Source organism: Panthera pardus, unplaced genomic scaffold (genome assembly GCF_024362965.1).
Source record: "Panthera pardus isolate Hobbes unplaced genomic scaffold, ASM2436296v1 HiC_scaffold_25, whole genome shotgun sequence".
Classification (NCBI taxonomy): Eukaryota; Metazoa; Chordata; class Mammalia; order Carnivora; family Felidae; genus Panthera; species Panthera pardus.
The window spans coordinates 28,523,701-28,778,722 of record NW_026526821.1 but is presented as its reverse complement, the minus strand read 5'-3'; the positions used below and the strand labels follow the sequence as shown (position 1 = coordinate 28,778,722).

The 255,022-nt window shown below is 44.8% G+C and overlaps 5 protein-coding genes, 1 long non-coding RNA gene, 2 pseudogenes and 1 gene segment (V, D, J or C); all 9 read left to right on the top strand.

The window, feature by feature from the left end:
- The first annotated feature begins 8,987 nt into the window (after positions 1-8,987).
- LOC109274817 (signal-regulatory protein beta-1-like) lies at positions 8,988-23,366 on the top strand. The segment is given in 7 exon segments: positions 8,988-9,655; positions 10,079-10,390; positions 11,914-12,234; positions 14,660-14,968; positions 19,385-19,711; positions 19,827-19,936; positions 23,211-23,366. Coding segments are annotated over 5 exon segments (1,260 nt in total).
- A 2,001-nt stretch (positions 23,367-25,367) lies between these two features.
- On the top strand, positions 25,368-33,317 carry LOC109274815 (signal-regulatory protein beta-1-like; annotated as a pseudogene).
- A 4,214-nt stretch (positions 33,318-37,531) lies between these two features.
- Positions 37,532-78,960, top strand: LOC128773485 (uncharacterized). Its single transcript, XR_008417758.1, has 2 exons — positions 37,532-37,790; positions 77,610-78,960. It is a non-coding gene; the product is annotated as an uncharacterized LOC128773485 (long non-coding RNA).
- LOC109274814 (signal-regulatory protein beta-1-like) lies at positions 55,803-78,960 on the top strand. The gene is made up of 6 exons (XM_053890380.1): positions 55,803-55,902; positions 68,013-68,369; positions 70,346-70,666; positions 71,238-71,576; positions 75,894-76,034; positions 76,511-78,960. The coding sequence occupies exons 1-5, from the start codon at positions 55,833-55,835 to the stop codon at positions 75,992-75,994; spliced, it is 1,188 nt and encodes a 395-aa protein (XP_053746355.1). The 5' UTR covers positions 55,803-55,832; the 3' UTR covers positions 75,995-76,034; positions 76,511-78,960.
- A 15,473-nt stretch (positions 78,961-94,433) lies between these two features.
- On the top strand, positions 94,434-102,862 carry LOC109261788 (signal-regulatory protein beta-1-like). The gene is made up of 5 exons (XM_053890379.1): positions 94,434-94,834; positions 95,528-95,848; positions 96,415-96,753; positions 101,941-102,049; positions 102,556-102,862. The coding sequence occupies exons 1-5, from the start codon at positions 94,447-94,449 to the stop codon at positions 102,587-102,589; spliced, it is 1,191 nt and encodes a 396-aa protein (XP_053746354.1). The 5' UTR covers positions 94,434-94,446; the 3' UTR covers positions 102,590-102,862.
- Positions 102,863-114,867: 12,005 nt separating this feature from the next.
- On the top strand, positions 114,868-130,461 carry LOC128773483 (signal-regulatory protein beta-1-like). Its single transcript, XM_053890381.1, has 4 exons — positions 114,868-114,961; positions 128,137-128,493; positions 129,187-129,507; positions 130,073-130,461. The coding sequence occupies exons 1-4, from the start codon at positions 114,889-114,891 to the stop codon at positions 130,444-130,446; spliced, it is 1,125 nt and encodes a 374-aa protein (XP_053746356.1). The 5' UTR covers positions 114,868-114,888; the 3' UTR covers positions 130,447-130,461.
- A 23,923-nt stretch (positions 130,462-154,384) lies between these two features.
- Positions 154,385-179,260, top strand: LOC128773484 (signal-regulatory protein beta-1-like; annotated as a pseudogene).
- Positions 179,261-193,971: 14,711 nt separating this feature from the next.
- On the top strand, positions 193,972-219,108 carry LOC109274818 (signal-regulatory protein beta-1-like). Its single transcript, XM_053890376.1, has 6 exons — positions 193,972-194,044; positions 209,878-210,234; positions 210,925-211,245; positions 211,816-212,154; positions 217,381-217,489; positions 217,996-219,108. The coding sequence occupies exons 1-6, from the start codon at positions 193,972-193,974 to the stop codon at positions 218,027-218,029; spliced, it is 1,233 nt and encodes a 410-aa protein (XP_053746351.1). The 3' UTR covers positions 218,030-219,108.
- Positions 219,109-226,500: 7,392 nt separating this feature from the next.
- Positions 226,501-244,766, top strand: LOC109261956 (signal-regulatory protein beta-1-like). The gene is made up of 6 exons (XM_053890377.1): positions 226,501-226,602; positions 236,066-236,422; positions 237,113-237,433; positions 237,999-238,337; positions 243,631-243,739; positions 244,246-244,766. Exons 1-6 carry the CDS (start codon positions 226,533-226,535, stop codon positions 244,277-244,279), a joined length of 1,230 nt encoding a protein of 409 aa, XP_053746352.1. The 5' UTR covers positions 226,501-226,532; the 3' UTR covers positions 244,280-244,766.
- Positions 244,767-255,022: the final 10,256 nt, after the last annotated feature.

Sequence of the window (255,022 nt, the reverse complement as noted above, 5' to 3'; positions counted from 1 at the left end):
CACACACACACACACACACACACACACACACACACACATGCCTAGACACACATACACACGCATAGAAAGTTTCATGAAACGGCGTTTTTCCTAACTATGTGGGATAAACCCAGACATTTTCTCTTGTCTTCTCTTACGTCGTCTCCTATCTTTTCCATTCTTTTATTTGATTAAAAAAAATTTTAATGTTTATTTATTTTTGAGAGAGAGAGAGAGAGCCAGGTAGGGGCAGAGAGAGAGGGAGACACAGAATCCGAAACAGGCTCCAGGCTCTGAGCTGTCAGCACAGAGTCCGAGGCGGGGCTCGAACCCACGGACTGCGAGATCATGATCTGAGCCGACACCAAGAGTGGGACGCTTACCCGGCTGAGCCACCCAGGTGCCCCTTGTCTCCTATCTTTTCCATTAAAAAAAAACAAAACAAAACAAAAAAAAAACTACTGCTTTGGGTCCATTCAACTGATTTCATGTCCCAAGTTTGCATCGTGGCCCATGGTTTGAAAAGCCCTTTCCTCGTCCCACGGCTCTGCCAGAACCTCCCTCCAGCATCCGTGACATGCATCCAGCGCCCCTGGTGAAGGGAAGTCCCCCCCCTCAGAAGGTAAGAGGTTTCACTATTGGACAGCAGCCTTCAATGTTAGAAAGCCCTTCTTTCTCCGAAGGTGAAATTCACCTCCCTGGAACTTCCCCGTTGGCTCCTGTGGGGCTGCGGGTCTCTATGAAGGCGATCACTCCTCCCCGGGCTTCACTTTCTTCCTCCTGCTCCCACGCACGTGCCCCCCTCCCTAAGTGCACGGAGCCCGCGAGTCCATCATCAAAGCCACTCTTTGGGCCTTGATCTTCACCTGTCGTCTCCTGTTACTTGCTTTTATTTTCTTTTGCTTTACGGGAGTGGGGTCACTGGAGTCCATCCATCCAAGTGGTCAAAGTCTTTGGTCCCGGAACAGGGAAGCTGTTGGCACTGTGGGGGATATCAGAGAGTCTGGAGGGGTGGAGAGGGGCCGGAGACGGCAGGGACTCAGGCCCCAGGGAGGGGCCCAGCCAGGGTCGCAGGTCCTGAGCGGCCTCCTCTCCTCCCTGTCGCCACCCCGCTGCGGGATGCCTGCAACCTCTGGGGAAGCTCACCTCCTCTCAGCGAGGAGGCCAAGGGCCTGTGGCGGCTCAGGCCACACACCGAACAGGGCCCGGTGCGGGCTGAAAATGCAGGGCCCCTTGTTCAAAACTGTTCGAAAACGACGCGTTTCAAGCCAGTGAGGGCACAGCAATGAGTGTGAGTCTGTCCCAGCGTGGGCCCGGCCCAGCTGCAGGGATCTCGTACCCGTGATGCCGACCCTGCCCTTTGTCTGGGGAAGCAGGCTCAGCAGACATTGTGTGAGGGAGGCCTGGGTGGGGCTGGGACCCCAGACTGCAGGAAATGAACCCGGCTCATGAAAGTTCAGGCAAGGGGGACCTTTGAGGTCACCTGGCCCAAACCCCTCCACATCCAGTTACAGAATCTGAGGCCCAGAGAGATGGCCCGAGGTCATCCTGCAAATTGGTTCCAGAGCTGAATCACAACCCCAGCCCTGGGATCCTTCCCTCTCCCCCCACCCCTGCCGCTCCTCTCCGTTTGTTTCCAGTCGCCCCTGCCACGTGCTGTACGGAAACCCGTCACATGCTGACAACACCTTGCAAATGTCTATCTCCCCTCTCTGCTGTCTTTTCCCCAAGCTCCAGACTCCACCCCTGCAGTAGCCTCTTGCTTCCTCTCCTACCACCCCCTACGCTTCCTCTCTGACCCTCCTCCCGCCCCACTCCCTGAGCCACCTGAGTGTGAGTTTTTAACTTACAGATCAGGTCCTGCGGCACCTCTGCCCTCAGCCTATCGACGCACTGCATACAGATTGCGATCCCCCTCCTTGCCGCAGCCCACAAGATCAGGCCCCGTGGCTTCTCCCATGACCGTCTGCCCCCTGCCCTCTGCTCCCACACGGTGACCTTGCTATGGTCCAGCTGCACCCAGCTCAAGCCCACCCTGCATGCCGATTCCTTCTCTAGAGCATTCTTCCCCACGATGGCCCCCTGGCTTCCCTTCATTCAGGTCTCAGCCCACAAGCCTCTTCCCCCAGGAGGTTTTCCCGTGCGGTCCTTCATACCAGTTAACCCTCCCTGAACTGACGGTACCTATTTGTTCCTTTATTTTCAGGATCCCCTGTAGAACACGGCTTGCCGGAGGGTGGAGACCTGTCTTGCGCCCTGCTTGCTTGCATGGTGACTTGCTGGCCCCCGGCACGTCACTGGCGCCCTACGAAGAGCTGTTGAAGGGATGAACAGATTCATAATGAAATGAATTCACTTAGCAAGCATTTTTGCAGGGTATTCTGGGCCAGGTGTTGTGCCGGGCACAGAGAACTCAGATGTGAAGCAAGAGGACAATGGTGCCTGCCCTCAAGGAGTTGGCTCACCGTCTTGGGGCAACACAGATCTTTGGAGGAGCAGTAGGGTGACGGGTGGCTTGGCGAAGCCGAGCCTAAGCCGTGTCTAAGAAGATGAGGTGAAGGGGAATGGGAATGGGTCCTCGCAGTTAGGGGGTGGATTTGGGGGACCATCGTCCCTTTTCTGAGGAACTAGGAAGGCTCTGTCTCCCGGGTTCCTCAGCCCATTAGGCCGAGGCTGGGCTCCGCCCGTATGATGAGCTCCCTTGGGGCCCTCCACCCATAAGACGTGCTTGCACATTGTTTGAGACCCGCTTCCTGCTGCCGCTGGAATCAGGAAGAAGACTGGCGTGGCTCCACTCAGGAAACCCAGCCTCGCCCGGTGGGCATGAGGCCCAGCCTGGGTGAGCCTTGTGGGTACCTTGGCACTCCTCAGACCACCCCCGAAAGGATTCCAATCTCCCACTTCTCCTCAAGCCTTCCAGCTTCACATGACACCCTGCCCATGGCTACCCACCCCCTACAGCCCCAGCCTGGTGTTGCCAGTCCCTCCCTTTCTTGTAGATGGCATGATTGAAGCCTAAGGGCAGAGCAGGGCCCTTGAAGACAAAATCACTTCCTCCGGGAAGCCTTCTGTGCTTTCTCATTAGTAGTGCCTCCTCCTTTTCCTTACGCCCAGAGTGCACATCCTCTGTTTGTTTGTTTGTTTGTTTATCCAAACATCCATCCATCCAACCAACCTACATTCACTGAGCACTTACTAAGCTCCTAACATGTGTTCACAGAGGTGAGCAAAAACATGGCCGCTGCCTTCACAGAGCTTACAGTCTAAAAAGGGGAATTGTGCAGCTAGTTGCAAATTTCAAAACGAATCACAGCTGTGATAAATGCTATGTGAAACTTGTACCTGAACCTATGTGGTGGGCGGGGGTGGGGGTGGGCGTCAGTGCAGGGACGGTTTTCCCGAGGAAGGAATGTTTCACCCAACACAGCACTGCCCACAATGGCAGCCGGTAGCTGCATGGGGCTACTGAGTACTTGAAATGTGGCCAGTGCCACAAAGGAAATGAAATTAAATGTATATATATATATATATATATATATATATATATATATATATATTGAAGCAAACATAACGTTATATTAGTTTCAAGTGTGCAATGTCATGATTCAACAATTCCACACGTTACTCAGTGCTCATCATGATAAGCGTCCTCTTATCCTCTTTAACGATTTCACCCATCGGATTTCACCCACCTCTCCTCCGGCAACCACCATTTTGTTCTTTGTGTTCAAGAGTCTGGGGTTGGTTGGTTTGTCCTTTTTTCCTTAACTCGTTCATGTGTTTTCTTTCTTCAAGTCCACATACGAGTGAAATCGTATCGTATTTGTCTTCCTCTGTCGGATTTATCTCAGCGCCATATTCTCTCGGCCCGTCCATGTTGTTGCAAATGGCCAGATCTCATGCTGTTTTATAGCTGAGTAACATTCCATTGTGTATATACATTACATCTTCTTGGTCTGTTCATCTGTGGATGGATACTTGGGTTATTTCCATATCTTGGCTATTGTAAATAAGGCAATAAATATAAGGGTGCGGTTATCTTTTCAAATTAGTGTTTTCATTTCCTTTGGGCAAATGCCCAATGATAGAATCACCGGATGGTGTAGTAGTGCTATTTTTAATCTTTTGAGGAACTCCCGCAGTGTTTTCCACAGTGGCTGCACCAGTTTGCATCCCCACCAACGGCACACAAGGGTTCTTATTCTTCCATATCCTCACAAACACTTGTTACGCCTTGTCCTGTTGATGCTAGTCTTGTCTTGTCGATACTAGCTAGCTATTCTGACAAGTGTGAGGTGATATCTCATTTTATTTTGATTCGCATCTCTCTGATGATGAGTGATTTGAGCATCTTTTCAATGTGTCTATTGGCCATCTGGATGTTTTCTTTGGAAAAAAATGTTTCCAAACATTTTAAAATCAGAGTGTTTAACGGGGGTTGGGGGGAGGGTTTCATACTGAGTTGTAGAAGTTCTTGATATGTTTGGGATATTAACTCCCTATCGGATATATCATTTGCAAATATCTTCTCCCATTCAGTAGGTTGTCTTGTCATTTTGTTGGTGGTTTCCTTTTCTGTGCAAAAGCTTTTTATTTTGATGTAGCCCCAAGAGTTTACTTCTGCTTCTGTTTCCCTTGCCTCAGGAGACAGATCTAGAAAAAGGTTGCTAAGGCTGATGTCCGAGAGACTACTGCCTATGTTTTCTTTAAGGAGTTTCATGATTTCAGGTCTCACATTTAGGTGTTTAATCCATTTGAGTTTATTTTTGTGTATGGTGTAAGAAAGTGGTCCAGTTTCATTCTTGTGCCCGTAGACGTCCAGTTTTCCCAACACCACTTGTCGAAGAGACCGTCTTTTTCCCCTCGCATATTCTTGCCTCTTTTGTTGTAGATTAATTGACCATATAAGCGTGGATTGATTTCTGGGCTTTCTGTCCTCTTCCATTGATCGATGTGTCTGTTTTTGTGCCAATACCATACTGTTTTGATTCTTAGAGCTTTGTAGTATATCTTAAAGTCTGGGATTGTGATACCTCCAGCTTTGTGTTTCTTTCTCAAGACTGCTTTGGCTATTTGGGGTCTTTGGTGGTCCCATGTAAATTTTAGTATTTGTTCTAGTTCTGTGAAAAATGCGGTTGGTGGAGAAACTGAATTTCTAATTGTATTTCTTTAAATATTAAAAAAAAATTTTTTTTACATTTTTATTTATTTTTGAGAGACAGAGAGAGACAGAGCCCAAGTGGGGGAAGGGCAGAGAGAGAATGAGACACAGAATGCAAAGCAGGCTCCAGGCTCTGAGCTATCAGCACAGAGCCTGACGCGGGGCTCAAACCCACAAACGGTGAGACCATGACTTGAGCTGAAGTCTGACGCTTAACCGACTGAGCCACCCAGGCGCCCCTGATTGTATTTCATTTTAATTAATTTAAATTTAAATTTAAAAACTGAAGCAGTGTAAAAATATGTCTATTATATTAACACAGCTTTATTGCCTTAATAGGGCTACATTGCACTTGAAACTTTCAAAGACTAGAGGAAAAAATCATGTAAAATATCGTAGTATTTTTCTAGTGTTTACATGTGTTAATGATACTATTTCAGATGTTGGGTTAAAATGTGTTAGCTAAAATTAATTTCATGTTTCTTTTTACTTTTTCAACGTGGATACTAGAAATCTAAAACTCCCTGTGGCTCCTGCTGTATTTCCATGGAGACAGCTGAGCTCAGAGAAGAAAGGTGAGTAGGAGGGGTTAACAGGTAGAAGACTCATCAGAGCTATCAGGATGGGGTCGCGTTTCTCAGGATGGAAACTCACGTTTACTTAGCTTTTGTTTTATGCTCAGGACTTCAGATGTTACATGCATAAGACTCACTCACAGGCAGATATCACTGGCCTCTTGCTACAGATGAGGAAACCGAGGCTCGGGTTTGACCAAGGTCCTGTGGTTGGTGCAACCCCCTCATTGAACAGCCTGAACGTTTCAGGGGTGCCAGCCTGAACCAGTTTGATTTATCTCTTCCCTGCTTCCAGCTTGGCTCTATCATATTTCTTCTGCCGGCCCCTCTGTCTCTTAGGCAGTGCCCACATTTCTGGACACGTGTTGAAAGATCCTCTGCCATAGTTGAACGAATGGATGATCATGGGCGAACTGTTTCATCAAACTTTTATGAAAAAGCTCTACTGTGTCAGGCAGGCCCTATTTTAAAGCCCAGCCCAACCAGAGCCGTTTCCAGATGCCAACACTACGTCCAGCGTAGGGACATCACACCTTCACTCACTACGGCCCGGCACCCCCCCCCCCCCTCCGTCTCTGCTTCAGGATATGGAAGGCGCGGAGGCAAAGGGGCTCCTTGGTTTCTCCTCCCGCCCCCTGAATCGGGTCCCAGGCGTGGGCCTCGTGTGCGTGCATGCGTGGCGAGCGTGCACGTGTGCGTGGTGGCGGGGGACCCACGGCACAGCCCCCTCTGCATGGTCTGCTCCCGCTCTGCAGCCCGCATCCCCAGACTCCATCCCGCAGCTTCTGGGGCCTTCTTGAGTAGGCTGCTAACGGCATGCTCTAAGCTTGGCCATCGTCCTCCCTGGTGGGGGCCCTGGTGGGGGCGGGGGGGGGGGGGCGAGGGGGGCGGTTCTGAGGACTAGGCTCCGCCCCCTCCACCTCCACCCCCACCCCCCCGCCGCCACGCCCCATGGGGGAAGTTCAGGCCGCACCTCCACCATCCTGTCTGGTTTCAGTTCCTTTTTCTCTTGCCAGCGTGGCCAGCCTCAGGAGACATCTGGAGGGGAGAAAACCGGCTTCCTCTTCCCGCAGGCACCCCAGTCCCGAGGAGTTGTTTTGGGGGAGCGCCTTGCTCGGCGGAGGCAGTGAGGGGACAGATTCCAAATCTGTCTCCCCCAGGCTGACATCTCCCCTCCCACAGTTAGCTGGGTGAACAGAGCATGGGGGAGGTGGGAGGGCTGGGGCCCAGCCAGACTTTGCGGCTGTTTATTAGCCCTGAGAACATACCTGGTCCCGTTTGTTACTGTTGAGTACCTACTATGTGCCCAGCACAGCATGAGGTGCTGGTCACAGCAATGAATGAAAGACAGCAATCGTCACGGCCAAACATCATTTTATTTATTTTTTTTTTTTGAAGGGGCGGGGGGGGAAACACAGAATCCGAAATGGGCTCCAGGCCCCGAGCGGTCAGCACAGAGCCCGACGTGGGGCTGGAACTCACCAGCCAGGAGATCATGACCTGAGCCGAAGTTGGTCGCCTAACCGACTGAGCCACCCAGGCACCCCACTGGCCAATCGTTATTAATGGGGGAAAGGGATCAGGAATAAGTAAGTAAACACGTCAGGGCTAGAGAAGCCAAATCTAGCAGCCTAAGGGGACGGGGCGTGACCCAGGGGAGAGGTCAGGGCATCGGTAGCATTCAGCTCCCCCCACCCCCACCCCGGGGGCTCCTAGAGGATTCTGGGCAACAAGAGAAGCCCAGCCACGCTGTGCCAGCCCCGGGGTGGGGGAAGGGGGGGGCTGGGTTTCCAAGTCTGTGCACTTACTTGGTTTTATTCGGTCATGGATGTCCCAGCTCACTTTACCAGCCAACCCGTTCTGTAGACCCAGGAGCCACCATGGGCTGGCCACAGCAGGCTGTCAGTCACATCTGCTCAGCATGGAGGAGGCTCTCACCACATCACAGGGAGCTGGCTCCCAGCTCGGGGTGAGGGTGGGGGGAGCCCAGCCCCTTCTGGGTCCCCTTCGTGGGGCCTTGGGGACAGTCAGCACCCAGGCCAGAGGCAACAGACGCCTCCCCAGCTACACACCCCAGGCCTGAGGGTTTGGGGTTTGGAAGGAGGCCTGGGCCACAGTGACCACTTCTGTCCCTGTGGCTCAAGCCACTGCTTCAGGCCCGGGGTGGGAAAGTGTCCAGGAAGCGTGTGGCCCGCCTTCGGCTGTCGGGAGACCAGACAGTGCCTCCTGGGCTCATGCAGAGCCTCATCCGGGGTTGGTGCCCAGCACGACCAGGGACCCGGAGCCTCCTCGCCATGGCTGCTAAGTGTGGGCAGGTCCTGACCTCCATCCTGCCTGCCCTCCTGCTGGGACTCACAGGTAAGTCCTGGGTGCTGCCCCAAGACACCCTCAGAGCTGGCAGGGAGGCCCTCGGGGATTACTACATGCAGCTGCCTTGGGTTGCAGGGGTCTGGGGCCCACAGGACCTAGCGGGGCCCTTTGCCTACCTGCCAGGGCGTGTCCTGTCCTCACCTGTGAGAAACAAAGGTGATGGGGGGTTGGGGCCAGGAGGCCACAAGGACGACAGACTGGGGGAGGGCAGGGGGTGAAGGGGGAGCCCACCTCCCACCCGGTCTCCCTGATGTCAGCTCTGGTCCGAGTGGCTAACACATCTAGGTCAGAGAGGGTGTGAGGGTGGGAGGGACAGAAAGGGAGGACCCCCCCCCCCCCCCCGAGTGATGGCGCCTCTGGCCTCGCAGGAAGATTGCAGGGTTCTCAGTCAGACTGCTTAACCTCCCTCCTTAGCGCCCCCCCCCCCCCCGCAGGCTGTGTGACCTCGTACAAGTCACTAAACCTCTCTGTGGCTGTCTCCTCTTCTGGAAAGCGGGGACAACAATACCAGCCTCCCGCAGTGGGATGCAGATGAGAATAAACACACACCTGGAAACGTTCTATGAGCCACAGGGTGCCCCGTGCAGTGGGGTGACGATGATCAGGAGGGTCTACTCAGAAGAGAGCATGACGCAGAAGGTTCCGGAGCTGGGTGCTGAGAGGATACGCTCCACAGCCGCCCGAGCTGCCCTCCGTCACCCAGAACCCTGCGTTGTCAGTGCTGGTTTGTCTGTCCTCCCCACACCCACACACCTGACCAGATGCTCCTCCCGCGCAGGGGTCCTGTCTGACACCTGTCTGTGTCCCCAGCACCCAGCTCATAGACCGGCTCAGCGCAGGGGCACGGGGGTGGGGGGGGAGGCCAGGGGCAGTGAAGACTTGCAGAGGTCACCGCTGTCACGCCCCTGCAGGCTGTCATGAGGGGGAGGGGAGCCCGGTCCTGCAGGTGTCGTGGGATGAGTCTAGGGCACAGATTGGAGGCTAGAAGAGGAGGAAGGGGGATGCTGCCTCAGGTGGAGAGAATGTCGCTTCCCCGGAGCTGAGCAAGCGGAGATGTGGACGGGAAGGACCAGATTAGGAGGGCCGGCCATCCCTGCCCGCAGTGGCTCTTGATGTCACACTGGTGTCCAAAAGGGAGATCTTTGTGTCCTCGCCACACCTCTCCCCGAACCTAGAACCGTCCGCCCAGATGCCCGACAGAAAAGCCTGGGACACATTTCCCCATAGCCCGCTGTGTCCAGTCTGTGACCGAGTCCTGCTGGCTGTTTCTGCCGAACGGGTCTCAGGTCCCCCCCATCGCTCACCGGCCTGGCCCAGGCAGTCCTGGGTCCCCTCCTCACTGCTGTCGCTGCTCCCATCCTGCCACCCACTTTCCATCCTCCACATGGCAACCACAGTATCCTTTTAAACCACGTCGGTGAGGCCACCTGGTCCTGTGTTCATGGTCTCCAATGGCTTCCGGTCGCACTCAGAATAGAGTCAGCAACATTACCTTGAACCACAGGCTTTTCCCCATCTGTACCTCTTTGCCCATGATGCTGGAGTCCTACAGATCTCTCAGCCTCTCAAGGTATTCTCACCTGCCATTCCCACTTTCTAGAATGTTCTTCCCATGCCCCTCCTCATGGCTGGCTCCTATCCATCTCTCAGTTTCAGTTCAAAATGTCACCTCCTCCAGGAAGCCTTCTCTCATTTTCTTCTAGACGAGATCAGGCGCGCTCAGGGTGGTATGGCCGTAGACTACTATTTTCTTCTAGAATAAGCCTTCTGGCATTTTTTTTTTTTTAACCTCAGCACTCTGTTTCCCTGAGGTTGAGCCTCAGTTAGAATGCTATGTTTGTCTGTTTACTTGTCATCATGCGTCCTATGCTCCCCAAGGCCGGAACAAGACACAGCACACAGTCAGTCCCCAAGGCCTGACGTGCCACCGGCAGCCCTTACAGGCTGTTGAGTGTCAGATGCGCCTTGTATGGTCACAAGCTCTCTTTCACAGCCGGGCAGCCCTTCATCTCTCTGACGGGCCCATCTCGAAGGACGACCCCGGGAAACCCGGTGCCTTTCAACTGTACCGCCGGCCCCTTCAGCTCCTGGGATTTCAATGTCACCTGGATGAAGGGCAGCGATGAGCATCCAGCCTCAGCCCAGCACCTGGTGACCAACAACCAAGGCAACTACTTCGTTACCAGTAAGGTGTGGGTGACACTGACCCTCCAGGATCTCTTACTGGAGATCACCTGTGAAGTCACCCACAGGGCGCTGGGAGAGCCTCTGCGAAAGACCATGAACCTCTCCCAAGTGCTCCAAGGTGGGTGGGCAGGAAGTGTGGGGGGAAGGGTGTCACCTCCCAGCAGCATTAGCTTTCAGTGTCTTCTGCCCAAAGTCCCATTCTCCCCTCCACTCCCCGGGAGACCGGGGGCGGCCGTCTGGGTTTAATCCTGGCTGCACCATTTTATGACGTGTGTGATCTCGGCTAAGTCCCCTAACTTCTTTGGGCCTCAGTCCCCTCCCAGAGTGGGAATAAAAATAAGCCCTTGTAGGTTTCATGTGAGGATTACATGAGTCATTCCTTATGAAGTACCTAGAACAGTGCTTGGCACACAGGAAGTTGTTGATGAATGTTTGGTCCCAACTTTCCATTTATCACCATCATCATCATCTTACTATTATCTCATGATCTTGTCTCAACTTTCCATCCCAAACACCTCTATTAATATCTATTAATATCATTGCGATTAATATCACTGCTACTATCATTGCATCTATTAATATCATTGCTCTATTAATATCATTGTTATTATTTTTAAATTTAAAAAATGTCCTGGAGCACCTGGGTGGCTCAGTTGGTTAAGCATCTGACTTTGGCTCAGGTCATGATCTCGCGGTTCGTGGGATCGAGCCCCGCGTCAGGCTCTGTGCTGACGGCTCGGAGCCTGGAGCCTGCTTCGGATTCTGTGTCTCATTCTCTCTGCCCGTCCCCTCCTTGTGCCCTCTCTCTCTGTCTCTCAAAAATAAATAAATGTAAATTTCAAGAAAATTTTTTAAATGTCTTATTCATTCAACAAATAATGAACATTGACTGCCTGCCAGGCACTGTTCTGGGTGCTGAAGATACAGCAACGAGTACAATTAAATCCTTGTCCTTGTGGGCATCATATTTTAGCAATTCTTTTTTTTAATACATTTTTTAAAATTTTAATGTTTGTTTTTGAGAGAGAGAGAGAGAACGAACAAGGGAGGGGCAGAGAGGAAGAAGCAGGCTCCAGGCTCTGAGCTGCCAGCACAGAGCCTGACATGGGGCTCGAACCCACGAACCGTGAGATCATGACCTGAGCTGAAGTTGGAAGCTTAACCAACTGAGCCACCCAGGTGCCCCAGTAATTCTTTTTATTAACTTAACTTAATTTGATTTGTTAAATGTTTAATTTGAAAGAGAGAGTCAAAGCAGGGGGTGGGCAGAGAGAATCCCAAGCAGGCTCTGCACTGTCAGCACGGAGCCTGAGGCGGGGCTCAAATTAGTGACATCATGACCTGAGCTGAAATCAAGAGCCGGACACTTCACCGACTGAGCCACCCAGGTGCCCCAGTGATTCTTAAAATTGTGCTTCATGGTACTGAATATTTCAAACATACAAAAAATGACACACCAGACACCTAGGCACCCCTACTCAGATTTAATGAATGTTAACATTTCACTTTATTGGCCTTACATTAAGCATACAAGAAAGGTAACAGATGAGAGTGACAGGTCTTGTGTCTGGTTCTTGGGAGAAGGAAAGAGGCCAGCTGGGCAGGGGTAATCTCAACAGATGTTCCTTTCTGGTTGTCTAGTTGTCCCCACCCTGAAGATCACCACCAAGACCTCCGGGACGTACATCCACGTGCAACAGAGAGTGAATCTCACCTGCCACGCGAGCCACTTCTACCCCTCCCACCTACGTCTCACCTGGATGGAGAACAGACACCAGGTCCACACGGTGGAGTCCCCACAGGTCATGAGAAACCCAGATGGCACCTACTCTCTGAAACACACGTGGCAGGCGGAGGCCACGCTGGACGGGAGCGAGTTTGCTTGCTGGGTGGTCCAGGATGAGCAGCCACCCTTCCGGGCCAACATCACCCTGCGGGCCCAGGCACCCAGGCTGGGGAAAGGTGGGTGCGGTCTCTTGCTGGCCCCTCTGGGCGGCATGGATGGGAGAGTCAGGCATGAAAACACCAAGCATGGGCCTGGGGTGCAGGCTGTAGTAGGTCAGGGGCTCGGGGTGGCACTGGATGAAGGTGACGAAAGGGAGGGTTCCCTGGGCTGGCGATAAAACTCGGAGCCATTCACCCCTAAGTTCCCTCCCTCCCTCCTTCCCCCCCACCCTCACCAACAAGGAGCAGGACTTCCCTTCCCCAGTCCCACGCACTCTTCTGGTAGGAAGTTTGCTGCCTTCACGCTTGACTGCAGGAAATGGCAGAGATTAGGGACTGCTGGGCACCAAAGGTTTTTAATCAAGACTGGTTCAGCTGGAAGTTTCTGAGAGTCAATTTCAAAGAGGCCAGAATTCTCAACTCCCTTAGCTGGGAAACAGAGTGGGTGCCAGAGCAAGATTCTCCTCTCTCCTATTCAGTTCTCTCTCTCTCTCTCTCTGCCTCCTTTCTCTCTCCTCCTTGCCTCCCTCCGCCCATCCTAATCCTCTCCAAGCTCCCCTTCTCTCGCCCTTTGTGGCCGTGTGTGACTGTGTCCACTAGGGGGAGCTGCCTGCTCGCAGTTCAGACCCACACCAGCCGCGCAAGCTGCTTCTCCTGGACCAGCTTGGATCAGCTCGGGAGAATGAATGACGGGCCAGGAGGGGATGTGGGGATGGGAAGAGAAGAGAGTAGCATGATTGGCCAGGCCTAGGGGAGCCCCAGTGCGGACTGACAGCTCTCCAGAACCGCCCTAAGTGGGGGAGGACAGCTCCCTACAGGAGGTGTGTGCAGGTGTGAATGGCTGCGTCTGTGCACATGTCTCAGGGTCCCTGCCGCTCCCAGCAAAGGGTGGATGGAGGCCGGGCTGGCACAACAGCCCGTCTTCCCAGCAAGGGCTTCGACCCTGCATCCTATCTCTCCCGGACAGATCCGGCCTTGATCTGCCTGCTATAAGAATTCTTGGGGAATGATCCTACTCACCATTCAGTTTCTCCAGGTTCTTTTTTGTCCACGTCCAGCAGAAATAAGAGAAGTGTCCCCCCCCCCCCAACCCCACCCAGTGGGATACACAGATCTGGATAGAAAACTCCAAACTGGTCTTTTGTCCTCGGAAAAGCAAGTATGGTTATTTCATTCTGAGTCACTTCTTTACTGACTCACTCCGAGTTTTTTCCTCTCTCTGTCTTATCTTTCTTCCTTTTCTGGCGTTCAGGGCCCCTTCCGTTCGGTGCGAGTGCCCCTGCACAGCAGCACCTCCCCGGTCTGGCCCACAGAGCCCTTCTTTGGTATCCCCACCTCGGCCCTCCGTTCGCGTCTGGCTGATGCCTGTAGGGCACTTACCGTGTCCCAGTCGTGCTCGCGTAGCTTGGCTGACATAGGACAGGACAGGCAGCGGAGGGGCCGAGGTCTGAGAGGTCTGAGCTGGGGTCAAAAGGCAGGGCGGTCTGTCTGCAAAATCACTGTGCTCTTTTGTATTTTTCTCCCCCATCCTGCCGGAGAAGATAGACCTCAGTGTTCCCTCATGTCTCTTCTCAAACTCAGGCTTACGTGCTCTGTTTCTGATTTGTCCTTGTCCCTGAACGGCCCCGCTGTGCACATGGTTCGGTCATCACACTGGCACTTTCCCGCGGGGCCTCCTGCTGCGGGGCTCTGTCTGCTTGCCGACGGGACCCTCGCTCCTTGGAAGCGGACTCTGGATCTTGTGTTTAGAGGTGGCCAGACTCTGGAGCTGAGCAGATCGGTGTCCCATCACAAGGCTGCCACCAACCATCTGAGCCCTCGGGCAAAGCACTGCCTGCCCAGGGCTCAGTTCCTCATCTGTGTCCTGACACCTGTGGGGTTCGCCTGGCCTGCTGGGGATTCCTTTCCTTGACCTTTGCTTGGCACCCGGACTGTTTGCAGTTGCCGGGGTGCCCAGCCCAGTGTGACCCCCAACGCCTGTGCTCTTAAGGTCTTCTCTGTGCCACCTGCTTTTCTCTGACCCAGGAGCTTTGCGCATGGACGTGATATTCCCTTGTTGGGGATAGAGGACACGCCTGAGCTGAGACCGCAAAGACCCTGGGGCCAGACTGTCTGGCTAAGAACCCCGGCTCTGCCACTGACTGGCTGGGCACCGTGGGCAAGTTACCTAGCCTGTCTGGGCCTCAGTTTCCTCATCTGTGAAATGGAGATGAGTCCAGTGATGCGGGTGTTGGCCGGGGGGTGTGGGTGGGAGTCGGCCCCATACACACTGCTGTGCTCCCCGTCTAGCCACTGTCGGGCCTCCGATGTTGGCTTCAGAATCCCACTCCTGTTGGAATTAACCTTTACACCCTAAGGGGGAGGACGCGATGGGGCTTCTCATGGAGCCGTGGTCTCTGGGCACCTCCGTGCCTCTCATGGGAGGGGTGGTCTCTCCCTGCAGGCCGGAGCACCTACTCCTACTCCTTGCAAGGCCCCCTTCAGCGATCTGAGCCGGGGAAGAGCATCCAGCTGACCTACGTGTCCTCCGGGTTCCCGTCGCGCCACATTACCGTGACCTGGTTTAAAAAGAACCACGAGCTCCCAAAGACGCAGACCTACGTCCACCCCAGTGGGGACACACACAATGTGACCAGCCGAGTGCTCGTCCCGCTGCAAGCGGACGATGTGCTCTCCTTCGTCCAATGCCACGTCAGTCATAAATCCACACCGGTCTTCCAGAAAGCCATCAGCCTGGACCAGTACCTCCGTGGTAAGGGCGTTCTCGCTGCTCAGGTGGGTCCGTGCAGAGTTGGGCTGTGGATGTCTCTGCCTCTGTTTCCTCCTCTGAAAATGGCACAGCCCTCACTTGGTGGTGGCACGGGTGCAGTGAAATGACACCTGTAAGGTGCACAACACAGTGCCTTGCTCGTGCTAACCTTTCAGGGTGGCAGCCGCTGGGGTGGCTACTAATTATTATTTGTACCATTCACGTCACCTCTCTGAACTCAGTCTCCTCATCTGTAAAATGAAGAACAGTACCTTCCAGGAAGTTTATGTTTTTATTATTGCTGTTTTATATGAAGAGGATGTAAGTGTTTGCAGCTTCTAAATTTTAGGGACTATGTCGTCTTTGGACGATTACTCATACTTAGGCAAGGGCCTAATGTGTCATCTGATTTTTTTGTTGTTGTCGATTTTCCTGGCCTGGACCCATGCTTGGCAGGTCTGTAAATTCGGTGAGGTCATGGGCATCATGCCTAGAAGGAATTATAGCAAGCATCCCGTTGTTTATGACGAGTCTAACCCCCAGAGAAGGCAAGTGAGTGGTCCAAGGATGCACAGCAGTAATATTTAATTCCTTAAATGTGCATCGGACTTTAAAGTCTATAAAATATTTTCTCAATATTTTCGCTATTATTGTGGCAGGAAAGACATCATTTTACACGAATAAAAATACTGACATTAACACCTCAAATGAGCATAGCACACAGTGAGTAAAGCACACTCATGTGGGTTGACGAATTAAAGGTATGCCACTGCCCTGTGCTGTTTGTGCCCTTGAGGATTTACGGAAGGAAACTCGTGTTCAAAGAAGTAAAGCCATCCCCAGGTTGCAAAGCCAGCGAGTGAGAGATTTTTCATATGAACTCAGGCTTCTTTTATTATTATTATTATTATTATTATTTTAAATTTAAATCCAATTTAGTTAACATATAGTGTAATAATAATTTCAGGAATAGAATTCAGTGATTCATCACTTACATGTAACAGCCAGTGCTCATCCCAACAAGTGCCCTCCTTAGTGCCCCTCACTCCTTTAGCCCTTCCCCCCCACCCAACACCCCGCCAGCAGCCCTCAGTTTGTTCTCTGTATTTGAGTCCCTTGTGGTTTGTCTCCCTCTCTGTTTCGGTCTTATTTTTACTTCCCTTCCCTCACATTCAGCTGTTTTGTATCTTAAATCCACATGAGTGACATCATATATTTGTCTTTCTCCGACTGACTTATTTCACTTAGCGTCGTACATTCTAGCTCCATCCACGTTGTTGCAAATGGCAAGATTTCATTCTTTTTGATTGGCGAGTAATACTCCATTGTATAGATATACCACATCTTCTTTATCCATTCATCCATCGATGGATATTTGGGCTTGTTCCATACTTTGGCTATGTTGATAGTGCTGCTATAAACACGGGGGTGCATGTGTCCCTTCGAAACAGCACACCTGTATCCCTTGGATAAATGCCCAGTAGTGCAATTGCTGAGTCGTAGGGTAGTTCTATTTTTAACTTTTTGAGGCACCTCCATACTGTTTTCCGGCTGCACCAGTTTGCATTCCCACCAGCAGTGCAAGAGGTGAACTCAGGCTTCTATCCACTCTTTACCATCTATGGGATTGCCTGCTTAGTTACTTAGGCTCTCCCAGCCTCAGTATATTTGAGCATAAAGTAGGAAAATGATAATTCAGAGGGTTCTTCATTACCTGAGTATTTATTATATAACTCCCTGGAGTTAGGACAATGGTGTAGGAAAGCAAAAATCCTAGAAAATACAGATATTCACAAATGAATTACTTGTAAAACTAGCCCCCACTCAAACCCCTCGCTGCTCAGCACTGGCTGCACCTCTGCTGGGTTTCCCGTCCCAGAAATGCCACTGTGGGTGTCTTTATCTGGGTTCCCTTGACGGCAGAGCCTGAAACCAGGACCAGGTGCAGGTGTTTGGGAAGGGATCCACAGAGGCACAGCGGTTGGGATAAGGGGTGGGGAGGGTCAGACAGGGAAGGCAGGACACTCAAGAAAGGATGAGTTATTGAATGGTTGCCCTTGTGGACAAGTGAGGCTCAGCCCTACTGGGACCCTCTCAGGAACTGGGAAGAGCATTCCTGGGGATTGTCCCTTGGAGGGGGGGGGGGGTGGGGAGAGGGAAGCTGGGATGTGCTTGCATGGTCTGGGTGACATTTCATGGTTATGGAGAAATCCCAAGGCGGAGAATGCGGGAAGTGTCGTGGGAGTTCAAGGAGGGACAAGTCTCCCAGCACGGCCACTCTGAACCAGCAGCTGGGGGAGGCGGTGCGTAGTCTAGAAACCCTCTGCTCTAGATCAGTCTTGCCTTGATTGGCAAGCTAGAGACCACGCTATGCAGAAGGAATCTGCATCCATTGTGAAATGAAATCAGAGATCTTGCAAAAGTTGTATTTCGAGAAGTTGATGCCAACGATGGGGGGACCGCAGGCATCACAGGCAAAGCCTCTGAGTGCTTCCAGATGGAAAACGAAGAAGATCCATGATACTCATCATTCCGTGGGCACTTCAAAAGAGAGAACACGTTGTTGGGACGCCTGGGTGGCTCAGTCGGTCGAGCGTCCGACTTCGGCTCAGGTCATGATCTCGCGGTTCGTGAGTTCGAGCCGCGCGTCGGGCTCTGTGCTGACAGCTCAGAGCCTGGAGCCTGTTTCAGATTCTGTGTCTCCCTCTCTCTCTGCCCCTCCCCTGCTCGTGCTCTGTCTCTCTCTGTCTCAAAAATAAATAAGCATTAAAAACTTAAAGAGAGAACGCATTGATTGAAAGAGGCCCCTGTGAAAATCGACAGGACATTCAAATAATTTTTCAACGACCTTTTAATGATGGTGCCGCGAATGTGAAATGTGCAGGTACCGTATGGATTCACTGGTAGGACGTAGAGTCAGGTTTGGGGGAAAATTCTCTCTACTTCCTTAGACTCGCAGCACTCGCTCCTTCCAAGAGTCGGCACATCGCTGTGGTTATATTTTATATTGAATTAAGATGTAAATTAAACAAAATTAGTTTCATCACTGAAACGTTTTACCAGATGAAGTTTCAACCAGTTCTTCCTTGAGAATTTTTATGAGATCGGGGCTTGTTTGGTACAGGTTCCTTCTAAGTGGCTGTTGTTGTTTTCTGATACTAGGTAGCATATGCCCTGTTCAGCTCATGTGGTTTTGTAAGGATTAGAGGGGACCACACATGCACTGCCATTCTGTGTCGAAACAGTGATCGTCTGCTGGGCCCGGGTCTCTGTCCTCCGGACGCTGCCTGGATACCACACAGCCAGGAGAGCTCCCTGGTGGCTAGAAAGGGCATGTGAGCCTGTCCTTCCTTTCTGTGGTCTTTGGCGTCCTCTGACGCCCTCTTACTTACCCTGGCCAATCCTTCCTGGACCCCAGGCTTCCTCCATCCTGAATACTCCCTTCTCCAGTTCTTCCTCTTTGCTTGGGAGTAATCCTTACCTGTGTGCTGAGGGGGGAAAGGCTGAGTACAGATAGTGGCTTCTGGGGATGGCGTCCTGCCTTGGCTGTCCCACTCATCTTTTTAAAAAAATTTTTTAACATTTACTTATTTTTGAGAGACAGAGAGCGTGAGGGGGGAGGGGCACAGAGAGAGAGAGAGAGAGAGACAGGGAGACACAGAATCCGAAGCAGGCTCCAGGCTTTGAGCTTTCAGCACAGAGCCCGACGCAGGGCTTGAACTCACGGACCGCGAGAACAAGGTTGTGTCATATTGAAACATATTCCAAAGCCTCCTCATTGTGAATACATTCTACTGCACAGCTGAAAACCCAGTTGCAAAGAGTTCTAGAAGTCGTTAGATCATGATTTCAGAAGCCGGAATCATAAATGCATAGAGCCTGAAAGTTGGGGTGTCCGACTAGCACGACAGTAAAACACGCTGTGTCTGGTGTAACCCCAGCTTTGCCACTTGTGACCTCGGGCAGGTTACTGAACCTCTCCAAATCCTAGTTCCTTCCGATGTAAAATCTCAGTACCTTGGAGTCGTCAAGATGTAGAGTCCGTGAATCTTCAACTCGTAGAATCATCAAGTCATGGAGTGGGTCACCTGACTTGTAGGTTCTTAAATGGCATTTAATGTTCATCTTTGTATCTTTCATGGCCAAAGTGGAAAAAGAGAGAGCAAGATTTTGAGGCTTTCATCAAGCCCATTCATTCTTTCATCCATGCATTCCTCCTTCCGACCATGCATCAAGCATGCATTCACTCAAAGCACACTCTCATTCAGCCATGCATTTACCTACGCAGGAATCTGTTCACAAGTACCTGGATCCTCCTCTGGGGCAGACATCTGGGCAGATGACCCATCGTCAAGGAATTCCCAGGCTCCCACAGTGGCCTTCCTATAGTAATTGTCTGCTCTCTCTGGGCTGTGTCAGTTCCCCCTACAGTGACAGTGTCCCAGTCTTCACCCTCCTCGGACTTGGTGGTTGTCACCTGCCTCGTGCAGAGATTCTATCCACAGAGTGTGCATCTCACCTGGACGGACAACTGCCATACGATCGAGGGAGCTGAGCAACTCACATCCAAGCAGAATAGCGATGGGACCTACACCCTGGAAAGCTTGCATTTGGTGAACGTGTCAGGGCCGGGGTCCGAGCAGGTGCTCACCTGTAAGGTGCAGCACGAGACCCAACCTCCCATCCAGGCCAGCCTCATACTGTCTGCGGAAGCACACGGCACATACAAGCCCATCGGAAGCTCAGGTAAGCCCACCTCCACTGCTCTGAGCAACTAGGTCACCTTTGTCTCCTAAGTGGAGTGAGGTATTTAAACTCACAGTGTCCCCTTTGCCGTGTCCTTCTGCCCATTGGTACTTAGGTCCCGAGATGCCTGCCCTCATCTTTGTGGGATTCCTTCTGGGCTTCAAGGTGCTGCTGGCGATGAGTTTCATAGTCACCTACATCTGCAGGTGGCGGAGCCGGTAACAGGTGAGTTGGGGGCAGGTCTTAGTACATAAGGAGAGAGGTCATGGTCACCATCATGGGCTGGCAAGAGGAGTCCAGGGTAAGGCCACTGTTTCACACTGTACCTCCCAGGGAGATCCAGGCTCAAGAAGAGGCTGGAAACACTTGTTTTCTCCAAAGGTCTGTTGGAAATCTCAGAGGCTTCCAGATCTCACCCATCCAGCAGTGCCCTGGGTTTGGAGGCTTTTAAATGAAGTCCCTTGGAACCCTGGGTGGGGATCCAAGGTGTGGAGGTGGGATGAAGGTCAAAGCTTTGAGCCTCAAGCTCCAAAGAGTGCCCCCATATACTGTTATATACGCCAGTTTTCGTAGGACTTATTTTGGAATGAATTAGAAAAGTATTGCTAAAATCTAATGGAGCCCATCGAGGGACAGGGAGGCTCAGACTACTGGCAAACATGAACGTGGGGTGGGGGGAGTTCAGAATACCAGACAGAGGGGGCTGGGGTGTAGTGAGTAGGGGTCTTATTTCTGATCTGTACCATGAATCCAGGCAGTATTTGGGGAATTAATACAAGAATGAATGAATGAATGAATGATTTTTCCACGATCGCTCTTGCATACTCTGCAATGAATTTCCTCCCACCCCGTCCAGGAGGCTCACATGGTGGGAGAAGCTGCCCCCCACCCCCATTTCCATCCTGGACATGCCCCCTTCCCCACACCCTCCTGATGTTTCTTCTCTCGGAGCGGAGTCCTGATGTTCCGCTCTCTTCAGAGCAGTGTCAAGGATGGACCCTGGTCTCAGGGACCCAGAGACCCTGATGCACTGAGCTTCACACTGGCCCTGCCTCTGCCCCGAAGACAATCAAGAGGGTCAAGAAAAGAAGGTTCCCATTGTGTCTGTGATGAGGAACAGCCCTTCATTTTCAGAGCACATTTTACTTTCCTTTTTTCTTTTTAAAATGTGAATTGCAGTACAGTTAGCATACAGTGTTATATCAGTTTCAAGTGTACAACATAGGAATTCAACAATTCTATGCATTCGTCACGGCTGATGACGATTAAGTGTACTCTTACTGCCTTCACCTATTTCTCCCATCCCCCTCCCCACCCCCCACCCCCCACCTTCCTCTCTGGTAACCATCGGGTTGTTCTCGACAGGTAAGGGTCTGTTTTTCGGTGTGCCTCCTTTTTTTAAATCGTTCATTGGTTTTGTTTTCAATTCCACATGGTGAGTGAAATCATATGGTATTTGTCTCTCCCTGACTTATTTCAGCTGGCATTATATTCTCTAGATCCATCCATGTTGCTGCAAGTGGCAAGATTTCATTCCTTTTTATGGCTGAGTAATGTGTGTATATGTGCAGTGTATATATGGACATATACCCACATCTTCTTTATCCATTCATCTCTTGGTAGACACTTGAGCTGCTTCCTTATTTTGGAGGAACGCATTTTACTTTCATACATACCTTCTGCAAGTACGATTTTATTTGACCCCTGTATGTTTTGAGGTCACTGCCTGGAATGAGCCTGTTTTGGTTCCGAAACATATAGGAAATATGTAAGAAATCCTTGGCCTTCCCCATCCTGTCTTTGCAAAATAGTAACATATTGCTGATACGGTCTCCTGTTTCTTTTAAAAACACGGTCTTGAATTTCACGTTTATCCTTCTCAAAGTGGATTTTAAAATTTTACAACGTGTTATAAATCCTTAAGGAATACACAATTTTAGTTTGCATGTTTTAAGTTTTATATAAATGCTGTTATACAGTATACAGCACTCTGGAACTTTTATTTTTTGGGCTCAGCGTAGCATGTGGGCTTTCTTCACGTTGGTATATGTAGCTGCATTTTCTTAACTTTCCACAGCTCCATGGCTCTCTATTCTAAGAATACTCTGGGGGGCCTGGGGGGCTCAGTTGGTTGAGCATCCGACTTTAGCACAGGTCATGATCTCACGGCTCATGAGTTTGAGTCCCGCATCAGGCTCTATGCTGACAGCTGAGAGCCTGGAACTTGCTTCAGATTCTGTGTCTCCCTCTCTCTCTCTGCCCCTCCCTGACTCATGCTCTGTCTGTCTGTCTCTCTCTCTCTCAAAAATAAATAAATATTAAAAAAATATTATAAGAATATTCTACAACTTAGGGCCGACTCTGAGGATAGTATTAAAGCTCTATCTGCTGTTTGGGTAATACAACTTTGCAATGAGCATTTTTCTCTCTGTTTCTGTGGGCACAAGTGAGAGAGTCCCTCTTGTTCCCTTGCTGTGGTCCACACAGCAGCTGTATTAGTGTCATTTGGGAGCTTTTCTAGTAGAAAAAAAAAAAAGCTTTTCATTTTTTTTTCTTAACGTTTATTTATTTTTGAGACACAGAGAGACAGAGCATGAACGGGGGAGGGTCAGAGAGAGAGGGAGACACAGAATCTGAAACAGGCTCCAGGCTCCGAGCTGTCAGCACAGAGCCCGTTGCGGGGCTTGAACTCATCGACCGCGAGATCATGACCTGAGCCGAAGTCGGACTCTTCACTGACTGAGCCACCCAGGCGCCCCAGAGCTTTTCATTTTTGATGACTTTTTTTTTTTTCAAAAAGTTTTCGATGCTCTCATTTATTTTTGAGACAGAGAGAAAACACGAGCTGGGGAGGGGCAGAGAGAGAGGCAGACAGGAACCAAAGCGGGCTCCGTGCTGACACCAGAGAGCCCGAGGTGGGGCTCAAACTCACAAGCCACGAAGTCGTGACCTGAGTCAAAGTCAGATGCTTAGCCGACTGAGCCACCCAGGCGCCCCAACTTTTGACGTGACCATTTCCTTAGAACATACACAGCATTTAATACGGTCTTAAAAGAATATTACCTTATAGAAAGATTATCGTACAATGCACACAAAAATACTCAGAACAAATGAATGTGTTCAGTGGGATCATAGACCTAAATTTTTTTTCTAGACCTAAATTTGAAACCTAAAATTGTAAAGCTTCTAGAAGGAACTGGAGGAAAAAACAAACAAACAAACAAACAAAAGTAAATCTTTATGATTTTGGGTGAGCAGAGACTCTTTTAGGTAAGACATGGGAAGCACAATCTGGAAAGGAAAACATTGATCCATTTGACTTCATAAAAATTTAAACCTTGTTCTTCAGAAGATACTGTTGATAAAAAGAAAAGGAAGGTGACCGATGAGAAAGTATTTGTCAAACGAATCTACTCGAGGACTTGTATCTGGGACACAGGCGGCCTAGGTACAACCCCCTGTTTGTGCAAGTCAAGTTTTATTCTGTGGCTTCTTTTAGGCTGAAATGTCAGAGAGAAGTGATTGCCATCCGGACCTGACGGTCCACAAGCATAAAGCATTTACTGTCCGGCCATCTAAGACAAAGCTCGCCAACGCCTGAGAGACAATATTTAAAGACAAACAATCCCATTTTATAAGTGCATGAAAGATTTGACGAGCCGCTCCACCAAAGAACAAAAAATAAAATGCGTTAAAAAACAAAAACAAAAAACTGCTGTCTTCATTAGAATAGCTGTAGAACACGTTTCGATACCTCTTTTGGGCAAACCTTCCCACCTGGTCCTGGTTTCTCAGAACGGCCAGGCTCTCCTTGGCCCACACGCATTTGAGAATCACTTTGTCAACGTTCATTATAAACACCTTTACGATTATGATTTGGTTACACTGACTTTACGTACTCATTTGGACGCACTGACATCTTCCAATGAGTTTTGCCACTCATGGACATGAGACACCTCAAGTTCGGTTTTCTTTGATGACTTTTAATTCACCATTTTATAGGGCTTTTTGTTCCGTTATTCTTATGCATCCCTAGTTAGAGCTATTAACTAGAGTATTAACTTTCTAGTTTATGGAATCTTTAAAAATTATTATTATTGTTTGCACTGGGTTTTGGGCCTCTGTATAGGATGGTAATTGAGTTTTGAACATCGATCTTAGATTCAGAAAGCTTATCAAGCCTGTATTACCGCTTATCGTGTGGACATTCTTTAATGAGTACCTCTTATCGATCTACTCACCTAGATTAGATTTTACCTTTATTAAAGTTACATATGCACGTGGTTTAAGAGGCAAAGAGTTCGGTATGTTCTACATATTAAAACCGGAATCTCCCTACCTTCCACTATTTTCCATCCGTCAGAGGCAACCATTTTCCACTCTTTTAATTGATTATCTTTAACTGATTATTCTAGATGTCATAGCCAGATCTCATATAGCATGCTTACGCTGTCACTTCTAGACATCTCCCCCATAGGCATTGTTCGCTGACATCCTACTATGAATGATGGGGATACAATGCTCTGGTGTTCCGGACCCCACACCCCGCGTGCACATTTCTATCCCATCATCTTAATATGTTAATTTTAGATAACGTCATAGTGGGTGTCCACCTTAGAATGACAACGGCACTGTGTTTTACAGCTCAGTCTTGTAACATTCCCAGCTTTCGTTTGTGTCTTTCCGCTCATGTGTATTTGGTGTAAACACCACCATATTCAGGGTGCAGAACAACTCCGTGGCCGCAAAGTTTCCGTTGTGCTAGCTTTTCAGAGTGCCCACCCGCCCCACCACACCAAGCCTCTGGCACATGCCCATCTGTTCTCTACAACTTCGACAATGTTGTGTAAGTGGATTCCCACAGTACGTGACGTTTTGAGATTGATTTTGTTCACTCAACATAATGCCTTCGGAAACTTACAAGTTGTGCAAATGAAATAATTTATTCCTTCTTACTGCTGAGAAGTAGTTCAAGCCTTCCCTTATTACTGGATGTTTGGGATGTTTCCAGCTTTTTGTCATTACAGAATGTTGTAAACATTCCCACATGGGTTTTTGTGAGGTCCTGGTTTTCATTTCACTCAGATAAATGCCTGGGAGTGTGATGATTTCTGGGACCTATAACCCACTGCCTCTCCTGAAAGAGGAGAGAAAATGATGTAAGCACATACAACTGCTTTTTTTTATTCTAAGATATTTTTTTTTAGGTAATCTGCACGGGTGTGGCCCAAACCCACAGTCCCCAAATCAAGAGTCACACGTTCCACGGACTGCGCCAGCCAGGTGCCCCAAGCACAGACAACTTCAGAGGTCCACTCTGTACTGTGCCTTTGGGTGAAATTTTACCAGTTGCAACATACAGGGTTGGAGTGGGGAGTCATTTCTGGAACAGACCTCGTTCAATCACAAAGTTGGGCAGGCTCTGGTGAACCACTTTTCTTCCTGCTGAGTAACTCCAAAGCATGGAGTTACTTCACTTCTAGACATCTCGCCCGTCGTTTGGCAGGCTGGTGGAGCCTGAGGCCACAAGCCAGCCACCCCTAAGTGTTCTGGGCTCAGGAGCTTGGGACACAGCCCCCAACTGCAGATCCGCCTTGGTCTGGGGCTCCCAAGTGGGAATCACCATGAAGACCTCAAGATGAGGGGAGGGCCCACTGGAGGGGGCAGAGGCCCCATGCAGGCAGGAAGCATTATCTCTCCTGGGCCTCTCCACTCTCTCTGAAAGAGAGAAGAGGACCCCTCACCAAGTGAGGTGTTCTCTGCCTGACTTCTCTTTCACAATCTAGAAGCAGACTGTTGCCCCACAGCCATGTCACCCCATCATAGGCACTTCCCCTAATGACAGGAGAAGGAAGGCTTTTCCCCTCTACAGAACAGAGGCCCATTCTACCCAGCATACACATTTGCACAGAGCAGGGTCCCCAGGCCTCCGCAATGTTGGCCCCTGCCTCCGGGCCCCACCTGCCTCCTTACCTGCTGCTGGCTCTGCTGTTGGGACTCACAGGTAAGCACTGCCTTGGGGTACAATCCCCTCTTCCTGATCCCACAACACCTCCCATGTCCCTGGACATCAAGGGCTTCCAGGTAACCAGAGGTGTGCTACCCAGGGCTGCCACAGAAGACCAAGGACTGGGTGTCATCTGAGAGCAGGAAGTCGGGGATCTGAGCATTTCCTCTATGCATCCATCACCTACAGCTTGTTACCAGAGGCATCCAGACAGTGGAGGCTTCAATCTGTCACAAGGACAAGTTTGTAGGTATTAAATGACCTAATTCTCACAACACCCCTGCCTGATAGCTAGGGCTGTACTGCTGATCAGCAGATGGAGAAATTCAGGCAAAGAGAGTTAATGGCCCAATGTCAGCTACCTAAGTCAGTGCATCTGCTGGGATTCACGTCCAGGCCACCCAGCTACACGGTTCATTCTTTTCACCGTGTTATGCTGCTCGGCTTCTCGGTGGAGGCTAACTAAACAAACATCAGAAAATACAGAGAGGGAAACAGAAGAAGAGGCATCACTTAGCACACTCCGAGGTCTCCAGAGTTCCAGTTCTGCTGTGTGTCCTCCCAAACTTTGGTTAACGATGTGTTGGGTGATTCCTATGCGCCAAATCTTTTACTCGGCTTTTAACATGTATGACAATTTCATGGAATCCTCAAAGTGATCTGTATGCTAGCATGCTGGGCCACACTTCATGTATACTTGGGAATGCACTTGTGTATGTGTGTGTGTGTACATGTTTGGGCATGAGGAAGGGTGCACACGTGGGTATGGGATATCTGAAAACGCTTTCTTATCGATTTCCTCACGCCACGTCCACTCTACGTGAAATGCACAGTGAACAGATGTTTGGTTCCCTCTCAGCTCCTCACCCACTTTTTCTACTTCTCTAAAGTACTGCTCACCATCCACCAAGCTCTTAAGACAAGCAAACTTCTCTCTGGGTAGAAGGAGTAGAACTTTGTGCATTACTACCTTGGAGGTCCTCCATGCTGGACCGGAGTGGGGAGGAAAAGAAGGGGTCCAAGATACAGAGGATCCTGCCTGTATGATCCGCACCTGTAATTATATCCTGATCCCAACCATCTAGTGTCAGCTGATGCCTCCAGGCCTCAGGAAATCTCATGCGTAATCACTTTCCAATTTCCTGAGCACTCACCATGTGCTACACCCACTTGGAAATGCATGTGTCTGTTATGTCCTGTGATCTTTGTACCCAAGGTAGACATTTCTGTCCCCCTACCTTACAGATAAGCAAAGAAGGCATGGAAAAGTCCAAGGTCACTCAGTGGTGAAGGCAGGGCTATGATTTGAACTCAGGCGGTCTGATTCTAGATCTCACGGGTCTAACCATTGCTCTTCTCGAACCCTATGGCCCCACATCCATCCCATGAGATTTCTGCAGATCTGCCAGTGGGTGGAGGGAAGGGTAGGGTGGGGGGGAAGAGCATTTGTGATTTGTTTCTTTTGGGCTCTTCCGTTTTCTGAGTATATGCAAGTAGTTTTTTCCCCCACAGTCATCTTCATGGGAAATTCAGCTTCTCATTATATTTTCCTGAGAAATTCTCCACTGAAAATAGAGGGCAGGGTCTCAGACAGGGATCACACTGGGCAATTCACACATTACACCAATATTTACTGGGTAACTACTAGGTGCCAAGAACTGTTATGTGAGCTTTGGGCATACTGGTTATTAAAAGAGAAAAAGTAGATGCCCTCATGGAAGTTATATCGTAGCGGAGAAAAGGAAAAGAAACAACAGACATACCAAATAAGGAAATAACATAGTATGTTAGAAAGTCATGAGTGTTATGTTTTCACTCTTAGGTGGATTCTGAGAAACTTAACAGAAACCCATGGGGGAGGGGAAGGAGAGAAAAAAAAAAGAGGTTAGAGTGGGAGAGAGCCAAAGCATAAGAGACTCTAAAAAACTGAGAACAAACTGAGGGTTGATGGGGGGTGGGAGGGAGGGGAGGGTGGGTGATGGGTATAGAGGAGGGCACCTTTTGGGATGAGCACTGGGTGTTATATGGAAACAAATTTGATAATAAATTTCATATATTGAAAAAAAATTTAGAAAGTGATGAGTGTTAAGGAAAAACATGACAGTACAGCTGGAGAAGACAATGAGAGACTCTTCAGGGTGGGATGTATTTAAAGAGGTAGCCTGGGTGGGCATCACTGAACAGGGAGATTAGAGCAAAGACTACAAGAATTTGGGGTGTGAGCCATGTGATCTTCTGGGGAAAGAGCCTTCCCGAATAGCTCGGGAACAGCAGGAGAGTAGAATCCTCCTGTTCTGTTCAAGGGTTTGGGCTTTCACTCTGAGTAAAATGGTTGCCACTGCAAGGTTCTGAAGACAGAAATGACATGATCCACCATGAGTTTTAACTTATACCAGCATTTGGTTGAGATTAGACACCATAGGGCACAGACAGAAGCGACTAGAGCATTCAAGAGTTCGTCGTGTTCATGCAAACAAGGAAAAGCATTTTGCACCCAGACAGCAGCCAGGAGAGGAAGGGGAAAGAGGTCGGATTGTGGGTGCATGCAGAAGGGGAGACAACAGGATCTCCTGATACATAGGATTTGGAGTGGAAAGAAAGGTTCCCAAGGGCTTGGACCTGAGCGTCTTGGAGAATAAAGGTGCCTCATCTGAGATGTACAAGGATGTGGGGGAAACTGAGGAGTTCAGTTGGGGACAGTGTAAACAGTGAGAGGTTTGCTTCTATCTATGCAAATTGTTGAGTGGCTCATTGCACATACAAATCCAGAGTTCAGAGACGAGGCCTGGGCCAGAGATGGAAATCTATGAGGAATATAGATTCACAGATGGCAGAGTTTACACCTTTCCCTGGTTCCTGTTGTTTGTTTGTTTGAAGTATTTATTTATTTTTGAGAGAGAGAAAGAGAGAGAGACAGAGTGTAAGCAGGAGAGTGGCAGGGAGAGAGAGAGAGGGAGACACAGGATCCAAACAGTCTCCAGGCTCTGAGCTGTCAGCCCAGAGCACGGCTCACACTCACAAACCATGAGATCATGACCTGAGCTAAAGTCCGACGCTTAACCAACTGAGCCACCCAGGCGCCCCACCCTGGTTCCTCTTGATGCTCTGATCCCTCTTACCTCCTCCCTCTCCTGGTCCCTCCATGTCTTCCTCCAAAAATGCATTCCTGTTTCTTCCCATTTTTGTCTTAGCAGCTCAGTTTCCTCACCCCAATCTCCTCGTCCAAACTTATAAACCAAACCACTTGATGTTCTTGGCACACCCAAGACCTGGCTGTGGTGACACGTGCCCTCCTGAGGAGACATGCTCGGTCGCAAATCGTGCTAAGTGCATGGGTCTTACCAGCTCACACTCTGCAAGAGTGAACCACAGATTTTCTCCCCGAGGAGTAGCTGAGCAATAGAAAAGAACACAGGTGTGTGTGTGGTGCCCGTTTCTCTGATTTATATCCCTGCCTAGTTTTTAGGACACTTCCAGTAATAAGGAATAATTTTGTATTTCTCTGTGTCTTCAGAGACTGGCTAGTCACTGAGGCAGTGAAATCCACCTGCAAAGTCTGGCACGCGCAGTTCAACGATTGCTCCGAAGGCGGCTCGCGTCCTTTCAATGCATAACTCAATGTTCAGCCATAGGCAACGTCCCACAACTCTTTGCAGAACATGAACAATTTTGTAGCCTACTAGTTCGCCTGCTTAGACATTCCCATGGTTCTATCTCCCCCTTCGGGGGCAGATTTCTCAAATGCATGAGCCCCTGGAACGATACATTTTCTTTCTCCTAGAGCCATTTAGTCCAATTGAAAGGCTCTACATGGGGGGGATCACCTTGTTTGTAGATATTTGTAGATATTTCTTACTGTGCTAAAATATACATAACACGAAATCTACTATTTCAGCCATTTTTCAGGATACAATTCAGTGGCATTAAGTACGTTCACATAGTTGTGAAGCTGGTACCACCGCACATTTCAGGATTTTTTTCAACATCCTAAGCAGACACTGTACCCATTAAGCAAGAATTCTCCATTCCTTTCACCCCCACAGCAACTACTTTTTAGTATCTATGAATCTGTCTTTTCTAGGTACTTCATACACATGGAACCGTATATCTGTCCTTTTGTATCTGGCATATGTCACCCTAGAATGATACTTTTGAGGTTCATCCAGATTATAGTACATATCAGATTATCACTGCTCTTGGTTGTTGTTGCTGCTGTTATTGTTTGTTTATTTTTGAGAAAGAGAGTGTGAGCTGGGGAGGGACACAGAAAGAGAGGCGCAGAGGATCCGAGGCAGGTTCTTTGCTGACAACAGTGAGACCAATGCGGGGCTCGAACTCACAAACCGTGAGATCATGACTGAGCCTAAGTCAGACGCACAACCACCCGAGCCACCCAGGCACCCCAAGACTATCATTGCTTATTAATGCTTATTAAGGCCGAATAAAATTCCATATATATACATATATATGTGTGTGTGTGTGTGTGTATGTGTGTGTATATATATATATATATACACACATATGTGTGTGTGTGTGTGTGTGTGTGTGTGTGTGTGTATATATCACATACATACCTACAGCAACATTTTGTTTATCCATTCATCTATGGATAGAAATGAATTTTTTCTGCTACCTTTTGGTTATCATGAATAATGCTGCTATGAACAAGGATGTACAAGTATTTGAGTACTTACCTGTAATTTGGGGGATATTTACCTAAGAGTGGAATTGTTGGATCATACGGCAAATTCTACATTTAAATTTTAATGATAACACAACTGTTTCCACAACGGCCGCACCATTTTATATTTCTACCATCGACACACAAGAATTTCAGTTTCTCCACAGCTTACTCAATCCTTATTTTCTGATTTTTAATTTTCTTGTATTTTGGTTTTGCTTTCTTTTGTTTTTGATAAAAGCCATTCTCAGGGATGAAAGGGTATCTCATTGTGGTTTTGATTTTCATTTTTCTAATGACTAGTGATGTTCAATATCTTGTGCTTACTCACCATTTGAGTATCTTCTTTGTAGACATGTCTATTCTAGTCTTTGGTCCATTTTTTAACAGGGCTATTTGATATTTTTTTGTTGAATTGTAAGAATTCTTTATATATGCCGGTTATTAATTCTTTCTGAGACATATGCTTTGCAAATATTTTTTCCCATTCTGTGAGTTCTCTTTCACTTTTTTTTGTAAGTTTGTTTATTTTGAGAGAGACAGAAAGAGTGCAAGTGGAGGAGGGGCAGAGAGAGAGAGAGAGAGAGAGAGAGAGAGAGAGAGAGAGAAAATCCCAAGCAGGCTCCACACTGTTAGCACAGAGCCCAACCTGGGGCTTGAACTCATGAACCGTGAGATCATGACCTGAGCTGAAATCAAGAGTTGGATGTCTAACCAACTGAGCGACCGAGGCGTCCCTCTTTCACTTTTAATATTGTCCTCTGCTGTGCAAAAGTTTTTAATTTTGATGAAGTCCAATTTACATATATTTTAATTTTATTATGTGTTCCTTTGGTTTCTTATCCAAGAAATCATTGTCAAATCCAATATCATGAGTTTTGCCTACGGTTTTTTCTCTGAATTTTATACATTTAGCTCTTACATTTAGGTCCCTTCATCCAATGAGCTCATTTTTCTATATAGAGTAAAATGAGGGTTCAAATTCTTTTTTTGCATGTAGATATCCCGTTTTCCCAGCATCTCATGTTGAAAAGAGTACTCTTTCCCTCACTGAATGGCCTTGGCACTCTTGTTGAAAATCTTTTGACCATATATGTGAGGGTTTATTTCTAGGCTTTCTATTCAATTTCATTTCTCTATCCCCCTATTCTTTTCAGTACTATAGTACTCTAATTATTATACTATGTAGTAGGTTTTTAAATCAAGAAGTATGAGTTTCCCAACTATTTTCTTTTCCAGGATTGTTTGGTGATCTAGGTCCCTGGAAACTGCATATGAATTCTAGAATGGGCTTTTCCATTTCTGCAAAAAAAAAAAAAAAAAAAATGCCATGGGGGTTTTGATAACAATTGTATTGAATCTATAGATCGCTTTAGGTAGTATTGACATCTTAACAATATGAAGTCTTCCAATGCACGAACAGAGGAAGTTTTTCCATTTATTTATGTCTGTTGGGATGAGTGCTGGGTGCTGTATGGAAACCAATTTGACAATAAATTATATTTAAGAAAATAAATTCAAGTTAGTTAACGTATAGTGTAGTATTGGTTTCAGGAATAGAATTTAATAATTCATTGCTTACATATAATACCCAGTGCTCATCACGACAATTCTGCTTCTTAATGCCCATCACTCAATTAGCCCATCCCCCCACCCACTTCCCCTCCAGAAACCCACAGTGTTCTCTATAGATAAAAACTCTCTTATGGTTCGCTCTTTTTCTATTTCTATCTTATTTTACTTTTCCTTCCCTTCCCCTCTGTTCATCTGTTTTGTTTCTTAAATTCCACCTATCACTGAAATCATTCGGTATCTTTTTTCCGACTGACCTATTTCCCTTCGCATAACACACTCTGGTTCCAGTCACGTCATTGCTATCGGCAATATTGCATTCCTTTGGATGGCTGAGAAAACGTACAAACGACTGACAGATACGTGAAGAAACATGCTCAATACCACTCATCGCCAGGGAAATACAAAACAAAACTACAATTAGATACCGCTCACACTTGTCAGAATGGCTAAAAGTAACGCCTTAGGAAACAACGGATGTTGGCCAGGATGCGGACAGAGGGAAACCTTCTCAAACTGTTGGTGGGAATGTAACCTGGTGCAACCACTCTAGAAAGCAGAATGGAGGTTCCTCAGAAAGTTACAGACAGAGCTACCCCATTAGCCAGCAAATGCACTACTGGATATTTCTCCAAACTATACAAAAACACAGATTGGAGGACACATGCACCCCAGTGTTTATAGCAGCACTATCAACAATAGTATGGAAAGAGCCCAAATGTCCATTATTGATGAATGGATAAAGAAAATGTGATATATGTATCACTGAATCTCTCTGTGTTTTCCTTTCCTCGTCTGCAACAGGGTCCCGTGTCACAGGCTCGTCGCGAGGGCTACATGCTGTGTACACGCAGTGGGCTGGGCTCACGGTGTGCACTCAGTGAAGGCTGTTGTGGATAAACACTTGCGCGGATGGACAGGATCGCACAAGGATGCTAAATACCTGCTTTGTTCTCCCTCCAGGTGTGGCAGGTGAGGCGGAGCTGCAGGTGATCCAGCCCGAGAAGCTGGTGTCTGTCACAGCCGGAGAGACGGCCACTCTGCACTGCACTCTGACCTCCCTGGTCCCCGTTGGGAAAATCAGGTGGTTCAGGGGGACGGGGCCAGACCGGGAGTTAATCTTCAGTTTCGGAGGAGGCCACTTTCCCCACGTAACAAATGTTTCAGACGCCACAAGAAGAAACAACCTGGACTTTTCCATCCGCATCAGTAACATCACCCCAGCAGACGCGGGAACCTACTACTGAGTGAAGTTCCAGAAAGGGGCCCATGAGGTGGAGTTTAAGTCTGGACCAGGCACCCAGGTCACCGTGAGTGGTGAGTATCGCTCCATCCCCTGGTTGTGACGGCAAGTCAGTAAGAATGCCCTCCACTGTCTGAGCAACAGATAAGGATCAGGTGCTATTATGGGTGCCCCTGAATGAGCCCCTTCCACAGATCAGGGACGTTGAGGCCTGGAGAGGTTGTGCTATTTGCTCAAGGCCCCATGGCTGGTAATTGGTGGAAAATCTGGAACCTCAGCCTGCAGGCTCCCAGCTCTTCCCTTTTCCAATCCTGACCAGCCCTCTGGTTCCAGCGATGAGGGACTGAAAGTCTGAGCGACTTTCCCAGTTACAAGGCCTCACCTCACCCCTGCCTCTGGAGAGACCTCTGCTTCATGTGGCCAGTACTCCCTTTACTCAGCACTTACTCAGCACCTGCTGGGGTAGAGTCGGTGTCCTTGCTGTTCCAGCGCCTAGGGTCCCATTCCTGACCTATTTCTGCTGCGGTCAATATGCCTCCTGCTCCCACTCTCCTGTGTCCCTCCTTCACTTGTAAAGGTCTCTGTGATTAAGTTGGCTCCACTCTGATAATCCAAGATAACGACCCGCTCAAAACCCTACCTAATGACCACACAAGTCTCTCTTGCCATGGAAGGTACCCTATTCACAGACTCTGAGGGATCTTGGCCAACCATCCCAAGTCCCAAGTCAGGCATACTTTGAAACAGTTTCCTATAATCTGTGTCCTGATGTGCGGGACATATTTCAATATTTTCTAATTTAAGTTGGATTTAATATTGGCAGTGAGATTTCTAAATAACTTTCAGGCTCCTTGGCCCCTTCACCTGCCCTTTCCTTTGGCTGGTGAGGGTGGGAGGGCAGCAGTGTAGGTGACTGAGCTTTTGGATTTGGTGAATTTTCTCTTTTCTCTCCCAGAGATTTTGAAGGTTGGGCATTGTCTTCAAGGGCTATTGAGAACCAGATTTCCATAGAATTTACTGTCCTTTTATTCTTTTTCCTTTGGGTTTAGAAGTTCTATTTGGAGATGAGTAACTAAGGTGCTGCCTTGTCCTCAGCAGACACAAGTGCCCTGAGGGCTTTGAATGCCCTGTCTCCAAAGTCCCTATCCCACATCTCAGTATCTGTCTCCCATCGTTCCCCATCACGGCCCAGTTCTGGCAAAGCAGGTGCACTGAAGCTGAGAATCCAGTCTTCTCTGTAGCGCCGATGCTCTTATGGTGATGGTGGACCCAATTGTGTCCTTAGCTTTTTTTTTCCTCCGGCTCTAGGAGATGTGAGTCTACAATGTTGCCCGGATGTCCTCTTTCACACTTGACCTTTCAGGTGTGATTCACTGGTCTTAGTTTGCATCGTCTTTCTCTGAAAGGCATCAGCCCAGCAACACCCATCCAATCCCATAGTTCCTGTAATTCCCAACTCATTTCCAGATTGCCAGGGTACTCCCATCCTCTGCTCACATCATCCCAGGTCACCACTGTGAGGTTTTAGCAGTGACAATATCAGGGACTGCTGGGCCCTACCCCTGCCCCAACACCCACCAGGCTGGGGACCTCTTGGCCAGTCAGCTGACTGAGACCCGGGTCTGTATCTGCACCTTAGAGCTGGGTTTCCAGACCCCTCCCAGACAAACTCCGCAGGTCACCTGCCTTGGGAAGCAGCCTCTAAGATACACAAGAAGGGGGATAGCTCACTGTGGAGCGCTGCCCAATTCATGTGCATGTGAGACAGGGAAGGAGGCAAGACTGGCAAAGGGAGATAGTGAACACAAGGCAGCACAGAAGAGTCATACTTGGACGAGCCGGATGCTATTTTTGACTTTTTAAAATGGAGCGGAGGGGCGAAACCTCTGTACCCGCTCTTCCTCCAGGCCTCTGCTGCAGGCTGCCCTCTAGAAGCAGGTGCAAACATGGGCAATGCACCTCTTTCAACTGAGTATAAGATCAGAGGGCCACCCAGCTAGGACCCACCATCTGCCAACATGCCAGGGGTAAAAATGGTGTCTCTGCCTCTTCCTCAAAGATTATTCTGTATATTTCAAAAACTTACTGGAACTTCTTGATGTAAATCTAAGAGCAAAAAGCAATCATTATAAAAAGGCAAAGAATCTGAAGCTATGCATCCAGAACAGTGATCTATGTACAACAGAAAGATGTTCCCTGATGTTGGCACCGGGGTCTGGGTGGGGGATGGTGTTTGAAGCCCCATTTCTTACCTCTCTAGGGTGTTGTCCAGGCAGCAGGTCTTGTGAGGTCAGGTCACCCTGAGGGCTCCTTCAACACATGAGAACACGGGGTCATCGAGGCCCGTGCGTGGAAGAAAACAGGACAGCCTTGCACCTCATTCACCATGACATTGTCCTCACTGTACTCGAGGCTGGGCTGATATTCGTTGCTATGACCCTGAAAGGTTGGACATGTCCTGGTCCAAAGACAAGGTCACAGATTCACCCTACGGGACAGCAGTGAGTGATTTCCCACTCATCTTGTGACCCTCCGTAAACTATGAGCCTGTTCCCTCCTCAGAAAGAGAGTGTCAGACCTGCCCCATCGGGTGTGGGGAACAAGTCAGTAAAGCTCACTTGCATGTTGTTGAGTTCTCATTGTCCCCATGTCTTCCCTCAGGAAGGAGAGCTGGCAGCCCGGGAAAAGGTGAGTGAAAGGGAGTACCTCTTACCCTGAATTCTGCCTCGAGGCCCTCACAGGGGAAATTCATGAGCTTCAGACCATTGATGGACCCAGGTTCCCTCGGTTGGGGTAAGTGGAGGCCCCTGGGAGTAGACTTCTGGATCCCTCTCTGATGCTGCCTCCTGTCCCTTCATTTCCAGACCTAGAACTCTCTCCTTCACTCTTGGTGGCTCTCTCCTTGGGCCCCAAGCTGCTGCTGCTCGTCTCTGTCTCTGCCATCTATGGCCACAGGAAGCAATGGATTGACTGTGAGTCATGGACAAGGAGGACAAAGCCAGGTCAGTCCTAGAAGGAGCCAGGTCAGTGGAAGGGGCAGCCCACAGGTCATACAGGGTCAGTGCCCACCTGGAGTAAAGAGCAGGTGACGCATCTCCGTCCACACCCTCTGGAGCCTCAGGGATTGTTCCGAGAGGTTCCCAGCTCCCAAGAAGACTGTGGGGGTCCTGCAGGAAGTGGGTGGGGTCAAGGGCTGTCAAAGGATGTGCACAGAGTCCTAGGGCTTCTTGGAAGGAAGTGGGTAGAGGGGCTGGATGGTGGGAAACCCCGTGGAGACCATCTCTAGATTATTTGGGCGCAAGGTGTCCACATTTAGAGGAATGCTGACAGGTGCCCGCTGGCTGCTCTGAGGATGGCTCCCACTCTGACCCTCCGTGGGACAGACTGGAGAGGATGGGGAAGGGTGATCAGGACCTAGGGAGGAAGGCTGAGGAGGCACAGTCCATGTCAGGGACCGCCTGTCCTCTCACTACAGGTGACCCAGGAGGAAAATAGCACCGAGGACATAGGAGACACGTGGAGAACATTTCTGGAATGATGAGCAGATAATCAAATGTGAACATGGGTCCACGGCTCCTTCCTTCCTCCCCTGCTACATGCCATCCTCAGTCTCTGCTGCCTCCTTCCTTCCCTGAGGGGCCCAGCCTAAGACAAGGAACAACTAGAAGCTTCCACAACCCTGCCCCAGATGCCCGCTTCCCCAGAGACCCACCTGCCCACAGTTCCTGCTGCTACTGTCCCAGTCCTTGATGCCCCCAGAGCTGGTCTTCATACCTGGTCCTGAGCAGGGACCATGGGAACGTGCTCTGGAAACTGACACATGGGTATCTTCCTAGAATGTGAGAAATAAGTCACGTGTACGTGTACCAGGCTATCTCTCATCCATTTCCTGGGGACCGTGGCCATTAAGTACACACTCAAGGCCATGCTCTCATGGGCCATTCCTGCCAACCCCCAGACTTGCCAGCCTCAGTGAGGTTTTCCAATGCCTCCTGAATGCAGATGAATCCCATCTTGTGTGGAAGAAGGGAAATGATTCTCCTTCCCCTTTGCCTACATGTCCTTCTACTCAAAGTAGAGAGTTTCCCTCCTCTCCCTGTGATGGGGACACCAGCTCTCCATTCAGCTTCATCTTTCCTGATCCCCCCGCTCGTGTATAGGTGCTGGCAGTCCAGAAACCTGGACCCTTCCCTGGTTTCCTTCTTTATACCCCGTGTTCAGTTCTGCCTTCATAATGCTATGTCCAGTGGTGAGATGGTAAATGTTCAACAATCCACGTTCGGAAAGAAAAAGAAGCCTCATTTGTGGTGGTTGTCCACTTCTGTGTTGTCTACACTCCCAATGCGGCCAATTTCAAGCTGCCAACCGTGGAACAACTAGCTTGCAAAATTTCTGGAAAGCTCTCAGGAGCGAGTGTAAGCCTCCTCCCGCCCACCAGGGAGCTCTACCCAGCACCTGCACACTGCTCGCTCCCGGGCTGCCCCCTGGTCCCGGCCACCAGCATCCCTTCCTGGGCCATTGCCACGTGCCTAACAGACTCTCCGGGTTCCGCCACAGTGACCCTTTGGAAATGGAGGTCAAATTGTCTCCCTTCTGGCACCTTCCTTAAACCACCCACATAAAATACCAATTCCTGTCTCCACTGTGTGTTTTCACAGCTCAAACCCAAACTGAGTTGTTTCCCTAGAACTTAAGATCAGCTGACAGGATAAATAGAGACAGTGCTCACTTTGCACAGTGACGCAGGACTCAGGCAATGACAGCGCCGCTGAAAGCAAGCGAAGTGATCTCAATAATCAGAGGGGAAAAGTAACAATTTTTCTGCGACCTTTAAAAACTTCTTTCAACACATTAGAAGCCCTCCAACTATCAGTTAGGAATGTATAAGGACATGAAAAAAGAAAAGTAAGGCTGTTATTCATTTGGTATGGGGTCACTGCAAACATTAGAAATGTTGAAAAGGGAAGTGTTTTATCTTTTGTAAAGACTTATCAAGAGTAGTTTGCAGAGGGCTTGCCTTCTTCTAACCACAGTCTCACTCCTTTCTCAGTTGGGATCAGTTTCTAACATTCCATCCCTTGCACTTCCAATGCTGTGATATCTTTACAATATTAATGTGAATATATGCTGGTGTCACTCCCACCGGGACATTCCCTGTCCCTGTCCCCGTCCCCACCCCCAGCCCCACCTCCTCAGGCACTTGGTAAGTTTATCTTCACTCTGCTCCTCTGGGTGCATATCTAGACTCGGGCAACGGTATTCCCGGCAGCATTCCCATGAAGGCCGCCATGGCTTCATGAACCCCTCTCACATTCAGTTTGAACTTGACCTCTAACCTCATCTTTTCTCCTTTCTCCTGTGCACTTTCAGCTTTGTGCCCATTCCCTTTTGCCATTTCTTCACTTTTGTACAATGTCACGCAGGTTTATCGCGGGAAACCAGGAGACTACATAACCACCTGCTTTGCTATTGTGGCAAACACACATCCCAACCCAATGATCTTGGCACCCTGATCTCAGACTTCCAGCCTCCTTAACAGTGAGAAATAAGTTCCTGTTGTTCAAGGCATCTAGTTTACAGTGTTTTCTTCTAGTAGCCCAAGTCAAGTAAAATCTAGAAAAATTATGGACTTCGCTTAATAATAATGTACCAATATTGGTTCATTAAGTTATAACAGATATACCAGATTACTGTAAGACATTAATAAGAGGGGAAACTGTGTGCAGCTGTATATTGAAACTCTGTATGATTGTTCCAAGTTTTTTCTAAATGTAAAACTGTTTCACAAAATTGAGTCCTATAAAAAAAACTTTAACATCTTGTCCTCAGCTCTCTATCTTCCTTTTGCACCCCTTTGGGGGACACTGCAAGGAAATGAGTGGTGGGGGGATTTTGTGTTTATATCCAGGTTTTATCTCCCTTCAGGTCTGAGGTTTCTTCTCCTCCTTCCTCTGTCCTCTGCCACAGCTCACTCCAGAGCCAGGCACTCAGAGATCCCAGAAGGAGCTACTTCTCAGTCCCCCATGACGTTCATCCTAAACTTTTCCAAGTGGTAAAGCCCAGTTCATCCAGGTGTGCTCAGAGACCTCTAGGCCCCTGGATGAGTGGGGTAGTTCTAAGGACCTCAGTGGGGGTAGGGTAGGGGGGTTTATCCATGTGCTGAGGTCAAGGAACAGAGTTGGAAGGGGCTCTGCAGAGCAAGGTGGATGCTGTGACGCACCAGGTCTCAGGAGGTGGCCCTGGGCTGTGACCCTCTTTGAGATGGCCTCAGCTGAGGAGAGCCACCTTGCCCCAGGTCATGCCTGGTAACCTGCCACATCCAGTGGCTCCTCAACATGGGGATATAGAGGCCCAGCCCGCTCACCCCAGCTCAGGATAACTCTGAAATCACATCCTAGCACCAGATCACATAGGAGATGGGCTGAATCTTCATTGGGACCTCACGGCAGCTCAACTTCTTTTACACATTCCTACTCCCTTCTCCTCCCTTCCACACGTTCGGTCCTGAAAGTACTCCCTGAAAAGACCCGCCTGTTAATATTCATCTTAGTAACTGTTTCCCGTGTGGAACAAAGAGGTGGTCGTTGATACCAGTAAAGGTGGGAAGCCTTTTGACTCTAGGGGCCAAGGCAGTCATGGAAGGATGGACCACATATCATATACCATACACTACAAGGCGTAGTCCATATACCATATACCTCATGCCATATACAATATACCATATGCTATACACCATTACCATTTACAAAATACCAAGCACTCTGACTATACAAGAGCAATGAGAAACCACAAAACTCCTTATGCAGGAAAGGGGTATAATCAGATCTGTGTCGTAGAAGACCACCTTGGATGAAGGAGAAGGCAGAGCTGACACCGGGCAAAACAAGATGGGGGTGGCCATTTAGGAAGTAATAGTTTTCATTCGGGCAAGAGATGATGGTGATGGAGAAACAGATTCCACAGGTGTTTAGGAGGTAAAACCAGCAGGGCCTCGAGCAGGCAGACAAGAGTGGACAAGTGAGGGTGTAGAGCATGGGTTCCTTCTTGGTTTGACCAAATGGGTAGAGGATGTGCCACATACTGAACATGGTGGAAGGGGAGAAGAGAATGTCTGAGAGCAGACTATGAACTCAGTTTGGGATGTTTGAGCCATACAAATGAAAATTTCAAAGTCAAAGGATGTATAGCTCAATCACCAAGAAGTGGATTCAGGATTGGGAGCTTGACTGCATCTGGCTGCAAAGCCTGTGCTCTTGACCATCAAGGCACTAAAAATCCCAGTCTCTGAAGAGTTTAGAGTCTGATGGAAGGTGTGAAGTCTCCTGGAGGTGGGGGGAAGGGAGAGATGCTGGCGACTGGGGGAAAGATTCTGTCCAACTCTCAGCAGGGGGCATGGATAGCTTCACAGCATGGAATTCGTCCTTCCAGAAAAATGTGATACAATGGTGACATCACTGGTGGAGGGGAGTCTTGGCATCTCCTATAGGCAGTTTGGGCCTGCCTGGCATTCGCCTCTTCCTCCACCACCCCTCCTGGCCTTGACATCCTGTATATCCCTAAGAGGAGGCAGGGCTCACAAGGAAGCAGTAGCAAAATAGCCCTAGCCGTCAGTGCATGACTATGGGCTCATGGACATTAAAGGGTCACCAGCTGAGTGTGGACTTAGAAGAGTCCCCAAACACAACCTTGGTGCTTGGGTATAGCTCATTCCAGAGGTGAGAGAGACGGAGGCCAGCATGCTGGTTCCTTTCTCTTTCTGAGAGCATTTCTTGAATCCCTCCACTCCCTTCCTTCCGAGCTGGCCCAGGACCCAGAACAGACAGCAAAGGCAGCCCTCACCTTCCTGGGTGTGTTTCTAGGTATGTTGCTTTCCCTCTTGGAGAGTGTTCCCTGAGCCCCACCTTCTTGCGGTCTCTCCTCTAAAGCACAAACCATTGCCATGTCCAAAACTCTAACCTCTTCCCCACACCTTGTCTCTGAAGCCTCTAAAATTGGCAGGGCTGTGGGTTGGCGAGAACCTCAGATGGGACAAGGCTCAGAATGAGGCCAAGCCTGTGGGTGTCATGATCTTAACTCTGGAAACCCCAAACATTTCCAGTAGCAATTGCTCAGCTTGTAACCACCTTGTCTGCTCAACTGATAATCTCGAAGAAAAAGTGTTACAGTCCCATGGTCTTTCCTCTCATCACAATCCCCTTCCTCTGACATCACAGAAGCAGGGAGTGTCTTCTCTTCTCGAAGCACAGAGTCCCAGGCCTCTCCAGGACAACACTCAGACAGAGAAGGCTCCAAGGTCCACCATGATGTCTGTCCCTTCTTCCCTATGCTGCCCTTCTCTGCCATCCCTGATGCTGACTCTGCTGCGGGATTCACAGGTGAGTGGGGTCTCAGGTATATTTGGTGGGGGTTCTTCCATGCCTCTTTACTGTTCTCCTTACCTGTTTCCCTAGAATTTCTTGGGGGAGGGTTTTCTCTTTCCCAGCCAGAAATTACAGAACTAAGTTGGAATGGTCCTCAGCTCACAAAATCTCCCAGTGGTCACATCTGTTCCAGACCTTTTTGTTCAGATAATGGACACACCTCCCATGGTTACAGGGCTCAACACAGCACACCTGAGAGCTCTCATCCCTTAACCCCTAGGATACAATACCAAGAGTGAACCATATTGGAAGTGTAAAACCTGAGTTTTACACTTATTACCACTACACAGATGCCACCTCTCAATGGAGAAAAACATGTTGGAAAACATGAAATTATGAAGCAAGGAAAGGATCCACAAATGCTTCACCCGAAGAGAATCACTGTTACAAATTGGCAGAGGTCTGTGTGCTCAGGGAACGTTAGCTGGAAGTGGTCACTAGGTCTCACCAGGTAAGTGACGGGAGCTGAACCCCGCAGGTTCTGAGTAGTTCTCACTGAGAGTTCTGCTAAGTTCTCACTGAGTAGTTCTCACTGAGTAGTTCTGCCTTTGCTTGCTAAGCAAGCATGTGAAGTCTCTTTCCTAAGGCCATTGATCTATCTGGGCAGAGGACTTGAGTTCTGATAGAGCAGATGGCTGCAGGGGGTTAGATCAGATGAAAGAGGAAACCAAGACCATTATCTTAGTAGAAGGAAGGAGGAATAAAGTTTGGATGTTTTAGGAATGAGTAATATATCTGAGACACTCAGGCCCAGTTAGCAAACCTTTAAAAATGAATTAATACCAATTTTATACAGTCGTCTCCAGAAAACAGAGGAGGAAACATTTCCGTACTCATTTGATGAGGCCATTATTATTTCAATAGCAAAACCTCATAGACTGTACATAAAAAAAGAAAACTACCAACCAATATCTCCCATGATTCTAAATGCAAGAATTCTCAACCGAGTGTCGGCAAACAGAATTTCACAAAGTGTAAAGCTATGTATATGTGACTAAGTAGGATTTATCCTGGGCATACAAAGCTGTTCCAACATTTGAAAATCAATCATTCTAACCCATCACAACAACAGGCTGAAGAAGAAAAATTGCATGATGATAACAATTGATGCAGACAAAGTATTTGACAAATCCAACACCCATTAGTGATGAAAACTCTCAGCAAACTAGAAACAGGAGGGAATTTCCTCAACTTGATTAAAAGCATCTGCAAAAAACCCTACAGCCCTCAGAAGTGCCTAGGTGGCTCAGTTGGTTAAATTTTACACTCTTGATCTCAAATCTGGTCTTGACCTCAGGGTTGTGAGTTCAAGCCCTGAACTGGGCTCTGTGCTGGGGATGAAGCCAACATTAAAAACAAAACAAAACAAAACAAAACAAAACAAAACAAAACAAAACACCTCACTCTAAGCAACAAAAAAAGAACTAAATAAGCAAAGACACATGCCATGTTCATGGATAGAAAGACCCATATTGTTAGAATGCAAGTTCTTCACGATTTCATCTATGAATTAACTGTAATCCAGATAAAAATACCAGAAAACTATCTTATGAGTATTGACAAACGGATTCTAAAGTTTATATGGAGGCATTAAAGATCCGGAATAGCCACACAATGCTAGAGAAGAGCAAAGTCAGAAGTCTGACACCACTTGATTACAAGACTTACTAGAAATCTCCAGTTATTGAAACACTGCATTGGTGAGATAATAGTCACACAGATCCATGTAATAGAATGGAAAGCCCAGAAATAACACCCACATAAATACAGCAAAATGATCATTGGGGAAGGAGCAAAAGTAGCCGTTTCAACAGATGTTGCTGGGACAGTTGGACATCTGGACGTCCATATGCAAAAAAACTGAATCTAGACACAGATGTAACAGCCTTTATAAATATAATGGAAAACACAAAATTATAAAATACTTAGAAGCTATCATAGAAGAAAATCTAGATGATCTTTGATATGGAAATGACTTTTACTTATAAATAGATACCATATTTTAAAGCAGTTTTAGGTTCACACCAGAATGGAGCAGAAGGTACAGCTGATTTCTCATACTGCTCCCTGACCCCACACATCACAGCCTCTCCTATTATCAATATCCTTCACCAGAGTGGTACATATATTACAAACAATGAACCTGCACTGATATTTCATTAACATCCAAAGTCCATAGTTTTCAATACGGTTCACTCTTGGTATTGTATAGTCTATAAGTTTGGACTAATGTATAGCGATATCCTCCTTTATATATTATAGAGTATACAGTATTATATCTTGATGCCCTAGAAATCCTCTGTGTTCTATTTCTCTCTTCCCACCCTAACCCCTGACAATCACTGATGTATTTACTTACTGTGTCCATAGTTTTGCCTTTTCCAAAATGTCATATACTTGGCATCACGTAGTGTGCAGGCTTTATCCTTTCAATTAATAATGAGCATTTAAGGTTCTTCCATATCTTTTCAGAGCTTGACAGCTCATTTCTTCTAGCACTGGATAAGATCCCACTGTCTGAATGTACCACAATTTCCTTATCCATTCAACTACTGAAGGTCATCCTGGTTGCTTTCAAGCTTGGCAATTATAAATAAAGTTGCTACAAACTGTATTAAGGACAGTCTGTTCCGGGCCTCTTTCCTAGCCTCTCATAGCCTCAGATGGTCCTCAGACTTGTACATGCCATTCTCCCTGTGACTCACATCAACTTCCCTCTGTGCACAATAGAGCTGTGTCTGAAATCCTGGTTCACACGAACTATGAAAGAGTATGTGTTTTCTTAGATCATTAAGTTTGTGGCCATTTGTTATTCGGCAAGTTCCCTTGTTTATTACAGTGTCTGCCATGCTGCAGCCCATCCTCATATTAGGATGCAGAAGAAAGATACCCACCCCGTTCTGTACACTGGTCCTCTTCCCCTCATCCTGTATGGCAACCCAATTTGTAATTGTCATCCTTCTGTGCCAGTACATGTCGCTAAAAGAGTATGTAATGAGACCCCCACCTTGAGCTAGAACCAGTCCCTCAGAACATCTTGGACCAAGACAAAGAACATGAGAAATGCTGCAAAGTTTCTTTCCAGGAAATTTCAGGTAAAGAGTTCCAGATGAACCAGGCTGAAGAGTTCATTGTCAGTCAGAGCTGGAGACATCGTTACCCTGGCCTGCAACGTGTCTGCTCACTCCCCAGCAGGGCCTGTCTTGTGGTCCAGGGAGAACGGGCCTACAGTTTCAATGGAAGTCACTTCCCCTAGTAAACCAAGTGGAAACACAGAGGTCAACCAAACAGACTATTCCATCTGCATCAGTGATTGTTGCCCAAGAATATGGGCACCTATTACTGTGTGAAGTTGATAAGAGGGCATCCTGATGTGGGGTATACGTCTAGTTCAGGCATCTATGTGTCTGTGAATGGTGAGTACAGTCTGACAACCCCTATCCTTTTGGTTTATAAAACTAAATTTTTCAAAATCTGAAACATGTACCAAATCATCATAACACACTGGATACTGTGCCCCTTCATCCACAAACAACCCTGTAGGCTGGGATTCTATACATGGCTCTTCTGTCAGTCTGGGCCCTGTGCCCACTCTTGAATGAAGCCATGTGACAGACCATGCCCTTTATGATGACCCAACTACCAACATGAACACAGGGCCAGAAAAACTCCAAACTCAAAAGATATTCAAGTAGGTTAAATGCAACTACATGTGTGCACGGAATGATCCAAAAAGTTGTTAAACTGAGCCTACAAGTCTGTCTGGCCTTTCTGAGGTTTAGGGACAAACCTGAACTCAAGAATATGCATTGTATCTATTTTGGCCCGCTTCCTGACTCCAGACATAAGCCATAGACACTCCATATAATCCTCTGGATTTGGATGGAATCTCAACATGGGGAACCTCTCCAAATCCTAGTTCCTTCCTATGTAAAATCTCAGTATCTTGGAGTCATAAAGATGTAGAGTCTGTGAATCTTAAAATGTTAGAATTATCAAGTCATGGAGTGAGTCAACTGACTTGTAGGTTCTTAAATGGCATTTAATGTTCATCTTTGCATCTTTCATGGCCAAAGTGGAAAAAAAAGAGAGAGAGAGAGAGAGAGAGCGCAAGTTTTGGAGGCTTTCATCAAGCCCATTCATTCTTTCATCCATGCATTCCTCCATCCGACCATGCATCAAGCATGCATTCACTCAAAGCACACTCTCATTCAGCCATGCATTTACCTACGCAGGAATCTGTTCACAAGTACCTGGATCCTCCTCTGGGGCAGACCCTGGGCAGATGACCCATCGTCAAGGAATTCCCAGGCTCCCACAGTGGCCTTCCTATAGTAATTGTCTGCTCTCTCTGGGCTGTGTCAGTTCCCCCTACAGTGACAGTGTCCCAGTCTTCACCCTCCTCCGACTTGGTGGTTGTCACCTGCCTCGTGCAGAGATTCTATCCACAGAGTGTGCATCTCACCTGGACGGACAACTGCCATACGATCGAGGGAGCTGAGCAACTCACATCCAAGCAGAATAGCGATGGGACCTACACCCTGGAAAGCTTGCATTTGGTGAACGTGTCAGGGCCGGGGTCCGAGCAGGTGCTCACCTGTAAGGTGCAGCACGAGACCCAACCTCCCATCCAGGCCAGCCTCATACTGTCTGCGGAAGCACACGGCACATACAAGCCCATCGGAAGCTCAGGTAAGCCCACCTCCACTGCTCTGAGCAACTAGGTCACCTTTGTCTCCTGAGTGGAGTGAGGTATTTAAACTCACAGTGTCCCCTTTGCTGTGTCCTTCTGCCCATTGGTACTTAGGTCCCGAGATGCCTGCCTCATCTTTGTGGCATTCCTTCTGGGCTTCAAGGTGCTGCTGGCGATGAGTTTCATAGTCACCTACATCTGCAGGTGGCAGAGCCGGTAACAGGTGAGTTGGGGGCAGGTCTTAGTACATAAGAAGAGAGGTCATGGTCACCATCGTGGGCTGGCAAGAGGAGTCCAGGGTAAGGCCACTGTTTCACACTGTGCCTCCCAGGGGGATCTAGTCTCAAGAAAAGGCTGGAAATACTCTTGTTTTCTCCAAAGGTCTGTTGGAAATTTCAGAGGCTTCCAGCTCTCACCCATCCAGCAGTGCCCTGGGTTTGGAGGCTTTTAAATGAAGTCCCTTGGAATACTGGGTGAGGGTCTGAGGTGGGGAGTTGGGATTAAAGTCAAAGTTTTGAGCCCCAAACTCCAAAGAGTGCCCCCATATACTATTATATAGGTCAGTTTTCATGGGACTGATTTTTGGAATGAATAAAGAAAGTATTGCTAAAATCTACTAATGGAGCCCATCGAGGGACTGGGAGGCTCTAGCTACTGGCAAAGATGAATGTGGGTGGGGTGGAGTTCAGAACCTCAGACAGAGGAGGTGGAGTGTAAGAGTAGGCACATCTGGTTTCTGATGTGCACCATGGATGTAGGCCTGTAGAGGGCCTGCCTCATAGAAGGTGCTCGATAAGTATTTGGGGAATTAATACAAGAATGAATAAATGAATGAATGAATGAATGAATGAATGAATATTTCCCTACAGTTCCTGCATGAACTGCAATACATTGCCTCCCATCCTGTGCAAGAGGCTCACATAGGGGAGAACCTGCCCCCCACCCCCCGCCTTCCATCCTGGACATGCCCCCTTCCCCACACCCTCCTGATGTTTCTTCTCTCGGAGCGGAGTCCTGATGTTCCGCTCTCTTCAGAGCAGTGTCAAGGATGGACCCTGGTCTCAGGGACCCAGAGACCCTGATGCACTGAGCTTCACACTGGCCCTGCCTCTGCCCCAAAGACAATCAAGAGGGTCAAGAAAAGAAGGTTCCCATTCTGTCTGTGATCAGGAACAGCCCTTCATTTTCAGAGCACATTTTACTTTTCTTTTTTAAATGTTAATTCCAGTATAGTTAACATACAGTGTTATTATAGTTTCAGGTGTACAAAAATAGTATTCAGCAATTCTATACATTACTCAGTGTTCAAAATGTAAGTGAACTCCTAATCCCCTTGGTCTGCTTAACCCATCCCCCCACTTCCCCACTTACCTCCCCTCTGGTAACTATCAGTTTGTTCTCTATAGCTACGAGCCTGTTTTTTGGTTTGACTCTTTTTTTTTTTTTACTTTTTTTTTGTCTATGCTTCTTTGATTCCACATATGACTGAAAGAAAGCATGTGATGTTTGTCTTTCTCTGACTGACATTTATTTTAGTGATAGACTCCCTAACTCTAGCCGTGCTGTTGCATATGGCAAGATTTCACTCTTTTTAACGGCTGAATAATATTCCATTGTATATATTGACCACCTTTTCTTTATTCGCTCATCTGTTGATGGACATTTGCTCTGCTTCCAATAATTTGGACAAGCACATTTTACTTTTATGCAGCGCTTTCTGCAAGGATGATGTGATTTTAACACCTATATATTTTGAAATCACTACATGGAATAAGCATATTTTGGTTCTGAAATTTATAAGAAATATACAAGAAATCCTTGGTCCTACTACATTATCTTTGCAAAAATTAACATTTCGCTGTTATGGCCTTCTGTTGCTTTTAAAAACACTTACCTGAATTTGGTGTTTATCATTCTCAAATTTACTTTTATAATTTTACAGCATGTTATAAATCCTTAAGTGATATACAATGTAACTTTGCATATTTAAAATTCTATAAAGATGCTGTTGTACTATATACAGCACTCCAGAACTTTTCTTTTTTATGCTCAACACAGTGTGTGAGGTTTCTTCAAGAAGCTCCATTTTAGTAATTTTCCATGGCTCTATGGTTATGTATTATAGTAATATGCTACAACTTATGGATTCTTCTCAGGATTGTATCAAAGCTCTATCTGCTGTTTGGGTAATACAGCTTTGCAACAAGGGATTTTTTGTTTCCTCTATTTCCTTGGGCACACAATGGGAGAGTGCCTCTAGTTCCTCTGTTGTGGTCCACACAGCAGTAGTATTCTTACCATTTGCAAGCTTTAGTAATACAAAATAAAAGCTTTTAATTTTTGGTGAAGTTGTGCTCTTTCCATTTATACCTTTTATCCAACTTTACTTTTCTGAGCAATATGTGTGTGTGTCTGTGTGTGTTATGAATGAATGGTATGGATCTCATATGTTTTTTATTTTTAGGATAAATGATAGAGAACTTAATCAGCACAGCCATTTTGCCACATAACAAACACTCCATAAAGGTGTGATTCTTTTTATGAGGTATTATTGCCATTGGGCTACATGTCTATCTCTACATGTCCCTGCATTACCAACAATAGCCAAGCTATGGAGAAAGCCCAAATGCCCACCAACTGGTGAATGCATAAAGAAGATGTGGTATAAGCTTTCAACAAGTACAAAAAGATCGAGGTCATACCATGTATATTTCCAGAATACAATGCTTTGAAACTTGTAATCAAGTTCAAGAAAAAAATTGGAAAGACCACAAATACATGGAGGTTATACAACATCCTATTAAAGAATGAATGGGTTAACCAAGAAATTAAAGAGGAAGTTGAAAAGTACAAGGAAACCAAAGAAAATGAAAACAAGACAGGTCAAGACCTTTGGGACGTAGCAGAGGTGGTCATAAGAGGAAAGCATATTGCAATCCAGGCCATCCTAAAGAAGGAAGAAATGTCTCAAATACACAACCTAACCTTACACTCAAAAGAGCTGGAAAAAGAACAGCAAATAACATCCAAAAACATCAGAAAAGGGAAATAATAAAGATTAGAGCAGAAATCAATGATACCGAATTTTTTTTAAAAAATGGTAGAACAGATCAACACAATGAGAAGCCGGTTCTTTGAAACAATTAACTAAACTGATAAACTCCTAGCCAGACTTATCAAGAAGGAATAGGAAAGGATCCCAATAAGTAAAATCATGAATGAAAGAAGAGATCACCATCAACACCACACAAATATAATTATAATAAAATATTATGAGCAATTATATGTCAACAAATTGGGTGATCTGAAAGAAATGGATAAATTCCTAGTAACATGTAAAATGACCACAACTGAAACAGGAAGAAATAGAAAATTTGAACACACCCATAACCAGTAAAGAAATTGAATCAGTAATCAAAAACCTTTCAACAAACAAGAGAACTGGGACAGATGGTTTCCCAGAGGAATTCTACCAGACATTTAAAAAAGATTTAATATCTATTCTTCTCAAACTGTTGCGAAAAAATAGAAATGGAAGAACTTCCACTCATTCTATGAGGCCAGCATTACCTTGTTTCCACAACCAAAGACCCCACTAAAAAGGAGAATTACATCCAATGTTTCTGATGAAGATGGATGCAAAAATTCTCAACAAGATACCAGCAAATTAAATCCAACAATACATCAAAGAATTATTTCCCTGATCAAGTGGGAATGATTCCTGAAATGCAGGGCTGGTTTAATATCTGCAAATCAATCAACATGGTACACCACATTAATAAAAGAAAGGATAAGAACCACATGATCCTCTCAGTAGATGCAGAAAAAGCATTTGACAAAATACAGCACCCTTTCCTGATTAAAAAAAAAAAAAAAAACCTCTGGAAAGTAGAGATAGAAGGAACATAACTCAACATCAATACGGCCATATATGAAAGACCTATAGCTAATATCATCCCCAGCTGGGAAAACCTGACAGCTTTCCCCCTAAGGTCAGGAACACGACAGGGATGTCCACTCTCACCACTGTGCTCAACACAATACTGGAAGTCCTAGCCTCACCAATCCGACAACAAAAAGAAATAAAAGGCGATAAACTGGCAAGGAAGAAGTCAAACTTTCACTCTTCACAGATGCCATCATAATCTACATGGAAAACCAAAAACACACCACCCAAAATTTGCTAGAACTGATACATAAATTCAGCAAAGTCACAGGATATAAACTCAACATACAGAAATCAGTTGCATTTCTATACACCAACAATGAAGCAGCAGAAAGAGAAATCAAGGAATCAATCCCGTTTACAATTGCATCAAAAATCATAAGATACCTAAGAAAAAGCTAACCAAAGAGGTAAAGGATCTATATGCCGAAAATTATAGAATACTTATGAAAGAAATTGAAGAAGACATAAAGAAATGGAAAAACATTCCATTCTCATGGATTGGAAAAACAAATATTGTTAAAATGACTATACTCCTCAAAGCAGTCTACACATCCAATATAGTCCCTATCAAATAACACCAGCATTCTTCTCAGAGCTAGACCAAACAATTCTAAAATCTGTATGGAACCACAAAAGACCCCAAATAGACAAAGTAGTGTTGAAAAAGAAAACCAAAGCTGGAGGCAACACAATTCCAGACTTCAAGGTATCACAATGCTGTAGTCATCAAGACAGTATGGTACTGGCCCGAAACAGACACATAGATCAATGGAACAGAATAGACAACCCAGAAATGGACCCACGAATATATAGCCAACTAATCTCTGACAAAGCAGAAAAGAATACTCAGTGGAAAAAAGACAGTCTCTTCAGCAAGTGGTGCTGGGAAAACTGAAAAGCGACATGCAGAAGAATGAACCTGGACCACTTTCTTACACCATGCACAAAAATAAACTCAAAATGGATGAAAGACCTAAGTGTAAGACAGAAAACCATCAAACTCCTATAGGAGAAAACATGCAGCAGTCTCTTTGGACTTGGCCACAGCAACTTCTTACTTGACATGTCTCTGGGGCAAAGAAAACAAAAGCAAAAATGAACTATTGGGACCTTGTCAAGATAAAATGTTTCTGCACAGCAAAAAAAAAAAAAAAAAAAGTCAACCAAACTAAAAGGCAACTGATGCAATAGGAGTAGATATTTGCAAGTGACATATCAGATAAAGGGTTAGTATTCAAAATCTATAAAGAACTCACCAAACTCCACACCCAAAAAAACAAATAATCCAGTGAAGAAATGGGAAGAAATATGAATAGACACTTTTCCAAAGAACACATCCAGATGACTAACAGACACATGAAAAGATGCTCAACATCGCTCATCATCAGGGAAATACCAATCAAACCACAGTGAGACACCATCTAACATCTGTCAGAATAGCTAAAATTAACCAGTCAGGAAACAACAGATGTTGGCGAGGATGCAGAGAAAGAGGATCTCTTTTGTTTGCATTGTTGGTGGGAATGCAAGCTGGTGCAGCCACTCCAGAAAACAGTATGAAGTTTCCTCAAAAAGTTAAAAATAGAACTACCCTGCGACCCAGAAATTGCACTACTAGGTATTTATCCAAAGGATATAAAAATGCTGATTTGAAGGGGCACATGCACCCCATTGTCTATAGCAGTGCTATCAATAATAGCCAAATTATGGAAATAACCCAAAGGTCCATCAACTTATGCATGCGTAAAGAAGATGTGGTATATATATACGATGGAAAATTACTTGGAAGCCAATAGAAGGAAATCTTGCCATTTGCAACAATGTAGATGGTAGAGTGTATTATGCTAAGCAAAATAAGTCAGTCAGAGAAACATAGGTGGAATTTTAAAAACACAACATAACATGGGGAAGGGAAGGAAAAATAAACTAAGTTGAAAACATAAAGGCAAACCATAAGAGATTCTTAAATATAGAGAACAAACTGAGGCTTGCTGGAGGGGATATGGGTGGGGGGTGGGCTAAATGGGCAATGGGCATTAAGGAGGGCACTCATTGGGATGAGCAATGGGTGTTGCATATAAGTGATGAATCGTTGAATTCTACTCCTGAACCCGATACTGCACTATGTGTTAACTAACTTGAACTTGAGTTAAAACAAAGAAAAATGTTTAAATTTACAGTTTAGTTTAGCTGTTAGTTTCCTAGCTCACCACAAACAGAATCAGTAGATTTATAAATGTTATTCAACATGGTTCTGCACTGTGAGGTTAGGTAACTCTTCAGCGTGGTCAGAGGCCTCCAATTCATAAACTGATTTTTTTTGTTTGCTTTAAATAAGAATAAATACATTCCTACTCAGGTTACCACGTATTCCTATATAGTACAGGTCTAGGGACAATATATGAAAAGTTCCAAACTCAATGATGATAACTTTTCTCACGCTTCTCTGGTTTTAAGGTGCTTATGAAATAGTTGAATTTTTTTACAGAACAGTTTTAAATAAAATGAAACAAATACTAGTCAAACCTACCAGGAGTCAGATATGGAGCTAGTTACTATGATGTAAATAAACTTACGTGGTTCTTAGAGTTGTCTTTCTAGGTGGCTACATAAATTTCAGTGATCATTTAGTCCTGAGGGGCCCACAGATAGGATTGAACAAGATTCTTAATTGTGATATACTGTGATTAAACACAGGGTTTTAATCACGTTACTTAGGGAATAAATACAGAGCAAGGAACTTGCTGTCAGCAAAATGATAACTATCTGATTTGAGCCAAACACACGACTGAATCTATTTGTTTAGCTCTCTCAGATGTGTAAGTGCCACTTCTCCAGGGGTAATGTGGTTGCCTGCAACTGTCAAAGAGCCAATAGAGAAATATAGTGGTATAGCTTGGAAATTTCTCATCTGGCTGTGATGCTTTTGGGGAATAGAACTGTTCTTTGATTCATCTCTGTATCTGTTAATCTAGCATACAGTCTAGGTATAGAAGGAGTTCAGTAACTGCTTTTGAGTAATAAACTATTCAAGAATATTTATAATAACTATACAAAATATGAAAAGAATTTCTCCTCTATTCCTTCAACCTCTATTATTTCTGGGATTGCTAAACTGGTAAGGAGCCTGTATTTGTGTTAAATCCTTCAAAATTTTAACAGGAACCCATGGGGGAGGGGAAGGAAAGGAAAAAAAAAAAAAAGAAAAGAGGTTAGAGCGGAAGAGAGCCAAAGCATAAGAGACTCTTAAAAACTGAGAACAAACTGAGGGCTGATGGGGGGTGGGAGGGTGGGGAGGGTGGGTGGTGGGTATTGAGGAGGGCACCTGTTGGGATGAGCACTGGGTGTTGTATGGAAACCAATTTGACAATAAATTTCATATATTGAAAAAAAAATAAAATAAATCCTTCAAAATCAATTTCAAAATACTTGATATAATAAATGAAAAATACAAGCATAAAAGATGAAGCATATATATGCCACACATATGTACGTACATACACAAAGGAATATTACTCAGTCATCAAAAAGGATGAAATCTTGCCATTTACAATGACATGGCTGGAGCTAGGTATATTACGCTAGGCAAAAGAAGTCAGTCGGAGAAAGACAAATATCACATGATTTCACTCATATGTGAAATTTAAAAAACAAAACTGATGAACATATATGGGAGGAGAGAACAAAGAAAAAGAGAGAGGATGAAGCCATGAGAAACTCCTAATGACAGAGAACAAACTCAGGGTTGATGAAGGAAGGTAGGTTGGGGTGAGCTAGATGGGTTTTGGGTATTAAGGAAGACACTTGTTCTGATGAGCACTGGGGGTTAAATGTAATTAATGAATCACTGAATTCTACTCCTGAAACCAATCTTGCACTGTATGTTAACTAACAAAAATTTAAATAAAACTTTGGAAAAAAAAAACTACCCTGCCCTATAAGTCACAGGGATGAACATATAGCACAGGGAAATACAGTCAACAGTATTGGAATAACATTGTATGGTGAGAGATGGTGACCACATTTACCATGGTGAGTGTTGCAAGATGCACAGAATTGTCAAATTAATTACTATGTTGTGCACCTAAAACTAATAGAGCACTGTATGTCAGTTTAATAATACTTTGTTTAAATATTAAAAAATAAAATTTTCCCTGGCATGAAAAACAAAAGAATTGGACCCATAAATAATACATTTTTGGCCAAGTGAGTTTTGTCAAAAGTGCCAAAGCAATTCAATGTGGAAAGGATAGTCTTTTCAACAAATGGTGTTGAAACAATATTCATGTTAAAAGAAGAGGAAGGAAAGAAGAGGAAGAAAAAGGAGGAGGAGGAGGAGGAGGAGAAGGAGGGGGAGGAGGAGGGGGAGGAGGACAAGGACAAGGACGAGGATGAGGAGGACGAGGAGGACAAGGAAAAAAAATGAGAAGAAGAAGGAGCAGGAGAAGAAGGGGAAGAACACGGAAGAGGAGGTGGAGAAGGAGAATCAAGACCGTCTCCTTATAACATACACAAAATTTGGTATTATCTAAAAATATATTAACTTATACAAACATTACTGTAGAATATACACAAAAATACTAAGACAAATTAATATGATCGGGTGGATCATAGACATACATTTAAAGCCTAAGACTATAAAAATTCTATAAGAAACTGTAGGAAAAAACCCAAACCTAAATGTTAATGATCTTGGATTAGAACAGGCATTTTAAAGGGCTCCTGGGTGGCTCAGTCAGTTAAACATCCGACTTTGGCTCAGGTCGGGATGTCTGTAGTTCGCGAGTTTGAGCCCCGCGTCGGGCTCCGTGCTGACAGCTCAGAGCCTGAAGCCTGCTTCAGATTCTGTCTCCCTCTCTCGCTGCTCCTCCCCTGCTCCCACTCTCTCTCTCTCAAAAATAAATAAACATTAAAATTTTTTTTTTAAAAAAAGAGGCATTTTGGGGCGCCTGGGTGGCTCAGTCGGTTGAGCGTCCGACTTCAGCTCAGGTCATGATCTCACAGTTTGTGAGTTCGAGCCCCGTGTCGGGCTCTGTGCTGACAGCTCAGAGCCTGGAGCCTGCTTTGGATTCTGTGTCTCCCTCTCTCTCTGCTCCTCCCCCACTTGCGATCTGTCTCTGTCTCAAAAATAAAAACATTAAAAAAATTTTTTTAAAAAGAGGCATTTTAAGATAAGATGTGAAAAGCACAATTTATAAAAGAAAACATTGCTCCATTTGACTTCAGTAATCTTTACACCCAATTTGGGGCCTCAAGATGAGGGGAGGACCCACTGGAGGGGGGGGGCAGAGGCCCCATGCAGAAGGGAAGCATTATTTCTACTGGGCTTCTCCACTCTCTCTGAAAAAGAGAAGAGGACCCCTCACCAAGTGAGGCCTTTTCTGCCTGACTTCTATTTCACAATCTAGAAGCAGATTGCTGCCTCACAGCCACGTCACCCCATCATAGGCACTTCCTCTTAATCATGGAAGGAGGCAGGGTTTCCTTTCTACAGAACAGAGGCCAATTCTCCCCAGCACACACATTTGCACACTGCAGAGTCCCCAGGCCTCCACAATGCCGGACCCTGCCTCCCGGCCCCACTCTCCTCCTTACCTGCTGCTGGCTCTGCTGTTGGGAGTTACAGGTAAGCATTGCCTTGGGTACAATCCCCTTTCCCTACCCCTTCAACCTCACCCATGTCCCTGGACATGAAGGGCCTCCAGGTAAGCACAGGTGTGCTACCCAGGGCTGCCACAGAAGACCAAGGACTGGGTGTCATCTGAGAGCAGGAAGTCGGGGATCTGAGCATTTCCTCTATGCATCCATCACCTACAGCTTGTTACCAGAGGCATCCAGACAGTGGAGGCTTCAATCTGTCACAAGGACAAGTTTGTAGGTATTAAATGATCTAATTCTCACAACACCCCTGCCTGATAGCTAGGACTGTACTCCCGATTGGCAGATGGAGAAACTCAGGCAGAGAGTGGAACTGGCCCAGTGTCACCTACCTAAGTCAGTACAGCTGCCGGGATTCACGTCCAGGCCACCCCGCTCCACGGTTCATTCTTTTCACCGTGTTATGCTGCTCGGCTTCTCGGTGGAGGCTAACTAAACAAACATCAGAAAATACAGAGAGGGAAACAGAAGAAGAGGCATCACTTAGCACACTCCGAGGTCTCCAGAGTTCCAGTTCTGCTGTGTGTCCTCCCAAACTTTGGTTAACGATGTGTTGGGTGATTCCTATGCGCCAAATCTTTTACTCGGCTTTTAACATGTATGACAATTTCATGGAATCCTCAAAGTGATCTGTATGCTAGCATGCTGGGCCACACTTCATGTATACTTGGGAATGCACTTGTGTATGTGTGTGTGTGTACATGTTTGGGCATGAGGAAGGGTGCACACGTGGGTATGGGATATCTGAAAATGCTTTCTTATCGATTTCCTCACGCCACGTCCACTCTACGTGAAATGTACAGTGAACAGATGTTTGGTTCCCTCTCAGCTCCTCACCCACTTTTTCTACTTCTCTAAAGTACTGCTCACCATCCACCAAGCTCTTAAGACAAGCAAACTTCTCTCTGGGTAGAAGGAGTAGAACTTTGTGCATTACTACCTTGGAAGTCCTCCATGCTGGACCGGAATGGGGAGGAAAAGAGGGGGTCCAAGATACAGAGGATCCTGCCTGTATGATCTGCACCTGTAATTATATCCTGATCCCAACCATCTAGTGTCAGCTGATGCCTCCAGGCCTCAGGAAATCTCATGCGTAATCACTTTCCAATTTCCTGAGCACTCACCATGTTCCACACACACTTAGAAACGCTTATGTCTGTTATGTCCTGTGAACTTTGCACGCAAGGTAAACGTTTTCGTCCCCCTGGCTTACAGATAAGAAAAAGGAAGCACAGAAAATCCAAGGTCACTCAGTAGTGAATGGTAGGGCTACAATTGTTTTCTTTTTTAATTTTTAAATTTACATCCAAGTTAGCATATAGTGCAACAATGATTTCAGGAGTAGATTCCTTAATGTCCCCTTACCCATTTAGCCCATCCGCCATCCCACAATCCCTCCAGCACCCTTATGTTTGTTCTCTATTTATGAGTCTCTTATGTTTTGTCCTCCTCCCTGTTTTTATATTGTTTTTGCTTCCCTTCCCTTATGTTCATCCGTTTTGTATCTTAAATTCCTCATGAGTGAAGTCTTTCTCTAACTAGTTTCGCTTAGCATTGTACTCTCTAGTTCTATCCACATAGCTGCATATGGCAAGATTTCATTCTTTTTGATTGCCGAGTAATACTCTATTGTATGTATGTATATGTAATATGATATCTTCTTTATCCATTCATCTGCTGATGGACATTTGGGCTCTTTCCATACTTTGGCTATTGTTGATAGTGCTGTTATAAAATTGGGGTGCATGTATCCCTTCGAAACAGCACACCTGTATCCCGTGGATAAATGCCTAGTAGTGCAATTGCTGGGTCGTAGGGTTGTTCTATTTTTAGTTTTTTGAGGAACCTCCATACTGTTTTCCAGAGTGGCTGCACCAGTTTGCATTCCCACCAGCAGTGCAAAAGAGATCCTCTTTCTCTGCATCCTCGCCAACATCTGTCGTTGCCTGAGTTGTTAATGTTAGCCATTCTGACAGGTGTAAGGTGGTATCTCATTGTGGTTTTGATTTGTATTTCCCTGATGAGGAGTGATGTTGAGCATTTTTTCATGTGTCGGTTGGCCATCTGGATGTCGTCTTTGGAGAAGTGTCTATTCATGTCTTTTGCCCATTTCTTCACTGGATTATTTGGGGTTTTTTTGGGGGGTGTTGAGTTTGATAAGTTCTTTATAGATTTTGGATACTAACCCTTTACTTGATATGTCATTTGCAAATATCTTCTCCCATTCCGTCGGTTTCCTTTTAGTTTTGCTGATTGTTTCCTTCACTGTGCAGAAACTTTTTATTTTGATGAGGTCGCATAGTTCATTTTTGCTTTTGTTTCCCTTGCCTCTGGAGATGTATTGAGTAAGAAGTTGCTGTGGACGAGGTCAAAGAGGTTTTTGCTTGTTTTCTCCTCTGGGATTTTGAGGGCTTCCTGTCTTACATTCAGGTCTTTCATCCACTTTGAGTTAATTTTTGTGAATGGTTGTAAGAAAGTGGTCCAGGTTCATTTTTCTGCATGTTGCCATCCAGTTTTCCCAGCACCATTTGCTGAAGTGACTGTATTCCATTGCATATTCTTTCCTGCTTTATCAAAGATTAGCTGGTCATACGTTTGTGGGTCCATTTCTGGGTTCTCTATTCTGTTCCATTGGTCTGTCTGTTTTTGTGCCAGTACCATACTGTCTTGATGATTACAGCTTTGTAATACATCTTGAAATCTGAGGTTGTGATGCCTCCAGCTTTGGTTTTCTTTTTCAGGATTGCTTTGGCTATTTGGGGTCATTCCTGGTTCCATCCAAATTTTAGGATTGTTTGTTCTAGCTCTGTGAAGACTGCTGGTGTTATTTTGATAGGGATTGCGGTAGGGCTCTGGTTTGAACTCAGGCAGTCTGATTCTAGATCTCATGGGTCTAACCATTGCTCTTCTCAAACCCTATGGCCCCACATCAATCCCATGAGATTTCTGCAGATCTGCCAGTGGGTGTAGGGAAGGCGGGGCAGGGGGGGCGGGGGGTTGCAGTGTAAGGAAGAGCGTTTGTAGTTTGCTTCTCTCAGGCTCTTCTTCTTACTGGGCATATGCAAGTGACTGTTTCCCCCATGTCATCTTCGTTAGAAACTCAGTTTCTCATAATTTCCTGAGAAATTCTCCACTGAAAATGGACTTCATGTCTCAGACAGGGGTTGCACTGAGAAACTTGCACATTGAACAAATATTTACTAGACAACTACTTACTAGGTGTCAGAAGCTGCTATGAATTTAAGGCATACTGGTTATTAAAAGAAAAGTAGCTGCCCTCGACGCAGTTATATTGTAGCGGAAGAAAGGACAGGAAACAATAGACATACCAAATAAGTAAATAACAGTATATTAGAAAGTGGTGAGTGTGAGGAAAAAAACATGATAGTGCAGCTGGCTAAGATAATGAGAGACTCTTTAGGGTGGGATGTATTTAAAGAGGCAGACTGGGTGGGCATCACTGAGAAGGGAGATTTGAGCAAGATTATGAGAAGGTGGGGGTGTGGGCCATGTGATCTTCTGGAAGAAAAGCCTTCCTGAACAGCATGGGAACAGCATGTGCACATGCCCTGACCCTCCCGCTCTGTTCAAGGATTTGGGCTTTTACTCTGAGTGAAACGGTTGCCATTGCAAAGTTTTGAAGACACAAGTGGCATGATGCGACATGAGTTTTAACTTATTCTAGGATTTGGTTGAGATTAGACTACCACAGGGCATACATAGAAGGAACTAGAGCATTCAAGAGCTTCCTGCATTCGTACAAACAAGGACATATGGTGTGCACCAGGACTGCAGCCAGGACAGAAAGGGGAAAGAAGTCAGATTGTGGGTGCATGCAGAAGGAGAGGCCACAGGATCTCCTGATACACAGGATTTGGGATGGAAAGAGAGGCTCCCGAGGGTTTGGACCTGAGCATCTGGGAGAATAAAGGTGCCTCAGCTGAGATGTACAAGGACGTGTTGGAAACTGAGTTCAGTTTGGGACGAGTTAACTGTGAGAAGTTTACCTCTATCGAAGTAAAGTGGTGAGTGGCTGGTCAGACATACAAATCCAGAGTTCAAGGGCAAGGCCTGGGCCAGACATGGAAATATGAGGATTACACATACACAGATGGCAGAGTTTACACCTCTCCCTGGCTCCTCTTGACCCTCTAATCCCTCTCACCTCCTCCCTCCCCTGTTCCTTCCATTTCCTTCCCCAAGATGCATGCCTATTTCTTCCCATTTGTCTTAGCAGTTCGGCTTCCTGACCCCAACTTTCCTCTCCAGACTTACAGATCAAACCACCTGATGCTCTTGGCACACCCAAGACTTGCCTGTGAGAGCATGCACCCTCCTTAGGAGGCATGGTTGGTTTCAAATTGTGCTAAGTGCAGGCTTTTACCAGCTCACACTCTGTACGAGCGAACCACAACTTTTCTCCCTGAGTAGCTAAGAAATAGAAAAGAACACAGGATGTATGTATGTGTGGTTTCCAGTAGCCCTCTCCTCTGATTTATATGCCTGCCTAGTTTTTAGGACACTTCAAAAGGAAGGAAATATTTTGTATTTCTCTATGTCTCGAGAGATTGGCTAGTCACTTAGGCAGTGAAATCCAACTGTAAAGTCTTGCACTTGAAGTGAAATGAATGCCCCCAAAATGACTGTGTCCCTTCAATGTATAACTCAATGTCCCGACATAGGCCACCTCCCACAACTCTTTTCAGAACACGGAAAAATTTGCAGACTACTATTTCTTTTGTTTAGGTGTTCCCATGGTGCTATGTCCTCCTTCAAGGACATGTTTCTCAAATCTACCAGTCCCTGGAACAATTTTCTTTGTCCTCGGGCCATTTAGTCCAACTCAAAGGCTCTACATGGCGCGATCACCTTCTTTGAAGCCATATTTCTAATTATGCTAAACTACACATCACATAAAATCTACCCTCTCACCATTTTTAAGGGTACAAGCCAGCGGCCTCACATACATTCACAAAGTTGGGAAGTCAGCACCACTGTGCGTTTCAGGAACTTTTTCAACAACCGAAGCAGACACTTTGCATCCATTAAACAAGAATTCTCCATTCCGTCTTCCCCCACAGCCACTGGTAACCTCTGTTCTTATACTTATAGATACTTTTTTGTATCTATGAATCTGTCTCTTCTAGGTGCTTCATGTAAGTGGAATCATTTATGTGTCCTTTTGTATGTGGCATATATCACGTAGAATGACATTTAAGTTCATCCATATCATAGTACATATCAGACTATTAAGACTGAATATAATTCCATTGTATATACCTATCAACATTTTGTGTATGCACTCATCTATGGATAGAAATGAGTTCTTTTTCTGGGGCACCAGAGTGGCTCAGTCAGTTAAGTGTCTGACTCTTGGTTTCGGCTCAGGTCATGATCTCATGGTTTTGTAGGTTCGAGGTCCATGACAGGCACTGTGCTGACAGTGTGGATTAGGATTCTGTTTTAGGATTCTGTGTGTCTCTCTCTCTCTGCCCCCCACCCCACTGGTGATTTCTCTGTCTTTCTCAAAATAAATAAACTTAAAAAAAAATGAGTTTTTTCTCCTTCCTTTCAGTTATTATGAATAATGCTATTATGAACATGGATGTACAAATGTCTGATTACATACCTGTAATTTGGTGGGTATTTACCCAAGATTGGAATATTTGGATCATATGGTAATTCTATATTTAAATTTTCATGAAAAAAACCACTGTTTCCACAGTGGCTGCACCATTTTATATTCCTACCAACCATGTACAAGAGTTTCAATTTCTACAGCTTACTCAATCCTTATTTTCTGATTTTTATTTTCTTGTATTTTGGTTTTGCTTTGTTGTGCTTGATAAAAGCCATTCTCAGGGATGAAGGGGTATCTTATTGTGGTTTGGATTTTCATTTTTCTAATGACTAGTGATGTTCAACATCTTTTCATGTGCTTACTCACCATTTGAATATCTTCTTTGAAGAAATGCCTATTCTAGTCCTAAGTCCTTTTTTTAATTGGGCTGTTCATTATTTAGTTGTTGAATTATAGTTCTTTATATATGCTGGCTATTAATCCTTTCTGAGACACATGCTTTGCAAATATTTTCTCCCATTCTGAGTTCTGTTTCACTTTTGATATTGTCCTTTGCTGCACAAAAGTTTTTTTTTTTTTTAAGTTTAAGTATTTATTTTAAGAGAGAGAGCATAGGAGCAGGGGAGGGACAGAGAGAGAGGGACAGAAAGACAATCTCAAGCAGGCTCCACATAGCCAGCACAGAACCCTATGTGGGGCTTGAATTCATGAATCATGGGATCATTTCCTGAGTTAGAATCAGACACATAACTGATTAGCTACCCAAGAGCCCCCACACAAAAGTTTTTAATTTTGACGAAGTCCAAGTCATATATATTTTTATTTTGTTATGTGCGCTTTTGGTTTCTATCCAAGAAATCATTGTCATATTGCCTACGTGGCTCAGTCGGTTAAGCATCTGACTTCAGCTCAGGTCATGACCTCGTGGTCTGTGAGTTCGAGCCCTGTCAGGTTCTGTGCTGACAGCTCAGAGCCTGGAGCCTGCTTCAGATTCTGTGTCTCCCTCGCTCTCTGCCCCTCCCCTGCTCAGGCTCTGGCTCTCTCTCTCTCTTTCTCAAAAATAAATAAACATTAAAAAATTAAATTAAAAAATTAAAGAAATCATTTCCAAACCCAACATCATAAATTCTGCCTACAGTTTTGTCTCTGAATTTTATTGATTTAGCTCTTATATTTAGGTCCCTTTACCCAATTTGAGCTTGTTTATCTATATAGAGTAAGGTGAGGGTTCAACTCCTTTGTTTGCATGTGGATATCCAGTTTTCCCAGCGTCTCATGTTGGAAAGATTACTCTTTCCCCCATTGAATGGTCTTGGCACTCTTGTTGAAAATCTTTTGACCATATATGTGAGGGTTTATTTCTAGGCTTTCTATTCTATTTCATTGCTCTATCCCTCTATTCTTTTCAGTACTATAGTACTCTAATTAATATACTATGTAGTAGGTTTTCAAATCAAGAAATGTGAGGTTTCCAACTACACTCTTTTCCAGGATTGTTTGGTGATCTTGGGTCCCTTGAGATTGCATATGAGTTCTAGAATGGGCTTTTCCATTTCTGCAAAAAAAAAAAAAAAAAAAAAAAACGCCACGGGGGTTTTGATAACAATTGTATTGAATCTGTGGATCGCTTTAGGTAGTATTGACATCTTAACAATATGAAGTCTTCCAATGCACGAACAGAGGAAGTTTTTCCATTTATTTATGTCTTCCTTCATTTCTTTCAGCAAAAACATTTTACACGTTTTGGTGTACAAGTCTTTCATCCCCATGTGAGACTTTACTCCGAAGCATTTTATACTATTTGATGTTAGTGTAAGTGGAATTATTCTCTAATCCCTTTTGAATTGGTCACCACTCGCTTATAGAAATGCACTTGATTTTTTAGTGTTGATGGGTTTTTTTTTTCCAAGATTTTCTTTAAATTCAAGTTAGTGAACATCTAGTGCAGTCTTGGCTTCAGGAGGAGAACCCAGGGATTCATCTCTTACATATGACACCCAATGCTCATCCCAAAAAGTTACCTCCTTACTGTCCATCACTCATTGAGCCCATCTCGCCAACCACCTCCCCTACAGCCACCCTCGGTTTGTTCTCTGTATTTAAGAGTGTCTTGTGGTTTGCCTCCCTGTTTTTATCTCATTTTTCCTTTCCTTCCCCTATGTTCATCTGTTGAGTTTCTCAAATTCCACATATGAGTGCACTCATTTGGTATCTGTCTTTGTCTGACTTATTCAGCTTGGCATTATATCCTCTAGTTCCATCCACGTTGTTCCAAATGGCAAGATTTCTTGCTTTTTCTGGCTGCATAGTATTCCATTGTATATACATACTACATCTTCTTTATCCATTCCTCAGTTGATGGACATTTGGGCTCTTTCCATAATTTGGCTATTGTTGATAGCGCTGCTATAAACATTGGAGTTCATGTGCCCCTTCAAATCAGCATTTTTGTATCCTTTGGACAAATATATAGTAGTGCAACTGCTGGCTCATAGGGTAGTTCTATGTTTAATTTTTTTTTTTATTTTTAATGTTTGTTTTCGAGAGAGAGAGTGAGCTTGAGCCAGGGGAGGGGCAGAGAGAGGGAGACACAGAATCTGAAGCAGGCTCCAGGCTCCGAGCTGTCAGCGCAGAGCCCGACACGGGGCTCGAACTCACGAGCTGTGAGGTCATGACCTGAGCCGAAGTTGGACACTCAACCAACTGAGCTGCCCAGGCGCCCCTCTATGTTTAATTTTTTGAGGAACCTCCATACTGTTTGCCATGACGGCTGCACCAGTTTGCATTCCCACAAACAGTCCAAGTGTTCCTCTGTGTTGTTTTCCTATTTGCATTTTATTTATCTCTACACTAGTGTTTTTTATTTCCTTCATTCTGCTACCTTCAGGTTTATTTTTCCTCTTCTTTTTCTGATTTCTCAAGGTCCATAGTTGTTAACTGAATTGTGATCTTTCCTCTCTTTAAATGTAGGCATTACAGCCATAAATTTCCCTTTAGAGCTGCTTTCACTGCAGTTTGTAGGTTTTGGCAAGTTGTGTTTCCATTTTCATTCATCTCAAGGTGTTCTCTAAATTCCCTTGTGATTCCTTTTTGCTTAATTTTTGCTTTTTTTAAGAATGAGTTCTTTTATTGCTATAAATTTGAGAATATACTATTTCTTGTTCTGTTGTTGATTTCTAGTTTTATTTCACAAACTGTTTCACCAGTTCACTGCTTGAAAACTCCTTCCAGATTCCAGTAAATTGCCTGCTTTTCAGCCTGTGTAGCAATGGCTCATACAAAAGTTTTTTTACAGTAACTGGTTTCTGTAATAGTCTGGGGATACATATGTGGTAGACAGAACAATGTCCCCCACAAAGAAGCCCGTTTTATAACACCTAGACCTGTGAATAGTTTTATATGCCAAAAAAGATTTTGCAGAAGTGATTAACTGGAGACTATTAAATGGGGAGATTATCTGAGATTATCAAAGTGGCCCAAATATATTCACAAGAGTCCTTATAAGAATGAGATAGGGAAGTCAAAATTAAAGAAGGACAGGTGACAAGACAGGCAAGAATTTGGAGTGACTGGAAGATGTGAAACCGTGAGAAAAGGATTGTGGGCAGCTTCTAGAATTTGGAAAGACAAAAACCCTAACTCCAGAAGAAATGCAGCTCAGCTGACCCTTGATTTTAACTCAGCAACACCAATTCTGGACTTCTGACCTCAAGAATTGTAAGATAATAAACTTCTGTAGGTTTTGCCATTAAGTTTTAAATAATTCGTTATGGAGCACATTGGTGGTTCAGTAGGTTAAACATCCAACTTCGGCTCAGGTCATGATTTCACGGTTTGTGAGTTTGAGCCCCACGTTGGACTCTGTGCTGACAGCTCAGAGCCTGAAGCCTGCTTCAGATTCTGTGTCTCCCTCGCTCTCTGCCCCTCCCCTGCTTGCACTCTGTCTCTCTCTCAAAAATAAACATTAAAAACCTAAAAAAATAATTTGTTGTAATAGCATTCAGAAACTAAAATAATATGATTATGATTCAGCAAAGTCACAGGGTACAAAATCAATGTACAGAAATTGGCTGCATTTTTATACACCAATATGGAAGCAACAGAAAGAGAAATACAGAAACTGATCCCATTTACAATTTCACCAAGAACCATAAAACACCTAGGAATAAACCTAACCAAAGATGTAAAAGATCTGTATGCTGAAAACTGTAGAAATCTTATGAAGGAAATTGAAGAAGACACAAAGTAATGGAAAAGCATTTTGTGCTCATGGATTGGAAGAATAAATATTGTTAAAATGTTAATACTACCCAAAGCAATCTACACATTCAATGCAATCCCAATCAAAATTGCACTGGCATTCTTCTCTAAGCTAGAACAAACAATCCTACAATTTGTATCAAGCTGCAAAAGACCCCAAATAGCAAAAGTAATATTGAAGAAGAAAACCAAAGCGGGAGGCAACACACTCCCAGACTTTAGCCTCTACTACAAAGCTGTAATCATCAAGACAGTACGGTATTGGCACAAAAACAGACACATAGACAAATGGAATAGAATAGAGAACCCAGAACTGGACCACAAATGTACGCCCAACTAATCTTTGACAAAGCAGGAAAGAGCATCCAATGAAGAAAGACAGTCTCTTTAACAAATGGTGTTGGGAGAACTGGACAGCAACATGCAGAAGAAGGAAACTAGACCACTTTGTTACACCATGCACAAAAATAAACTCAAAATGGATGAAAGCCCTGAATGTGAGACAGGAAACCATCAAAACCCTAGAGGAGAAAGCAGGCAACAACCTCTTTGACCTCAGCCGCAGCAATTTCTTATTCAACACATCTCCAAAGGCAAGGGAGTTTAAAGCAAAAATGAACTATTGGGACCTCATCAAGATAAAAAGCTTCTGCACTGCAAAGGAAACAATCATAAAACTAAAAGCAACCGACAGAATGGGAGAAGATATTTGCAAATGACATATTAGATAAAGGGCTAGTATCCAAAATGTATAAAGAACTCAACAAACTCCACACCCAAAAAACAAATAATCCAGTGAAGAAATGGGCAGAAGACATGAATAGACACTTTTCCAAAGAAGACATCCACATGGCCAAAAGATACATGAAAAGATGCTCAACGTCACTCATCATCAGGGAAATACAAATCAAAGCCACACTGAGATACCACCCCACACCGGTCAGAGTGGCTAAAATGAACAAATCAGGAAACTACAGATGCTGGCGAGGATGTGAAGAAATGGGAACCCTCTTGCGCTGTTGGTGGGAATGCAAACTGGTGCAGCCGCTCTGGAAAACAGTATGAAGGTTCCTCAAAAAATTAAAAATAGAACTACCCTATGACCCAGCATACAGGGATTGTATTTACCCAAGGGATACAGGAGTGCTGATGCATAGGAGCACAGGTACCCCAATGTTTATAGCAGCATTTTCAACAATAGCCAAATTATGGAAAGAGCCTAAATGTCCATCAACTGATGAATGGATAAAGAAGATGTGGCTTCTACATACAATGTAATACTACTTGGCAATGAGAAAATGAAATCTGGCCATTTGCAGCAACGTGGATAGAATTGGAAGGTATTATGCTGAGTGAAATAAGTCAGTCAGAGAAGGACAGATATCACATATTTTCACTCATATGTGGATCTTGAGAAACTTGACAGAAGACCATGGGGGAAGGGAGGGGGGGAAAATAGTTATAAACAGAGAGGGAGGGAGACAACTCATAAGAGACTCTTAACTACAGAGAACAAATTGAGGGTGGATGGGGGGATGGGGGAGAGGGGAAAGTGGGGGATGGGCATTGAGGAGGGCACTTGTTGGGATGAGCACTGGGTGTTGTATTAAGCCCAACTGGAACAAACTATATTAAAAAAAATAAAATAATATGATTATGATATAAGAAAAAAACCCACAGATTTTTGAAAGAATATTTTACTTCTCATTTAACTTCATGTTTGTGTGTGTTGAAAGCTCTGCCCATCACTGCCACTCAGTTATCCAGGCTGCTAGAACAGACCCCAGCATGTGCACGTGCTAGTGAAGGAGGGAAGTTGATCCATAGAGGTTCCAGAAGTTAAACACACAGCCCAGAAACTACATCCATCACTTCCGCTCACACACAATGGTCTAAAGAAGTCTCACGGCCCCACCTAATGCAAGAGACCAGAAAGTGTAACACCCCAAGGGGCCAGAACACAGACAAGCAGGATCATTTGGCGAAGCACGACGCTTTCAGAGAGGGCTGGGGCCGTCCGCCTGCCGTGTGCCACATCACCGAATCTCTCTGTGTTTTGCTTTCCTCGTCTGTAACAGGGTCCCGTGTGACAGGCTCATCACAAGGGCTACATGCCGTGTACACGCAGCGGGCTGGGTTCACGGTGTGCACTCAGTGAAAGCTGTTGTGGATAAATACTTGAGCGGACGGACAGGATCACACAAGGATCATAAGTAGCTGTCTTGTTCTCCCTCCAGGTGTGGCACATGAGATGGAACTGCAGGTGATCCAGCCCGAGAAGTCGGTGTCTGTGGCCACCGGAGAGACAGCCACTCTGCGCTGCACCCTGACCTCCCTGCTCCCCATTGGGAAGGTCGAGTGGTTCAGGGGCACAGGGCCAGGCCGGGAGTTAATCTTCAGTTCTGTCGGATACCGCCACTCCCCCCGAGTAACAACTGTTACAGACATCACAAAGCGAAGCAACCTGGACTTTTCCATCCACATCAGTAACATCACCCCAGCAGACACGGGAACCTACTACTGTGTAAAGTTCAGGAAACGGGCTCCGGATGTGGAGTTTAGGTCTGGACCAGGCACCCAGGTCATCGTGAGCAGTGAGTATCGCTCCTTCCCCTGGTTGTGACAACAAGTCAATAAGAATGCCCTCCATCGCTTGGGCAACAGATAAGGATCAGGTGCTTTGGCGGGTGCCCCTGAATGAGCCCCTTCCACGGATCAGGGACGTTGAGGCCCGGAGATGTTGTGCTATTTGCTGAAGACACCATGGCTGATAAACAGTGGGAAAATCTGGAACCTCAGTCTGCAGGCTCCCAGCTCTTCCCTTTTCCAATCCTGACCAGCCTTCTGGTTCCAGCGATGAGGGACTGAAAGTCTGGGTGACTTTCCCAGTCACAAGGCCTCACTTCACCCCTGCCTCTGGAGAGACCTCCGCTTAATGTAGCCAGAGTTCTCCTTACTCAGCACTTACTGAGCACCTGGTGTGTGCATTCTGGGCTCTGGGTGCTGTGGACGTAGCAGAGAACAGAACAGCCAAGGACTTTTCTCTCATGAAACTTACGTTCCCCTCCCTTCCAATGCGGGTAAATGCACCGAGGGCAGGGAGGCGGGGAATGTGCTTCGTTATAACCGTTCAGAAATATCACAGGGAGAAGAGGCACAGCAGCACTGTTGACTCTGCTACCCCTGCTTGGAAGAGATGCCCGATGTAGGTCATTCGCTGGGGGTCTTTTCGAAAAATGCTCCCGTGATACAGGGACTGACTCTTAACGGTAGCAACCGAGTCTCCCTATACCCTCAGACATAGGGAGGAAACGGGGCTTTACCCTGATTGTGAGGGTGTCACGCAAGTTCCCAGTGGGTATGTCCCTTGCCTGGTCACCGCAGCCAGTACCAGTGCCTGGGCTCCCAACCAGGTCTGCCGTCCTGGCTCTGGGACCTCAGAAGACTCATCCCCACATTGGGCTCGGTGTCGTCGTGTGTCTATGACAACACAGCCCCACAGCACCGCTGCAGGGACTGAGTGAGCGAATGCATGTAAGTTGCTTATGACAGGACCTGGCACGCGGTGGCTGTCCCATGAATGCTGGGGACATACCACGGACCCCATCACAAGGCAGGCACGGGCCTGAAGGAGCTGAGGGTCAGGGAGTCAGCCTAGCATCAGGGGCCCGAGACACTCTCAATACAACCAATCACAGCGCTTTGTCCCTCTAGGGGGGTCAGGGCTGCTGGTGTTTTCATGACTTGACTTACTCATGTGACACCTCCTACCTATGTCCTCAGAATGTTTGCTGAGTTTTAGAAAGGAAGTTGAACATTCACAAATACACATATCTGCAATATGTGCCCTCTGACGACTGTTCTAGAAGGTGTTTGGTAATAAGGGACAATTTGGAGACCCCCTATAGGACCTTCTGAAATGCCCTCCCTCTCGCGTCACTGATGTGTGTGTTCCCAGGACACAAGAGGGCTTCTGCCTGCTCCATAGACCGGTGTCTCTGTCCTTGAAATTGATTCACGATTGAAAAATTAACCATCTTTGGCTTTCTCAGCACTCCGTGATCTTGGTGTTCAACCCAACACCGACCCAAGAGAAGAACGCAGATTCAGAAAAACAACCCCTCGTTCCCTCCCTCTCAGACTCAGGGATTGGAGATGAGACCCTACGGAATGTTTGTGGAAAGAGTGAAAACTAGAGTAAATTCACAAATACCTGAAGGGAGAGCTCCAGGTGTAAGTTAAGTTTGGGATAAAGACAGATCCGAGTTTGGTCCTGGAGAAGCATTTTCAGTGTTAAATTCAAAGCAAAACTGCCTGTATTTGCCTCATGTGCCCCTCACTCCCACCCGAGTAGGAGAAAGGCCTGCGGTCCCCTCTCACCGGGGACGCTGGGCTTGGCCACATCCAGGCCTGCAGGCGGCTGGCCACCTGGTTCCGGCTCTCCTCGGGGCCCCCTCCACCCCTGCAGGGCTGGAAAATAATCCGTGAGGGTTCTGCACAGTGTCACTTACCTGTCGTTGCTGAGGATGACCAGAGTCATGCTTACTGCTCGTAAATGCTCCTCTTGCAGCCAAACCCTCTCCCCCCGTGGTGTCGGGCCCCACGGCCAGGGCCACACCTGAGCAGACCGTGAGCTTCACCTGCGAGTCCCACGGCTTCTCCCCCAGAAACGTCACCCTGAAATGGTTCAAAAACGGGAATGAGCTGGCAGCCTCCCAGACCACCGTGGACCCAGAGGGAGACAGCGCTTCCTACAGCATCTTCAGCACAGCCAGGCTGCCGCTGGCCCCGGGGGACGTTCGCTCCCAGGTCATCTGCGAGGTGGCCCACGTGACCCTGCAGGGGGGCCCTCCTCTTCGTGGGACTGCCAACTTGTCCGAGACCCTCCGAGGTAGATGCCCGTCACCCCCGGCCCAAGCCCAGCTCCGGCCCCCAAGCCTCCCAGCCTGCCCCTCCCCCACTCCGTGCTCCCAGCCTTCCATCCCCTGGAACCTGCCTCCTGACAGACCCTCCCAACCACCGGGCACCCAGGGGTACCGTCACCTCCTCCTGTTTTGACGGCAGTTCCGGGTGAACACCTACCGTGCTAGGTAGGTCGATTTACTTTCCCAGAGCCACTCCAATTATTGAGCACCTACTGTAATCCAGCCACTGTGTGCTCGGTGATTTCATGGATTTTGCTAGTTATTCGATTCCAAATGCATGCTGGGGGCTCGATTTCACTCATCATTACCCTAATAGGAGCTACCAGTAGGTACCTTGAGCACCTACTGTGTACTGGGCACTGTGCTTAGGGATTTCACTCACATGCAAAGACTACCCTCAGTGTTTGAGCACCAGCTGTATGCCTAGCACGGATCTGGGTGATTCCCTTGCTGCGTGGGGGGAGCTAAGTTCTCGAGCCCCTCCCCGGTGACGTGTCTGTTCCATGAGGTCAGAGCTTCTGCTCTGTGCTGTTTCAGTTCCACCCACCTTGGAGGTTGCCCAGCAACCCGTGACAGGGGACCAGGTGAAGGTCATTTGCCAAGTGAAGAAGTTCTACCCCCAGCGCCTACAGCTGACCTGGTTGGAGAACGGACACGTGTCCCGAACAGAAACGGCCTCGACGGCCTCGAACCTCATAGAGAACAAGGATGGGACCTTTAACTGGACGAGCTGGCTCCTGGTGAATTTATCCGTCCACAGGGAAGATGTGGTTTTCACCTGCCAGGTGCAGCAAGACGGGCAGCCCGTGGTCACCAAAACCCATACCCTTGTGGTCTCTGCCCACCAGAAGGACCAGAAAGCCCATACGACCCACGGTGAGTCCGAGATGCCAACTGACCTGGCACTTTAAATTCTATCTTTTCTTTTTTTATGTGAAAAGCAGTCATTCATGCCTATTATAGAATAATCTAGAGGTCTACAGACATAAAGTAGAATTTTGATATGAGCTTCCCTCCCCAAAGCTCGTGCTCCAAGAGTGACCACTGTTAAGATTTTGGTACATAGCTTTTTAGATCTTTTGACATAAACATGCATTAGAGAAGGAAACAACAGAGGGAGGGAGATGATCTTGTCGCTAGCATCTTGCCTCCTGCACCTTCACCTGACAGTAATTATGTCACCACGCCAGGCCAGCCACCTCCTCCTTCTGTTCATTCTCACCTGGGCTTCATATCAATCCTTCTTACACCCTTCTATCCCCTTCTCAGCAAAGGTCTGCACTTGCCACTCTGAAATTCTGGACGGGAACCCTGAGGACAGAGTGTTGAGTCTGGACCAGGCTCCCAGGTGACCATGGGTGCTCACAGCACAAACCACCTTTGTCCCCTGATTTGGGACAACAGGCCAGCAATAATCATGATTACTCACTGCACATTTACTTGATGCCAATTCCAGTTCATTTCTGATCTGCTACAACCACCCTGGGAGCTTGGAAGTTTACAGAACCGACTCAGAGAGCAATGGGGGACAGATGGAGAAGATGTCCTGCCCTTAGTCCAGGTGATGGGCTAAACCAATCAAGAGAAACCTGAGTCCCTGAGGACAGGGACCACCAGCCTATATGACAAATGTGTTAGAGATAACAGCTGGGCATTGTCCCAAGGACCTATAGGTCCCCTTTCTATGACCAAATTATATCTTATCTCGCTCTTATAATATATGGAGGAGTTTGAGCCATGTTTCCAGGAGTCTTTGTTCCAGAAGACCTTTCAAAGGCCCATTTCCTTATAACATACCCCATGACACTGTCCTCATTGCTGGGTCAACACTGAGTCACCGAGTGTCCATGACCCTGCCAACTAGGAGAGGAGAGATAGGAAGGGGAGAACAACTTCTCTTAACACTAGAGGTCCTGCCTAACTGTGGCCACTAATGACTCAGTCATGGATGCACATCCAGTTGCAAATGGAGTCCATAATTGTGTGGTCATGTGATTAATGACTTTTGTTTTTCAACAAAACCAATACCATTACACACTTTGTAAAATTAACAGTAACTCCCTACAATCAGTTATAATGGAATGGATAGTTCTCAAAATTTCTTCTGAGACTTTATTTTGTGCACCAAACTTGGTTTTATTTCATCTCTAAATGCTTGGGGGAACTTTCTTGTGAACCACATGGGACTCCACAACTCTTTTATATATATATATATATATATATATATATATATATATATATATATGAAGAGAATCTGGATAGCTAGGGCTACTCAAATTCTTCATTTCATATTGGATGCTTGTGGCACGTTGTGCTTTGAGGAAGCTGGTCCATTTTCTTGAGTTGTCCAATTTCTACCCATAGAGTTCTCATCATATTACCTTGTTATCGTTTTGCTGTCTGTAGGCTCTGTAGTAATATCCTATTTCTTTCCTGATATTGGAAATATTTATTTTCCCCTTTTTTCATTGTCAGAATTACTAAGAAGTATTTCAATTTTACTAATCTTTTCCACAAACTCTCTTTTGTTTTAGTGATTTTCTCTCTTGTGTATTTTCAATTTCATTAATTTTTCTCCTCTTTTTTTCCCTGTTCTGCTTGATTGGGGTTTATTTTGCTCCCCGTTTTTTGAAATGGGAGCTAGGGTTGCTGACACTAGTCTTTGTTTGAATGCCACACCTGGGTCTCCTGTGCTTGGGGATTCAGTAGCATGGAGCCAGGATACCTGGTGCTGTGTTCTTCCAGACTGCCGGCATCTAGACCATCTGCCTTCATCTTCCACCTTTCAGAGTCCTCCTATTCTTGGACCGTGTGATTTCCAGGGGTCAGTCTTGACCTGACTTTCCTGAACCAGGAAAGCAGGAAGAGACAAATCAACATCACCTCCTCTGGACTGGCTTGGGTTAGACTTTGGTCTTTGGCCTTGCATTGGGGCTCATACCAGGGCTGTTACTTCTGGTGCTTCCAGTGTGCCTGTACTAGCAAGCTTGCTTGTGTGCTAAGACTGGAAATGGGTATTAGGGTTGTCTGGGTTGGAAGGCTGGATGCCTATGTTGCCGACCCTGCTGTACCAAGATGCACAGCCTCAATCCCTTCCCTCAGGAAGGACCCCCGGTAGCCAGAGAAGGGGTGAGCCAGATGAGGTACTTCAACTCTGAATTCTGCCTTGAGCATCTCACAGGGAGATTCATTAGCTTCAGAGCATTGATGGGTCCAGGTTCCCTCAAATGGAGTAAGTCGAGGCCCCTGGGAGTGGACTCCTGGATCCCTCTTTGATGCTGCCTCCTGTCCCTTCATTTCCAGATCGAGAACTGTCCACTCCACTCCTGGTGGCTCTCTTCCTGGGCCCCAAGCTGCTGCTGCTCGTCTCTGTCTCTGCCATCTATGGCCACAGGAAGCAATGGATTCACTGGTGAGATATGGACAAGGAGGGCAGGGCCAGGTCAGTCCCAGAAGGAGCCAGGTCAGTGGAAGGGGCAGCCCGCAGGTCACACAGGGTCAGCGCCCACCTGGAATAAAGAGCAGGTGACGCACCTCCCTTCATATCCTCTGGAGCCTCAGGGATCCCTCTGGGAGGTTCCCAACTCCCAGGATGACTATTGGGTCCTGTAAGAGGTGGATGGGGTCAAGGGCTATGAAAGGATGTACAGAGAGACCTACAGCTTCTGGCAAGGGAGTGGGCTAAGTGAGCAACACCTGGGTGGGAAACCCCACAGAAACCATCTCTAGATTATTTGGGCACAAGGTGTCCACATTTAGAGGAATGCTGACAGGTGCCCGCTGGCTGCTCTGAGGACGGCTCCCGCTCTGACCCTCCGTGGGGCAGACTGGAAAGGATGGGGAAGGGGGATCAGGACCTAGGGAGGAAGGCTGAGGAGGCACAGTCCATGTCAGGACTCTTGGCCAGCCAGCTGATTGAGACCCAGGTCGGTATCTGCACATTAGAGCTGGGTTTCCAGACCCTTCCCAGACAAACTCCACAGGTCAACTGTATTAGGAAGCAAACTCTAACATCATATGAGAAGGGAGAAACCTCACTGTGGTGTGGTGCCCATTCACAGGTATGAGTTAGAGAAGGAGGAAAGACTGGCAAAAGGAGATATTGAACACAATGCAGCACAGAAAAGTCATACTTGCACAGAGAACAGACGAACTGGATGCTATTTTTGCCTTATTTTAAATGGTGCAGAGGGGCAAAACCTCTGTACCCGAACTTCCTCCAGTCCTCTGCTGCACACTGCCCTCTAGAGCAGGTGCAAACATGGGCAATGCAGCTTTTTCAACTGAGAAAAAATTCCAGAGGGCCACCCAGCTGAGACCTGCCGTCCCCCAACACACCAGGGGTAAAAATGGTGGGTCTTTGCTCCTCCCTCTAAGATTATTCCATATATTTCAAAAACGTATTTGAATTTCTTGATGTAAATCTAAGAGCAAAATCCAGTCACTGTAAAAAGGCAAAGAATCTGAAGTTATGCATGCAGACCCAATGATCTACGTGCAAAAGAACAATGTCATTACCTGATGTTGGTACTGGGGTCCAGGGGCGTGGGATGGTGTTTGAAGCCCCTCCCAGGTTTAGACCCCATTTCCTTTCCTAACCAGGGTGTTCTCCAGCCAGCAGGTCTTGTGAGGTCAGGCCACCCCGAGGGCTCCCTCAGCACAAGAACATGGGGTCGTCGAGGCTCGCGTGTGGAACAAAGAAGGGCAGACTTGCACCTTGCTCACCTTGACACTGTCCTTCCTCTACTTGAGGCCAGGCTGACATTCGTTCCTATGACCCTGAGAGGTTGGACTGTCCTAGTCCAAACACAAGGTCTCAGATTCATCCTAAGGACAGCAGAGTCCCACTCATCTTGTGACCCTCAGTAAATTATGAGCCTGTTCCTTCCTCAGAAGAGAGTGTCAGACCTGCCCCATTGGGTGTGGGGAACAAGTCAGCAAACCTCACTTACATGTTACTGAGTGCTCATGTCTCCAGCCCTTCCCTCAGGAAGGACACCCAGTAGCCTGAGCAGAGGTGAGCAAGATGAGGTACTTCTTATCCTGAATTCTGCCTCGAGCCTCTCACAGGGGAAATTCATGAGCTTCAGAGCATAGATGGATGCAGGTTCCCTCAGATGGAGTAAGTCGAGGCCCCTGGGAGTGGACTCCTGGATCCCTCTCTGATGCTGCCTCCTGTCCCTTCATTTCCAGATCAAGAACTGTCCACTCCACTCCTGGTGGCTCTCTACCTGGGTCCCAAGCTGTTACTGCTGCTTGTCACTGTCTCAGTCATCTATGTCCACAGGATGTAATGGATTGACTGTGAGTTATGGACAAGGAAGACAGGGCAAGGTCAGTCCAAGAAAGAGCCAGATGAGCAAGAGGGGCAGCCCACAGGTCATACAGGGTCACCGCCCACTTGGAGTAAAGAGCAGGTGAAATAACTCCTTCGATACACTAAGGGGCCTCAGGAATCCCTCTGGGAGGTTCCAAACTCCCAGGAGGACTCTCAGGTCCTGTAGGAGGTGGGTGGGGTCAAAGGCTGGCAAAGGATGTGCACAGAGGCCTAGGGTTTCTGAGAAGTAAGTGGGCTGACTGAGCAACAGCTGGGTGGAAAACCCTGTGGAGACCATCTCTAGATTATTTGGGCACCAGGTGTCCACATTTAGAGGAATGCTGACAGGTGCCCGCTGGCTGCTCTGAGGACGGCTCCCGCTCTGACCCTCCGTGGGACAGACTGGAGAGGATGGGGAAGGGGGATCAGGACCTAGGGAGGAAGGCTGAGGAGGCACAGTCCATGTCAGGGACCGCCTGTCCTCTCACTACAGGTGACCCAGGAGGAAAATAGCACCGAGGACATAGGAGACACGTGGAGAACATTTCTGGAATGATGAGCAGATAATCAAATGTGAACATGGGTCCACATCTCCTTCCTTCCTCCCCTGCTACGTGCCATCCTCAGTCTCTGCTGCCTCCTTCCTTCCCTGAGGGGCCCAGCCTAAGACAAGGAACAACTAGAAGCTTCCACAACCCTGCCCCAGATGCCTGCTTCCCCAGAGACCCACCTGCCCACAGTTCCTGCTGCTCCTCTCCCAGTCCGTTGATGCCCCAGAGCTGGTCTTCATACCTGGTCCTGAGCAGGGCAATAGAATGTCTCTGGAGACTGACACATGGATATCCTACTAGAATGTGAGAAACAAGTCACATGTACGCATACCAGGCTCTTATCCTTCTCCTGGGGACCATGGTCATGAAGTACACACTCAAGTCCATGTTCTCACAGGTTATTCCTGCCAACCCTCAGACTCCTAAGCCTTGGTGAGTTCTCCAATGTCTCTCGAATACAAATGAATCCCATCCTGGTTGGAAGAAGAGAAGGGATTCTCCTCCCTCTTTGTCTACATGTCCTTCTACTCAAACCCACAGAGGAATATCTCTTCCTCTCCCTGTGATGGGAACACTACCTCCTCTGTCACCTTCATCCTTCCCGACCTCGTTGCTCATGTACACGTGCTGGCAGTCCAGAAACCTGGACCATTCCCTGATTTCCTTCTTCATATCCCGTGTTCATTTCTGCCTTCATAAAGCTATGTGCAGTGGCAAGATGGTAAATGTTCAACAATCCACGTCTCAGGAGGAAAAAGAAATCCAATTTGTAGTGCCTGTCCACTTCGGTGGTGTCTACACTCCCAACGTGGCCAATTTCAAGCTGCCAACAGTGGAACAAGTAGCTTGCAAAATTCCTGGAAAGCTCTCAGGAGCGAGGGCAAGCCTCCTCCTGCACACCAGGGAGCTCCATCCAGCACCTGCACACTGCTCGCTCCCGGGCTGCCCCCTGGTCCCGGCCACCAGCATCTCTTCCTGGACCATTGTCGCATCCCTAACAGACTCTCTGGGTTCCGCCACAGTGATCCTATGGAAATGGAGGTCAAATTGTCTCCCTTCTGTGCTTCTTCCCCCTACAGATGTGCATGGCTCGGTCTCTCCCCCTTTCAAGCTCTGCTGATATGTCCCTTTATGAAAAGCACCTTCCAAAAACCACCCCATGTAAAATATCAATTCCACTCTCTCACTCTGCATTCCCACAGCTCATACCTGAATTGAACTACTTCCCTAGAACTTAAGATCAGCCAGCTTGATAAATGGAAACAGTGCTCACTTTGCACAGTGATGCAAGACCAAAACAATGACGGTGCAGCTGAAACCATGAAAAGTGATGCCAGTAATTGGTGGGAAAAGTAATGATTTTTCTGTGACCTTTAGAAACTTTTTTCAACATCTCAGAAACCCTCCAACAGTCAGTTATGAATGTATCGGGACATAAAAAAACAGTAAAACTATTATTCACTTGGTATATGGGCTTTTGAAACATTAGAAACGTTGAAAAGGGAAGAGTTTTATTTGTTTGCAAAGACTTATCAAGAGTAATTTGCAGAGGGCCTGCCTTCCTCTGACGGCACAGTTTACAACAGAGAGCAAGTGTCTGGATTATCTCCCTCCTTTCTCACTTGGGATCAGCTTCCAACACTCCATCCTTGGCACTTCCGATTCTGTGAAATCTTTACAACATTAATGTGAATATTTGCTGGCATCACTTCCTCCGGGACATTGTCACCCCACCCCACCCCCACTGTCCTCAGTGACGTGGTAAGTTTATCCTCACTCTCCTCCTCTGGCTGCATATCTGGATGCTTGGGAACAGTATCCCGGGCCGCATTCCCATGAAGGTCTCTGTGCCTTCATGAACCCCACTCCCATTGAGTTTGAACTTTACCTCCAGCTTCTTCTCTTCTCGTTTCTCCTGTACCTCTTCAGCTTTATGCCCATTCCCTTCTGCCATTTTTTTCACCTTTGTACCTTATGCAGGTTCATCGGAGGGGGGTGGGGCAGACCAGGAGACTACACAACCATCTGTTTTGCTATTGTGGGAAATGCATATCACAACCCTAATTATCCTGCACCCTGATCTCAGACTTTCATGCCCAGAACTCTGAGAAATTAGTTCCTGTTGTACAAGGCATCCAGTTTATGGTGTTTTCTTATAGTAGCCCAAGCCAAGACAAAATCTAAATAAATTATGGACTTTGCTAAATAATAATGTACCAACATGGGTTCATTAAATTATAGTAAATGTACCATACTACTGTAAGACATCAATAAGATGGGAAACTGTGTGCAGCTGTATATTGGAACTCTGTATGATTGTCCCAAGTTTTTTCTAAATGTAAAACTGTTACACAAATTAAGGCCATTAAAAAAAGTCAACATCTTGTCCTCAGCTGGATCTCTCCCTCTCACACCCCTTTGGGGGACATTGCAAGGAAGTGAATAGTGGGGAGATTTTGTTTCGTAACCCAGGTTTTATCTCACTCCAGTTCTTAGGTTCCTTCTCCTCCTTCCTCTGTCCTCTGCCAGAGCTCACTCCAGAGCCAGGCACTCAGAGATCCCAGAAGGAGCTGCTTCTCTGTCCCCATGATAGTCATCCTAAACGTTTCCAAGTGGGAAAGCCCAGGTTAGTCCTGGTGTGCTCAGAGACCTCAGGGCCCCTGGGTGAGTGGGGTAGTTCTAAGGACCTCAATGGGGGGGGCACAGTTAATCCATGTGCTGAGGTCAAGGAACAGAGTTGGAAGGGGCTCTGCAGAGCAAGGTGGATGCTGTGATGCACCAGGCCTCAGGAGGTGGCCCTGGGCTGTGACCCTCTTTGAGATGGCCTCAGCTGAGAAGAGCCACCTTGCCCCAGGTCATGCCTGGTAACCTGCCACATCCAGTGGCTCCTCAACATGGGGATATAGAGGCCCAGCCCGCTCACCCCAGCTCAGGACAACTCTGAAATAACATCTTAGTATCAGCACGCACAGGAGATCACCTGAGGTTGTCATTGAGACCTCACTGCAGCTTAGCTTCTTCTAAAAATTCCTACTCCCTTCTCCTCCCTTCCACAGGTTTGATCCTAAAAGTACTCCCTGAAAATGACCTGCTTGTTCATATTCATCTCAACACCTCTTTCCCAGGGAACCCAATGTGGAATAAGAGACTGTGGTCAGTACCAGAAAAGGCAGGGATCCTTTTGTCTCTAGGGGCCAAGCCTGTCATGGAAGGGTGGATTGTTTACACTACCACATACCATATACGATATACCACATAGCACACGATATGTCATACACCATATACTATATACCAAACACTCTGGGTTTGTAGGAGCAATGAGAAACCACAAAACTGTTTATGCAAGAAGGCGTATAATCAGATGTGTGTTGTAGAAGACCACCTTGGAAGAAGGAGAAGGTAGAGCTTACGCTGGGCAAAACAAGATGGGGGTAGCCTATTAGGAAGTAATAGTTTTCATTTGGGCAAGAGATGATGGAGATGGAGAAACAGATTCCACAGGTGTTTAGGAGGTAAAACCAACAGGGCCTCTAGCAGGCAGACAAGAGTGGACAAGTGAGGGTGTAGAACATGGGTCCCTTTTTGGTTTGCCCAAATGTTTGGAGGATGTGCCACGTACGGAACAGGGTAGAAGGGGTAAGAGAATGTCTGAGTGCAGACTATGAACTCAGTTTGAATATTTGAGCTACACAAATGAAAATTTCAAAGTCAAAGTGTATATAGCCCAATCACCAAAAAGTGTATTCAGGATTGGAACCTTGACTGCATCTATTTGCAAATCCAGTGCTCCTGATTATCAAGGCATTACATACCCCAGTCTCTAAACTCTGAAGAGTTTAGAGTCTGATGGAAGGTGTGAAGTCTCCTGAAGGTTGGAGGAAGGGAGAGATGCTGGAAGCTGGAGGAAAGATGCTCAGTAGGGGCCATGGATGGCTTCCCAGCATGGAATTCGTCATTCCAGGACAATGTGAGAGGATGGTGACATCCCTGGGAGAGGGGAGTCTTGTCATCTCCTATGGGCAGTTTGGGCCTGCTCTGCATGCTCCTCTTGCTCAACCACCCCCCTGAACTTAACATCCTGTAGATCCCTAAGAGGAGACAGGGCTCACAAGGAACCAGTTGCAAAATAGCCCTGGCAGTAAGTGCATGGCAATGGACTCGTGGACATTAAGCGTCATCAGTCTTGTGTGGGCTGAGAGTCTCCGGACACAAGCATTGTGCTTGAGTAGAGCCCGTTCCGGTGTGACATAGAAGCCAACATGCTGGTTCCATCACTTTCTGAAAGCATTTCTTGAGTCTCTCCACTCCCTTCCTCCAGAAGCCCATTCCCCCAATTAAACCAAGTGGAAAACACAGAGATCAACCAAACAGACTATTCCATCCACATCAGTAATGTGTCACCCAAGGATGGGGGCACCTATTACTATGTGAAGTTAACAACAGGGCATCCTGATGTGGCGTAGGTATCTGGTTCAAGCCCCTTGTGTCTGTGAACGGTGAGTACAGCCTGACAACCTCCATCCCTTTGGTTTGTAAAACTAAAATTTTCAAAATCTGAAGCATGTACCAAGTCATCACTGCACACTGGATACTGTGCCCCTTCACCCACAAACAACCCTGTAGGCTGGGATTCTACACATGGCTCTTCTTTCAGTCTGGGTCCTGTGCCCACTCTCGAATGAAGCCATGTGACAGACCATGCCCTTCATGATGACCCAACTACCAAAACATGAACACAGAGCCAGAAAAACTCCAAACTCAAAAGATAGTCAACAGGTTAAACACAACTACATGTGTGCACCGAATGGTCCAAAAAGTTGTTAAACTGAGCCTACAAGTCTGTCTGGCCTTCCTGAGGTTTAGGGACAAACCTGAGCTCAAGAATGTGCAGTGTGTCTTTTTTGGCCTACTTCCTGACTCCAAACATAAATCACAGACACGGTAGCTCCATATAATCCTCTGGATTTGGATGGAATCTCAACATGGAGAAAGGTAGCCCCCAAGCTTAGTATCTCCTGAGACAAAACAAAGGGATCCAAAGGCAGGCAGAACCTCTACAAGCCTGCACAATTCCACTCACTCATTTCTAACTGGAATGTCACTGGGCCCTGGTGACAGCTCCCTGAAGGGTCACCACAACACAGTCAAGACATCGATCCCCACACAGGAAATCCACGCGTGGCTGTGGTCTACTCCTATGGCTTCTGGGGAGCCGAGACACCAGCAGGAAGGTTCTTGTGTGTCACCCGCTCCCAGGTCTCGTTTGGATAAGTTGTCCCGGAGGGGTTGAGTCTCTCTCCTGGCACTTGATCTTTCCATGGTCTGCCCTGGTCTACCCTCAGCTCTGCTGTTCTCTCATTCTCTGAGGACAACCAGTGTTTCCTGCTGCTCAATTTGCATTAATTTCGTCAAATACAGTGTCATTAGGGTGTCCATCTGTTCTTCTGGGAAAACTAGCTTTCCTCAGTAATGTTCTCTCCAAGTCCAATCACATTCCATGCCATCCACTGGCCATGGAACATTCACATCTTTCCCTCAAGCTGAAACATGTGGCTTCCCTGCCATTCCCCTGCATTGGGCTGTGGTGTCAGTGTAGGGACCACAACCCAGTCTCCCTGCCTTTGGCTTAGTGTTAGCCTATGTCATACTGTGACTTCCTATGAATTCTACTGAAATATATAACATCTTATAGTATTTGACAATCGTGCCGTTTTTCCTCATTGTTTTTCCTTATTCTACTGCACAGCTGAAAACCCAGTTGCAAAGAGTTCTAGAAGTCGTTCGATCATGATTTCAGAAGCCAGGAATCATAAATGCATAGAGCCTGAAAGTTGGGGTGTCCGACTAGCACGACAGTAAAACACGCTGTGTCTGGTGTGACCCCAGCTTTGCCACTTGTGACCTTGGGCAGATTACTGAACCTCTCCAAATCCTAGTTCCTTCCTATGTAAAATCTCAGTCTCTTGGAGTCAAAGAGATGTAGAGCCTGTGAATCTTAAAATGTTAGAATTACCAAATCGTAGAGTGAGTCACCTGACCTGTAGGTTTTTAAATGGTATTTAATGTTCATCTTTGCATCTTACATGGCCAAAGTGGAAAAAAAAAGAGAGAGCAAGATTTGGAGGCTTTCGTCAATCCCATTCATTCTTTTCTGCATGCATTCCTTGATCCGACCATGCATCAAGCATGCATTCACTCGAAGCACACTCTCATTCAGCCATGCATTTACCTATGCAGGAATCTGTTAACAAGTACCTGAATCCTCCTCTGGGACAGACCCTGGGCAGATGACCCATCTCCAGGAATTTCCAGGCTCCCACAGTGGACTTTCTATAGTAATTGCCTGCTTTCTCTGGGCTGTGTCAGTTCCCCTTACAGGGACAATGTTCCAGCTTCACCCTCCTCGGACTTGGTAGCTATACCTGCCATGTGCAGAGATTCTATCCACATTTGAACCAAGCATATGACTGAATCTATTTGTCTCGCTCTGTCAGACGCGTAAGTGCCACTTCTCCAGGGGTGATGTGTTTTCTTGCAAACTGTCAAAAAGCCAATAGAGAAATATAGTGATATATCTTGGAAGTTTGTCATCTGGTGGTGATTCTTTTGGAGAGTAGAACTATTATTCGATTTCTCTCTGTGTATCTATTAATCTAGTATATGGTCTAGGTATAGAAGGACTTCAGTAACTGTTTTCGAGTAAACTACTCAATATTGTAATAACTATGCAATATATACACATATATGAAAAGAATTTCTCCTCTATTCCTTCAACCGTTATCATTTCTGGGATTAATAAACTGGTAAGGAGCCTGTATTTGTGTTAAATCCTTCAAGATCAATTTTTAAACACCTGATACAATTAAGTTGCAAATATAAACCAAAAAGATCACACACACACGCACACACACACACACACACACACACAGGAATATTATTACTCAGCCATCAAAATAAATGAAATCTTGTCATATGCAATGATGTGGATGGAGCTAGATGTATTATGCTAAGCAAAAGAAAGTCAAAGAAAGACAAACACCATATGATTTCACCCATAGGTGGAATTTAAGAAATAATAGCGATGAACATACATGAGTGGAAGGAAAAACAAAGAGAGGGAATAAAAACATGAGAGAGTCTTAATGATAAAGAACAAACTCAAAGTTGATGAAGGAAGATGGGTAGGGGGTGGGCTAAATGGCTTTGGGGTATTAAGGAAGGCACTTGTTATGATGAGCACTGGGGGTTGAATATAATTGATGAATCACTGAAATCTACCCCTGAAACCAATCTTGCACTGTATGTTAACTAACTACACTTTAAATAAAACTTAAAAAACAAAAAACTACCTTGCCCTATAAACCCCAGGGATAAGTGAACAGCACAGGGAACTACAGTCAACACTATTGGAATAATGTTACATGATGACAGATAGTGACTATGCATACCATGGTGAGTGTTGCATAATGCATAGAATCGTCGAATTACTGTGTTGTGCACCTAAGACGAACACAGCACTGTATGTCAACCCTAAAAATAAAAATTTTTTAAATATTTCCAAAATAAAATTTGCCCTGGCATGAAAAAAAAAAACAACTGGACCCATACATAATACGTATTTGGTCAAGAGATGTTTGAAAAATGTGCCAACGCAACTCAATGTGGAAAGGATAGTCTTTACAACAAATGGTGTTGAAACAATTACATATTCATATGTAGAAAGACGGAGAAGATTCTTGACTGTTTCCTTATAACATAAACGAAACTTAATATTGTCTAAAAAATATTACTTTATCATAATGTGACTATACAGTAAACACAAAAATACTAAGAACAACTTAATATGATCAGTGCATCATAGACGTAAATTGAAAGGCTACCTATAAAACTTCTAGAAGAAACTATAGGAAAAAAACAAAACTGAATTTCATGGCCTTGGTTTAGCATAGACATTTTAGATCAGACACAGGAAGCACAATCTATAAAAGAAAACATTGCTCCATTTGACTTCGGTAATCTCTATACCCAACTTGGGGCCTCAAGAGCGGGGAGAGGCCCCGTGCAGGGAGGAAGCATGATCTCTCCCGGGCCTCTCCACTCTCTCTGAAATGTGACAGGATCCCTCACTCAGCAAGGGAGGCCTTCTCTGCCTGACTTCTATTTCACAATCTAGAAGCAGATTGCTAACTCACAGCCACATCACCCCATCATGGGCACTTCCTCTTAATCATGGGAGGAGGCAGGCTTTTCCTCTCTACAGAACAGAGGGCCTATTCTCCCCAGCACACACATTTGCACAGGGCAGGATCCCCAGACCTCTACAATGTCAGCCCCTGCCTCCGGGCCCCATCCTCCTTCGTACCTGCTGCTGCCTCTGCTGTTGGGACTCACAGGTAAGCATCGCCTTGAGGTATAATCCCTGTTCCCTACCTCCTCAACCTCCCCCTATCCCTGGACCTGAAGGGCCTCCAGGTAAGGACAGGTGTGCTGTGCAGGGCTGCCACAGAAGGCCAAGGACCGGGTGTCATCTGAGAGCAGGAAATCAGGGATGGGAGCATTGTGTGTATAGATCCATCACCTGAAGCTGGTTACCAGCGATATCCAAACAGCGGGTGCTTTCATCAGCCACAAGGACAAGTGTATGTATTAAATTATTTAATGCTCACAACACCCCCGCCTGATAGCTAGGACTGTACTCCCGATTGGCAGATGGAGAAACTCAGGCAGAGAATGGAACTGGCCCAGTGTCACCTACTTAAGTCAGTACAGCTGCCGGGATTCACGTCCAGGCCACCCAGCTCCACGGTTCATTCTTTTCACCGTGTTATGCTTCTTGGCTTCTCGGCGGAGGCTAACTAAACAAACATCAGAAAATACAGAGAGGGAAACAGAAGAAGAGGCATCACTTAGCACACTCCGAGGTCTCCAGAGTTCCAGTTCTGCTGTGTGTCCTCCCAAACTTTGGTTAACGATGTGTTGGGTGATTCCTATGCGCCAAATCTTTTACTGAGCTTTCAACATGTATGACAATTTCATGAAATCCTCAAAGTGATCTGTATGCTAGCATGCTGGGCCACACTTCATGTATACTTGGGGATGCACTTGTGTGTGTACACGTAGGAGTGGGCATGAGGAAGGGTACACACACGGGCGTGTGCACACACACAGGATATTTGAAAGCGCTTTCCTTACTGTTGCCTTCACATCATGTCCACTCTACATGAAATGTACATTGAACACACGTTTGGTTAGCTGCCTCTCAGCTAGTCACCCTCTTTTTCTACTTCTTTAAACTTACTGCTCACTCTCCACCAAGCTCTTAAGGCAAGTAAACTTCTTTCTGGGTGAAACGATGAGAACTTTGTGTATTACTGCCTTGGTGGTCCTCTTCCATGCTGGATCAGAGTGAAGAGGGGAAAGGGGGATACAAGAAGTGGAGATTCCTGCCTATGGGATCTACACCGGTACTTATATCCTGATCCCAATTATCTAGCATCGGCTGATGCCTCCAGGCCTCAGGAAATCTCGTGCATAATCCCTTTCCAATTTCCTGAGCACTCACCCTGTGCCACACACACTTGGAAATGCACGCGTCTGTTATTTCTTAGGATCTTTGTATCCGAGGTAGACATGTTTGTCCCTTAGCTTACAGATAAGAAAAGTAGGCACAGAAAAGTCCAAGGTCACTCAGTGGTGAAGGCAGGGCTATGGTTTGAACTCAGGCAGTCTGAGTCTAGATCTCCCGGGTCTAAGCATTGCTCTTCTCAAACCCTGTGGCCCCACATCCATCCCTTGAAGTTTGCAGATCTGCCAGTGGGTGTAGGGAAGGCGAGTGTGGGTGAGAGCATGTGTGGTTTGCTTCTCTGGGGCTCTTCTGCTTCCTGGGTATATGCAAATGATTGTTTTCACCAAGACATCTTCATGGGACACTCGGCTTCTCATAATTTCCTGGGAAATTCTCCACCGAAAATAGACTCCAAGTTCTCAGAAAGGGATTGCCCTATGCAAATTCACACGTTGCATAAATATTGACTGGATAACTACAAGGTGCCAAGAACTGTTACATGAGCTTACGGAGTACTGGTTATTAAAAGAGAGAAAGCAGTGGCCCTCGTGGAAGTTATATCATGATGAACAAAAAGACTGGAAACGATAGATATACCAATTAAGCAAATAACACAACATACCAGAAAGCGATGAGTGTTAGAAGAAACACAATAGTACAGCTGGGTAAGAAAATGAGAGACTCTTTAGGGTAGGATGTATTTAAAGAGGCAGCCTGGGGGCACCTGGGTGGCTCAGTCGGTTAAGCGTCGGTTAAGCTCAGATCATGATCTCACACTCTGTGAGTTCGAGCCCTGCGTCAGGCTCTGTGCTGACAGCTCAGAGCCTGGAGCCCGCTTCGGATTCTGTGTCTCCCTCTCTCTCTGCCCCTCCCCCGATCATGCTCTGTCTCTCTCTATCTCAAAAATAAATAAAAACATTAAAAAAAAACTTTTTTTTTTTTAAATAAAGAGGCAGCCTGGGTGGGCATCACTGAGAAGGGAGATTTGAGCAAGATTATGAGAAGGTGGGGGTGTGGGCCATGTGATCTTCTGGAAGAAAAGCCTTCCTGAACAGCATGGGAACAGCATGTGCACATGCCCTGACCCTCCCGCTCTGTTCAAGGATTTGGGCTTTTACTCTGAGTGAAACGGTTGCCATTGCAAAGTTTTGAAGACACAAGTGGCATGATGCGACATGAGTTTTAACTTATTCTAGGATTTGGTTGAGATTAGACTATCACAGGGCATACATAGAAGGAACTAGAGCATTCAAGAGCTTCCCGCATTTGTGCAAACAAGGACATATGGTGTGCACCAAGACAGCAGCCAGGAGAGGAAGGGGAAAGAGGTCAGATTGTGGGTGCATGCAGAAGGGGATCTCCTGATACATAGGGTTTGGGGTGGAAAGAGAGGCTCCCGAGGGTTTGGACCTGAGCGTCTGGGAGACTAAAGGTGCCTCAGCTGAGATGTACAAGGACGTGTTGGAAACTGAGTTCAGTTTGGGATGAGTTAACTGTGAGAAGTTTACCTCTATCAAAGTAAAGTGGTGAATTCACAAAAATAAACTCAAAATGGATAAAGGACTTGAATGTGAGACAGGAAACCATCAAAACCCTAGAGGAGAAGGCAGGAAAAGACCTCTCTGACCTCAGCCGTAGCAATTTCTTACTTGACACATCCCCAAAGGCAAGGGAATTAAAAGCAAAAATGAACTACTGGGACCTTATGAAGATAAAAAGCTTCTGCACAGCAAAGGAAACAACCAACAAAACTAAAAGGCAACCAATGGAATGGGAAAAGATATTTGCAAATGACATATCGGACAAAGGGTTAGTATCCAAAAATCTATAAAGAGCTCACCAAACTCCACACCCGAAAAACAAATAATCCAGTGAAGAAATGGGCAGAAAACATGAATAGACACTTCTCTAAAGAAGACATCCAGATGGCCAACAGGCACATGAAAAGATGCTCAACATCGCTCCTCATCAGGGAAATACAAATCAACACCACACTCAGATATCACCTCATGCCAGTCAGAGTGGCCAAAATGAACCAATCAGGAGACTATAGATGCTGGCAAGGATGTGGAGAAACAGGAACCCTCTTGCACTGTTGGTGGGAATACAAATTGTTGCAGCCGCTCTGGAAAACAGTGTAGAGGTTCCTCAAAAAATTAAAAATAGACCTACCCTATGACCCAGCAATAGCACTGCTAGGAATTTACCCAAGGAATTAGGAGTACTGATGCATAGGGGCACTTGTACCCCAATGTTTATAGCAGCACTCTCAACAATAGCCAAATTATGGAAAGAGCCTAAATGTCCATCAACTGATGAATGGATAAAGAAATTGTGGTTTATATACACAATGGAGTACTACGTGGCAATGAGAAAGAATGAAATATGGCCCTTTGTAGCAACATGGATGGAACTGGAGAGTGTTACGCTAAGTGAATTAAGCCATACAGAGAAAGACAGATACCATATGGTTTCACTCTTATGTGGATCCTGAGAAACTAACAGAAACCCATGGGGGAGGGGAAGGGAAAAAAAAAAGGTTAGAGTGGGAGAGAGCCAAAGCATAAGAGACTGTTAAAAACTGAGAACAAACTGAGAGTTGATGGGGGGTGGGAGGGAAGGGAGGGTGGGTGATGGGTATTGAGGAGGGCACCTTTTGGGATGAGCATTGGGTGTTGCATGGAAACCAATTTGACAATAAACTTCATATATTGAAAAAAAAAAACAAATAAAAGTTGGTGGATTGGTGAACTATAGAGTTCCAGAATTAAAAAAAAAAAAAAAAAAAAAAAAAGAAGTAAAGTGGTGAGTGGCTGGTCAGACATACAAATCCAGAGTTCAAGGGCAAGGCCTGGGCCAGACAAGGAAATATGAGGATTACACATACACAGATGGCAGAGTTTACACCTCTCCCTGGCTCCTCTTGACCCTCTAATCCCTCTCACCTCCTCCCTCCCCTGTTCCCTCCATTTCCTTCCCCAAGATGCATGCCTATTTCTTCCCATTTGTCTTAGCAGTTCGGCTTCCTGACCCCAACTTTCCTCTCCAGACTTACAGATCAAACCACCTGATGCTCTTGGCACACCCAAGACTTGCCTGTGAGAGCATGCACCCTCCTTAGGAGGCATGGTTGGTTTCAAATTGTGCTAAGTGCAGGCTTTTACCAGCTCACACTCTGTACGAGCGAACCACAACTTTTCTCCCTGAGTAGCTAAGAAATAGAAAAGAACACAGGATGTATGTATGTGTGGTTTCCAGTAGCCCTCTCCTCTGATTTATATGCCTGCCTAGTTTTTAGGACACTTCAAAAGGAAGGAAATATTTTGTATTTCTCTATGTCTCGAGAGATTGGCTAGTCACTTAGGCAGTGAAATCCAACTGTAAAGTCTTGCACTTGAAGTGAAATGAATGCCCCCAAAATGACTGTGTCCCTTCAATGTATAACTCAATGTCCCGACATAGGCCACCTCCCACAACTCTTTTCAGAACACGGAAAAATTTGCAGACTACTATTTCTTTTGTTTAGGTGTTCCCATGGTGCTATGTCCTCCTTCAAGGACATGTTTCTCAAATCTACCAGTCCCTGGAACAATTTTCTTTGTCCTCGGGCCATTTAGTCCAACTCAAAGGCTCTACATGGCGCGATCACCTTCTTTGAAGCCATATTTCTAATTATGCTAAACTACACATCACATAAAATCTACCCTCTCACCACTTTTAAGGGTACAAGCCAGTGGCCTCACATACTTTCACAAAGTTGGGAAGTCAGCACCACTGTGCGTTTCAGGAACTTTTTCAACAACCGAAGCTGACACTTTGCATCCATTAAACAAGAATTCTCCATTCCGTCTTCCCCCACAGCCACTGATAATCTCTATTCTATTTTTTTGTATCTATGAATCTGTCTCTTGTACATACTTCATGTAAGTAGAATCATATGCCTGTCCTTTTGTATTTGGCATATTTCACTTAAAATGATATTTTTTTTATCATTTTGTACAATACATATGTATATACATATACAATGTACATATGTACAATATGTACATTGTATAGTACATATCAGACTCTCACTGCTTATTAAGGTTGAATAGAAGTCCAAGTACATCAACACTTTTTATCCACTCATCTATGGATAGATATGAATTTTTTCTGCTACCTTTTGGTTATCATGAAAAATACTGTTATGAACACAGATGCACAAAGATCTGAGTACATACCTGTAATTTGGGGGGTGTTTGCCTAAGAATGGAACATTCTGATCATATGGTAAATTCTATAGTTCAATTTTAGTGAAAACACCAGTTTCCACAGTGACTGCACCATTTTTTATTCCTACCAACAATGTACGATGGTTTCAATTTATCCACAGCTTACCCAATCCTTTTATCCTGATTTTTTATTTTCTTGTATGTATTTTGGTTTTGCTTTATTTTGTTTTTGGTAAAAGCCATTATCAGGGAAAGTGGCATCTCACTGTGGTTTGGATTTTCATTTTTCTAATGACTAGTGATGTCCAACATCTTTTCATGTGCTTACTCACCACTTGAATATCTTATTTGAGGAAATGTCTGTTGGAGTCCTAGGTCCTTTTTCTCAACGGGGCTGTTCATTATTTCGTTGTTGAATTGTACGAGTTCTTTTTATATGCTGGTTATTAATCCTTTCTGAGACATATGCTTTGCAAATATTTCCCCCCATTCTGTGAGTTCTCTTTCACTTTTGATTTTGTCCTCTGCTGCCTGATAGTTTTGTTTTTGTTTTTTTTTAATTTACTTATTTATTTTAAGAGAGAGAGCACAGAAGTAGGGGAGGGACAGAAAGAGAGAGAGTGACAGACAATGCTAAGCAGGCTCTGCGCCACCAGCACAGAGCCCAATGGAGGGCTTGAATCCATGAACCATGAGATTATTATCTGAGCCTGAGTTAGGCACATACCAGACTGAACCATCCAGGGACCCCTGCAACAATTTTTTTAAATTTTCATTAAGTCCGTTTTAAATATTTCTTAGTTTGTTATGTTTGCTTTTGGTTTCTTATACAATAAATCATTGCCAAATCCAATATCACAATTTTTCCCTACAGTTTTTTCTCTGAAAATTTGTTTGATTTATTGATTTATTGATTTAGCTCTTGTATTTAGGTCCCTTCATCCAATTTGAGCTCATTGTTCTAGATAGAGTACGGTGAGGGTTCAACTTCCTTATTTGGATGTAGATATTCAGTTTTCCCGTGTTTCTTTTCATGTTGAAAAGATCACTCTTTCCCCCACTGAGTGGTCTTGGTACTCTTGTTGAAAATCATTTGACCATATATGTGAGGGTTTATTGTTAGGCTCTCCATTCAATTCCATTGCTCTATATCTCTATTCCTTTTCAGTACTGCAGTACTCTAATTATTATACTATGTAGTAGGTTTTTGAATCAAGGAGTATGAGTTTCCCAACTATTTTCTTTTCCAGGATTGTTTGGTGATCTGAGACCCTTGAAACTGCATATGAATTCTAGAATGGGCTTTTCCATTTCTGCAAAAACAAAAACAAAAAACTGCCATGGGAGTTTTGATAACAATTGTATTGAATCTGTAGATCGCTTTAGGTAGTATTGACATCTTAACAATATCAAGTCTTCCAATGCACAAGCAGAGGAAGTTTTTCCATATATTTATGTCTTCTCTCATTTCTTTCAGCAAAAATGTTTTACACTTTTTGGTGTACAGCCTTTCATCCCCATGAAAACAATTTACTACTAAGTATGATGTTAGTGCAAGTGGAATTGTTTGCTAATTTCCTTTTTGAATTGGTCACCACTCACTTAGAGAAATGCACTTGAGTCTTGACTGTTGATATTGGTTTTGACTGTTGATATTGGTTTTATTTTTCCTCTAGGATTTTATTTAAACTCAAGTTAGTTAACACCCACTGTAGTCTTGGCTTCAGGAGTAAAACCCAGTGATTCATCTCTAACATATGACACCCAGTGCTCATCTCAAAGAGTGATCTCCTTCATGCCCATCACACATTTAACCCATCCCCCCCATCTCTCTCCCCTCCAGCAACCTTCAGTATGTTCTCTGTATTTAAGAGTCTCTTATGGTTTGCCTCCCTCTCTCTTTTTATCTCATTTTTCCTTCCCTTCCCCTATGTTCATCTGTTGAGTTTCTCAAATTCCACATGTGAGTGAGCTCATTTGGTATCTGTCTTTGTCTGACTTATTTCACTTGGCATAATACCCTCTAGTTCCATCCATGTCGTCACAAATGGCAAGATTTCATTCTTTTTTTATTTAAATATAATTTATTGTCAAATTGGTTTCCATACAACGCCCAGTGTTTATCCAACAAGTGTCCATATTCATATACATTGTATTATAGTATTTACTATGTATATTGTATGTTACTATATAGTATATATATTAGTGTATTATATGTATATAGTATTATATACATTGCATGTATGTATGTATGTATGTGTGTGTGTGTGTGTGTGTGTGTGTATACACATACCACATCTTCTTTATCCATTCATCAGTTGATGGATACTTTGGCTCTTTCTATAATTTGGCTATTGTTGACAGTGCTGCTATAAACATTGGGATTCATAAGCCCCTTTGATTCAGCATTTTCGTATCCTTTGGATAAATACCTAGTAGTGCAATTTCTGGGTCATAAGGTAGTGCTATGATTAATTTTTTTTAGGTACCTCCATATTGTTTTCTAAGGTGGCCACACCAGTCTGGATTCCCACTGACAGTGCAAAAGGGTTCCCCTCTGTTGTTTTTTTTTTTCACATTGTATTTATATATAGCATAGAGATACTACTCCTTTTTATTTCCTTCATTCTGCTACCTTCTGATTTATTTTTCCTCTTCTTTATCTGATTTCTCAAGGTCCGTAGTTGTTAACTGAATTGTGATCTTTCCTCTCTTTAAATGTAGTCATTACAGCCATAAATTTCCCTCTAGAGCTGCTTTCACTGCAGACTGTAGTTTGGGGAAGTTGTGTTTCCATTTTCATTCATCTCAAGGTGTTCTCTAAATTCCCTTGTGATTCCTTTTGGCTTAAGTTTTTATTTTTTAAGAATGAGTTGTTTTATTTCTATAAATTTGAGAATGTCCAGTTTCTGGTTTTGTTGTTGATTTCTCATTTTATTTCACAAACTATTTCACCAGTTCACTGCTTGAAAAGACTTTCTTCCAGATTCCAGTAAGTTGCCTGCCTCTTAGCCTGTATAACAATGGCTGATACAAAGGTTTTTTATAGTAACTGGTTTCTGTAATAGTCTGGGGATACATATGTGGTAAAAAGAACAATATCCTTCAAAGAAGTCCATATTATAATACCCAGAGCCTGTGAATAGTTTTCTCTTACATGGCAAAAGAGATTTTGCAGAAGTGATTAACTCAAGACTATTAAATGGGGAGATTATCCGAGATTATCAAAGTGGCCCAAATATATTCACAAGAGTCCTTATAAGAATGAGGCATGGAAATCAAAGTTAAAGAAGGACAGGTGACAAGAAAGGCAAGAATCTGGAGTGATTGGAAGATGGGAAACCAAGAGAAAAAGATTGTGGGCAGCTTCTAGAATTTGGAAAGACAAAGACAATAACTCCAGAAGAAACGCAGCTCACCTGACCCTTGATTTTAACCCAGCAACACCAATTTTGGACTTCTGACCTCAAGAATTGTAAGATAATAAACTTCCGTAGGTTTTGGCATTAAGTTTTTAAAAGTGTTGCAATAGCATTCAGAAACTAAAATGATTACGATATGAGGGGGAAAAAACCACATATTTTTGAATGTTTTACTTCTTATGAAACTACATGCTTATGGTGTGTTTAAAGCTCTGCCCATCACTGTCTCTCAAGCATCCAGGCTGCTGGGACAGACCCCAGCATGTGCACGTGCTTGTGAAGGAGGGAAGTTGATCCATAGAGGTTCCAGAAGTTAAACACACAGCCCAGAAACTACATCCATCACTTCCTCTCACACACAATGGTCTAAAGAAGTCTCACGGCCCCACCTAATGCAAGAGACCAGAAAGTGTAACACCCCAAGGGGCCAGAACACAGACAAGCAGGATCATTTGGCGAAGCACGACGCTTTCAGAGAGGGCTGGGGCCGTCCGCCTGCCGTGTGCCACATCACCGAATCTCTCTGTGTTTTGCTTTCCTCGTCTGTAACAGGGTCCCGTGTGACAGGCTCATTGCGAGGGCTACATGCCATGTACACGCAGCGTGCTGGGTTCAAGGTGTGCACTCAGTGAAAGCTGTTGTGGATAAACACTTGCGCGGACGGACAGGATCGCACAAGGATGCTAAATAGCTGTTTTGTTCTCCCCCCAGGTGTGGCAGGTGAGGCGGAACTGCAGGTGATCCAGCCCGAGAAGTCGGTGTCTGTGGCGGCCGGACAGGCGGCCACTCTGCGCTGCACCATGACCTACCCGCTCCCTGCTGGGAAGGTCGAGTGGTTCAGGGGCACAGGGCCAGGCCGGGAGTTAATCTTCAGTTTCAGAGGAGACCCTCACTCCCCTCGAGTAACAAATGTTTCAGACGCCACAAGGAGAAACAACCTGGACTTTTCCATCCGCATCAGTAACATCACCCCAGAAGACACGGGAACCTACTACTGTGTGAAGTTCCAGAAAGGGAACCCCGATGTGGAGTTTAAGTCTGGACCAGGCACCCAGGTCACCGTGAGCGGTGAGTATCGCTCCGTCCCCTGGTTGTGACAGCAAGTCAGTAAGAATGCCCTCCACTGTCTGAGCAGCAGATAAGGATCAGGTGCTGTTATGGGTGCCCCTGAATCAGCCCCTTCCACAGATCAGGAAAGTTGAGGCCTGGAGAGGCCTTGCTATTTGCTGAAGACACCACGGCTGATAAACGGTGGGAAAATCTGGAACCGCGGTCTGCAGGTTCCCAGCTCTTCCTTTTTTCAATCCTGACCAGCCCTCTGGTTCCCAGGATGAGAGACTGAAAGTCTGGGAGACATGCTAGTCACAAGGCCCATCCTCACATCTGCCTCCAAATAGCACTCATGTCGATGTGTCCGGAATCCTCCACACTCGGCATTTACTAAGCACCTGCTATGTGCAAGCTCTGTTCTGGGTACTGTAGGAGGAGGAGGTGGAGACCGAGAGTGACACCCACCAGAAATGTCCTTCCTGTGCCCAGATTGGTGGGAAGTCCCCTGGCAGAGAAGACAAGGGGGACTTTGAACTGAGGCTGGAATTGCACGGGGGCCCTGCCCCTGACTCAGTCTCCGACACCGCCCTCCCAACACTATCAGCAGGGCTAAAACATAACCCATGCGAGGGTTCTGCACAGTGTCACATACCTGTCGTTGCTGAGGATGACCAGAGTCATGCTTACTGCTCGTAAATGCTCCTCTTGCAGCCAAACCCTCTCCCCCCGTGGTGTCGGGCCCCACGGCCAGGGCCACACCTGAGCAGACCGTGAGCTTCACCTGCGAGTCCCACGGCTTCTCCCCCAGAAACGTCACCCTGAAATGGTTCAAAAACGGGAATGAGCTGGCAGCCTCCCAGACCACCGTGGACCCAGAGGGAGACAGCGCTTCCTACAGCATCTTCAGCACAGCCAGGCTGCCGCTGGCCCCGGGGGACATTCGCTCCCAGGTCATCTGCGAGGTGGCCCACGTGACCCTGCAGGGGGGCCCTCCTCTTCGTGGGACTGCCAACTTGTCCGAGACCCTCCGAGGTAGATGCCCGTCACCCCCGGCCCAAGCCCAGCTCCGGCCCCCAAGCCTCCCAGCCTGCCCCTCCCCCACTCCGTGCTCCCAGCCTTCCATCCCCTGGAACCTGCCTCCTGACAGACCCTCCCAACCACCGGGCACCCAGGGGTACCGTCACCTCCTCCTGTTTTGACGGCAGTTCCGGGTGAACACCTACCGTGCTAGGTAGGTCGATTTACTTTCCCAGAGCCACTCCAATTATTGAGCACCTACTGTAATCCAGCCACTGTGTGCTCGGTGATTTCATGGATTTTGCTAGTTATTCGATTCCAAATGCATGCTGGGGGCTCGATTTCACTCATCATTACCCTAATAGGAGCTACCAGTCCTTGAGCACCTACTGTGTACTGGGCACTGTGCTTAGGGATTTCACGCACATGCAAAGACTACCCTCAGTGTTTGAGCACCAGCTGTATGCCTAACACTGATCTGGGTGATTCCCTTGCTGCGTGGGGGGAGCTAAGTTCTCGAGCCCCTCCCCGGTGACGTGTCTGTTCCATGAGGTCAGAGCTTCTGCTCTGTGCTGTTTCAGTTCCACCCACCTTGGAGGTTGCCCAGCAACCCGTGACAGGGGACCAGGTGAAGGTCATTTGCCAAGTGAAGAAGTTCTACCCCCAGCGCCTACAGCTGACCTGGTTGGAGAACGGACACGTGTCCCGAACAGAAATGGCCTCAATGGCCTCGAACCTCATAGAGAACAAGGATGGGACCTTTAACTGGACGAGCTGGCTCCTGGTGAATTTATCCGTCCACAGGGAAGATGTGGTTTTCACCTGCCAGGTGCAGCAAGACGGGCAGCCCGTGGTCACCAAAACCCATACCCTTGTGGTCTCTGCCCACCAGAAGGACCAGGAAGCCCATACGACCCACGGTGAGTCCGAGATGCCAACTGACCTGGCACTTTAAATTCTATCTTTTCTTTTTTTATGTGAAAAGCAGTCATTCATGCCTATTATAGAATAATCTAGAGGTCTACAGACATAAAGTAGAATTTTGATATGAGCTTCCCTCCCCAAAGCTCGTGCTCCAAGAGTGACCACTGTTAAGATTTTGGTACATAGCTTTTTAGATCTTTTGACATAACCATGCATTAGAGAAGGAAACAACAGAGGGAGGGAGATGATCTTGTCGCTAGCATCTTGCCTCCTGCACCTTCACCTGACAGTAATTATGTCACCACGCCAGGCCAGCCACCTCCTCCTTCTGTTCATTCTCACCTGGGCTTCATATCGATCCTTCTTACACCCTTCTAACCCCTTCTCAGCAAAGGTCTGCACTTGCCACTCTGAAATTCTGGACGGGAACCCTGAGGACAGAGTGTTGAGTCTGGACCAGGCTCCCAGGTGACCATGAGTGCTCACAGCACAAACCACCTTTGTCCCCTGCTTTGGGACAACAGGCCGGCAATAATCATGATTACTCACTGCACATTTACTTGATGCCAATTCCAGTTCATTTCTGATCTGCTACAACCACCCTGGGAGCTTGGAAGTTGACGGGACCAACTCAGGGAGCAATGGGGGACAGATGGAGAAGATGTCCTGCCCTTAGTCCAGGTGATGGGCTAAACCAATCAAGAGAAACCTGAGTCCCCGAGGACAGGGACCACCAGCCTATAAGACAAGCATGTTAGAGATAACAGCTGGGCATTGTCCCAAAGACCTACAGGTCCCCTTTCTATGACCAAATTGTATCTTATCTCGCTCTTATAATATATGGAGGAGTTTGAGCCATGTTACCAGGAGTCTTTCTTCCAGAAGACCTTTCAAAGGCCCATTCCCTTCTAACATACCCCATGACACTGTCCTCATTGCTGGGTCAACACTGGGACACCGAGTGTCCATGACCCTGCCTGCCAACTAGGAGAGGAGAGATAGGAAGGGGAGAACAACTTCTCTTAACACTAGAGGTCCTGCCTAACTGCGTCCACTAATGACTCAGTCATGGATGCACATCCAGTTGCAAATGGAGTCCATAATTGTGTGGTCATGTGATTAATGACTTTTGTTTTTCAACACAGCCAGTACCATTACATACTTTGTAAAATTAACAGTAATTTCCCACTATCAGCTAAAATGGAACCTATATTCGGATTTTCCAAAATTTCTTCTAAGGCTTTATTCTGTGTACCAAATTTGGTTTTATTTCATCTCGAAATGCTTGCAAAAACTTTCCTGTGAAACCACATGGGACTCCACAATTCCTTTTTACATATATATATCCATATATATATATATATATATATATATATATATATGGATATATATATACAGAGAGAGAGTATGAATAGCTAGGGCTACTCAAATTCTTCACTTTATATTGGATGCTTGTGGATGCTTGAGGAAGCTGGTCCATTTTCTTGAGTTGTCCAATTTCTACCCACAGAGTTCTCATCATATTACCTTTGTATCCTTTTGATGTCTGTAGGGTCTGTAGTGATATCATATTTCTTTCCTGATATCGGAACTATTTCCCTTTTATTTCATTGTCAGAATTACTACAAGTTTTTCCATTTTATTGATCTTTTCCACAAACTCTTTTGTTTTGGTGATTTCCTCTATGGTGTATTTTCAATTTCATTGTTTTTTCTCCTCTTTTTTTCCCCCATTCTGCTTGACTGGGGTTTATTTTGCTCCTCCTCATTTTTTGAAATGGGAGCTAGGATAATTGACACTAGTCTGTCTTTGTTTGAATGCCACACCTGGACTTCCTTCTGCACTTGGGGAGTCAGGAGTGTGGAGCCAGGATACCTGGGGCTGTGTTCTTCCAGACTGCAGGCATCTAGACTGCCTGACTTCGTCTTCCACCTTTCAGAGTCCTCCTATTCTTGGACCTCATATGATTTCCAGGGGCCAGTCTTATACGGAACCAGGAAGGCAGGAAGAGGCAAATCAACACCACCTCTTCTGGACTGGCCTGGGTTAGGGTTTTAGTCTTTGGCCTTGCACTAGAACTCATACTAGGGCTGTTAACTTCTGGTGCTTCCAGTGTGCCTGAACTAGCAAACTTGCTTGTGTGCTAAGACCGGAAATGGACATTAGGGTTGTCTGGGCTGGAGAGCTGGATGCCTATGTGACCCTGCTGCACCAGGATGCCATAGCCTCCCCTGGGCATCCCAGGGCTCCAGTCACTGCGATAATTGGCCCAACGGGTTGGAATAAGAATGCACATCTTTCGGTTCACGTTTATGGTATTGAGGTATTTTATAACACTTCTAGTTTAAGAAACCTCTGTTCTCTCAGTATAGCGTCACCGGGTATGTTAAAGGGGTTGGTTGGCCGGTTTGGGCATTTGGAGGAGAGAGGTTCTGAGTCCTCTGATCTTTCTGTTCTTCTTTCAGGATGCCACGTGTGCCTGTCCCATTTTTCCTTCTTCCCTTCACCACTCAACTTTGAAACAGCACCTCTTGAATCTTGTTTGTCTTTCCCCCAAAGTTATGCATTTTAAATCATGCCTGCCCCCTTTATGCACATCTATCTTTTTAAATTTCCCTGACTCCCTGCATCAGGTTCCTATTGCTGCTGTAATCATTAGCACACGCTTAGTGGCTTCAAACAACACAATTTTTTTCTTCCACTTCTAGAGGCAGAAAGTCTACAATGAGTTGGCAGGGCTGCATTCCATCTGGGGGAGCAGGGGGACAGTCTGTGTCCTTGCTGTTCCAGCTCCTAGGGTCCCGTTCTGGACTACCCTCTGCTGCGGTCAATATGCCTCCTGCTCCCACTCTCCTGCCTCCCTCCTTCACTTGTAAAGGTCTCTGTGATTCCGTTGGCTCCACTCCGATAGTCCAAGATAATGACCCACTCAAGACCATAGCTGGTTACCACACAGTCTACCTTGCCATGTCAGGGACCACAGACTCTGGGGAATCGGGGCCAACCATCTTAAGTCAGGCATACTTTGAAACTATTTTCTGTGATCTGTGTCCTGATGTGCAGGACACATTTCCAATATTTTCTCATTGAAGTTGGATTTAATATTGGCAGCAGGATTTCTAAAAAACTCTCAGGCATCTTGTATAACTGCCCTTGTCTTCTTCACCTGCCCTTTCCTATGGCTGGTGAGGGTGGGAGGGCAGCAGTGTAAGCTATTGTGCCTTCAGATTGTGTGATATTTCCCTTTTGTCTCCCAGACATTTTGGAGTTTGGCCATTGCTCTTCAAGGACTTCTGAAAGCCAGGTTTCCATAGAAATTTCTGTCCTTTTATTGTTTTTTCTTTGGGTTCAGAAGCTGTATTCAGAGATGAGTAGCTAAGCTGCTGCCTTGTCCTCAGCAGACACAAGTGCCCTGAGGGCTTTGAATGCCTTGGCCCCAAAGTCCCTATCCCACATCAGTACTTGTCTCCCGTATTTCCCCATCACGGCCCTGTTCTAGCAGAGCAGTATACTGAAGCTGAGAATTCAATCCTCTTTGTAGCACCAATATTCTTATAATTATGTTGGACCCAATTATGTCCTCAGCTTTTTCTGCCCTCGGGATCTAATAGGTGGGAGTCTACAATGTTGCCCAAAAGTCCTCTTTCACATATGACCTATCATGAGAGATCAACCAGTCTGAGTTCTGCATTGTCTTTCCCTGAAGGGTTGATGCTCAGCAACACTCATCCACCCAAGAGTTCTTATAATTCCCAACCGATTTCCAGATTACCAGGTTACCCCCGACCTCTACTTACTCCATCCCAGGTCACACTGTGAGCTTTTAGCAGTGACAATAGCAGGGAAAGCTGGGACCTTCCCCTGTTCTTCTGCCCACAAGACAGGGACCTCTTGGCCAGCCAGCTGATTGAGACCCAGGTCGGTATCTGCACATTAGAGCTGGTTTCCAGACCCCTCCCAGACAAACTCCACAGGTCAACTGTATTGCGAAGCAAACTCTAACATCATATGAGAAGGGAGAAACCTCACTGTGGTGTGGTGCCCATTCACAGCTATGAGTTAGAGAAGGAGGAAAGACTGGCAAAAGGAGATATTGAACACAATGCAGCACAGAAAAGTCATACTTGCACAGAGAACAGACGAACTGGATGCTATTTTTGCCTTATTTTAAATGGTGCGGGGGGAAAAACCTCTGTACCTGAACTTCCTCCAGTCCTCTGCTGCACGCTGCCCTCTAGAGCAGGTGCAAACATGGGCAATGCAGCTTTTTCAACTGAGAAAAAATTCCAGAGGGCCACCCAGCTGAGACCTGCCGTCCCCCAACACACCAGGGGTAAAAATGGTGGGTCTTTGCTCCTTCCTCTAAGATTACTCCATATATTTCAAAAACGTATTTGAATTTCTTGATGTAAATCTAAGAGCAAAATCCAGTCACTGTAAAAAGGCAAAGAATCTGAAGTTATGCATGCAGACCCAATGATCTACGTGCAAAAGAACAATGTCATTACCTGATGTTGGTACTGGGGTCCAGGGGCGCGGGATGGTGTTTGAAGCCCCTCCCAGGTTTAGACCCCATTTCCTTTCCTAACCAGGGTGTTCTCCAGCCAGCAGGTCTTGTGAGGTCAGGCCACCCCGAGGGCTCCCTCAGCACAAGAACATGGGGTCGTCGAGGCTCGCGTGTGGAACAAAGAAGGGCAGACTTGCACCTTGCTCACCTTGACACTGTCCTTCCTCTACTTGAGGCCAGGCTGACATTCGTTCCTATGACCCTGAGAGGTTGGACTGTCCTAGTCCAAACACAAGGTCTCAGATTCATCCTAAGGACAGCAGAGTCCCACTCATCTTGTGACCCTCAGTAAATTATGAGCCTGTTCCCTCCTCAGAAGAGAGTGTCAGACCTGCCCCATTGGGTGTGGGGAACAAGTCAGCAAACCTCACTTACATGTTACTGAGTGCTCATGTCTCCAGCCCTTCCCTCAGGAAGGACACCCAGTAGCCTGAGCAGAGGTGAGCAAGATGAGGTACTTCTTATCCTGAATTCTGCCTCGAGCCTCTCACAGGGGAAATTCATGAGCTTCAGAGCATAGATGGATGCAGGTTCCCTCAGATGGAGTAAGTCGAGGCCCCTGGGAGTGGACTCCTGGATCCCTCTCTGATGCTGCCTCCTGTCCCTTCATTTCCAGATCGAGAACTGTCCACTCCACTCCTGGTGGCTCTCTTCCTGGGCCCCAAGCTGCTGCTGCTCGTCTCTGTCTCTGCCATCTATGGCCACAGGAAGCAATGGATTCACTGGTGAGATATGGACAAGGAGGGCAGGGCCAGGTCAGTCCCAGAAGGAGCCAGGTCAGTGGAAGGGGCAGCCCGCAGGTCACACAGGGTCAGCGCCCACCTGGAATAAAGAGCAGGTGACGCACCTCCCTTCATATCCTCTGGAGCCTCAGGGATCCCTCTGGGAGGTTCCCAACTCCCAAGATGACTATTGGGTCCTGTAAGAGGTGGATGGGGTCAAGGGCTATGAAAGGATGTACAGAGAGACCTACAGCTTCTGGGAAGGGAGTGGGCTAAGTGAGCAACACCTGGGTGGGAAACCCCACAGAAACCATCTCTAGATTATTTGGGCGCAAGGTGTCCACATTTAGAGGAATGCTGACAGGTGCCCGCTGGCTGCTCTGAGGACGGCTCCCGCTCTGACCCTCTGTGGGGCAGACTAGAAAGGATGGGGAAGGGGGATCAGGACCTAGGGAGGAAGGCTGAGGAGGCACAGTCCATGTCAGGGACTTCCTGCCCTCTCACTACAGGTGTCCCGGGAGGAAAACAGCACCGAGGACATAGGAGACACGTGGAGAACATTTCTGGAATGATGAGCAGATAATGAAATGTGAACATGGGTCCACAGCTCCTTCCTTCCTCCGCTGCTACATGCCATCCTCGGTCTCTGCTGCCTCCTTCCTTCCCTGAGGGGCCCAGCCTAAGACAAGGAACAACTAGAAGCTTCCACAACCCTGCCCCACATGCCTGCTTCCCCAGAGACCCAGCTGCCCACAGTTCCTGCTGTTCCTCCTCAAAGACCTCGATGCCCCCAGAGCTGGGTCTTCCCACCTATTCCCGAGCAGGGGCTATGGGAACGTCTGTGGAGACTGACACATGGATATCTTACTAGAATGAGACAAGCAAGTCCTGGTACACACACCAGTCTATCTCGCATCCATCTTCTGGGGACGGTGGTCATGAACTACACATTCAAGTCCATGCTCCAACAGGTTATTCCTGTCAACCCCCTGTCTCCCCAGCCTTGGTAAGGTTCTTCAATCCCTCTTAAATAGAAACGAATCCCATCTTGGTTTGAAGGGGAAAAAAGGATCCTCCTTCCTCTTTGCCTACCTGCCCTATTCCTCAATCCCAGAGAGAAGATTCCCTCCTCTCCCTGTGATGGGAACACTAGCTCTTCTGTCACCTTCATCCTTCCCAACCCCCCTGCTCATGTACACACGCTGGCAGTACAGAAGACAGGAGCCTTCCTTGATTTCCTTCTTTATATCCCATTTCAAATCTGCCTTCCTAATGTATGTCCAGCGACCAGACGGTGTTAAACCATCTACATCTGGACAGAAAAAGAAGCCCAATTTGTAGTGCTTGTCCACTTCTGTGGCGTCTACACTCCCAACGTGGCCAATTTCAAGCTGCCAACAGTGGAACAACTAGCTTGCAAAATTCTTGGAAAGCTCTCAGGAGCGAGCTCTCCTCCCGCCCACCAGGGAGCTCCACCCAGCACCTGCACACTGCTCGCTCCCGGGCTGCCCCCTGGTCCCGGCCACCAGCATCCCTTCCTGGACCATTGCCACGTCCCTAACAGACTCTCCGGGTTCAGCCACAGTGATCCTACAGAAACGGAAGTCCGATTGTATCCTTCCTCTGTTTCTTCCCCCTACAGATAAGCATGGCTCCGTTTCTCCCTCTTTCAAGCTCTCCAGTCATGTCACTTTATTAAAAACACCTTCCTTAAACCACCCACATAAAATATCAATTCCTGTCTCTCACTCTTTGTTCCCACAGCTCATACCTGAACTGAATTCTTTTCCTAGAACTTAAGACCAGCCAACATGATAAATGGAGACAGTGCTCACTTGCACAGTGATGCAGGACCAAAACAATGACGGGTGCAGCTGAAACCAGGCGACATGATCTCAATAATCAGAGGGAAAAGCAACAATTTTTCTGTGAACTTTAGAAACTTTTTTCAACACATTGGGAAACCCCCAACTGCCAGTTATGAATGTACAGAGACATGAAAAGACAGTAAAACTATTATCCATTTGGTAAACACTCATTTGAAACATTAGAAACGTTGAAAGGTGGGGCGCCTGGGTGACTCAGTCAGTTAGGCGTCCACCTCTTTGATTTTGGCTCAGGTCATGATCTCACAGTTCATGGTTTCGAGCCCTTCATTGGGCTCTGGTTGGAGAGCAGAGAGGCTGAATGGGATTTCTCTCTCCCCCTCCCTCTGCCTCTCCCTGACTTGCTCTCTCGGTCTTAAAAAATAAAACAAAAAACATTAAAAAAATTTTTTAATTAAAAAAAAAGAAACCTTGAAAAGGGAAGTGGTTTATTTTTTTTAAAGACCTACCTAGAGTAGTTTGGAGAGTGCTTGCCTTCTTGTAACTAACTGCACAGTTTACAAGAAAACAAGCATCTCAATGATCTTATCTGCTTCTCAATTGGGATTAGATTGCAACGTTGCTGCACTTCCAATGCTGTGAACGCCTGACAACATATTCGTGAACATTTTCTGGTGTCACATCTTCTGGGACATCGTCTCCCCACCCCTCTCCCTTTCCTCAGTGACGTGGTAAGTTTGCATTCACTCTCCTCCTCTGGCTGCATATCTAGACTCTGGAAACGGTATCCCTGGCAGCATTCCCATGAAGGTCTCTGTGTCTTGATGAACCCCACTCACATTGAGTTTGAACTTCAGCTGCAGCCTCAGCTCTTCTCATTTCTCCTACACACGTTCAGTTTGGTCCCCATCCCCTTTTTTCATTTTTTACTTTCATACAATGTCACCCGGGTTCATCTCGGGGCAGGGGGACCAGGAGACAACATAACCACCTGCTTTGCAATTGTGGTAAACAAACATCACAACCCCAATATCCTGGCACCCTGATCTTAGACTTCCAGGATTTAGAACGGAAGGAATTGGTTCCTGTTGTGCAAGACATCCAGTTTATGGTGTTTTCTTACAGCAGCACAAGCCAAGACAAAATCTAATAAATTATGAACTTTGCTTAATGAGCAGGTACCACTATTGACTCATTAATGATAACAAATGTACCGTACTACTGTAAGACATTAATAAGAGGGGAAACTGTGTGAAGCTGTATATTGCAACTCTGTATGACTGTGACAGTTTTTCCTAAATGTAAAACCGTTTCACAAAATTAAGTCTATTAAAAAAAAAATTGCAACACCTTGTCTTCAGCTGACTCTCTGCCTTTTGAGCTCCCTTGGGGGAAAATTTAAGGAAACAAATGGTGGGGAGATTTCGTGTTAATATTCAGGTTTTATTTCACTTCGGGTTTGAGGTTCCTTCTCCTCCTTCCTCTGTCCTCTGCCAGAGCTCACTCGAGAGCCAGGCACTCCGAGATCTCAGAAGGAGCTGAATCCCAGTCCCCCATGATACTCATTCTAAATGCTTCCGAGTAGTAAAGCCCATGTTAGTCCAGGTGTGAACAGAGAACTCTGGTCCCCAGGGTAGTTTTAAGACCTGATGTGGGGGGCAGTTAATCCATATCCTGAACCCAAGGAACAGAGTTGGAAGGGGCTCTGCAGAGCAAGGTGGATGCTGTGATATACCAGGTCTCAGGAGGTGGCCCTCACCTGTCACCCTCTTTACGATGGCCTCAGGTGAGGAGAGCTACCGTGCCCAAGGTCATCCCTGGTAACAACCTAACTCCGGAACACACGGGACATCAGCTCAGGTTGTCATTGAGACCTCACTGCAGCTCAGCTTCTTCTAAACATTCTTGCTCCCTTCTTCTCCCCTCCACAGGTTTGTTCTTAAAAGTACTCCCTGAAAATGACCTGCTTGTTAATATCCATCGCAACATCTGTTGCCCAGGGAAGCCAAGGTGAACAAGAGATTGTGACCAGTACCAGAAAAAGATGGGGATCTTTTGTCTCTAGGGGCCAAGCCACTCCTGGAAGAATGGATTGTTTACACTGCCGCATCCCATATACATATAATACATACCACATCCCATACTCCATATACCATACAAAATATACCATATATCATATACCAAACACTCTGGGTATATAAAAGCAATGAGAAACCACAAAACTGTTTATGCAAGAAGGGGTATAATCAGATGTGTGTTGTAGAAACCATCTTGGATAAAGGAGAAGGTAGAGCTTACACTGGGCAATACAAGACGGGGGTAGCCTATTAGGAAGTAATAGTTTTCACTGAGGGAAGCGATGATGATGGAGATGGAGAAATACATATTTAGGAGGTAAAATAGATATTTAGGAGGTAAAACTAACAGGGCCTCTAGCAGGCAGATGAGAGTGGACAAGTCAGGATGCAGAACATGGGTTACTTCTTGGTTTGACCAAATGGATAGAGGATGTGCCACATACGGAACGGGGTGGAAAGAGTAGGAGAATGTCTGAGTGCAGACTATGAGCTCAGGGTTGAATATTTGAACTATACAAATGAAGATCTCAAAGTCAAAGGATATATAGGTCAGTCACCAAGAAGTGGATTCAGGATTAGAACCTTGATTGCATCTGGTTACAAATCCAGTGCCCTTGACCATCAAGGCACGAAATATCCCAGTCCCTGAAGAGGTTAGAGTCTGATGGAAGGTGTGAAGTCTCCTGGAGGTTGGAGGAAGGGAGAGATGCTGGAGGCTGGAGGAAAGATGCTCAGTGGGGGCCATGGATGGCTTCCCAGCATGGAATTCGTCATTCCAGGACAATGTGAGAGGATGGTGACATCCCTGGGAGAGGGGAGTCTTGTCATCTCCTATGGGCAGTTTGGGCCTGCTCTGCATGCTCCTCTTGCTCAACCACCCCCCTGAACTTAACATCCTGTAGATCCCTAAGAGGAGACAGGGCTCACAAGGAACCAGTTGCAAAATAGCCCTGGCAGTAAGTGCATGGCAATGGACTCGTGGACATTAAGCGTCATCAGTCTTGTGTGGGCTGAGAGTCTCCGGACACAAGCATTGTGCTTGAGTAGAGCCCGTTCCGGTGTGACATAGAAGCCAACATGCTGGTTCCATCACTTTCTGAAAGCATTTCTTGAGTCTCTCCACTCCCTTCCTCCAGAAGCCCATTCCCCCAATTAAACCAAGTGGAAAACACAGAGATCAACCAAACAGACTATTCCATCCACATCAGTAATGTGTCACCCAAGGATGGGGGCACCTATTACTATGTGAAGTTAACAACAGGGCATCCTGATGTGGCGTAGGTATCTGGTTCAAGCCCCTTGTGTCTGTGAACGGTGAGTACAGCCTGACAACCTCCATCCCTTTGGTTTGTAAAACTAAAATTTTCAAAATCTGAAGCATGTACCAAGTCATCACTACACACTGGATACTGTGCCCCTTCACCCACAAACAACCCTGTAGGCTGGGATTCTACACATGGCTCTTCTTTCAGTCTGGGTCCTGTGCCCACTCTCGAATGAAGCCATGTGACAGTCCATGCCCTTCATGATGACCCAACTACCAAAACATGAACACAGAGCCAGAAAAACTCCAAACTCAAAAGATAGTCAACAGGTTAAACACAACTACATGTGTGCACCGAATGGTCCAAAAAGTTATTAAACTGAGCCTACAAGTCTGTCTGGCCTTCCTGAGGTTTAGGGACAAACCTGAGCTCAAGAATGTGCATTGTGTCTTTTTTGGCCTACTTCCTGACTCCAAACATAAATCACAGACACGGTAGCCCCATATAATCTTCTGGATTTGGATGGAATCTCAACATGGAGAAAGGTAGCCCCCAAGCTTAGTATCTCCTGAGACAAAACAAAGGGATCCAAAGGCAGGCAGAACCTCTACAAGCCTGCACAATTCCACTCACTCATTTCTAACTGGAATGTCATCGGGGCCTGGTGACAGCTCCCTGAAGGGTCACCACAACACAGTTAAGACATCGATCCCCACACAGGAAATCCACGTGTGGCTGTGGTCTACTCCTATGGCTTCTGGGGAGCCGAGACACCAGCAGGAAGGTTCTTGTGTGTCACCCGCTCCCAGGTCTCATTTGGATAAGTTGTCCCGGAGGGGTTGAGTCTCTCTCCTGGCACTTGATCTTTCCATGGTCTGCCCTGGTCTACCCTCAGCTCTGCTGTTCTCTCATTCTCTGAGGACAACCAGTGTTTCCTGCTGCTCAATTTGCATTAATTTCGTCAAATACAGTGTCATTAGGGTGTCCATCTGTTCTTCTGGGAAAACTAGCTTTCCTCAGTAATGTTCTCTCCAAGTCCAATCACATTCCATGCCATCCACTGGCCATGGAACATTCACATCTTTCCCTCATGCTGAAACATGTGGCTTCCCTGCCATTCCCCTGCATTGGGCTGTGGTGTCAGTGTAGGGACCACAACCCAGTCTCCCTGCCTTTGGCTTAGTGTTAGCCTATGTCATACTGTGACTTCCTATGAATTCTACTGAAATATATAACATCTTATAGTATTTAACAATCGTGCCATTTTTCCTCACTGTGAATACATTCTACTGCACAGCTGAAAATCCACTTGAAAAGAGTTCTAGAGTCGTTAGATCATAATTTCAGAAGCCAGGAATCATAAATGCATAGAGCCTGAAAGTTGGGGTGTCCGACTAGCACGACAGTAAAACACGCTGTGTCTGGTGTGACCCCAGCTTTGCCACTTGTGACCTTGGGCAGATTACTGAACCTCTCCAAATCCTAGTTCCTTCCGATGTAAATTTTACTCAGTCTCTTGGAGTCAAAGAGATGTAGAGTCTGTGAATCTTAAAATGTTAGAATTACCAAATCGTAGAGTGAGTCACCTGACCTGTAGGCTTTTAAATGGTATTTAATGTTCATCTTTGCATCTTACATGGCCAAAGTGGAAAAAAAAGAGAGAGCAAGATTTTGAGGCTTTCATCAATCCCATTCATTCTTTTCTTCATGCATTCCTCCTTCCAACCATGCATCAAGCATGTATTCACTCAAAGCACACTCTCATTCAGCCATGCATTTACCTATGCGGGAATCTGTTAACAAGTACCTGAATCCTCCTCTGGGGCAGACCCTGGGCAGATGACCCATCGTCAAGGAATTCCCAGGGATCCACAGTGGACTTCCTATAGTAATTGTCTGCTTTCTCTGGGCCGTGTCAGTTCCCCCTACAGTGACACTGTACCAGTCGTCACCCTCCTCAGATTTGGTGGCTGTTTTCTACCATGTGCAGAGATTCTACCCACGAATGTGCATGTCACCCAGATAGAGAACTATCATATGACCAAGGGAGTCAAGCAACTCATACCCAAGAAGAGCACTGAGAACTACACAGGAAAGCTTGCATTTGGTGAGTGTGTTGGGGCAGGGGTCTGAGTAGGTGCTTACCTCTAAGGTGCAACATGAGACACAATCTCCCATCCTGGACAATTTCATACTGTCGGCACAGCACACAGCACTTCTAAACCCACTGGAAACTCAGGTAAGCCCACCTCTACTCTCTGAGCGTGTGGGTTACCTTTGACTCCAAAGCAAGTGAGGTATTTAAACCAAGGGATGAATGAATAAAGATGCTGTAGTGTAAGCCCTCAACCGGTACAAAATGATCAAGATCACACCATGCATATTTCCAGACCACAACGCTTTGAAACTTGTTATCTAGCTCAGGAAAAAATTTGGAAAGACTACAAATGCACAGAGGTTAAAGAACATCCCACTAAGAATGAATGGGTTAACCAAGAAATTAAAGAGGAAATAAAAAGTACAAGGAAGCCCACAAAAATGAAAACATGACAGTCCAAAACCTCTGGCATGTACCAAGGTGGTCGTAAGAGGGAAGTATGCAGCATTCCAGGCCTTCTTAAAGAGGGAAGAAATGTCTCAAATACACAACCTGACCTTACACCTAAAGGACATGGAAAAAGGACAGCAAATAAAGCCCAAACGCAGCAGAAAAAGAGAAATAATAAAGACTAGAGCAGAAATCAATGTTATAAAAACAACAACAACAGAACAGACTCACAAAACTAGAAGCTGGTTCCTTGAAACAATTAACAAATTGATAGCCCTCTAACCAGACTTGCCAAAAAGAAATAAAGAAGGTCTCCAGGAAACAAAATCATGAATTAAAGAGGAGAGATCACAAACACCACCACAGAAATACAAACAATTATAAAAGAATATTATGATCAATTATATTTCAATGAATTGGGCAATCCTGAAGAAATGGATAAATTCCTAGAAACATATAAACTACCACAATTGTGACAGAAGAAACTGAAAATTTGAACAGACCCATAACAGTAAAGAAATTCAATCAGCAATCAAAAATCTCCCAACAAACAGGAGAACTGGGACAGACGGCTTCCCAGGCGAATTCTACCAGACATTAAGAAGAGTTAATACATACTCTTCTCAAACTGTTCCAAAAAATAGAAAGGGAAGGAAAAATTCCAAACTCAAGTATGAGGCCAGCATTACCTTCATTCCAAAGCCAGACAGAGACCTGCTAAAAAGGAGAATTACATCCAATTCCCCTGATGAACACGGACACAAAAATTCTCGACAAGATACTAGCATACCGAATCCAAAAGTACATTAAAAGAATTATTCACCAGAATCAAGCAGGATTTATTCCTGAACGGCAGGGCTGGTTCAATATCTGCAAATCAATCACCATGATACACCACGTTAATAACTGGAAGGATAAAACCACATGATCCTCTCAATAGATGCAGAAAAGGCATGTGACAAAATACAGCTTCCTTTCCTGATTAAAAAAACTCTCAAGAAAGTAGAGATAGACAGAACATACCTCAACATCATAAAAGCCATATATGGAAAACCCACAGCTAATATCATCCTCAATGGGGAAAGCCTAAGAGCTTTCCTACTAAGATCAGGAACACAACAGGGTTGTCCACACTCACCACTGTTTTTCAACAGAGTACTGGAATTCCTACCCTCAGCAATCACGCAAAAGAAAGAAATAATAGGCAGAGTAATTGGGAAGGAAGAAGTCAAATTTTCACTCTTCTCAGAGTGACATGATACTCTACCTGGAAACGAAATCACTACACCAAAAAATTGCTAGAACTGATGCACAAATTCAGTAAAGCCTCAGGATATAAAATCACCATACGGAAGTTGGTTGCATATCTTATACACCAATCATGAAGCAGCAGAAAGAGATAGCAAGGAATCAATCCCATTTACAATGCACCAAATGCCTTAAGAAACCTAGAGATAAACTTAACTGTGCGGAATAAGCTTAGGAATTCCCTGAGCTTGCACCCCATGGGTTAACAAGGCATAAAGATATAGAAAGGCATGGGATGTACACACCCAAGTTTGGGTAAACAAGATTAGGTTCATAAGATTAGGTAAATGGGGCAAAGGCCCCCAGTATAGGACAAAGGTGTAGGAATAGGGAAACTCAGGACGAAAACATCCAGGATGGGGTAAACAAGATTAGATATTCAGGGCAGAAATACCCCCCAACTGAGTACAATTGCAGAAAGCTGCTTTCACAGGAAGAAAGGACCAAATGAGGTAAACCGGTAAATAGGGTATAGACCTTTGCAGGGTGAAGTTCCCCAGAGCAGAGGTAATTAGCAAAAGAAAGGTGCCTTGTTGACCCTGAGGTAGCATGCTCTGTCTTTCCTGTCCCCTAGATCAGTTCAGGTAAACGGAGGTGATGCCTCACATCTGCCGTAAACAATCTTCCACGGGGCATCAGGATTCTGTTTTATATTAACCTAAACCCCTAACACCACATATCTTCAAAACCCCCTTTCCCTCATGTAGACGGTGACTACACTTACTATAGTGAGCGTTGCACAATGCACAGAATTGTCATAGTGCTATGTTGAGCACCTAAAACTAATATAGCACTGTATGTCATATTTGATAATGACAATTTTTTTAACTATTTTAAAAATAAATTTTTCCCTGGAGCAAAAGCAAAAATATTGGATCCATACGTAATACATATTTGGCCAAGTGATTTTTGACAAAAATGCCAATGCAATTCAATGTGGAAAAGCTAGCCTTTTCAACAAATGGTGTTGAAATAATTAGATATTCATATGTAAAAAGAAGGAGGAGGAGAAGGAGAAGAGGAGGAAGGACAATCTTGACCATTTCCTTCTAACATACACAAAATCTAATATTGTCTTAAAAATATTACCTTATAGAAATATTACTGTACAATATACACAAAAATACTAAGAACAAATTTATATGATCCGATGGGTCACAGACATAAATTTACATCCTAAAACCATAAAACTTCTAGAAGAAACTGGGGGGAAAAAACCAAAACTAAATCCTAATGATCTTGGGTTGGCAGAGACATTTTTAGATAAGACGCAAGAAGTGCAATCGATCAAAGAAACCATCGATCAATTTGACTTCATGAAAATGTCAACTTTTTTTTTAATGTTTTTTTTCCAATATATGAAATTTATTGTCAAATTGGTTTCCATACAACACCCAGTGCTCAGAAAATTTCAACTTTTATTCTTCGAAAGATACCGTTAATGAAAAGAAAAAGAAAGTTACCGAGTAGGAGAAAATGTTTGCCAAGAGAATCTGCTCAAGGACTTGTATCTGGGACAGAGGTGGGCAAGTTACGGCCGGCTGTTGGTGCAAGTCAAGTTTTATTATCTGTGGCTTCTTTCAGACTGAAACGTCAGACAGAAGTGATAGTGGTCCGGACCTGACGGCCCACGAGCATAAAGCATTTACTGTCTGGCCAGTTTGCCGACACCAGACAGAGAGTATTTAAAGGACTCTAACGATAACATGGCAAAAAGACAAAGAATCCCATTTTTTAAACGCACAGATTTGACCAAGCGTTCCATCAAAGAATATCTACTAGCGGCCACAAGGGTTTCGCTTACACAAAATGTCTTTTTTTTTTTTAAACTGCTCTAATTAGGACGGCTTTAGAACGCGTTTCGATACCTCCTTTTGGGCAAACCTTCCCACCTGGTCCTGTCGCTTGGGACGGCTGCGGCTCTCCTTGGCTCACACGCATTTGGGAATCACGCCGTCAACTTTTATCGCAAACCCTTTTACAAATATGGCTTGATTGCACTGTCTTTATATATTCATTTGGGCAAATTGGCATCTTTCCGATACTGAGCTCTGCAACTCACAGACATGAGATACCTCAATTCCCTCGTTAGGGCTGTCTTTACTACTTTCCAGTTTCTAGTATAGCATCTTTAAAAATTATTTATTTTAAACAATTTAAAACTTATTATTACTGTCTACACTGGGTTTGGGAGGTTGTATAGGATTATAAGTGGCTTTTAACGTCGATAGTCTGTCCAGCAAACTAATCAAACTCGTACTAGTGCTCACAGCATGGACATTCTCTTATGTGAGCTCTTATAACGTCAGTCAACTCACCCCAGATTAGCTTTTACCTTCATCAAAGTTACACACGCACACGGCTTACGAGGTAAATGGTTCTATACACACTACCTGTGACAACTGGAGCCTCCTACCTTCCACGGTTTTCCACCCCAAAGGCAACCATTTTGCACCCTTTTCTGATTATTTTTAACTGATTTTTCTAGAAGTTACAGGCAGGTCTCTTATAGCATGCTGACACTGTCACTTCTAGACATCTCCCTCTTAGGCATTATTCACTGATGTCCCACCATGGATGACGAGGATACAATGGTCTGTTTTCTGGACCCTGTGCCACATACCTTAATTTATTTTTATTTTTAGTGTTTTTATTTATATTTGAAGGAGAGAGAGACAGAGCATGAGTGGGGGAGGAACAGAGAGATAGGGAGACACAGAATTCAAAGCAGGCTCCAGGCTCTGAGCTGTTCAGTAGAGCCCGACGTGGGGCTCGAACCCACGAACCGTGAGATCATGACGTGAGCCCAAGTCGGATGCTCAACCGACTGAGCCACCCAGGCACCCCCACGTTAATTTTGGCTAATGTCATAGTCATTCAGCAGATTATAATGACAAAGGCCTTGTGTTTTATAGCTCAATCTTGTAACATCCCCAGCTTTTGTTTGTGTCTTTCCGCTCATGTGTATTTGGTGTAAACACCACCACATTCAGGGTACAGAACAACTCCGTGGCCGCAAAGGTTTGCCTTGTGCTACCCTTTCATAGTGCCCACCTGCCCCACCACACCAAGCCTCTGGCACATGCCCATCTGTTCTCTACAACTTCGACAATGTTGTGTAAGTGGATTCCCACAGTACGTGACGTTTTGAGATTGATTTTGTTCACTCAACATAATGCCTTCGGAAACTTACAAGTTGTGCACATGTAAATAATTTATTCCTTCTTAGCGCTGAGAAGTATTTCCTGGTATGAATCCACTAGTTTGTTCAAGCATTCCCTAATTCCTGGACATTTTGGATGTTTCCCTTTACTTCCTATGCCAAAGAAAGATGCTTTAAATATTCACGCGAGGTTTTTGTGAGGCCATGGTCTTCTCTGCTCAGATAAATGCCTGGGAGTGTGATTTATGGGACATATAACCCACTTCCTCTTTCTTTGGTTGGAGGAGAGCACATACAAATTCTTTTCTCTTATCAATTTTTCTAAATAATCTCTACACCCAATTTGGGGCCTCAAGATGGCAGGGGAGAGAGGTCCACTGGATGGGGACAGAGGCCCCATGTAGGAGGGAAGCATCATTTCTCCTGGGCCTCTCTACTCTCTCTGAAAAAGAAAAGAGGACCCTTCACCAAGTGAGGCCTTCTCTGCCTGACTTCTATTTCACAATCTAGAAGCAGATTGCTGCCTCACAGCCATCACCCCACCATAGGTGCTTCCTCTTAATCACGGAAGGAGGCGGGGTTTTTTCACCACAGAACAGAGGCCCATTCTCCCCAGCACACACATTTGCACAGAGAGAGGGTCCTCAGGCCACCATGATGTTGGTCCCTGCCTCCGGGCCCCACCTGCCTCCTTACCTGCTGCTGGCTCTGCTGTTGGGACTCACAGGTAAGCACAGCCTTAGGGTACAATCCCCTCTTCCTGATCCCACAACATCTCCCATGTCCCTGGACATCAAGGGCTTCCAGGTAACCAGAGGTGTGCTACCCAGGGCTGCCACAGAAGACCAAGGACTGGGTGTCATCTGAGAGCAGGAAGTCGGGGATCTGAGCATTTCCTCTATGCATCCATCACCTACAGCTTGTTACCAGAGGCATCCAGACAGTGGAGGCTTCAATCTGGCACAAGGACAAGTTTGTAGGTATTAAATGATCTAATTCTCACAACACCCCTGCCTGATAGCTAGGACTGTACTCCCGATTGGCAGATGGAGAAACTCAGGCAGAAGAGTGGAACTGGCCCAGTGTCACCTACCTAAGTCAGTACAGCTGCCGGGATTCACGTCCAGGCCACCCCGCTCCACGGTTCATTCTTTTCACCGTGTTATGCTGCTCGGCTTCTCGGTGGAGGCTAACTAAACAAACATCAGAAAATACAGAGAGGGAAACAGAAGAAGAGGCATCACTTAGCACACTCCGAGGTCTCCAGAGTTCCAGTTCTGCTGTGTGTCCTCCCAAACTTTGGTTAACGATGTGCTGGATGTTTCCTATGCGCCGGTAATAGCATGGTCTCTCCTTAGGAGACACGTTTAGTTGCAAATACCGCTAACTGCCAGGGTTTTCCCAGCTCACACGCTGCAAGAACGAACCACAGATTTTCTCCCCGAGAGGTAGCTGAGAAATAAACAGAACACAGGATGTAAGTGTGGTGTCGCAGCAACCTGCTCCTCTGATTTATATCCTGACGAAGTTTTTAGGACATCTCAAGTAAGAAGGAACGATTGTGTATTTCTCTAGGTCTCCAGCCACCAGATTGTCACGGAGGCGGTGAAATCCAGCTGCATAATCTGGCCCCTGAAGTTCAGTGTTGGCCCCAAACGTGACTGGTGTCCCTTCAAGGCATAACTCATTGTCCAGACACAGCCGACCGTCCACAACTCTGTTCAGAACATGAGTTTGAAGCCTGCTGTTGCCCTTGCTTTAGCTACTCCCGTGGTTCTATCTCCCCCTTCAAGGGCAATTTTCTCAAATCTGCCAGCCCCTAGAGCAACACATTTTCTCTTTCCTTGAGTCATTTAGTCCAATTCAAAGGCACCACATCGGGTGATCCCCTTATTTCAGTACGTATTTCTTATTGTGCTAAAATATACATAACATAAAATCTGTATCACATCAACCGTTTTTAAGGATACAATTCACTGGTATTCACATAGTTGTGAAGCCAGTAGCACTGTACCTTTCAGGAATTTATTCAACATCCTAAGCAGATACTCTGCACCCATTAAGCAAGAATCCCCCACACCTCCTTCCTCCACAGCCACCGGCAACTTCTATCTTACTTCCTTGTGTCTATGAAGCTGTTCCTTCTAGATACTTCACGTAAGCGGAATCAAGTATTTGTCCTCGTCTCTGGCATATTTCACTTAGAATGATATTTTCGAGGTTCATCCAATTAGGGAACATATCAGGTGGCCATTCTTAATAAGGCTGAATAACATTCCATTGTATGTGTCTACATCAACATTTTGTTTATCCATCCATTTATGCATAGATATGAATTCTTTCTGCTACCTTTCGGTTATCATGTATCATGCTGCTATAAACACGGATGTACAAGTATCTCAGTACGTACTTTTAATTCGGGAGTATTTACCTAAGAGTGGAATTGGTTGATCCTGTGGTAAATTCTACATGAACACGAACACTGTTTCCAGAGTGGCTACACCATTATATATTCCTACCCATGACATACAAGAGTTGCAATTTCTCCATAGCTTACTCAATCTTTATTTTCTGAAGTTTAATTTTCTTGTATTCATTTTGGTGTTTCTTTCTTTTGTTTTGTTTTTGATAAAAGCTATTCAAAGGGATTGTGGTTTTGATTTTCATTTTTCTAATGACAAGTGATGTTGAGCATCTTTTCATGGGTTTATTCACGGTTCGAATATCTTCTTTGGAGTAATAGCTCTTCTAGTCCTTGGGTCATTTTTTAATTGAGCTGTTTGTTATTTTGTTGTCGAGTTGTAGGAGTTCTTTACATATGTTGGTTATTAATCCTGTCTCAGACATAGGCTTTGCAAATACTTTCTCTCCTTCTGTAAGTTCTCCTTTCACTTTTGATATCGTCTATTGACTTTTGCTGTGCAAAAGTTTTTAATCTTGATAAAGTCCAAATTGTATATATTTTTATTTGTTACTTGTGTTTTGGGGGTCATACGAGGACATCATTCCCTAATCCAATATCATGAATTTTGTCTACAGGTTTTTTCTCTGAATTTTATAGTTTTAGTTCTTACATGTATGCTGGATCAACATAGTGCTGGGTCCTTCATCCAATTTCAGTTCATTCATCTATATAGAGAAAGGTGAGGGTTCAACCCCATTCTTTGCATGTAGATATCCAGTTTTCTCAGCAACTTGTGTTGAAGAGTCTGTTCTTTCCCCTGTTGCATGATCTTGGCACTTTTGTCGAAAATCATTTGACCACGTATGTGTGGGTTTATTGCTAGGCTTTCTATTCTATTCCATTGCTCTATATCTCTATGATATTTTCAGTACCACAGGAATCTGACTATAACACTTTGTAGTAAGTTTTGAAATCAAGAAGTGTGAGTTCTCAGAGGAACTAACATGGCAGAGAAGTAGGGAGACCCTGGGCTTTCATAGTTCTCCAAGCACACCTATATTGAGGTCAGAACACTTGGAACACCCAAGAAACTGATCCGTGCAGTGGCAGAAGGATCTCCTCAGTTGCAAGGAGACAGTGTGGCAGGTGTGAGGTATGTGGACGTGAAGTGGGTGAGAGAAAAATAGTGTTGCCATGGAGAGGAGGGCAACCCTTTCCACGGAGACAGAAAAGGGAAAGAGAGATGGGTTGAGAAAGTGCAGCATCGAATTTGCACAAGAGGAAAAGCTCTCTGGAGCATGGACTGTGGAGAAGGATGTACTGAGTGTCACAGGGATTTTTTGCAAACAGCATTTGGAGCTCAAACTCTGAGGTTTGGGAAGTGCATGACTTTCTCTGGGTGGAGGTGTGGTGTGAGCTCCTGGGGAGAAAGGATTTGGCCTGGGAGCGTAGGGATCTCCAAGGTGCGTTGGAAAAGAACATTCCCCTTCCTGGAGCACTTTTGGAAGAGGGTATATTGCTTCTCCGAGGACCAAAGACCCTGCATGCATCAGTGAAAGGCCTTTCATTATCAATGGACAAAGATACATCCAAGGGGAATGTAACTTTTGCTGCTTTTTGCTGTGCTGCACCATAGATTTCATGCACTGTGCAGGCAGGGGACTATTTTTGAGGGACAAGGGACTCCAGATACAGTCTGGAGAGGCTCTACCCCTGGAGGACAGGACTGGATCAGCATAGTGCTGGGTCCTTTAAGACTTCAGGTTTTGAATCCCAGTCCCACACCAAAGAAAAAAAGGATTTCTATGGTGCAGGGCAATTTGAGTGCCTTCATTATTCTGTGAGGGTTGCCTGAACAGCGGGAAGTGTGAGATCCCCAGTCCTGGGATGAGATTGGGGTGGTGCCATTCCCTCCCCCCTTCTCCCCATGAGAACACAGTGGGACTTCAGAGAGCAGTGCAGCGGCCCCCAGTGGAAGCGGGACCTACTCACACAAAACCCCATCTGTCCCCACCCCGGCTCTGGGTATGACAAATGCTTATTCACTAGGGCAAGACTGACTCTGACCCAGGCAGCCAGCCTCTCCTTCACAAGATCAGCTTAGCCAGCTCCCTCCAGACACGAACTGTACTAAAGATTAAGTGCTTCAAAATGACACCTACGATTTCCAGTAGTTACTATCCGTTAAGATGGCAGAGAAGTAGGGGGACCCTGGACTTTCATAGTTGGCTCAAACACAGCTATATTGAGGTCATGATATTGGATTAGGGAATGATTTCTTGGATATGACACCAAGTATTTCCAGTACTTCTGGAAATAGGATAAGGCTTACATTTTTCCCTTTATTTCTTTCTTCCTTTTTTCTTTTGGAGACAGCCTCATGGTTTCTTGCTTTTTCTTTTTTTTCCATTTACTTTTCTAGCTCTTTCGTTTTTAGATAAGCCTTTTTATTTTTTTTCTTTTCTTTTTTCTTTTTTCCCCCTTTCTTTTCCTTTGGAATCAGTCTTAGTTTTTTGATTCTCCTCCCCCCCTTTTTTTTGTTTCTTTATTTTTGTCTTGTTTTCTTACCATCCCTTTTATTTTCGGAGGAGATCAGCCTTTTTGGTTTGTTTTGGTTTGTTTTCAGGATTTTTTCCCCCCTGACTTTTCCAGGCTTACTTCAACACGCAAACCAAAGCATACCTAGTTAAAGGTCTAAAGAATCCCCACTACAAGCAAGGAGGAGCTCTGCAGAAGACTTAACAGTGGGAAAGAGCAGCCAAAACACAATGTCAGAGTGCACACAGCGTATACCAGAGACATTTCATGAAGTTCTAGGCCCTGGACAGTGTATGACATATTTTGAATATAGCAGTACTCTTAGGTGCTGGACACTTTACAAGCTTTTAAAAGATGCAAAAGACAGAAAATTAGCAAAATGACAACACAGAGGAATATTCCCCAAAGAAAGTTCAAGAAGAAATCACACGCAAGGACTTGCTGGAAACAGATATAAGCAATTTCTCTGAATCAGAATTTAGAATAACAGTCATAAGACTACCAGCCGGGCTTGGAAAAAGCATAGAAGACACCAAAGAAAGCCTTGCTGCAGAGATCAGAGACCTAAAATCTAATCAGGCTGAAATAAAAAAATGCTATAACTGAGATGCAAAGCCGACCCGATACAGTCACAATGAGGACTGAAGAAGCAGAAGAGATAATAGGTGAAATAGAAGATAATTTATGGAAAATAATGAAACCAAAAAAGAGAGAAAGGAAAGGAAATCAATAAATCATGAGGGGGAGACTTAGTGAACTTAGTAATTCCATAAAGCAAGGCAATATCCCTACTCCCCAGTAGGAGTCCTAGAAGAAGAAGAAAAGAAAAGGGTTTATTTGAACAAATTATAGCTGAAAACTTCCCTAATCTGGGGGAGGAAACAGGCATTCAAGTCCAAGAGGCACAGAAAACTCACATCAAAATCGACAAAAACAGGTCAACACCTGAACAGCTCATAATGAAACTTGGAAAATGCAAAGAGAAAGAGAGAATTCTCAGAGCAGCTAGGGACCGAGGGTCCTTAACCTACAAGGGTAGACACATAAGGGTAGTAGCACACCTGTCCACTGAAACTTGGCAGGCCAGAAGGGAGTGGCAAGAAATATTCAATGTGCTCAATGGGAAAAATATGCAGCCAACAATTCTTTATACAGCAAGGCTGTCTTTCAGAACAGCAGCAGAGATAAAGACTTCCCAAGACAAACAACAACTGAAGGAGTTTGTGACCACTAAACGAGCCCTGCAAGAAATTTTAATGGGGACTCTCTGAGTGGAGGAAAAAATAAAAAAGATCAAAGCAACAAAGACGACAAAGGGCCAGAGAACATCACCAGAAACACCAACTCTACAGGTAGCACAATGGCACCAAATTTATATCTTTCAATAATGACTCTGAATGGACTAAATGCTCCAATCAAATGGATTAAAATGGGTTAAAAAAAAAAAAAAACAAGTTCCATCTATATGCTGCCTAGAAGAGACTCACTGTAGACCAAAACACACCTGCAGATTTTAAGTGAGGAGGTGGAGAACCATCTGGCATGCTAATGGAGATCAAAAGAAAGCCAGAGTAGACATACTAATATCAGGCAAACTAGATTTTTAAACCAAAGACTGTAACAAGAAATGCAGAAGGGCATTGAATCCTAATTAAGGGATCTATCCATCAAAAAAAAAGTTCTAACAATTTAAAATATTTATGCCCCCAAATTGAGAGCACCCAAATAGGTAAATCAATTAATCACAAACATAAAGAAACTCATTGCTAATAATACCTTAATTGTAGGGGCTTTAATACCTCACTGACAGCAATGGACAGATCATCTAAGCAGAAAATCAAGAAGGAAACAGTAGTTTTGAATGAAACACTGGACCAGATGGACTTAACAGATATATTCAGAATATTTCATCCTAAAATCGCAAGATACACATTTTTCTTGAGAGCACGTGGAATGTTCTCCATACACTGGGTCACAAATCAGCCCTCAACAGGTACAACAAGATCATGATCATACCATGAATATTTTCAAATCATAATGCTATGAAACTTGAAATCAACCACAGAAAAAATTTGGAACGCTCTTAAATAAACTGAGATTAAAGAACATCCTACTAAAGAATGAATGGTTTAACCAGGAAATTACAGAAGAAATAAATACATGAAAGCAAATGAAAATGAAAATACAGCAGTCCAAACCATTTGGAATGAGACAATGCACTGCAATGCAGGCCTATCTCAAGAAGAAAGGTCCGAAATACACAATGTAACCTTACACATAAAGGAGACATAAAAGGAGCAGCAAATCAAACCTAACACCAGCAGAAGAAGGGAAGTAATGGAGACTAGAGCAGAAATGAATGATATAAAAGCAAACAAATAAAAAAGTAGAACAGACAGAGGCTTCTGGGTGGCTCAGACAGTTAAGTGTCTGACTTTGGCTCAGGTCATGATCTCACAGTTCGTGGGTTTGAGCCCCGTATTGGGCTCTGTGCTGACAGCTCAGAGCGTGGAGCCTGCTTCACATTCTGTGTCTCCCTCTCTCCCTCTGCCTCTCACCGGCTTGCACTCTGTTTCTCAAAAATGAATAAACATTATAAAAAAACAAATATGCAAAAAAGTAGAACTGATCATTGAAACTAAATCATTCTCTGAATGAATAAACAAAATTGGGGGCGCCTGGGTGGCTCAGTCGGTTAAGCGTCCGACTTCGGCTCAGGTCATGATCTCGCGGTCCATGAGTTCGAGCCCCGCGTCGGGCTCTGTGCTGACAGCTCAGAACCTGGAGCCTGCTTCTGATTCTGTGTCTCCCTCTCTCTCTGACCCTCCCCCCATTCATGCTCTGTCTCTCTCTGTCTCAAAAATAAAGAAACGTTAAAAAAAAATTTAAAAAAAGAATAAACAAAATTGATAAATCCTTAGGTAGATTTATTAAAAAGAAAAAAAAGGGAGGCCGAAACAGATAAAATCACGAATGAAAGAAGACAGATCACAACCAAAAGCATAGAAATACAAACAATAAAAAGAGAATACTATGAAAAATTATATGCCAACAACTGGGTAATCTGGAAAAAGTGGTTAAATTCCTAGAAGCTCAAACGCTACCAAAATAGAAATAGGAAGAAACAGAAAATTTGAACAGATCCATAACCAGCAAAGAAATTGAATCAGTTATCAAAAATCTCCCAACAAACAAGACTCCTGGGCTAGATGACTTCCCAGGGGAATTCTACCAGACATTTAAAGAAGGGTTAACACCCATTCATCTCAAAATGTTCCAAAACATAGAATGGAAGGAAAGCTTCCAAATTCATTCTACAAAGCCAATAGCTCTTATTCCAGAAACAGGCAAGACCGCACTAAAAAGGACAATGACAGGCCAAATAGCCCTGATGAACCTGGATGCAAAATGTCTCAACAAGGTACAAGGAAACTGAATTCAAAAGTATATTAAAAGAATTATTCACCCTGCTCAAGTGGGAATTATTTTTGGGCTGCATGGCTGGTTCAATACTCACAAATCATTCACCATAATATGCCACATTAATAAAAGAAAAGATGAAAAATATATGATCCTCTCAATGGATGCAGAAAAAGCATTTGACAAAACACACATCCTTTCTTGATAAAAACCCTGAAGAAAGTAGAGAAAGAAACATACTTCAACATCATAATGGCCATATACAAGGACCCACAGCTAGTATTATTGTCAGTAGGGAAAAACTGAGAGCTTTCCCCTAAAGTCAGGAATTCGACAGGGGTGTCCACCCTCACCACTGTTATTCAACATAGTACATAATATTCAACTTCGAGCCTCATCAATAAGACAACAAAAAGAAATAAAAGACGTACAAATTGGCAAGGAAGGAGTCACGCTTTCACTCTTCTCAGAGCAACATGATACTCTAGTTGGAAAATCTGAAATATACCACCAAAAATTTGCTAGAACTGATCATGAATTCAGCAAAGCCACAGAATATAAAATCAATGTACAGAAATCGGTTGCATTTCTATACACCAATAACGAAGCGGCAGAAGAGAAATCAAAGAATAAATCCCATTTACAATTGTATTTAAAAAAAAAAAAAAAACATAAGGTGCCTAGGACTGAAGCTAACCAAAGAGATAAAATATCTATTTGCTGAAAACTATAGAAAGCTTATGAAAGAAATTGAAGAAGACACAAAGAAATGAAAAAACATTCCATCTTCACGGACTGGAAGAACAAATACTATCAAAATGTCTATATCGCCCAAAGCAATCTACACATTTAATGCAATTCCTATCAACATAACACTAGCATCCTTCTTAGAGCTAGACCAAACAATTCTAAAATTTGTATGATACCAGAAAAGACCCTGAATAGACAAAGTAATGTTGAAAAAGAAAACCAAAGCTGGAGGCATCACAAGTCCACACTTCCAGCTCTATTACAAACCTGGAATCATCAAGACACTATGGTACTCCCATTAAACCAACACATGGATCAATGGAACAGAATAGAGAACACAGAAATGGACCCACAAATATATAGCTAAATAATCTTCGACAAAGCAGGATAGAATATCCAATGGAAAAAGGCAGTCCCTTCAGCAAATGTTGCTAGGAAAACTGGAAAGCGATGTGCAAAAAAATGAACCTGGACCACTTTTAGACCATTCACAAAAATAAATTCAAAATAAATGAATAACCTAAGTGCGAGACAGAAAACCATCAAAATCTTAGAGGAGAAAACAGGCAGCAACCACTTTGATTTCAGTCACAGCAACTTCTTACTACACATGTCTCCAGACGCAAGGGAAATAAAAGCAAAAATGAACTATTGGGACGTCATCAAGATAAAAATCTTCTGCACGGTGAAGGAAATAATCAACAAAACTAAAGGGCAACGGACAGAATGTGAGAAGATATTTCCAAGTGACATATCAGATAATCTATAAAGAACTTATCAAACTCAACACCGGAAAAACAAATAGCCCAGTGAAGAAACGGGCAAAAGACATGCATAGATACTTTTCCAAAAAAAAAAAAAAATCCAGATAGCTAACAAACACATGAAAAGATGCTAACGATCACTCATCATCAGAGAAATACAAATCAAAAACCACAACGAGGTACCAACTCACACCTGGGAAAATGGCTCAAATGCACAACACAGGAAACAACAGATGTTGGATGGATGTGGAGAAAGGGGACCATTTTTGTAGCGTTTGTAGGAATGCAAACTGGTGCAGCCATTATAGAGAACAGTATGTAGGTTCCTCAAGAAATTAAAAATAGAACTGCCCTGTGACCCAGCAATTGCACTACTAGGTATTGATACAAAGGATACAAAAATGCTGATTCAAAGGGACACATGCACCCCAATGTTTATAGCAGCGCTATCAACGATAGCCAAATTATGGAAAGAGACAAAATGTCCATCAACTGATGAATGGATAAAGAAGATGTGGTATATATGTACAATAGAATATTACTGGGTGATCAAATAGAATGACATCTTGCCATTTGCAACAGCGTGGATGGAACTAGGTGTATTATGCTAAGTAAAATAAGTCGGGCAGTGAAAGACAAATATCATATGATTTACTCATATGTGGAAATTAAGAAATAAATTCCACATTTATTGAACATAGGGAAGGGAAGGAAAAATAGGATAAAAACAGAAAGGGAGGCAACACTCAAGAGACTCTTAAATGCCGAGAACAAACTGATGATTGCTGGAGGGGTGGTGGGTGGGGAGATGGGCTAAATGGGTGAGGGCCAACAAGGAGGGCACTTGTTGGGACGAGCACTGAATGTTATATGTAAGTGATGAATCCCTGGGTTCTACTCCTGAAAACAACACTACACTGTATATTAACTAACTTGAATTTGAATAAATAAATTTTTTAAAAAAGGATGTGAGTTCTCCAACTATGTTCTGTTTAAGGATTGCTTGATGCTTGCACTCCCTTGAGATCGTATATGAATTTTTAAGGGCTTCTGAAATTTTGCAAAAAAAAAAAAAAAAAAAAAAAAAAAAGGTGACTGTATTGAATCTGGAGAGCGTTTTAGGTAGTATCGATGAACTCTTCCAATCCACAAACGGTATTTGTTTTTCCATTTATTTATATCACATTTCATTTCTTTCCACAATGTTTTGTACTTTTTGGCATACAGGCCTTTGATCTCCGTGCACAAACCATTCCTATATATTTTATACTTTTTGATGTGTGCGTAGTGGAATGGTTTGCAAAATTGTTTACGACTGTTCATCAATAGCATATACAAATGCACATGATTTTTGACTGTTGGTTTTGTATAGCACACATTAGCTGATTTCATTATTATCTCTAACAGTTTGTTTTTACATGTGGAAACTTTAGGGTTGCAACGCATGAAATCATGTCGTGTGCAAAGAGATAGTTTCACTTATTCCTTTGAAATTTGAATGTTATTTCTTTCTCTTGCCTAATTGCATTCTCTAGGATTCCATTGTGTTCAATGGAAGTGCTGAAAGCAGGCATCCTTGCCTTGTTCAGATTTCCACCATCAAAGGTGATGTCACCTATAGGTTCTTCACATATGACTTTATATTTTGTGTAAGCTTCCATCTACTCCGAGTTTTTTTTTATTGTTTTTATCATAAAAAGGTTGACTTTCGCCAAATAATTTTCTACATCAAATGATGACTATGTTATTTTTTTCATTCTATCAATGTGGCCTATCACACTGTATAATTTTCATATGTTGAATCCTTCTTACATTCCAGAAAGAAATCCCACTTGGTCATTGTGTATAATTCTTTTAATATGCTGTTGAGTTGTAATTGCTAATGTTTTGTCGAGCATTGTCGCATCAATATCCAGACAAGATACTGGTCTGTAGTTTTGTTGTAGTGCCTTTGTTGGCTTTGGTCTCAGGATAACGCTGCCCTGAGAATGAGTCTCACGATGACCCGAAATAACTTAGGAGTCTTCCTACCGCTTTTATTTTTGGGAATACTTTGAAAAGGATTAGTGTTCAGTTTATCTTTCAGTGTTTGGAAGAATTCGCCAGGGAATCTTCATGATCATGGGCTTTTCTTTGTTGGGAAATTGTTGATTGATTCAAACTCCTTACTAGCGATATTCTATTCATTTTTCTAGTCTTCATTATTCAGTCTTGGTAAATGGTATGTGTCTAGAAATTTGTCCATTTACTCTAGGTTTTCCAATTTATCGGTCTACAATTGTTCGATGTACTCTTTTAGAATCCTGTGCATTTATAGAAAAATACTTAATAATGTCTTTCTCTTATATCTGATTTCAGTTCATGAAATCTTCTCAATCTCTCTCTGTTACTCAATCTAGCTAAAGTTTTGTCAACTATGTTGGTTTCTGAAGAGCTACTCTTGGGTTTACTGATTTTCTCTGTTGTTCATGTATTCACAATTTACTTATCTCTACATTAGTCCTTTTTATTTCCTTCATTCTGCTTGCTTTGTGTTAATTCTTCTTCTTTTTCTGATTTATTAAGCTGTATACTTGTTAATGACTTCTGATCTTTCCTCTCTTCAACTGTCGGCATTACAAATATAAATTTCCCTCCATGGTTGCTTTCAGTGCAGAGTGTAGGTTTTGGCATGTTGTATTTCCATTTCCATTCATCTCAAGGTGTTCTCTAATTTCCCTAAGAGTGTGTTCTTGTATTTCAATACATTGGAGAAGATTCAATTTCACTTCTGTTGTTGATTTCTAGTTTTATTTCACAACTCTCACCAGTTCACTGCTTGAAAAGCCCTTCTTCCAGATTGCAGTATGGTGCCTTCTCAGCCTGTATAATTTGGACTAATACAAAGGGTTTGTTTGTTTGTTTGTTTGTTTTGTTTCGTTTCATTTTTTATGGTAACTGGTTTCTGTAACAATCTGGGGAGACATGTGTGGGAGACAGGACAATGGCTTCTCCAAGATGACCACATCTTAATATACATAAAATGTGAATATTTTTCTTTATTCAGCCAAAGAAATTTTGCCAAAATGATTAGGTTAGACTCTTGACATGAAGAGATTATCCCAGATTATCACCGTGGCTCCATTTTATTCACAAGAGTCCTTATAAGAAGGGGGCAGGAAAGTCAAACTTAGAGAATGACAAGTAACAATACAAGCAAAAGTTTGGAATGATAGAAAATTGGGAAGATGAAAAGACTTGTGGGCAGCTTCTAGAATTTGGATGGCAAGGAACAACATCCAGAAGAAATACAGCTCAGCTGCCCTTTGTGTTGAGCCCAGCAACACCAATTTTGGACTCTTAATCTCCAGAATAACAAAATCGTACCTTTATGCAGTTTTCAGGCACTACATTTTTAATCATTTGTTTCACTGCGTTAGGAAATATTTTAATATAATATGATTGCTTTCTAGTAAAAAAAACCTAGGTATTTTAAACACTCCTTTACCTTTCATTTAGCTAGCTACATGTTTATTATGTGTTGGCAATTCTTCCCATCACTGTCTCTCACATATCCAGATTGATGGATAAGACCCCCACCTGTACATGTGCTTGTGGAAGAGAGAAGTTGATCCAGAGAGGTTCCAGAAGCTAAACCCACAGCCCAGAAACTACATCCATCACTTCCGCTCACACACAATGGTCTAAAGAAGTCTCACGGCCCCACCGAATGCAAGAGACCAGAGAGTGTAACACCCCAAGGGGCCAGAACACAGACAAGCAGGATCATTTGGCGAAGCACGACGCTTTCAGAGAGGGCTCGGGCCATACGCCTGCGTGTGCCACATCACTGAATCTCTCTCTGTTTTGCTTTCCTCGTCTGTAACAGGGTCTCGTGTGACAGGCTCGTCACGAGGGCTACATGCCATGCACGCACAGCGTGCTGACCTCACGGTGTACACTCAGTGAAGGCAGTTGTGGATATACACTTGCGCGGATGGACAGGATCCCACAAGGATGCTAAATAGCTGTTTTGTTCTCCCCCAGGTGTGGCAGGTGAGGCGGAACTGCAGGTGATCCAGCCCGAGAAGTCGGTGTCTGTGGCGGCCGGACAGACGGCCACTCTTCACTGCACCGTGACCTACCTGCTCCCTGCTGGGAAGGTCGAGTGGTTCAGGGGCACAGGGCCAGGCCGGGAGTTAATCTTCAGTTTCAGAGGATACCCTCACTCCCCTCGAGTAACAAATGTTTCAGACGCCACAAGGAGAAACAACATGGACTTTTCCATCCGCATCAGTAACATCACCCCGGAAGACACGGGAACCTACTACTGTGTGAAGTTCCAGAAAGGGGCCCCCGATGTGGAGTTTAAGTCTGGACCAGGCACCCAGGTCACCGTGAGCGGTGAGTATCGCTCCGTCCCCTGGTTGTGACGGCAAGTCAGTAAGAATGCCCTCCACTGTCTGAGCAACAGATAAGGATCAGGTGCTGTTATGGGTGCCCCTGAATCAGCCCCTTCCACGGATCAGGAAAGTTGAGGCCTGGAGAGGCCTTGCTATTTGCTGAAGACACCACGGCTGATAAACAGTGGGAAAATCTGGAACCGCGGTCTGCAGGTTCCCAGCTCTTCCTTTTTTCAATCCTGACCAGCCCTCTGGTTCCCAGGATGAGAGACTGAAAGTCTGGGAGACATGCTAGTCACAAGGCCCATCCTCACATCTGCCTCCAAATAGCACTCATGTCGATGTGTCCAGAATCCTCCACACTCGGCATTTACTAAGCACCTGCTATGCGCAAGCTCTGTTCTGGGTACTGTAGGAGGAGGAGGTGGAGACCGAGAGTGACACCCACCAGAAATGTCCTTCCGGTGCCCAGATTGGTGGGAAGTCCCCTGGCAGAGAAGACAAGGGGGACTTTGAACTGAGGCTGGAATTGCACGCGGGCCCTGCCCCTGACTCAGTCTCCGACACCGCCCTCCCAACACTATCAGCAGGGCTAAAACATAACCCATGCGAGGGTTCTGCACAGTGTCACATACCTGTCGTTGCTGAGGATGACCAGAGTCATGCTTACTGCTCGTAAATGCTCCTCTTGCAGCCAAACCCTCTCCCCCCGTGGTGTCGGGCCCCACGGCCAGGGCCACACCTGAGCAGACTGTGAGCTTCACCTGCGAGTCCCACGGCTTCTCCCCCAGAAACGTCACCCTGAAATGGTTCAAAAACGGGAATGAGCTGGCAGCCTCCCAGACCACCGTGGACCCAGAGGGAGACAGCGCTTCCTACAGCATCTTCAGCACAGCCAGGCTGCCGCTGGCCCCGGGGGACGTTCGCTCCCAGGTCATCTGCGAGGTGGCCCACGTGACCCTGCAGGGGGGACCTCCTCTTCGTGGGACTGCCAACTTGTCCGAGACCCTCCGAGGTAGATGCCCGTCACCCCCGGCCCAAGCCCAGCTCCGGCCCCCAAGCCTCCCAGCCTGCCCCTCCCCCACTCCGTGCTCCCAGCCTTCCATCCCCTGGAACCTGCCTCCTGACAGACCCTCCCAACCACCGGGCACCCAGGGGTACCGTCACCTCCTCCTGTTTTAACGGCAGTTCGGGTGAACACCTACCGTGCTAGGTAGTTCGATTTACTTTCCCAGAGCCACTCCAATTATTGAGCACCTACTGTAATCCAGCCACTGTGTGCTCGGTGATTTCATGGATTTTGCTAGTTATTCGATTCCAAATGCATGCTGGGGGCTCGATTTCACTCATCATTACCCTAATAGGAGCTACCAGTCCTTGAGCACCTACTGTGTACTGGGCACTGTGCTTAGGGATTTCACGCACATGCAAAGACTACCCTCAGTGTTTGAGCACCAGCTGTATGCCTAGCACTGATCTGGGTGATTCCCTTGCTGCGTGGGGGGAGCTAAGTTCTCGACCCCCTCCCCGGTGACGTGTCTGTTCCATGAGGTCAGAGCTTCTGCTCTGTGCTGTTTCAGTTCCACCCACCTTGGAGGTTGCCCAGCAACCCGTGACAGGGGACCAGGTGAAGGTCATTTGCCAAGTGAAGAAGTTCTACCCCCAGCGCCTACAGCTGACCTGGTTGGAGAACGGACACGTGTCCCGAACAGAAATGGCCTCAATGGCCTCGAACCTCATAGAGAACAAGGATGGGACCTTTAACTGGACGAGCTGGCTCCTGGTGAATTTATCCGTCCACAGGGAAGATGTGGTTTTCACCTGCCAGGTGCAGCAAGACGGGCAGCCCGTGGTCACCAAAACCCATACCCTTGTGGTCTCTGCCCACCAGAAGGACCAGGAAGCCCATACGACCCACGGTGAGTCCGAGATGCCAACTGACCTGGCACTTTAAATTCTATCTTTTCTTTTTTTATGTGAAAAGCAGTCATTCATGCCTATTATAGAATAATCTAGAGGTCTACAGACATAAAGTAGAATTTTGATATGAGCTTCCCTCCCCAAAGCTCGTGCTCCAAGAGTGACCACTGTTAAGATTTTGGTACATAGCTTTTTAGATCTTTTGACATAACCATGCATTAGAGAAGGAAACAACAGAGGGAGGGAGATGATCTTGTCGCTAGCATCTTGCCTCCTGCACCTTCACCTGACAGTAATTATGTCACCACGCCAGGCCAGCCACCTCCTCCTTCTGTTCATTCTCACCTGGGCTTCATATCGATCCTTCTTACACCCTTCTAACCCCTTCTCAGCAAAGGTCTGCACTTGCCACTCTGAAATTCTGGACGGGAACCCTGAGGACAGAGTGTTGAGTCTGGACCAGGCTCCCAGGTGACCATGGGTGCTCACAGCACAAACCACCTTTGTCCCCTGCTTTGGGACAACAGGCCAGCAATAATCATGATTACTCACTGCACATTTACTTTATGCCAATTCCAGTTCATTTCTGATCTGCTACAAACACCCTGGGAGCTTGGAAGTTGACGGGACCAACTCAGGGAGCAATGGGGGACAGATGGAGAAGATGTCCTGCCCTTAGTCCAGGTGATGGGCTAAACCAATCAAGAGAAACCTGAGTCCCCGAGGACAGGGACCACCAGCCTATAAGACAAGCATGTTAGAGATAACAGCTGGGCATTGTCCCAAAGACCTACAGGTCCCCTTTCTATGACCAAATTGTATCTTATCTCACTCTTATACTATATGGAGGAGTTTGAGCCATGTTACCAGAAGTCTTTGTTCCAGAAGACCTTTCAAAGGCCCATTCCCTTCTAACATACCCCATGACACTGTCCTCATTGCTGGGTCAACACTGGGACACCGAGTGTCCATGACCCTGCCTGCCAACTATGAGAGGAGAGATAGGAAGGGGAGAACAACTTCTCTTAACACTAGAGGTACTGCCTAACTGCGTCCACTAATGACTCAGTCATGGATGCACATCCAGTTGCAAATGGAGTCCATAATTGTGTGGTCATGTGATTAATGACTTTTGTTTTTCAACACAGCCAGTACCATTACATACTTTGTAAAATTAACAGTAATTTCCCACTATCAGCTAAAATGGAACCTATATTCGGATTTTCCAAAATTTCTTCTAAGGCTTTATTCTGTGTACCAAATTTGGTTTTATTTCATCTCGAAATGCTTGCAAAAACTTTCCTGTGAAACCACATGGGACTCCACAATTCCTTTTTACATATATATATCCATATATATATATATATATATATATATGGATATATATATACAGAGAGAGAGTATGAATAGCTAGGGCTACTCAAATTCTTCACTTTATATTGGATGCTTGTGGATGCTTGAGGAAGCTGGTCCATTTTCTTGAGTTGTTCAATTTCTACCCACAGAGTTCTCATCATATTACCTTTGTATCCTTTTGATGTCTGTAGGGTCTGTAGTGATATCATATTTCTTTCCTGATATCGGAACTATTTCCCTTTTATTTCATTGTCAGAATTACTACAAGTTTTTCCATTTTATTGATCTTTTCCACAAACTCTTTTGTTTTGGTGATTTCCTCTATGGTGTATTTTCAATTTCATTGTTTTTTCTCCTCTTTTTTTCCCCCATTCTGCTTGACTGGGGTTTATTTTGCTCCTCCTCATTTTTTGAAATGGGAGCTAGGATAATTGACACTAGTCTGTCTTTGTTTGAATGCCACACCTGGACTTCCTTCTGCACTTGGGGAGTCAGGAGTGTGGAGCCAGGATACCTGGGGCTGTGTTCTTCCAGACTGCAGGCATCTAGACTGCCTGACTTCGTCTTCCACCTTTCAGAGTCCTCCTATTCTTGGACCTCATATGATTTCCAGGGGCCAGTCTTATACAGAACCAGGAAGGCAGGAAGAGGCAAATCAACACCACCTCTTCTGGACTGGCCTGGGTTAGGGTTTTAGTCTTTGGCCTTGCACTAGAACTCATACTAGGGCTGTTAACTTCTGGTGCTTCCAGTGTGCCTGAACTAGCAAACTTGCTTGTGTGCTAAGACCGGAAATGGACATTAGGGTTGTCTGGGCTGGAGAGCTGGATGCCTATGTGACCCTGCTGCACCAGGATGCCATAGCCTCCCCTGGGCATCCCAGGGCTCCAGTCACTGCGATAATTGGCCCAACGGGTTGGAATAAGAATGCACATCTTTCGGTTCACGTTTATGGTATTGAGGTATTTTATAACACTTCTAGTTTAAGAAACCTCTGTTCTCTCAGTATAGCGTCACCGGGTATGTTAAAGGGGTTGGTTGGCCGGTTTGGGCATTTGGAGGAGAGAGGTTCTGAGTCCTCTGATCTTTCTGTTCTTCTTTCAGGATGCCACGTGTGCCTGTCCCATTTTTCCTTCTTCCCTTCACCACTCAACTTTGAAACAGCACCTCTTGAATCTTGTTTGTCTTTCCCCCAAAGTTATGCATTTTAAATCATGCCTGCCCCCTTTATGCACATCTATCTTTTTAAATTTCCCTGACTCCCTGCATCAGGTTCCTATTGCTGCTGTAATCATTAGCACACGCTTAGTGGCTTCAAACAACACAATTTTTTTCTTCCACTTCTAGAGGCAGAAAGTCTACAATGAGTTGGCAGGGCTGCATTCCATCTGGGGGAGCAGGGCAATAGTCTGTGTCCTTGCTGTTCCAGCTCCTAGGGTCCCGTTCTGGACTACCCTCTGCTGCGGTCAATATGCCTCCTGCTCCCACTCTCCTGCCTCCCTCCTTCACTTGTAAAGGTCTCTGTGATTCCGTTGGCTCACTCCGATAGTCCAAGATAATGACCCACTCAAGACCATAGCTGGTTACCACACAGTCTACCTTGCCATGTCAGGGACCACAGACTCTGGGGAATCGAGGCCAACCATCTTAAGTCAGGCATACTTTGAAACTATTTTCTGTGATCTGTGTCCTGATGTGCAGGACACATTTCCAATATTTTCTCATTGAAGTTGGATTTAATATTGGCAGCAGGATTTCTAAAAAACTCTCAGGCATCTTGTATAACTGCCCTTGTCTTCTTCACCTGCCCTTTCCTATGGCTGATGAGGGTGGGAGGGCAGCAGTGTAAGCTATTGTGCCTTCAGATTGTGTGATATTTCCCTTTTGTCTCCCAGACATTTTGGAGTTTGGCCATTGCTCTTCAAGGACTTCTGAAAGCCAGGTTTCCATAGAAATTTCTGTCCTTTTATTGTTTTTTCTTTGGGTTCAGAAGCTGTATTCAGAGATGAGTAGCTAAGCTGCTGCCTTGTCCTCAGCAGACACAAGTGCCCTGAGGGCTTTGAATGCCTTGGCCCCAAAGTCCCTATCCCACATCAGTACTTGTCTCCCGTATTTCCCCATCACGGCCCTGTTCTAGCAGAGCAGTATACTGAAGCTGAGAATTCAATCCTCTTTGTAGCACCAATATTCTTATAATTATGTTGGACCCAATTATGTCCTCAGCTTTTTCTGCCCTCGGGATCTAATAGGTGGGAGTCTACAATGTTGCCCAAAAGTCCTCTTTCACATATGACCTATCATGAGAGATCAACCAGTCTGAGTTCTGCATTGTCTTTCCCTGAAGGGTTGATGCTCAGCAACACTCATCCACCCAAGAGTTCTTATAATTCCCAACCGATTTCCAGATTACCAGGTTACCCCCGACCTCTACTTACTCCATCCCAGGTCACACTGTGAGCTTTTAGCAGTGACAATAGCAGGGAAAGCTGGGACCTTCCCCTGTTCTTCTGCCCACAAGACAGGGGACCTCTTGGCCAGCCAGCTGATTGAGACCCAGGTCGGTATCTGCACATTAGAGCTGGTTTCCAGACCCCTCCCAGACAAACTCCACAGGTCAACTGTATTGCGAAGCAAACTCTAACATCATATGAGAAGGGAGAAACCTCACTGTGGTGTGGTGCCCATTCACAGCTATGAGTTAGAGAAGGAGGAAAGACTGGCAAAAGGAGATATTGAACACAATGCAGCACAGAAAAGTCATACTTGCACAGAGAACAGACGAACTGGATGCTATTTTTGCCTTATTTTAAATGGTGCGGGGGGAAAAACCTCTGTACCTGAACTTCCTCCAGTCCTCTGCTGCACGCTGCCCTCTAGAGCAGGTGCAAACATGGGCAATGCAGCTTTTTCAACTGAGAAAAAATTCCAGAGGGCCACCCAGCTGAGACCTGCCGTCCCCCAACACACCAGGGGTAAAAATGGTGGGTCTTTGCTCCTTCCTCTAAGATTACTTCATATATTTCAAAAACGTATTTGAATTTCTTGATGTAAATCTAAGAGCAAAATCCAGTCACTGTAAAAAGGCAAAGAATCTGAAGTTATGCATGCAGATCCAATGATCTACGTGCAAAAGAACAATGTCATTACCTGATGTTGGTACTGGGGTCCAGGGGCGCGGGATGGTGTTTGAAGCCCCTCCCAGGTTTAGACCCCATTTCCTTTCCTAACCAGGGTGTTCTCCAGCCAGCAGGTCTTGTGAGGTCAGGCCACCCCGAGGGCTCCCTCAGCACAAGAACATGGGGTCGTCGAGGCTCGCGTGTGGAACAAAGAAGGGCAGACTTGCACCTTGCTCACCTTGACACTGTCCTTCCTCTACTTGAGGCCAGGCTGACATTCGTTCCTATGACCCTGAGAGGTTGGACTGTCCTAGTCCAAACACAAGGTCTCAGATTCATCCTAAGGACAGCAGAGTCCCACTCATCTTGTGACCCTCAGTAAATTATGAGCCTGTTCCCTCCTCAGAAGAGAGTGTCAGACCTGCCCCATTGGGTGTGGGGAACAAGTCAGCAAACCTCACTTACATGTTACTGAGTGCTCATGTCTCCAGCCCTTCCCTCAGGAAGGACACCCAGTAGCCTGAGCAGAGGTGAGCAAGATGAGGTACTTCTTATCCTGAATTCTGCCTCGGGGCTCTCACAGGGGAAATTCATGAGCTTCAGAGCATAGATGGATGCAGGTTCCCTCAGATGGAGTAAGTCGAGGCCCCTGGGAGTGGACTCCTGGATCCCTCTCTGATGCTGCCTCCTGTCCCTTCATTTCCAGATCGAGAACTGTCCACTTCACTCCTGGTGGCTCTCTTCCTGGGCCCCAAGCTGCTGCTGCTCGTCTCTGTCTCTGCCATCTATGGCCACAGGAAGCAATGGATTCACTGGTGAGATATGGACAAGGAGGGCAGGGCCAGGTCAGTCCCAGAAGGAGCCAGGTCAGTGGAAGGGGCAGCCCGCAGGTCACACAGGGTCAGCGCCCACCTGGAATAAAGAGCAGGTGACGCACCTCCCTTCATATCCTCTGGAGCCTCAGGGATCGCTCTGGGAGGTTCCCAACTCCCAAGATGACTATTGGGTCCTGTAAGAGGTGGATGGGGTCAAGGACTATGAAAGGATGTACAGAGAGACCTACAGCTTCTGGCAAGGGAGTGGGCTAAGTGAGCAACACCTGGGTGGGAAACCCCACAGAAACCATCTCTAGATTATTTGGGCGCAAGGTGTCCACATTTAGAGGAATGCTGACAGGTGCCCGCTGGCTGCTCTGAGGACGGCTCCCGCTCTGACCCTCTGTGGGGCAGACTAGAAAGGATGGGGAAGGGGGATCAGGACCTAGGGAGGAAGGCTGAGGAGGCACAGTCCATGTCAGGGACTTCCTGCCCTCTCACTACAGGTGTCCCGGGAGGAAAACAGCACTGAGGACATAGGAGACACGTGGAGAACATTTCTGGAATGATGAGCAGATAATGAAATGTGAACATGGGTCCACAGCTCCTTCCTTCCTCCGCTGCTACATGCCATCCTCGGTCTCTGCTGCCTCCTTCCTTCCCTGAGGGGCCCAGCCTAAGACAAGGAACAACTAGAAGCTTCCACAACCCTGCCCCACATGCCTGCTTCCCCAGAGACCCAGCTGCCCACAGTTCCTGCTGTTCCTCCTCAAAGACCTCGATGCCCCCAGAGCTGGGTCTTCCCACCTATTCCCGAGCAGGGGCTATGGGAACGTCTGTGGAGACTGACACATGGATATCTTACTAGAATGAGACAAGCAAGTCCTGGTACACACACCAGTCTATCTCGCATCCATCTTCTGGGGACGGTGGTCATGAACTACACATTCAAGTCCATGCTCCAACAGGTTATTCCTGTCAACCCCCCGTCTCCCCAGCCTTGGTAAGGTTCTTCAATCCCTCTTAAATAGAAACGAATCCCATCTTGGTTTGAAGGGGAAAAAAGGATCCTCCTTCTTCTTTGCCTACCTGCCCTATTCCTCAATCCCAGAGAGAAGATTCCCTCCTCTCCCTGTGATGGGAACACTAGCTCTTCTGTCACCTTCATCCTTCCCAACCCCCCTGCTCATGTACACACGCTGGCAGTACAGAAGACAGGAGCCTTCCTTGATTTCCTTCTTTATATCCCATTTCAAATCTGCCTTCCTAATGTATGTCCAGCGACCAGACGGTGTTAAACCATCTACATCTGGACAGAAAAAGAAGCCCGATTTGTAGTGCTTGTCCACTTCTGTGGCGTCTACACTCCCAACGTGGCCAATTTGAAGCTGCCAACAGTGGAACAACTAGCTTGCGAAATTCTTGGAAAGCTCTCAGGAGCGAGCTCTCCTCCCGCCCACCAGGGAGCTCCACCCAGCACCTGCACACTGCTCGCTCCCGGACTGCCCCCTGGTCCCGGCCACCAGCATCCCTTCCTGGGCCATTGCCACGTCCCTAACAGACTCTCCGGGTTCAGCCACAGTGATCCTACAGAAACGGAAGTCCGATTGTATCCTTCCTCTGTTTCTTCCCCCTACAGATAAGCATGGCTCCGTTTCTCCCTCTTTCAAGCTCTCCAGTCATGTCACTTTATTAAAAACACCTTCCTTAAACCACCCACATAAAATATCAATTCCTGTCTCTCACTCTTTGTTCCCACAGCTCATACCCGAACTGAATTCTTTTCCTAGAACTTAAGACCAGCCAACATGATAAATGGAGACAGTGCTCACTTGCACAGTGATGCAGGACCAAAACAATGACGGGTGCAGCTGAAACCAGGCGACATGATCTCAATAATCAGAGGGAAAAGCAACAATTTTTCTGTGAACTTTAGAAACTTTTTTCAACACATTGGGAACCCCCCAACTGCCAGTTATGAATGTACAGAGACATGAAAAGACAGTAAAACTATTATCCATTTGGTAAACACTCATTTGAAACATTAGAAACGTTGAAAGGTGGGGCGCCTGGGTGACTCAGTCAGTTAGGCGTCCACCTCTTTGATTTTGGCTCAGGTCATGATCTCACAGTTCATGGTTTCGAGCCCTTCATTGGGCTCTGGTTGGAGAGCAGAGAGGCTGAATGGGATTTCTCTCTCCCCCTCCCTCTGCCTCTCCCTGACTTGCTCTCTCGGTCTTAAAAAATAAAACAAAAAACATTAAAAAATTTTTTTAATTAAAAAAAAAGAAACCTTGAAAAGGGAAGTGGTTTATTTTTTTTAAAGACCTACCTAGAGTAGTTTGGAGAGTGCTTGCCTTCTTGTAACTAACTGCACAGTTTACAAGAAAACAAGCATCTCAATGATCTTATCTGCTTCTCAATTGGGATTAGATTGCAACGTTGCTGCACTTCCAATGCTGTGAACGCCTGACAACATATTCGTGAACATTTTCTGGTGTCACATCTTCTGGGACATCGTCTCCCCACCCCTCTCCCTTTCCTCAGTGACGTGGTAAGTTTGCATTCACTCTCCTCCTCTGGCTGCATATCTAGACTCTGGAAACGGTATCCCTGGCAGCATTCCCATGAAGGTCTCTGTGTCTTGATGAACCCCACTCACATTGAGTTTGAACTTCAGCTGCAGCCTCAGCTCTTCTCATTTCTCCTACACACGTTCAGTTTGGTCCCCATCCCCTTTTTTCATTTTTTACTTTCATACAATGTCACCCGGGTTCATCTCGGGGCAGGGGGACCAGGAGACAACATAACCACCTGCTTTGCAATTGTGGTAAACAAACATCACAACCCCAATATCCTGGCACCCTGATCTTAGACTTCCAGGATTCAGAACGGAAGGAATTGGTTCCTGTTGTGCAAGACATCCAGTTTATGGTGTTTTCTTACAGAAGCACAAGCCAAGACAAAATCTAATAAATTATGAACTTTGCTTAATGAGCAGGTACCAATATTGACTCATTAATGATAACAAATGTACCGTACTACTGTAAGACATTAATAAGAGGGGAAACTGTGTGAAGCTGTATATTGCAACTCTGTATAACTGTGGCAGTTTTTTCTAAATGTAAAACCGTTTCACAAAATTAAGTCTATTAAAAAAAAATTGCAACATCTTGTCTTCAGCTGACTCTCTGCCTTTTGAGCTCCCTTGGGGGAAAATTTAAGGAAACAAATGGTGGGGAGATTTCGTGTTAATATTCAGGTTTTATTTCACTTCGGGTTTGAGGTTCCTTCTCCTCCTTCCTCTGTCCTCTGCCAGAGCTCACTCGAGAGCCAGGCACTCCGAGATCTCAGAAGGAGCTGAATCCCAGTCCCCCATGATACTCATTCTAAATGCTTCCGAGTAGTAAAGCCCATGTTAGTCCAGGTGTGAACAGAGAACTCTGGTCCCCAGGGTAGTTTTACGACCTGATGTGGGGGGCAGTTAATCCATATCCTGAACCCAAGGAACAGAGTTGGAAGGGGCTCTGCAGAGCAAGGTGGATGCTGTGATATACCAGGTCTCAGGAGGTGGCCCTCACCTGTCACCCTCTTTACGATGGCCTCAGGTGAGGAGAGCTACCGTGCCCAAGGTCATCCCTGGTAACAACCTAACTCCGGAACACACGGGACATCAGCTCAGGTTGTCATTGAGACCTCACTGCAGCTCAGCTTCTTCTAAACATTCTTGCTCCCTTCTTCTCCCCTCCACAGGTTTGTTCTTAAAAGTACTCCCTGAAAATGACCTGCTTGTTAATATCCATCGCAACATCTGTTGCCCAGGGAAGCCAAGGTGAACAAGAGATTGTGACCAGTACCAGAAAAAGATGGGGATCTTTTGTCTCTAGGGGCCAAGCCACTCCTGGAAGAATGGATTGTTTACACTGCCACATCCCATATACATATAACACATACCACATCCCATACTCCATATACCATACAAAATATACCATATATCATATACCAAACACTCTGGGTATATAAAAGCAATGAGAAACCACAAAACTGTTTATGCAAGAAGGGGTATACACAGATGTGTGTTGTAGAAACAATCTTGGATAAAGGAGAAGGTAGAGCTTACACTGGGCAATACAAGACGGGGGTAGCCTATAAGGAAGTAATAGTTTTCACTGAAGGAAGCGATGGTGATGGAGATGGAGAAATACATATTAAGGAGGTAAAATAGATATTTAGAAGGTAAAACTAACAGGGCCTCTAGCAGGCAGATGAGAGTGGACAAGTCAGGATGCAGAACATGGGTTACTTCTTGGTTTGACCAAATGGATAGAGGATGTGCCACATACGGAACGGGGTGGAAAGAGTAGGAGAATGTCTGAGTGCAGACTATGAGCTCAGGGTTGAATATTTGAACTATACAAATGAAGATCTCAAAGTCAAAGGATATATAGGTCAGTCACCAAGAAGTGGATTCAGGATTAGAACCTTGATTGCATCTGGTTACAAATCCAGTGCCCTTGACCATCAAGGCACGAAATATCCCAGTCCCTGAAGAGGTTAGAGTCTGATGGAAGGTGTGAAGTCTCCTGGAGGTTGGAGGAAGGGAGAGATGCTGGAGGCTGGAGGAAAGATGCTCAGTGGGGGCCATGGATGGCTTCCCAGCATGGAATTCGTCATTCCAGGACAATGTGAGAGGATGGTGACATCCCTGGGAGAGGGGAGTCTTGTCATCTCCTATGGGCAGTTTGGGCCTGCTCTGCATGCTCCTCTTGCTCAACCACCCCCCTGAACTTAACATCCTGTAGATCCCTAAGAGGAGACAGGGCTCACAAGGAACCAGTTGCAAAATAGCCCTGGCAGTAAGTGCATGGCAATGGACTCGTGGACATTAAGCGTCATCAGTCTTGTGTGGGCTGAGAGTCTCCGGACACAAGCATTGTGCTTGAGTAGAGCCCGTTCCGGTGTGACATAGAAGCCAACATGCTGGTTCCATCACTTTCTGAGAGCATTTCTTGAGTCTCTCCACTCCCTTCCTCCAGAAGCCCATTCCCCCAATTAAACCAAGTGGAAAACACAGAGATCAACCAAATAGACTATTCCATCCACATCAGTAATGTGTCACCCAAGGATGGGGGCACCTATTACTATGTGAAGTTAACAACAGGGCATCCTGATGTGGCGTAGGTATCTGGTTCAAGCCCCTTGTGTCTGTGAATGGTGAGTACAGCCTGACAACCTCCATCCCTTTGGTTTGTAAAACTAAAATTTTCAAAATCTGAAGCATGTACCAAGTCATCACTACACACTGGATACTGTGCCCCTTCACCCACAAACAACACTGTAGGCTGGGATTCTACACATGGCTCTTCTTTCAGTCTGGGTCCTGTGCCCACTCTCGAATGAAGCCATGTGACAGACCATGCCCTTCATGATGACCCAACTACCAAAACATGAACACAGGGCCAGAAAAACTCCAAACTCAAAAGATAGTCAACAGGTTAAACACAACTACATGTGTGCACCGAATGGTCCAAAAAGTTATTAAACTGAGCCTACAAGTCTGTCTGGCCTTCCTGAGGTTTAGGGACAAACCTGAGCTCAAGAATGTGCATTGTGTCTTTTTTGGCCTACTTCCTGACTCCAAACATAAATCACAGACACGGTAGCCCCATATAATCTTCTGGATTTGGATGGAATCTCAACATGGAGAAAGGTAGCCCCCAAGCTTAGTATCTCCTGAGACAAAACAAAGGGATCCAAAGGCAGGCAGAACCTCTACAAGCCTGCACAATTCCACTCACTCATTTCTAACTGGAATGTCATCGGGGCCTGGTGACAGCTCCCTGAAGGGTCACCACAACACAGTCAAGACATCGATCCCCACACAGGAAATCCACGCGTGGCTGTGGTCTACTCCTATGGCTTCTGGGGAGCCGAGACACCAGCAGGAAGGTTCTTGTGTGTCACCCGCTCCCAGGTCTCATTTGGATAAGTTGTCCCGGAGGGGTTGAGTCTCTCTCCTGGCACTTGATCTTTCCATGGTCTGCCCTGGTCTACCCTCAGCTCTGCTGTTCTCTGATTCTCTGAGGACAACCAGTGTTTCCTGCTGCTCAATTTGCATTAATTTCGTCAAATACAGTGTCATTAGGGTGTCCATCTGTTCTTCTGGGAAAACTAGCTTTCCTCAGTAATGTTCTCTCCAAGTCCAATCACATTCCATGCCGTCCACTGGCCATGGAACATTCACATCTTTCCCTCAAGCTGAAACAGGTGGCTTCCCTGCCATTCCCCTGCATTGGGCTGTGGTGTCAGTGTAGGGACCACAACCCAGTCTCCCTGCCTTTGGCTTAGTGTTAGCCTATGTCATACTGTGACTTCCTATGAATTCTACTGAAATATATAACATCTTATAGTATTTAACAATCGTGCCATTTTTCCTCACTGTGAATACATTCTACTGCACAGCTGAAAATCCACTTGAAAAGAGTTCTAGAGTCGTTAGATCATAATTTCAGAAGCCAGGAATCATAAATGCATAGAGCCTGAAAGTTGGGGTGTCCGACTAGCATGACAGTAAAACACGCTGTGTCTGGTGTGACCCCAGCTTTGCCACTTGTGACCTTGGGCAGATTACTGAACCTCTCCAAATCCTAGTTCCTTCCTATGTAAATTTTACTCAGTCTCTTGGAGTCAAAAAGATGTAGAGTCTGTGAATCTTAAAATGTTAGAATTACCAAATCGTAGAGTGAGTCACCTGACCTGTAGGTTTTTAAATGGTATTTAATGTTCATCTTTGCATCTTACATAGCCAAAGTGGAAAAAAAAGAGAGAGCAAGATTTTGAGGCTTTCATCAAGCCCATTCATTCTTTTCTTCATGCATTCCTCCTTCCAACCATGCATCAAGCATGTATTCACTCAAAGCACACTCTCATTCAGCCATGCATTTACCTATGCGGGAATCTGTTAACAAGTACCTGAATCCTCCTCTGGGGCAGACCCTGGGCAGATGACCCATCGTCAAGGAATTCCCAGGGATCCACAGTGGACTTCCTATAGTAATTGTCTGCTTTCTCTGGGCCGTGTCAGTTCCCCCTACAGTGACACTGTACCAGTCGTCACCCTCCTCAGATTTGGTGGCTGTTTTCTGCCATGTGCAGAGATTCTACCCATGAATGTGCATGTCACCCAGATAGAGAACTATCATATGACCAAGGGAGTCAAGCAACTCATACCCAAGAAGAGCAATGAGAACTACACAGGAAAGCTTGCATTCGGTGAGTGTGTTGGGGCAGGGGTCTGAGTAGGTGCTTACCTGTAAGGTGCAACATGAGACACAATCTCCCATCCTGGACAATTTCATACTGTCGGCACAGCACACAGCACTTATAAACCCACTGGAAACTCAGGTAAGCCCACCTCTACTCTCTGAGCGTGTGGGTTACCTTTGACTCCAAAGCAAGTGAGGTATTTAAACCAAGGGATGAATGAATAAAGATGCTGTAGTATAACCCCTCAACCGGTACAAAATGATCAAGATCACACCATGCATATTTCCAGACCACAACGCTTTGAAACTTGTTATCTAGCTCAGGAAAAAATTTGGAAAGACTACAAATGCACAGAGGTTAAAGAACATCCCACTAAGAATGCATGTGTTGACCAAGAAATTAAAGAGGAAATAAAAAGTACAAGGAAGCCCACAAAAATGAAAACATGACACTCCAAAACCTCTGGCATGTAGCAAGGTGGTCATAAGAGGGAAGTATGCAGCATTCCAGGCCTTCTTAAAGAGGGAAGAAATGTCTCAAATACACAACCTGACCTTACACCTAAAGGACATGGAAAAAGGACAGCAAATAAAGCCCAAACGCAGCAGAAAAAGAGAAATAATAAAGACTAGAGCAGAAATCAATGTTATAAAAAAACAACAACAGAACAGACTCACAAAACTAGAAGCTGGTTCCTTGAAACAATTAACAAATTGATAGCCCTCTAACCAGACTTACCAAAAAGAAATAAAGAAGGTCTCCAGGAAATAAAATCATGAATTAAAGAGGAGAGATCACAAACACCACCACAGAAATACAAACAATTATAAAAGAATATTATGATCAATTATATTTCAATGAATTGGGCAATCCTGAAGAAATGGATAAATTCCTAGAAACATATAAACTACCACAATTGTGACAGAAGAAACTGAAAATTTGAACAGACCCATAACAGTAAAGAAATTCAATCAGTAATCAAAAATCTCCCAACAAACAGGAGAACTGGGACAGACGGCTTCCCAGGCGAATTCTACCAGACATTAAGAAGAGTTAATACATACTCTTCTCAAACTGTTCCAAAAAATAGAAAGGGAAGGAAAAATTCCAAACTCAAGTATGAGGCCAGCATTACCTTCATTCCAAAGCCAGACAGAGACCTGCTAAAAAGGAGAATTACATCCAATTCCCCTGATGAACACGGACACAAAAATTCTCGACAAGATACTAGCATACCGAATCCAAAAGTACATTAAAAGAATTATTCACCAGAATCAAGGAGGATTTATTCCTGAACGGCAGGGCTGGTTCAATATCTGCAAATCAATCACCATGATACACCACGTTAATAACTGGAAGGATAAAACCACATGATCCTCTCAATAGATGCAGAAAAGGCATGTGACAAAATACAGCTTCCTTTCCTGATTAAAAAACTCTCAAGTGGGGCGCCTGGGTGGCGCAGTCGGTTAAGCGTCCGACTTCAGCCAGGTCGCGTTCTCGCGGTCCGTGAGTTCGAGCCCCGCATCAGGCTCTGGGCTGATGGCTTGGAGCCTGGAGCCTGTTTCCGATTCTGTGTCTCCCTCTCTCTCTGCCCCTCCCCCGTTCATGCTCTGTCTCTCTCTGTCCCAAAAATAAATAAAAAAATAAAAAATAAAAAAAAATAAAAAAAATAAAAAATAAAAAACTCTCAAGAAAGTAGAGATAGACAGAACACACCTCAACATCATAAAAGCCATATATGGAAAACCCACAGCTAATATCATCCTCAATGGAGAAAGCCTGAGAACTTTCCTACTAAGATCAGGAACACAACAGGGTTGTCCACACTCACCACTGTTTTTCAACAGAGTACTGGAATTCCTACCCTCAGCAATCACGCAAAAGAAAAAAATAATAGGCAGAGTGATTGGTAAGGAAGAAGTCAAACTTTCACTCTTCTCAGAGTGACATGATACTCTACCTGGAAACCAAAAGCACTATACCAAAAAATTGCTAGAGCTGATGCATGAATTCAGTAAAGCCTCAGGATATAAAATCACCATACGGAAGTTGGTTGCATTTCTTACACACCAATCATGAAGCAACAGAAAGAGATAGCAAGGAATCAATCCCATTTACAATGCACCAAAAGCCTTAAGAAACCTAGAGATAAACTTAACTGTGCAGAATAAGCTTAGGAATTCCCTGAGCTTGCACCCCATGGGTTAACAAGGCATAAAGAATTAGAAAGGCATGGGATGTACACACCCAAGTTTGGGTAAACAAGATTAGGTTCATAAGATTAGGTAATGGGGCAAAGGCCCCCAGTATAGGACAAAGGTATAGGAATAGGGAAACTCAGGACGAAAACATCCAGGATGGGGTAAACAAGATTAGATATTCAGGGCAGAAATACCCCCCAACTGAGTACAATTGCAGAAAGCTGCTTTCACAGGAAGAAAGGACCAAATGAGGTAAACCAGTATATAGGGTATAGACCTTTGCAGGGTGAAGTTCCCCAGAGCAGAGGTAATTAGCAAAAGAAAGGTGCCTTAAGATGAAGTCAAGCTTTCGCTTTTTGCAGATGACATGATATTATACATGGAAAATCCGATAGACTCCACCAAAAGTCTACTAGAACTGATACATGAATTCAGCAAAGTTGCAGGATACAAAATCAATGTGCAGAAATCAGTTGCATTCTTATACACTAACAATGAAGCAACAGAAAGACAAATGAAGAAACTGATCCCATTCACAATTGCACCAAGAAGCATAAAATACCTAGGAATAAATCTAACCAAAGATGTAAAAGATCTGTACGCTGAAAACTATAGCAAGCTTATGAAGGAAATTGAAGAAAATATAAGGAAATGGAAAGACATTCCCTGCTCATGGATTGGAAGAATAAATATTGTCAAAATGTCAATACTACCCAAAGCTATCTACACATTCAATGCAATCCCAATCAAAATTGCACCAGCATTCTTCTCGAAACTAGAACAAGCAATCCTAAAATTCATATGGAACCACAAAAGGCCCCGAATAGCCAAAGTAATTTTGAAGAAGAAGACCAAAGCAGGAGGCATCACAATCCCAGACTTTAGCCTCTACTACAAAGCTGTCATCATCAAGACAGCATGGTATTGGCATAAAAACAGACACATAGACCAATGGAATAGAATAGAAACCCCAGAACTAGACCCACAAACGTATGGCCAACTCATCTTTGACAAAGCAGGAAAGAACATCCAATGGAAAAAAGACAGTCTCTTTAACAAATGGTGCTGGGAGAACTGGACAGCAACATGCAAAAGGTTGAAACTAGACCACTTTCTCACACCATTCACAAAAATAAACTCAAAATGGATAAAGGACCTGAATGTGAGACAGGAAACCATCCAAACCCTAGAGGAGAAAGCAGGAAAAGACCTCTCTGACCTCAGCCGTAGCAATCTCTTACTCGGCACATCCCCAAAGGCAAGGGAATTAAAAGCAAAAGTGAATTACTGGGACCTTATGAAGATAAAAAGCTTCTGCACAGCAAAGGAAACAACCAACAAAACTAAAAGGCAACCAACGGAACGGGAAAAGATATTTGCAAATGACACATCGGACAAAGGGCTAGTATCCAAAATCTATAAAGAGTTCATCAAACTCCACACCCGAAAAACAAATAACCCAGTGAAGAAATGGGCAGAAAACATGAATAGACACTTCTCTAAAGAAGACATCCGGATGGCCAACAGGCACATGAAAAGATGTTCAACGTCGCTCCTTATCAGGGAAATACAAATCAAAACCACACTCAGATACCACCTCACGCCAGTCAGAGTGGCCAAAATGAAGAAATCAGGAGACTATAGATGCTGGAGAGGATGTGGAGAAACAGGAACCCTCTTGCACTGTTGGTGGGAATGCAAATTGGTGCAGCCGCTCTGGAAAGCAGTGTGGAGGTTCCTCAGAAAATTAAAAATAGACCTACCCTATGACCCAGCAATAGCACTGCTAGGAATTTATCCAAGGGATACAGGAGTACTGATGCATAGGGGCACCTGTACCCCAATGTTTATAGCGGCACTCTCAACAATAGCCAAATTATGGAAAGAACCTAAATGTCCATCAACTGATGAATGGATAAAGAAATTGTGGTTTATATACACAATGGAATACTACGTGGCAATGAGAAAAAATGAAATATGGCCTTTTGTAGCAACATGGATGGAACTGGAGAGTGTGATGCTAAGTGAAATAAGCCATACAGAGAAAGGCAGATACCATATGGTTTCAATCTTATGTGGATCCTGAGAAACATAACAGAAACCCATGGGGGAGGGGAAGGAAAAAAAAAAAAAAAAAAGAGGTTAGAGTGGGAGAGAGCCAAAGCATAAGAGACTGTTAAAAACTGAGAACAAACTGAGGGTTGATGGGGGGTGGGAGGGAGGGCAGGGTGGGAGGGAGGGCAGGATGGGTGATGGGTATTGAGGAGGGCACCTTTTGGGATGAGCACTGGGTGTTGTATGGAAACCAATTTGACAGTAAATTTCATATATTAAAAAATAAAAAATAAATAAATAAATAAAATAAAAAACTTTAAAAAAATAAATAAATAAATAAAAAAGTAATTATTAAAAAAAAAAAAAAGAAAGAAAGGTGCCTTGTTGACCCTGAGGTAGCATGCTCTGTCTTTCCTGTCCCCTAGACCAGTTCAGGTAAACGGAGGTGGTGCCTCACATCTGCCGTAAACAATCTTCCACCGGGCATCAGGATTCTGTTTTATATTAACCTAAACCCCTAACACCACATATCTTCAAAACCCCCTTTCCCTCATGCCCATGAGTTCATGATTTCATTGTCTCTGTGCACGTCCATTACCATGTTTGTAAGCCTTCTGATCCTAATAAAAACGGAGCAAGGACCCTTTCTCAGGGCTCTTGTCTCCTCCTGGACATTAGCCTGTCGCACATTTTTAATCCTGCATCACATTTCTGGCTGGACAAGAGAAAATTCCAGACCCAGAGTCTACGACACTTAACCAAAGAGGTAAAAGATCTGTACGCTGAAAACTATGACAATTTTCACTTACGAAAGAACACTTATCAAAGAAATTGAAGACACGAAGAAATGGAAAACCATTCCACGCTCATGGATTGAAAGAACAAAGATTGTTAAAACGTCTATACTACCCCAAGCAATCTACACGTTCAAGACAACCCCTATCAAAATAATACCAGCATTCTTCTCAGAGGTGCAGCAAACAATTATAAAATTTGTATGGAACCAGAAAAGACCCCGAATAGACAAAGTAATGCTGAAAAAGAAAAGCAAAGCTGGAGGCCTCACAATTACAGACTTCAAGCTGTATTACAAAGCTGTAATCATCAAGGCAGTATGGTGCTGCCATAAGACAGACACCTATCATTGGAACAGAGTAGAAAACCAAGAAATGAACCCACAAATGTATGGCAAACTAATCTTCAAGAAATCAGGAAACAGTATCCAATGGAAAAAAGTCTATTGAGCAAATGATGCTAGGAAAACCGGACAACGACATGCAGAAGAATGAAATCGGGCCACTTTATTACAACATACACAAAAATAAATTCAAAATGGATGAAACACCTAAATGTGAGATAGGAAACCCTCAAAATCCTACAGGAGAAAATAGGCAGCAATATCTTTGACCTTGGCCACAGCAACTTGTGACTATACATGTCTCTGCAGTTAAAGGAAACAAAGGCAAAAAACAAACTATTGGGACCTCAACATCAAAACCCGCACAGTAAAGGAAACACTCAACAAAACTTAAAGGCCACTGATGGAATGAGAGAGGATATTTGCAAGTGACATATCAGATAAAGGGAGAGTATCCAAAATCTATAGAGAACTTACCAAACCCCCAAAAACAAGTAATCCGGTGAGGAAGCGGGCAGAAGATATGAATAGACACTTTTCCAAACAAGACATTCAGATGACTAACAGACCCATGGATAGATGCTCAACATCACTCATCATCAGCGAAATACAAATCAAAACCACAACGGGACACCACCTCACACCTGTAAGAATGGCTCAAATGAACAACTCAGGAAGCAACAGGGGATCACTTCTGCACTGTTGGTGGGAATGCAAACTGCTGCATTCACTCTGGAAAACAGTATGGAGGTATCTCCAAAAGTTAAAAATAGAATTCTCCTGTGGTCTTGAAATTGCATGACTAGGTCTGTATCCAAAGGATACAAAAACACTGATTCGAAGGGACACATGCCCCCCAATGTTTATAGCAGTGCTATGAACAATAGCCAGATTATGGAAAGAGCCCAAATGCCCATTGACTGATGAACTGATAGAGAATATTTTATATATATATATATATATATATATATATATATATATATATATATATTAGACTAAATGGTTGACAGGCATTAAGGAAGGCACTTGAGATGAGCACTGGGTGTTATATGTAAGTGAGGAATTCTACTCCTGATACCAATACTACACTACATAGTAACTAAATGGAATTTAAATTAAAACAAGAAAAATATTTAAATGTATCATTTAATTCAAGCTCTTAATTTCCCAGCTCACCACGAATAGAATCGGTACATTGGGGGCACGAATGTTATTCAACATGACTCTGCACTGTGAGGTTAGGTAACTCTTCAGTGTGGATAGAGGCCTCCAAGTCATGCACTGCTTTTGGGGGGGGGGGTTCTTTAAATAGGAATTCTTACGTTCCACTACATTCATACATCAATTACCATTGATTCCTATATAATACAGTTCTACCGACAATAAATGAGAAGCTCTAAACTCAACAAAGATAACACTTTCCTCGCACTTTTATGCTTTTAGGGTGCTTCTGAAATATTTAAACTTTTTACAAACAGTTTTAAATAAAGCGAAACAGATACCAGTCAAACCTACCAGGAGTCAAACATGGAGCTAGTTATGAAATAAATAGACTTACGTGGTCTTAGAGTTGTGTTTCCAGTGGCTACACAAATTGCAGCGATCATTTATTGCTGAGGGTACCACAGATAGGATTACACACTTGCACAGAATTCTTCACTACGATATACTGTGTTGTCAGCAGGCACAGAGTTTTAATCCCATTACTCAGGGCACAAATACACAGCAAGGAGTTTGCCATCGGCACGACGAGAACTCTATCTGAATTGAACCAAACATACGACTGAATCCGTCAGACGTGTAAGTGCCACTTCTCCAGGGATAGTGTGGTTGCTTGCAAAACTGTCAAAGAGCCAATGGAGAAAAACAGTGGTGTATCTTAGAAATTTCTCATCAGGCTGTGATTCTTTTGGGGAAGAGAGCTATTATTCGGTTTCTCTCTGTGTATCTGTTAAACTAGTGTATGGTCTAGGTATAGAAGGAGTTCAGTAATTGTTCTTGAGTAATGAACTATTCAAGAATATTTGTAATAACTACACAATATATGAAAAGAACTGCTCCACTATTCCTTCAACCTCTATCATTTCCTGGATTGATAAACTGGCAAGGAGCCTGTATTTGTGTTAAATCCTTCAAAATCAGTTCCTAAATGCTTGATACAATAAATTACAAATAAAAGCAAAAAAGATATATATGTACAGCAGAATATTACTCAGCCATCAAAGAGAATGAAATCTTGCCGTTTGCAATGATGGGGATAGAGCTAGGTATATTGTGCTAAGCAAAAGAAGTCAGAGAAAGACAAATACCACATGATTTCACTCATATATGGAATTTAAGAAACAAAACAGACGAACATGTGGGAAGGGGAAAAAGGAAGAGAGATGGAATCCAACCATGAGAGACTCTTAATGACAGAGAACACACTGACGGTTGATAGAGGCAGGTCAGGGATGGGCTAGAGGGGTCTTGGGTATTAAGGAAGGCACTTGTTATGATGAGTACTGGGGGCTGAATGTAATTGATGAATCACTGAACTCTACTCCTGAAACCAATATTGTACTGTATGTAAACTAATGAGAATTTAAATAAAACTTTGGAAAAAAAAAATCACTCTGCCCTGTGAGTCATGGGGATAAACGTACAGCACAGGGAAATACAGCCAATGGTTTTGGAATAATGTTGTATGGGGACAGACGGTGACTACACTTACTATAGTGAGCGTTGCACAATGCACAGAATTGTCATAGTGCTATGTTGAGCACCTAAAACTAATATAGCACTGTATGTCATATTTGATAATGACAATTTTTTTAACTATTTTAAAAATAAATTTTTCCCTGGAGCAAAAGCAAAAATATTGGATCCATACGTAATACATATTTGGGCAAGTGATTTTTGACAAAAATGCCAATGCAATTCAATGTGGAAAAGCTAGCCTTTTCAACAAATGGTGTTGAAATAATTAGATATTCATATGTAAAAAGAAGGAGGAGGAGAAGGAGAAGAGGAGGAAGGACAATCTTGACCATTTCCTTCTAACATACACAAAATCTAATATTGTCTTAAAAATATTACCTTATAGAAATATTACTGTACAATATACACAAAAATACTAAGAACAAATTTATATGATCCGATGGGTCACAGACATAAATTTACATCCTAAAACCATAAAACTTCTAGAAGAAACTGGGGGAAAAAAACCAAAACTAAATCCTAATGATCTTGGGTTGGCAGAGACATTTTTTTTTTTTTTAATTTTTTTTTTCAACGTTTTTTTATTTATTTGTGGGACAGAGAGAGACAGAGCATGAACGGGGGAGGGAGAGAGAGAGAGGGAGACACAGAATCGGAAACAGGCTCCGGGCTCTGAGCCATCAGCCCAGAGCCTGACGCGGGGCTCGAACTCACGGACCGTGAGATCGTGACCTGGCTGAAGTCGGACGCTTAACCGACTGCGCCACCCAGGCGCCCGGCAGAGACATTTTTAGATAAGACGCAAGAAGTGCAATCGATCAAAGAAACCATCGATCCATTTGACTTCATGAAAATGTCAACTTTTTTTTTAATGTTTTTTTTTCCAATATATGAAATTTATTGTCAAATTGGTTTCCATACAACACCCAGTGCTCAGAAAATTTCAACTTTTATTCTTCGAAAGATACCGTTAATGAAAAGAAAAAGAAAGTTACCGAGTAGGAGAAAATGTTTGCCAAGAGAATCTGCTCAAGGACTTGTATCTGGGACAGAGGTGGGCAAGTTACGGCCGGCTGCTGGTGCAAGTCAAGTTTTATTATCTGTGGCTTCTTTCAGACTGAAACGTCAGACAGAAGTGATAGTGGTCCGGACCTGACGGCCCACGAGCATAAAGCATTTACTGTCTGGCCAGTTTGCCGACACCAGAGAGAGAGTATTCAAAGGACTCTAACGATAAAATGGCAAAAAGACAAAGAATCCCATTTTTTAAACGCACAGATTTGACCAAGCGTTCCATCAAAGAATATCTACGAGTGGCCACAAGGGTTTCGCTTACACAAAATGTCTTTTTTTTTTTTAAACTGCTCTAATTAGGACGGCTTTAGAACGCGTTTCGATACCTCTTTTTGGGCAAACCTTCCCACCTGGTCCTGTCGCTTGGGACGGCTGCGGCTCTCCTTGGCTCACACGCATTTGGGAATCACGCCGTCAACTTTTATCGCAAACCCTTTTACAAATATGGCTTGATTGCACTGTCTTTATATATTCATTTGGGCAAATTGGCATCTTTCCGAGACTGAGCTCTGCAACTCACAGACATGAGATACCTCAATTCCCTCGTTAGGGCTGTCTTTACTACTTTCCAGTTTCTAGTATAGCATCTTTAAAAATTATTTATTTTAAACAATTTAAAACTTATTATTACTGTCTACACTGGGTTTGGGAGGTTGTATAGGATTATAAGTGGCTTTTAACGTCGATAGTCTGTCCAGCAAACTAATCAAACTCGTACTAGTGCTCACAGCATGGACATTCTCTTACGTGAGCTCTTATAACGTCAATCAACTCACCCCAGATTAGCTTTTACCTTCATCAAAGTTACATACGCACACGGCTTACGAGGTAAATGGTTCTATACACACTACCTGTGACAACTGGAGCCTCCTACCTTCCACGGTTTTCCACCCCAAAGGCAACCATTTTGCGCCCTTTTCTGATTATTTTTAACTGATTTTTCTAGAAGTTACAGGCAGGTCTCTTATAGCATGCTGACACTGTCACTTCTAGACATCTCCCTCTTAGGCATTATTCACTGATGTCCCACCGTGGATGACGAGGATACAATGGTCTGTTTTCTGGACCCTGTGCCACATACCTTAATTTATTTTTATTTTTAGTGTTTTTATTTATATTTGAAGGAGAGAGAGACAGAGCATGAGTGGGGGAGGAACAGAGAGAGAGGGAGACACAGAATTCAAAGCAGGCTCCAGGCTCTGAGCTGTTCAGCAGAGCCCGACGTGGGGCTCGAACCCACGAACCGTGAGATCATGACGTGAGCCCAAGTCGGATGCTCAACCGACTGAGCCACCCAGGCACCCCCACGTTAATTTTGGCTAATGTCATAGTCATTCAGCAGATTATAATGACAAAGGCCTTGTGTTTTATAGCTCAATCTTGTAACATCCCCAGCTTTTGTTTGTGTCTTTCCGCTCATGTGTATTTGGTGTAAACACCACCACATTCAGGGTACAGAACAACTCCGTGGCCGCAAAGGTTCGCCTTGTGCTACCCTTTCATAGTGCCCACCTGCCCCACCACACCAAGCCTCTGGCACATGCCCATCTGTTCTCTACAACTTCGACAATGTTGTGTAAGTGGATTCCCACAGTACGTGACGTTTTGAGATTGATTTTGTTCACTCAACATAATGCCTTCGGAAACTTACAAGTTGTGCACATGTAAATAATTTATTCCTTCTTAGCGCTGAGAAGTGTTTCCTGGTATGAATCCACTAGTTTGTTCAAGCATTCCCTAATTCCTGGACATTTTGGATGTTTCCCTTTACTTCCTATGCCAAAGAAAGATGCTTTAAATATTCACGCGAGGTTTTTGTGAGGCCATGGTCTTCTCTGCTCAGATAAATGCCTGGGAGTGTGATTTATGGGACATATAACCCACTTCCTCTTTCTTTGGTTGGAGGAGAGCACATACAAATTCTTTTCTCTTATCAATTTTTCTAAATAATCTCTACACCCAATTTGGGGCCTCAAGATGGCAGGGGAGAGAGGTCCACTGGATGGGGACAGAGGCCCCATGTAGGAGGGAAGCATCATTTCTCCTGGGCCTCTCTACTCTCTCTGAAAAAGAAAAGAGGACCCTTCACCAAGTGAGGCCTTCTCTGCCTGACTTCTATTTCACAATCTAGAAGCAGATTGCTGCCTCACAGCCATCACCCCACCATAGGTGCTTCCTCTTAATCACGGAAGGAGGCGGGGTTTTTTCACCACAGAACAGAGGCCCATTCTCCCCAGCACACACATTTGCACAGAGAGAGGGTCCTCAGGCCACCATGATGTTGGTCCCTGCCTCCGGGCCCCACCTGCCTCCTTACCTGCTGCTGGCTCTGCTGTTGGGACTCACAGGTAAGCACAGCCTTAGGGTACAATCCCCTCTTCCTGATCCCACAACATCTCCCATGTCCCTGGACATCAAGGGCTTCCAGGTAACCAGAGGTGTGCTACCCAGGGCTGCCACAGAAGACCAAGGACTGGGTGTCATCTGAGAGCAGGAAGTCGGGGATCTGAGCATTTCCTCTATGCATCCATCACCTACAGCTTGTTACCAGAGGCATCCAGACAGTGGAGGCTTCAATCTGTCACAAGGACAAGTTTGTAGGTATTAAATGATCTAATTCTCACAACACCCCTGCCTGATAGCTAGGACTGTACTCCCGATTGGCAGATGGAGAAACTCAGGCAGAGAGTGGAACTGGCCCTGTGTCACCTACCTAAGTCAGTACAGCTGCCGGGATTCACGTCCAGGCCACCCCGCTCCACGGTTCATTCTTTTCACCGTGTTATGCTGCTCGGCTTCTCGGTGGAGGCTAACTAAACAAACATCAGAAAATACAGAGAGGGAAACAGAAGAAGAGGTATCACTTAGCACACTCCGAGGTCTCCAGAGTTCCAGTTCTGCTGTGTGTCCTCCCAAACTTTGGTTAACGATGTGTTGGATGTTTCCTATGTGCCATATATTTTGCTGAGTTTTTAACCTGTATTACAATTTCATTTGATCCTCAAAATGATCTATATACTAGCTGCTAGGCTACACTTAATACATACCTGGGAATGCACTTGTGTGTGTGTGCATGTGTGTGTCTGTGTGTGTGTGTGTCTGTGTGTACACATAGGAGTACCTGAGAAAGGGTACACACAAGTGAATATGCAAACATATGGGATATTTGACAACACTCTCCTTCTTGTTCTCTTCACATCGCATCCACTCTATGTGCAATGCACACTGAGGGGCACCTGGGTGGCTCAGTCGGTTAAGCGTCCGACTTCGGCTCAGGTCACGATCTCGCGGTCCGTGAGTTCGAGTCCCGTGTCAGGCTCTGGGCTGACATCTCAGAGCCTGGAGCGTGCTTCCGATTCTGTGTCTCCCTCTCTCTCTGTCCCTCCCCCGTTCATGCTCTGTCTCTCTGTCTGAAAAATAAATAAACGAAAAAAAAAATTAAAAAAAAAAAAGAAATGCACACTGAACAGGTGTTTGGTTCCCTGTCTCTCAGCTACTCACCCCCTTTTTCTACTTCTCTAAACTAACTGCTCACTCACCACCAGGTATTGGGACAAGCAAACTTCCCTCTAGGTAAAATGAGGAGAAATTTGTGCATTACTACCTTGAAGGTCCTCCTCCATGCTGGACCGGGGTGGGGAGGAAAAAAGGGGGTAGAGTATGTGGGGACTCCTGCCTGTATGATCTGCACCTGCAATTCTATTCATATTCACATCCTGATCCCAATCATCTAGTGTCAGCTGACGCCTACATGCCTCAAGAAATCTCATGTGTAAATAACTTTCCAATTTCCTGAGCACTCACCACGTGCAACACCCACTTGGAAATGCACGTGTCTGTTATGTCCTGTGATCTTTGTATCCAAGGTAGACACTACGTCCCCCCTACCTCGCAGACAAAAAAGGAGGCACAGAAAAGTCCAAGGTCACTCGGTGGTGAATGGCAGGGTGGTGATTTGCACTCAGGCAGTCTGATTCTAGATCTCACAGGCTTAACCATGGCTCTTCTCAAACCCTACGGCCCCACTTCCATCCCCATGAGGTTTCTGCAGATCTGCCAATGGGTGGAGGGAAGGGTGGGATGTGGGGAAGACAGAGCATTTGTGGTTTGCTTCTCTCTGGCACTTTCCCCCAAGTCTTCTTCATGGGAAACCCAGATTCTGATATATTTTTCCGAGAAATTCTCCACTGAAAATAGATGGCAGGGTCTCAGAAAGGGGTTATACTGGGCAATTCACACATGACCCAAATATTTACTGGATAATTCCTAGGTGCCAAGAGCTGTCACATGAGCTTAGGGCATACTGGTTATTAAAAGAGGGAAAGCAGGGGCGCCTGGGTGGCTCAGTCGTTGAGCGTCCGACTTCGGCTCAGGTCATGATCTCACGGTCTGTGAGTTCGAGCCCCGTGTCGGGCTCTGTGCTGACAGCTCAGAGCCTGGAGCCTGTTTCAGATTCTGTGTCTCCCTCTCTCTCTGACCCTCCCCCGTTCATGTTCTGTCTCTCTCTGTCTCAAAGATAAATAAACGTTAAAAAAAAAAATTTAAAAGAGGGAAAGCAGTGGCCCTCACGGAAGTTGTATTGTAGTGGAGAAATGGAAAAGAAACAACAGACATACCAAATAAGTAAATCACATAGTATACTAGCAAGTGATGAGTGTTAAGGAAAAACATGACAGTACAGCTGGAGAAGACAATGAGAGACTCTTCAGGGTGGGATGTATTTAAAGAGGTAGCCTGGGTGGGCATCACTGAACGGGGAGTTTAGAGCAAAGATTACAAGAAGTTGGGGTGTGAGCCATGTGATCTTCTGGGGGAAGAGCCTTCCCGAACAGCACGGGAACAGCAGGAGAGTAGAATCCTCCTGTTCTGTTCAAGGGTTTGGGCTTTCACTCTGAGTACAATGGTTGCCACTGCAAGGTTCTGAAGACAGAAATGACATGATCCTCCATGAGTTTTAACTTATGCTAGCATTTGGTTGAGATTAGACGCCATAGGGCACACACAGAAGCGACTAGAACATTCAAGAGTTCGTCGTGTTCGTGCAAACAAGGAAAAGCATTTTGCACCCAGACAGCAGCCGGGAGAGGAAGGGGAAAGAGGTCAGATTGTGGGTACAGACAGAAGGGGAGACAACAGGATCTCCTGATGCATAGGATTTGGGGTGGAAAGAGAGGTTGGTTCCCAAGGGCTTGGACCTGAGCATCTCGGAGAATAAGGTGCCTCATCTGAGATGTACAAGGATGTGGGGGAAAACCGAGGAGTTCAGTTGGGGACAGTGTTAACCGTGAGAGGTTTGCTTCCATCTAAGAAAGAAGTTGAGTCTTGGCTGGACATACAAATCCAGAGAGAAGGAGCAAGGCCTGGCCCCATGATGGAAATATGACAATTATAAACACACAGATGGCAGAGTCGACACGTTTCCTGGGCTCCTCTTGACGCTCTGATCCCTCTCACCTCTGCCCTCCCTTGTTTTCTCCATGTCTCCCTCCCATATGCAGTCCTACTTCTTCCCATTTTTGTTTAGCAGTTCAGCTTCATAGCCCCAATCTCCTTCTCCAGACTCACAAACCAAAGTACCCGATCTTCCTGGCACACCAAAGACTTGCCAGTAATAGCGTGGTCTCTCCTTAGGAGACACGTTTAGTTGCAAATACCGCTAACTGCCAGGGTTTTCCCAGCTCACACGCTGCAAGAACGAACCACAAATTTTCTCCCCGAGGAGTAGCTGAGAAATAAACAGAACACAGGATGTAAGTGTGGTGTCGCAGCAACCTGCTCCTCTGATTTATATCCTGCTGAAGTTTTTAGGACATCTCAAGTAAGAAGGAACGATTGTGTATTTCTCTAGGTCTCCAGCCACCGGATTGTCACGGAGGCGGTGAAATCCAGCTGCATAATCTGGCCCCTGAAGTTCAGTGTTGGCCCCAAACATGACTGGTGTCCCTTCAAGGCATAACTCATTGTCCAGACACAGCCGACCGTCCACAACTCTGTTCAGAACATGAGTTTGAAGCCTGCTGTTGCCCTTGCTTTAGCTACTCCCGTGGTTCTATCTCCCCCTTCAAGGGCAATTTTCTCAAATCTGCCAGCCCCTAGAGCAACACATTTTCTCTTTCCTTGAGTCATTTAGTCCAATTCAAAGGCACCACATCGGGTGATCCCCTTATTTCAGTACGTATTTCTTATTGTGCTAAAATATACATAACATAAAATCTGTATCACATCAACCGTTTTTAAGGATACAATTCACTGGTATTCACATAGTTGTGAAGCCAGTAGCACTGTACCTTTCAGGAATTTATTCAACATCCTAAGCAGATACTCTGCACCCATTAAGCAAGAATTCCCCACACCTCCTTCCTCCACAGCCACCGGCAACTTCTATCTTACTTCCTTGTGTCTATGAAGCTGTTCCTTCTAGATACTTCACGTAAGTGGAATCAAGTATTTGTCCTCGTCTCTGGCATATTTCACTTAGAATGATATTTTCGAGGTTCATCCAATTAGGGAACATATCAGGTGGCCATTCTTAATAAGGCTGAATAACATTCCATTGTATGTGTCTACATCAACATTTTGTTTATCCATCCATTTATGCATAGATATGAATTCTTTCTGCTACCTTTCGGTTATCATGTATCATGCTGCTATAAACACGGATGTACAAGTATCTCAGTACGTACTTTTAATTCGGGAGTATTTACCTAAGAGTGGAATTGGTTGATCCTGTGGTAAATTCTACATGAACACGAACACTGTTTCCAGAGTGGCTACACCATTATATATTCCTACCCATGACATACAAGAGTTGCAATTTCTCCATAGCTCACTCAATCTTTATTTTCTGAAGTTTAATTTTCTTGTATTCATTTTGGTGTTTCTTTCTTTTGTTTTGTTTTTGATAAAAGCTATTCAAAGGGATTGTGGTTTTCATTTTCATTTTTCTAATGACAAGTGATGTTGAGCATCTTTTCATGGGTTTATTCACTGTTTGAATATCTTCTTTGGAGTAATAGCTCTTCTAGTCCTTGGGTCATTTTTTAATTGAGCTGTTTGTTATTTTGTTGTTGAGTTGTAGGAGTTCTTTACATATGTTGGTTATTAATCCTGTCTCAGACATAGGCTTTGCAAATACTTTCTCTCCTTCTGTAAGTTCTCCTTTCACTTATGATATCGTCTATTGACTTTTGCTGTGCAAAGTTTTTAATCTTGATAAAGTCCAAATTGTATATTTTTTTATTTGTTACTTGTGTTTTGGGGGTCATACGAGGACATCATTCCCTAATCCAATATCATGAATTTTGTCTACAGGTTTTTTTCTCTGAATTTTATAGTTTTAGTTCTTACATGTATGCTGGATCAACATAGTGCTGGGTCCTTCATCCAATTTTAGTTCATTCATCTATATAGAGAAAGGTGAGGGTTCAACCCCATTCTTTGCATGTAGATATCCAGTTTTCCCAGCAACTTGTGTTGAAGAGTCTGTTCTTTCCCCTGTTGCATGATCTTGGCACTTTTGTCGAAAATCATTTGACCACGTATGTGTGGGTTTATTGCTAGGCTTTCTATTCTATTCCATTGCTCTATATCTCTATGATATTTTCAGTACCACAGGAATCTGACTATAACACTTTGTAGTAAGTTTTGAAATCAAGAAGTGTGAGTTCTCAGAGGAACTAACATGGCAGAGAAGTAGGGAGACCCTGGGCTTTCATAGTTCTCCAAGCACACCTATATTGAGGTCAGAACACTTGGAACACCCAAGAAACTGATCCGTGCAGTGGCAGAAGGATCTCCTCAGTTGCAAGGAGACAGTGTGGCAGGTGTGAGGTATGTGGACGTGAAGTGGGTGAGAGAAAAATAGTGTTGCCATGGAGAGGAGGGCAACCCTTTCCACGGAGACAGAAAAGGGAAAGAGAGATGGGTTGAGAAAGTGCAGCATCGAATTTGCACAAGAGGAAAAGCTCTCTGGAGCATGGACTGTGGAGAAGGATGTACTGAGTGTCACAGGGATTTTTTGCAAACAGCATTTGGAGCTCAAACTCTGAGGTTTGGGAAGTGCATGACTTTCTCTGGGTGGAGGTGTGGTGTGAGCTCCTGGGGAGAAAGGATTTGGCCTGGGAGCGTAGGGATCTCCAAGGTGCGTTGGAAAAGAACATTCCCCTTCCTGGAGCACTTTTGGAAGAGGGTATATTGCTTCTCCGAGGACCAAAGACCCTGCATGCATCAGTGAAAGGCCTTTCATTATCAATGGACAAAGATACATCCAAGGGGAATGTAACTTTTGCTGCTTTTTGCTGTGCTGCACCATAGATTTCATGCACTGTGCAGGCAGGGGACTATTTTTGAGGGACAAGGGACTCCAGATACAGTCTGGAGAGGCTCTACCCCTGGAGGACAGGACTGGATCAGCATAGTGCTGGGTCCTTTAAGACTTCAGGTTTTGAATCCCAGTCCCACACCAAAGAAAAAAAGGATTTCTATGGTGCAGGGCAATTTGAGTGCCTTCATTATTCTGTGAGGGTTGCCTGAACAGCGGGAAGTGTGAGATCCCCAGTCCTGGGATGAGATTGGGGTGGCGCCATTCCCTCCCCCCTTCTCCCCATGAGAACACGGTGGGACTTCAGAGAGCAGTGCAGCGGCCCCCAGTGGAAGCGGGACCTACTCACACAAAACCCCATCTGTCCCCACCCCGGCTCTGGGTATGACAAATGCTTATTTACTAGGGCAAGACTGACTCTGACCCAGGCAGCCAGCCTCTCCTTCACAAGATCAGCTTAGCCAGCTCCCTCCAGGCACGAACTGTACTAAAGATTAAGTGCTTCAAAATGACACCTACGATTTCCAGTAGTTACTATCCGTTAAGATGGCAGAGAAGTAGGGGGACCCTGGGCTTTCATAGTTGGCTCAAACACAGCTATATTGAGGTCATGATATTGGATTAGGGAATGATTTCTTGGATATGACACCAAGTATTTCCAGTACTTCTGGAAATAGGATAAGGCTTACATTTTTCCCTTTATTTCTTTCTTCCTTTTTTCTTTTGGAGACAGCCTCATGGTTTCTTGCTTTTTTTTTTTTTTTCCATTTACTTTTCTAGCTCTTTCGTTTTTAGATAAGCCTTTTTATTTTTTTTCTTTTCTTTTTTCTTTTTTCCCCCCTTTCTTTTCCTTTGGAATCAGTCTTAGTTTTTTGATTCTCCTCCCCCCCCTTTTTTTTGTTTCTTTATTTTTGTCTTGTTTTCTTACCATCCCTTTTATTTTCGGAGGAGATCAGCCTTTTTGGTTTGTTTTGGTTTGTTTTCAGGATTTTTTCCCCCCTGACTTTTCCAGGCTTACTTCAACACGCAAACCAAAGCATACCTAGTTAAAGGTCTAAAGAATCCCCACTAAAAGCAAGGAGGAGCTCTGCAGAAGACTTAACAGTGGGAAAGAGCAGCCAAAACACAATGTCAGAGTGCACACAGCGTATACCAGAGACATTTCATGAAGTTCTAGGCCCTGGACAGTGTATGACATATTTTGAATATAGCAGTACTCTTAGGTGCTGGACACTTTACAAGCTTTTAAAAGATGCAAAAGACAGAAAATTAGCAAAATGACAACACAGAGGAATATTCCCCAAAGAAAGTTCAAGAAGAAATCACACGCAAGGACTTGCTGGAAACAGATATAAGCAATTTCTCTGAATCAGAATTTAGAATAACAGTCATAAGACTACCAGCCGGGCTTGGAAAAAGCATAGAAGACACCAAAGAAAGCCTTGCTGCAGAGATCAGAGACCTAAAATCTAATCAGGCTGAAATAAAAAAATGCTATAACTGAGATGCAAAGCCGACCCGATACAGTCACAATGAGGACTGAAGAAGCAGAAGAGATAATAGGTGAAATAGAAGATAATTTATGGAAAATAATGAAACCAAAAAAGAGAGAAAGGAAAGGAAATCAATAAATCATGAGGGGGAGACTTAGTGAACTTAGTAATTCCATAAAGCAAGGCAATATCCCTACTCCCCAGTAGGAGTCCTAGAAGAAGAAGAAAAGAAAAGGGTTTATTTGAACAAATTATAGCTGAAAACTTCCCTAATCTGGGGGAGGAAACAGGCATTCAAGTCCAAGAGGCACAGAAAACTCACATCAAAATCGACAAAAACAGGTCAACACCTGAACAGCTCATAATGAAACTTGGAAAATGCAAAGAGAAAGAGAGAATTCTCAGAGCAGCTAGGGACCGAGGGTCCTTAACCTACAAGGGTAGACACATAAGGGTAGTAGCACACCTGTCCACTGAAACTTGGCAGGCCAGAAGGGAGTGGCAAGAAATATTCAATGTGCTCAATGGGAAAAATATGCAGCCAACAATTCTTTATACAGCAAGGCTGTCTTTCAGAACAGCAGCAGAGATAAAGACTTCCCAAGACAAACAACAACTGAAGGAGTTTGTGACCACTAAACCAGCCCTGCAAGAAATTTTAATGGGGACTCTCTGAGTGAGGAAAAAATAAAAAAGATCAAAGCAACAAAGACGACAAAGGGCCAGAGAACATCACCAGAAACACCAACTCTACAGGTAGCACAATGGCACCAAATTTATATCTTTCAATAATGACTCTGAATGGACTAAATGCTCCAATCAAATGGATTAAAATGGGTTAAAAAAAAAAAAAAACAAGTTCCATCTATATGCTGCCTAGAAGAGACTCACTGTAGACCAAAACACACCTGCAGATTTTAAGTGAGGAGGTGGAGAATCATCTGGCATGCTAATGAAGATCAAAAGAAAGCCAGAGTAGACATACTAATATCAGGCAAACTAGATTTTTAAACCAAAGACTGTAACAAGAAATGCAGAAGGGCATTGAATCCTAATTAAGGGATCTATCCATCAAAAAAAAAGTTCTAACAATTTTAAATATTTATGCCCCCAAATTGAGAGCACCCAAATAGGTAAATCAATTAATCACAAACATAAAGAAACTCATTGCTAATAATACCTTAATTGTAGGGGCTTTAATACCTCACTTACAGCAATGGACAGATCATCTAAGCAGAAAATCAAGAAGGAAACAGTAGTTTTGAATGAAACACTGGACCAGATGGACTTAACAGATATATTCAGAATATTTCATCCTAAAATCGCAAGATACACATTTTTCTTGAGAGCACGTGGAATGTTCTCCATACACTGGGTCACAAATCAGCCCTCAACAGGTACAACAAGATCATGATCATACCATGAATATTTTCAAATCATAATGCTATGAAACTTGAAATCAACCACAGAAAAAAATTTGGAACGCTCTTAAATAAACTGAGATTAAAGAACATCCTACTAAAGAATGAATGGTTTAACCAGGAAATTACAGAAGAAATAAATACATGAAAGCAAATGAAAATGAAAATACAGCAGTCCAAACCATTTGGAATGAGACAATGCACTGCAATGCAGGCCTATCTCAAGAAGAAAGGTCCGAAATACACAATGTAACCTTACACATAAAGGAGACATAAAAGGAGCAGCAAATCAAACCTAACACCAGCAGAAGAAGGGAAGTAATGGAGACTAGAGCAGAAATGAATGATATAAAAGCAAACAAATAAAAAAGTAGAACAGACAGAGGCTTCTGGGTGGCTCAGACAGTTAAGTGTCTGACTTTGGCTCAGGTCATGATCTCACAGTTCGTGGGTTTGAGCCCCGTATTGGGCTCTGTGCTGACAGCTCAGAGCGTGGAGCCTGCTTCACATTCTGTGTCTCCCTCTCTCCCTCTGCCTCTCACCGGCTTGCACTCTGTTTCTCAAAAATGAATAAACATTATAAAAAAACAAATATGCAAAAAAGTAGAACTGATCATTGAAACTAAATCATTCTCTGAATGAATAAACAAAATTGGGGGCGCCTGGGTGGCTCAGTCGGTTAAGCGTCCGACTTCGGCTCAGGTCATGATCTCGCGGTCCATGAGTTCGAGCCCCGCGTCGGGCTCTGTGCTGACAGCTCAGAACCTGGAGCCTGCTTCTGATTCTGTGTCTCCCTCTCTCTCTGACCCTCCCCCCATTCATGCTCTGTCTCTCTCTGTCTCAAAAATAAAGAAACGTTAAAAAAAAATTTAAAAAAAGAATAAACAAAATTGATAAATCCTTAGGTAGATTTATTAAAAAGAAAAAAAAGGGAGGCCGAAACAGATAAAATCACGAATGAAAGAAGACAGATCACAACCAAAAGCATAGAAATACAAACAATAAAAAGAGAATACTATGAAAAATTATATGCCAACAACTGGGTAATCTGGAAAAAGTGGTTAAATTCCTAGAAGCTCAAACGCTACCAAAATAGAAATAGGAAGAAACAGAAAATTTGAACAGATCCATAACCAGCAAAGAAATTGAATCAGTTATCAAAAATCTCCCAACAAACAAGACTCCTGGGCTAGATGACTTCCCAGGGGAATTCTACCAGACATTTAAAGAAGGGTTAACACCCATTCATCTCAAAATGTTCCAAAACATAGAATGGAAGGAAAGCTTCCAAATTCATTCTACAAAGCCAATAGCTCTTATTCCAGAAACAGGCAAGACCGCACTAAAAAGGACAATGACAGGCCAAATAGCCCTGATGAACCTGGATGCAAAATGTCTCAACAAGGTACAAGGAAACTGAATTCAAAAGTATATTAAAAGAATTATTCACCCTGCTCAAGTGGGAATTATTTTTGGGCTGCATGGCTGGTTCAATACTCACAAATCATTCACCATAATATGCCACATTAATAAAAGAAAAGATGAAAAATATATGATCCTCTCAATGGATGCAGAAAAAGCATTTGACAAAACACACATCCTTTCTTGATAAAAACCCTGAAGAAAGTAGAGAAAGAAACATACTTCAACATCATAATGGCCATATACAAGGACCCACAGCTAGTATTATTGTCAGTAGGGAAAAACTGAGAGCTTTCCCCTAAAGTCAGGAATTCGACAGGGGTGTCCACCCTCACCACTGTTATTCAACATAGTACATAATATTCAACTTCGAGCCTCATCAATAAGACAACAAAAAGAAATAAAAGACGTACAAATTGGCAAGGAAGGAGTCACGCTTTCACTCTTCTCAGAGCAACATGATACTCTAGTTGGAAAATCTGAAATATACCACCAAAAATTTGCTAGAACTGATCATGAATTCAGCAAAGCCACAGAATATAAAATCAATGTACAGAAATCGGTTGCATTTCTATACACCAATAACGAAGCGGCAGAAGAGAAATCAAAGAATAAATCCCATTTACAATTGTATTTTTTTTAAAAAAAAACATAAGGTGCCTAGGACTGAAGCTAACCAAAGAGATAAAATATCTATTTGCTGAAAACTATAGAAAGCTTATGAAAGAAATTGAAGAAGACACAAAGAAATGAAAAAACATTCCATCTTCACGGACTGGAAGAACAAATACTATCAAAATGTCTATATCGCCCAAAGCAATCTACACATTTAATGCAATTCCTATCAACATAACACTAGCATCCTTCTTAGAGCTAGACCAAACAATTCTAAAATTTGTATGATACCAGAAAAGACCCTGAATAGACAAAGTAATGTTGAAAAAGAAAACCAAAGCTGGAGGCATCACAAGTCCACACTTCCAGCTCTATTACAAACCTGGAATCATCAAGACACTATGGTACTCCCATTAAACCAACACATGGATCAATGGAACAGAATAGAGAACACAGAAATGGACCCACAAATATATAGCTAAATAATCTTCGACAAAGCAGGATAGAATATCCAATGGAAAAAGGCAGTCCCTTCAGCAAATGGTGCTAGGAAAACTGGAAAGCGATGTGCAAAAAAATGAACCTGGACCACTTTTAGACCATTCACAAAAATAAATTCAAAATAAATGAATAACCTAAGTGCGAGACAGAAAACCATCAAAATCTTAGAGGAGAAAACAGGCAGCAACCACTTTGATTTCAGTCACAGCAACTTCTTACTACACATGTCTCCAGACGCAAGGGAAATAAAAGCAAAAATGAACTATTGGGACGTCATCAAGATAAAAATCTTCTGCACGGTGAAGGAAATAATCAACAAAACTAAAGGGCAACGGACAGAATGTGAGAAGATATTTCCAAGTGACATATCAGATAATCTATAAAGAACTTATCAAACTCAACACCGGAAAAACAAATAGCCCAGTGAAGAAACGGGCAAAAGACATGAATAGATACTTTTCCAAAAAAAAAAAAAAAAATCCAGATAGCTAACAAACACATGAAAAGATGCTAACGATCACTCATCATCAGAGAAATACAAATCAAAAACCACAACGAGGTACCAACTCACACCTGGGAAAATGGCTCAAATGCACAACACAGGAAACAACAGATGTTGGATGGATGTGGAGAAAGGGGACCATTTTTGTAGCGTTTGTAGGAATGCAAACTGGTGCAGCCATTATAGAGAACAGTATGTAGGTTCCTCAAGAAATTAAAAATAGAACTGCCCTGTGACCCAGCAATTGCACTACTAGGTATTGATACAAAGGATACAAAAATGCTGATTCAAAGGGACACATGCACCCCAATGTTTATAGCAGCGCTATCAACGATAGCCAAATTATGGAAAGAGACAAAATGTCCATCAACTGATGAATGGATAAAGAAGATGTGGTATATATGTACAATAGAATATTACTGGGTGATCAAATAGAATGACATCTTGCCATTTGCAACAGCGTGGATGGAACTAGGTGTATTATGCTAAGTAAAATAAGTCGGGCAGTGAAAGACAAATATCATATGATTTACTCATATGTGGAAATTAAGAAATAAATTCCACATTTATTGAACATAGGGAAGGGAAGGAAAAATAGGATAAAAACAGAAAGGGAGGCAACACTCAAGAGACTCTTAAATGCCGAGAACAAACTGATGATTGCTGGAGGGGTGGTGGGTGGGGAGATGGGCTAAATGGGTGAGGGCCAACAAGGAGGGCACTTGTTGGGATGAGCACTGAATGTTATATGTAAGTGATGAATCCCTGGGTTCTACTCCTGAAAACAACACTACACTGTATATTAACTAACTTGAATTTGAATAAATAAATTTTTTAAAAAAGGATGTGAGTTCTCCAACTATGTTCTGTTTAAGGATTGCTTGATGCTTGCACTCCCTTGAGACCGTATATGAATTTTTAAGGGCTTCTGAAATTTTGCAAAAAAAAAAAAAAAAAAAAGGTGACTGTATTGAATCTGGAGAGCATTTTAGGTAGTATCGATGAACTCTTCCAATCCACAAACGGTATTTGTTTTTCCATTTATTTATATCACATTTCATTTCTTTCCACAATGTTTTGTACTTTTTGGCATACAGGCCTTTGATCTCCGTGCACAAACCATTCCTATATATTTTATACTTTTTGATGTGTGCGTAGTGGAATGGTTTGCAAAATTGTTTACGACTGTTCATCAATAGCATATACAAATGCACCTGATTTTTGACTGTTGGTTTTGTATAGCACACATTAGCTGATTTCATTATTATCTCTAACAGTTTGTTTTTACATGTGGAAACTTTAGGGTTGCAACGCATGAAATCATGTCATGTGCAAAGAGATAGTTTCACTTATTCCTTTGCAATTTGAATGTTATTTCTTTCTCTTGCCTAATTGCATTCTCTAGGATTCCATTGTGTTCAATGGAAGTGCTGAAAGCAGGCATCCTTGCCTTGTTCAGATTTCCACCATCAAAGGTGATGTCAGCTATAGGTTCTTCACATATGACTTTATATTTTGTGTAAGCTTCCATCTACTCCGAGTTTTTTTTTATTGTTTTTATCATAAAAAGGTTGACTTTCGCCAAATAATTTTCTACATCAAATGATGACTATGTTATTTTTTTCATTCTATCAATGTGGCCTATCACACTGTATAATTTTCATATGTTGAATCCTTCTTACATTCCAGAAAGAAATCCCACTTGGTCATTGTGTATAATTCTTTTAATATGCTGTTGAGTTGTAATTGCTAATGTTTTGTCGAGCATTGTCGCATCAATATCCAGACAAGATACTGGTCTGTAGTTTTGTTGTAGTGCCTTTGTTGGCTTTGGTCTCAGGATAACGCTGCCCTGAGAATGAGTCTCACGATGACCCGAAATAACTTAGGAGTCTTCCTACCGCTTTTATTTTTGGGAATACTTTGAAAAGGATTACTGTTAAGTTTATCTTTCAGTGTTTGGAAGAATTCGCCAGTGAATCTTCATGATCATGGGCTTTTCTTTGTTGGGAAATTGTTGATTGATTCAAACTCCTTACTAGCGATATTCTATTCATTTTTCTAGTCTTCATTATTCAGTCTTGGTAAATGGTATGTGTCTAGAAATTTGTCCATTTACTCTAGGTTTTCCAATTTATCGGTCTACAATTGTTCGATGTACTCTTTTAGAATCCTGTGCATTTATAGAAAAATACTTAATAATGTCTTTCTCTTCTATCTGATTTCAGTTCATGAAATCTTCTCAATCTCTCTCTGTTACTCAATCTAGCTAAAGTTTTGTCAACTATGTTGGTTTCTGAAGAGCTACTCTTGGGTTTACTGATTTTCTCTGTTGTTCATGTATTCACAATTTACTTATCTCTACATTAGTCCTTTTTATTTCCTTCATTCTGCTTGCTTTGTGTTAATTCTTCTTCTTTTTCTGATTTATTAAGCTGTATACTTGTTAATGACTTGTGATCTTTCCTCTCTTTAAATGTCGGCATTACAAATATAAATTTCCCTCCATGGTTGCTTTCAGTGCAGAGTGTAGGTTTTGGCATGTTGTATTTCCATTTCCATTCATCTCAAGGTGTTCTCTAATTTCCCTAAGAGTGTGTTCTTGTATTTCAATACATTGGAGAAGATTCAATTTCACTTCTGTTGTTGATTTCTAGTTTTATTTCACAACTCTCACCAGTTCACTGCTTGAAAAGCCCTTCTTCCAGATTGCAGTATGGTGCCTTCTCAGCCTGTATAATTTGGACTCATACAAAGGGTTTGTTTGTTTGTTTGTTTGTTTTCTTTCGTTTCATTTTTTATGGTAACTGGTTTCTGTAACAATCTGGGGAGACATGTGTGGGAGACAGGACAATGGCTTCTCCAAGATGACCACATCTTAATATACATAAAATGTGAATATTTTTCTTTATTCAGCCAAAGAAATTTTGCCAAAATGATTAGGTTAGACTCTTTACATGAGGAGATTATCCCAGATTATCACCGTGGCCCCATTTTATTCACAAGAGTCCTTATAAGAAGGGGGCAGGAAAGTCAAACTTAGAGAATGACAAGTAACAATACAAGCAAAAATTTGGAATGATAGAAAATTGGGAAGATGAAAAGAATTGTGGGCAGCTTCTAGAATTTGGATGGCAAGGATCAACATCCAGAAGAAATACAGCTCAGCTGCCCTTTGTGTTGAGCCCAGCAACACCAATTTTGGACTCTTAATCTCCAGAATAACAAAATCGTACCTTTATGCAGTTTTCAGGCACTACATTTTTAATCATTTGTTTCACTGCGTTAGGAAATATTTTAATATAATATGATTGCTTTCTAGTAAAAAAACCCTAGGTATTTTAAACACTCCTTTACCTTTCATTTAGCTAGCTACATGTTTATTATGTGTTGGCAATTCTTCCCATCACTGTCTCTCACATATCCAGATTGATGGATAAGACCCCCACCTGTACATGTGCTTGTGGAAGAGAGAAGTTGATCCAGAGAGGTTCCAGAAGCTAAACCCACAGCCCAGAAACTACATCCATCACTTCCGCTCACACACAATGGTCTAAAGAAGTCTCACGGCCCCACCGAATGCAAGAGACCAGAGAGTGTAACACCCCAAGGGGCCAGAACACAGACAAGCAGGATCATTTGGCGAAGCACGACGCTTTCAGAGAGGGCTGGGGCCATCCGCCTGCGTGTGCCACATCTCTGAATCTCTCTCTGTTTTGCTTTCCTCGTCTGTAACGGGGTCTCGTGTGACAGGCTCGTCGCGAGGGCTACATGCCATGCACGCACAGCGTGCTGACCTCACGGTGTGCACTCAGTGAAGGCTGTTGTGGATAAACACTTGTGTGGACGGACAGGATCGCACAAGGATGCTAAATAGCTGTTTTGTTCTCCCCCAGGTGTGGCAGGTGAGGCGGAACTGCAGGTGATCCAGCCCGAGAAGTCGGTGTCTGTGGCGGCCGGACAGACGGCCACTCTGCGCTGCACCCTGACCTCCCTGCAGCCCGCTGGGAAGGTCGAGTGGTTCAGGGGCACAGGGCCAGGCCGGGAGTTAATCTTCAGTTTCACAGGAGACCCTCACTCCCCTCGAGTAACAAATGTTACAGACGCCACAAGGAGAAACAACATGGACTTTTCCATCCGCATCAGTAACATCACCCCGGAAGACACGGGAACCTACTACTGTGTGAAGTTCCAGAAAGGGGCCCCCGATGTGGAGTTTAAGTCTGGACCAGGCACCCAGGTCACCGTGAGCGGTGAGTATCGCTCCGTCCCCTGGTTGTGACGGCAAGTCAGTAAGAATGCCCTCCACTGTCTGAGCAACAGATAAGGATCAGGTGCTTTTATGGGTGCCCCTGAATCAGCCCCTTCCACGGATCAGGAAAGTTGACGCCTGGAGAGGCCTTGCTATTTGCTGAAGACACCACGGCTGATAAACAGTGGGAAAATCTGGAACCGCGGTCTGCAGGTTCCCAGCTCTTCCTTTTTTCAATCCTGACCAGCCCTCTGGTTCCCAGGATGAGAGACTGAAAGTCTGGGAGACATGCTAGTCACAAGGCCCATCCTCACATCTGCCTCCAAATAGCACTCATGTCGCTGTGTCCAGAATCCTCCACACTCGGCATTTACTAAGCACCTGCTATGCGCAAGCTCTGTTCTGGGTACTGTAGGAGGAGGAGGTGGAGACCGAGAGTGACACCCACCAGAAATGTCCTTCCTGTGCCCAGATTGGTGGGAAGTCCCCTGGCAGAGAAGACAAGGGGGACTTTGAACTGAGGCTGGAATTGCACGCGGGCCCTGCCCCTGACTCAGTCTCCGACACCGCCCTCCCAACACTATCAGCAGGGCTAAAACATAACCCATGCGAGGGTTCTGCACAGTGTCACATACCTGTCGTTGCTGAGGATGACCAGAGTCATGCTTACTGCTCGTAAATGCTCCTCTTGCAGCCAAACCCTCTCCCCCCGTGGTGTCGGGCCCCACGGCCAGGGCCACACCTGAGCAGACTGTGAGCTTCACCTGCGAGTCCCACGGCTTCTCCCCCAGAAACGTCACCCTGAAATGGTTCAAAAACGGGAAGGAGCTGGCAGCCTCCCAGACCACCGTGGACCCAGAGGGAGACAGCGCTTCCTACAGCATCTCCAGCACAGCCAGGCTGCCGCTGGCCCCGGGGGACGTTCGCTCCCAGGTCATCTGCGAGGTGGCCCACGTGACCCTGCAGGGGGGCCCTCCTCTTCGTGGGGCTGCCAACTTGTCCGAGACCCTCCGAGGTAGATGCCCGTCACCCCCGGCCCAAGCCCAGCTCCGGCCCCCAAGCCTCCCAGCCTGCCCCTCCCCCACTCCGTGCTCCCAGCCTTCCATCCCCTGGAACCTGCCTCCTGACAGACCCTCCCAACCACCGGGCACCCAGGGGTACCGTCACCTCCTCCTGTTTTAACGGCAGTTCGGGTGAACACCTACCGTGCTAGGTAGTTCGATTTACTTTCCCAGAGCCACTCCAATTATTGAGCACCTACTGTAATCCAGCCACTGTGTGCTCGGTGATTTCATGGATTTTGCTAGTTATTCGATTCCAAATGCATGCTGGGGGCTCGATTTCACTCATCATTACCCTAATAGGAGCTACCAGTCCTTGAGCACCTACTGTGTACTGGGCACTGTGCTTAGGGATTTCACTCACATGCAAAGACTACCCTCAGTGTTTGAGCACCAGCTGTATGCCTAGCACTGATCTGGGTGATTCCCTTGCTGCGTGGGGGGAGCTAAGTTCTCGACCCCCTCCCCGGTGACGTGTCTGTTCCATGAGGTCAGAGCTTCTGCTCTGTGCTGTTTCAGTTCCACCCACCTTGGAGGTTGCCCAGCAACCCGTGACAGGGGACCAGGTGAAGGTCATTTGCCAAGTGAAGAAGTTCTACCCCCAGCACCTACAGCTGACCTGGTTGGAGAACGGACACGTGTCCCGAACAGAAATGGCCTCAATGGCCTCGAACCTCATAGAGAACAAGGATGGGACCTTTAACTGGACGAGCTGGCTCCTGGTGAATTTATCCACCCACAGGGAAGATGTGGTTTTCACCTGCCAGGTGCAGCAAGACGGGCAGCCCGTGGTCACCAAAACCCATACCCATACTCTCTGCCCACCAGAAGGACCAGGAAGCCCATACGACCCACGGTGAGTCCGAGATGCCAACTGACCTGGCACTTTAAATTCTATCTTTTCTTTTTTTATGTGAAAAGCAGTCATTCATGCCTATTATAGAATAATCTAGAGGTCTACAGACATAAAGTAGAATTTTGATATGAGCTTCCCTCCCCAAAGCTCGTGCTCCAAGAGTGACCACTGTTAAGATTTTGGTACATAGCTTTTTAGATCTTTTGACATAACCATGCATTAGAGAAGGAAACAACAGAGGGAGGGAGATGATCTTGTCGCTAGCATCTTGCCTCCTGCACCTTCACCTGACAGTAATTATGTCACCACGCCAGGCCAGCCACCTCCTCCTTCTGTTCATTCTCACCTGGGCTTCATATCGATCCTTCTTACACCCTTCTAACCCCTTCTCAGCAAAGGTCTGCACTTGCCACTCTGAAATTCTGGACGGGAACCCTGAGGACAGAGTGTTGAGTCTGGACCAGGCTCCCAGGTGACCATGGGTGCTCACAGCACAAACCACCTTTGTCCCCTGCTTTGGGACAACAGGCCAGCAATAATCATGATTACTCACTGCACATTTACTTTATGCCAATTCCAGTTCATTTCTGATCTGCTACAACCACCCTGGGAGCTTGGAAGTTGACGGGACCAACTCAGGGAGCAATGGGGGACAGATGGAGAAGATGTCCTGCCCTTAGTCCAGGTGATGGGCTAAACCAATCAAGAGAAACCTGAGTCCCCGAGGACAGGGACCACCAGCCTATAAGACAAGCGTGTTAGAGATAACAGCTGGGCATTGTCCCAAAGACCTACAGGTCCCCTTTCTATGACCAAATTGTATCTTTTCTCGCTCTTATAATATATGGAGGAGTTTGAGCCATGTTACCAGGAGTCTTTGTTCCAGAAGACCTTTCAAAGGCCCATTCCCTTCTAACATACCCCATGACACTGTCCTCATTGCTGGGTCAACACTGGGTCACCGAGTATCCATGACCCTGCTTGCCAACTAGGAGAGGAGAGATAGGAAGGGGAGAACAACTTCTCTTAACACTAGAGGTCCTGCCTAACTGCGTCCACTAATGACTCAGTCATGGATGCACATCCAGTTGCAAATGGAGTCCATAATTGTGTGGTCATGTGATTAATGACTTTTGTTTTTCAACACAGCCAGTACCATTACATACTTTGTAAAATTAACAGTAATTTCCCACTATCAGCTAAAATGGAACCTATATTCGGATTTTCCAAAATTTCTTCTAAGACTTTATTCTGTGTACCAAATTTGGTTTTATTTCATCTCGAAATGCTTGCAAAAACTTTCCTGTGAAACCACATGGGACTCCACAATTCCTTTTTACATATATATATATATATATATATATATATATATATACACAGAGAGAGAGTATGAATAGCTAGGGCTACTCAAATTCTTCACTTTATATTGGATGCTTGTGGATGCTTGAGGAAGCTGGTCCATTTTCTTGAGTTGTCCAATTTCTACCCACAGAGTTCTCATCATATTACCTTTGTATCCTTTTGATGTCTGTAGGGTCTGTAGTGATATCATATTTCTTTCCTGATATCGGAACTATTTCCCTTTTATTTCATTGTCAGAATTACTACAAGTTTTTCCATTTTATTGATCTTTTCCACAAACTCTTTTGTTTTGGTGATTTCCTCTATGGTGTATTTTCAATTTCATTGTTTTTTCTCCTCTTTTTTTTCCCCATTCTGCTTGACTGGGGTTTATTTTGCTCCTCCTCATTTTTTGAAATGGGAGCTAGGATGATTGATACTAGTCTGTCTTTGTTTGAATGCCACACCTGGACTTCCTTCTGCACTTGGGGAGTCAGGAGTGTGGAGCCAGGATACCTGGGGCTGTGTTCTTCCAGACTGCAGGCATCTAGACTGCCTGACTTCCTCTTCCACCTTTCAGAGTCCTCCTGTTCTTGGACCTCATATGATTTCCAGGGGTCAGTCTTATACGGAACCAGGAAGGCAGGAAGAGGCAAATCAACACCACCTCTTCTGGACTGGTCTGGGTTAGGTTTTTAGTCTTTGGCCTTGCACTAGAACTCATACTAGGGCTGATAACTTCTGGTGCTTCCAGTGTGCCTGAACTAGCAAACTTGCTTGTGTGCTAAGACCGGAAATGGACATTAGGGTTGTCTGGGCTGGAGAGCTGGATGCCTATGTGACCCTGCTGTACCAGGATGCCACAGCCTCCCCTGGGCATCCCAGGGCTCCAGTCACTGCGATGTTGGCTCAACGGGTTGGAATAAGAATGCACATCTTTTGGTTCACGTTTATGGTATTGAGGTATTTTATAACACTTCTAGTTTAAGAGACCTCTGTTCTCTCAGTATAGCATCACCGGGTATGTTACAGGGGTTGGTTGGCCAGTTTGGGCATTTGGAGGAGAGAGGTTCTGAGTCCTCTGATCTTTCTGTTCTTCTTTCAGGATGCCACGTGTGCCTGTCCCATTTTTCCTTCTTCCCTTCACCACTCAACTTTGAAACAGCACCTCTTGAATCTTGTTTGTCTTTCCCCCGAAGTTATGCATTTTAAATCATGCCTGCCCCCTTTATGCACATCTATCTTTTTAAATTTCCCTGACTCCCTGCATCAGGTTCCTATTGCTGCTGTAATCATTAGCACACACTTAGTGGCTTCAAACAACACAATTTTTTTCTTCCACTTCTAGAGGCAGAAAGTCTACAATGAGTTGGCAGGGCTGCATTCCATCTGGGGGAACAGGGGGAGAGTCTGTGTCCTTGCTGTTCCAGCTCCTAGGGTCCCGTTCCGGACTACCCTCTGCTGCGGTCAATATGCCTCCTGCTCCCACTCTCCTGCCTCCCTCCTTCACTTGTAAAGGTCTCTGTGATTCTGTTGGCTCCACTCCGATAGTCCAAGATAATGACCCACTCAAGACCATAGCTGGTTACCACACAGTCTACCTTGCCATGTCAGGGACCACAGACTCTGGGGAATCGGGGCCAACCATCTTAAGTCAGGCATACTTTGAAACTATTTTCTGTGATCTGTGTCCTGATGTGCAGGACACATTTCCAATATTTTCTCATTGAAGTTGGATTTAATATTGGCAGCAGGATTTCTAAAAAACTCTCAGGCATCTTGTATAACTGCCCTTGTCTTCTTCACCTGCCCTTTCCTATGGCTGGTGAGGGTGGGAGGGCAGCAGTGTAAGCTATTGTGCCTTCAGATTGTGTGATATTTCCCTTTTGTCTCCCAGACATTTTGGAGTTTGGCCATTGCTCTTCAAGGACTTCTGAAAGCCAGGTTTCCATAGAATTATCTGTCCTTTTATTGTTTTTTCTTTGGGTTCAGAAGCTGTATTCAGAGACGAGTAACTAAGCTGCTGCCTTGTCCTCAGCAGACACAAGTGCCCTGAGGGCTTTGAATGCCTTGGCCCCAAAGTCCCTATCCCACATCAGTATTTGTCTCCCGTATTTCCCCATCACGGCCCTGTTCTAGCAGAGCAGTATACTGAACTGAGAATTCAATCCTCTTTGTAGCACCAATATTCTTATAATTATGTTGGACCCAATTATGTCCTCAGCTTTTTCTGCCCTCAGGATCTAATAGGTGGGAGTCTACAATGTTGCCCAAAAGTCCTCTTTCACACATGACCTATCATGAGAGATCAACCAGTCTGAGTTCTGCATTGTCTTTCCCTGAAGGGTTGATGCTCAGCAACACTCATCCACCCAATAGTTCTTATAATTCCCAACCGATTTCCAGATTACCAGGTTACCCCTGACCTCTACTTACTCCATCCCAGGTCACCACTGTGAGCTTTTAGCAGTGACAATAGCAGGGAAAGCTGGGACCTTCCCCTGTTCCTCTGCCCGCCAGGCAGGGGACCTCTTGGCCAGCCAGCTGATTGAGACCCAGGTCGGTATCTGCACATTAGAGCTGGGTTTCCAGACCCTTCCCAGACAAACTCCACAGGTCAACTGTATTGGGAAGCAAACTCTAACATCATATGAGAAGGGAGAAACCTCACTGTGGTGTGGTGCCCATTCACAGGTATGAGTTAGAGAAGGAGGAAAGACTGGCAAAAGGAGATATTGAACACAATGCAGCACAGAAAAGTCATACTTGCACAGAGAACAGACGAACTGGATGCTATTTTTGCCTTATTTTAAATGGTGCAGAGGGGCAAAACCTCTGTACCCGAACTTCCTCCAGTCCTCTGCTGCACGCTGCCCTCTAGAGCAGGTGCAAACATGGGCAATGCAGCTTTTTCAACTGAGAAAAAATTCCAGAGGGCCACCCAGCTGAGACCTGCCGTCCCCCAACACACCAGGGGTAAAAATGGTGGGTCTTTGCTCCTCCCTCTAAGATTATTCCATATATTTCAAAAACGTATTTGAATTTCTTGATGTAAATCTAAGAGCAAAATCCAGTCACTGTAAAAAGGCAAAGAATCTGAAGTTATGCATGCAGACCCAATGATCTACGTGCAAAAGAACAATGTCATTACCTGATGTTGGTACTGGGGTCCAGGGGCGCGGGATGGTGTTTGAAGCCCCTCCCAGGTTTAGACCCCATTTCCTTTCCTAACCAGGGTGTTCTCCAGCCAGCAGGTCTTGTGAGGTCAGGCCACCCCGAGGGCTCCCTCAGCACAAGAACATGGGGTCGTCGAGGCTCGCGTGTGGAACAAAGAAGGGCAGACTTGCACCTTGCTCACCTTGACACTGTCCTTCCTCTACTTGAGGCCAGGCTGACATTCGTTCCTATGACCCTGAGAGGTTGGACTGTCCTAGTCCAAACACAAGGTCTCAGATTCATCCTAAGGACAGCAGAGTCCCACTCATCTTGTGACCCTCAGTAAATTATGAGCCTGTTCCTTCCTCAGAAGAGAGTGTCAGACCTGCCCCATTGGGTGTGGGGAACAAGTCAGCAAACCTCACTTACATGTTACTGAGTGCTCATGTCTCCAGCCCTTCCCTCAGGAAGGACACCCAGTAGCCTGAGCAGAGGTGAGCAAGATGAGGTACTTCTTATCCTGAATTCTGCCTCGAGCCTCTCACAGGGGAAATTCATGAGCTTCAGAGCATAGATGGATGCAGGTTCCCTCAGATGGAGTAAGTCGAGGCCCCTGGGAGTGGACTCCTGGATCCCTCTCTGATGCTGCCTCCTGTCCCTTCATTTCCAGATCGAGAACTGTCCACTTCACTCCTGGTGGCTCTCTTCCTGGGCCCCAAGCTGCTGCTGCTCGTCTCTGTCTCTGCCATCTATGGCCACAGGAAGCAATGGATTCACTGGTGAGATATGGACAAGGAGGGCAGGGCCAGGTCAGTCCCAGAAGGAGCCAGGTCAGTGGAAGGGGCAGCCCGCAGGTCACACAGGGTCAGCGCCCACCTGGAATAAAGAGCAGGTGACGCACCTCCCTTCATATCCTCTGGAGCCTCAGGGATCCCTCTGGGAGGTTCCCAACTCCCAGGATGACTATTGGGTCCTGTAAGAGGTGGATGGGGTCAAGGGCTATGAAAGGATGTACAGAGAGACCTACAGCTTCTGGCAAGGGAGTGGGCTAAGTGAGCAACACCTGGGTGGGAAACCCCACAGAAACCATCTCTAGATTATTTGGGCGCAAGGTGTCCACATTTAGAGGAATGCTGACAGGTGCCCGCTGGCTGCTCTGAGGACGGCTCCCGCTCTGACCCTCCGTGGGGCAGACTGGAAAGGATGGGGAAGGGGGATCAGGACCTAGGGAGGAAGGCTGAGGAGGCACGGTCCATGTCAGGGACTTTCTGCCCTCTCACTACAGGTGTCCCGGGAGGAAAACAGCACCGAGGACATAGGAGACACGTGGAGAACATTTCTGGAATGATGAGCAGATAATGAAATGTGAACATGGGTCCACGGCTCCTTCCTTCCTCCCCTGCTACATGCCATCCTCAGTCTCTGCTGCCTCCTTCCTTCCCCGAGGGGCCCAGCCTAAGACAAGGAACAACTAGAAGCTTCCACAACCCTGCCCCACATGCCTGCTTCCCCAGAGACCCAGCTGCCCACAGTTCCTGCTGTTCCTCCTCAAAGACCTCGATGCCCCCAGAGCTGGGTCTTCCCACCTATTCCCGAGCAGGGGCCATGGGAACGTCTGTGGAGACTGACACATGGATATCTTACTAGAATGAGACAAGCAAGTCCTGGTACACACACCAGTCTATCTCGCATCCATCTTCTGGGGACGGTGGTCATGAACTACATATTCAAGTCCATGCTCCAGCAGGTTATTCCTGCCAACCCCCCGTCTCCCCAGCCTTGGTAAGGTTCTTCAATCCCTCTTAAATAGAAACGAATCCCATCTTGGTTTGAAGGGGAAAAAAGGATCCTCCTTCCTCTTTGCCTACCTGCCCTATTCCTCAATCCCAGAGAGAAGATTCCCTCCTCTCCCTGTGATGGGAACACTAGCTCTTCTGTCACCTTCATCCTTCCCAACCCCCCTGCTCATGTACACACGCTGGCAGTACAGAAGACAGGAGCCTTCCTTGATTTCCTTCTTTATATCCCATTTCAAATCTGCCTTCCTAATGTATGTCCAGCGACCAGACGGTGTTAAACCATCTACATCTGGACAGAAAAAGAAGCCCGATTTGTAGTGCTTGTCCACTTCTGTGGCGTCTACACTCCCAACGTGGCCAATTTGAAGCTGCCAACAGTGGAACAACTAGCTTGCGAAATTCTTGGAAAGCTCTCAGGAGCGAGCTCTCCTCCCGCCCACCAGGGAGCTCCACCCAGCACCTGCACACTGCTCGCTCCCGGACTGCCCCCTGCTCCCGGCCACCAGCATCCCTTCCTGGGCCATTGCCACGTCCCTAACAGACTCTCCGGGTTCAGCCACAGTGATCCTACAGAAACGGAAGTCCGATTGTATCCTTCCTCTGTTTCTTCCCCCTACAGATAAGCATGGCTCCGTTTCTCCCTCTTTCAAGCTCTCCAGTCATGTCACTTTATTAAAAACACCTTCCTTAAACCACCCACATAAAATATCAATTCCTGTCTCTCACTCTTTGTTCCCACAGCTCATACCCGAACTGAATTCTTTTCCTAGAACTTAAGACCAGCCAACATGATAAATGGAGACAGTGCTCACTTGCACAGTGATGCAGGACCAAAACAATGACGGGTGCAGCTGAAACCAGGCGACATGATCTCAATAATCAGAGGGAAAGGCAACAATTTTTCTGTGAACTTTAGAAACTTTTTTCAACACATTGGGAACCCCCCAACTGCCAGTTATGAATGTACAGAGACATGAAAAGACAGTAAAACTATTATCCATTTGGTAAACACTCATTTGAAACATTAGAAACGTTGAAAGGTGGGGCGCCTGGGTGACTCAGTCAGTTAGGCGTCCACCTCTTTGATTTTGGCTCAGGTTATGATCTCACAGTTCATGGTTTCGAGCCCTTCATTGGGCTCTGGCTGGAGAGCACAGAGGCTGCTTGGGATTTCTCTCTCCCCCTCCCTCTGCCTCTCCCTGACTCTCGGTCTTAAAAAATAAAACAAAAAACATTAAAAAATTTTTTTAATTAAAAAAAAAGAAACCTTGAAAAGGGAAGTGGTTTATTTTTTTTAAAGACCTACCTAGTGTAGTTTGGAGAGTGCTTGCCTTCTTGTAACTAACTGCACAGTTTACAAGAAAACAAGCATCTCAATGATCTTACCTGCTTCTCAATTGGGATTAGATTGCAACATTGCTGCACTTCCAATGCTGTGAACGCCTGACAACATATTCGTGAACATTTTCTGGTGTCACATCTTCTGGGACATCGTCTCCCCACCCCTCCCCTGTCCTCAGTGACGTGGTAAGTTTGCATTCACTCTCCTCCTCTGGCTGCATATCTAGACTCTGGAAACGGTATCCCTGGCAGCATTCCCATGAAGGTCTCTGTGTCTTGATGAACCCCACTCACATTGAGTTTGAACTTCAGCTGCAGCCTCAGCTCTTCTCATTTCTCCTACACACGTTCAGTTTGGTCCCCATCCCCTTTTTTCATTTTTTACTTTCATACAATGTCACCCGGGTTCATCTCGGGGCAGGGGGACCAGGAGACAACATAACCACCTGCTTTGCAATTGTGGTAAACAAACATCACAACCCCAATATCCTGGCACCCTGATCTTAGACTTCCAGGATTCAGAACGGAAGGAATTGGTTCCTGTTGTGCAAGACATCCAGTTTATGGTGTTTTCTTACAGAAGCACAAGCCAAGACAAAATCTAATAAATTATGAACTTTGCTTAATGAGCAGGTACCAATATTGACTCATTAATGATAACAAATGTACCGTACTACTGTAAGACATTAATAAGAGGGGAAACTGTGTGAAGCTGTATATTGCAACTCTGTATGACTGTGGCAGTTTTTTCTAAATGTAAAACCGTTTCACAAAATTAAGTCTGTTAAAAAAAAAATTGCAACATCTTGTCTTCAGCTGACTCTCTGCCTTTTGAGCTCCCTTGGGGGAAAATTTAAGGAAACAAATGGTGGGGAGATTTCGTGTTAATATTCAGGTTTTATTTCACTTCGGGTTTGAGGTTCCTTCTCCTCCTTCCTCTGTCCTCTGCCAGAGCTCACTCGAGAGCCAGGCACTCCGAGATCTCAGAAGGAGCTGAATCCCAGTCCCCCATGATACTCATTCTAAATGCTTCCGAGTAGTAAAGCCCAGGTTAGTCCAGGTGTGAACAGAGAACTCTGGTCCCCAGGGTAGTTTTAAGACCTGATGTGGGGGGCAGTTAATCCATATCCTGAACCCAAGGAACAGAGTTGGAGGGGCTCTGCAGAGCAAGGTGGATGCTGTGATATACCAGGTCTCAGGAGGTGGCCCTCACCTGTCACCCTCTTTACGATGGCCTCAGGTGAGGAGAGCTACCGTGCCCAAGGTCATCCCTGGTAACAACCTAACTCCGGAACACACGGGACATCAGCTCAGGTTGTCATTGAGACCTCACTGCAGCTCAGCTTCTTCTAAACATTCTTGCTCCCTTCTTCTCCCCTCCACAGGTTTGTTCTTAAAAGTACTCCCTGAAAATGACCTGCTTGTTAATATCCATCGCAACATCTGTTGCCCAGGGAAGCCAAGGTGAACAAGAGATTGTGACCAGTACCAGAAAAAGATGGGGATCTTTTGTCTCTAGGGGCCAAGCCACTCCTGGAAGAATGGATTGTTTACACTGCCACATACCATATACATATAACACATACCACATCCCATACTCCATATACCATACAAAATATACCATATATCATATACCAAACACTCTGGGTATATAAAAGCAATGAGAAACCACAAAACTGTTTATGCAAGAAGGGGTATACACAGATGTGTGTTGTAGAAACAATCTTGGATAAAGGAGAAGGTAGAGCTTACACTGGGCAATACAAGATGGGGGTAGCCTATTAGGAAGTAATAGTTTTCACTGAGGGAAGCGATGATGATGGAGATGGAGAAATACATATTTAGGAAGTAAAATAGATATTTAGGAGGTAAAACTAACAGGGCCTCTAGCAGGCAGATGAGAGTGGACAAGTCAGGATGCAGAACATGGGTTACTTCTTGGTTTGACCAAATGGATAGAGGATGTGCCACATACGGAACAGGGTGGAAAGAGTAGGAGAATGTCTGAGTGCAGACTATGAGCTCAGGGTTGAATATTTGAATATACACATGAAGATCTCAAAGTCAAAGGATATATAGGTCAGTCACCAAGAAGTGGATTCAGGATTAGAACCTTGATTGCATCTGGTTACAAATCCACTGCCCTTGACCATCAAGGCACGAAATATCCCAGTCCCTGAAGAGGTTAGAGTCTGATGGAAGGTGTGAAGTCTCCTGGAGGTTGGAGGAAGGGAGAGATGCTGGAGGCTGGAGGAAAGATGCTCAGTGGGGGCCATGGATGGCTTCCCAGCATGGAATTCGTCATTCCAGGACAATGTGAGAGGATGGTGACATCCCTGGGAGAGGGGAGTCTTGTCATCTCCTATGGGCAGTTTGGGCCTGCTCTGCATGCTCCTCTTGCTCAACCACCCCCCTGAACTTAACATCTTGTAGATCCCTAAGAGGAGACAGGGCTCACAAGGAACCAGTTGCAAAATAGCCCTGGCAGTAAGTGCATGGCAATGGACTCGTGGACATTAAGCGTCATCAGTCTTGTGTGGGCTGAGAGTCTCCGGACACAAGCATTGTGCTTGAGTAGAGCCCGTTCCGGTGTGACATAGAAGCCAACATGCTGGTCCCATCACTTTCTGAGAGCATTTCTTGAGTCTCTCCACTCCCTTCCTCCAGAAGCCCATTCCCCCAATTAAACCAAGTGGAAAACACAGAGATCAACCAAACAGACTATTCCATCCACATCAGTAATGTGTCACCCAAGGATGGGGGCACCTATTACTATGTGAAGTTAACAACAGGGCATCCTGATGTGGCGTAGGTATCTGGTTCAAGCCCCTTGTGTCTGTGAACGGTGAGTACAGCCTGACAACCTCCATCCCTTTGGTTTGTAAAACTAAAATTTTCAAAATCTGAAGCATGTACCAAGTCATCACTACACACTGGATACTGTGCCCCTTCACCCACAAACAACCCTGTAGGCTGGGATTCTACGCATGGCTCTTCTTTCAGTCTGGGTCCTGTGCCCACTCTCGAATGAAGCCATGTGACAGACCATGCCCTTCATGATGACCCAACTACCAAAACATGAACACAGGGCCAGAAAAACTCCAAACTCAAAAGATAGTCAACAGGTTAAACACAACTACATGTGTGCACCGAATGGTCCAAAAAGTTATTAAACTGAGCCTACAAGTCTGTCTGGCCTTCCTGAGGTTTAGGGACAAACCTGAGCTCAAGAATGTGCATTGTGTCTTTTTTGGCCTACTTCCTGACTCCAAACATAAATCACAGACACGGTAGCCCCATATAATCTTCTGGATTTGGATGGAATCTCAACATGGAGAAAGGTAGCCCCCAAGCTTAGTATCTCCTGAGACAAAACAAAGGGATCCAAAGGCAGGCAGAACCTCTACAAGCCTGCACAATTCCACTCACTCATTTCTAACTGGAATGTCATCGGGGCCTGGTGACAGCTCCCTGAAGGGTCACCACAACACAGTTAAGACATCGATCCCCACACAGGAAATCCACGTGTGGCTGTGGTCTACTCCTATGGCTTCTGGGGAGCCGAGACACCAGCAGGAAGGTTCTTGTGTGTCACCCGCTCCCAGGTCTCATTTGGATAAGTTGTCCCGGAGGGGTTGAGTCTCTCTCCTGGCACTTGATCTTTCCATGGTCTGCCCTGGTCTACCCTCAGCTCTGCTGTTCTCTCATTCTCTGAGGACAACCAGTGTTTCCTGCTGCTCAATTTGCATTAATTTCGTCAAATACAGTGTCATTAGGGTGTCCATCTGTTCTTCTGGGAAAACTAGCTTTCCTCAGTAATGTTCTCTCCAAGTCCAATCACATTCCATGCCGTCCACTGGCCATGGAACATTCACATCTTTCCCTCAAGCTGAAACAGGTGGCTTCCCTGCCATTCCCCTGCATTGGGCTGTGGTGTCAGTGTAGGGACCACAACCCAGTCTCCCTGCCTTTGGCTTAGTGTTAGCCTATGTCATACTGTGACTTCCTATGAATTCTACTGAAATATATAACATCTTATAGTATTTAACAATCGTGCCATTTTTCCTCACTGTGAATACATTCTACTGCACAGCTGAAAATCCACTTGAAAAGAGTTCTAGAGTCGTTAGATCATAATTTCAGAAGCCAGGAATCATAAATGCATAGAGCCTGAAAGTTGGGGTGTCCGACTAGCACGACAGTAAAACACGCTGTGTCTGGTGTGACCCCAGCTTTGCCACTTGTGACCTTGGGCAGATTACTGAACCTCTCCAAATCCTAGTTCCTTCCTATGTAAATTTTACTCAGTCTCTTGGAGTCAAAAAGATGTAGAGTCTGTGAATCTTAAAATGTTAGAATTACCAAATCGTAGAGTGAGTCACCTGACCTGTAGGCTTTTAAATGGTATTTAATGTTCATCTTTGCATCTTACATGGCCAAAGTGGAAAAAAAAGAGAGAGCAAGATTTTGAGGCTTTCATCAATCCCATTCATTCTTTTCTTCATGCATTCCTCCTTCCAACCATGCATCAAGCATGTATTCACTCAAAGCACACTCTCATTCAGCCATGCATTTACCTATGCAGGAATCTGTTAACAAGTACCTGAATCCTCCTCTGGGGCAGACCCTGGGCAGATGACCCATCGTCAAGGAATTCCCAGGGATCCACAGTGGACTTCCTATAGTAATTGTCTGCTTTCTCTGGGCCGTGTCAGTTCCCCCTACAGTGACACTGTACCAGTCGTCACCCTCCTCAGATTTGGTGGCAGTTTTCTACCATGTGCAGAGATTCTACCCACGAATGTGCATGTCACCCAGATAGAGAACTATCATATGACCAAGGGAGTCAAGCAACTCATACCCAAGAAGAGCAATGAGAACTACACAGGAAAGCTTGCATTTGGTGAGTGTGTTGGGGCAGGGGTCTGAGTAGGTGCTTACCTCTAAGGTGCAACATGAGACACAATCTCCCATCCTGGACAATTTCATACTGTCGGCACAGCACACAGCACTTCTAAACCCACTGGAAACTCAGGTAAGCCCACCTCTACTCTCTGAGCGTGTGGGTTACCTTTGACTCCAAAGCAAGTGAGGTATTTAAACCAAGGGATGAATGAATAAAGATGCTGTAGTGTAAGCCCTCAACCGGTACAAAATGATCAAGATCACACCATGCATATTTCCAGACCACAACGCTTTGAAACTTGTTATCTAGCTCAGGAAAAAATTTGGAAAGACTACAAATGCACAGAGGTTAAAGAACATCCCACTAAGAATGAATGGGTTAACCAAGAAATTAAAGAGGAAATAAAAAGTACAAGGAAGCCCACAAAAATGAAAACATGACAGTCCAAAACCTCTGGCATGTACCAAGGTGGTCGTAAGAGGGAAGTATGCAGCATTCCAGGCCTTCTTAAAGAGGGAAGAAATGTCTCAAATACACAACCTGACCTTACACCTAAAGGACATGGAAAAAGGACAGCAAATAAAGCCCAAACGCAGCAGAAAAAGAGAAATAATAAAGACTAGAGCAGAAATCAATGTTATAAAAACAACAACAACAGAACAGACTCACAAAACTAGAAGCTGGTTCCTTGAAACAATTAACAAATTGATAGCCCTCTAACCAGACTTACCAAAAAGAAATAAAGAAGGTCTCCAGGAAACAAAATCATGAATTAAAGAGGAGAGATCACAAACACCACCACAAAAATACAAACAATTATAAAAGAATATTATGATCAATTATATTTCAATGAATTGGGCAATCCTGAAGAAATGGATAAATTCCTAGAAACATATAAACTACCACAATTGTGACAGAAGAAACTGAAAATTTGAACAGACCCATAACAGTAAAGAAATTCAATCAGCAATCAAAAATCTCCCAACAAACAGGAGAACTGGGACAGACGGCTTCCCAGGCGAATTCTACCAGACATTAAGAAGAGTTAATACATACTCTTCTCAAACTGTTCCAAAAAATAGAAAGGGAAGGAAAAATTCCAAACTCAAGTATGAGGCCAGCATTACCTTCATTCCAAAGCCAGACAGAGACCTGCTAAAAAGGAGAATTACATCCAATTCCCCTGATGAACACGGACACAAAAATTCTCGACAAGATACTAGCATACCGAATCCAAAAGTACATTAAAAGAATTATTCACCAGAATCAAGCAGGATTTATTCCTGAACGGCAGGGCTGGTTCAATATCTGCAAATCAATCACCATGATACACCACGTTAATAACTGGAAGGATAAAACCACATGATCCTCTCAATAGATGCAGAAAAGGCATGTGACAAAATACAGCTTCCTTTCCTGATTAAAAAAACTCTCAAGAAAGTAGAGATAGACAGAACATACCTCAACATCATAAAAGCCATATATGGAAAACCCACAGCTAATATCATCCTCAATGGGGAAAGCCTAAGAGCTTTCCTACTAAGATCAGGAACACAACAGGGTTGTCCACACTCACCACTGTTTTTCAACAGAGTACTGGAATTCCTACCCTCAGCAATCACGCAAAAGAAAGAAATAATAGGCAGAGTAATTGGGAAGGAAGAAGTCAAATTTTCACTCTTCTCAGAGTGACATGATACTCTACCTGGAAACGAAATCACTACACCAAAAAATTGCTAGAACTGATGCACAAATTCAGTAAAGCCTCAGGATATAAAATCACCATACGGAAGTTGGTTGCATTTCTTATACACCAATCATGAAGCAGCAGAAAGAGATAGCAAGGAATCAATCCCATTTACAATGCACCAAATGCCTTAAGAAACCTAGAGATAAACTTAACTGTGCGGAATAAGCTTAGGAATTCCCTGAGCTTGCACCCCATGGGTTAACAAGGCATAAAGATATAGAAAGGCATGGGATGTACACACCCAAGTTTGGGTAAACAAGATTAGGTTCATAAGATTAGGTAAATGGGGCAAAGGCCCCCAGTATAGGACAAAGGTGTAGGAATAGGGAAACTCAGGACGAAAACATCCAGGATGGGGTAAACAAGATTAGATATTCAGGGCAGAAATACCCCCCAACTGAGTACAATTGCAGAAAGCTGCTTTCACAGGAAGAAAGGACCAAATGAGGTAAACCGGTAAATAGGGTATAGACCTTTGCAGGCTGAAGTTCCCCAGAGCAGAGGTAATTAGCAAAAGAAAGGTGCCTTGTTGACCCTGAGGTAGCATGCTCTGTCTTTCCTGTCCCCTAGACCAGTTCAGGTAAACGGAGGTGGTGCCTCACATCTGCCGTAAACAATCTTCCACCGGGCATCAGGATTCTGTTTTATATTAACCTAAACCCCTAACACCACATATCTTCAAAACCCCCTTTCCCTCATGCCCATGAGTTAATGTTCATGATTTCATTGTCTCTGTGCACGTCCATTACCATGTTTGTAAGCCTTCTGATCCTAATAAAAACGGAGCAAGGACCCTTTCTCGGGGCTCTTGTCTCCTCCTGGACATTAGCCTGTCTCACATTTTTAATCCTGCATCCCATTTCTTGCTGGACAAGAGAAAATTCCAGACCCAGAGTCTACGACACTTAACCAAAGAGGTAAAAGATCTGTACGCTGAAAACTATGACAATTTTCACTTACGAAAGAACACTTATCAAAGAAATTGAAGACACAAAGAAATGGAAAACCATTCCACGCTCATGGATTGAAAGAACAAAGATTGTTAAAACGTCTATACTACCCCAAGCAATCTACACGTTCAAGGCAACCCCTATCAAAATAACACCAGCATTCTTCTCAGAGGTGCAGCAAACAATTATAAAATTTGTATGGAACCAGAAAAGACCCCGAATAGACAAAGTAATGCTGAAAAAGAAAAGCAAAGCTGGAGGCCTCACAATTACAGACTTCAAGCTGTATTACAAAGCTGTAATCATCAAGGCAGTATGGTGCTGCCATAAGACAGACACCTATCATTGGAACAGAGTAGAAAACCAAGAAATGAACCCACAAATGTATGGCAAACTAATCTTCAAGAAATCAGGAAACAGTATCCAATGGAAAAAAGTCTATTTAGCAAATGATGCTAGGAAAACCGGACAACGACATGCAGAAGAATGAAATCGGGCCACTTTATTACAACATACACAAAAATAAATTCAAAATGGATGAAACACCTAAATGTGAGATAGGAAACCCTCAAAATCCTACAGGAGAAAATAGGCAGCAATATCTTTGACCTTGGCCACAGCAACTTGTGACTATACATGTCTCTGCAGTTAAAGGAAACAAAGGCAAAAAACAAACTATTGGGACCTCAACATCAAAACCCGCACAGTAAAGGAAACACTCAACAAAACTTAAAGGCCACTGATGGAATGAGAGAGGATATTTGCAAGTGACATATCAGATAAAGGGAGAGTATCCAAAATCTATAGAGAACTTACCAAACCCCCAAAAACAAGTAATCCGGTGAGGAAGCGGGCAGAAGATATGAATAGACACTTTTCCAAACAAGACATTCAGATGACTAACAGACCCATGGATAGATGCTCAACATCACTCATCATCAGCGAAATACAAATCAAAACCACAACGGGACACCACCTCACACCTGTAGGAATGGCTCAAATGAACAACTCAGGAAGCAACAGGGGATCACTTCTGCACTGTTGGTGGGAATGCAAACTGCTGCATTCACTCTGGAAAACAGTATGGAGGTATCTCCAAAAGTTAAAAATAGAATTCTCCTGTGGTCTTGAAATTGCACGACTAGGTCTGTATCCAAAGGATACAAAAACACTGATTCGAAGGGACACATGCCCCCCAATGTTTATAGCAGTGCTATGAACAATAGCCAGATTATGGAAAGAGCCCAAATGCCCATTGACTGATGAACTGATAGAGAATATTTGGTATATATATATATATATATATATATATATATATATATATATACATATATATATATTAGACTAAATGGTTGACAGGCATTAAGGAAGGCACTTGAGATGAGCACTGGGTGTTATATGTAAGTGAGGAATTCTACTCCTGATACCAATACTACACTACATAGTAACAAAATGGAATTTAAATTAAAACAAGAAAAATATTTAAATGTATCATTTAATTCAAGCTCTTAATTTCCCAGCTCACCACGAATAGAATCGGTACATTGGGGGCACGAATGTTATTCAACATGACTCTGCACTGTGAGGTTAGGTAACTCTTCAGTGTGGATAGAGGCCTCCAAGTCATGCACTGCTTTTGGGGGGGGGGGTTCTTTAAATAGGAATTCTTACGTTCCACTACATTCATACATCAATTACCATTGATTCCTATATAATACAGTTCTACCAACAATAAATGAGAAGCTCTAAACTCAACAAAGATAACACTTTCCTCGCACTTTTATGCTTTTAGGGTGCTTCTGAAATATTTAAACTTTTTACAAACAGTTTTAAATAAAGCGAAACAGATACCAGTCAAACCTACCAGGAGTCAAACATGGAGCTAGTTATGAAATAAATAGACTTACGTGGTCTTAGAGTTGTGTTTCCAGTGGCTACACAAATTTCAGCGATCATTTATTGCTGAGGGTACCACAGATAGGATTATACACTTGCACAGAATTCTTCACTACGATATACTGTGTTGTCAGCAGGCACAGAGTTTTAATCCCATTACTCAGGGCACAAATACACAGCAAGGAGTTTGCCATCGGCACGACGAGAACTCTATCTGAATTGAACCAAACATACGACTGAATCTGTCAGACGTGTAAGTGCCACTTCTCCAGGGATAGTGTGGTTGCTTGCAAAACTGTCAAAGGGCCAATGGAGAAAAACAGTGGTGTATCTTAGAAATTTCTCATCAGGCTGTGATTCTTTTGGGGAAGAGAGCTATTATTCGGTTTCTCTCTGTGTATCTGTTAAACTAGTGTATGGTCTAGGTATAGAAGGAGTTCAGTAATTGTTCTTGAGTAATGAACTATTCAAGAATATTTGTAATAACTACACAATATATGAAAAGAACTGCTCCACTATTCCTTCAACCTCTATCATTTCCTGGATTGATAAACTGGCAAGGAGCCTGTATTTGTGTTAAATCCTTCAAAATCAGTTCCTAAATGCTTGATACAATAAATTACAAATAAAAGCAAAAAAGATATATATGTACAGCAGAATATTACTCAGCCATCAAAGAGAATGAAATCTTGCCATTTGCAATGATGGGGATAGAGCTAGGTATATTGTGCTAAGCAAAAGAAGTCAGAGAAAGACAAATACCACATGATTTCACTCATATATGGAATTTAAGAAACAAAACAGACGAACATGTGGGAAGGGGAAAAAGGAAGAGACATGGAATCAAACCATGAGAGACTCTTAATGACAGAGAACACACTGACGGTTGATAGAGGCAGGTCAGGGATGGGCTAGAGGGGTCTTGGGTATTAAGGAAGGCACTTGTTATGATGAGTACTGGGGGCTGAATGTAATTGATGAATCACTGAACTCTACTCCTGAAACCAATATTGTACTGTATGTAAACTAATGAGAATTTAAATAAAACTTTGGAAAAAAAAAATCACTCTGCCCTGTGAGTCATGGGGATAAACGTACAGCACAGGGAAATACAGCCAATGGTTTTGGAATAATGTTGTATGGGGACAGACGGTGACTACACTTACTATAGCGAGCGTTGCACAATGCACAGAATTGTCATAGTGCTATGTTGAGCACCTAAAACTAATATAGCACTGTATGTCAAATTTGATAATGACAATTTTTTTAACTATTTTAAAAATAAATTTTGCCCTGGAGCAAAAGCAAAAATATCGGATCCATACGTAACACATATTTGGGCATGTGATTTTTGACAAAAATGCCAATGCAATTCAATGTGGAAAAGCTAGCCTTTTCAACAAATGGTGTTGAAATAATTAGATATTCATATGTAAAAAGAAGGAGGAGGAGAAGGAGAAGAGGAGGAAGGACAATCTTGACCATTTCCTTCTAACATACACAAAATCTAATATTGTCTTAAAAATATTACCTTATAGAAATATTACTGTACAATATACACAAAAATACTAAGAACAAATTTATATGATCCGATGGGTCACAGACATAAATTTACATCCTAAAACCATAAAACTTCTAGAAGAAACTGGGGGGAAAAAACCAAAACTAAATCCTAATGATCTTGGGTTGGCAGAGACATTTTTAGATAAGACGCAAGAAGTGCAATCGATCAAAGAAACCATCGATCAATTTGACTTCATGAAAATGTCAACTTTTTTTTTAATGTTTTTTTTCCAATATATGAAATTTATTGTCAAATTGGTTTCCATACAACACCCAGTGCTCAGAAAATTTCAACTTTTATTCTTCGAAAGATACCGTTAATGAAAAGAAAAAGAAAGTTACCGAGTAGGAGAAAATGTTTGCCAAGAGAATCTGCTCAAGGACTTGTATCTGGGACAGAGGTGGGCAAGTTACGGCCGGCTGTTGGTGCAAGTCAAGTTTTATTATCTGTGGCTTCTTTCAGACTGAAACGTCAGACAGAAGTGATAGTGGTCCGGACCTGAAGGCCCACGAGCATAAAGCATTTACTGTCTGGCCAGTTTGCCGACACCAGACAGAGAGTATTTAAAGGACTCTAACGATAACATGGCAAAAAGACAAAGAATCCCATTTTTTAAACGCACAGATTTGACCAAGCGTTCCATCAAAGAATATCTACTAGCGGCCACAAGGGTTTCGCTTACACAAAATGTATTTTTTTTTTTTATACTGCTCTAATTAGGACGGCTTTAGAACGCGTTTCGATACCTCCTTTTGGGCAAACCTTCCCACCTGGTCCTGTCGCTTGGGACGGCTGCGGCTCTCCTTGGCTCACACGCATTTGGGAATCACGCCGTCAACTTTTATCGCAAACCCTTTTACAAATATGGCTTGATTGCACTGTCTTTATATATTCATTTGGGCAAATTGGCATCTTTCCAAGACTGAGCTCTGCAACTCACAGACATGAGATACCTCAATTCCCTCGTTAGGGCTGTCTTTACTACTTTCCAGTTTCTAGTATAGCATCTTTAAAAATTATTTATTTTAAACAATTTAAAACTTATTATTACTGTCTACACTGGGTTTGGGAGGTTGTATAGGATTATAAGTGGCTTTTAACGTCGATAGTCTGTCCAGCAAACTAATCAAACTCGTACTAGTGCTCACAGCATGGACATTCTCTTATGTGAGCTCTTATAACGTCAATCAACTCACCCCAGATTAGCTTTTACCTTCATCAAAGTTACACACGCACACGGCTTACGAGGTAAATGGTTCTATACACACTACCTGTGACAACTGGAGCCTCCTACCTTCCACGGTTTTCCACCCCAAAGGCAACCATTTTGTGCCCTTTTCTGATTATTTTTAACTGATTTTTCTAGAAGTTACAGGCAGGTCTCTTATAGCATGCTGACACTGTCACTTCTAGACATCTCCCTCCTAGGCATTATTCACTGATGTCCCACCGTGGATGACGAGGATACAATGGTCTGTTTTCTGGACCCTGTGCCACATACCTTAATTTATTTTTATTTTTAGTGTTTTTATTTATATTTGAAGGAGAGAGAGACATGAGTGGGGGAGGAACGGAGAGAGAGGGAAACACAGAATTCAAAGCAGGCTCCAGGCTCTGAGCTGTTCAGCAGAGCCCGACGTGGGGCTCGAACCCACGAACCGTGAGATCATGACGTGAGCCCAAGTCGGATGCTCAACCGACTGAGCCACCCAGGCACCCCCACGTTAATTTTGGCTAATGTCATAGTCATTCAGCAGATTATAATGACAAAGGCCTTGTGTTTTATAGCTCAATCTTGTAACATCCCCAGCTTTTGTTTGTGTCTTTCCGCTCATGTGTATTTGGTGTAAACACCACCACGTTCAGGGTACAGAACAACTCCGTGGCCGCAAAGGTTCGCCTTGTGCTACCCTTTCATAATGCCCACCTGCCCCACCACACCAAGCCTCTGGCACATGCCCATCTGTTCTCTACAACTTCGACAATGTTGTGTAAGTGGATTCCCACAGTACGTGACGTTTTGAGATTGATTTTGTTCACTCAACATAATGCCTTCGGAAACTTACAAGTTGTGCACATGTAAATAATTTATTCCTTCTTAGCGCTGAGAAGTGTTTCCTGGTATGAATCCTCTAGTTTGTTCAAGCATTCCCTAATTCCTGGACATTTTGGATGTTTCCCTTTACTTCCTATGCCAAAGAAAGATGCTTTAAATATTCACGCGAGGTTTTTGTGAGGCCATGGTCTTCTCTGCTCAGATAAATGCCTGGGAGTGTGATTTATGGGACATATAACCCACTTCCTCTTTCTTTGGTTGGAGGAGAGCACATACAAATTCTTTTCTCTTATCAATTTTTCTAAATAATCTCTACGCCCAATTTGGGGCCTCAAGATGCGGGCAGGGGAGACCCACTGGATGGGGACAGAGGCCCCATGTAGGAGGGAAGCATCATTTCTCCTGGGCCTCTCTACGCTCTCTGAAAAAGAAAAGAGGACCCTTCACCAAGTGAGGCCTTCTCTGCCTGACTTCTATTTCACAATCTAGAAGCAGATTGCTGCCTCACAGCCATCACCCCACCATAGGTGCTTCCTCTTAATCACGGAAGGAGGCGGGGTTTTTTCACCACAGAACAGAGGCCCATTCTCCCCAGCACACACATTTGCACAGAGAGAGGGTCCTCAGGCCGCCATGATGTTGGTCCCTGCCTCCGGGCCCCACCTGCCTCCTTACCTGCTGCTGGCTCTGCTGTTGGGACTCACAGGTAAGCACTGCCTTAGGGTACAATCCCCTCTTCCTGATCCCACAACATCTCCCATGTCCCTGGACATCAAGGGCTTCCAGGTAACCAGAGGTGTGCTACCCAGGGCTGCCACAGAAGACCAAGGACTGGGTGTCATCTGAGAGCAGGAAGTCGGGGATCTGAGCATTTCCTCTATGCATCCATCACCTACAGCTTGTTACCAGAGGCATCCAGACAGTGGAGGCTTCAATCTGCCACAAGGACAAGTTTGTAGGTATTAAATGATCTAATTCTCACAACACCCCTGCCTGATAGCTAGGACTGTACTCCCGATTGGCAGATGGAGAAACTCAGGCAGAGAGTGGAACTGGCCCAGTGTCACCTACCTAAGTCAGTACAGCTGCCGGGATTCACGTCCAGGCCACCCCGCTCAACGGTTCATTCTTTTCACCGTGTTATGCTGCTCGGCTTCTCGGTGGAGGCTAACTAAACAAACATCAGAAAATACAGAGAGGGAAACAGAAGAAGAGGCATCACTTAGCACACTCCGAGGTCTCCAGAGTTCCAGTTCTGCTGTGTGTCCTCCCAAACTTTGGTTAACGATGTGCTGGATGTTTCCTATGCGCCATATATTTTGCTGAGTTTTTAACCTGTATTACAATTTCATTTGATCCTCAAAATGATCTATATACTAGCTGCTAGGCTACACTTAATACATACCTGGGAATGCACTTGTGTGTGTGTGCGTGTGTGTGTCTGTGTGTGTGTGTGTCTGTGTGTACACATAGGAGTACCTGAGAAAGGGTACACACAAGTGAATATGCAAACATATGGGATATTTGACAACACTCTCCTTCTTGTTCTCTTCACATCGCATCCACTCTATGTGCAATGCACACTGAGGGGCGCCTGGGTGGCTCAGTCGGTTAAGCGTCCGACTTCGGCTCAGGTCACGATCTCGCGGTCCGTGAGTTGGAGCCCCGCGTCGGGCTCTGGGCTGACGGCTCGGAGCCTGGAGCCTGCTTCGGATTCTGTGTCTCCCTCTCTCTGTGTCCCTCCCCCGTTCATGCTCTGTCTCTCTGTCTCAAAAATAAATAAACGTAAAAAAAAAATTTAAAAAAAAAGAAATGCACACTGAACAGGTGTTTGGTTCCCTGTCTCTCAGCTACTCACCCCCTTTTTCTACTTCTCTAAACTAACTGCTCACTCACTACCAGGTATTGGGACAAGCAAACTTCCCTCTAGGTAAAATGAGGAGAAATTTGTGCATTACTACCTTGAAGGTCCTCCTCCATGCTGGACCGGGGTGGGGAGGAAAAAAGGGGGTAGAGTATGTGGGGACTCCTGCCTGTATGATCTGCACCTGCAATTCTATTCATATTCACATCCTGATCCCAATCATCTAGTGTCAGCTGACGCCTACATGCCTCAAGAAATCTCATGTGTAAATAACTTTCCAATTTCCTGAGCACTCACCACGTGCAACACCCACTTGGAAATGCACGCGTCTGTTATGTCCTGTGATCTTTGTATCCAAGGTAGACACTACGTCCCCCCTAGCTCGCAGACAAAAAAGGAGGCACAGAAAAGTCCAAGGTCACACGGTGGTGAATGGCAGGGTGGTGATTTGCACTCAGGCAGTCTGATTCTAGATCTCACAGGCTTAACCATGGCTCTTCTCAAACCCTATGGCCCCACTTCCATCCCCATGAGGTTTCTGCAGATCTGCCAACGGGTGGAGGGAAGGGTAGGATGTGGGGAAGACAGAGCATTTGTGGTTTGCTTCTCTCCGGCACTTTCCCCCAAGTCTTCTTCATGGGAAACCCAGATTCTGATATATTTTTCCGAGAAATTCTCCACTGAAAATAGATGGCAGGGTCTCAGAAAGGGGTTATACTGGGCAATTCACACATGACTCAAATATTTACTGGATAATTCCTAGGTGCCAAGAGCTGTCACATGAGCTTAGGGCATACTGGTTATTAAAAGAGGGAAAGCAGGGGCGCCTGGGTGGCTCAGTCGGTTGAGCGTCCGACTTCGGCTCAGGTCATGATCTCGCGGTCTGTGAGTTCGAGCCCCGCGTCGGGCTCTGTGCTGACAGCTCAGAGCCTGGAGCCTGTTTCAGATTCTGTGTCTCCCTCTCTCTCTGACCCTCCCCCGTTCATGCTCTGTCTCTCTCTGTCTCAAAGATAAATAAACGTTAAAAAAAAAATTTAAAAGAGGGAAAGCAGTGGCCCTCACGGAAGTTGTATTGTAGTGGAGAAATGGAAAAGAAACAACAGACATACCAAATAAGTAAATCACATAGTATACTAGCAAGTGATGAGTGTTAAGGAAAAACATGACAGTACAGCTGGAGAAGACAATGAGAGACTCTTTGGGGTGGGATGTATTTAAAGAGGTAGCCTGGGTGGGCATCACTGAACGGGGAGTTTAGAGCAAAGATTACAAGCAGTTGGGGTGTGAGCCATGTGATCTTCTGGGGGAAGAGCCTTCCCAAACAGCACGGGAACAGCAGGAGTGTAGAATCCTCCTGTTCTGTTCAAGGGTTTGGGCTTTCACTCTGAGTACAATGGTTGCCACTGCAAGGTCCTGAAGACAGAAATGACATGATCCACCATGAGTTTTAACTTATGCTAGCATTTGGTTCAGATTAGACGCCATAGGGCACAGACAGAAGCGACTAGAGCATTCAAGAGTTCGTCGTGTTCGTGCAAACAAGGAAAAGCATTTTGCACCCAGACAGCAGCCAGGAGAGGAGGGGGAAAGAGGTCAGATTGTGGGTACAGACAGAAGGGGAGACAACAGGATCTCCTGATGCATAGGATTTGGGGTGGAAAGAGAGGTTGGTTCCCAAGGGCTTGGACCTGAGCATCTCGGAGAATAAGGTGCCTCATCTGAGATGTACAAGGATGTGGGGGAAAACCGAGGAGTTCAGTTGGGGACAGTGTTAACCGTGAGAGGTTTGCTTCCATCTAAGAAAGAAGTTGAGTCTTGGCTGGACATACAAATCCAGAGAGAAGGAGCAAGGCCTGGCCCCATGATGGAAATATGACAATTATAAACACACAGATGGCAGAGTCGACACGTTCCCTTGGCTTCTCTTGACGCTCTGATCCCTCTCACCTCTGCCCTCCCTTGTTTTCTCCATGTCTCCCTCCCATATGCAGTCCTACTTCTTCCCATTTTTGTTTAGCAGTTCAGCTTCATAGCCTCAATCTCCTTCTCCAGACTCACAAACCAAAGTACCCGATCTTCCTGGCACACCCAAGACTTGCCGGTAATAGCATGGTCTCTCCTTAGGAGACACGTTTAGTTGCAAATACCGCTAACTGCCAGGGTTTTCCCAGCTCACACGCTGCAAGAACGAACCACAAATTTTCTCCCCGAGAGGTAGCTGAGAAATAAACAGAACACAGGATGTAACTGTGGTGTCGCAGCAACCTGCTGCTCTGATTTATATCCTGCCGAAGTTTTTAGGACATCTCAAGTAAGAAGGAACGATTGTGTATTTCTCTAGGTCTCCAGCCACCAGATTGTCACGGAGGCGGTGAAATCCAGCTGCATAATCTGGCCCCTGAAGTTCAGTGTTGGCCCCAAACGTGACTGGTGTCCCTTCAAGGCATAACTCATTGTCCAGACACAGCCGACCGTCCACAACTCTGTTCAGAACATGAGTCTGAAGCCTGCTGTTGCCCTTGCTTTAGCTACTCCCGTGGTTCTATCTCCCCCTTCAAGGGCAATTTTCTCAAATCTACCAGCCCCTAGAACAACACATTTTCTCTTTTCTTGAGTCATTTAGTCCAATTGAAAGGCACTACATGGGGTGATCCCCTTATTTCAGTACATATTTCTTATTGTGCTAAAATATACATAACATAAAATCTGTATCACATCAACCGTTTTTAAGGATACAATTCACTGGTATTCACATAGTTGTGAAGCCAGTAGCACTGTACCTTTCAGGAATTTATTCAACATCCTAAGCAGATACTCTGCACCCATTAAGCAAGAATTCCCCACACCTCCTTCCTCCACAGCCACCAGTAACTTCTATCTTACTTCCTTGTGTCTATGAAGCTGTTTCTTCTAGATACTTCACGTAAGCGGAATCAAGTATTTGTCCTCGTCTCTGGCATATTTCACTTAGAATGATATTTTCGAGGTTCATCCAATTAGGGAACATATCAGGTGGCCATTCGTAATAAGGCTGAATAACATTCCATTGTATGTGTCTACATCAACATTTTGTTTATCCATCCATTTATGCATAGATATGAATTCTTTCTGCTACCTTTCGGTTATCATGTATCATGCTGCTATAAACACGGATGTACAAGTATCTCAGTACGTACTTTTAATTCGGGGGTATTTACCTAAGAGTGGAATTGGTTGATCCTGTGGTAAATTCTACATGAACATGAACACTGTTTCCAGAGTGGCTACACCATTATATATTCCTACCCATGACATACAAGAGTTGCAATTTCTCCATAGCTCACTCAATCTTTATTTTCTGAAGTTTAATTTTCTTGTATTCATTTTGGTGTTTCTTTCTTTTGTTTTGTTTTTGATAAAAGCTATTCAAAGGGATTGTGGTTTTGATTTTCATTTTTCTAATGACAAGTGATGTTGAGCATCTTTTCATGGGTTTATTCACTGTTTGAATATCTTCTTTGGAGTAATAGCTCTTCTAGTCCTTGGGTCATTTTTTAATTGAGCTGTTTGTTATTTTGTTGTCGAGTTGTAGGAGTTCTTTACATATGTTGGTTATTAATCCTGTCTCAGACATAGGCTTTGCAAATACTTTCTCTCCTTCTGTAAGTTCTCCTTTCACTTTTGATATCGTCTATTGACTTTTGCTGTGCAAAAGTTTTTCATCTTGATAAAGTCCAAATTGTATACTATTTTATTTGTTACTTGTGTTTTTGGGGTCATACGAGGACATCATTCCCTAATCCAATATCATGAATTTTGTCTACAGGTTTTTTTCTCTGAATTTTATAGTTTTAGTTCTTACATGTATGCTGGATCAACATAGTGCTGGGTCCTTCATCCAATTTCAGTTCATTCATCTATATAGAGAAAGGTGAGGGTTCAACCCCATTCTTTGCATGTAGATATCCAGTTTTCCCAGCAACTTGTGTTGAAGAGTCTGTTCTTTCCCCTGTTGCATGATCTTGGCACTTTTGTCGAAAATCATTTGACCACGTATGTGTGGGTTTATTGCTAGGCTTTCTATTCTATTCCATTGCTCTATATCTCTATGATATTTTCAGTACCACAGGAATCTGACTATAACACTTTGTAGTAAGTTTTGAAATCAAGAAGTGTGAGTTCTCAGAGGAACTAACATGGCAGAGAAGTAGGGAGACCCTGGGCTTTCATAGTTCTCCAAGCACACCTATATTGAGGTCAGAACACTTGGAACACCCAAGAAACTGATCCGTGCAGTGGCAGAAGGATCTCCTCAGTTGCAAGGAGACAGTGTGGCAGGTGTGAGGTATGTGGACGTGAAGTGGGTGAGAGAAAAATAGTGTTGCCATGGAGAGGAGGGCAACCCTTTCCACGGAGACAGAAAAGGGAAAGAGAGATGGGTTGAGAAAGTGCAGCATCGAATTTGCACAAGAGGAAAAGCTCTCTGGAGCATGGACTGTGGAGAAGGATGTACTGAGTGTCACAGGGATTTTTTGCAAACAGCATTTGGAGCTCAAACTCTGAGGTTTGGGAAGTGCATGACTTTCTCTGGGTGGAGGTGTGGTGTGAGCTCCTGGGGAGAAAGGATTTGGCCTGAGAGCGTAGGGATCTCCAAGGTGCGTTGGAAAAGAACATTCCCCTTCCTGGAGCACTTTTGGAAGAGGGTATATTGCTTCTCCGAGGACCAAAGACCCTGCATGCATCAGTGAAAGGCCTTTCATTACCAATGGACAAAGATACATCCAAGGGGAATGTAACTTTTGCTGCTTTTTGCTGTGCTGCACCATAGATTTCATGCACTGTGCAGGCAGGGGACTATTTTTGAGGGACAAGGGACTCCAGATACAGTCTGGAGAGGCTCTACCCCTGGAGGACAGGACTGGATCAGCATAGTGCTGGGTCCTTTAAGACTTCAGGTTTTGAATCCCAGTCCCACACCAAAGAAAAAAAGGATTTCTATGGTGCAGGGCAATTTGAGTGCCTTCATTATTCTGTGAGGGTTGCCTGAACAGCGGGAAGTGTGAGATCCCCAGTCTTGGGATGAGATTGGGGTGGCGCCATTCCCTCCCCGCTTCTCCCCATGAGAACACGGTGGGACTTCAGAGAGCAGTGCAGCGGCCCCCAGTGGAAGCGGGACCTACTCACACAAAACCCCATCTGTCCCCACCCCGGCTCTGGGTATGACAAATGCTTATTTACTAGGGCAAGACTGACTCTGACCCAGGCAGCCAGCCTCTCCTTCACAAGATCAGCTTAGCCAGCTCCCTCCAGGCACGAATTGTACTAAAGATTAAGTGCTTCAAAATGACACCTACAATTTCCAGTAGTTACTGTGAGTTAAGATGGCAGAGAAGTAGGGGGACCCTGGGCTTTCATAGTTGGCTCAAACACAGCTATACTGAGGTCATGATATTGGATTAGGGAATGATTTCTTGGATATGACACCAAGTATTTCCAGTACTTCTGGAAATAGGATAAGGCTTACATTTTTCCCTTTATTTCTTTCTTCCTTTTTTCTTTTGGAGACAGCCTCATGGTTTCTTGCTTTTTTTTTTTTTCCATTTACTTTTCTAGCTCTTTCGTTTTTAGATAAGCCTTTTTATTTTTTTTCTTTTCTTTTTTCTTTATTCCCCCTTTCTTTTCCTTTGGAATCAGTCTTAGTTTTTTGATTCTCCTCCCCCCCTTTTTTTTGTTTCTTTATTTTTGTCTTGTTTTCTTACCATCCCTTTTATTTTCGGAGGAGATCAGCCTTTTTGGTTTGTTTTGGTTTGTTTTCAGGATTTTTTCCCCCCTGACTTTTCCAGGCTTACTTCAACACGCAAACCAAAGCATACCTAGTTAAAGGTCTAAAGAATCCCCACTACAAGCAAGGAGGAGCTCTGCAGAAGACTTAACAGTGGGAAAGAGCAGCCAAAACACAATGTCAGAGTGCACACAGCGTATACCAGAGACATTTCATGAAGTTCTAGGCCCTGGACAGTGTATGACATATTTTGAATATAGCAGTACTCTTAGGTGCCGGACACTTTACAAGCTTTTAAAAGATGCAAAAGACAGAAAATTAGCAAAATGACAACACAGAGGAATATTCCCCAAAGAAAGTTCAAGAAGAAATCACACGCAAGGACTTGCTGGAAACAGATATAAGCAATTTCTCTGAATCAGAATTTAGAATAACAGTCATAAGACTACCAGCCGGGCTTGGAAAAAGCATAGAAGACACCAAAGAAAGCCTTGCTGCAGAGATCAGAGACCTAAAATCTAATCAGGCTGAAATAAAAAAATGCTATAACTGAGATGCAAAGCCGACCCGATACAGTCACAATGAGGACTGAAGAAGCAGAAGAGATAATAGGTGAAATAGAAGATAATTTATGGAAAATAATGAAACCAAAAAAGAGAGAAAGGAAAGGAAATCAATAAATCATGAGGGGGAGACTTAGTGAACTTAGTAATTCCATAAAGCAAGGCAATATCCCTACTCCCCAGTAGGAGTCCTAGAAGAAGAAGAAAAGAAAAGGGTTTATTTGAACAAATTATAGCTGAAAACTTCCCTAATCTGGGGGAGGAAACAGGCATTCAAGTCCAAGAGGCACAGAAAACTCACATCAAAATCGACAAAAACAGGTCAACACCTGAACAGCTCATAATGAAACTTGGAAAATGCAAAGAGAAAGAGAGAATTCTCAGAGCAGCTAGGGACCGAGGGTCCTTAACCTACAAGGGTAGACACATAAGGGTAGTAGCACACCTGTCCACTGAAACTTGGCAGGCCAGAAGGGAGTGGCAAGAAATATTCAATGTGCTCAATGGGAAAAATATGCAGCCAACAATTCTTTATACAGCAAGGCTGTCTTTCAGAACAGCAGCAGAGATAAAGACTTCCCAAGACAAACAACAACTGAAGGAGTTTGTGACCACTAAACCAGCCCTGCAAGAAATTTTAATGGGGACTCTCTGAGTGGAGGAAAAAATAAAAAAGATCAAAGCAACAAAGACGACAAAGGGCCAGAGAACATCACCAGAAACACCAACTCTACAGGTAGCACAATGGCACCAAATTTATATCTTTCAATAATGACTCTGAATGGACTAAATGCTCCAATCAAATGGATTAAAATGGGTTAAAAAAAAAAAAAACAAGTTCCATCTATATGCTGCCTAGAAGAGACTCACTGTAGACCAAAACACACCTGCAGATTTTAAGTGAGGAGGTGGAGAACCATCTGGCATGCTAATGGAGATCAAAAGAAAGCCAGAGTAGACATACTAATATCAGGCAAACTAGATTTTTAAACCAAAGACTGTAACAAGAAATGCAGAAGGGCATTGAATCCTAATTAAGGGATCTATCCATCAAAAAAAAAGTTCTAACAATTTAAAATATTTATGCCCCCAAATTGAGAGCACCCAAATAGGTAAATCAATTAATCACAAACATAAAGAAACTCATTGCTAATAATACCTTAATTGTAGGGGCTTTAATACCTCACTTACAGCAATGGACAGATCATCTAAGCAGAAAATCAAGAAGGAAACAGTAGTTTTGAATGAAACACTGGACCAGATGGACTTAACAGATATATTCAGAATATTTCATCCTAAAATCGCAAGATACACATTTTTCTTGAGAGCACGTGGAATGTTCTCCATACACTGGGTCACAAATCAGCCCTCAACAGGTACAACAAGATCATGATCATACCATGAATATTTTCAAATCATAATGCTATGAAACTTGAAATCAACCACAGAAAAAATTTGGAACGCTCTTAAATAAACTGAGATTAAAGAACATCCTACTAAAGAATGAATGGTTTAACCAGGAAATTACAGAAGAAATAAATACATGAAAGCAAATGAAAATGAAAATACAGCAGTCCAAACCATTTGGAATGAGACAATGCACTGCAATGCAGGCCTATCTCAAGAAGAAAGGTCCGAAATACACAATGTAACCTTACACATAAAGGAGACATAAAAGGAGCAGCAAATCAAACCTAACACCAGCAGAAGAAGGGAAGTAATGGAGACTAGAGCAGAAATGAATGATATAAAAGCAAACAAATAAAAAAGTAGAACAGACAGAGGCTTCTGGGTGGCTCAGACAGTTAAGTGTCTGACTTTGGCTCAGGTCATGATCTCACAGTTCGTGGGTTTGAGCCCCGTATTGGGCTCTGTGCTGACAGCTCAGAGCGTGGAGCCTGCTTCACATTCTGTGTCTCCCTCTCTCCCTCTGCCTCTCACCGGCTTGCACTCTGTTTCTCAAAAATGAATAAACATTATAAAAAAACAAATATGCAAAAAAGTAGAACTGATCATTGAAACTAAATCATTCTCTGAATGAATAAACAAAATTGGGGGCGCCTGGGTGGCTCAGTCGGTTAAGCGTCCGACTTCGGCTCAGGTCATGATCTCGCGGTCCATGAGTTCGAGCCCCGCGTCGGGCTCTGTGCTGACAGCTCAGAACCTGGAGCCTGCTTCTGATTCTGTGTCTCCCTCTCTCTCTGACCCTCCCCCCATTCATGCTCTGTCTCTCTCTGTCTCAAAAATAAAGAAACGTTAAAAAAAAATTTAAAAAAAGAATAAACAAAATTGATAAATCCTTAGGTAGATTTATTAAAAAGAAAAAAAAGGGAGGCCGAAACAGATAAAATCACGAATGAAAGAAGACAGATCACAACCAAAAGCATAGAAATACAAACAATAAAAAGAGAATACTATGAAAAATTATATGCCAACAACTGGGTAATCTGGAAAAAGTGGTTAAATTCCTAGAAGCTCAAACGCTACCAAAATAGAAATAGGAAGAAACAGAAAATTTGAACAGATCCATAACCAGCAAAGAAATTGAATCAGTTATCAAAAATCTCCCAACAAACAAGACTCCTGGGCTAGATGACTTCCCAGGGGAATTCTACCAGACATTTAAAGAAGGGTTAACACCCATTCATCTCAAAATGTTCCAAAACATAGAATGGAAGGAAAGCTTCCAAATTCATTCTACAAAGCCAATAGCTCTTATTCCAGAAACAGGCAAGACCGCACTAAAAAGGACAATGACAGGCCAAATAGCCCTGATGAACCTGGATGCAAAATGTCTCAACAAGGTACAAGGAAACTGAATTCAAAAGTATATTAAAAGAATTATTCACCCTGCTCAAGTGGGAATTATTTTTGGGCTGCATGGCTGGTTCAATACTCACAAATCATTCACCATAATATGCCACATTAATAAAAGAAAAGATGAAAAATATATGATCCTCTCAATGGATGCAGAAAAAGCATTTGACAAAACACACATCCTTTCTTGATAAAAACCCTGAAGAAAGTACAGAAAGAAACATACTTCAACATCATAATGGCCATATACAAGGACCCACAGCTAGTATTATTGTCAGTAGGGAAAAACTGAGAGCTTTCCCCTAAAGTCAGGAATTCGACAGGGGTGTCCACCCTCACCACTGTTATTCAACATAGTACATAATATTCAACTTTGAGCCTCATCAATAAGACAACAAAAAGAAATAAAAGACGTACAAATTGGCAAGGAAGGAGTCACGCTTTCACTCTTCTCAGAGCAACATGATACTCTATGTGGAAAATCTGAAATATACCACCAAAAATTTGCTAGAACTGATCATGAATTCAGCAAAGCCACAGAATATAAAATCAATGTACAGAAATCGGTTGCATTTCTATACACCAATAACGAAGCGGCAGAAGAGAAATCAAAGAATAAATCCCATTTACAATTGTATTTTTTTTAAAAAAAAACATAAGGTGCCTAGGACTGAAGCTAACCAAAGAGATAAAATATCTATTTGCTGAAAACTATAGAAAGCTTATGAAAGAAATTGAAGAAGACACAAAGAAATGAAAAAACATTCCATCTTCACGGACTGGAAGAACAAATACTATCAAAATGTCTATATCGCCCAAAGCAATCTACACATTTAATGCAATTCCTATCAACATAACACTAGCATCCTTCTTAGAGCTAGACCAAACAATTCTAAAATTTGTATGATACCAGAAAAGACCCTGAATAGACAAAGTAATGTTGAAAAAGAAAACCAAAGCTGGAGGCATCACAAGTCCACACTTCCAGCTCTATTACAAACCTGGAATCATCAAGACACTATGGTACTCCCATTAAACCAACACATGGATCAATGGAACAGAATAGAGAACACAGAAATGGACCCACAAATATATAGCTAAATAATCTTCGACAAAGCAGGATAGAATATCCAATGGAAAAAAGGCAGTCTCTTCAGCAAATGTTGCTAGGAAAACTGGAAAGCGATGTGCAAAAAAATGAACCTGGACCACTTTTAGACCATTCACAAAAATAAATTCAAAATAAATGAATAACCTAAGTGCGAGACAGAAAACCATCAAAATCTTAGAGGAGAAAACAGGCAGCAACCACTTTGATTTCAGTCACAGCAACTTCTTACTACACATGTCTCCAGACGCAAGGGAAATAAAAGCAAAAATGAACTATTGGGACGTCATCAAGATAAAAATCTTCTGCACGGTGAAGGAAATAATCAACAAAACTAAAGGGCAACGGACAGAATGTGAGAAGATATTTCCAAGTGACATATCAGATAATCTATAAAGAACTTATCAAACTCAACACTGGAAAAACAAATAGCCCAGTGAAGAAACGGGCAAAAGACATGAATAGATACTTTTCCAAAAAAAAAAAAAAAAAAATCCAGATAGCTAACAAACACATGAAAAGATGCTAATGATCACTCATCATCAGAGAAATACAAATCAAAAACCACAACAAGGTACCAACTCACACCTGGGAAAATGGCTCAAATGCACAACACAGGAAACAACAGATGTTGGATGGATGTGGAGAAAGGGGACCATTTTTGTAGCGTTTGTAGGAATGCAAACTGGTGCAGCCATTATAGAAAACAGTATGTAGGTTCCTCAAGAAATTAAAAATAGAACTGCCCTGTGACCCAGCAATTGCACTACTAGGTATTGATACAAAGGATACAAAAATGCTGATTCAAAGGGACACATGCACCCCAATGTTTATAGCAGCGCTATCAACGATAGCCAAATTATGGAAAGAGACAAAATGTCCATCAACTGATGAATGGATAAAGAAGATGTGGTATATATGTACAATAGAATATTACTGGGTGATCAAATAGAATGACATCTTGCCATTTGCAACAGCGTGGATGGAACTAGGTGTATTATGCTAAGTAAAATAAGTCGGGCAGTGAAAGACAAATATCATATGATTTACTCATATGTGGAAATTAAGAAATAAATTCCACATTTATTGAACATAGGGAAGGGAAGGAAAAATAGGATAAAAACAGAAAGGGAGGCAACACTCAAGAGACTCTTAAATGCCGAGAACAAACTGATGATTGCTGGAGGGGTGGTGGGTGGGGAGATGGGCTAAATGGGTGAGGGCCAACAAGGAGGGCACTTGTTGGGATGAGCACTGAATGTTATATGTAAGTGATGAATCCCTGGGTTCTACTCCTGAAAACAACACTACACTGTATATTAACTAACTTGAATTTGAATAAATAAATTTTTTAAAAAAGGATGTGAGTTCTCCAACTATGTTCTGTTTAAGGATTGCTTGATGCTTGCACTCCCTTGAGATCGTATATGAATTTTTAAGGGCTTCTGAAATTTTGCAAAAAAAAAAAAAAAAAAAAAAAGGTGACTGTATTGAATCTGGAGAGCGTTTTAGGTAGTATCGATGAACTCTTCCAATCCACAAACGGTATTTGTTTTTCCATTTATTTATATCACATTTCATTTCTTTCCACAATGTTTTGTACTTTTTGGCATACAGGCCTTTGATCTCCGTGCACAAACCATTCCTATATATTTTATACTTTTTGATGTGTGCGTAGTGGAATGGTTTGCAAAATTGTTTACGACTGTTCATCAATAGCATATACAAATGCACATGATTTTTGACTGTTGGTTTTGTATAGCACACATTAGCTGATTTCATTATTATCTCTAACAGTTTGTTTTTACATGTGGAAACTTTAGGGTTGCAACGCATGAAATCATGTCGTGTGCAAAGAGATAGTTTCACTTATTCCTTTGCAATTTGAATGTTATTTCTTTCTCTTGCCTAATTGCATTCTCTAGGATTCCATTGTGTTCAATGGAAGTGCTGAAAGCAGGCATCCTTGCCTTGTTCAGATTTCCACCATCAAAGGTGATGTCACCTATAGGTTCTTCACATATGACTTTATATTTTGTGTAAGCTTCCATCTACTCCGAGTTTTTTTTTATTGTTTTTATCATAAAAAGGTTGACTTTCGCCAAATAATTTTCTACATCAAATGATGACTATGTTATTTTTTTCATTCTATCAATGTGGCCTATCACACTGTATAATTTTCATATGTTGAATCCTTCTTACATTCCAGAAAGAAATCCCACTTGGTCATTGTGTATAATTCTTTTAATATGCTGTTGAGTTGTAATTGCTAATGTTTTGTCGAGCATTGTCGCATCAATATCCAGACAAGATACTGGTCTGTAGTTTTGTTGTAGTGCCTTTGTTGGCTTTGGTCTCAGGATAACGCTGCCCTGAGAATGAGTCTCACGATGACCCGAAATAACTTAGGAGTCTTCCTACCGCTTTTATTTTTGGGAATACTTTGAAAAGGATTAGTGTTCAGTTTATCTTTCAGTGTTTGGAAGAATTCGCCAGGGAATCTTCATGATCATGGGCTTTTCTTTGTTGGGAAATTGTTGATTGATTCAAACTCCTTACTAGCGATATTCTATTCATTTTTCTAGTCTTCATTATTCAGTCTTGGTAAATGGTATGTGTCTAGAAATTTGTCCATTTACTCTAGGTTTTCCAATTTATCGGTCTACAATTGTTCGATGTACTCTTTTAGAATCCTGTGCATTTATAGAAAAATACTTAATAATGTCTTTCTCTTCTATCTGATTTCAGTTCATGAAATCTTCTCAATCTCTCTCTGTTACTCAATCTAGCTAAAGTTTTGTCAACTATGTTGGTTTCTGAAGAGCTACTCTTGGGTTTACTGATTTTCTCTGTTGTTCATGTATTCACAATTTACTTATCTCTACATTAGTCCTTTTTATTTCCTTCATTCTGCTTGCTTTGTGTTAATTCTTCTTCTTTTTCTGATTTATTAAGCTGTATACTTGTTAATGACTTGTGATCTTTCCTCTCTTTAAATGTCGGCATTACAAATATAAATTTCCCTCCATGGTTGCTTTCAGTGCAGAGTGTAGGTTTTGGCATGTTGTATTTCCATTTCCATTCATCTCAAGGTGTTCTCTAATTTCCCTAAGAGTGTGTTCTTGTATTTCAATACATTGGAGAAGATTCAATTTCACTTCTGTTGTTGATTTCTAGTTTTATTTCACAACTCTCACCAGTTCACTGCTTGAAAAGCCCTTCTTCCAGATTGCAGTACGGTGCCTTCTCAGCCTGTATAATTTGGACTCATACAAAGGGTTTGTTTGTTTGTTTGTTTGTTTGTTTGTTTTGTTTCGTTTCATTTTTTATGGTAACTGGTTTCTGTAACAATCTGGGGAGACATGTGTGGGAGACAGGACAATGGCTTCTCCAAGATGACCACATCTTAATATACATAAAATGTGAATATTTTTCTTTATTCAGCCAAAGAAATTTTGCCAAAATGATTAGGTTAGACTCTTGACATGAGGAGATTATCCCAGATTATCACCGTGGCCCCATTTTATTCACAAGAGTCCTTATAAGAAGGGGGCAGGAAAGTCAAACTTAGAGAATGACAAGTAACAATACAAGCAAAAATTTGGAATGATAGAAAATTGGGAAGATGAAAAGAATTGTGGGCAGCTTCTAGAATTTGGATGGCAAGGATCAACATCCAGAAGAAATACAGCTCAGCTGCCCTTTGTGCTGAGCCCAGCAACACCAATTTTGGACTCTTAATCTCCAGAATAACAAAATCGTACCTTTATGCAGTTTTCAGGCACTACATTTTTAATCATTTGTTTCACTGCGTTAGGAAATATTTTAATATAATATGATTGCTTTCTAGTAAAAAAAAACCTAGGTATTTTAAACACTCCTTTACCTTTCATTTAGCTAGCTACATGTTTATTATGTGTTGGCAATTCTTCCCATCACTGTCTCTCACATATCCAGATTGATGGATAAGACCCCCACCTGTACATGTGCTTGTGGAAGAGAGAAGTTGATCCAGAGAGGTTCCAGAAGCTAAACCCACAGCCCAGAAACTACATCCATCACTTCCGCTCACACACAATGGTCTAAAGAAGTCTCACGGCCCCACCGAATGCAAGAGACCAGAGAGTGTAACACCCCAAGGGGCCAGAACACAGACAAGCAGGATCATTTGGCGAAGCACGACGCTTTCAGAGAGGGCTGGGGCCATCCGCCTGCGTGTGCCACATCACTGAATCTCTCTCTGTTTTGCTTTCCTCGTCTGTAACAGGGTCTCGTGTGACAGAATCGTCGCGAGGGCTACATGCCATGCACGCACAGCGTGCTGACCTCACGGTGTGCACTCAGTGAAGGCTGTTGTGGATAAACACTTGTGTGGACGGACAGGATCGCACAAGGATGCTAAATAGCTGTTTTGTTCTCCCCCCAGGTGTGGCAGGTGAGGCGGAACTGCAGGTGATCCAGCCCGAGAAGTCGGTGTCTGTGGCGGCCGGACAGACGGCCACTCTGCGCTGCACCCTGACCTCCCTGCAGCCCGCTGGGAAGGTCGAGTGGTTCAGGGGCACAGGGCCAGGCCGGGAGTTAATCTTCAGTTTCAGAGGAGACCCTCACTCCCCTCGAGTAACAAATGTTTCAGACGTCACAAGGAGAAACAACCTGGACTTTTCCATCCGCATCAGTAACATCACCCCAGAAGACATGGGAACCTACTACTGTGTGAAGTTCCAGAAAGGGAACCCCGATGTGGAGTTTAAGTCTGGACCAGGCACCCAGGTCACCGTGAGCGGTGAGTATCGCTCCGTCCCCTGGTTGTGACAAGTCAATAAGAATGCCCTCCACTGTCTGAGCAGCAGATAAGGATCAGGTGCTGTTATGGGTGCCCCTGAATCAGCCCCTTCCACAGATCACGAAAGTTGAGGCCTGGAGAGGCCTTGCTATTTGCTGAAGACACCACGGCTGATAAACGGTGGGAAAATCTGGAACCGCGGTCTGCAGGTTCCCAGCTCTTCCTTTTTTCAATCCTGACCAGCCCTCTGGTTCCCAGGATGAGAGACTGAAAGTCTGGGAGACATGCTAGTCACAAGGCCCATCCTCACATCTGCCTCCAAATAGCACTCATGTCGATGTGTCCGGAATCCTCCACACTCGGCATTTACTAAGCACCTGCTATGTGCAAGCTCTGTTCTGGGTACTGTAGGAGGAGGAGGTGGAGACCGAGAGTGACACCCACCAGAAATGTCCTTCCTGTGCCCAGATTGGTGGGAAGTCCCCTGGCAGAGAAGACAAGGGGGACTTTGAACTGAGGCTGGAATTGCACGCGGGCCCTGCCCCTGACTCAGTCTCCGACACCGCCCTCCCAACACTATCAGCAGGGCTAAAACATAACCCATGCGAGGGTTCTGCACAGTGTCACATACCTGTCGTTGCTGAGGATGACCAGAGTCACGCTTACTGCTCATAAATGCTCCTCTTGCAGCCAAACCCTCTCCCCCCGTGGTGTCGGGCCCCACGGCCAGGGCCACACCTGAGCAGACTGTGAGCTTCACCTGCGAGTCCCACGGCTTCTCCCCCAGAAACGTCACCCTGAAATGGTTCAAAAACGGGAATGAGCTGGCAGCCTCCCAGACCACCGTGGACCCAGAGGGAGACAGCGCTTCCTACAGCATCTCCAGCACAGCCAGGCTGCCGCTGGCCCCGGGGGACGTTCGCTCCCAGGTCATCTGCGAGGTGGCCCACGTGACCCTGCAGGGGGGCCCTCCTCTTCGTGGGGCTGCCAACTTGTCCGAGACCCTCCGAGGTAGATGCCCGTCACCCCCGGCCCAAGCCCAGCTCCGGCCCCCAAGCCTCCCAGCCTGCCCCTCCCCCACTCCGTGCTCCCAGCCTTCCATCCCCTGGAACCTGCCTCCTGACAGACCCTCCCAACCACCGGGCACCCAGGGGTACCGTCACCTCCTCCTGTTTTAACGGCAGTTCGGGTGAACACCTACCGTGCTAGGTAGTTCGATTTACTTTCCCATAGCCACTCCAATTATTGAGCACCTACTGTAATCCAGCCACTGTGTGCTCGGTGATTTCATGGATTTTGCTAGTTATTGGATTCCAAATGCATGCTGGGGGCTCGATTTCACTCATCATTACCCTAATAGGAGCTACCGGTAGGTACCTTGAGCACCTACTGTGTACTGGGCACTGTGCTTAGGGATTTCACTCACATGCAAAGCCTACCCTCAGTGTTTGAGCACCAGCTGTATGCCTAGCACTGATCTGGGTGATTCCCTTGCTACGTGGGGGGAGCTAAGTTCTCCAACCCCTCCCCGGTGATGTGTCTGTTCCATGAGGTCAGAGCTTCTGCTCTGTGCTGTTTCAGTTCCACCCACCTTGGAGGTTGCCCAGCAACCCGTGACAGGGGACCAGGTGAAGGTCATTTGCCAAGTGAAGAAGTTCTACCCCCAGCGCCTACAGCTGACCTGGTTGGAGAACGGGCACGTGTCCCGAACAGAAATGGCCTCAATGGCCTCGAACCTCATAGAGAACAAGGATGGGACCTTTAACTGGACGAGCTGGCTCCTGGTGAATTTATCCGTCCACATGGAAGATGTGGTTTTCACCTGCCAGGTGCAGCAAGACGGGCAGCCCGAGGTCACCAAAACCCATACCCTTGTGGTCTCTGCCCACCAGAAGGACCAGGAAGCCCATACGACCCACGGTGAGTCCGAGATGCCAACTGACCTGGCACTTTAAATTCTATCTTTTCTTTTTTTATGTGAAAAGCAGTCATTCATGCCTATTATAGAATAATCTAGAGGTCTACAGACATAAAGTAGAATTTTGATATGAGCTTCCCTCCCCAAAGCTCGTGCTCCAAGAGTGACCACTGTTAAGATTTTGGTACATAGCTTTTTAGATCTTTTGACATAACCATGCATTAGAGAAGGAAACAACAGAGGGAGGGAGATGATCTTGTCGCTAGCATCTTGCCTCCTGCACCTTCACCTGACAGTAATTATGTCACCACGCCAGGCCAGCCACCTCCTCCTTCTGTTCATTCTCACCTGGGCTTCATATCGATCCTTCTTACACCCTTCTAACCCCTTCTCAGCAAAGGTCTGCACTTGCCACTCTGAAATTCTGGACGGGAACCCTGAGGACAGAGTGTTGAGTCTGGACCAGGCTCCCAGGTGACCATGGGTGCTCACAGCACAAACCACCTTTGTCCCCTGCTTTGGGACAACAGGCCAGCAATAATCATGATTACTCACTGCACATTTACTTTATGCCAATTCCAGTTCATTTCTGATCTGCTACAACCACCCTGGGAGCTTGGAAGTTGACGGGACCAACTCAGGGAGCAATGGGGGACAGATGGAGAAGATGTCCTGCCCTTAGTCCAGGTGATGGGCTAAACCAATCAAGAGAAACCTGAGTCCCCGAGGACAGGGACCACCAGCCTATAAGACAAGCGTGTTAGAGATAACAGCTGGCCATTGTCCCAAAGACCTACAGGTCCCCTTTCTATGACCAAATTGTATCTTATCTCACTCTTATAATATATGGAGGAGTTTGAGCCATGTTACCAGGAGTCTTTGTTCCAGAAGACCTTTCAAAGGCCCATTCCCTTCTAACATACCCCATGACACTGTCCTCATTGCTGGGTCAACACTGGGACACCGAGTGTCCATGACCCTGCCTGCCAACTAGGAGAGGAGAGATAGGAAGGGGAGAACAACTTCTCTTAACACTAGAGGTCCTGCCTAACTGCGTCCACTAATGACTCAGTCATGGATGCACATCCAGTTGCAAATGGAGTCCATAATTGTGTGGTCATGTGATTAATGACTTTTGTTTTTCAACACAGCCAGTACCATTACATACTTTGTAAAATTAACAGTAATTTCCCACTATCAGCTAAAATGGAACCTATATTCGGATTTTCCAAAATTTCTTCTAAGGCTTTATTCTGTGTACCAAATTTGGTTTTATTTCATCTCGAAATGCTTGCAAAAACTTTCCTGTGAAACCACATGGGACTCCACAATTCCTTTTTATATATAGATATATCTAGATATATCTATATCTATATATATATCTATATATATATAGATATATATCTAGATATAGATATATCTAGATATATATATATACAGAGAGAGAGTATGAATAGCTAGGGCTACTCAAATTCTTTACTTTATATTGGATGCTTGTGGATGCTTGAGGAAGCTGGCCCATTTTCTTGAGTTGTCCAATTTCTACCCACAGAGTTCTCATCATATTACCTTTGTATCCTTTTGATGTCTGTAGGGTCTGTAGTGATATCATATTTCTTTCCTGATATCGGAACTATTTCCCTTTTATTTCATTGTCAGAATTACTACAAGTTTTTCCATTTTATTGATCTTTTCCACAAACTCTTTTGTTTTGGTGATTTCCTCTATGGTGTATTTTCAATTTCATTGTTTTTTCTCCTCTTTTTTTTCCCCATTCTGCTTGACTGGGGTTTATTTTGCTCCTCCTCATTTTTTGAAATGGGAGCTAGGATGATTGATACTAGTCTGTCTTTGTTTGAATGCCACACCTGGACTTCCTTCTGCACTTGGGGAGTCAGGAGTGTGGAGCCAGGATACCTGGGGCTGTGTTCTTCCAGACTGCAGGCATCTAGACTGCCTGACTTCCTCTTCCACCTTTCAGAGTCCTCCTGTTCTTGGACCTCATATGATTTCCAGGGGTCAGTCTTATACGGAACCAGGAAGGCAGGAAGAGGCAAATCAACACCACCTCTTCTGGACTGGTCTGGGTTAGGTTTTTAGTCTTTGGCCTTGCACTAGAACTCATACTAGGGCTGATAACTTCTGGTGCTTCCAGTGTGCCTGAACTAGCAAACTTGCTTGTGTGCTAAGACCGGAAATGGACATTAGGGTTGTCTGGGCTGGAGAGCTGGATGCCTATGTGACCCTGCTGCACCAGGATGCCACAGCCTCCCCTGGGCATCCCAGGGCTCCAGTCACTGCGATGTTGGCTCAACGGGTTGGAATAAGAATGCACATCTTTTGGTTCACGTTTATGGTATTGAGGTATTTTATAACACTTCTAGTTTAAGAGACCTCTGTTCTCTCAGTATAGCATCACCGGGTATGTTACAGGGGTTGGTTGGCCAGTTTGGGCATTTGGAGGAGAGAGGTTCTGAGTCCTCTGATCTTTCTGTTCTTCTTTCAGGATGCCACGTGTGCCTGTCCCATTTTTCCTTCTTCCCTTCACCACTCAACTTTGAAACAGCACCTCTTGAATCTTGTTTGTCTTTCCCCCGAAGTTATGCATTTTAAATCATGCCTGCCCCCTTTATGCACATCTATCTTTTTAAATTTCCCTGACTCCCTGCATCAGGTTCCTATTGCTGCTGTAATCATTAGCACACGCTTAGTGGCTTCAAACAACACAATTTTTTTCTTCCACTTCTAGAGGCAGAAAGTCTACAATGAGTTGGCAGGGCTGCATTCCATCTGGGGGAACAGGGGGAGAGTCTGTGTCCTTGCTGTTCCAGCTCCTAGGGTCCCGTTCCGGACTACCCTCTGCTGCGGTCAATATGCCTCCTGCTCCCACTCTCCTGCCTCCCTCCTTCACTTGTAAAGGTCTCTGTGATTCTGTTGGCTCCACTCCGATTGTCCAAGATAATGACCCACTCAAGACCATAGCTGGTTACCACACAGTCTACCTTGCCATGTCAGGGACCACAGACTCTGGGGAATCGGGGCCAACCATCTTAAGTCAGGCATACTTTGAAACTATTTTCTGTGATCTGTGTCCTGATGTGCAGGACACATTTCCAATATTTTCTCATTGAAGTTGGATTTAATATTGGCAGCAGGATTTCTAAAAAACTCTCAGGCATCTTGTATAACTGCCCTTGTCTTCTTCACCTGCCCTTTCCTATGGCTGGTGAGGGTGGGAGGGCAGCAGTGTAAGCTATTGTGCCTTCAGATTGTGTGATATTTCCCTTTTGTCTCCCAGACATTTTGGAGTTTGGCCATTGCTCTTCAAGGACTTCTGAAAGCCAGGTTTCCATAGAATTTTCTGTCCTTTTATTGTTTTTTCTTTGGGTTCAGAAGCTGTATTCAGAGACGAGTAACTAAGCTGCTGCCTTGTCCTCAGCAGACACAAGTGCCCTGAGGGCTTTGAATGCCTTGGCCCCAAAGTCCCTATCCCACATCAGTACTTGTCTCCCGTATTTCCCGATCACGGCCCTGTTCTAGCAGAGCAGTATACTGAAGCTGAGAATTCAATCCTCTTTGTAGCACCAATATTCTTATAATTATGTTGGACCCAATTATGTCCTCAGCTTTTTCTGCCCTCAGGATCTAATAGGTGGGAGTCTACAATGTTGCCCAAAAGTCCTCTTTCACACATGACCTATCATGAGAGATCAACCAGTCTGAGTTCTGCATTGTCTTTCCCTGAAGGGTTGATGCTCAGCAACACTCATCCACCCAATAGTTCTTATAATTCCCAACCGATTTCCAGATTACCAGGTTACCCCTGACCTCTACTTACTCCATCCCAGGTCACCACTGTGAGCTTTTAGCAGTGACAATAGCAGGGAAAGCTGGGAACTTCCCCTGTTCCTCTGCCCGCCAGGCAGGGGACCTCTTGGCCAGCCAGCTGATTGAGACCCAGGTCGGTATCTGCACATTAGAGCTGGGTTTCCAGACCCTTCCCAGACAAACTCCACAGGTCAACTGTATTGGGAAGCAAACTCTAACATCATATGAGAAGGGAGAAACCTCACTGTGGTGTGGTGCCCATTCACAGGTATGAGTTAGAGAAGGAGGAAAGACTGGCAAAAGGAGATATTGAACACAATGCAGCACAGAAAAGTCATACTTGCACAGAGAACAGACGAACTGGATGCTATTTTTGCCTTATTTTAAATGGTGCAGAGGGGCAAAACCTCTGTACCCGAACTTCCTCCAGTCCTCTGCTGCACGCTGCCCTCTAGAGCAAGTGCAAACATGGGCAATGCAGCTTTTTCAACTGAGAAAAAATTCCAGAGGGCCACCCAGCTGAGACCTGCCGTCCCCCAACACACCAGGGGTAAAAATGGTGGGTCTTTGCTCCTCCCTCTAAGATTATTCCATATATTTCAAAAACGTATTTGAATTTCTTGATGTAAATCTAAGAGCAAAATCCAGTCACTGTAAAAAGGCAAAGAATCTGAAGTTATGCATGCAGACCCAATGATCTACGTGCAAAAGAACAATGTCATTACCTGATGTTGGTACTGGGGTCCAGGGGCGCGGGATGGTGTTTGAAGCCCCTCCCAGGTTTAGACCCCATTTCCTTTCCTAACCAGGGTGTTCTCCAGCCAGCAGGTCTTGTGAGGTCAGGCCACCCCGAGGGCTCCCTCAGCACAAGAACATGGGGTCGTCGAGGCTCGCGTGTGGAACAAAGAAGGGCAGACTTGCACCTTGCTCACCTTGACACTGTCCTTCCTCTACTTGAGGCCAGGCTGACATTCGTTCCTATGACCCTGAGAGGTTGGACTGTCCTAGTCCAAACACAAGGTCTCAGATTCATCCTAAGGACAGCAGAGTCCCACTCATCTTGTGACCCTCAGTAAATTATGAGCCTGTTCCTTCCTCAGAAGAGAGTGTCAGACCTGCCCCATTGGGTGTGGGGAACAAGTCAGCAAACCTCACTTACATGTTACTGAGTGCTCATGTCTCCAGCCCTTCCCTCAGGAAGGACACCCAGTAGCCTGAGCAGAGGTGAGCAAGATGAGGTACTTCTTATCCTGAATTCTGCCTCGAGCCTCTCACAGGGGAAATTCATGAGCTTCAGAGCATAGATGGATGCAGGTTCCCTCAGATGGAGTAAGTCGAGGCCCCTGGGAGTGGACTCCTGGATCCCTCTCTGATGCTGCCTCCTGTCCCTTCATTTCCAGATCGAGAACTGTCCACTCCACTCCTGGTGGCTCTCTTCCTGGGCCCCAAGCTGCTGCTGCTCGTCTCTGTCTCTGCCATCTATGGCCACAGGAAGCAATGGATTCACTGGTGAGATATGGACAAGGAGGGCAGGGCCAGGTCAGTCCCAGAAGGAGCCAGGTCAGTGGAAGGGGCAGCCCGCAGGTCACACAGGGTCAGCGCCCACCTGGAATAAAGAGCAGGTGACGCACCTCCCTTCATATCCTCTGGAGCCTCAGGGATCCCTCTGGGAGGTTCCCAACTCCCAGGATGACTATTGGGTCCTGTAAGAGGTGGATGGGGTCAAGGGCTATGAAAGGATGTACACAGAGACCTACAGCTTCTGGCAAGGGAGTGGGCTAAGTGAGCAACACCTGGGTGGGAAACCCCACAGAAACCATCTCTAGATTATTTGGGCGCAAGGTGTCCACATTTAGAGGAATGCTGACAGGTGCCCGCTGGCTGCTCTGAGGACGGCTCCCGCTCTGACCCTCCGTGGGGCAGATTGGAGAGGATGGGGAAGGGGGATCAGGACCTAGGGAGGAAGGCTGAGGAGGCACGGTCCATGTCAGGGACTTTCTGCCCTCTCACTACAGGTGTCCCGGGAGGAAAACAGCACCGAGGACATAGGAGACACATGGAGAACATTTCTGGAATGATGAGCAGATAATGAAATGTGAACATGGGTCCACGGCTCCTTCCTTCCTCCCCTGCTACATGCCATCCTCGGTCTCTGCTGCCTCCTTCCTTCCCTGAGGGGCCCAGCCTAAGACAAGGAACAACTAGAAGCTTCCACAACCCTGCCCCACATGCCTGCTTCCCCAGAGACCCAGCTGCCCACAGTTCCTGCTGTTCCTCCTCAAAGACCTCGATGCCCCCAGAGCTGGGTCTTCCCACCTATTCCCGAGCAGGGGCCATGGAAACGTCTGTGGAGACTGACACATGGATATCTTACTAGAATGAGACAAGCAAGTCCTGGTACACACACCAGTCTATCTCTCATCCATCTTCTGGGGACGGTGGTCATGAACTACACATTCAAGTCCATGCTCCAACAGGTTACTCCTGCCAACCCCCCGTCTCCCCAGCCTTGGTAAGGTTCTTCAATCCCTCTTAAATAGAAACGAATCCCATCTTGGTTTGAAGGGGAAAAAAGGATCCTCCTTCCTCTTTGCCTACCTGCCCTATTCCTCAATCCCAGAGAGAAGATTCCCTCCTCTCCCTGTGATGGGAACACTAGCTCTTCTGTCACCTTCATCCTTCCCAACCCCCCTGCTCATGTACACACGCTGGCAGTACAGAAGACAGGAGCCTTCCTTGATTTCCTTCTTTATATCCCATTTCAAATCTGCCTTCCTAATGTATGTCCAGCGACCAGACGGTGTTAAACCATCTACATCTGGACAGAAAAAGAAGCCCGATTTGTAGTGCTTGTCCACTTCTGTGGCGTCTACACTCCCAACGTGGCCAATTTGAAGCTGCCAACAGTGGAACAACTAGCTTGCGAAATTCTTGGAAAGCTCTCAGGAGCGAGCTCTCCTCCCGCCCACCAGGGAGCTCCACCCAGCACCTGCACACTGCTCGCTCCCGGACTGCCCCCTGGTCCCGGCCACCAGCATCCCTTGCTGGACCATTGCCACGTCCCTAACAGACTCTCCGGGTTCAGCCACAGTGATCCTACAGAAACGGAAGTCCGATTGTATCCTTCCTCTGTTTCTTCCCCCTACAGATAAGCATGGCTCCGTTTCTCCCTATTTCAAGCTCTCCAGTCATGTCACTTTATTAAAAACACCTTCCTTAAACCACCCACATAAAATATCAATTCCTGTCTCTCACTCTTTGTTCCCACAGCTCATACCCGAACTGAATTCTTTTCCTAGAACTTAAGACCAGCCAACATGATAAATGGAGACAGTGCTCACTTGCACAGTGATGCAGGACCAAAACAATGACGGGTGCAGCTGAAACCAGGCGACATGATCTCAATAATCAGAGGGAAAAGCAACAATTTTTCTGTGAACTTTAGAAACTTTTTTCAACACATTGGGAACCCCCCAACTGCCAGTTATGAATGTACAGAGACATGAAAAGACAGTAAAACTATTATCCATTTGGTAAACACTCATTTGAAACATTAGAAACGTTGAAAGGTGGGGCGCCTGGGTGACTCAGTCAGTTAGGCGTCCACCTCTTTGATTTTGGCTCAGGTCATGATCTCACAGTTCATGGTTTCGAGCCCTTCATTGGGCTCTGGCTGGAGAGCAGAGAGGCTGCTTGGGATTTCTCTCTCCCCCTCCCTCTGCCTCTCCTGACTTGCTCTCTGTGTCTTAAAAAAATAAAACAAAAAACATTAAAAATTTTTTTTAATTAAAAAAAAAGAAACCTTGAAAAGGGAAGTGGTTTATTTTTTTTTAAAGACTTACCTAGAGTAGTTTGTGGAGAGTGCTTGCCTTCTTGTAACTAACTGCACAGTTTACAAGAAAACAAGCATCTCAATGATCTTACCTGCTTCTCAATTGGGATTAGATTGCAACGTTGCTGCACTTCCAATGCTGTGAACGCCTGACAACATATTCGTGAACATTTTCTGGTGTCACATCTTCTGGGACATCGTCTCCCCACCCCTCCCCCTTTCCTCAGTGACGTGGTAAGTTTGCATTCACTCTCCTCCTCTGGCTGCGTATCTAGACTCTGGAAACAGTATCCCTGGCAGCACTGCCATGAAGGTCTCTGTGTCTTGATGAACCCCACTCACATTGAGTTTGAACTTCAGCTGCAGCCTCAGCTCTTCTCATTTCTCCTACACACGTTCAGTTTGGTCCCCATCCCCTTTTTTCATTTTTTACTTTCATACAATGTCACCCGGGTTCATCTCAGGGCAGGGGGACCAGGAGACAACATAACCACCTGCTTTGCAATTGTGGTAAACAAACATCACAACCCCAATATCCTGGCACCCTGATCTTAGACTTCCAGGATTCAGAACGGAAGGAATTGGTTCCTGTTGTGCAAGACATCCAGTTTATGGTGTTTTCTTACAGCAGCACAAGCCAAGACAAAATCTAATAAATTATGAACTTTGCTTAATGAGCAGGTACCAATATTGACTCATTAATGATAACAAATGTACCGTACTACTGTAAGACATTAATAAGAGGGGAAACTGTGTGAAGCTGTATATTGCAACTCTGTATGACTGTGGCAGTTTTTTCTAAATGTAAAACCGTTTCACAAAATTAAGTCTATTAAAAAAAAATTGCAACATCTTGTCTTCAGCTGACTCTCTGCCTTTTGAGCTCCCTTGGGGGAAAATTTAAGGAAACAAATGGTGGGGAGATTTCGTGTTAATATTCAGGTTTTATTTCACTTCGGGTTTGAGGTTCCTTCTCCTCCTTCCTCTGTCCTCTGCCAGAGCTCACTCGAGAGCTAGGCACTCCGAGATCTCAGAAGGAGCTGAATCCCAGTCCCCCATGATACTCATTCTAAATGCTTCCGAGTAGTAAAGCCCAGGTTAGTCCAGGTGTGAACAGAGAACTCTGGTCCCCAGGGTAGTTTTAAGACCTGATGTGGGGGGCAGTTAATCCATATCCTGAACCCAAGGAACAGAGTTGGAAGGGGCTCTGCAGAGCAAGGTGGATGCTGTGATATACCAGGTCTCAGGAGGTGGCCCTCACCTGTCACCCTCTTTACGATGGCCTCAGGTGAGGAGAGCTACCGTGCCCAAGGTCATCCCTGGTAACAACCTAACTCCGGAACACACGGGACATCAGCTCAGGTTGTCATTGAGACCTCACTGCAGCTCAGCTTCTTCTAAACATTCTTGCTCCCTTCTTCTCCCCTCCACAGGTTTGTTCTTAAAAGTACTCCCTGAAAATGACCTGCTTGTTAATATCCATCGCAACATCTGTTGCCCAGGGAAGCCAAGGTGAACAAGAGATTGTGACCAGTACCAGAAAAAGATGGGGATCTTTTGTCTCTAGGGGCCAAGCCACTCCTGGAAGAATGGATTGTTTACACTGCCGCATCCCATATACATATAACACATACCACATCCCATACTCCATATACCATACAAAATATACCATATATCATATACCAAACACTCTGGGTATATAAAAGCAATGAGAAACCACAAAACTGTTTATGCAAGAAGGGGTATAATCAGATGTGTGTTGTAGAAACCATCTTGGATAAAGGAGAAGGTAGAGCTTACACCGGGCAAAACAAGACGGGGGTAGCCTATTAGGAAGTAATAGTTTTCACTGAGGGAAGCGATGATGATGGAGATGGAGAAATACATATTTAGGAGGTAAAATAGATATTTAGGAGGTAAAACTAACAGGGCCTCTAGCAGGCAGATGAGAGTGGACAAGTCAGGATGCAGAACATGGGTTACTTCTTGGTGTGACCAAATGGATAGAGGATGTGCCACATACGGAACGGGGTGGAAAGAGTAGGAGAATGTCTGAGTGCAGACTATGAGCTCAGGGTTGAATATTTGAATATACACATGAAGATCTCAAAGTCAAAGGATATATAGGTCAGTCACCAAGAAGTGGATTCAGGATTAGAACTTTGATTGCATCTGGTTACAAATCCACTGCCCTTGACCATCAAGGCACGAAATATCCCAGTCCCTGAAGAGGTTAGAGCCTGATGGAAGGTGTGAAGTCTCCTGGAGGTTGGAGGAAGGGAGAGATGCTGGAGGCTGGAGGAAAGATGCTCAGTGGGGGCCATGGATGGCTTCCCAGCATGGAATTCGTCATTCCAGGACAATGTGAGAGGATGGTGACATCCCTGGGAGAGGGGAGTCTTGTCATCTCCTATGGGCAGTTTGGGCCTGCTCTGCATGCTCCTCTTGCTCAACCACCCCCCTGAACTTAACATCCTGTAGATCCCTAAGAGGAGACAGGGCTCACAAGGAACCAGTTGCAAAATAGCCCTGGCAGTAAGTGCATGGCAATGGACTCGTGGACATGAAGCGTCATCAGTCTTGTGTGGGCTGAGAGTCTCCGGACACAAGCATTGTGCTTGAGTAGAGCCCGTTCCGGTGTGACATAGAAGCCAACATGCTGGTCCCATCACTTTCTGAGAGCATTTCTTGAGTCTCTCCACTCCCTTCCTCCAGAAGCCCATTCCCCCAATTAAACCAAGTGGAAAACACAGAGATCAACCAAACAGACTATTCCATCCACATCAGTAATGTGTCGCCCAAGGATGGGGGTACCTATTACTATGTGAAGTTAACAACAGGGCATCCTGATGTGGCGTAGGTATCTGGTTCAAGCCCCTTGTGTCTGTGAATGGTGAGTACAGCCTGACAACCTCCATCCCTTTGGTTTGTAAAACTAAAATTTTCAAAATCTGAAGCATGTACCAAGTCATCACTACACACTGGATACCGTGGCCCTTCACCCACAAACAACCCTGTAGGCTGGGATTCTACACATGGCTCTTCTTTCAGTCTGGGTCCTGTGCCCACTCTCGAATGAAGCCATGTGACAGACCATGCCCTTCATGATGACCCAACTACCAAAACATGAACACAGGGCCAGAAAAACTCCAAACTCAAAAGATAGTCAACAGGTTAAACACAACTACATGTGTGCACCGAATGGTCCAAAAAGTTATTAAACTGAGCCTACAAGTCTGTCTGGCCTTCCTGAGGTTTAGGGACAAACCTGAGCTCAAGAATGTGCATTGTGTCTTTTTTGGCCTACTTCCTGACTCCAAACATAAATCACAGACACGGTAGCCCCATATAATCTTCTGGATTTGGATGGAATCTCAACATGGAGAAAGGTAGCCCCCAAGCTTAGTATCTCCTGAGACAAAACAAAGGGATCCAAAGGCAGGCAGAACCTCTACAAGCCTGCACAATTCCACTCACTCATTTCTAACTGGAATGTCATCGGGGTCTGGTGACAGCTCCCTGAAGGGTCACCACAACACAGTCAAGACATCGATCCCCACACAGGAAATCCACGCGTGGCTGTGGTCTACTCTTATGGCTTCTGGGGAGCCGAGACACCAGCAGGAAGGTTCTTGTGTGTCACCCGCTCCCAGGTGTCATTTGGATTAGTTGTCCCAGAGGGGTTGAGTCTCTCTCCTGGCACTTGATCTTTCCATGGTCTGCCCTGGTCTACCCTCAGCTCTGCTGTTCTCTCATTCTCTGAGGACAACCAGTGTTTCCTGCTGCTCAATTTGCATTAATTTCGTCAAATACAGTGTCATTAGGGTGTCCATCTGTTCTTCTGGGAAAACTAGCTTTCCTCAGTAATGTTCTCTCCAAGTCCAATCACATTCCATGCCATCCACTGGCCATGGAACATTCACATCTTTCCCTCAAGCTGAAACATGTGGCTTCCCTGCCAGTCCCCTGCATTGGGCTGTGGTGTCAGTGTAGGGACCACAACCCAGTCTCCCTGCCTTTGGCTTAGTGTTAGCCTATGTCATACTGTGACTTCCTATGAATTCTACTGAAATATATAACATCTTATAGTATTTAACAATCGTGCCGTTTTTCTTCATTGTTTTTCCTCATTCTACTGCACAGCTGAAAACCCAGTTGCAAAGAGTTCTAGAAGTCGTTAGATCATGATTTCAGAAGCCAGGAATCATAAATGCATAGAGCCTGAAAGTTGGGGTGTCCGACTAGCACGACAGTAAAACACGCTGTGTCTGGTGTGACCCCAGCTTTGCCACTTGTGACCTTGGGCAGATTACTGAACCTCTCCAAATCCTAGTTCCTTCCTATGTAAAATCTCAGTCTCTTGGAGTCAAAGAGATGTAGAGTCTGTGAATCTTAAAATGTTAGAATTACCAAATCGTAGAGTGAGTCACCTGACCTGTAGGTTTTTAAATGGTATTTAATGTTCATCTTTGCATCTTACATGGCCAAAGTGGAAAAAAAAAGAGAGAGCAAGATTTTGAGGCTTTCGTCAATCCCATTCATTCTTTTCTGCATGCATTCCTTGATCCGACCATGCATCAAGCATGCATTCACTCGAAGCACACTCTCATTCAGCCATGCATTTACCTATGCAGGAATCTGTTAACAAGTACCTGAATCCTCCTCTGGGACAGACCCTGGGCAGATGACCCATCTCCAGGAATTTCCAGGCTCCCACAGTGGACTTTCTATAGTAATTGCCTGCTTTCTCTGGGCTGTGTCAGTTCCCCTTACAGGGACAATGTTCCAGCTTCACCCTCCTCGGACTTGGTAGCTATACCTGCCATGTGCAGAGATTCTATCCACATTTGAACCAACCATATGACTGAATCTATTTGTCTCGCTCTGTCAGACGCGTAAGTGCCACTTCTCCAGGGGTGATGTGTTTTCTTGCAAACTGTCAAAAAGCCAATAGAGAAATATAGTGATATATCTTGGAAGTTTGTCATCTGGTGGTGATTCTTTTGGAGAGTAGAACTATTATTCGATTTCTCTCTGTGTATCTATTAATCTAGTATATGGTCTAGGTATAGAAGGACTTCAGTAACTGTTTTTGAGTAAACTACTCAATATTGTAATAACTATGCAATATATACACATATATGAAAAGAATTTCTCCTCTATTCCTTCAACCGTTATCATTTCTGGGATTAATAAACTGGTAAGGAGCCTGTATTTGTGTTAAATCCTTCAAGATCAATTTTTAAACACCTGACACAATTAAGTTGCAAATATAAACCAAAAAGATCACACACACACGCACACACACACACACACACACACACAGGAATATTATTACTCAGCCATCAAAATAAATGAAATCTTGTCATATGCAATGATGTGGATGGAGCTAGATGTATTATGCTAAGCAAAAGAAAGTCAAAGAAAGACAAACACCATATGATTTCACCCATAGGTGGAATTTAAGAAATAATAGCGATGAACATACATGAGTGGAAGGAAAAACAAAGAGAGGGAATAAAAACATGAGAGAGTCTTAATGATAAAGAACAAACTCAAAGTTGATGAAGGAAGGTGGGTAGGGGGTGGGCTAAATGGCTTTGGGGTATTAAGGAAGGCACTTGTTATGATGAGCACTGGGGGTTGAATATAATTGATGAATCACTGAAATCTACCCCTGAAACCAATCTTGCACTGTATGTTAACTAACTACACTTTAAATAAAACTTAAAAAACAAAAAACTACCTTGCCCTATAAACCCCAGGGATAAGTGAACAGCACAGGGAACTACAGTCAACACTATTGGAATAATGTTACATGATGACAGATAGTGACTATGCATACCATGGTGAGTGTTGCATAATGCATAGAATCGTCGAATTACTGTGTTGTGCACCTAAGACGAACACAGCACTGTATGTCAACCCTAAAAATAAAAATTTTTTAAATATTTCCAAAATAAAATTTGCCCTGGCATGAAAAAAAAAAACAACTGGACCCATACATAATACATATTTGGTCAAGAGATGTTTGAAAAATGTGCCAACGCAACTCAATGTGGAAAGGATAGTCTTTACAACAAATGGTGTTGAAACAATTAGATATTCATATGTAGAAAGACGGAGAAGATTCTTGACTGTTTCCTTATAACATAAACGAAACTTAATATTGTCTAAAAAATATTACTTTATCATAATGTGACTATACAGTAAACACAAAAATACTAAGAACAACTTAATATGATCAATGCATCATAGACGTAAATTGAAAGGCTACCTATAAAACTTCTAGAAGAAACTATAGGAAAAAAACAAAACTGAATTTCATGGCCTTGGTTTAGCATAGACATTTTAGATCAGACACAGGAAGCACAATCTATAAAAGAAAACATTGCTCCATTTGACTTCGGTAATCTCTATACCCAACTTGGGGCCTCAAGAGCGGGGAGAGGCCCCGTGCAGGGAGGAAGCATGATCTCTCCCGGGCCTCTCCACTCTCTCTGAAATGTGACAGGATCCCTCACTCAGCAAGGGAGGCCTTCTCTGCCTGACTTCTATTTCACAATCTAGAAGCAGATTGCTAACTCACAGCCACATCACCCCATCATGGGCACTTCCTCTTAATCATGGGAGGAGGCAGGCTTTTCCTCTCTACAGAACAGAGGGCCTATTCTCCCCAGCACACACATTTGCACAGGGCAGGATCCCCAGACCTCTACAATGTCAGCCCCTGCCTCCGGGCCCCATCCTCCTTCCTACCTGCTGCTGCCTCTGCTGTTGGGACTCACAGGTAAGCATCGCCTTGAGGTATAATCCCTGTTCCCTACCTCCTCAACCTCCCCCTATCCCTGGACCTGAAGGGCCTCCAGGTAAGGACAGGTGTGCTGTGCAGGGCTGCCACAGAAGGCCAAGGACCGGGTGTCATCTGAGAGCAGGAAATCAGGGATGGGAGCATTGTGTGTATAGATCCATCACCTGAAGCTGGTTACCAGCGATATCCAAACAGCGGGTTCTTTCATCAGCCACAAGGACAAGTGTATGTATTAAATTATTTAATGCTCACAACACCCCCGCCTGATAGCTAGGACTGTACTCCCGATTGGCAGATGGAGAAACTCAGGCAGAGAGTGGAACTGGCCCAGTGTCACCTACTTAAGTCAGTACAGCTGCCGGGATTCACGTCCAGGCCACCCAGCTCCACGGTTCATTCTTTTCACCGTGTTATGCTTCTTGGTTTCTCGGCGGAGGCTAACTAAACAAACATCAGAAAATACAGAGAGGGAAACAGAAGAAGAGGCATCACTTAGCACACTCCGAGGTCTCCAGAGTTCCAGTTCTGCTGTGTGTCCTCCCAAACTTTGGTTAACGATGTGTTGGGTGATTCCTATGCGCCAAATCTTTTACTGAGCTTTCAACATGTATGACAATTTCATGAAATCCTCAAAGTGATCTGTATGCTAGCATGCTGGGCCACACTTCATGTATACTTGGGGATGCACTTGTGTGTGTACACGTAGGAGTGGGCATGAGGAAGGGTACACACACGGGCGTGTGCACACACACAGGATATTTGAAAGCGCTTTCCTTACTGTTGCCTTCACATCATGTCCACTCTACATGAAATGTACATTGAACACACGTTTGGTTAGCTGCCTCTCAGCTAGTCACCCTCTTTTTCTACTTCTTTAAACTTACTGCTCACTCTCCACCAAGCTCTTAAGGCAAGTAAACTTCTTTCTGGGTGAAACGATGAGAACTTTGTGTATTACTGCCTTGGTGGTCCTCTTCCATGCTGGATCAGAGTGAAGAGGGGAAAGGGGGATACAAGAAGTGGAGATTCCTGCCTATGGGATCTACACCGGTACTTATATCCTGATCCCAATTATCTAGCATCGGCTGATGCCTCCAGGCCTCAGGAAATCTCGTGCATAATCCCTTTCCAATTTCCTGAGCACTCACCCTGTGCCACACACACTTGGAAATGCACGCGTCTGTTATTTCTTAGGATCTTTGTATCCGAGGTAGACATGTTTGTCCCTTAGCTTACAGATAAGAAAAGTAGGCACAGAAAAGTCCAAGGTCACTCAGTGGTGAAGGCAGGGCTATGGTTTGAACTCAGGCAGTCTGAGTCTAGATCTCCCGGGTCTAACCATTGCTCTTCTCAAACCCTGTGGCCCCACATCCATCCCTTGAAGTTTGCAGATCTGCCAGTGGGTGTAGGGAAGGCGAGTGTGGGTGAGACCATGTGTGGTTTGCTTCTCTGGGGCTCTTCTGCTTCCTGGGTATATGCAAATGATTGTTTTCACCAAGACATCTTCATGGGACACTCGGCTTCTCATAATTTCCTGGGAAATTCTCCACCGAAAATAGACTCCAAGTTCTCAGAAAGGGATTGCCCTATGCAAATTCACACGTTGCATAAATATTGACTGGATAACTACAAGGTGCCAAGAACTGTTACATGAGCTTACGGAGTACTGGTTATTAAAAGAGAGAAAGCAGTGGCCCTCGTGGAAGTTATATCATGATGAACAAAAAGACTGGAAACGATAGATATACCAATTAAGCAAATAACACAACATACCAGAAAGCGATGAGTGTTAGAAGAAACACAATAGTACAGCTGGGTAAGAAAATGAGAGACTCTTTAGGGTAGGATGTATTTAAAGAGGCAGCCTGGGGGCACCTGGGTGGCTCAGTCGGTTAAGCGTCGGTTAAGCTCAGATCATGATCTCACACTCTGTGAGTTCGAGCCCTGCGTCAGGCTCTGTGCTGACAGCTCAGAGCCTGGAGCCCGCTTCGGATTCTGTGTCTCCCTCTCTCTCTGCCCCTCCCCCGATCATGCTCTGTCTCTCTCTATCTCAAAAATAAATAAAAACATTAAAAAAAAACTTTTTTTTTTTTAAATAAAGAGGCAGCCTGGGTGGGCATCACTGAAAAGGGAGATTTGAGCAAGATTATGAGAAGGTGGGGGTGTGGGCCATGTGATCTTCTGGAAGAAAAGCCTTCCTGAACAGCATGGGAACAGCATGTGCACATGCCCTGACCCTCCCGCTCTGTTCAAGGATTTGGGCTTTTACTCTGAGTGAAACGGTTGCCATTGCAAAGTTTTGAAGACACAAGTGGCATGATGCGACATGAGTTTTAACTTATTCTAGGATTTGGTTGAGATTAGACTATCACAGGGCATACATAGAAGGAACTAGAGCATTCAAGAGCTTCCCGCATTTGTGCAAACAAGGACATATGGTGTGCACCAAGACAGCAGCCAGGAGAGGAAGGGGAAAGAGGTCAGATTGTGGGTGCATGCAGAAGGGGATCTCCTGATACATAGGGTTTGGGGTGGAAAGAGAGGCTCCCGAGGGTTTGGACCTGAGCGTCTGGGAGACTAAAGGTGCCTCAGCTGAGATGTACAAGGACGTGTTGGAAACTGAGTTCAGTTTGGGATGAGTTAACTGTGAGAAGTTTACCTCTATCAAAGTAAAGTGGTGAATTCACAAAAATAAACTCAAAATGGATAAAGGACTTGAATGTGAGACAGGAAACCATCAAAACCCTAGAGGAGAAGGCAGGAAAAGACCTCTCTGACCTCAGCTGTAGCAATTTCTTACTTGACACATCCCCAAAGGCAAGGGAATTAAAAGCAAAAATGAACTACTGGGACCTTATGAAGATAAAAAGCTTCTGCACAGCAAAGGAAACAACCAACAAAACTAAAAGGCAACCAATGGAATGGGAAAAGATATTTGCAAATGACATATCGGACAAAGGGTTAGTATCCAAAAATCTATAAAGAGCTCACCAAACTCCACACCCGAAAAACAAATAATCCAGTGAAGAAATGGGCAGAAAACATGAATAGACACTTCTCTAAAGAAGACATCCAGATGGCCAACAGGCACATGAAAAGATGCTCAACATCGCTCCTCATCAGGGAAATACAAATCAACACCACACTCAGATATCACCTCATGCCAGTCAGAGTGGCCAAAATGAACCAATCAGGAGACTATAGATGCTGGCAAGGATGTGGAGAAACAGGAACCCTCTTGCACTGTTGGTGGGAATACAAATTGTTGCAGCCGCTCTGGAAAACAGTGTAGAGGTTCCTCAAAAAATTAAAAATAGACCTACCCTATGACCCAGCAATAGCACTGCTAGGAATTTACCCAAGGAATTAGGAGTACTGATGCATAGGGGCACTTGTACCCCAATGTTTATAGCAGCACTCTCAACAATAGCCAAATTATGGAAAGAGCCTAAATGTCCATCAACTGATGAATGGATAAAGAAATTGTGGTTTATATACACAATGGAGTACTACGTGGCAATGAGAAAGAATGAAATATGGCCCTTTGGAGCAACATGGATGGAACTGGAGAGTGTTACGCTAAGTGAATTAAGCCATACAGAGAAAGACAGATACCATATGGTTTCACTCTTATGTGGATCCTGAGAAACTAACAGAAACCCATGGGGGAGGGGAAGGGAAAAAAAAAAGGTTAGAGTGGGAGAGAGCCAAAGCATAAGAGACTGTTAAAAACTGAGAACAAACTGAGAGTTGATGGGGGGTGGGAGGGAAGGGAGGGTGGGTGATGGGTATTGAGGAGGGCACCTTTTGGGATGAGCATTGGGTGTTGCATGGAAACCAATTTGACAATAAACTTCATATATTGAAAAAAAAACAAATAAAAGTTGGTGGATTGGTGAACTATAGAGTTCCAGAATTTAAAAAAAAAAAAAAAAAAAAAGAAGTAAAGTGGTGAGTGGCTGGTCAGACATACAAATCCAGAGTTCAAGGGCAAGGCCTGGGCCAGACAAGGAAATATGAGGATTACACATACACAGATGGCAGAGTTTACACCTCTCCCTGGCTCCTCTTGACCCTCTAATCCCTCTCACCTCCTCCCTCCCCTGTTCCCTCCATTTCCTTCCCCAAGATGCATGCCTATTTCTTCCCATTTGTCTTAGCAGTTCGGCTTCCTGACCCCAACTTTCCTCTCCAGACTTACAGATCAAACCACCTGATGCTCTTGGCACACCCAAGACTTGCCTGTGAGAGCATGCACCCTCCTTAGGAGGCATGGTTGGTTTCAAATTGTGCTAAGTGCAGGCTTTTACCAGCTCACACTCTGTACGAGCGAACCACAACTTTTCTCCCTGAGTAGCTAAGAAATAGAAAAGAACACAGGATGTATGTATGTGTGGTTTCCAGTAGCCCTCTCCTCTGATTTATATGCCTGCCTAGTTTTTAGGACACTTCAAAAGGAAGGAAATATTTTGTATTTCTCTATGTCTCGAGAGATTGGCTAGTCACTTAGGCAGTGAAATCCAACTGTAAAGTCTTGCACTTGAAGTGAAATGAATGCCCCCAAAATGACTGTGTCCCTTCAATGTATAACTCAATGTCCCGACATAGGCCACCTCCCACAACTCTTTTCAGAACACGGAAAAATTTGCAGACTACTATTTCTTTTGTTTAGGTGTTCCCATGGTGCTATGTCCTCCTTCAAGGACATGTTTCTCAAATCTACCAGTCCCTGGAACAATTTTCTTTGTCCTCGGGCCATTTAGTCCAACTCAAAGGCTCTACATGGCGCGATCACCTTCTTTGAAGCCATATTTCTAATTATGCTAAACTACACATCACATAAAATCTACCCTCTCACCACTTTTAAGGGTACAAGCCAGTGGCCTCACATACTTTCACAAAGTTGGGAAGTCAGCACCACTGTGCGTTTCAGGAACTTTTTCAACAACCGAAGCTGACACTTTGCATCCATTAAACAAGAATTCTCCATTCCGTCTTCCCCCACAGCCACTGATAATCTCTATTCTATTTTTTTGTATCTATGAATCTGTCTCTTGTACATACTTCATGTAAGTAGAATCATATGCCTGTCCTTTTGTATTTGGCATATTTCACTTAAAATGATATTTTTTTTAGGTTGATCCATTGTATAGTACATATCAGACTCTCACTGCTTATTAAGGTTGAATAGAAGTCCAAGTACATCAACACTTTTTATCCACTCATCTATGGATAGATATGAATTTTTTCTGCTACCTTTTGGTTATCATGAAAAATACTGTTATGAACACAGATGCACAAAGATCTGAGTACATACCTGTAATTTGGGGGGTGTTTGCCTAAGAATGGAACATTCTGATCATATGGTAAATTCTATAGTTCAATTTTAGTGAAAACACCAGTTTCCACAGTGACTGCACCATTTTTTATTCCTACCAACAATGTACGATGGTTTCAATTTATCCACAGCTTACCCAATCCTTTTATCCTGATTTTTTATTTTCTTGTATGTATTTTGGTTTTGCTTTATTTTGTTTTTGGTAAAAGCCATTATCAGGGAAAGTGGCATCTCACTGTGGTTTGGATTTTCATTTTTCTAATGACTAGTGATGTCCAACATCTTTTCATGTGCTTACTCACCACTTGAATATCTTATTTGAGGAAATGTCTGTTGGAGTCCTAGGTCCTTTTTCTCAACGGGGCTGTTCATTATTTCGTTGTTGAATTGTACGAGTTCTTTTTATATGCTGGTTATTAATCCTTTCTGAGACATATGCTTTGCAAATATTTCCCCCCATTCTGTGAGTTCTCTTTCACTTTTGATTTTGTCCTCTGCTGCCTGATAGTTTTGTTTTTGTTTTTTTTTAATTTACTTATTTATTTTAAGAGAGAGAGCACAGAAGTAGGGGAGGGACAGAAAGAGAGAGAGTGACAGACAATGCTAAGCAGGCTCTGCGCCACCAGCACAGAGCCCAATGGAGGGCTTGAATCCATGAACCATGAGATTATTATCTGAGCCTGAGTTAGGCACATACCAGACTGAACCATCCAGGGACCCCTGCAACAATTTTTTTAAATTTTCATTAAGTCCGTTTTAAATATTTCTTAGTTTGTTATGTTTGCTTTTGGTTTCTTATACAATAAATCATTGCCAAATCCAATATCACAATTTTTCCCTACAGTTTTTTCTCTGAAAATTTGTTTGATTTATTGATTTATTGATTTAGCTCTTGTATTTAGGTCCCTTCATCCAATTTGAGCTCATTGTTCTAGATAGAGTACGGTGAGGGTTCAACTTCCTTATTTGGATGTAGATATTCAGTTTTCCCGTGTTTCTTTTCATGTTGAAAAGATCACTCTTTCTCCCACTGAGTGGTCTTGGTACTCTTGTTGAAAATCATTTGACCATATATGTGAGGGTTTATTGTTAGGCTCTCCATTCAATTCCATTGCTCTATATCTCTATTCCTTTTCAGTACTGCAGTACTCTAATTATTATACTATGTAGTAGGTTTTTGAATCAAGGAGTATGAGTTTCCCAACTATTTTCTTTTCCAGGATTGTTTGGTGATCTGAGACCCTTGAAACTGCATATGAATTCTAGAATGGGCTTTTCCATTTCTGCAAAAACAAAAACAAAAAACTGCCATGGGAGTTTTGATAACAATTGTATTGAATCTGTAGATCGCTTTAGGTAGTATTGACATCTTAACAATATCAAGTCTTCCAATGCACAAGCAGAGGAAGTTTTTCCATTTATTTATGTCTTCTCTCATTTCTTTCAGCAAAAATGTTTTACACTTTTTGGTGTACAGCCTTTCATCCCCATGAAAACAATTTACTACTAAGTATGATGTTAGTGCAAGTGGAATTGTTTGCTAATTTCCTTTTTGAATTGGTCACCACTCACTTAGAGAAATGCACTTGAGTCTTGACTGTTGATATTGGTTTTGACTGTTGATATTGGTTTTATTTTTCCTCTAGGATTTTATTTAAACTCAAGTTAGTTAACACCCACTGTAGTCTTGGCTTCAGGAGTAAAACCCAGTGATTCATCTCTAACATATGACACCCAGTGCTCATCTCAAAGAGTGATCTCCTTCATGCCCATCACACATTTAACCCATCCCCCCCATCTCTCTCCCCTCCAGCAACCTTCAGTATGTTCTCTGTATTTAAGAGTCTCTTATGGTTTGCCTCCCTCTCTCTTTTTATCTCATTTTTCCTTCCCTTCCCCTATGTTCATCTGTTGAGTTTCTCAAATTCCACATGTGAGTGAGCTCATTTGGTATCTGTCTTTGTCTGACTTATTTCACTTGGCATAATACCCTCTAGTTCCATCCATGTCGTCACAAATGGCAAGATTTCATTCTTTTTTTATTTAAATATAATTTATTGTCAAATTGGTTTCCATACAACGCCCAGTGTTTATCCAACAAGTGTCCATATTCATATACATTGTATTATAGTATTTACTATGTATATTGTATGTTACTATATAGTATATATATTAGTGTATTATATGTATATAGTATTATATACATTGCATGTATGTATGTATGTATGTGTGTGTGTGTGTGTGTGTGTGTGTGTATACACATACCACATCTTCTTTATCCATTCATCAGTTGATGGATACTTTGGCTCTTTCTATAATTTGGCTATTGTTGACAGTGCTGCTATAAACATTGGGATTCATAAGCCCCTTTGATTCAGCATTTTCGTATCCTTTGGATAAATACCTAGTAGTGCAATTTCTGGGTCATAAGGTAGTGCTATGATTAATTTTTTTTAGGTACCTCCATATTGTTTTCTAAGGTGGCCACACCAGTCTGGATTCCCACTGACAGTGCAAAAGGGTTCCCCTCTGTTGTTTTTTTTTTCACATTGTATTTATATATAGCATAGAGATACTACTCCTTTTTATTTCCTTCATTCTGCTACCTTCTGATTTATTTTTCCTCTTCTTTATCTGATTTCTCAAGGTCCGTAGTTGTTAACTGAATTGTGATCTTTCCTCTCTTTAAATGTAGTCATTACAGCCATAAATTTCCCTCTAGAGCTGCTTTCACTGCAGACTGTAGTTTGGGGAAGTTGTGTTTCCATTTTCATTCATCTCAAGGTGTTCTCTAAATTCCCTTGTGATTCCTTTTGGCTTAAGTTTTTATTTTTTAAGAATGAGTTGTTTTATTTCTATAAATTTGAGAATGTCCAGTTTCTGGTTTTGTTTTTGATTTCTCATTTTATTTCACAAACTATTTCACCAGGTCACTGCTTGAAAAGACTTTCTTCCAGATTCCAGTAAGTTGCCTGCCTCTTAGCCTGTATAACAATGGCTGATACAAAGGTTTTTTATAGTAACTGGTTTCTGTAATAGTCTGGGGATACGTATGTGGTAAAAAGAACAACATCCTTCAAAGAAGTCCATATTATAATACCCAGAGCCTGTGAATAGTTTTCTCTTACATGGCAAAAGAGATTTTGCAGAAGTGATTAACTCAAGACTATTAAATGGGGAGATTATCCGAGATTATCAAAGTGGCCCAAATATATTCACAAGAGTCCTTATAAGAATGAGGCATGGAAATCAAAGTTAAAGAAGGACAGGTGACAAGAAAGGCAAGAATCTGGAGTGATTGGAAGATGGGAAACCAAGAGAAAAAGATTGTGGGCAGCTTCTAGAATTTGGAAAGACAAAGACAATAACTCCAGAAGAAACGCAGCTCACCTGACCCTTGATTTTAACCCAGCAACACCAATTTTGGACTTCTGACCTCAAGAATTGTAAGATAATAAACTGCTGTAGGTTTTGGCATTAAGTTTTTAAAAGTGTTGCAATAGCATTCAGAAACTAAAATGATTACGATATGAGGGGGAAAAAACCACATATTTTTGAATGTTTTACTTCTTATGAAACTACATGCTTATGGTGTGTTTAAAGCTCTGCCCATCACTGTCTCTCAAGCATCCAGGCTGCTGGGACAGACCCCAGCATGTGCACGTGCTTGTGAAGGAGGGAAGTTGATCCATAGAGCTTCCAGAAGTTAAACACACAGCCCAGAAACTACATCCATCACTTCCTCTCACACACAATGGTCTAAAGAAGTCTCACGGCCCCACCTAATGCAAGAGACCAGAAAGTGTAACACCCCAAGGGGCCAGAACACAGACAAGCAGGATCATTTGGCAAAGCACGACGCTTTCAGAGAGGGCTGGGGCCGTCCGCCTGCCGTGTGCCACATCACCGAATCTCTCTGTGTTTTGCTTTCCTCGTCTGTAACAGGGTCCCATGTGACAGGCTCATTGCGAGGGCTACATGCCATGTACACGCAGCGTGCTGGGCTCAAGGTGTGCACTCAGTGAAAGCTGTTGTGGATAAACACTTGCGCGGACGGACAGGATCGCACAAGGATGCTAAATAGCTGTTTTGTTCTCCCCCCAGGTGTGGCAGGTGAGGCGGAACTGCAGGTGATCCAGCCCGAGAAGTCGGTGTCTGTGGCGGCCGGACAGACGGCCACTCTGCGCTGCACCCTGACCTCCCTGCAGCCCGCTGGGAAGGTCGAGTGGTTCAGGGGCACAGGGCCAGGCCGGGAGTTAATCTTCAGTTTCAGAGGAGACCCTCACTCCCCTCGAGTAACAAATGTTTCAGACGTCACAAGGAGAAACAACCTGGACTTTTCCATCCGCATCAGTAACATCACCCCAGAAGACATGGGAACCTACTACTGTGTGAAGTTCCAGAAAGGGAACCCCGATGTGGAGTTTAAGTCTGGACCAGGCACCCAGGTCACCGTGAGCGGTGAGTATCGCTCCGTCCCCTGGTTGTGACAAGTCAATAAGAATGCCCTCCACTGTCTGAGCAGCAGATAAGGATCAGGTGCTGTTATGGGTGCCCCTGAATCAGCCCCTTCCACAGATCACGAAAGTTGAGGCCTGGAGAGGCCTTGCTATTTGCTGAAGACACCACGGCTGATAAACGGTGGGAAAATCTGGAACCGCGGTCTGCAGGTTCCCAGCTCTTCCTTTTTTCAATCCTGACCAGCCCTCTGGTTCCCAGGATGAGAGACTGAAAGTCTGGGAGACATGCTAGTCACAAGGCCCATCCTCACATCTGCCTCCAAATAGCACTCATGTCGATGTGTCCGGAATCCTCCACACTCGGCATTTACTAAGCACCTGCTATGTGCAAGCTCTGTTCTGGGTACTGTAGGAGGAGGAGGTGGAGACCGAGAGTGACACCCACCAGAAATGTCCTTCCTGTGCCCAGATTGGTGGGAAGTCCCCTGGCAGAGAAGACAAGGGGGACTTTGAACTGAGGCTGGAATTGCACGCGGGCCCTGCCCCTGACTCAGTCTCCGACACCGCCCTCCCAACACTATCAGCAGGGCTAAAACATAACCCATGCGATGGTTCTGCACAGTGTCACATACCTGTCGTTGCTGAGGATGACCAGAGTCATGCTTACTGCTCGTAAATGCTCCTCTTGCAGCCAAACCCTCTCCCCCCGTGGTGTCGGGCCCCACGGCCAGGGCCACACCTGAGCAGACTGTGAGCTTCACCTGCGAGTCCCACGGCTTCTCCCCCAGAAACGTCACCCTGAAATGGTTCAAAAACGGGAATGAGCTGGCAGCCTCCCAGACCACCGTGGACCCAGAGGGAGACAGCGCTTCCTACAGCATCTCCAGCACAGCCAGGCTGCCGCTGGCCCCGGGGGACGTTCGCTCCCAGGTCATCTGCGAGGTGGCCCACGTGACCCTGCAGGGGGGCCCTCCTCTTCGTGGGACTGCCAAGTTGTCCGAGACCCTCCGAGGTAGATGCCCGTCACCCCCGGCCCAAGCCCAGCTCCGGCCCCCAAGCCTCCCAGCCTGCCCCTCCCCCACTCCGTGCTCCCAGCCTTCCATCCCCTGGAACCTGCCTCCTGACAGACCCTCCCAACCACCGGGCACCCAGGGGTACCGTCACCTCCTCCTGTTTTAACGGCAGTTCGGGTGAACACCTACCGTGCTAGGTAGTTCGATTTACTTTCCCAGAGCCACTCCAATTATTGAGCACCTACTGTAATCCAGCCACTGTGTGCTCGGTGATTTCATGGATTTTGCTAGTTATTCGATTCCAAATGCATGCTGGGGGCTCGATTTCACTCATCATTACCCTAATAGGAGCTACCAGTCCTTGAGCACCTACTGTGTACTGGGCACTGTGCTTAGGGATTTCACGCACATGCAAAGACTACCCTCAGTGTTTGAGCACCAGCTGTATGCCTAACACTGATCTGGGTGATTCCCTTGCTGCGTGGGGGGAGCTAAGTTCTCGACCCCCTCCCCGGTGACGTGTCTGTTCCATGAGGTCAGAGCTTCTGCTCTGTGCTGTTTCAGTTCCACCCACCTTGGAGGTTGCCCAGCAACCCATGACAGGGGACCAGGTGAAGGTCATTTGCCAAGTGAAGAAGTTCTACCCCCAGCACCTACAGCTGACCTGGTTGGAGAACGGACACGTGTCCCGAACAGAAATGGCCTCAATGGCCTCGAACCTCATAGAGAACAAGGATGGGACCTTTAACTGGACGAGCTGGCTCCTGGTGAATTTATCCGTCCACAGGGAAGATGTGGTTTTCACCTGCCAGGTGCAGCAAGACGGGCAGCCCGTGGTCACCAAAACCCATACCCTTGTGGTCTCTGCCCACCAGAAGGACCAGGAAGCCCATACGACCCACGGTGAGTCCGAGATGCCAACTGACCTGGCACTTTAAATTCTATCTTTTCTTTTTTTATGTGAAAAGCAGTCATTCATGCCTATTATAGAATAATCTAGAGGTCTACAGACATAAAGTAGAATTTTGATATGAGCTTCCCTCCCCAAAGCTCGTGCTCCAAGAGTGACCACTGTTAAGATTTTGGTACATAGCTTTTTAGATCTTTTGACATAACCATGCATTAGAGAAGGAAACAACAGAGGGAGGGAGATGATCTTGTCGCTAGCATCTTGCCTCCTGCACCTTCACCTGACAGTAATTATGTCACCACGCCAGGCCAGCCACCTCCTCCTTCTGTTCATTCTCACCTGGGCTTCATATCAATCCTTCTTACACCCTTCTAACCCCTTCTCAGCAAAGGTCTGCACTTGCCACTCTGAAATTCTGGACGGGAACCCTGAGGACAGAGTGTTGAGTCTGGACCAGGCTCCCAGGTGACCATGGGTGCTCACAGCACAAACCACCTTTGTCCCCTGCTTTGGGACAACAGGCCAGCAATAATCATGATTACTCACTGCACATTTACTTTATGCCAATTCCAGTTCATTTCTGATCTGCTACAACCACCCTGGGAGCTTGGAAGTTTACGGGACCAACTCAGGGAGCAATGGGGGACAGATGGAGAAGATGTCCTGCCCTTAGTCCAGGTGATGGGCTAAACCAATCAAGAGAAACCTGAGTCCCCGAGGACAGGGACCACCAGCCTATAAGACAAGCATGTTAGAGATAACAGCTGGGCATTGTCCCAAAGACCTACAGGTCCCCTTTCTATGACCAAATTGTATCTTATCTCACTCTTATAATATATGGAGGAGTTTGAGCCATGTTACCAGGAGTCTTTGTTCCAGAAGACCTTTCAAAGGCCCATTCCCTTCTAACATACCCCATGACACTGTCCTCATTGCTGGGTCAACACTGGGACACCGAGTGTCCATGACCCTGCCTGCCAACTAGGAGAGGAGAGATAGGAAGGGGAGAACAACTTCTCTTAACACTAGAGGTCCTGCCTAACTGCGTCCACTAATGACTCAGTCATGGATGCACATCCAGTTGCAAATGGAGTCCATAATTGTGTGGTCATGTGATTAATGACTTTTGTTTTTCAACACAGCCAGTACCATTACATACTTTGTAAAATTAACAGTAATTTCCCACTATCAGCTAAAACGGAACCTATATTCGGATTTTCCAAAATTTCTTCTAAGGCTTTATTCTGTGTACCAAATTTGGTTTTATTTCATCTCGAAATGCTTGCAAAAACTTTCCTGTGAAACCACATGGGACTCCACAATTCCTTTTTACATATATATATATCTAGATATATCTATATCTAGATATATATCTAGATATATCTATATCTAGATATATATCTAGATATATCTATATCTAGATATATATCTAGATATATCTATATCTAGATATATATCTAGATATAGATATATCTAGATATATCTATATATATACAGAGAGAGAGTATGAATAGCTAGGGCTACTCAAATTCTTTACTTTATATTGGATGCTTGTGGATGCTTGAGGAAGCTGGCCCATTTTCTTGAGTTGTCCAATTTCTACCCACAGAGTTCTCATCATATTACCTTTGTATCCTTTTGATGTCTGTAGGGTCTGTAGTGATATCATATTTCTTTCCTGATATCGGAACTATTTCCCTTTTATTTCATTGTCAGAATTACTACAAGTTTTTCCATTTTATTGATCTTTTCCACAAACTCTTTTGTTTTGGTGATTTCCTCTATGGTGTATTTTCAATTTCATTGTTTTTTCTCCTCTTTTTTTTCCCCATTCTGCTTGACTGGGGTTTATTTTGCTCCTCCTCATTTTTTGAAATGGGAGCTAGGATGATTGATACTAGTCTCTCTTTGTTTGAATGCCACACCTGGACTTCCTTCTGCACTTGGGGAGTCAGGAGTGTGGAGCCAGGATACCTGGGGCTGTGTTCTTCCAGACTGCAGGCATCTAGACTGCCTGACTTCGTCTTCCACCTTTCAGAGTCCTCCTATTCTTGGACCTCATATGATTTCCAGGGGTCAGTCTTATACGGAACCAGGAAGGCAGGAAGAGGCAAATCAACACCACCTCTTCTGGACTGGTCTGGGTTAGGTTTTTAGTCTTTGGCCTTGCACTAGAACTCATACTAGGGCTGTTAACTTCTGGTGCTTCCAGTGTGCCTGAACTAGCAAACTTGCTTGTGTGCTAAGACCGGAAATGGACATTAGGGTTGTCTGGGCTGGAGAGCTGGATGCCTATGTGACCCTGCTGCACCAGGATGCCACAGCCTCCCCTGGGCATCCCAGGGCTCCAGTCACTGCGATAATTGGCTCAACGGGTTGGAATAAGAATGCACATCTTTTGGTTCACGTTTATGGTATTGAGGTATTTTATAACACTTCTAGTTTAAGAGACCTCTGTTCTCTCAGTATAGCATCACCGGGTATGTTACAGGGGTTGGTTGGCCGGTTTGGGCATTTGGAGGAGAGAGGTTCTGAGTCCTCTGATCTTTCTGTTCTTCTTTCAGGATGCCACGTGTGCCTGTCCCATTTTTCCTTCTTCCCTTCACCACTCAACTTTGAAACAGCACCTCTTGAATCTTGTTTGTCTTTCCCCCGAAGTTATGCATTTTAAATCATGCCTGCCCCCTTTATGCACATCTATCTTTTTAAATTTCCCTGACTCCCTGCATCAGGTTCCTATTGCTGCTGTAATCATTAGCACACGCTTAGTGGCTTCAAACAACACAATTTTTTTCTTCCACTTCTAGAGGCAGAAAGTCTACAATGAGTTGGCAGGGCTGCATTCCATCTGGGGGAACAGGGGGAGAGTCTGTGTCCTTGCTGTTCCAGCTCCTAGGGTCCCGTTCCGGACTACCCTCTGCTGCGGTCAATATGCCTCCTGCTCCCACTCTCCTGCCTCCTTCCTTCACTTGTAAAGGTCTCTGTGATTCTGTTGGCTCCACTCCGATAGTCCAAGATAATGACCCACTCAAGACCATAGCTGGTTACCACACAGTCTACCTTGCCATGTCAGGGACCACAGACTCTGGGGAATCGGGGCCAACCATCTTAAGTCAGGCATACTTTGAAACTATTTTCTGTGATCTGTGTCCTGATGTGCAGGACACATTTCCAATATTTTCTCATTGAAGTTGGATTTAATATTGGCAGCAGGATTTCTAAAAAACTCTCAGGCATCTTGTATAACTGCCCTTGTCTTCTTCACCTGCCCTTTCCTATGGCTGGTGAGGGTGGGAGGGCAGCAGTGTAAGCTATTGTGCCTTCAGATTGTGTGATATTTCCCTTTTGTCTCCCAGACATTTTGGAGTTTGGCCATTGCTCTTCAAGGACTTCTGAAAGCCAGGTTTCCATAGAATTTTCTGTCCTTTTATTGTTTTTTCTTTGGGTTCAGAAGCTGTATTCAGAGATGAGTAACTAAGCTGCTGCCTTGTCCTCAGCAGACACGAGTGCCCTGAGGGCTTTGAATGCCTTGGCCCCAAAGTCCCTATCCCACATCAGTACTTGTCTCCCGTATTTCCCGATCACGGCCCTGTTCTAGCAGAGCAGTATACTGAAGCTGAGAATTCAATCCTCTTTGTAGCACCAATATTCTTATAATTATGTTGGACCCAATTATGTCCTCAGCTTTTTCTGCCCTCAGGATCTAATAGGTGGGAGTCTACAATGTTGCCCAAAAGTCCTCTTTCACACATGACCTATCATGAGAGATCAACCAGTCTGAGTTCTGCATTGTCTTTCCCTGAAGGGTTGATGCTCAGCAACACTCATCCACCCAATAGTTCTTATAATTCCCAACCGATTTCCAGATTACCAGGTTACCCCTGACCTCTACTTACTCCATCCCAGGTCACCACTGTGAGCTTTTAGCAGTGACAATAGCAGGGAAAGCTGGGACCTTCCCCTGTTCCTCTGCCCGCCAGGCAGGGGACCTCTTGGCCAGCCAGCTGATTGAGACCCAGGTCGGTATCTGCACATTAGAGCTGGGTTTCCAGACCCTTCCCAGACAAACTCCACAGGTCAACTGTATTAGGAAGCAAACTCTAACATCATATGAGAAGGGAGAAACCTCACTGTGGTGTGGTGCCCATTCACAGGTATGAGTTAGAGAAGGAGGAAAGACTGGCAAAAGGAGATATTGAACACAATGCAGCACAGAAAAGTCATACTTGCACAGAGAACAGACGAACTGGATGCTATTTTTGCCTTATTTTAAATGGTGCAGAGGGGCAAAACCTCTGTACCCGAACTTCCTCCAGTCCTCTGCTGCACGCTGCCCTCTAGAGCAGGTGCAAACATGGGCAATGCAGCTTTTTCAACTGAGAAAAAATTCCAGAGGGCCACCCAGCTGAGACCTGCCGTCCCCCAACACACCAGGGGTAAAAATGGTGGGTCTTTGCTCCTCCCTCTAAGATTATTCCATATATTTCAAAAACGTATTTGAATTTCTTGATGTAAATCTAAGAGCAAAATCCAGTCACTGTAAAAAGGCAAAGAATCTGAAGTTATGCATGCAGACCCAATGATCTACGTGCAAAAGAACAATGTCATTACCTGATGTTGGTACTGGGGTCCAGGGGCGCGGGATGGTGTTTGAAGCCCCTCCCAGGTTTAGACCCCATTTCCTTTCCTAACCAGGGTGTTCTCCAGCCAGCAGGTCTTGTGAGGTCAGGCCACCCCGAGGGCTCCCTCAGCACAAGAACATGGGGTCGTCGAGGCTCGCGTGTGGAACAAAGAAGGGCAGACTTGCACCTTGCTCACCTTGACACTGTCCTTCCTCTACTTGAGGCCAGGCTGACATTCGTTCCTATGACCCTGAGAGGTTGGACTGTCCTAGTCCAAACACAAGGTCTCAGATTCATCCTAAGGACAGCAGAGTCCCACTCATCTTGTGACCCTCAGTAAATTATGAGCCTGTTCCTTCCTCAGAAGAGAGTGTCAGACCTGCCCCATTGGGTGTGGGGAGCAAGTCAGCAAACCTCACTTACATGTTACTGAGTGCTCATGTCTCCAGCCCTTCCCTCAGGAAGGACACCCAGTAGCCTGAGCAGAGGTGAGCAAGATGAGGTACTTCTTATCCTGAATTCTGCCTCGAGCCTCTCACAGGGGAAATTCATGAGCTTCAGAGCATAGATGGATGCAGGTTCCCTCAGATGGAGTAAGTCGAGGCCCCTGGGAGTGGACTCCTGGATCCCTCTCTGATGCTGCCTCCTGTCCCTTCATTTCCAGATCGAGAACTGTCCACTCCACTCCTGGTGGCTCTCTTCCTGGGCCCCAAGCTGCTGCTGCTCGTCTCTGTCTCTGCCATCTATGGCCACAGGAAGCAATGGATTCACTGGTGAGATATGGACAAGGAGGGCAGGGCCAGGTCAGTCCCAGAAGGAGCCAGGTCAGTGGAAGGGGCAGCCCGCAGGTCACACAGGGTCAGCGCCCACCTGGAATAAAGAGCAGGTGACGCACCTCCCTTCATATCCTCTGGAGCCTCAGGGATCCCTCTGGGAGGTTCCCAACTCCCAGGATGACTATTGGGTCCTGTAAGAGGTGGATGGGGTCAAGGGCTATGAAAGGATGTACACAGAGACCTACAGCTTCTGGCAAGGGAGTGGGCTAAGTGAGCAACACCTGGGTGGGAAACCCCACAGAAACCATCTCTAGATTATTTGGGCGCAAGGTGTCCACATTTAGAGGAATGCTGACAGGTGCCTGCTGGCTGCTCTGAGGACGGCTCCCGCTCTGACCCTCCGTGGGGCAGACTGGAGAGGATGGGGAAGGGGGATCAGGACCTAGGGAGGAAGGCTGAGGAGGCACGGTCCATGTCAGGGACTTTCTGCCCTCTCACTACAGGTGTCCCGGGAGGAAAACAGCACCGAGGACATAGGAGACACATGGAGAACATTTCTGGAATGATGAGCAGATAATGAAATGTGAACATGGGTCCACGGCTCCTTCCTTCCTCCCCTGCTACATGCCATCCTCGGTCTCTGCTGCCTCCTTCCTTCCCTGAGGGGCCCAGCCTAAGACAAGGAACAACTAGAAGCTTCCACAACCCTGCCCCACATGCCTGCTTCCCCAGAGACCCAGCTGCCCACAGTTCCTGCTGTTCCTCCTCAAAGACCTCGATGCCCCCAGAGCTGGGTCTTTCCACCTATTCCCGAGCAGGGGCCATGGGAACGTCTGTGGAGACTGACACATGGATATCTTACTAGAATGAGACAAGCAAGTCCTGGTACACACACCAGTCTATCTCTCATCCATCTTCTGGGGACGGTGGTCATGAACTACACATTCAAGTCCATGCTCCAACAGGTTACTCCTGCCAACCCCCCGTCTCCCCAGCCTTGGTAAGGTTCTTCAATCCCTCTTAAATAGAAACGAATCCCATCTTGGTTTGAAGGGGAAAAAATGTCCTCCTTCCTCTTTGCCTACCTGCCCTATTCCTCAATCCCAGAGAGAAGATTCCCTCCTCTCCCTGTGATGGGAACACTAGCTCTTCTGTCACCTTCATCCTTCCCAACCCCCCTGCTCATGTACACACACTGGCAGTACAGAAGACAGGAGCCTTCCTTGATTTCCTTCTTTATATCCCATTTCAAATCTGCCTTCCTAATGTATGTCCAGCGACCAGACGGTGTTAAACCATCTACATCTGGACAGAAAAAGAAGCCCGATTTGTAGTGCTTGTCCACTTCTGTGGCGTCTACACTCCCAACGTGGCCAATTTGAAGCTGCCAACAGTGGAACAACTAGCTTGCGAAATTCTTGGAAAGCTCTCAGGAGCGAGCTCTCCTCCCGCCCACCAGGGAGCTCCACCCAGCACCTGCACACTGCTCGCTCCCGGACTGCCCCCTGGTCCCGGCCACCAGCATCCCTTGCTGGACCATTGCCACGTCCCTAACAGACTCTCCGGGTTCAGCCACAGTGATCCTACAGAAACGGAAGTCCGATTGTATCCTTCCTCTGTTTCTTCCCCCTACAGATAAGCATGGCTCCGTTTCTCCCTCTTTCAAGCTCTCCAGTCATGTCACTTTATTAAAAACACCTTCCTTAAACCACCCACATAAAATATCAATTCCTGTCTCTCACTCTTTGTTCCCACAGCTCATACCCGAACTGAATTCTTTTCCTAGAACTTAAGACCAGCCAACATGATAAATGGAGACAGTGCTCACTTGCACAGTGATGCAGGACCAAAACAATGACGGGTGCAGCTGAAACCAGGCGACATGATCTCAATAATCAGAGGGAAAAGCAACAATTTTTCTGTGAACTTTAGAAACTTTTTTCAACACATTGGGAACCCCCCAACTGCCAGTTATGAATGTACAGAGACATGAAAAGACAGTAAAACTATTATCCATTTGGTAAACACTCATTTGAAACATTAGAAACGTTGAAAGATGGGGCGCCTGGGTGACTCAGTCAGTTAGGCGTCCACCTCTTTGATTTTGGCTCAGGTCATGATCTCACAGTTCATGGTTTCGAGCCCTTCATTGGGCTCTGGCTGGAGAGCAGAGAGGCTGCTTGGGATTTCTCTCTCCCCCTCCCTCTGCCTCTCCTGACTTGCTCTCTGTGTCTTAAAAAAATAAAACAAAAAACATTAAAAATTTTTTTTAATTAAAAAAAAAGAAACCTTGAAAAGGGAAGTGGTTTATTTTTTTTTAAAGACTTACCTAGAGTAGTTTGTGGAGAGTGCTTGCCTTCTTGTAACTAACTGCACAGTTTACAAGAAAACAAGCATCTCAATGATCTTACCTGCTTCTCAATTGGGATTAGATTGCAACGTTGCTGCACTTCCAATGCTGTGAACGCCTGACAACATATTCGTGAACATTTTCTGGTGTCACATCTTCTGGGACATCGTCTCCCCACCCCTCCCCCTTTCCTCAGTGACGTGGTAAGTTTGCATTCACTCTCCTCCTCTGGCTGCGTATCTAGACTCTGGAAACAGTATCCCTGGCAGCACTGCCATGAAGGTCTCTGTGTCTTGATGAACCCCACTCACATTGAGTTTGAACTTCAGCTGCAGCCTCAGCTCTTCTCATTTCTCCTACACACGTTCAGTTTGGTCCCCATCCCCTTTTTTCATTTTTTACTTTCATACAATGTCACCCGGGTTCATCTCAGGGCAGGGGGACCAGGAGACAACATAACCACCTGCTTTGCAATTGTGGTAAACAAACATCACAACCCCAATATCCTGGCACCCTGATCTTAGACTTCCAGGATTCAGAACGGAAGGAATTGGTTCCTGTTGTGCAAGACATCCAGTTTATGGTGTTTTCTTACAGCAGCACAAGCCAAGACAAAATCTAATAAATTATGAACTTTGCTTAATGAGCAGGTACCAATATTGACTCATTAATGATAACAAATGTACCGTACTACTGTAAGACATTAATAAGAGGGGAAACTGTGTGAAGCTGTATATTGCAACTCTGTATGACTGTGGCAGTTTTTTCTAAATGTAAAACCGTTTCACAAAATTAAGTCTATTAAAAAAAAATTGCAACATCTTGTCTTCAGCTGACTCTCTGCCTTTTGAGCTCCCTTGGGGGAAAATTTAAGGAAACAAATGGTGGGGAGATTTCGTGTTAATATTCAGGTTTTATTTCACTTCGGGTTTGAGGTTCCTTCTCCTCCTTCCTCTGTCCTCTGCCAGAGCTCACTCGAGAGCTAGGCACTCCGAGATCTCAGAAGGAGCTGAATCCCAGTCCCCCATGATACTCATTCTAAATGCTTCCGAGTAGTAAAGCCCAGGTTAGTCCAGGTGTGAACAGAGAACTCTGGTCCCCAGGGTAGTTTTAAGACCTGATGTGGGGGGCAGTTAATCCATATCCTGAACCCAAGGAACAGAGTTGGAAGGGGCTCTGCAGAGCAAGGTGGATGCTGTGATATACCAGGTCTCAGGAGGTGGCCCTCACCTGTCACCCTCTTTACGATGGCCTCAGGTGAGGAGAGCTACCGTGCCCAAGGTCATCCCTGGTAACAACCTAACTCCGGAACACACGGGACATCAGCTCAGGTTGTCATTGAGACCTCACTGCAGCTCAGCTTCTTCTAAACATTCTTGCTCCCTTCTTCTCCCCTCCACAGGTTTGTTCTTAAAAGTACTCCCTGAAAATGACCTGCTTGTTAATATCCATCGCAACATCTGTTGCCCAGGGAAGCCAAGGTGAACAAGAGATTGTGACCAGTACCAGAAAAAGATGGGGATCTTTTGTCTCTAGGGGCCAAGCCACTCCTGGAAGAATGGATTGTTTACACTGCCGCATCCCATATACATATAACACATACCACATCCCATACTCCATATACCATACAAAATATACCATATATCATATACCAAACACTCTGGGTATATAAAAGCAATGAGAAACCACAAAACTGTTTATGCAAGAAGGGGTATAATCAGATGTGTGTTGTAGAAACCATCTTGGATAAAGGAGAAGGTAGAGCTTACACCGGGCAAAACAAGACGGGGGTAGCCTATTAGGAAGTAATAGTTTTCACTGAGGGAAGCGATGATGATGGAGATGGAGAAATACATATTTAGGAGGTAAAATAGATATTTAGGAGGTAAAACTAACAGGGCCTCTAGCAGGCAGATGAGAGTGGACAAGTCAGGATGCAGAACATGGGTTACTTCTTGGTGTGACCAAATGGATAGAGGATGTGCCACATACGGAACGGGGTGGAAAGAGTAGGAGAATGTCTGAGTGCAGACTATGAGCTCAGGGTTGAATATTTGAATATACACATGAAGATCTCAAAGTCAAAGGATATATAGGTCAGTCACCAAGAAGTGGATTCAGGATTAGAACTTTGATTGCATCTGGTTACAAATCCACTGCCCTTGACCATCAAGGCACGAAATATCCCAGTCCCTGAAGAGGTTAGAGCCTGATGGAAGGTGTGAAGTCTCCTGGAGGTTGGAGGAAGGGAGAGATGCTGGAGGCTGGAGGAAAGATGCTCAGTGGGGGCCATGGATGGCTTCCCAGCATGGAATTCGTCATTCCAGGACAATGTGAGAGGATGGTGACATCCCTGGGAGAGGGGAGTCTTGTCATCTCCTATGGGCAGTTTGGGCCTGCTCTGCATGCTCCTCTTGCTCAACCACCCCCCTGAACTTAACATCCTGTAGATCCCTAAGAGGAGACAGGGCTCACAAGGAACCAGTTGCAAAATAGCCCTGGAAGTAAGTGCATGGCAATGGACTCGTGGACATTAAGCGTCATCAGTCTTGTGTGGGCTGAGAGTCTCCGGACACAAGCATTGTGCTTGAGTAGAGCCCGTTCCGGTGTGACATAGAAGCCAACATGCTGGTCCCATCACTTTCTGAGAGCATTTCTTGAGTCTCTCCACTCCCTTCCTCCAGAAGCCCATTCCCCCAATTAAACCAAGTGGAAAACACAGAGATCAACCAAACAGACTATTCCATCCACATCAGTAATGTGTCGCCCAAGGATGGGGGTACCTATTACTATGTGAAGTTAACAACAGGGCATCCTGATGTGGCGTAGGTATCTGGTTCAAGCCCCTTGTGTCTGTGAATGGTGAGTACAGCCTGACAACCTCCATCCCTTTGGTTTGTAAAACTAAAATTTTCAAAATCTGAAGCATGTACCAAGTCATCACTACACACTGGATACCGTGGCCCTTCACCCACAAACAACCCTGTAGGCTGGGATTCTACACATGGCTCTTCTTTCAGTCTGGGTCCTGTGCCCACTCTCGAATGAAGCCATGTGACAGACCATGCCCTTCATGATGACCCAACTACCAAAACATGAACACAGGGCCAGAAAAACTCCAAACTCAAAAGATAGTCAACAGGTTAAACACAACTACATGTGTGCACCGAATGGTCCAAAAAGTTATTAAACTGAGCCTACAAGTCTGTCTGGCCTTCCTGAGGTTTAGGGACAAACCTGAGCTCAAGAATGTGCATTGTGTCTTTTTTGGCCTACTTCCTGACTCCAAACATAAATCACAGACACGGTAGCCCCATATAATCTTCTGGATTTGGATGGAATCTCAACATGGAGAAAGGTAGCCCCCAAGCTTAGTATCTCCTGAGACAAAACAAAGGGATCCAAAGGCAGGCAGAACCTCTACAAGCCTGCACAATTCCACTCACTCATTTCTAACTGGAATGTCATCGGGGTCTGGTGACAGCTCCCTGAAGGGTCACCACAACACAGTCAAGACATCGATCCCCACACAGGAAATCCACGCGTGGCTGTGGTCTACTCCTATGGCTTCTGGGGAGCCGAGACACCAGCAGGAAGGTTCTTGTGTGTCACCCGCTCCCAGGTCCCGTTTGGATTAGTTGTCCCGGAGGGGTTGAGTCTCTCTCCTGGCACTTGATCTTTCCATGGTCTGCCCTGGTCTACCCTCAGCTCTGCTGTTCTCTCATTCTCTGAGGACAACCAGTGTTTCCTGCTGCTCAATTTGCATTAATTTCGTCAAATACAGTGTCATTAGGGTGTCCATCTGTTCTTCTGGGAAAACTAGCTTTCCTCAGTAATGTTCTCTCCAAGTCCAATCACATTCCATGCCATCCACTGGCCATGGAACATTCACATCTTTCCCTCAAGCTGAAACATGTGGCTTCCCTGCCAGTCCCCTGCATTGGGCTGTGGTGTCAGTGTAGGGACCACAACCCAGTCTCCCTGCCTTTGGCTTAGTGTTAGCCTATGTCATACCGTGACTTCCTATGAATTCTACTGAAATATATAACATCTTATAGTATTTGACAATCGTGCCGTTTTTCCTCATTGTTTTTCCTCATTCTACTGCACAGCTGAAAACCCAGTTGCAAAGAGTTCTAGAAGTCGTTCGATCATGATTTCAGAAGCCAGGAATCATAAATGCATAGAGCCTGAAAGTTGGGGTGTCCGACTAGCACGACAGTAAAACACGCTGTGTCTGGTGTGACCCCAGCTTTGCCACTTGTGACCTTGGGCAGATTACTGAACCTCTCCAAATCCTAGTTCCTTCCTATGTAAAATCTCAGTCTCTTGGAGTCAAAGAGATGTAGAGCCTGTGAATCTTAAAATGTTAGAATTACCAAATCGTAGAGTGAGTCACCTGACCTGTAGGTTTTTAAATGGTATTTAATGTTCATCTTTGCATCTTACATGGCCAAAGTGGAAAAAAAAAGAGAGAGCAAGATTTTGAGGCTTTCGTCAATCCCATTCATTCTTTTCTGCATGCATTCCTTGATCCGACCATGCATCAAGCATGCATTCACTCGAAGCACATTCTCATTCAGCCATGCATTTACCTATGCAGGAATCTGTTAACAAGTACCTGAATCCTCCTCTGGGACAGACCCTGGGCAGATGACCCATCTCCAGGAATTTCCAGGCTCCCACAGTGGACTTTCTATAGTAATTGCCTGCTTTCTCTGGGCTGTGTCAGTTCCCCTTACAGGGACAATGTTCCAGCTTCACCCTCCTCGGACTTGGTAGCTATACCTGCCATGTGCAGAGATTCTATCCACATTTGAACCAAGCATATGACTGAATCTATTTGTCTCGCTCTGTCAGACGCGTAAGTGCCACTTCTCCAGGGGTGATGTGTTTTCTTGCAAACTGTCAAAAAGCCAATAGAGAAATATAGTGATATATCTTGGAAGTTTGTCATCTGGTGGTGATTCTTTTGGAGAGTAGAACTATTATTCGATTTCTCTCTGTGTATCTATTAATCTAGTATATGGTCTAGGTATAGAAGGACTTCAGTAACTGTTTTCGAGTAAACTACTCAATATTGTAATAACTATGCAATATATACACATATATGAAAAGAATTTCTCCTCTATTCCTTCAACCGTTATCATTTCTGGGATTAATAAACTGGTAAGGAGCCTGTATTTGTGTTAAATCCTTCAAGATCAATTTTTAAACACCTGACACAATTAAGTTGCAAATATAAACCAAAAAGATCACACACACACGCACACACACACACACACACACACACACACAGGAATATTATTACTCAGCCATCAAAATAAATGAAATCTTGTCATATGCAATGATGTGGATGGAGCTAGATGTATTATGCTAAGCAAAAGAAAGTCAAAGAAAGACAAACACCATATGATTTCACCCATAGGTGGAATTTAAGAAATAATAGCGATGAACATACATGAGTGGAAGGAAAAACAAAGAGAGGGAATAAAAACATGAGAGAGTCTTAATGATAAAGAACAAACTCAAAGTTGATGAAGGAAGGTGGGTTGGGGGTGGGCTAAATGGCTTTGGGGTATTAAGGAAGGCACTTGTTATGATGAGCACTGGGGGTTGAATATAATTGATGAATCACTGAAATCTACCCCTGAAACCAATCTTGCACTGTATGTTAACTAACTACACTTTAAATAAAACTTAAAAAACAAAAAACTACCTTGCCCTATAAACCCCAGGGATAAGTGAACAGCACAGGGAACTACAGTCAACACTATTGGAATAATGTTACATGATGACAGATAGTGACTATGCATACCATGGTGAGTGTTGCATAATGCATAGAATCGTCGAATTACTGTGTTGTGCACCTAAGACGAACACAGCACTGTATGTCAACCCTAAAAATAAAAATTTTTTAAATATTTCCAAAATAAAATTTGCCCTGGCATGAAAAAAAAAACAACTGGACCCATACATAATACGTATTTGGTCAAGAGATGTTTGAAAAATGTGCCAACGCAACTCAATGTGGAAAGGATAGTCTTTACAACAAATGGTGTTGAAACAATTACATATTCATATGTAGAAAGACGGAGAAGATTCTTGACTGTTTCCTTATAACATAAACGAAACTTAATATTGTCTAAAAAATATTACTTTATCATAATGTGACTATACAGTAAACACAAAAATACTAAGAACAACTTAATATGATCAGTGCATCATAGACGTAAATTGAAAGGCTACCTATAAAACTTCTAGAAGAAACTATAGGAAAAAAACAAAACTGAATTTCATGGCCTTGGTTTAGCATAGACATTTTAGATCAGACACAGGAAGCACAATCTATAAAAGAAAACATTGCTCCATTTGACTTCGGTAATCTCTATACCCAACTTGGGGCCTCAAGAGCGGGGAGAGGCCCCGTGCAGGGAGGAAGCATGATCTCTCCCGGGCCTCTCCACTCTCTCTGAAATGTGACAGGATCCCTCACTCAGCAAGGGAGGCCTTCTCTGCCTGACTTCTATTTCACAATCTAGAAGCAGATTGCTAACTCACAGCCACATCACCCCATCATGGGCACTTCCTCTTAATCATGGGAGGAGGCAGGCTTTTCCTCTCTACAGAACAGAGGGCCTATTCTCCCCAGCACACACATTTGCACAGGGCAGGATCCCCAGACCTCTACAATGTCAGCCCCTGCCTCCGGGCCCCATCCTCCTTCCTACCTGCTGCTGCCTCTGCTGTTGGGACTCACAGGTAAGCATCGCCTTGAGGTATAATAGTTTGTTCTCCATATTTATGAGTCTCTTCTGTTTTGTTCCTCTCACTGTTTTTACATTATTTTTGTTTCCCTTCCCTTATGTTCATCTGTTCTCTCTTAAAGTCCTCATATGAGTGAAGTCATATGATTTTTGTCTTTCTCTGACTAATTTCACTTAGCATAATACCCTCCAGTTCCATCCACGTAGTTGCAAATGGCAAGATTTCATTCTTTTTGATTGCCGAGTAATTCTCCATTGTATAGATATACCACATCTTCTTTATCCATTCATCCATCGATGGACATTTGGGCTCTTTCCATACTTTGGCTATTGTTGATAGTGCTGCTATAAACATGGGGGTGCATGTTGTCCCTTCGAAACATCACATCTGTATCCCGTGGATAAATGCCTAGTAGTGCAATTGCTGGGTCGTAGGGTAGTTCTATTTTGAGTTTTTTGAGGAACCTCCATACTGTTTTCCAGAATGGCTGTACCAGTTTGCATTCCCACCAGCAGTGCAAAAGAGATCCTTTTTCTCTGCATCCTCGCCAACATCTGTTGTTGCTTGTGTTGTTAATGTTAGCCATTCTGACAGGTGTGAGGTGGTATCTCATTGTGGTTTTGATTTGTATTTCCCTGATGAGGAGTGATGTGGAGGATTTTTTCATGTGTCGGTCAAAGAACCCACTTTTGTTTCAGTGATTTTCTCAATTGTTTCTGTTTGCAATTTCATTGCTTTTTCTCCTCTTTTTTTTTCCTTCACTTTCTTTGAGTTGATTTTGTTCCTCCTCATTTTTTGAAATTTGAACTGAGATTTTTTTTGTTTAATTTAAATTCCAGTTAGTTAACATACAGTGTAATACTGGTTTCAGGAGTAAAATTCAGTGATTCATCACTTATATATAATACCGAGTGCTCAACACTGGTACCCTCCTTGATACACATCACTCTTCCAGCACATTCCCCACCTCCCTCCATCGACCCTTGGGTTATTCTCTACCATTAGGAGTCTCTTGTGGTTTTTTCCCTCTCTCTCTTTTCCCCTCTTCCCGTATGTGCATTTGTTTTGGTTCTTAAATTCCATGTATGAGTGAAATCATATGGCCTTTGTCCTTCTCTGACTGACTTCTTTCCCTTAGCATAATACACTCTAGCTCCATCCATGTTGTTGCAAATGGCAAGATTTCTTTCTTTTTGATTGCTGAGTACTTTTCCACTGTGTATACATATGTGTGTATATATATATACACACACACACATATGTATATATATACATATATATACATATACATATACATACATATACACATATATACATATATATATACATATACATACATATACATACATATACATATATATACATATATATATATATTCCATGACTTTACTCATTCATCAGTCAATGGACATTTGGGCTCTTTCCATTGTTTGGCTATTGTTGATAATGTTGCTATAAACATTGGGGTGCATGTATCCCTTTGAATCTGTATCTTGGTATCCTCTGGGTAAGTACCTAGTAGTGCAATTGCTGGGTCATAGTATAGTTCTATTTTTAACTTTTTGAGGAACCTCCATACTGTTCTCCAGGGTGGCTGCACCAGTCTGCATTCCCACCAACAGTGCAAGAGCGTTCCCCGTTCTCCGAATCCCCGCCAACAACTGTTGTCACTTGTGTTAGCAATTCTGACAGAGTGAGGTAGCTTCTCGTTGGAGTTTTGATTTGTATTTCTCTGATGATGAGTGACGTTGAGCATCTTTTCATGTGTCTGTTAGTCATCTGGATGTCTTGTTTGGAAAAGTGTCTATTAGTGCCTTCTGCCCATTGTTGGTTTGTTTTTAATTCAAGTTAGTTAACATACAATGTAGTCTTGGCTTCAGGAGTAGAACCCAGTGATTCATCTCTTACAGATGACACCCAGTGCCTATCCCCAAAAGTTCTTTCCTTAATGCCCATTACCACTAGCTCATCCCCCCACCCACCTCCCCAACAGCAACGCTCAGTTTGTTCTATGTATTTAAAAGTCTCATTTGGTTCCCCCATTTCTTCACTGGATTGCCTTTGGAAACTGAGATTGATGCTAGACTTTTGAGTGTCACACCTTGGCCTGCTTCTGTTTCCAGGGATTCAGGCACGTGAAGCCAGGGTACCTAAGCTGTGTT

What these genes read in the sequence shown, in the direction of transcription:
- LOC128773483 (XM_053890381.1), top strand. Translation starts at nt 114,889, where the DNA reads ATGATGTTGGTCCCTGCCTCCGGGCCCCACCTGCCTCCTTACCTGCTG. An exon ending in TCTGCTGTTGGGACTCACAG is followed by an intron (nt 114,962 to 128,136) that starts GTAAGCACAGCC and finishes GTTCTCCCCCAG; the next exon opens with GTGTGGCAGGTGAGGCGGAA. An exon ending in CTTGTCCGAGACCCTCCGAG is followed by an intron (nt 129,508 to 130,072) that starts GTAGATGCCCGT and finishes GTGCTGTTTCAG; the next exon opens with TTCCACCCACCTTGGAGGTT.
- LOC109261956 (XM_053890377.1), top strand. Translation starts at nt 226,533, where the DNA reads ATGTCAGCCCCTGCCTCCGGGCCCCATCCTCCTTCCTACCTGCTGCTG. An exon ending in TCTGCTGTTGGGACTCACAG is followed by an intron (nt 226,603 to 236,065) that starts GTAAGCATCGCC and finishes TTCTCCCCCCAG; the next exon opens with GTGTGGCAGGTGAGGCGGAA. An exon ending in AGGAAGCAATGGATTCACTG is followed by an intron (nt 243,740 to 244,245) that starts GTGAGATATGGA and finishes CTCTCACTACAG; the next exon opens with GTGTCCCGGGAGGAAAACAG.
- LOC109274814 (XM_053890380.1), top strand. Translation starts at nt 55,833, where the DNA reads ATGCCGGACCCTGCCTCCCGGCCCCACTCTCCTCCTTACCTGCTGCTG. An exon ending in TCTGCTGTTGGGAGTTACAG is followed by an intron (nt 55,903 to 68,012) that starts GTAAGCATTGCC and finishes TTCTCCCTCCAG; the next exon opens with GTGTGGCACATGAGATGGAA. An exon ending in GAAAGCCCATACGACCCACG is followed by an intron (nt 71,577 to 75,893) that starts GTGAGTCCGAGA and finishes CTTCATTTCCAG; the next exon opens with ATCAAGAACTGTCCACTCCA.
- LOC109274818 (XM_053890376.1), top strand. Translation starts at nt 193,972, where the DNA reads ATGATGTTGGTCCCTGCCTCCGGGCCCCACCTGCCTCCTTACCTGCTG. An exon ending in CACCCAGGTCACCGTGAGCG is followed by an intron (nt 210,235 to 210,924) that starts GTGAGTATCGCT and finishes CTCCTCTTGCAG; the next exon opens with CCAAACCCTCTCCCCCCGTG. An exon ending in AGGAAGCAATGGATTCACTG is followed by an intron (nt 217,490 to 217,995) that starts GTGAGATATGGA and finishes CTCTCACTACAG; the next exon opens with GTGTCCCGGGAGGAAAACAG.
- LOC109261788 (XM_053890379.1), top strand. Translation starts at nt 94,447, where the DNA reads ATGCTAAATAGCTGTTTTGTTCTCCCCCCAGGTGTGGCAGGTGAGGCG. An exon ending in CTTGTCCGAGACCCTCCGAG is followed by an intron (nt 95,849 to 96,414) that starts GTAGATGCCCGT and finishes GTGCTGTTTCAG; the next exon opens with TTCCACCCACCTTGGAGGTT. An exon ending in AGGAAGCAATGGATTCACTG is followed by an intron (nt 102,050 to 102,555) that starts GTGAGATATGGA and finishes CTCTCACTACAG; the next exon opens with GTGTCCCGGGAGGAAAACAG.